The 288,358-nt window shown below is 49.0% G+C and overlaps 1 protein-coding gene, 1 long non-coding RNA gene and 1 other non-coding gene across 18 annotated transcripts; 1 reads left to right on the top strand and 2 right to left on the bottom strand.

Moving 5' to 3' along the window:
* Positions 1-58,085: 58,085 nt before the first annotated feature.
* LOC139701711 (uncharacterized) lies at positions 58,086-71,989 on the bottom strand. Its single transcript, XR_011704242.1, has 3 exons — positions 70,776-71,989; positions 68,194-68,277; positions 58,086-58,988 (listed from the first exon to the last, which is right to left on the bottom strand). It is a non-coding gene; the product is annotated as an uncharacterized lncRNA (long non-coding RNA).
* Positions 71,990-77,965: 5,976 nt separating this feature from the next.
* On the bottom strand, positions 77,966-286,095 carry Dysf (dysferlin). 16 transcript variants are annotated; one of them, XM_071601695.1, is made up of 57 exons: positions 285,719-286,095; positions 258,584-258,639; positions 257,795-257,886; positions 240,240-240,345; positions 231,158-231,272; positions 229,795-229,887; positions 229,219-229,430; positions 227,881-228,009; positions 227,445-227,507; positions 226,692-226,742; positions 224,254-224,284; positions 223,417-223,532; positions 221,965-222,091; positions 219,254-219,357; positions 212,556-212,624; positions 212,334-212,377; positions 208,844-208,926; positions 199,861-199,902; positions 198,494-198,609; positions 197,919-198,035; positions 196,561-196,738; positions 195,837-195,961; positions 193,952-194,058; positions 188,530-188,722; positions 186,360-186,515; positions 182,862-182,993; positions 182,611-182,777; positions 181,731-181,845; positions 181,354-181,459; positions 180,959-181,101; positions 179,115-179,288; positions 164,836-164,929; positions 164,174-164,251; positions 156,968-157,149; positions 154,211-154,351; positions 153,464-153,493; positions 151,664-151,693; positions 143,477-143,578; positions 143,199-143,360; positions 141,992-142,157; positions 141,527-141,603; positions 135,519-135,581; positions 113,975-114,073; positions 103,580-103,708; positions 103,165-103,320; positions 101,578-101,669; positions 98,706-98,876; positions 97,910-98,052; positions 96,451-96,590; positions 95,307-95,395; positions 94,972-95,067; positions 94,419-94,560; positions 90,537-90,636; positions 85,447-85,625; positions 83,747-83,856; positions 82,025-82,172; positions 77,966-78,266 (listed from the first exon to the last, which is right to left on the bottom strand). In XM_071601695.1, exons 1-57 carry the CDS (start codon positions 285,804-285,806, stop codon positions 78,228-78,230), a joined length of 6,408 nt encoding a protein of 2,135 aa, XP_071457796.1. In that variant the 5' UTR covers positions 285,807-286,095; the 3' UTR covers positions 77,966-78,227. The 16 variants fall into 16 exon arrangements, with proteins under 16 accessions (XP_071457796.1, XP_071457795.1, XP_071457801.1 ...); XM_071601694.1 differs by lacking the exon at positions 285,719-286,095 and adding an exon at positions 274,348-274,699; XM_071601700.1 differs by lacking the exon at positions 135,519-135,581.
* Positions 286,096-286,469: 374 nt separating this feature from the next.
* LOC114092079 (small nucleolar RNA SNORA3/SNORA45 family) lies at positions 286,470-286,600 on the top strand. The gene has a single exon (XR_003582617.1). It is a non-coding gene; the product is annotated as a small nucleolar RNA SNORA3/SNORA45 family (small nucleolar RNA).
* The last annotated feature ends 1,758 nt before the right edge of the window (positions 286,601-288,358 follow it).

Below are 288,358 nucleotides of genomic sequence, written 5' to 3'. Positions count from 1 at the left end.
GCTCCAGCGGCAGATTTACGGCTCACTGAATAATGCAGCAGCCCAGCTCTCGGGCAGAAGCTTCTGGGCAGCCCATAAATCAGTGTCGACACCGTGCCAGGCTGCTTAATCAGCTATCCCCAGGACACCTCAACAGAGGACAGGAGGGCACCCTGGTGGCATTCAGGACCCCATTAATAAGGCCCAAGGCTATAGCTGCTGACCTTTCCCTGCCAGACTCACAGCCCTCACATCATGGCCCCAAAGAGGAGAGACCTCCTAGAAGGGACAGCAGAAGGACACAGAGGAGGGAAGAGACACAGTCCTCGATCCAGGAATCTCTAGCATGAACACACACTAGACAACCTTGGCTCCAGAGCTCAGGACCACAGTGTGAGGTTGCACAGGTCATGAATTCATTGCACAAGGATCCCAACAGGAGGAGTTCAGATGTCCCTCAGGTATAAGGTCCAGCCCAGACATTGCCCACTGAGCCCTGCACTAGCTCAGGTCTATGTCCAGCCAGAAGGGGCACCGATTGGTGATTTGTTCAAAGGTGTGACCCTTGCTCACAACTGCAGGGACAGGCACACTCCTCAGCTTTCACCCCCTTCCTAGTCCCACCTTCGCTAGTGAGTGATGCTAGTCTCGCCTCCCCCTAGAATCCCTTCTCCCCAGCCCCTCTAACCCAGAGGCCCAGCTCTGTCCCCACATGGCCCACCATCTCCAGGCACTGACTATGCGACAGACTTTTTCAGTGCAATCTGCCCCAGACTCTGCATCTCTTTGCTGCTGAGGAGTAGATAGATTCAGCAGAATCACCGGCCGGAGCTGATCTGCACCCACAAATTGCTGCAGTCTGCAGATGCACAGAGCTGCAGATAGAACTTTGCCTGCCACAGGGTCATTCCAAGTCTCCTGATGGTCAGAGCATGGATGCTGACAGCAGAGCGTATTTGCATTTCTTCCAGTTTGCATGCCAAATAGCCTACACTTCCCACCAGGACCCCTTTGGCAAAGTTTTAACCATAATCTAGTAAGAAGATCTCAGATTAAGGGATAATTTTCAACCCACTAAAACTCTGATTCATGCACTTACTAACGATTCTTATTCTCGACTGGAAAGGAGCATATTGCTCATAATAAAAGGGTATGCTTGGGGCCTGAGGTGGAGGGGGGGGGTAGGAGGCTGGGTGTGTGCACAGGGGAGCAGACATCTGAAAATAGAGTTAGGAATTTTAGAAATGTACGCAGTTCCTGAACCATGTCTCCTGTCACATGACCTATTTGGTGTCTCCGGAAATCCCACATGGAAAATTGGACCAAAACAGGGAGACACAGCTTCCCCATGGAGACTGGAAGGCTGGAGGGCAGCGAGCACAGCCTCCCTGGGGATGGTGGTTCCCTTGGACATGTGGTTTCATGAATGAGCCAGGTCGCCTGCTCTTGGGAAGAGCCCTTGAGTCCCCGCAGGTCGGAAGTTGGAGGGGTCCCCTGCCCTGAGCACAGGAGGTCACTTCCTGCCTTGGTCACCCTCCTTCTCTGACTCCAAGTATTATATGACTCAGCACTCAACACAAAGGCACTGACCACTGAGTTGATCAGCATCCCGGGGATGCCTATGTAACCAGAGTCCCCAAATTCACTCATCCCCACTCACTCCTCCTGAAGCAATGCCCTTGTCCTGTTGCAGAAAACACAGCCCCTGCCCTCAGTGGGTGCCTCTCCTGTATCGATATTGTGCATCCCTAGAGCCAGACACCCGAAAGCTATTCATAACCACAGTGGCCAGGACTGCAAGGAGGAGTCGGGCTGTAGTCTCCTCTCTAGATGAGTCAGACCATCATTTTGTCATTGAATAAATGCATCTGAAACCTCCTATGTGCCAAACCCTGGTAGGCTGTGGTGTACAAGCATGATAATCATGGCTACCACTGAGAGAATGTGGCTGTCGCAGGCCCTCTCCCAGGTGTGTCAGCCCTTGTCAGCCTGAAGGCAACCTTGAAAGGAAAGTATTATATTATTCATGTCATTCTTAACTTACTGAGGACTCAGTCACAGAGGGATTAAGTAATTTGCCTAAGGCCACACAGCAAAGTGACAGGACAGGTTTTGAACCCAGACTCCATGATTGCGGAGCTCAAGTTCTGTGCCGCAACATCTCTTGCTTCTGGTTTCCTCTCTCAGAATTTTACTGAAGATTTGGTTCATAGTTCGGAACCAAATGATTAGAATCTTGATCTAAACCCCGAGTAGAACATGCTAACGCCGCAGGGCTCTGGCGCCTGAAGTGGCTATTGATGTAGGATTTTGCCAAGTGAACCAAGGCCTTCCCCAAAAGGGAGCAGTCTTTGGAAAATCTCAGAGCAAGGACAGCGTGGTATTTGCAGGGAATGGCCAGGTGCTCTCTGTGGCTAGGAGGAGGTGATCCATGAGGCTCAGGCTACACTCTGAGGCTTCTGTGCAAGGCCAGAGTGTGTGGGCTCCATCTGTGGGTACTTAAGGGTACTGGGGAGCTGCTAAATGTTCAAAGCAGGGCAGTGATATAACACCCCCATCCAGAGAGAGGCCCCAGCGCGGGGGATGTGGGGCATACGTCGCTGGCCAGTGGCTGAGGACCTAGTGGCTGGCTTCCTCAGGACCTTCCCTGGCCTCTGCATGCCCTGGGCCTGGGGCGGGGCTGGGGGAGCCGGCCTGCTGTCTCCAGATGATTAAGGAGCTGGCTGTAGCTCCTAGGTCTGGGGAGGTTCCAGCCAACAGAGCACAGTCTTTCCTTTTTCCCTTTTGGCACCAGACGGGCCTATTGATGTTTATCAGTGCGTGTTTATTATTCTTAACGCTGCTCAGGATGTTCCTCCCAGCTGGGGAGAGTGAGGCAGACCAGCGAGGAGAACATGGGGGCAGGGACCTTGATCCTTAGCTCACTGCCACCCGGGGCGTGTGTCAGCTGGAAGACTCACAGCTCAGCTGGCCCAGCCACCTCATTGACAGAGACAGTGAGGCCAAGAAGGGGAAGTGATTTGCCCAAGTTCACGAGTAAATGAGGTGCAGAGGATTAGCTGCAAGGAGAACTGAGCCTGAATTCAGCTCTCTTAAGTTCCAAGCAAGGCCTCTGATTAGTGCCTGGTGTCTTATTCAGTAAACACTTATCACATGTTGGTTAAATGAATGGGCCCTGGAAGATGAAGTAGGTGTTATCCAGAAGATGAAGGCTGAGATGGGGGTAGGAAGTCGGTAAGAAGGCTGCTCTGGGAAGGGAAGGGGGGAATAAAAAACAGATTGGGTAAAAATCTGGAATAGGGAGATATTTCCAGAGCTGGTGAAGGTGGGCCAAGGCAGAAAGCATGGCTAAAACACCAAGTACCAACTTCTTTCCAAGTTGCGGAATGGTACTTTCTGGGAGGTGTCCCCTGGCACACATGATGGGCAGAGGCAATGTGACTTGGTGGCCTTTATTCCTCCAAATAATGCTCCAGCTCATCCCTGTTGCTTCATATCCCACGAGTAGAACTCTGCTTCTCAGGCTCTCATTGCCCCTCAAGGGAACTGATCCCGTTGGGTGGAAGGAGGAAGGATGGGCATGCAGTTCTAACTGCTCACTGGGAGCCTTTGTGTCTGTCTCCAGAGGATGGCTTTAGCGGGTGTCTCAGTCTGTTCTCTGCTGTTATAATGGAATAGTTGAGATTGGGTAATTTTTAAAGAGCAGAAATATCTTTCTTAATATCTTTGGAGGCTGAGAGGTCTAAGATCAAGGTACCGGCATCTAGTGAGGTCTTCTTATCGCCTTCTTGAGGCCTCCTGTGCGCCATAACTGGAAGTGAATGATGTGTGACAAGTCATAACTAATTCAGGTGGCGAAGGAAGCAGGGGTGAACCCATGTCTGCAAGCCCCTCGACAGTGGCATTAACCCACGACCCTGACACCTCCTATTAGGCCCCAGCTCTTCATATAGTTATAATGACAATTAAGCTATAATGTGAATTTTGGAAGGGACAGACATTCAAATCATAGGAAAGGTGCTGGGACAACAGCTTGGGTTGAGAGCTGCCTCACGATGGCCTTCTCAAATCTGAGGCTGAAGATTCTATTCCCAGAGGCTGCAGTGCAGGGTACCAGCCTGAATGGCCCTTCTAGGCTGAATCTGAGTCCTCTCTCTCCTTCTACCCATCTGGGGTCTACAGATGGTGAGGTTTTCCACTTCCTGAAGCCAACCATGGTGATCCTCCAGCTCAGTGTTTGTCATGGTCCCAGGAACAGTGAGCAACCTCCCAGCCTCTGTCCCATCTCTGTTACAGGCCATCTCTACCCAGAGTTCATCTCCCCTCCAGAGGTTCCTCCTCAAGTGGCCCCACCTGATTCTGAGAACACTTCAGTGGTGAAGTTCAAGAATTAAACACAGAATTTCCCTCATGTTCGTTTCCACTTGTTTCTCTTCTGATTGTAGCCCTGTGGCGGGATGCATCCTCCCTCACTGATCAGCGAGTGCGGTTGGCCCCACTGAGGTGGATGGGCCTTAGGTGACTCTACACAGATCCCTTCTGAGTTTACCAGAAACTAGAACAGGTTCAGCCAGGCACTGGGATGACCTGCCCTGAATCAGGCCTGAGAAGTTGATGCCTAAGTCCTGAGATTCTTAAACCTACATTCAGTGTCCCCAAGACTGAGGTTGCTTGGGGTCCCATAAACTCTGAGTATCAGGTGCTCGGTGGCAGGAAGAGAATTAACTGCAAAGAGAAACGGCCAGAAGAATTGGAAACCAGCAAAGTTGACAATAAATGTGGAGAGGACCTAGGAGGCCGTGGGAAGCATTGGCTGAATGACAGGGAGCTGGACCGGCCCAGGGCTCCTGGGACATCAAGAAGAGGGGCAGCGGCAAGATCCTAAAGACAGAGGGATCACCTCTAGCATTGGGGTTCCAGGGCTTCCTCTCCCTCCAGCCCTTGTCTCTCAGAACCTCATCTCGTTGAAGACATTGGCTCAAAGTGTTCCCAAGTCTGACCATCTGGCACTCCATTTTGTCTCAGTGCTTATGCTCTGTATGCAGTACACAAAGGAACCCAATGAAGTTCAGCCTGGTACCTCAAAATCAGACCCTAGAAACCCACATTCATAAATACTCATGACTATGCAGTGTCTGAGATGCCTAGTGTAGGGCCGAGGAGGAGAGAGAAGTCTCCCAAACAGCCGAGGTAACAAAGATCAAACGGAGACCCACACATGAAGCTTCCATTAGTCATCTGTGTTCAAGGCCAGTGGTTAGTTAAGGCCTTTGGCCTTGGAGGCCAGAAGAAAGCAATGAGAAGAGGACAGAGCTCAGAGCAGGGAAGCAGTCTCAGCACGCATTTCCTGGCTGTGCCAAGGGCTGTCATAAAAGGCAGGATTAATTCATCACTTTATTCATCTCTTTGGCCATTCATCATTCACTCCTGAGTTGTCTCCAGCTGTCATCTGTAGGCAAGGGAGCATTTGATGAGTAAGATAGTCCCTGCCTAGAGGAATGCACGAACAGCCTGGGTTCAGGGATAGGTAGGAGCACTTAAGGACCACTAACCCTTCAGCCGACTGAAGTGGGTGTCTGCACCGGCAGGGGGGCTCTGAGGAAGGAGCCTGTAGAAGAAGGGTGAGCCTGGGCCTTGGTGAGTGAAAAAGAGTGAAGCCAGGAGTCTGAATGGTGTAGCTTCCCCAGGCCTGCATCCCAGTGGGCTGCAGAGAAAGGACGTTAGCCAGATGTGGAGGCTGTGGGAGGATAGGAAATTCAACATGCTCAGACCCATGCAGCCAGGTGAGGCCAGCACAGTGGTTGCAGGTGCAGAGACCAAGGAAGAGAAGTCGGAAGGGTGTGCATGGGCTTTAGTCACTGCTGCAGTGTTTGCAGAAAACTTAAGACACCTGGTTTCCTGAGCAACGAGGGAGGTGGTGTCCAACACACAGGAATGGGTTTAGGGGAGTCAATGAGTTCAGCTTTCTTTGAATCACACCCAGCTGTGTGATTCTTTCTTCAAGCATGAAAGGTTTCATTGACAGTCTGTAGATGATTTATTGTTCCCTCTTTCTGCATTTATCATCCTCTGGATTCTATCTCATTCCTATATACCCAGAGATGGAGAGAGGCCCAGAGACAAGGAGAACAACCCAGAGAGAGGTAGGGAGAGATCCAGAGAGGAGGAAAAATCCTCTCTTCTCTTTCCTAGATTGTTCCTCTTGCAAACCTGAGCTAGCTGCGTGCACCTGCGCTATGCTACATCTGCTCCCCCACCTCCTTCCAATGGCGGCCCTGGAGGTTTGTGAAACACAGGCCTCACGAGGGGCCGTAACTTGCCAGAGGTCACACTTCCAGGCACTAAATGTTTCCTGATGCACACAGCGTGGTGGCCACCAAGGCACAGTGCTCTGCCCGCCCCCCACTCAACATCAGATGCATCAGGGCAGCCCAGGCCCCCACAGGCCCTAAATGGTAAGGCCTCCTCTTGGCCCATAGCACTGGGTGGCCAGAGGATGCCTCTGGCAGATGCATCCACGGGTCTCCACTCCACATAAGAGGTTAAGAATATGGAAAAAAATGTCAGATCTAAATTCCTGTGGAAGTGCCTCCTGACCTTCTCTAACGTGGTGTGGTTTGAGTTTTCCGGAAACCAAGCCCCCGACTAATGGTTCCACTCTCTTTTCTAATAAATACGTGGCCCTGGGCCCGGCTCCCTTCTCTGCTTGCCATGAGGGACCCGTTATTTATGACTTGGGGATGAGTCACAGGCCTTGGCAAGGAGCTCACAGCTCTGGGCCCGGTGTATTTTTCCACTCAGTAGCAAGCAAAGGAGGACGCTTGTAAATTCTCCCGTCAAAACGACTGTGTAGGTATCTTCACAGGGATGCTCCTCCTGGCTTAGCCATAAATCTCTTCCCTGTTGGATGTTCCTGGTGGTCTTTGGCTGCTACTTAGGAGAGCGGGTAAAGGCTCTTATAGACTCCGGACTCGTCAGCTCCCACCCCTTCCCCCAGGCCACACAAACAACCATGAGCCCACAAAACTGCTACATCTTCTCTGGGGCTTTTTCCAAGGCCTACTGGGGCACTGTGAGTTAGAGGAGACAAAGTGTTCAGGACAGTGAGTCCTGGAAAAGAAAAGGGGGGAACACAGGAGAAAGAGGCAACATGATATAGGGGCTTCTTCGGCTCCCCATGACCCGGGGGGCCCAGTCTGTGTTCCTCGGCTGGGCACCCCTGATGCTGTTGGAGCCAACCCTCACCTATCCCAGGACTTCCCTGGACACCTGCATTCACCCCCAACCTCCCTGCTTTGAGCAAACTTTTCCATGGCTTGAGGACCCTCCCCTCCTTCCAACCCACTCACCCTCAGAGACCCTACTCAAGCACAGTGCTGCTACTCTTCAGGCAGAGCTGCAGATGATTTCCTACTCATTTGTCTTATTTTCTCAAATGGATTAGGAGCTCCTGAATAGGAAGACTTATGTCTCTTTTTATCACTTACGCAATGACCAGGCCAGGCCCTTCATTGGGATGGAGGAAACAATTGTAAAAGGACTGAGATTTTACCCTACTTGCAAGCTAGCGAGTTAGTCTGCCAAGTTAGTTTTGTGGAGTCTGGCAGGAGACCCAAGACTCTTTGGTTCAGAGATAAAGGAAAGTTTATTACTCATAGCAGTGAGTAGTATCCAGAGCATCAACATTTGTGCCAGTTACACGAATCTTAATTCCTACCGGGGAGGCAAAGAGGATCAGGTGATGCCTGCACCCACAGTGGGTCATGTTATAGGAGAGGATCCCTGAGCTTATGGACCCCAAACATTTTTAATAGGCAATAAGCATGCCTAAACTTCAACCCAGGGGAAGACATTATCTTTAGCATATTGGACAGTAAACAAAGCTGCCCAAAATGTTAACTCTACACACAACCTTGATGAGGTATTCAGGAAAAAGGGAAACCTGTGCTTGTGCTTGCAAGATGTGCAGAAACATGACAGACCCATAAAGACAGGGGACTGAACTAACTTTTTAAAAATTCATCTCATAATGACCACCTCTAGTAAGGTCCAAACACCTTGTCACAGTGCACCAGCCCAACAATCCCTGACTCTGGATTGCATATTAGAGTCTTTTTTAAATATTTATTTATTAGTTATCGGTGGACACAACATCTTTGTATGTATGTGGTGCTGAGGATCGAACCTGGGCCGCATGCATGCCAGGTGAGCACGCTACCTCTTGAGCCACATCCCCAGCCTCGCATATTAAGTCTTGATGAGGCGGAGGCAAAGGTCATTTATAAAAGCATACTGTGATAGGCTCTCTTGAGGCCCTGGCCAGAGACCCTCAGCACTCACCTCTACATACTGAAGACATCCTCCTCCACACCTGTGATTCTGCTCTATGTGAGATGAGGCAGAAGTGCTGGAAAGTGAACGATCCTGAAAGCAGTCTTGAGCCCAAATAAGACAGGGAAATGGTGGATAAATACCCAGCTTCCTTCCTATTGGTTGGGATAACAGTTTCTCATAGTTCCCCAGTGATAGTGGGTCCCAGTTCCCACACCAATGGTTTTGCATTAAAGCTCCCTTTATTGGCTTCTTTTCTCTCCCACTTTTACACTCCCCCAGTACTTTTGGGGATCACTTTCCTACTTGCACTCAAGTCCTTATCTCAGTGACTGCTCTAGAGATGCCACCCTAAGACACCAAATTTGCATCATAACATGCTTGCAAATGAAACATATATTGTTCTCACAATACAAGGTATAGAAAGTAAAGCTCTTGAGATATGCAATAATTAGCAATTATTCCTTCCAAGAGGGAAAGATCAATGGAAGTCATGGAGGGAAATGTGGTATTAAAGAGGCCAAGTTACCCTAATCTAGACCCTATACATGCTCCTAAGAAAGAGCAACTGAAACTATTCATCCAACACAATTATCAGGCTCATTGGCCAAAGAGGGTGTTTTCCTACTGTCTTTCCTCCTGTGGAATTCTCCCCTTATGATCCAACTCCAGGTCTTTCCTTTCTTAGCCCAAACTCTTTCCTTAGAGAAACCTCATTCACACACGAGTGTGAGTAGCTGAGAATAGCTGTGAATAGGATCTCTGGGGCATTGACTTTACAACCAAAGTCTTAAGCTAAAATGAAGAATACCCTAGAAGAGGAACAGGGCAGGAGTCAAAGGCATCAGACAGAACTACTTGGGGAGTCTGTCCAAACCACACACCTAATGATTTGGAGATATCCCAAGAGAACTGCAAACATTCAGCCACGTCCCTGCATAATCTACGCACTGTCAGAATCCCACTGCCAATCTTCAACCTCAGCACTGAAAATTCTCCCCTTCAACCCTCAACAAGCAAAAGGAAACTCCCAACATTAACGAATACTTACAACCATGGCTCATTGTCATTATTAGCCCTTGAATTAGAACAGCTCTTTATACTTTTCAGAACTTTATCACATTGGCCAGATGTCATTTCAGCCTCTTCCTATACTCGCCCCCACAAAAAAAATATCATCCTCATTTTACAGATAATGAAACTTTGGCTTAAAAAGAAAACTTGATGAAAATGCTCTCAATTAACTGATGGGGAAACTGAGGCTCAGAGACCCTGGTTCTTCCAAGGTCACACAGCTCATAATTGTCACAAAGAGTCAGAGGGACACCAAGATATATATTTCTGTCAGTAGCTTCCATTAGTTGAATGTTTACAGTGTGCCAGGCTCTACTTGCTAAGTTTATTTAGAACCCAGGCTTTGTTAATCCCGGTAGGTGCTATTGTTATTCCCTTTCCACTTAGGAAGCCATCAAGGCTTGGTACAGTGAAGCGCTTTGCCCCCCAGGAAGGAGCCGGAGTTTCTGAGGGGGCTGGCTGGGTGGGCTTGGTGTGCATGGAGTTAGGCTGCCTGGCCTGCCAGTTCCCTCCAAGCATGAGCTCAATCAGACCTGACAGCCAGATGTCTGGGCTGGTGACGTCAGGGCTCAGGGCAAGGGCTGGGGGGCAGCCAAGCTCTGGTTAGTAGCCCCCACCCAGACAGCTTCCCATGTGCTGCGAGCCACATGGGAGCCAGAAGGAAAGAGTGTGGCTGTTCCTCCCTGCTGAGGACACCCTGCTGATGGGCCTGGAGTTTGGTCTTTGTACATCAAAAACAGTCAAGTATTTATGGGTCCCTGGATGGAGTGGGTCCTTGGGGGAATGTTGGACTCCGTTTCTGCAGCTCCAGTTCCAGTGAACCGCCCCACCTCCTTTCCATCTCTGGACAGGGCACCGGGGCTGCCCTATTCCATGGAACCTTCTCCATCAAAGCCCCCTCTCTTCAGTCACCACTGGCTGACCATCCCTTTCTTCTGTGGATCTGCTCCACCTTCTCTTCCCAGAGGGATATCTCACTCCTCTCTCAGGCCCAGCTCCTGCCTCGGGCCATTTTCCCAGGCTGTCCCCCCCAGCCCCACTGCACCTTATAAATGCTTTGGTTTGAGGGCCACGCCAAGTCTTTGATCATGGGCAATGAAAATCTCCTGTCGTGTCCTTATCCCCAAGCCCTGACACAGCCTCTTCTGGCAGTAATCCTTGAAAGCGCCTCGGTATCCAGATGTTCAGTGTCCTACAAACTGGCTGATGTCCAGCCACACAGCGGCAGCATTAATGGACCGTGTAGGCATAGAGGCTTCTGCTGGGGAAGATGGTGGTCAGTTTACTTAACTCAATTATAAACAAAAGCAATAATTAGCCTGGGTGACAGGCGGGGGAGGGAGGGGAATAAATCAAACCCAGGATCAAGAAACACCTGTGGAAAGGGCTCCCCAACCCAGGGGAATAGCAGCTGTAGTAAACAAACCATGAGTGACCTTGGCTCACAGTCTATTAATTTACTCATTGTTGATGGGTTTACGCAGCCTAAAATGAGACTAAAGCCGTGGTCAGGCAGCGGCCCAGTGTTTCTGTATGCGAGCTTTTAGTCACTGCATTAGCAAAGGTAGACCAGCCCTGGCTGGTCTGGGACTGTGAACCTGGGTGGGGAGAAGAGAGAGACCCTGTCCCCCATGGGGGAACATCCAGCAGGGGCTGCTCCCTCTGCAGACATAGAGGCCGAGTGGGGACGGTCTCAATTTGCTCTCAGATAGCTAAGCAAAACCAAATAGGGACAACCAAATATGCTCAACCAGGACTCTTGGTTACAGCTTGAACTATATTAGGGTGGGGAGGGGAGATATTATATACTCAGAGAATCTGAGTCAAAATAAGGGGAGGGATGCAGTTGGGCTTCTGGAAACTTTCAAGCACCTCCAGAATTCACACTCTCTCTCCCTCTCCTTACCTTGCCTCCAATATGCACATCCTTCCCTTACTGCACAATGGCTTCCTTCACACAAAGAAAATATGACCACATGAGCTCCATCAGTTTTCAAGCTTTATATCTTATTCCCTTTTTTTGGAGGGGAGGCACAGGGGATTCAATGCCTGGGTGCTTTAACACTGAGCCACATCCCTAGTCCTTTTATTAAGATAGGGTCTCAGTTAGTTGTCTAGAACCTCACTAAGTTGTCGTGGCTTGCCTTGAACTTGCAATCCTCCTGCCTCAGCCTCCCAAGTTGCTGGGATTGCAGGCATGTGCCTCAGCACCCAGCATATTTTTATCATTTTTACATCATTCTCTGTCTTGGTTTCTTTTAAAAAAATGTATATCAAGGAAGAACTCTGATTGGCCTGGAAAAGATGGTTGATCATGAACCAGAAGGGCGAGGAGCTAAAATGGGCGCAGTTTGGAAAGTCCACCAGTGGGGACCTAGAGACAGAGTTGTTAATTACCAGGGTGGCTCCCTCTCTTCTGCCATGTGGGTGGTGGGGGGAGTGGGGAAGAAAGAGAACTCCAGATGGAAGGAAGGGTGCTGGGTGTTGGTATTACAGTTAGACACTGCACTCTGTTGGCAGGAACAAGAAAGAACGTCAAGGCCAAGTACGAAATGGGAATGTAGAGAGAAGAATGTACAAATGAGCTGGGTGGATCAAAGAGCAGGTGCCCAACAAGTGAAGGAGGAAAAGCCACTCCAGGCTGAGAGAAGCAAATGACAAAAGATGCCGAAGCCTCAGTGTGGGTGGTTATGGCAAGACATGGCAGGTTGAGGTGATGGAGAGGAAGTTGAGTCTGGAAAACCTGATGGCCTTCCCCTGTGATGCCTTGGAAAAGTGCTTGGACTTTATTACGTAGTCAAGGAGAAGCAACTGAAGGATTTTTTTTGAGCCAGGGTGGCATGATCTTTCATTCATCCGATGAATATCTCATGGAAGCTCGTTTTCTTCCAGTCATTGTGCCAAGTACTGGGGACAGGGAGAAGGAAAGTGCATTATCCTGCCCTTAAAGAGCTCCTGGGCAGGTAAGAGAGAGATTAATAAATCGATCATTACGGTTGTGGTCTGGGAGACACAAAGACGGTACCCTGGAGTCCAGGGGCCAGAGCTATGTCTCAGCCCTCCGAAAGGCATGGGAGGGGTGAGAAAGAGCTTCCCAGAGGACTTGACATTCAGGCCAAGACCCGAGGGTGGAACAGATGTTTGCCATGTGGTTGGGAAGAAGGAGAGACAGGATGGGGTGGGAAAGTCGGGCTCAGAGCTCACAACACTGTTTAGAATGGCGGAATGGGACCAGGAGAAGCAGGGCAGAAGGAGCTAGAAGGAGCAGCAGCAGTCAGCCAGGCGCATGCTGGGCAGAGAGGGAAGGATGGAGCGGGTCAGATGCACATTTTAGGAGTCTGACTACAATGCAGACCCAGAGAGGTAAGTACAAAGAGGCAGCGAGAGGACAGCTAGCAAGTGACCACCAAGGCCAGGTGAGAGGTGAAGAGGACATGGACCAAGACAGGGATATGGAGAGGAACAGAGAGCTTTGAAGGAGCTTAAGAGACGGATCATATGAGGAATCCTGGGAAGAGATAAGGGGGTGTCATAAGAAGGAGCAAAGGCCACATGAAGAAAGGGAGATTTGGGAAGAAAATAAGGAGTTCAGCTGGGGACATATTGATTTCAAGGTGTTAGAGAGGCCACCAAAAAGAACTACCTAACTATGAGGTGAACATGTGGGGTGTAAAGAGGTCAATAAGGATGAGGACTTGGAAGCCATTACAAGGGCAAGAGTTGAATCCGTGGAGTGTTGTAAGCCCCAGTGGAGAGCACACAGGGAGAAGAGAGTACATCGTAAAGGAAACCCTGGGGGCACCAACACGGGAGGGACAAACAATGGAACACAGCCCAGGGAACACTCAGACCAGGAGTCATCAGCAGTAGTAGCCTCTCAGAGTCAGTTCTCCCCTCCGTGCTTGGCAATGGGACTTGGCACATTGGCTACCTGGCGACAGATAGTCCTCGGCAAGAAGAGCCACATGTTCTTGCCAGTGGATCTGAGCTGCTGTGAGCTGAAGTCACATTGCCGTCTCTTGAGTCCTGCCTTTAATGCGAAGCTGATGGCATCCACTTCGTCTTCTCCCCTTTCCCACTGGTGACAATCTAGAGCTGCCCTCCTCCCCACCAAGAAATGGAAGTAGCACATCGAAGATGGCAGAAAAAATAGAAGGTGCAAAAGGTCCTCAAACTACCACCCCCGCCATGGTCCCAGTCTTTTACCAGAGAAAGAAATGACTTTGTCTCTTAATTAAGCTGTTGTCTGGTGGGGGATGGGGGGGGGGGTCCTTTGGCTCAGGTGGGTAGCAGAGAGACCAAGAAGGAGAGGTGGTCGGTGCAAGTCTGAGAAGGAAGTGGTGATGAGCCACTGGTGACCAAAGTGACCATAGATTCAGTGGAGAGGAGGGCCCAAGTCTGAGTGGGGTTGGCTGAGCAGGTCAAGAATGAAGTGTAGATGACTCCAAAAAAAGCAGACTGGGAATAAGAGGGACTGTGGGCCAGATTGTCACCAGTGTGTACACACTGGTAAGAAACAAGGAGAGATAGTAGGTAAGGTTTGGTGAGGGAAAGGGAATAGGGAAGCCCCTTTGTTGTGAGAATGATCTGGAAAACAATAAGTCCTAGACTAGAGCATGGTGGTGGGCTCATGAGGCAAGGGGGAGCTTGGAGAAGTGTCATCAGTAGTTAGAGACGTCCTAGATCACAGGAACACAAAACTCCTGAGGGTCATGAAGCAGGCCAGAAGAAAAGAGGAGACTGCCCAGACATGGCTGCTTTGGGCTGGAAGTCGGGAGGTCTAGACAGGGTTGACGTAGGATTCTTCATGAAGGGCTCGGGAAGGAAAGGGTTGGCACAGTTTCTGGAAAGTTCCATCATCAGTGCCCCCAGGTAATTCCAAGCTCTGCTCCCCACTGCCTCTCTCAAGTCACAGTGTTGGAGACCCTGGTTGTCTGAATTGATGTCTGCTGGGCAGGCAGGGTCAAGGGCCCAGGGGAAGATTGGGGGCTCAAAGTAGGAAGAAAGAAAGACCAAAAGAAAGAAGCAGGAGAGAACCATCTCTTGGTCATGGGCTTTCCACCCCCAGAACAGGAAGAGTGGAGACTGGAAAGGTCTGGGTCAGGAGGAGGTGCTGCATAGACGGCTGGGGACAGGCCAGGCCTGGGCCTCCCCTGGAGAGTAGCTGGGAGACAGAGGCTCCGGTTCTCATGTCACCAGGGCTGAGGGGAGCATGGCTGGAATGTACCACAAGCCAGCGTCCATTCCCTGGGGTGGCCAGTGGGGAATCTCCAGCCCTGAAGTCATCGCCACCCGAGGAGCCTGGACCCCGCCATGGAAAAAGGGTCCCGCAGGGGCGCCCGGCGCCGTTATGAATGAGCTCATGGCTGATTGCTGTCTCTTCCCTCTTTTCCAGGCATCTCAGATTTCTAGATGTCAGAAGCATCTGACAGGCCGTGCAGAGGATGATAAGGGGCTGGGATATGGATGCAAGGTGGGATATGGGATGTGGGGGACCGGTGGCACTTCCCCTGCCTCAGAACTGCTCCTGCGCCCTCACTTTTTCCAGGGCCGGGTACAGAGGGTCTCGTTCCCCCTCATTTCCCTTGGAGGACCACAGGAGCCCTCAATGATACAGTCTCTCAGAGAACACCTGTGCTTCTGTTCATCCCCATCAACCCAGAGTCCCTATCACACATTTGCTTTGGAAATAAGAGGTCAGTACCCCAAAAGGAAGAGGAGACAGAGATGGTAATAAGGGTGGCAGGGGCCTCGTGGGGCTGAGGCCATCGTTTGTAGAAGGCCAAGATGCAATGCTGCAGACAGACCAGGGTGCTAAGAGTCAGAAGATATGGTCCTAGTTCCTGCTCCTCCTATTTTGCTTGCGACCCTAGAGAAGCCACTTACTTTTCCAGGGTCTCAGTTTCCCCCTCTATGAACTAGAAATGACACCTGATCTTAGAGTGTTCCAAGGATCCATTTGAAGGCACAAAGGTGAATGCTTTGAAAACTTAAAGCTCCTTGCCCCAAAGGGAACACAATATTAACACAAATTAAAATCAGAGGTGGGCTGTGACACTGCACAATCCCAAGGGCACTATTCCCAGGATGGCATTCACACGGCACTCTCTGGAGCCTGTGTCTATTTACAAATGTGATGTGAATGGCACTCTTGGGAGTGGCACAGGCCTGCAGACCCTCTGGCTGGGAAGGTTTCGTAGGTAGGGGGAGGAACTGCCCTGGTCAGCTGGTCATTTGGGTGGTTCTCTGGGACATGAGTCCTGCAAGAGAACACTCGTGCTCACAAATGAGTTCATGCTCCTTCCCAAGAGGGGGCTTCAGGAGGAAGATGGCCCGTTGCCATCCTGTTGCATCTCCTAAAGCTGGGCCTGGAAGAGACAATGAAAATATGGAGACAATCCACCAGATCTGGCAGCTGAGAAGATAGATAAGTCATCCCTGGAGCACTCTGCCCAAAACCACATGAGTTTACCAACTGTAAAGACTAGATCTCATGTCTGAGAAGGGGATATCAGATGGTCAGGGTGATTGTCACTGTCAACCAGATATTTCAGGACAGAGGTAGTCTTGGAGATCGAACATTCAAGCCTGGCCCCTCCCATGTTGTAGAATATCCAATGTGGAAGACTGAGGGACAAGGAGCTCTGCAAATCAGGGACAGCCAATGCTTCAGCCAATGCTTTCTTCCCTACACCCAGAACTAGAGGTCTCATGGTGGTATCATTTTACCAGTAGGACAATTTTCCAAAGGAAGGGAGGGAAGAAAATGAACTACTAGTCATTGAGTCCTTTAATCTGTGCTAAGTACTTTATCTTCAGTGTACCCAGCAAACAGTAGGTACTTAATGAAAAAAGTGCTAAATGAATGAAGGGATGAAGAGCAGAGAAAAAAAAAATCACTTCGTATCATAACTTCAGAGATTCTGCCTCCTTTTTTGTGCTAAGCAAAGGACCCTGGAGGGCTATGGAAGGCCACATGGTTTGCAAAGCTGGCCTCAGGGGAGAAAGGTAGGAAGCAAATATATTGCTAGATAAAGGAAATCAGAAAGTTAACAGTGTCTGAAGAAAGCCCAAATCCAGAAGAGGGTTCCTGGAAATTGTGGAGAGGGGTTAAGGCTGGGCAGCATGGCAGCAGCACTGGTCTACAGAGAGATGCAGCAACTGAGGCTGAGCAGCAGATGTAACAGGTGGATATTTTGGTATAGTAAGGTCTAGAGATCATTCTTGAAGCCATTACCTGAGCTGCACTTTGAAGGATCCAACCTCTAAAACATTACCCCTAAAGCATAAATAAAGGCTACCACCATGGTGACCTTGGAGTTTTGAGGTGTGAAGGAATTCAAGGTTGGTTGGGTGATCATCCAACCAAATCTTAGCTCTCAGACCAATGTAGACCAACAGGTTGTTGAGACAGTTACAAAGGTAAGGATTGACACAGTGGGTAAAAATACCTATCTCTGCTCATTTGCTCCTGTGTACAATTCCTTGTGACTTTAGCAGTCAACACCTCTGACCATCAGAAATTGTGGAAATGAAACAAGCTGTCCCATACACGGGGAGTGCTCCATGGCTGGAAGTTTCTAAACCAAATTCTTGGAAATAGGATTCAAGCATCACAGGGTGAGTGTGTGGATTGGCTCCAGGTCACTCCCAACCCTGATAGTCCATGATTCTGTTAAAATGGTCTAGAAAGTCTTTCCATTCATAGAGCCAAAGTGGACTTTGGCCATGACAATTATTCCCATTGTCCCTCCATTATCACCACTTACCACTACTCACTTCCACCTTTACTGCCATAATTATAAATCTCATCCCCGTAAGTTTGTGAACTTGGCCATGATTTGTCTGCCTCTTGTTCGTGGTGTTTCTTCCCTCTAATTTGTCTTCCCCTTGTACCTTAGTCCCTCCACCCTGAACAAGTCCCTTCTACTCGATCACTGCAGCCCTCACCATTGATCTCACCATTGCTCTTTCTACCTCCTGCATTCTTTGAAAAGAGTACCTATCATAATCATTGAATATAGTTCACAAATATTCCATTCTCTTTCCAGACAAATGAGAATGTTGTACTTCCCTGCCTCTTTTGAAATCAGTTTTGAGGGTTGGACATATAGCCCAGTGACAGAGTGCTCACCTAGCAGGTGTAATGCCTAGAGTAGGAGTAGTTGGAGGAAGAAGAGGAGGAGGAGGAGGAGGAGGAGGAGGAGTTGAAGGAGGAGTTGTTGGAGGAGGAGGAGGAGTTGTTGGAGGAGTTCTTTGGCTAACACATGTAGCCAGAAATGATACATGTCACTTCCAAGTAAAAGCTTGAAACCCCAGAACATATTTTACCATATTCTCTTTCTGTCTGCTGTAAGCCTGGCTAAGTTACAGATGGAGGCTGCTTCACCAGCCTGAATCCCAGACTAGAAATGATGCCCTGCAAAGCCACAGCCATTCTGCAATGTGCATAGAGTGTGAGTGAGAGGGTCTGTTGTAGGAGGCTGTGGACATGGTGTAATCTTTCATTACCACCCCTTAACTAGCCCAGGCTGACCGACACAGAAACAGTGCATCTCATTCTCTTCTTACTCCCACGGTGATCCTAAAAGCACATAGAGTTATACTGACCATCAGTACCAGTCCATGGGTGACTAGGAGAACAGACGCCCCTTCCAACCCATTTTAAATATCTAGTATGAGAATTTTGCTGTGGAAACTCCCTAAGATGTGAAGGCTGTTTGTTACTGTACCATAATCCATCTGTCCAGAGTGATAATTTTAGATACCGCACATATGTCTGTCTTTTGCTCTTGATTAATAGCCCCAGCTTGACAATATTCCCTGTCACTACTACATACACCGCATTCCCTCCTTTCCCAATACACCATCCCCATCTCTATGAAATCCATCATCTTGGCCCATGTTCCCACTACAACCACTTCCAACATCAATACCATAATTCTTCCCATTGTCCCACCATTATCACCACTAAGTACCACTACTCACTTCCACCTTTATTGCCATAATTATAAATTCCATACCCATGACTATCACCTCCCCTTGCTTCACTACTATCATTACCATCAACCCCCCTATTACAATTATCAACCCTTCTATTACAGTGTCCCAGCACCACCATCACCACCATATCACCCCTGCTATCATTGCTACAATCCCCTTCTCCATCACCTCCACCTTGTGCTGCCACTCACCTCTTCATCATAAATCATACAACCACTTTTATCATCCACTCTAATTATCTCCACCATTGCCTCCAGCAACAACACTATTGTCACTATCCAGCACTGTCTCCACCATGTCTCCCAGCTAGTTTTCTCTTTTTTTTTAAAAAAAGAACACTATTATTCTCATTATAAAAAGTGTCATTGTCACTTTCTCAGTTGTATCATCCCACTGTCGCCTGCCTTTTGCTTCATGACCACCATCACTGTTGGATTACAGAGCTGTCATTCACAGTTATCCCCCTCACTCTGCTTTGCCCTCAAGGAGTACAGCAATGATTCTTAGACTGATCTACAAACACCTCATGGTGCTGGTTAAGGAGACAGGGCTCATTAAGGAGTTAGGGGACCAGGCAATGCCTAGCTCACTGTGGGTGCAGTGTGAGGTCTGAGGCCTGCTCCCCAGGGAGAAGCCAAATCATCTCTCCTTTTCGGCTTGAATTTCCCCTCCCCTTCCCCGCTCTTCTCCCGCCAGTGTGGCAGCCACATGGTCCTGGAAAGGCCCAAGCAGTGGAGCAAATGTAAGCTGTCCCTGTATTTCTTAAGCTCCCTTTTGTGGCTTTCTGGTGAGTGTGGACACATCCAAGACTTGGGTTTGGACCTAGGGGCAGTGGATGGAGCAGGTCTTTTAGCTGATTTTGGTGCTGGGCCATTTGGACTGATTTATTTGGTCAAGACATTCTGTGCATCATCTAGCATGGCTTTTTTATATTCAATTTAAACCTTTACTTTTTTTATCAAAGTAATACATGTACATATTTTGAAAGGAAAATGTTCTACAAGGTTTATAATGAAAAACACCAGACTTCTGCACCAATCCTGCTTGCCTCTGAGCCCTCTTTTGAAGCAAACCCTTTGAATTGTTTTAACTCTTTCTAGTCTTTGTTTCCATATTTCTAAATGACGTAGTGATACTGGTATTTCTTGCATATTTTAGCTTTAGGTTTTGTCTATTGACTTTATACCACAGAACACCAGTGTTCCACTGTCTTACACACCACTCAAGTACACGCTTCACCCTGCCTCCGAAGACACAAGCACACACCTGAACACTGATATTGATGGCAGCCATCTTCAGTCTTGGCACTGCCATTCCCAGTGACTGTCATTCACAATTGAGACCTTTTCCTGTACAACCTTTTTGGTTGTACAGGAAAATTGCCTTTTTGGCCATTTGCTTAATTTTCCATATCTCATCTCATATCCCAAGCTGTCCCAAAAAAAAACCCTGAAAATTTCCTTTGTCTGTGTGCCACTATCAGTTTCATTTTCTTCTTGGGGACCTCCCTCCTAGAGCCTCCATCCTCATGACCAGTCTGGACCAGTTTTTCTCTGTGTTCTTTATGTACTTTGATGACAAAAGGAAACTTTCCTTTGCTACGATTCTTGGACTTCACTTTGAATTTATCCTAATTTCTAGATCTTTGCCTCCCTCTTCTTCCTTGACTCACTTTCTAATTAAGATGGGTAGTTTCCCAATATCCTCCTGGAAGCGGGTAATTAGGAGGTAATTTTTAAACACGACTTGTTTTAGTCAGCTTTTTCGGTGCTGTGACTAAAAGGCCCAACCAGAACAATTATAGGGGAGGAAAAATTTATTGGAGAGCTCACAGTTCCAGAGTTCTTAATCCATAGAAGCGAACTCCATTTCTCAGGGCTCAAGGTGAGGCTGAACATCATGACGGAAGAGGGTGGTGGAGGGAAGTGGCTCACATGATGATCAGGAACAGACCGAGTCACCATTCACCAGATACAAAATATATGCCTCAAAGCCAGCCCCCAATGCCCACCTCCTCCAGCTGCACCCTACCAGCCTTCAGTTACCACTCAGTTAATCCCCATAAAGGAAATTAAGTCACTGATGGGGTTGAGGCTTTTCAGAACCTTCTTGCATTGTCTCACATATGAGCTTTTAGGGGACACCTAGGATCTAGACCATAACACATAACACTGCTCATATCCAAAATTATTTATTATTTATTTATGTATTGTTATCGTCACACTCCATCACTGGTTTGGCTGGGTATTGAACTCCAGTTTGGAAAGCACTTCCTTCAGAATTTAGAAGCATTGCTCATTTTCTTCTAGTTTATCCAGTGGTTATTAAGAGAATTTCGGCACAGTTCTGATTCTCGGTAATTTATAAAATAAACTATTTTTCTTCATTCCAGAAACTTCTAGAGTTTTCTTATCCAGAGTTTTGAGATTTCACTACAGTGAACCTTAGAATAACTTGTTTCTGTTTATTTATCTTAATATTCAGTTTATCGCACACTCAGAAAATTTTCAGTCTTTAAATGCATGTTCTCTAGATCTAGGAAATTTTCTTGCATTGTTTCTTTTGTAATTTCACCTCCTTCTCTCATTTTATGTCTCTCCAGGACTTATGATTTTAGAGGCTATTCCTAGACAGAACATCTATTTTCTTTATCTGTCAATTTCCATTTCTTCTGTGTTTTGCTCTACTTGGGGGAAACTTGTCTTAACTTTATCTCCCAATCTTTGTTTTGTTTTCATTTTTAATCAAATATTTGTATTTTCTAAGTTCTCCCTTTTTTCTGCCCAATTTTTTTTTAAAAAAAAAATTCGTCTCCTGTTCTTATTTAAAAGATGTAAGGATCATGGAGGAAATAATGAAGAGGAGCACAAAAATGATGATTACCTTCTTCTATCATTTTGAAAACGGTGATCATCATTTTGGGGCTATTTCCCTCTTCCTTGTCTCCTCCACGATCCTTTTTGACCTCTTCCATCTTGAAGGACTCCATTCACTATCAAGCTATTCTTCACTGCCCATTCGTAATTGAAGTGTGAGGCACTAAAGGTTGATTGAGAGCGACTGGAGGACAGAAGAGAAAGGTATGGATAGGCAGCTTCCTTAGCAGATAGAACTGCGTGGAATTCGCAGTTTCACTGGGAGACCAAGAATCCACACCTGCAGGTCTTTTCTCTTGGGAAAATCCATTTTCCCAGGGAAGTCTGTTCCAATGTCTTCCCATGTGATATTAACATGACTGCCAGTGTTCTGGGACTGGAACAAGGCAAAGAGCTGAGAGCCTGGGCTTTCAGGAAACAGACTTATCCTTAATCCCCCTGTTTTGAGATTGGCTCCTTACCTCTCCTTCAGTTATGCCTGGTGCCTCTGTGTCCAGAACCTTTCTGTTTCAACATTTTAGACCATAAGCTATTGCCACGTTCCAGCATGGGAGAGGATGACTCTCTGGATGCAGAGGATAAAGGAATAAATTTGGGCTGAGGAGATGCTTGCCACTTCTTTTAAAAACCTTTCACTCTCATTCTGAATCCTTGCCTTCAGAAGAAACGGGTGTCTCCCATTCCCAGGCCTTCCCAGGATCGTGTGGCTAGAAATATCTTGCTACCTGTTGGCTCCCACCATCAACCCCCTCCCCCTGGCTGGCTTGGATTTCAGTTCTCTGAGGTCTGCTAAGTCAGGTACCACTCATCCATCCACTTTCTAATTTCCAAATTATTAGCTTCTCTTGCCGGCTGCTGTTTCCTCTCCCATTCTCTTTTTTCCTGTGGGTTTATGCCTTTTTTAAAAAAATTCCATTAATGACATTTTAGTGGGGCTTCTGGACGTAGCCAAGATAAACATGTGTGTTCAATCAGCTATGATTAAGAAGTCTAATGTTCTCAATTGTAGTTCAGAGCCAAAGTAACAGTTAATCATAAAACATTCCTCCACCTTTCTTTGCCTGCCACTTCTGCACCTTTGTCTACTTAGTGATGACCCGTCGAAGGTAGCCCAATCACGTGCCACCAGATCTCGCTCACCACGATGCCAAATCCAGGATAACATGATGCATCATCCCAACACGGTCCCAGAAAAACACCCACATTGAAACACAAACACTGTCACCTCAGCCATGGCCTTTGTAACCACTATCACCATCACTCCTATCCCATCTCCACCACCACTCTCACCTTCACTTCACCATTATTACCTCCATCATAGCCTCTGCTACCACGTCTGCCACTACCCCTACCATCACTTCCATCCCTTTTCCATCAACTCCTCCATTGCTTCTGAAATTCACCATGATGCCCTTCATCATCACCTCATGATCACAAATACCATCAACTCCACTGTCACCACTTCCATAATGTTCTCCAAGACTTGCACCATCCTGTAGCATTATGTCCTCCAGAAAGATTTTTTTTTACAATATATGTTTAATATATTCTCCTTCCATAGGAGTTGCAATCAGCCAGGTGTAGTGGTGCATGCCTGTGGTCCCAGCCTGGAGGCTGAAGCTGGAGAATCACTTGAGCCCAGGAGCCTGAGGCCACCCTGGGCAATGCCCTGAGCAAGACCCTCTCTCAGAAAAGATTAAGAAAAGAAAAAGAGTTGCAATAGCAATTTTCAATAGCGTGGAGAAGGAGTGATCTCTACCTTTGCACATCCTCCTTTTGGAAAAGAGAGGGCTGAAAATAATTGATTTCTCCAGCTCAAGCAATGTACTTGTGGGGAAGAGAGGGACAGAGGGACCATGCAGGGAGCTCTTTCCAAGCAATCGGCATCATACTGGCACTTTATGGTCGAGATGCTTCGGGTGAGAATCCTTGCCCCAGTTTTAAAGGAGGAAACTGAGATTCCCAGATGCTAAATAGCATACTCAAGGCCACACAATTAATAAGTGGTGGAGCCAAGATTCCAACCCTGTGTGACTTCAAAGTCCATATTCTTTCCATTACACTATGCTGGCAAGAAATCTCAGGAGCTTGGTTTAAGCACAATGGGATATGACTCTGAGCAAAGAGCCTTAGCCATGGCCCTGAATCCCAGCGCGATCTGGTCTGATGAGGCAGAAAGAAGCCCCTTTCTCAAAAGGAAAGACCATCACCACTAACGGATGCAGACTCCATCCAGGTCTCATAGATCCTATACTCTGCCTGAAAGCCTCGCTCCGGCAGCTCTTCATGGTACCCAAGCCCTGCCACCTCTCCCTGACCCCGGGTTCCCTGAGGGAAAGGGAGGGAGTGTGGACATTCAGTCCTGGGAATGCCTGGGGTTGGGAGAACTGAGTTATTTTGGGATTGTTTACATTTGGAATCTTCCTGATCTTTGGTCCCAGAAAAACACCCACACTTTGGAAACTCTTCCGAGTTATTCACTGTTGGGGTTTTTCTTCATCTCCTTCAGCTTTTTCTTCTTCTTAGATGGAAAAAAAATCTGCTAGTGATTAGTCACAACCTGTGAGGCTCAGCTTTTGACAGTCCCACTGAGAAGAGAGAGACAAAGAGGCTCAGAGAGGGTCCCCTGGGCAGAGGCTGCTTGGAAGGAAATGGGGCTCACAGCCCTGACCTCCCGGGTGAGGGATGCTCCCTTCACCTCTGTCCACCGGGAGGACAGTCACTCCCCGGATGTAGGGCCCTTGGTGGCTGCGGCATGCCAAGCCCTCACCCCAGCTTCACTGGGGAGCACAAACCAAGAGCATGTGTTAGAAAAAAAGCCCAGGGGTCAGGACCCAGGCAAGCAGACCGCAAAGAGGACAGGTGCCAAGCACAAAGGATGCCTGTCCCTTTGGCCACCGCCTCCACGAACAACACAGAGTGCCCTCTTGAGGGTGACGTACAAGATGTCATGTGCCAATTCCAAACCTCCGTGGGCAGCCATAGGCTCTCTGGCAGGTTGTATCACATCTTTGTTCTCCTGGAAACCCCAGGGTGCGAGCAGGCCTCCTTTTCTTCCAGAAGGGTAAGGGTCAGGAGGGGCTGAGCACTGTCCATGGGAGCAAGGACAAAGGGAGATTGTTTTAGCTAAAGGACTGGGGCTTGGAACTCAGATCTGGATCCAATTTTGAAAAATCTAAGGATTGTGAAACATGGTGGGGAAGGGGTAATAAAGGGAATTTGGGAAATCTCCCTTGGTGTAGGTCTTTTAAAAGAGGTTGCAAGGCAACTAAGAGAAAAACCAATTAATACAATAAGCAACAACAACACAGCAAGATGGCTTAATATCAGGGGATGACAGAGCCGCCTGTAGGGTAGGTAGAATCTGGGCAGTTTTTTTTTTTTTTTTTTTTTTTTGGCCAGGCTCCTGTCCACATAAACAATTTGAGTCATTCAAAATCAGCATGTCAGCACCATTCTGAAAGCCCAGACTTGGGTGATCCCACACACACACACACACACACACACACACACAAAAATACTTCACCAGCCGGGGACCAGTCCACTCACCAAAATGCCCACCCAGAACCAAGTGTGGCTCTGGGGCCCCAGTATAACCACCCGGGCATGGGGCCTATTGCTCTCTGAACCTGTGCAGGCTTGTGGGTCAGAGGGTACCCTAAGGAGGAGAAACAGAACCTACCCACCCAGGTCCCACTCCAATCCCAGGGTACCCCAACAGGAAGCAGTGCCAGTCCTGGTCATTCCCAGCTACAGAGAGGAACCTATAACATGTCAAGAAAGACCCACCAAAGCCCAGGTCTAAGGGTTTCGGGTACTGAAGTTGGAGGCAGTGGCCTCTCCACCGTTCACCTGCTACCTCTACGGTGGGGAATGCTGAGGGGCATCACCAGTACCTGGTTTTCAGTCCTGGCTCTGCCTTTTACTGTGACCTCAGGTCACACACTGTTCCTCTCTGGACTTCAGGTTCCTCATCTATAAATCAGCGATGGTGATACCCGTAGCTGGAGCTTCTGTGAAGATGAGTTTGATTCAGTGTCCTAGTTTTGCTTTTACCTGCAAAGGGTGGACTTACCTGCAGTCAATGTGGTTCAGCTCACCCCTCCAGGGCCTCTGGCACAGTGCGGGTGCTGGTACCACTTCTCTTTGCCCTCAATGCAGTCCTGGGGCCATGGCTCTGCTCTGCTAGAGAATCAGGGCCACTAGGCCAAGTGTCCTGGGGGAAAGGCACAGGCCAAGATAAAGTCCTGCTGTCCAAAGTAGACAGTCATAGTCAATGGGGTCCAAGCTGCAGGCCTGACATGAAGGGAGAGAGGCCCAGTCTGGGTCACCAAAGCAAGGTTCTCGAGAACGTTCTGTAGATGCAAACACTGCCAGCGTGGACCCAAGAGGACGGAGGGAATCAGAACTGAACGAAGGTGGTGAGACCACCAAAGCAGAGATCAGAACATCGCAGCCAAGAGCCACAAAATGAAGAGAGGATTCATCCCAGAAGATGCAAGAAAAGGGTTCCTCCTGTGGGGCCCCAGGGAAGCCAAGGAAGGTTCTGAGTGGAGGGTCATCCTGATTTTGTCATAGGAGAAGGAGGTGGCATCTGAGTCCTCAGGAAAACACTGTCAAGCCTCGATCTCCATTCAGTCCTCTGTGTGCCTGGATCCTGCCTGACACAAGCCCACATGCCCTGTCCCAAGCCACCATGAGCTGCGGAAGAGCAGTTGGGGCTGGGGGCCAGGAGAAGCGGGGTCAGGACTTGAGTAAATTAAACCTGCCCTTTCTTTGTCCCTCTTTTCCCCACTCATTACCCAACCACAGCACAGGGAAAAATGATGGCATTCGCTCTTGCCTCTGCAGAGCAACCAAGATGTTCTAGGACTTTCCACACCATCTAACAGGGCAAAAACAGCCCCCAGAGGCAAAGGCAAAGAAATTCTTGGTGATGGTTGAACAAGGCTCCCCACAAGGCTGTCAGGAGGTTCTCCACCTGCTTGCCGTACCCGGGATTCTCTCTCGCCAGGTGGCTCGCTTATCCACACATCCCTTCTCCTGGCACCATGTCCCCTGGGAGACATGGCCTTCCCGACCCCCACCTCCACTTGGGTAGGCCCCTCCCCTCCATTTGTCCACATTTTCAAAAACCAAAAGGTAATCTGTTGCAGGAATTTAATTTCCCACTTATAAATGGAAATGGAAAGTCTTTCTAAGATATAAAAGTCAATTCCATTTCATTACGGTGAACAATGAATTCATCCACATTATCAGAAAGGGACTGTCCTGTACGTTGATGGCCACAGAAGGAGGCAGCGCCATCTTGGGGGAAGAATGTGGGGCAGGGATTGACCCCACCCGAAGAGTAGGAAGAGCTAAGTATCTGCTGAATTCAGAGATCTGGGGGAAATAAAGGGGTCTCCATAACTGTGCCCCAGATCAGTTATCCATGCTTGAGGTTTACCAGAGTAAGGGATGGGAAGATGACTAAGAAAGGAGGATATATGGATGGACCTACACCCCAGAGACAGACTGAGATCCAAAGTGTGGAGCCTGAGGCCACAGGACTGGTGGGTGTGGCTAGATTTGGCAACATTGGAGGCTGGGACCACTCAGGTCAACCAGTACAGTTCTGCTCATTACCATTCATTGGAACAATATCCTGTTACACCATTCTCATTCCTATCAACTACAGGAGGGAGGTTGTGCATTATTCCTGCCATTTTTTGATGGAGAAATAGTGACATCATGTCCTTCCCCTGCTCCACCACATTGGGGAGCATGGAGAGGAGCCCAGGGGAATAGTATGGAGCCCCCAGGGGCCAGTCCCAGCCCTGAATTTTGGTGGACCTCTGCCCTTGCCCCCTACTCCTGGGTGGGCTGAAGGGGAGACAGAGCTGCCCAAGCCAGGTCTTGGGAGAGGACAGGAGGGACTGCTGGTCGCCAGGAAGCAACCCAACCCTCTTGACCAACCAGAACTTCCTGGGCCAAGACGTCTGGCCTGGACCTGTTCTCCAAGAGAACCTGTGCCTGGGGACCCAGCACACATTCTGTCAGAGAAAGATTAAGCCTTGACTCAGGTGCCTGTGCCCAGACATGCCCACTTCATTCTGCTGAGGTCACTTGGTTCTGGGATTAAGCCTAGACCTGGCCTCCACCATCTGCCTAGGAGCACCCTAAAGGCACATTCTACCTTTATACATTCACTCCCAAGACTAGTACTCGGGTATTTTCTTCATACCCTATTGTCTATTTCCCAGAAAGAACTAATGTTCAACAGTTGGTCCTTTCTCCTCCCCGATATCCACTGGCTTAACGTGGATTCTCCTCCATAGACCAACAGAGACCCGCCACCTGTTTCTCGTGCAGTGACGGGGTCTGGGCCACCCCATTGCCCAGAATGAGAAAGCAAGTCTCAGGGAGGTCACGTGATTTGACATCCCCAGCCCTGGTGTCCTTTCCACCAGAAACCCCTGGATCTTGCTACTCATCGCCTCATGGGGTCACCCCCAGTAAACTCCTAGGGCTGGGACAGGAACTGGGACAAAGAGGAGGAGGACACTGGGGCCCAGGCTTTGACCCCAAGTTCCTATTTATAATCCTTATTCCGGAGACGGCCACTTAAACACACATTCCTGATAACTGAATAATCTTTGGCACCAAGCAAAAAATAGCCTGTGGCGCAGACCACAATTGCACAGCTGGAGCAGGGTGAATAGGGACGACACGGGCACCATGGTCCAGGACAGGCTGCTGCGGGGGGGGGGGGGGGGGGGCAGGCGGGGCCGGGTTGGGACAAGTGAGTGGGACAGCAAATATAGCCAGTTAAATATAGCCCTGCCGACCTGGATGTGGTGCCAGACCCCTCTGCAGTGAGCGTTTCCCAAATGGGCCTGGAGCTCCGACTCCCTAAAGAAGTCAGAGCCCAGGCCTGGAGGGAGGAGCCCGGGGACCCTGGTGATGAGAGGCTCCAAGGTTCTAGAGGAGTCTGCACACCAAGCGGGGACCAAGGGCAGCAGCTCTGCTGACATCTTCTGGAAGTGCTAGTCTGACAGAAGATGGATGGCCATGCTCAGAGCACATGATAGAGGGCATCTCACTGCCCAAACCCACCGAGCAGGAGCCCAGACACCCTCCAACCTCTGGAAGGAAGGATCCCAAAGCCTCTTGTCTAGGAGGCCTCCAGCCAGAGATGGAAGTGGAAAGAATGGTAAGTTCTGGAGGCCTGGCAGGTCTCCAAAGCCCACTGGAGGCCTGATCTTCCAGGGGGCCTCAGAGAAGGTAGCCAAGGCCCCAGGTGCCTCCTCTCCCAGAGCAGGATCCTGGGCCAGAAGGCTGCTGGGTCCAGCACTCTGACAAACTCTGCTCAGCTCTTAACGTTTCTCTCTCAGGGATGTAGGGAAAGGGTTCACTCCTACGTTGTTGATGGGACGGCAAATTGGTGCAACCACTCTGGAAAGCAGTATGGAGATTCCTTGGAAAACTTGGGATGGAACCACCATCTGACCCGTTTATCCCATTCCTTAGCATGTACCCCCAAGGACTTATAATCAGCATGTGACATGGCCACATCAATGTTTATAGCAGCTCAATTCACAATAGCTAAGCTATGGAGTCAACCTAGGTGTCCTTCAACAGATGAATGGATAAAGCAAATGTGGTATATATACACAATGGAGTATAATTCAGCCATAAAGAAGAATGAAACTATGGCATTTGCCAGTAAATGGATGGAACTGGAGACTCTCATGCTAAGTGAAATAAGCCAATCCCCAAAAACCAAAGGCCAAATATTCTCTCTGATATGTGGATGCTAACACACAAAATTGGGGGCTGGGGGATGAAGGGAAGAATAGAAGTTCATTGAATTAGACAAAGGGAATGAAGGGAAGGGAGGGGTGGGAACAGGAAAGACACTGGAAGGAACCGGAAGTTTCCTGTGTTCATATATGAACACCCGACCAGTGTAACTCCTCATTATGTACAACCACAAGAAGGAGAAGTTACATTCCACTTATGTGTGATATGTCAAAATATACTCTACTGTCATATACATCTTGAAAGAACAAATTTTAAAAGGAATCTAAAATTTGAAAAAAAAAAAAAATGTTTCCTCTCAGGACCCTTCAGTGTCCCCTTGGGGGCTGGAGTCTGATTGAGTCCCAAGATTTGAGGAACCAGCTTTGCCCTCACTTAGGGGCTTATGGATAATAATGCAGAAACTCCAGATCCTAGCACATGTGTCTTCATGGAGATGCCTCCACATGCCCTTCAGGACCCAGTGAGGGTCTCATTCAGGGTTGAAAATAAGCCTCCTCACCCATGCCCACTCAACCACCTGAAGAGCATCACCCAATAGCTGTCGCTACTCCTTGGGATGGAGTCATCAGGGTCCCATGGAGAACATTCCTGTCCTCGTTACTAAACATGGTCCCAAAGCATCACCCCCTGTGCCCCCAAACTGCACAAAGCGCAGCACTCTCTGTCAAGGGTAGGATGCACACTTGACATCCCTTTGTTTGCCCGGCCTTCAACCCACTTTGATTTGGGGGAAACCCACTTTGGATGTGGACTTGTGCTTCTCCCTTTTATAAAGACACCCATCATACTGGATGGGCGCCCACCCGAATGACTTCATCTTAACTAATTACGTCTGCAAAGACCCTGTTTCCCAGTAAGTTCACACTCTGAAGTACTGTGGACTTAAACATATGAATTAGGGAACATGAAGACACAGTTCAGTCAGTAACAATAGCCCTCCACTCCTAACTTGAAAAGCATAATTTGATACTAGAGATCTTAGTGACACTTCTGGGGGGTCCAATGAGCAGCTAGTAGGAAATGATGCTCCATTTCTTTTTTTCCTTCTTGATACAGGGCCTCGCTAAGTTGCCCAGGGTGGCCTCAAACTCTGGGTCTTCCTGCCTCAGCCTCCCAAGTAGCAGGAACTAAAGGCATGCACCCCCATGCCTAGCTGGTAATGTTCTTGACCGAGGAGGTGCAGATGTGGGAGGAAATGATGAATCTTTGTGGTAATTTTGTCTGAAAAAGATTCAAGAGGATGTCCCAGTAGGTAAATGGACATACTCTGTGGAACACGGGAGAAGGGTCTGGGCTAGGGATATTGATTGAGCATCCCAGGCAGTAATTAAAGTCAAGAAAATAGCTTATTGGAAAACACGTAGAGGGAGAGGAAAACCAACACATCGGGTGTGTGCCCTAAGGAACATCGATATTTAAGGTCTAGATGATACATTTTTATTTACACACACTTGGAAATTGTATAAAAACTGATGTATTCAACTATATGTAGTATTAAATGTATCATGTATTCACACAATGTTTATTTGTACATATCCTGATATATTTGGGATATTAGCCCTACTCTTCTACAGAAAACTTAAATTCATCTTCTATAAAACTTCTTTTATAATCCTGGAAAAAAAAACTGACCATATAACTGGCTCATAAACCTAAAAAATATAAAAGAATGTAATCATAAAGAGCATGCTCTCTAGATCCCATGCAATTAAATGAGAAATCAATCAATAACAAAAAAGATAACAAAAAAATCTTCCTATGTTTGGAAATTAAGAAATAAATAAGCATATATATTCCAAGAGTCAAAAAAGAAAAAATTAGAAAATGTTTTGAACTTCACAATGACAAAAATAGTATCTGTGAAAATTTGCTGCAACCAAGAGAAAAGAGGGAAATTTACCACCATGATATATCAGACAAGGTATAAGCCAGAAGAATAATGAGCACAATGAATAAAACTTCAATGCCAATCAGTTAGAAAATAAACACCCTTCAACAGATGAATGGATAAAGAAAATGTGGTATATATGCACAATGGAATATTACTCAACCATAGAAAAGAATGAAATTATGGCATTTGCCAGTAAATGGATGGAGCTGGAGAATATCAAAGCTAAGCAAAATAAGCCAATTCCAAAAACCAAAGGTCAAATGTTTTCTCTGATATGCGGATGCTAATTCACAATGAGGAGGAGATTAGGGAGGAATAGAAGTTCTTTGGATTAGACAAAGGGCAATGATAGTAGGAAAGATAGTAGAATGAATCGGACATTAATATCCTATGTGCATGACCAATGTAAGTCTCCATCATATACAACCAGAAGAATGAGAAGTTACACTCCACATGTGCATAGTATGTCAAACTACAGTCAACTATCAGGTGTAAATAATTAGAACAAATTTTAAAAAATAAATACCAAAATAAACCCAAAAATTTAGAAGGAAATATTAAAGACAAGAGCATAAAATGACAAAGCCCCAAACTGAGACTCCTAAAAGACCAATAAAATTGTCACACCACTAGTGGGAACAAATGGGGGAAAGAAAGAGAAGGAATTTCAGAAGACATCAAAAGCCAATATCAGGATGAGAAAGTGGACATCTTCACAGATGCTGAAAAAATTTAGAGAGGCAAGAAAATATAATGAAAAATATTATGCAAACTAATAGGCATGCTACTAAGAGGTCAAGTGGCATGCACAGAGTGCCAGCCAGCTGACTTCTGTCCTCCCAATACCTACCAAGGCCTCCGGGCTCAACCTTTCCAATGGAGACTTTTGCCTTTCAAGTCCCAGCAGAAATAGGAGCTGAAAGATCTCGTGCATCTCAGGCACAGACTTGCATTAACCCAACTCACAATAGGCAGAGCGCAAACCGGACGCGGGTTTGTTTCTCTGGGGAAGAAACCGTCCATTCAAGTGCCTGGAACGCACCTCCACTCAGGGGACCCTCTCCAGGGACAGGTGGAGAACTGAACAGCAGAGTCGTCATTAAGTAATTGGGATCAGCAACCAGGCTACCTGGCAGAAATCTTTGTCTAAAAATTTATTTATTTTTTCATCTTTAATTATTTTAGCTGATATATAAAAAATAAAAGAGTATGTATTTGTGGGGTGCCATGTGATATTTCAATATGTATATACATTGTGCAATGTTTAAATCAGGTTCAACATATCTGTCTCTTTAAACAGTTTTCATTTCTTTATGGTGAAAACATTCAAAATTCTTTCTTCTGTCTTTTTAAAATACACAGAACATAATTGATATCTATAGTCACCCTAATGTGCAATGACACATCAGAACTTCTCCCTCCTAAGTAATGATAACCTTGTACCCATCTATCAACCTTGCCCCATTTATCTCCCCTTTCTCCTCAGTTTCTGGTAACCACCAATCTATGCTCAACTTGGATGAAATCAACATTTTTAGCTTCCACATATAAGTGAGATCATGCAGTACTTGTAGTTCTGTGTCTGGCTTCTTTCACTTAATATAATGATCTCCAGTTCCATCCATGTCATTGCAAATAACAGGTTTTCATCCTTTTTTATGACTGAATAGTATTCCATTGTGTATATAAACAACCTTCTCTTTATCCACTCATCAGTTGATGGACACTTAGGTTGTTTCCATTTTTTGACTATTGTGAACACCACGGCAATAAACATGGGGAATGCAGATGTCTCTTTAACATACCGATGTCTATCCATTTGGATATATACCCAGGAGTGTGATTACTGGATCATTTGGGAGACTTATTATTAATCTCTGAGGAACCTCCATACTGCTTTCCATAATATCTATACTAATTTAAATTCCCATCAACACTGTGCAAGGATCCCCTTGTCTCCACATCCTTCCCAGCACTTGTCGTCATTTGTCTTTTTGATAATAGCAATTCTAACTGGAGTGAGGCAATATGTCATTGTGGTTGGGTTTGCATTTCCATGATGATAAGTGACAGTGAACATTTTTTTCATATATTTGTTGGTCATCTGTGTGTCTTCTTTTGAGAAATGTCTATTTTGTTCTATGGCCCACTTTTTAATCAAGACTTTTTGGTGTAAAGATTTCTTTTAGTTCCTTATATAGTCCAGATATTAAATCCTTGCCAGATGTATAGTTTGCCAATCTATTCTTCCACTCTGTAGGTCGTCTCTGAATTTCTGTTGATTGTTTCCTTTACTATTCAGAAGTTTTACTGTGATGTAATTCCATGTGTATGTTTTTGCTTTTGGTTCCTGTGATTTGAGGGTCTTATCCAAAAACCTGTGCCCCTTCCAATGTCCTGAAGCACTTCCCTTGTGGTTTTTTTCCTAGTAGTTTCATGCCTTAAATTTAATTCTTTAATCCATTTGGAGTTGATCTTTGTAACTGATGAGGTAGGGGTCTAGTTTTATTCTTTTGGGTGTAGATATCCACTTTTCCTAACATCATTGTTGAATAGACTGCCCTTTCTCCAGTGCATGTTTTTAGAACCTTTGTTGAAAATCAGTTGACTGTAGGTTTCCTTTTAGGATCTCTAGTCTGTTCTATTGGTCTATGTAACTATTTTTATGCCAGCTGTTTTGATCACTGTAGTTTTGTAGCATATTTTGAAGTCAGACAGTCTAATGACTCCTGCTTGTTCTTTTTGTTCAAGATGGATTTGGTTATTCAGTTGTTTATTTGTGTGTTTCCTTACAAATGTTAAGATCATTCTTTCTAGTTTTATGAAGAATATAATTGGTATTTTGACAGTGATTGCATTCAATCTGTGCATTGCTTTGTGTAGCACACATATTTTAACAATATTGATTCTTCCAATCCATGAACATAGGATGTCTTTCCATTATGCATGTGTGTGTGTGTGTGTGTGTGTGTGTGTGTTTTTAAATTTCTTTCATCAGGGTTTCATAGTTTTCATTGTAGATATCTTTCACTGCTTTGGTTAAATGTATTTCTGGTACTATGGTTGTTTGGGTTTTTTTTTGTTTTGTTTTGTTTTGTTTTTGGTTTTATTTTTTGTAGCTTTTGCAATGTGATTTCTACTTCAGATAATTCACTGTTGGTGTATATATATATAGCAACACTACTGATTTTTGTATGTTGATTTTGTATCCTGCAACTTTGCTGAATTGGCTTATTAGGCCCTGAAAGTTAACTGACACTCTCTGAGCTATAATTTCCCCCCATGTACAAATTCAGAATAGTAACAAATTCCTGTGAGGCGTTATTGAGTTGATACACATAAAGAACCTAGAAGAGTGCACGGCCCACCCTAAGCACCCAATAAGTGTTCCCAGAAACAACTGCCTCTCTGTGGGAAGACAATTATCACTCAGAAGGTTGCTTAGTGAATGTAGATCTAGAAAAGAGAAGTGGAATGTTTGGTGGGAGATTTTACTTCACTCCAGGGAAGCCTAATAAAACATTCCAGCTCCATAAGAGGGACTCCTTCTCCTGGTCCCACTTTCTGAGCCTCTCTTCCCTGAACATGGCTGGAAAGCAGCAAACATCTCTGTCTCTTGGATCTTTTTAATGGCAATCCAGCCCTCCCAGCTCACCCACCCTTCTTGTAAATGAGTTACTGTAGCCGTGAACTCAAAGGCGTTTCTTCATGCCTCATACCTCATGTTCACATAAATGTCACAGAAGCATCTCTATAGTGAATTTCTTGTACCAGTTATCTACTGTTGCAAAACAGACCCTCCAAGTCATAACGGCTTGAAGCAGAGTTCCACAAGTGATCCTGGCTGGGTTTTGTAAAGTCCATGAATTAAACATAGTTTCTTAAGTTTTGAAAGAGTTGGGAAAAATACCAGGAGAAGAATACTATTTCATGACATGTGAAAATCATGTTCTATTCAAATTTCAGTATCCATAATAAAAGTTGTGCTGTCTGTGGCTGCGTGTGCAAAGCTAAATAGTTCCAACGCAGATCTCCTGGCCTTCAAAGCCTAAATATTGACTATCTTGCCCTCTGCAGAAGTTTGCCAACCCCTGACTTTAAAACATAAAACTGTCATTTTGCTGACGAATCCTCAGCACTTAGTGGGAATAGGTCACCTCAGCTCCTTCCCAGTATTTTCTGGGCTGGCTCAAGGCTGGGACTGACTCACTGTCTAAGGATAGACATGGGCTGAAGATCTGTTTGCTCACCTGTCTGGTGGTGGGTGGGGCTATCAGCTGGAACCGTTGGTCAGAACCCCCCGACGGCAGCCTCTCCTCCCCGTGTGGTGTGACCGCTTGACTTCCTCACAGAATGGGAGCTGGATTCCAAAAGCAAACATTCCAAAAGACAGGAAGCAGAAACTTCCAGTCTCTTAAGACCTGGCCCCAGAAACATGCAGGTGGAAAGCATCGCTTCATATTTTACTGGTCAACTGTCACTGAGCTCAGATCACGGAGAGGAGACAGAGACCCCACCTCTCACTGGAGAGGACGCCAAAGAATTTGGCAGCCGTGTTTTAAACCCAGCACGGTGTTGTGGGCATGGGGCTGTGGCTTTGGGTGTGTATATTTGTATCTGGTAAGTCTCTCTCTCTCTCTCTCTCTCTCTCTCTCTCTCTCTCTCTCTCTCTCTCTCTCCTTCCTAGTCATGATGTGAGCCACCTCCCTCTGCCACACTCTCCCGCCATGATGTTCAGCCTCCCTGAAGCCCTGAGGAGGGGAGCTGGCCTTCTGTGGACCTCTGAAACTGTGAGCCCCTAAATAAACCTTTCCTCCCCTTCAGTTTTTCCTATTGGGTCTTTCAGTCACAGCATCGAAGAAGATGACTAAAACAGGGGTCCTGGGGGCATCCTGTCTTCCATGGGTGTCGATTTACATCGATTCTGGTCATAACTGCTCTGGAGTAGAGTTCAGGCATCCCTAGTTCTTAGAAGGTCTTCGGGTGATTCAAACGTGCAGCGTGGATTGAGGACCCCTGAGCCCTGGAGCATTTCTGGCATCTGCAGACCCCTTCCCCACCCCACCCCCAGCGGTCCCCACACACAGTACATGGATTACATTTCTCTGGTCCTGTTCATGAAGTCTTGGGATCAAAACCGAGATTCATCTCTGAATTCCCTGCAGAGCCCAGGTTAGGCCTGGGTCACAGAAGGGTCTCAGGTGACACCAGTCCAAGTGGCGTGAATTTGAGGGTTCCAGGATTCCAACCTTCCATTCCTTGCAATTTTTTTCTGACACCAGATTGACCCAGAGCAGGGCCACCTGGCTTTTCTCCAGACTTCCAAGCCCCTTCCCATTCCCGCTTCTCCTGGACCGGGCTCCTTCTGGGAGGACACACTGAAAGGTATTATTAGCTGAGGGCCAAGAAATGGATTGCCCCTTTGCTTGGGCAGAAGAGCAAATTGACCAAGTTCCTAGTTGTTTTGGGTGATGAGAAAAGAGTCTATAGGGGGATTATGGGTGTCACCCAGCTTTGCTGGGGCCCAGAGTCCATGGCCAGCTGTGTCACAACTGGCCAATCCCACACCAAAACCTGGCCTCCAGATGCCAAGCCCAAGAATCAAGGAGACCCTCTGCTTGGCTCCATAAGTTTCCTCAGACGGTGGCCCTGGACATGGGAAACTGAGGCCTTCCAGTCGTGGGGACACATGATTTGGTGGCCATGCTGCCCCCCAACCCAGGCGTTGTCAAGAACTTGGAACTCAAAAGCACTAATGTCAAGACAGGGCACAAGTCTCCATTGGCAGAGTGGCCAAGAGACCTTTTGTGGGCAGTATTTGCTGCAAGTCCCAGCCACAGTGTACAGTGAGGGTAAAGTGCTTCTCAGCTCCATTAAGCCCTAGTTCTGGTCACATCAATGTGACCTCGGACTGACCACAACCATGGCCACAGACCGACCCTGACACTGACTCAGATTGATTGCAACTCTGGTCAAGATCAACCTCTGATACTGGCCACAGGACTGACCCTGTCCAAAGACAAACCCTACCCTGGCAAAATACAACTGACCCTCACCCTGACCACAGACTTGACTCTGACTTGTGAACAGACTTCGTGGAATGCACCATACCAGAGCAAGGTCTCATAAGCCCACAGGTGTCAGTCTAGCTACACTTGAGTGACAGCCACATTCCCGGAGGAGAAGGAGGCTCTGTCCTGTAAACCCAAGGCCACCTGCAGCAAGCTTAGAAGCCATCAAGGACATCCGGAAGAGGCCAAGTAGTTACCAAGCCCTAGCCCGTTGGTGTCCTTTCTGCTTGTTCCAATCCTGACACGTCCAGTCCCACCCACCCGAAGGCCAATCTGACTGCTCCACTCAGGTGTTCAAAGACCGTGGATCACTCAATCCTGACAGCAAGTGTCATCTAAGAGGGTCCCCACCTTCCCATCCAAGGGTGGATACAGGACCTGCCCTTTGCTTCTCCCCACAAAACTCACTGTGGAGCAAACTGAAATTTTTTTTTTTCTTTCTTTTTTTTTTTTTAATGTTTTATTGTGGGTTGTTCAAAACATTACAAATTTCTTGACATATCATATTCCACACTTTGATTCAAGTGGGTTATGAACTCCCACCTTCACCCCATACACAGATTGCAGAATCACATCAGTTACACATCCATTGATTTACAAATTGCCATACTAGTGTCTGTTGTGCTCCACTGCCTTTCCCATCCTCCACCCTCCCCCCTCCCCACCTCTCCCCTCCCCTCCCCTCCTCTCTCTCTACCTCCTCCACTGTATAACCCTGAGGGTCTCCTTCCATTACCATGCAATTTCCCTTCTCTCTCCCTTTCCCTCCCACCTCTCATCCCTGTTAAATGTTAATCTTCTTCTCCTGCTCTTCGTCCCTACACTGTTCTTAGTTACTCTCCTTATATCAAAGAAGACATTTGGCATTTGTTTTTTAGGGATTGGCTAGCTTCACTTAGCATAATCTGCTCTAATGCCATCCATTTCCCTGTAAATTCTATGATTTTGTCATTTTTTAATGCAGAGTAATACTCCATTGTGTATAAATGCCACATTTTTTTATCCATTCGTCTATTGAAGGGCATCTAGGTTGGTTCCACAGTCTTGCTATTGTGAACTGTGCTGCTATGAACATCGATGTAGCAGTGTCCCTGTAGCATGCTCTTTTTAGGTCTTTAGGGAATAGACCAAGAAGGGGAATAGCTGGGTCAAATGGTGGCTCCATTCCCAGCTTTCCAAGAAATCTCCATACTGCTTTCCAAATTGGCTGCACCAATCTGCAGTCCCACCAGCAATGTACAAGTGTACCCTTTTCCCCACATCCTCGCCAGCACTTGTTGTTGTTTGACTTCCTAATGGCTGCCAATCTTACTGGAGTGAGATGGTATCTTAGGGTGGTTTTGATTTGCATTTCTCTGACAGCTAGAGATGTTGAGCATTTTTTCATGTACTTGTTGATTGACTGTATGTCCTCCTCTGAGAAGTGTCTGTTCAGGTCCTTGGCCCATTTGTTGATTGGGTTGTTTGTTCTCTTATTGTCTAATTTTTTGAGTTCTTTGTATACTCTGGATATTAGGGCTCTATCTGAAGTGTGAGGAGTAAAGATTTGTTCCCAGGGTGTAGGCTCCCTATTTACCTCTCTTATTGTTTCTTTTGCTGAGAAGAAACTTTTTAGTTTGAGTAAGTCCCATTTGTTGATTCTAGTTATTAACTTTTGTGCTATGGGTATCCTATTGAGGAATTTGGAGCCCGACCCCACCGACTGTAGATCGTAGCCAACTTTTTCTTCTATCAGACGGCGCGTCTCTGATTTGATATCAAGCTCCTTGATCCATTTTGAATTCACTTTTGTGCATGGCGAGAGAAAGGGATTCAGTTTCATTTTGTTGCATATGGATTTCCAGTTTTCCCAGCACCATTTGTTGAAGATGCTATCCTTCCTCCATTGCATGCTTTTAGCCCCTTTATCAAATATAAGATAGTTGTAGTTTTGTGGATTGGTTTCTGTGTCCTCTATTCTGTACCATTGGTCCACCCGCCTATTTTGGTACCAGTACCATGCTGTTTTTGTTACTATTGCTCTGTAGTATAGTTTGAAGTCTGGTATCGCTATACCGCCTGATTCACACTTCCTGCTTAGCATTGTTTTTGCTATTCTGGGTCTTTTATTTTTCCATATGAATTTCATGATTGCTTTCTCTATTTCTACAAGAAATGCCGTTGGGATTTTGATTGGCATTGCATTAAACCTATAGAGAACTTTTGGTAATATCGCCATTTTGATGATGTTAGTTCTGCCTACCCATGAACAGGGTATATTTTTCCATCTTCTAAGATCTTCTTCTATTTCTCTCTTTAGGGTTCTGTAGTTTTCATTGTATAAGTCTTTCACCTCTTTTGTTAGGTTGATTCCCAAGTATTTTATTTTTTTTGAAGATAATTTGAATGGAGTGGTTGTCCTCATTTCCATTTCAGAGGATTTGTCGTTGATATACAGGAATGCCTTTGATTTATGCGTGTTGATTTTATATCCTGCCACTTTGCTGAATTCATTTATTAGCTCTAATAGTTTCTTTGTAGAGCCTTTTGGGTCTGCTAGGTATAGAATCATATCATCTGCAAATAGTGATAATTTAAGTTCTTCTTTTCCTATTTTTATGCCTTTAATTTCTTTCGTCTGTCTAATTGCTCTGGCCAGTGTTTCGAGAACTATGTTGAACAGAAGTGGTGAGAGAGGGCATCCCTGTCTTGTTCCAGATTTTAGAGGGAATGCCTTCAGTTTTTCTCCATTCAGAATGATGCTAGCCTGAGGATTAGCATAGATTGCTTTTACAATATTGAGGTATGTTCCTGTTATCCCTAGTTTTTCTAGAGTTTTGAACATAAAGGGATGCTGTACTTTGTCGAATGCTTTTTCCGCATCTATCGAGATGATCATATGGTTCTTATTTTTAAGTCTATTGATGTGGTGAATAACATTTATTGATTTCCGTATATTGAACCAGCCTTGCATCCCAGGGATGAATCCTACTTGATCATGGTGTACAATTTTTTTGATATGTTTTTGTATCCGATTCGCCAGAATTTTATTGAGGATTTTTGCATCTAGGTTCATTAGAGATATTGGTCTGTAGTTTTCTTTCTTTGAAGTGTCTTTGTCTGGTTTAGGTATCAGGGTGATGTTGGCCTCATAGAATGAATTTGGAAGTTCTCCCTCCTTTTCTATTTCCTGAAGTAGCTTGAAAAGTATTGGTATTAGTTCTTCTTTAAAGGTTTTGTAAAATTCTGCTGTATACCCATCTGGACCTGGGCTTTTCTTAGTTGGTAGTCTTTTTATGGTTTCTTCTATTTCCTCAATTGATATTGGTCTGTTTAGGTTTTCTATATCCTCCTGACTCAATCTGGGCAGATCATATGACTTAAGAAATTTATCTATGCCTTCACTATCTTCTAATTTGTTGGAGTATAAGGATTCAAAATAGTTTTTGATTATCTTCTGTATTTCTGAAGTGTCTGTTGTGATATTGCCTTTTTCACCCCGTATGCTAGTAATTTGAGTTCTCTCTCTTCTTCTCTTCGCTAGCATCGCTAAGGGTCTGTCGATTTTGTTTATTTTTTCAAACAACCAACTTTTAGTTTTGTCAATTTTTTCAATTGTTTCTTTTGTTTCGATTTCATTAATTTCAGCTCTAATTTTAATTATTTCTTGCCTTCTACTTCTTTTGCTGTTGTTTTGCTCTTCTTTTTCAAGGATTTTGAGATGAAGTATGAGATCATTTATTTGTTGGTTTTTTCTTTTTTTAAGGAATGAACTCCAAGCAATGAATTTTCCTCTTAGAACTGCTTTCAATGTGTCCCATAGATTCCTATATGTTGTGTCTGTGTTTTCATTTATCTCTAAGAATTTTTTAATTTCCTTCTTGATGTCTTCTATAACCCATTGATCATTCAGTAACCTATTGTTCATTCTCCAAGTGATGTATGCTTTTTCCTTCCTTCTTTTATCGTTGATTTTCAGTTTCATTCCATTATGATCAGATAAGATGCATGGTATTATCTCTACTCCTTTATATTGTCTAAGAGTTGCCCTGTGACATAATATATGATCTATTTTTGAGAAGGATCCATGTGCTGCTGAGAAAAAAGTGTAACTGCTTGATGTTGGGTGGTATACTCTATATATGTCAATTAGGTCTAGGTTATTAATAGTGTTATTGAGTTCTATAGTTTCCTTATTCAACTTTTGTTTGGAAGATCTGTCCAGTGGCGAGAGAGGTGTGTTGAAGTCTCCCATGATTATGGTATGGTGGTCTATTAGACTCTTGAACTTGAGAAGAGTTTGTTTGACGAACAAAGCTGCACCATTGTTTGGGGCATAAATATTTATGATTGTTATGTCTTGTTGGTGTATGGTTCCCTTAAGCAGTATGTAGTGTCCCTCTTTATCTCTTTTGATTAACTTTGGCTTGAAATCTATTTTATTTGATATGAGTATGGACACTCCTGCTTGTTTCCGAAGTCCATATGAGTGATATGATTTTTCCCAACCTTTCAGCTTCAGCCTATGTATGTCTTTTCCTATCAAATGCGTCTCCTGTAGGCAGCATATTGTTGGGTCTTGTTTTGTGATCCATTCTACTAGCCTGTGTCTCTTAATTGGTGAGTTTAAGCCATTAACATTTAGGGTTATTATTGAGATATGGGTTGTTCTTCCAGCCATATTTGTTTATTTCTGTTACTAAACATGGTTTGTTTTCCTCTTTGATTATTTTCCCCCCCTTTACTGTCCTACCTCCCACTGTTGGTTTTCATTGTTATTTTCCATTTCCTCTTCCTGTAATGCTTTGGCGAGGATGTTTTGAAGAGATGGTTTTCTAGCTGCGAATTCTTTAAACTTTTGTTTATCGTGGAAGGTTTTAATTTCATCCTCCATCCTGAAGCTTAATTTCGCTGGATACACAATTCTTGGTTGGAACCCATTTTCTTTCAGTGTTTGAAATATGTTATTCCAGGATCTTCTAGCTTTCAGAGTCTGTGTTGAAAGATCAGCTGTTATCCTGATTGGCTTACCCCTAAATGTAATCTGCTTCCTTTCTCTTGTAGCTTTTAAAATTCTCTCCTTATTCTGTATGTTGGGCATCTTCATTATAATGTGTCTAGGTGTGGATCTCTTATGATTTTGCACATTCGGCGTCCTGTAGGCTTCTAGGATTTGGGATTCTGTCTCATTCTTCAAGTCTGGGAAGTTTTCTCGTATTATTTCATTGAATAGACTGCTCATTCCTTTGGTTTGGAGCTCTGTACCTTCCTGTATCCCAATGACTCTTAAGTTTGGTCTCTTAATGTTATCCCATATTTCTTGGATGTTCTGCTCATGGTTTCTTAACAGTCTTGCTGAGCTGTCTATGTTCTTTTCCAGTTGAAATACTTTGTCTTCATTGTCTGATGTTCTATCTTCTAAGTGTTCTACTCTGCTGGTAGTATTCTCCATTGAGTTTTTAAGTTGGTTTATTGCTTCCTGCATTTCTAGGATTTCTGTTTGTTTGTTTTTTATAACCTCTATCTCCCTGTATAGTTGATCCTTTGCTTCCTGGATTTGTTTGCGTAATTCGTTGTCGAAGTGATCTTTCATTGTCTGATTTTGCTGTTTAATGTCTTCCTTGATACTCCAGATCATCTGAAGCATGTATATCCTGAATTCTTTATCTGACATTCCATCTGCTGCAGCTGTTACCTCTTCTAAAGTTGCGTTGACCTGCATTGCTTGTGGTCCTTTGTCTTTTCATACTGCTTGCGTATCTTTCCTGCAGGTGCAGGCGGCGGCTCTGCTCTCTCCTTATTCCAATTGGGGTGTCATGGCTACCACGCCGGCAGGTCACTGGGCCTGTTCTGGGGGCTGGCGGCGGCTCTGTTCTGCCCCTACTCCAATTGGGGTGACGAGTGTACCACGCCGGCAGGCCACCGGGCCTGATCCGCCGGTCGGTTGCAGGTTTGCCTACACTGCAGGCGCGGGCGGCGGCTCTACTCTGCCCCTACTCCAAATGGGGTGACGTGTCTGTCGTACCGGAGGGCCACTAGGCCTGTCCCGCTGGTCGGTCGCAGATCTGCCCACCTTTTGGGCACGGGTGGAGGCTCTGCTCTGCCCCTACTCCAATTGGGGTGTCGTGACTACCCCGCCTGTAGGACGCTGGGCCTGTTTCTGGCACGGGCGGCGACTCTGCTCTGCCACTACTCCAATTAGGGTGGTGTTTGTACCACGCCGGCAGGCTCCTGGGCCTGATCCTCCGGTCTGTTGTAGGTCTGCCTACCTTGGAGGCGCAGGCGGCGGATCTGCCCTGCCCCTCCTACCACGCCTGCGGACCCCTGGGCCTGATCTGCAGGTTGATCACTGGTCTGCTCACCCTGCGGGCACGGGTGGCGGTTCCACTCCGCCCCCACTCCAATTGGGGTCACGTGGCCACCACACCGGCAGGGCCTGATACGGGCGTGGGAGAAGGATCTGCTCTGCCCCTACTCCAGTTGGGGTGACGTGTGTACCACACTGGCAGGCCACTGGGCCTGACCCGCCAGGCTGTCACAGGTCTGTTTACCTTGCAAGCGCGAACGGCGGCTCTGCCCTGCCCCTCCTACCACGCCCATGTACCACTGGGTCGCGGGTCTGCCCACCTTGCGGGTGCAGGTGGCGGCTCCGCTCTGCCCCCTCTCCAATTGGGGTCACGCAGTCACCACGCTGGCAAGCCACTGGGCCTGCTCCGGGTGCTGGCGGCGGCCCGGCTCCTTCCCTCTGGCTCGACGACAAATTGAGGAGACTCGGGTGACTGTGCCTCACCCCCCCTACCAGGAGACCAACTGCTTATGTCACCGCTGGTATTGATGAAGTTCTCTCCTCCACCACTTTCTGCAGACATCAGATCTCTGCCATGTTGGTATCCTATGCGAATGGCAGCATTTCGTTCCCCTTGCCGGGCAACCAAAGCAACGGGTGAGTCCTGACCAGCCCTCAGCAGGACCCGGACCGAGAAGCAGTTTCCGCGGGCTCCTAGCCCCGGGCCAGGGAAGTTCCAGGAGCTGGAACTCGGCCGCTCCGTGCTCGGTGTAAGCTCCTATAAGTGTAAGCTCCAAGAAGCAGTCCCCGCGGGCTCAGTTCCGGGAGCCGGAATTCGGCTGCTTAGTGCTTGTTGTATGCTCTGATAGGAGCAGGGTCCAAGAAGCAGCCTCCGCAGGCTCAGCAGCCCTGGGCCAGGGCGGTTCCGGAACGGTTCCGGGAGCCGGAACTCGGCCGCCCCGCACTCGGTGTTCACTCCGATAAGATCAGGTTCTAAGAAGCACCCAGGCGCTGAGCCCTAGCAATCTGTCTGCAAGCCGCAGGCGAATTGCAGCCTGAAATTACCTGTTCTATGGCTGAATGAGCTGCGGTCAGTCGAAAACAGGGGTGGTGACGTCAGTTTACCAACATGGTGGCTGCTGGCCTCCTCTGTGGTCTGACCGGTGTGGAGAACCGAGATGGACCGCTTCCTTCCCCCGTCTCGAACCCAGAATTCAGCCCTGAGTACGGTGCTTGCACGGCTGGCAGAAACTGCAGCGCTGTATCCCTGCGTCGCTATCTCCTCGTTTCCCAGCGCGCGCTGCAGACTCTAGCCGCGGGGCGATTTGCTGAATAAGCAGTGTTACCCTCCGTGCGACAAACCTCTCGCGTTTGAGTCCCCGTAGCTGATCCTCGTGCGATGGAAATCCTTCCTCCAGGTTCCGGAGCACCCCACTATTGCTGGAAATTCCTAACAAGATATCCTTTAGCCGTCCTGACTTGTCATACTCCCACACAGTGAAGCAGCACACGGGGGCAATGCACTCCCCTCGCCGCCATCTTCCGTCCCAAACTGAAATTTTTTTAAACAATATATTTATTTTTTAGTTTTGGGTGGACACAGTATCTTTATTTGTTTATGTGGTGCTAAGGATCGAACCCAGTGCCTCATGCATGCTAGGCAAGCGCTCTACCACTGAGCCCCATCCCCAACCCAACTGAAATTTTTGAAAACATATTTATCTGTCTTCTTGCCGATGTGATTGCTGGGAAGAAGATCGACATCAGTATGATTTGAGCTTCCTTTTCTAGGTGGTCTGTTTTCTTTCTAAATAAGTCAGGAGGAGAGAGGGGACAGAGGGTATGTGACTGAAGAGGCAAGGAGAGGTTCACCCCTTGGGACGGAAGGGTGTGGACAAAAGAGTGGGGAGTCTGGATGACTTGGCCATGCCTTGGCTATGCTGTCCCTCCAACCTGCCTGCCACCTATGCTCCAAGCACCACCCACCCTCCCCTCTCAGTGTTCCTGAGCCTCTCACCCAGACCTGCTCTCAGAGCACAGGTCCTCCCCTCTTCCGTGGCGAGGAGTCATTCCCAGTTCCTGTATGACCTAGCTAGGAGACATGGCACACGTGGGTGCCTATTGTATGCATGTGTGAGGTGTGCATGCACGTGTATGTAGACGTGTGTGATTATATGCTCGTGTGGGTGCATGTATGTGTGCGCGTGTGTGTGTGTGTGGATATGAATGGGTAAGTAGGCATGGGTCGTCTCGATGTCAGTCTGTGTCTGACACGTGTGGGTGTGCGAGGTGTATGTGGGTATGCAAGAAGGCACCCTGCAGCACCCTTCACCCGTGTTCCCAGCATATCCCTGGACAGGATATGGCAGATCCCCAGAAAAGCATCAGGGCTGGGTCCAGTACGACAAGATCCAGGCCTCATATGTCTAAAGGCCAGTGATCTTGGCAGAGCCAGAGGCCGGTCAGCAGTTCGGTGCCCATGGGTGGCCTGGAAGAATAAGGATACCAAGAGCTTTGGGGGTAGCTTTGTGCCTCAATATTGTTACCCTAATGCCAAGTCCAGGTCAAGGGGAGTCACTGCCAGAGCACACCACCTACAGCTAATGTCCTTCTATCCTGAAACCAAGGTCCCGAGCCCCTCCGCATGCAAGACCCCAGCCTCTGCTTGCTTCCTACTCGCCGCTCACCACTAACTCGCAGGCCTCCCTGCTCCGCCCCACCTGCTGCACACACGCTGCACGAAACAAGAAGAGGGAGCTGGCACGTCCTTCACCCCGAGACAGTTTGTGTCTATAACTGGGATTCGGAGCAGGCCTGGGTGGTGATGGGGAAAGGAAGAGTAACCGGGGGAAAGGTCTGCATCCCTGGACCACACCACAGCCTCCCCCTCATCCCTGGCCACCCATGAAGGAGAACTGGGGCCTCAGAAGCTGCTCAGGGTTCTGCTGCACCCTGCAGCTGGGAGGGATGGTTAGGGGGTAAGCGGATTCCCTTTAACTGGCTCTCAGGGCTGCCAAGAGTCCAGGATGACAGCCACAGTCCACACCGACCCACGGGCCCTTCCTGCCAGGTGGAAAGAGAAAGAAAAGGTGAGGCATCCTGGGAAGAAGCTGGGGCATCTTGGGAAGGCCCTGAGCTCTCCTTGGAAGGACCTGAGGCACCCTGAGAAGGCCGTGAGGCACCCGGGAGGGCTGTGAAGCCTTCTGGGAGGAGTGTGTCATTTGGGTCAAGTCCCAGTTGAACTGTTTATTAGCTTTTGTGACCGACCTTTGGCACATCCCTTAGTTTTCTTATATGGAAACCATTTGAAATTCAAATTGAAACACCCTCAAGAATCCAAGGGAGAACTATTGAGTATTATATCCAGACAACAGGTGTGAACCGCAAGCATTCCAAGGGAACAGGGCATACTCACTCTCTGCCATCTACCCCAGTGCCCGGTGATGATGATGGTGATGCTGATGATGACAATGATGACGACAGATTTTCAAAGCAAAGAGCCCTGGCAGGTTTTCAATCATTGCGTTTCAGCCTTGAACCGGAAACTGAGTGTGAAGGGAGGGGAAATGGCCAAGGCAGCCTCTGCATCTTCCCATCTAGGCACTGCCTCCCCAGCAGCGCCTCTGCAGGGCCTCCTGCCCTCTTCCTTCCCTGCTCACCTCCGCTCGCCCCACTCGGCAGGAGAGTGGGGCATTAGCAGGGGACCGGGTCTGCCTCCAGGGGAGCGCTGGGGTCAAAGATCAGGTCAATTTTCTGGAAGACTGGTGGCTGTCAGCCAGAAGTGAGAGTGGCCCTGCAGGCACGGATGGACGGGGTCAGCCAGGTTATTTTGACTTCTTGGTATGGGGTAAGGGGACCTCAGGAAGGAGAATTCTACAGCGCGAAGAGGGAGAAACTCCATCTCTGATGAGCTGGACTTGGCTTTGCTTTCCAGCTTGGAATAAAAATGGGGAAAGGAGGAACCGGGCAAGGAGTTGGAACAGCGAGGAGCAGAGGTGGCCAGGGAAAAATAAACCTGGAGAAGAACCTATTTTAAAAGTCACTCTTTTGGGATCTAGCTCTCCCCACCACACCCCAAAACCCAGGCATTGGGCCACAGGGTGTGGTGACAAGGTGTGTGTGGTCAGTGACGGGAAACCCAGGCGGCTGGGGAGAGGCAGGGGGGTGGTGGGCAAGGCCAGGCAGGGGTCAGCACTTAAGTCCCTTGCTTCACTACCCTTGGGTGCCCTGAGACCAGGGTCTTCACACTTTTTGATAATAAAACACATAGAGTCCCCCACCCCAAATACATACCCTTACTAAATCAGTGCAGCCTATATTTTTATTTCTACTTTTATTTTTTTAAATGCTGATTATAACCCGTGATTTGCTTTTGCAACCCACTGTGGGTCGTGACCTGTGGTTATGAAAAATCACTACCAAGACACTACACCCCAAACTCGAACGGGCCTGCCTATCCATCACCTGGGAGCTTAAAAATACAGATTCTAGTCCAATTGGACTGGGTGAGTCCTGAGACCCTGCATTTCTAACAAGCTCCCAGGTGATGCCAGTGCTGCAGATGCTCAGATCTTGGAGTAGGAAAACTGGTCCACATTTCCTGGATGGCACCAATCTCAGCAAAGTTTTGGGGGATCAAAGGCGAAGATGAAGGGCTACCCCACGGAGGGCTGCCTATCACTCAGCATCAAAGCAAGACTATAACCAAAATGCAGCAGAGACATTGCTACAATTCAGATCTTGAATGTCCCTGAAGGACATGCCTTAAAGACTTGGTCCCCAGGGGCTGGTGCTATTGGGAGGCAGTGGAATCTCTGAGAGTTGGGGCCTTGTGGGAGGCCCTTAGATCATTTGGGGCATGCCCACAAAGGGAATTATATGACCATGGCTCCTTTCTCTCTCTCTCTCTTCTCCCTGGCTAATGGTGTAAATGGTCGTGCTCTGTCCTGTGCTCTTACCATGGTGTGCTGCCTCACCACAGGCCCAAATCAATGGAGCCAACAAATCATGGACTGGAATTTCCAAATATAAGTCAAAAATGAATCTTTTCTCTTTATAAGTTTATTATCTCAGGTACTTTGTTACATTAGTGGAAAGCCGACTAACAGGAAACTGGTGCCGAGAAGGGAAGGCATTGACTGTGGCTATACATGAGAAAATGTGTTCAAGCCTTTAGAATTGGTTTATGGGAGGAGTTTGAAACTCTTTGGAGAAGCAGGATAGGGTCTAGAATGCCGTTAATGGGTGGTTCTGGTGAGGGCTAAGAGCATCAGAATGTTGCTGGAAATGCTGTCAGTCAAGGCCAGGCTGATGAGGTTTCAGAGGAAATGAAACTGACCAACTCTGACATAGATGAATATGATGGTGAAGAGCTGCTGTCCAGGGACCTAGGCCAACAGCTGTGGTCTCAGGATTAAGTGAAGATAACACATTTAGAGCCCCACAAGAAAAAAGAAAAGAAGGAGAAAAGGGAGGAAGGAACCGTTCGTTTTCTTATATTGAAATCATTTGAAATTCAAATGGAAACACCCTCAAAAATGAAAGGGAGAACTATTGAGTATTATATCCAGACAACAGGTGTGAACCTCAAGTATTCCAAAACAACAGGGCATACTCATAGGTGAGTCTGGGACCTCACCCCACACTCTAACAGGCATGGTTGATAATGTCACAACTGGATCATTCACTGGAGATGGATCGTGAGCGCTAACCAGGAAGAGCTCCTATTGGTGACTGACCCAACTTCTGGGGTCAACAATACAACTGACCTTGCCTGCAAGACACTCAGTTCAGCAGAAGCTATGCAGCAGTTGGTCGGTGCAGCAGGGCCCAGAGATGCAGAAAATACTAGCTGCAGGCGACTGTCAGTCAGAAGTGGGTGCAAAGACAAATGTGTTTGGGGAACATTGCATGTCCCCAAACATTGCATTGCCCCAGCACCACCCTGGAATCTCCTTGTTCACCGTAAAAGGCCCTGAGAAGACAGCAGTGAAGAATCCTGTTTTATTTGTTTTAATTCATCCTTTCCTAAATTTACTAAACCATGAAGGCCTTCTATTTTTCTTCTTCTTCTTTTTTTTAATTGTTATGGAAAAAATTGGGTCCCCTGCCCACCTTCTCAGAATTCATATTTTTTATTTGTTCCTTTTAGACACACATGACAGTAGAGTGTATTTTCACATATTATACATACGTGGAGTAAACTTATTCTAATTAAGATCCCATCCTTGTGGTTGAACAAGATGTGGAGTGACACGGGCCGTGTATTCACGTATGAACATGGGAAAGTGACGTCGGATTCATTCCACTGTCTTCCTATTCCCATTCCGCCTCCCTTCCCTTCATTCCCTTTTGTCTAATGCAATGAACTTCTGTTTTTCCCCTCCCTACCCTCCCTTGTTGTGAGTTAGCACCCACATATCAGAGAGAACATTCTACCTTTGGTTTGCAGGGGACTGGCTTCTTTCATTAGCATGATATCAAAATTCATATACTGAAGCCCTAGGGTGACTGTAATTGGACATTTGGCCAAGGTGGAGCCTAATCCAATAGGAAGAGGTCTGTGAGGTGGCTGGGGAGGAGCCCAGCTCTGGGAGTCCCAGAGACAGAGACCCAGCCTCAGAGTGCTTCTGCAGAGGGGACACAGAACAGTGTAGGCCCACTTTGCCATTCTCCCCGACCGCAGCTGCCATGATCTTGCCACCTGGGATGGGGCTGGGTGGATTTCCCAGGAGTGGCAACCAGCCACGCCCAACCTTCTACTGGGGACATGCAATGTGGGGTGGAGGGTGGATGGAAAAACTATTTAAGGTCCTTCATCCACCCCATCCACACAGGTCTAGGATGGCTGAAGGAGGGGCCATCTCTGCCCACCCACTTTGCTCCTCATATGTAAATGGACCCAACTGGATGCTCTCACTGCTGTGTGTCCTCCCTGGACTAGCTCATTCAGCCCAGAATTTGTGATCATAGGAGAGGAAGGAGAGAGGCCTAAGGCAAGCGCTAGAGGGAATGGCCAGAGGACCATTCAGGCCACCAACTGGCCCTACAAAGCGTGGTCAACTGGCCCCCTCTGCCCAATGACTATGAGGTCCTGAGAGTCCTGAGGCTCTTCAGGGAGCTTTGGGGTATCTTGAGGAGCCTTGGAAGGTGCTGGAGACCAGGACCCCCAGCATCAGCCCCCTCACATGGCTGTCATCCAAACTGAAGATAAGCCAGTTCCACTCTGCTTTAATAAACTGGGGTCCTTGTCTATTACATTCAGTGAAAGGAATCAACATCTCAAAAACTTATCATCCTGCAGGTTGGCTTGAGGGTTGGGGGAGAAGTTGACGCGTCTGTCCTGCCTGGCAGGATCAGGACCACCGTGAAGGGCAAGTGGAAGTGTGGGGGAGACTCAGCCTTTCTCTATTTCATGCTCAGAGCAGTTCTCTAGGCGAAGCGTGGTGTTCACATTTTTCACCATGGAAACTGGAAGAGATGACCCACTTGCCCGGCCCTGCCCTCACAGACAGAACCTCCCGCCCCTCCTGGGGTAGGTGGCAGCACTTCCTATGTTCATTGGCTACCCTTACACAGGGCCACCAGTGCCTATGGTAGGATACAGCATGCAGGGTTTACTCTGGAGAGATACCAGGCAGGGGGACAGTGGGGACAGAAAGCGGAGATGACAGGGATCGGAATCCTGTTGCCACCAGCCCCTTACAGCCTGTGTGGACGTGAGGGACCTCTTCCACAGCTCTGCTGAGTTCACCTGTGAAGCGAGGTTTCTAGCACCCGTCCCACAGGTTTAATGTGAGGATGGAAAGGTTGATATTTACGAAGCTCTTCTAACAGCTCCTGGCTCTTCCTAAGTGCTGTATCAGTGAGTGAATTAATTAATCTGATGCTGTGTGACCGGTGCCCCCTGGAGCTGGTACAACCCAGCAGATCAGGAAGGGGATTGGCACTAGAGGCAAATATCTGAGTTCAAGCCTGGGCCAGGACCTTGGATTTGACCCTCTGTCTCTGGCACTCACTGAATGATGATCTGGGCTGGCAAATCCTCCAGGAATTGCCTCCTGGTTGGGTAAGCCTGCTGAGATCAAAGCCACAACTCTCCTAACCCCTAGTGCTCTGTTCTCCCCTCACATAAGCTTGTCCTCTACCCAATGCAGACGGCAGACACTCTGCGCTCTGAACAGGTCCTCTCAAGGGACCTCCTGCAGGGAGGGCCTAGGTATGATGAGGCAGAGGGGGAACATAGTCCCTGTCTTCCCTGGCTGCGGCAGGTGGTGACATCTAAACTCATCTCCTGTGCTATAGCCACAACTCACTTCCCAGACTTCCCTGCGGGGGCCAACTTAACAAAGGCTGGGGAGGCTGCTTTTCGTGGCCCCTACCCTCTCTCAGTGAAGGATTTGCTTCTCCTCACGAGCCCAGGCTGTTAGAGGCCACAGGGAGGGGCTGGAGTTCAAGGGCTCTGGCTGGAGGCTCAATGTCTTCCAGGTGTGGGGGAGGCCCAGCTGGACAGGCAGGTGTGGGGAGGGCCGGAGCAGCTGCAGGGTATCTGGAAGGCATTTGGGCGGCTAATGAGCGAGGGATCTAATTAAAACACTGGAGGAGGAATCTGGGCCCAAGCCATGGCCGGAAGTGTAGATGGGGGCTGCCTGAGCCAGGGCTCAGTGGGAGAAGTGCCCAGCTGAGGTGCCAGGGCCCAGGAGGGACACAACTCTGGCCTTGACCCCACCCTACCTCACCTTGCCTCTTCCTCTAGGACCAGTCTAGTGGATTCCAAAGTGACAAGGACTTCCACACCTGACCCCTGCAGACAAAATGCTCTCTGGGCTGAGGGCCGAGGGGGGCAGCCGCAGTGAAGGCCCAGACCTGGCCCACGAGTCCCCCAGGCCTGTCCCCTCAGCCTATGCCTGTTTCCAGAACAAACACCCACGGAGCCCATGAGGGCAGGGGCTGCGTTTTCTTGGCTGTGACCCAGAAATCAGTGAATTCTAAACTCAGACCTCCCCCAAAGGCCACAGGTGTGTCCACAGGCTGGAGATGCACTGGACAGGAGGCCCATCACCTCAGATGTGGACAAGTGAAGACATCAGTCTCACACTGTCAGCAACCTCACCACCACCAGCAACTCTCTGCAAACTGGTCATTGACCAAAAATGGCCTCAAGAGTGCTCCTGCTGTCGGAGGCCCCCCTCAGGGCCTCCCCGTGGCTGCAAGTCCAGTTCTGGTCCTGCGGACACTGGCTTCCTTACACACAGTCCCAAGTACACTCCCACCCTCAGCCCACCCCAGTCCTGGGCAGAATCCTAGGGAGGAAAAATGTCCAGGTCTTCCCATTCCCCCCACAGGACGCTCCCACCAGCCGCTGCCCCCAAGCCGGCTCTCTCCTTCCCCAGTCTCCCTGCCCCCCTCCCATCTGCTCCCAATAACTGGGGCTCAGGTCTCCCAGCATGCCCTTCCCCTCCTGGTCCCTGAGGGAGGGCTGGGGAGGCGCGACACCCCCACCCTGGTCCCTGACTCAGGGTGTTAATGAGGACCAGGTTTTCACCCCAGCTGTGGCCTGCGCCCTGAGACGGGAGTTTCCTCTCTCCTGACTTCTCCTTTCTTCTTCAAATGGCCCAATTTCCCCCGCACATGCCTGGGGTTGCAGGCGAGTGTCAGGTGGGGAAAATGAAGGCTTCTTCCTGGAGTGGCCAAGACAGGGAGGGGAGAGGAAGGTGGAGAGGGCGACACCCTGCTGGGAGCCCGTGAGGAGAGGGGCAAGAGAAAGCAAAGGAGGCCACTGAGAGGGGCCCCAGTCCCCGAGGACAGAAGGGAGGTCAAGCAGAGGCCAGACTCACAGACCTGGGGGTGGCCGTCTGAGGGAGCCTAGGTCATTTCCCCACCAACCCAGAACACTCAGCCCTCAGCCCACTCTGCTTCCCCACCAGCCCCTCTTCTTATCCCTACCCCACGGAAGCCTTCCTAGGGACCCCACCCCATGCGTGGCCCTCGGTGCTCAGCAAGCTCAGGGTTTGCTGACGGAATGGATTAATGAAGTGATGACCCTCATCTAAGCCAGGCAGCCTAGGGAGGGGATGGAGCTGTTTCTGCTCTCTCTGCTTGGCTGTGCATGATAAGCATAGGTTCCTTGCCCTCTCTGGACTCAGGGTCCGACTAGGTGAGCTGGGAGTCGGGATGCCACTCTCCCCGCATGGAAATGTTGGAGGGCTGTGCCTGCGAGGTGCACTGGGAGCTGCTTCACAAGGGCAGAGAAGAAAATATATCTGTGGGCTGCAGAGGTTGGGGGCCTCGGGGGATTGAGCTGAGCCCTGAAGTCAGCAACCTGGGTGGAGGACGAAAGAGAAGGGCTCCATCTCCCCCAAGGATGTTGGTTGGCATCTGGCCCACCCAGTTTTAGTGGTGGACCATGAGGAAATCCTCACTCTATAGATTTCCAGGAAAGAGAAACTTCAAAAACACCTGTTTTACTGGTGCCAGAGGTCTTACCAATCGGACCATCCAGAAGTTCTTCTTGATATCTCACAGCATTTCCTCCTGCTGCCTGACCTGCCAAGGTGCAGTTCAGAGGGACAGAGTCCTGGCTGTTCTTCTCCAGAAGCCAGAGCAGTCCTGACTACCACTGAGTCTTCTCCTCACACACCACATGGGCTGGTGCTCCCCCAGGTGCTGCGAGGTTCTATGCAGCACGAAGCCCACAGGAAGCTTCCCGAGGTGCCGAGGCCTCCTGCCTGAGGGGCCAGCCAGCTGGACGCCCTCACCACCCAGAGGGAAAGGCAAGAGTGTGACCTGCTGTCACCTCTCCGTGGGGAGGGAGGACCCCTGGACGCTAGGGCTCCACCTTCTCTGCGCCTGGTCTTTGCCAGGAGCACCCCAGCTCCTCAGAGGGCGGGAGCACCTCACCCCCAAGAAAGACTTCTCACCGTCTCTACCATGGGTTTTAAATGAGGAGCCTGGAGAGGACCCAGAGCTGCAGCCTGCTGGGGACGGGGGACAGGCAGAGACCCTCAAAGCTCCCATGAGTCCAACCCTTAGACTATTACCTGCTTCAGGAAATCCCGCCCCTGCCCCCAAGGGGAACCCCCTCCTGGGTTCTTCAATGGCCCACAGGGTGCAGGTGAAACTGCTACCATCCCACTTATCTTCCCTGGGGCCTCGTACCCAGTCACGAGTTAGCATCTTTCTTCTTCATGGGACCCCAGTGACTACCCACTCCCAAGGAATTTGGTGGGTTCCAATGGTCCAAGCCAGAGTCCCAGTCCTCGGGATCTGGCCATGCTCCCAGCCCATGGCCAGGACCCTGGCCACATGCTGCCGGGAAACACCCAGTTCCTGCTGTCCTGGGACTGCCACCCTCAGGAGCATCCAAGTTGTACCATGCTCCTGGAGTCCCTCAGAAGTCCTCCCAAGGCTCCCAGGACCCCTTCACCAGCCAGCCTGCACACCCACAGAACCAGCATGACCACTTTCCCCTCCATCTCCCTGTCCCAGGGGGGCCCAGGCCCGAACTCTTCCTCCTTGGCAGCTGTCATAGCTGCCCTTGGTCAGATTCTCCATGGCCACCCAAATGCCTTTGAGTCTTCGCTGGGACCAACCCTAATATGCATGTGTCTAATTAGTCGTCGCAGAGGTCCTCAGCGCCCCAGGACAGGCCAGTGCCTCTACCATTTGACTGTGGGTTGATGGAAAGCAGGGGCTCTGTCTCCCCATCAGAGTACCTGTTCTCTAAGGGCAGAGGCTGTGCCTTCTCCATTGATCTTTGAGGTGTCCAAGGGCAGGGTCTGTATCTCCCATCAGATCTGAGGCTCTTTGGGAACAAGAATGGTGTCTCCTACCTTTCCTGGGGCTCAAAGGACAAAGACACTGCCTGCCCATCAGTTTGTGCTCTAGAGGCCACCATGTCCTTTCCTCCAATCTCTGGGCTCCCCAGAGAAGAGAATGTGCCTTTCCCATCAGACTGGAGCCTCTGTGGAGGTGAAGACAGGGTCTCTCCCATCAGACCCCAGATGTATCAAGCCTACCTCCACAATTCACAGGGCCCCACATAACAGTGTGGGTTCCTGAATTTTGAGAGGTGATAGCAGGACACTAGATCTCTATGGGACCCCGTTAGACAGCACAGGGCACATGCCCATGGAGCCAGCCTTCTACAAAGGGTCCCCAGGTAAGGTGAGGTAGAAGATGAGGAGCTAAGAGGCCAGAGGGAATGGAAAGAGGGCTGGAGGTGAGCAGGACAGGGCCCAGGCCTGAAGGAGGGACACCCGGGGTCACCTCCACGAACAATAAAGCATTCACAGCAGCCTGGCTCCCGAGCAGCGCCCTGACGCCAGGCTCAGCACTGCAAGTGGTGCTCCACTCACGGAGCCGAGCGCTGGCAGGGACTCAAGTGGGAGAAAGTTGATCCTGGGGAGGAGAGGTGGCCGCCGTGGAAACATCTATTTTTACCCTGGCAGGCAAGGAGGCAGGTCAGCGGTGGCTTTGAGTGAGTCCCAGAGCAGCCACCACGGGGACCAGTGAGGGCCTAGGATGGGACAGCTGTGAGGGAGTGGGACGTGGGGCAGCCCAGGGCCACCCAGGCAGCCCACTGAGAAGTGCCAGGTCAGGCCTGCCTTGGGCCCAGGAGCAAGTCAGCACATCCCTGGGATAGACCCCAGGAGGGTCACCACATCTGTTCCCAGCTCTGTCCCCCTGACACATGGGTCCCTGCCCTGTGGACAGGGACAGTCTAGAGCAAAGTTGAAGACACATAAAGCCCTGTGCACACCACCCACTTGCCTGCTCCCAGGTCTCTGAGGACACTCTGGGCCTTCAAAGTTGGGGAGGGCAGAGGGAGGAATGGAGGGTCATTCTAGCTTTCTCTAGAAGGGAGACCTGATTAATTGTCCTTATTCGGGAGTGGAAGGTGGTTAGCCTTTAAAGAAGGACCTGGAAAAGGTGGTTGCCAAAGCCCAAAGCCATCCAGTGAACCCCCTGGCAGGGATCTTCAGACTGCACCACCTGGCCCCCACTTGGGTGGCCGCTCCACAGCTCCTTGGAGAGGCCAGCTCGTCCCACAGCCTGCCTCTGGCAGCCAGCACGAAGCCCCCACCTGTCCTCCCCACAGGTGGGACGTTACATAAACCCAACGGCACTCTCGTCAAGACAGTCTGTGGCTCCCCCTGAGTAATGACAGGGCAATGGCCTTCTCGAGCAGGGCCAGGCTGGGCTCTTGGCCACGAACCCCAGATCCCCTCTGACTCCCAGCTGCCTCTGGTCCTCTGCCAGCTCCAGGGAGGAGGAGGGACAGCTCTGCCTGCTCACCTCTGCCAGCCCTGCGGGGCAGCCCTGAGGGAGGAAGGCAGGCCACTAGCCCCTGCTAAGACTAAGAGGGATTCAGGTCCCTTGTCCCTAGTATAGGCCCCCAAGGTGGCCTGAGGATGTCCCCAAGGTGGCCTGGGAGCCTTGGGCTGATGCAGAGGGCATCTGCCTTTGAGTGACAGTTCAGTGTCCCCCTTGGGAAGGCTCCCTCTTCAGAAAGGACAGTCTGCAGTCCTCAGGGTCCTCAGTGCTGCCACCCAAAGGCCCCTGGCCCACTCCTCAGCCTTCTGCCTGATCCATTGCTATAGCAAATCCTTCTGTAAGGTTCTAAGCGCTTGGTATTTATTAGCTGGTTTAATCCCAGGTCCAATTTCCCCTCTTTCCTCACTAACCAGAGTCCCCTTCCTCTGAGCTGACAGGTGAACAGTTACCCCCTCCAGGTAGGGACCAGGGGTCCTTGAGGCAGGAGCTGTCCTTGAGGCTGGGGCAGGGGGAGAGAGGAGCGAGCCGAAGACAACATCGTCCACATCTGGTTGCCCAGCCTGTGTCCTATGCAGCCCCGGGGAGGGGCGATCTACCTCATCGTCCTTGAGGACAGGCCCTTAGAGGTGTGCAGGGCGCCATCTGCAACCTCATGTGGCAGGAGGGGCAGATCTGGGCTCCCCAGGAGGATCCCTCCCTCTTTATAGGTCTTCTGAGCAGCCCTGAGGCCATCCCCTAACAAGTCCAGCCTGTCGTAGGGGCCTAGCCATTAGGGTCTAGCTCATAAACCACAGAGGTCTGAGCTTGGAAGGGAAGAAAGAAGGGGCTGGCCCCAGCCCCCAGCTGGGGAAGGAGAGGGCTGCAGACAAATGGTTTTTACACTTGGAGTTAATGAGGGTCAGGCCGGGGCACCCACTGGCAGGCGGGAATAAATGAGAGGAAGGGGGGGCAGGAGGAAAAGGAGGGGTGAGGACACTGAGTGACGGAGGCTCGTCCGACGCTCAGCCATGAAACCTCTCCCAGATGCACGTTCATGCCCACGCTTCCCACGCCCTGAGACGGGCCCAGCAATGAAGCTGTGGTCACCAAACCCTTCCACAGCAAAGCCCTGTGGGTGAAAAGCATGAGCCTGCACTAGTGACCTCCCCATATACTATATCCTGAGTCAATAGCTCAGGGCACATTCTAGGTTTAAAGCAAGGGTCACTGCTACAGATAGTAGATGTAAGTAAGTCCTCATGGCGTTTCAGCTTGCGTCCCTGATTTCTTGGCAGATCTAATTACAGTCAGCCCTCTGTACCCATAGATTCCTTGGCCACCAAGTGTGGATTGAAAATAGTCCCCCCACAAATTGCATCTGTACTGAGCATGCACAGACTATTCTTCTTGCCACCATTCTCTAGATAATGCAGTATAACAACTATTTATAGAACATTTACATTGCATTACATATTGTGAGTCATCTAGAGATGATTTAAAATATACATCATATGCACGTAGTCATATGCAAACACTATGCCATTTTATATAAAGGATCTGATTTTGGTATTGTTGGGAGTCTTAGGACCAATCCCCTGTGGATACCAAGGGGTGACTGTATACCCTGGTTTTTCGCTTCCTAATGCAACCTGTGCATCAAGCCTTGGCTGGGAGCAGCTGTGGGAGTCGGCTCTGCCAGTCACTTCTGCTTGGAAGTGTGAGTTCACCTTCCATCTGCCTCTTCTGTGTGCAGTGCTAGCTTCTCTTCCGTTAGAGTGGTTTCGTGGCAGATGTCTTTTTTAAGTCATGTGTCTTTTTTTGTGGAAGTTGGTTCAGTGAACTGCAGATCATGTAATCTGTAAATCCTCTTCATTAACCAGATTCACGCCAAAAGCTAAGACACAAAAAGCAAAGCACCAAAAGATGACCAACAAGGGTGATATGACTAAGACCTCTTCCCTAGGGTTACCTGTTGGCTTAACACGAAACACGTGGCCATCAGCCACATAGCATGAGTGGAGTCCAGGGTCCATCCAAGCATCATGTCCTCAATTTTTGTTTTGTTTTGGTTTATTTTTGGTACTGGGGATTGAAACCAAGGGCGCTTAACCACTGAGCCACATCACCAGCTTCACTCCACCCGCTCCACCTCCTGGCCCCCCAGCCCTCTTGTGTTTTATTTAGAGACAGGGTCTCACTGAGTTGCTCAGGGCCTCATTAAATTGCTGAGGCTGGCTTTGAACTCACGGTCCTCCTGCCTCAGCCTCTGGAGCTGCTGGGATACAGGCATGCACCACTCCACCTGGCAACTAAGTTTTGATTTTGCCAATATTTTCTTCCCATTCCCCAGTTCAGTGCTGCGTGGAGGTCTTCAGACAGTGCTGTGGGGTTGGCGTGGACGTGGAGAAGGTGTGCTAGCATCCCCTCAGGGACTTAATCTAGGGTGGAAGAAAAAGATATTAAAGAAACATTTCAAACCTGAGCGTCCCCCGTGGGCCACATCCCTGACATCTGGACTTGATCATAACTGAAGGAGTCATGATGACCTCGTGATGGCTGAGGAGCGGGGACAGAATAGTCCCAGCCCTCCTGGATGGTGAGGGGAGATGCCAGCGTCAAGTTCAAGCATGTGCAAATAATTGCTGTTCACACAGCAGGGTGGCCAGGACTCTGAAGGAGACGCGATCCATGAAAGCAAGGACTCCATGAAACTGCTCTGGGAGAGAAATCAGGGGCAGCTTCCTGGAGGAAGCAAAGGAGGCTTTTCCTGATTGGTGAGCCTCACCGAGCCTCAGTCCACGCTGCACCCACATTTCCCTGGGGGGTGGGCCTCCCAGATCTCCCCACCCACATTCTCACCCCCAGCTCACCTGCAAGGCCTTCTGCACATCCCCAGGATGCGCTCTCAGGGCAGGTGGTGCCGATCACCCCTTCCTGCTCTGGGCCCTGGGTCCTCCATTCCCCCCACCATCCCTACCCCACCTCAGGAAGGTGCCTGAGGCAGGACAGAAGCCCAGATCTGCCTTCCTCTACAGCAGGGCTGTTTGTAGACAGCTGTGGAGATAAAATTTCCTAGTTAAATTTTATCTCCTCTGTCTTTCCAGGGATTCCATTTTTTTTTTTAATTTTTTATTGTGGGTTGTTCAAAACATTACAAATTTCTTGACATATCATATTCCACACTTTGATTCAAGTGGGTTATGAACTCCCACCTTCACCCCATACACAGATTGCAGAATCACATCAGTTACACATCCATTGATTTGCATATTGCCATACTAGTGTCTGTTGTGCTCCACTGCCTTTCCCATCCTCCACCATCCCCCCCTCCGCTCCTCTCCCCTCCCCTCCCCTCCTCTCTCTCTACCCCCTCCACTGTATAACCCTGAGGGTCTCCTTCCATTACCATGCAATTTCCCTTCTCTCTCCCTTTCCCTCCCACCTCTCATCCCTGCTAAATGTTAATCTTCTTCTCCTGCTCTTCGTCCCTACTCTGATCTTAGTTACTCTCCTTATATCAAAGAAGACATTTGGCATTTGTTTTTTAGGGATTGGCTAGCTTCACTTAGCATAATCTGCTCTAATGCCATCCATTTCCCTGTAAATTCTATGATTTTGTCATTTTTTAATGCAGAGTAATACTCCATTGTGTATAAATGCCACATTTTTTTTATCCATTCGTCTATTGAAGGGCATCTAGGTTGGTTCCACAGTCTTGCTATTGTGAACTGTGCTGCTATGAACATCGATGTAGCAGTGTCCCTGTAGCATGCTCTTTTTAGGTCTTTAGGGAATAGACCAAGAAGGGGAATAGCTGGGTCAAATGGTGGCTTCATTCCCAGCTTTCCAAGAAATCTCCATACTGCTTTCCAAATTGGCTGCACCAATCTGCAGTCCCACCAGCAATGTACAAGTGTACCCTTTTCCCCACATCCTCGCCAGCACTTGTTGTTATTTGACTTCATAATGGCTGCCAATCTTACTGGAGTGAGATGGCATCTTAGGGTGGTTTTGATTTGCATTTCTCTGACAGCTAGAGATGTTGAGCATTTTTTCATGTACTTGTTGATTGACTATATGTCCTCCTCTGAGAAGTGTCTGTTCAGGTCCTTGGCCCATTTGTTGATTGGGTTGTTTGTTCTCTTATTGTCTAATTTTTTGAGTTCTTTGTATACTCTGGATATTACGGCTCTATCTGAAGTGTGAGGAGTAAAGATTTGTTCCCAGGGTGTAGGCTCCCTATTTACCTCTCTTATTGTTTCTTTTGCTGAGAAAAAACTTTTTAGTTTGAGTAAGTCCCATTTGTTGATTCTAGTTATTAACTTTTGTGCTATGGGTGTCCTATTGAGGAATTTGGAGCCCGACCCCACCGACTGTAGATCGTAGCCAACTTTTTCTTCTATCAGACGGCGCGTCTCTGATTTGATATCAAGCTCCTTGATCCATTTTGAATTCACTTTTGTGCATGGCGAGACAAAGGGATTCAGTTTCATTTTGTTGCATATGGATTTCCAGTTTTCCCAGCACCATTTGTTGAAGATGCTATCCTTCCTCCATTGCATGCTTTTAGCCCCTTTATCAAATATAAGATAGTTGTAGTTTTGTGGATTGGTTTCTGTGTCCTCTATTCTGTACCATTGGTCCACCTGCCTGTTTTGGTACCAGTACCATGCTGTTTTTGTTACTATTGCTCTGTAATATAGTTTGAAGTCTGGTATCGCTATACCGCCTGATTCACACTTCCTGCTTAGCATTGTTTTTGCTATTCTGGGTCTTTTATTTTTCCATATGAATTTCATGATTGCTTTCTCTATTTCTACAAGAAATGCCGTTGGGATTTTGATTGGCATTGCATTAAACCTATAGAGAACTTTTGGTAATATCGCCATTTTGATGATGTTAGTTCTGCCTATCCATGAACAGGGTATATTTTTCCATCTTCTAAGATCTTCTTCTATTTCTCTCTTTAGGGTTCTGTAGTTTTCCTTGTATAAGTCTTTCACGTCTTTTGTTAGGTTGATTCCCAAGTATTTTATTTTTTTTGAAGATATTGTGAATGGAGTGGTTGTCCTCATTTCCATTTCAGAGGATTTGTCGCTGATATACAGGAATGCCTTTGATTTATGCGTGTTGATTTTATATCCTGCCACTTTGCTGAATTCATTTATTAGCTCTAATAGTTTCTTTGTAGAGCCTTTTGGGTCTGCTAGGTATAGAATCATATCATCTGCAAATAGTGATAATTTAAGTTCTTCTTTTCCTATTTTTATGCCTTTAATTTCTTTCGTCTGTCTAATTGCTCTGGCCAGTGTTTCGAGAACTATGTTGAACAGAAGTGGAGAGAGAGGGCATCCCTGTCTAGTTCCAGATTTTAGAGGGAATGCCTTCAGTTTTTCTCCATTCAGAATGATGCTAGCCTGAGGCTTAGCATAGATTGCTTTTACAATATTGAGGTATGTTCCTGTTATCCCTAGTTTTTCTAGAGTTTTGAACATAAAGGGATGCTGTACTTTGTCGAATGCTTTTTCCGCATCTATCGAGATGATCATATGGTTCTTATTTTTAAGTCTATTGATGTGGTGAATAACATTTATTGATTTCCGTATATTGAACCAGCCTTGCATCCCAGGGATGAATCCTACTTGATCATGGTGTACAATTTTTTTGATATGTTTTTGTATCCGATTTGCCAGAATTTTGTTGAGGAATTTTGCATCTAGGTTCATTAGAGATATTGGTCTGTAGTTTTCTTTCTTTGAAGTGTCTTTGTCTGGTTTAGGTATCAGGGTGATGTTGGCCTCATAGAATGAATTTGGAAGTTCTCCCTCTTTTTCTATTTCCTGAAGTAGCTTGAAAAGTATTGGTATTAGTTCTTCTTTAAAGGTTTTGTAAAATTCTGCTGTATACCCATCCGGTCCTGGGATTTTCTTAGTTGGTAGTCTTTTTATGGTTTCTTCTATTTCCTCAATTTATATTGGTCTGTTTAGGTTTTCTATATCCTCCTGACTCAATCTGGGCAGATCATATGACTTAAGAAATTTATCTATGCCTTCACTATCTTCTAATTTATTGGAGTATAAGGATTCAAAATAGTTTTTGATTATCTTCTGTATTTCTGAAGTGTCTGTTGTGATATTGCCTTTTTCATCCCGTATGCTAGTAATTTGAGTTCTCTCTCTTCTTCTCTTCGCTAGCATCGCTAAGGGTCTGTCGATTTTGTTTATTTTTTCAAAGAACCAACTTTTAGTTTTGTCAATTTTTTCAATTGTTTCGATTTCATTAATTTCAGCTCTGATTTTAATTATTTCTTGCCTTCTACTTCTTTTGCTGTTGTTTTGCTCTTCTTTTTCAAGGATTTTGAGATGAAGTATGAGATCATTTATTTGTTGGTTTTTTCTTTTTTTAAGGAATGAACTCCAAGCAATGAATTTTCCTCTTAGAACTGCTTTCAATGTGTCCCATAGATTCTGATATGTTCTGTCTGTGTTTTCATTTATCTCTAAGAATTTTTTAATTTCCTCCTTGATGTCTTCTATAACCCATTGATCATTCAGTAACCTATTGTTCATTCTCCAAGTGATGTATGCTTTTTCCTTCCTTCTTTTATCGTTGATTTTCAGTTTCATTCCATTATGATCAGATAAGATGCATGGTATTATCTCTACTCCTTTATATTGTCTAAGAGTTGCCCTGTGACATAATATATGATCTATTTTTGAGAAGGATCCATGTGCTGCTGAGAAAAAAGTGTAACTGCTTGATGTTGGGTGGTATACTCTGTATATGTCAATTAGGTCTAGGTTATTAATAGTGTTATTGAGTTCTATAGTTTCCATATTCAACTTTTGTTTGGAAGATCTGTCCAGTGGAGAGAGAGGTGTGTTGAAGTCTCCCATGATTATGGTATGGTGGTCTATTAGACTCTTGAACTTGAGAAGAGTTTGTTTGACGAACATAGCTGCACCATTGTTTGGGGCATAAATATTTATGATTGTTATGTCTTGTTGGTGTATGGTTCCCTTAAGCAGTATGTAGTGTCCCTCTTTATTCCTTTTGATTAACTTTGGCTTGAAATCTATTTTATTTGATATGAGTATGGACACTCCTGCTTGTTTCCGAAGTCCATATGAATGATATGATTTTTCCCAACCTTTCAGCTTCAGCCTATGTATGTCTTTTCCTATCAAATGCGTCTCCTGTAGGCAGCATATTGTTGGGTCTTGTTTTGTGATCCATTCTACTAGCCTGTGTCTCTTAATTGGTGAGTTTAAGCCATTAACATTTAGGGTTATTATTGAGATATGGGTTGTTCTTCCAGCCATATTTGTTTATTTCTGTTACTAAACATGGTTTGTTTTCCTCTTTGATTATTTTCCCCCCCCTTTACTGTCCTACCTCCCACTGTTGGTTTTCATTGTTATTTTCCATTTCCTCTTCCTGTAATGCTTTGGCGAGGATGTTTTGAAGAGATGGTTTTCTAGCTGCGAATTCTTTAAACTTTTGTTTATCGTGGAAGGTTTTAATTTCCACACTGGATACACAATTCTTGGTTGGAACCCATTTTCTTTCAGTGTTTGAAATATGTTATTCCAGGATCTTCTAGCTTTCAGAGTCTGTGTTGAAAGATCAGCTGTTATCCTGATTGGCTTACCCCTAAATGTAATCTGCTTCCTTTCTCTTGTAGCTTTTAAAATTCCCTCCTTATTCTGTATGTTGGGCATCTTCATTATAATGTGTCTAGGTGTGGATCTCTTATGATTTTGCACATTCGGCGTCCTGTAGGCTTCTAGGATTTGGGATTCTGTCTCATTCTTCAAGTCTGGGAAGTTTTCTCGTATTATTTCATTGAATAGACTGCTCATTCCTTTGGTTTGGAGCTCTGTACCTTCCTGTATCCCAATGACTCTTAAGTTTGGTCTCTTAATGTTATCCCATATTTCTTGGATGTTCTGCTCATGGTTTCTTAACAGTCTTGCTGAGCTGTCTATGTTCTTTTCCAGTTGAAATACTTTGTCTTCATTGTCTGATGTTCTATCTTCTAAGTGTTCTACTCTGCTGGTAGTATTCTCCATTGAGTTTTTAAGTTGGTTTATTGCTTCCTGCATTTCTAGGATTTCTGTTTATTTGTTTTTTATAACCTCTATCTCCCTGTGTAGTTGATCCTTTGCTTCCTGGATTTGTTTGCGTAATTCATTGTCGAAGTGATCTTTCATTGTCTGATTTTGCTGTTTAATGTCTTCCTTGATACTCCAGATCATCTGAAGCATGTATATCCTGAATTCTTTATCTGACATTCCATCTGCTGCAGCTGTTACCTCTTCTAAAGTTGCGTTGACCTGCATTGCTTGTGGTCCTTTCTTTCCTTGTCTTTTCATACTGCTTGCGTATCTTTCCTGCAGGCGCGGGCGGCGGCTCTGCTCTCTCCTTATTCCAATTGGGGTGTCGTGGCTACCACACCGGCAGGTCACTGGGCCTGTTCTGGGCGCTGGTGGCGGCTCTGTTCTGCCCCTACTCCAATTGGGGTGACGAGTGTACCACGCCGGCAGGCCACCGGGCCTGATCCGCCGGTCGGTTGCAGGTTTGCCTACCCTGCAGGCACGGGCGGCGGCTCTACTCTGCCCCTACTCCAATTGGGGTGTCGTGACTACCCTGCCTGCAGGACGCTGGGCCTGTTCCTGGCACGGGCGGCGACTCTGCTCTGCCCCTACTCCAATTAGGGTGGTGTGTGTACCACGCCGGCAGGCTCCTGGGCCTGATCCGCCGGTCTGTTGCAGGTCTGCCTACCTTGGAGGCGCAGGCGGAGGATCTGCCCTGCCCCTCCTACCACGCCTGCGGACCCCTGGGCCTGATCTGCAGGTTGGTCACAGGTCTGCTCACCCTGCGGGCACGGGTGGCGGTTCCGCTCCGCCCCCACTCCAATTGGGGTCACGTGACCACCACACCGGCAGGGCCTGATCCGGGCGTGGGAGAAGGATCTGCTCTGCCCCTACTCCAGTTGGGGTGACGTGTGTACCACACTGGCAGGCCACTGGGCCTGACCCGCCAGGCTGTCACAGGTCTGTTTACCTTGCAAGCGCGAACGGCGGCTCTGCCCTGCCCCCCCTACCACGCCCATGTACCACTGGGTCGCGGGTCTCCCCACCTTGCGGGTGCGGGTGGCGGCTCCGCTCTGCGGGTGGCGGCTCTGCTCCGCTCCCTCTCCAATTGGGGTCACGCGGTCACCACGCTGGCGAGCCGCTGGGCCTGCTCCGGGCGCTGGCGGCGGCCCGGCTCCTCCCCTCTGGCTCGATGACAAATTGAGGAGACTCGGGTGTCTGTGCCTCACCCCCCCTACCAGGAGACCAACTGTTTATGTCGCCGCTGGTATTGATGAAGTTCTCTCCTCCGCCGCTTTCTGATGACATCAGATCTCTGCCATGTTGGTATCCTATGCGAATGGCAGCATTTCGTTCCCCTTGCCGGGCAACCAAAGCAACGGGTGAGTCCTGACCGGCCCTCAGCAGGACCCGGACCGAGAAGCAGTTTCCGCGGGCTCCTAGCCCCGGGCCAGGGAAGTTCCGGGAGCCGGAACTCGGCCGCTCTGTGCTCGGTGTAAGCTCCTATAAGTGTAGGCTCCAAGAAGCAGTCCCCGTGGGCTCAGTTCCGGGAGCCGGAATTCGGCCGCTTAGTGCTTGGTGTATGCTCTGATAGGAGCAGGGTCCAAGAAGCAGCCTCCGCAGGCTCCGCAGCCCTGGGCCAGGGCGGTTCCCGGACGGTTCCGGGAGCCGGAACTCGGCCGCCCCACGCTCGGTGTTCGGTCCGATAAGATCAGGTTCTAAGAAGCACCCAGGCACTGAACCCTAGCAATCTGTCTGCAAGCCGCAGGCGAATTGCAGCCTGAAATTACCTGTTCTATGGCTGAATGAGCTGCGGTCAGTCGAAAACAGGGATGGTGACGTCAGCTTTCCAACATGGTGGCTCCTGGCCTCCTCTGTGGTCTGACCGGTGTGGAGAACCGAGATGGACCGCTTCCTTCCCCCGTCTCGAACCCAGAATTCAGCCCTGAGTACGGTGCTTGCACGGCTGGCAGAAACTGCAGCGCTGTATCCCTGCGTCGCTATCTCCTCGTTTCCCAGCGCGCGCTGCAGACTCTAGCCGCGGGGCGATTTGCTGAATAAGCAGTGTTACCCTCCGTGCGACAAACCTCTCGCGTTTGAGTCCCCGTAGCCGATCCTCGTGCGATGGAAATCCTTCCTCCAGGTTCCGGAGCACCCCACTATTGCTGGAAATTCCTAACAAGATATCCTTTAGCCGTCCTGACTTGTCATACTCCCACACAGTGAAGCAGCACACGGGGGCAATGCACTCCCCTCGCCGCCATCTCCAGAGTGCCCCCAGGGGTTCCATTTTTGCCTGGGGGTGTCTGAGAGACTTCAAACCTGCCCTAGAAAAAGAAGCAGGAACCTTCTCGTCCAACCAGACTCCCATCCAGAGCATCTCACCCTGCCCTCCTATCTCAAGGATTGCTTAGACATTTCAAAATAATCACCTGCAGCGGCCACAGGTAAGACCCGGGGACACGATACTCAAGAAGAGAAAACTACCTAACAGTCTTGACCCAGAGGAGCCTGACTAAATGAACCGTGGTTCCTCTGAAGGATAGATTGTCAGACGGCCATGAAATCGTGTTGGAGAGGCGCATTCAGTGATGTGGACGGACGTACTCAGAATCGTGGTTACAAACCACTAGGTATGGTGAGATCACATTTTTTAAAAATGCTCACATATAGTTTATACATGGAAAATTCTAGAATTACCCCAAGCGCCTGAAGTGGTTCTTTCTGGGTAATGGGATTAGTGGCTGGTTTCTATTCTTCCTTTTGCTAGCTGTTTTCTCAAATTTCTATAATGAACATATATTGCTTTTGTAATAAGACAAAAAAACCAATAAAAGCTATTTTTAAAAATAAAATAAATAGTCACCCTTGCCCATCTGGAAATAGCATGTTGCCCAAATCCCCAGTGGGGGTTAGAGTGGGCAGCGAGGAGTGTGAACTCCGGAAGCATTTCCCAGGGCCCAGGCCAGGTTCCAGACGGCCAACCATGAGAAAGAAGCCAGCCAAGGGGCTCTGTGCCCGTATTGCCAGCCCAGCCTAGAGAGGATGAGGGCGTCCACGCGGGTCCCAGCAAAGGCAAAGCAGTGAGGGATAAGAAGGAGCTGAGATTCCTTCCCAGGCCCAAAAGAAGATTAAGACAGGCCTCATCCAGCAAGCCATTTCTGCCTCAGGGCCTTTACACCTGCTGGGCCCTCTGACTGGAATGACCTCCTGAGGTTTTCAGGCTCCCTCTCTCACCTCATCCAGGTCTTTGCTCCCATGTCACATTTTCTTTTGAGGGCCTCTCCCCTCTCCCATCTGAAAAGAACCGTCACTTCTGATAGTCCCACCTAGAATCATTTTTCAAATGTGTTCACCTTACTTGACTTTTCCTCCTAAAACTCATTCAGCACCTCCTGAAACTATTTATTATCTGACCCTTGACGAGGACCCTTGACAAGGACAAGGCCTCTGCTTAGAACAGTCGCTCTAATGACCGTTTGTCAGGTGAATGGACACACTGCAAACTCCACAGAACCAACGCCACCTTCGTATCCACGGCTCCTACCTGTCTCCTGAGTGCCACCCCTGCCTGCCCTGCAGGACTCCTAGATGTCACAGACGTGAGACTGGTTGAGCAGGAGCAGCTGGGCTGGGGGTGAAGAGCAAGCCTTTTGTCAGAGACTGTGTCACCTCCAAAGTTTTCTCATCTCTAAAATGAGGCTGGAGATAGCTGCCACCCACAGGGGACGACTCCAGGTGTGGACAGGCCTCACACGGTGCCTGACACACACAGCCTGCACTCAGCGGGTAGGGCTCCTTCTCTGACTGCCCTGAGGCCGGTCAGCCTCCAATCCCACTTCACCCGCAAAGGAGCAGCTCTGGAGAAGGGGAACAGGCTGGGCTTCCCAGGAGCCCGTGCCCCTCCCGCTTCCCAAGTTCCCCCAACTCCCTCAGACAGGAGGGGAGAGGGGAGCGCAGGGTGGGGCCACCAGCCTGACCAGGTGGGGCGTGAATCTCAGGCATCCACAGCAGTCTGGCTGGTCATGGAATGGAGCCTCCCCCACACAGAGGCCTGGGGAAGGCAGGAGAGGAGCTCGTCCACCTGGCACTGATGGCCAGGGGCTGGCACCGCAGGCCCCTGCTCAGGCCCCTGGCCCCAGCCCTGCTCCCGCCCATCCTGCTCCTTCCTACCCTCCATGGTGGAGGTGGCAGCCAGAGCCTAAGGAAGAGCCATTTCTCTGTGGCCAGGCCTACGTGAAGGAAGAGGCCCCAGAGGACCCCGGGGTGGGCAGACAGAGCCCTGCCCTCAGCCCTTGGCCTGCGGCTCCTCTGTGAAGCCTTTCCCTGGCCCCACAAGCCTTCTCCCTGCAAGCCTGTCTATTCAGGTCCCCAGGTCCACCCTCCCCACTCTCCTCCCCTCCTGCCTCCAACTCCCTGAGGGCTCCTCCAACTCAATCACGAACTCGACAAAAGAGATATTTATTATTTCATCAATTCACCCGTCCCCTATCAATACGGGCTTCCTCCTGGCCTCCTCGGGGCGTTCCCATGGAATTACTGTCTTTACTGTCCCCTTAAAGCAGCTCAGTTCCCCACCAGGGCCCTTCCCTTCAGAAGAGCAGGAGGAGGGGACACCTGGGTCACAGAGGGCAGCATCCCACCTGAGGGCGTGCACTTCATCCCTAGCCTCGGACAGTCACAAACACAGGAAGGGAGTCAGCAAGGAGAGGTGGCCTTCCAAAGGACATTCTCTACCCAGGAGGGCCCCCCTCCCACAGGTTTGCTAAGACTCTGACTGAGTGGGTCTTGGAACGCCAGGTCCAGGTGCAAGGAGCAGACCCCCATGAGCTGAGCTCAGAGAGGACCTGCAAACCCGGATGCCAGCTCTCGGACACACAGGGGAGACACACGTGCCCCTGTAAGCACGCAGGTGCTGGAGGCTAAGCTGCCGTCAGAGGTGGCCATGGGAGCGTGGAGAGTGAAGGAGAGGGTCAACACTTGACCCTCAGCCAGGGGCACAGAAAGACTTGGCAAAGAGTCTGCTGGCCAGGCCTCTCTCTTCCCCGGACACGGTCAAGGTGAGTGTCAGCTGGGCAAACCCTTGAGCCGTGAAGATTTGCCAGCCCTGGAACCCATGGCCTCGGTAGGGAACCTGCGCCAGTCACTTCCAAGCTCATCTCTCAGGCAGCATCCCTCTTTTCAAACTTCCACATCTCCCGTGGCACCTTGGTGCTGCCCCAAGTCCAATCGGAGTAGGGAATCCAAGATCCCTGCAACTCTTTCCTGGATCCAGGACAACAGGGAGGGGGAATGGAGGATGTGGGTCCAGAAGGGTCCCCTGCCCCGCCCCATTTTCCAGGCTCAGCCATGTACTGACTTGTCCCCTCTTTTCAGTAGCTGGCAGAGAGTCCTAATTGAATTTGCAGTAGGGCTGAGAATGAAAATAGAAAACCCTTTACATGTCTGGGATTAATTTATCCCTGATGATGGCCACGTTCACACGCTCCTTTCTGCTTGGGTTTCCAGAGCAAACTCTGGCTGACTATGTGAAGCACGTACGCACACACACGTACACACGTGCACATGGAGAGAGACGTATGTCTGATGCTCGTGTGTGCCCGTGCCCGTGTCTGTGTGCGACCAGGTCCAAGAGAGCACCGGGGTGCATCCCGGGGAGTCTGAGCATGGCCAGGTGTGATTAAATGACTGGGTCTGTCTACAGGGTCTGACTACACATCTACAGGGGACGCCCATTCTGGTCATTAGGGGTGACTCTCAGCCAGCCCACCTGAAGGTGGCCAGTGGAATAAAAGCACACCACTGGCTGAGAAAGGAACCCCTGGACATGGTGTGGGACAAGGGGAAGGGGCAGGTTGCTTGAGAGACAGGATGGGATGGCGGACACCACCACGATGTCAGGCAGCTGCGTGGCTTCTCTGCTCCTTTCCCACATCCAGGGAGAAAGCCCAGCCCTTCCCAGGCAGAGAAATGGGGTTACATCACCCCGCACTGGGGGAGGCCCCCAGGGAGGGAACCCCCTCTCGCCTGCCCTGTCTTCCTCAGCACCTCCCTCCTGCAGCACCCAGGTGACACAGAGCTACTTCATTAAAGTGTGACAACTTCCCCCGCTTGCCAAGGAGCACCTACCAGGGAGGCGACGTCTCAGGGAGTCCTCACGACACTGAGGGGAAGGCCGTCTTCATCCCTGGGTTCAGACAGGAAACGTGACCTGAGGGCCAGTGTCTTGCCGGAGGTCCCACATCCAAGTGCTGAAGGCAGGACTCGGGCTGCCGTGTGTGGGATCCCAGGGCTCCTGCCCTTAGCCACCAGGCTCTAGGAAGATCTCCTGTGACCAGGAATCAGGCTGGGAATCCTCCTGTAGACTGAAGGAGACCAGGCCCCTGAAGCGCTGCCATACCATGTCTGAGCTTGAGTCTCCCCAGAGAGAGAGCTCCCGAGCTGGCCATCCACAGTCCCACTTCAGTGAAATCCAACAGGGCGCTTTCCCCGGGGTTTTCGATGGTACCGTCCTTCCATCGCCCCTGTCCTGAGGTGTCTTTGCCCCTCCTCTCCCCTTCTCTGGGGTAATCCCAGTTGGAAAAAGTGCTCCAAGAGAAGGAGAGGAAGCAAGAGATTAGAGTCACAAAACACACCGGCAGGTACTTAGAAAACTGTCACCTGTTGTATGTGGGATTTTCTTGTTGTGCTTTGGTCTGTTACCACTTGTTCTCAGTCAAGTTCCTTTTGAAGAGACCCCAGGACATGTCTGCTGAACCCAGCAGTGAAGGAAAGAGTTCCCTGCCTCGGCCTGAGCTGAGTGGCGGCATGATTGGACACCTGCGGGATCCCCATGGAGGCCTCTGAGCCTAATGGAGGGCAGAGGAGTGTGGGACAAGGGGACGGGGCAGGTTGCTGCTCCAGGCCACTCACAGACACGTGGAGAACAGCCAGGCTGGGGCAGGCACTCAGCCCACGTCCTCGGAGCTGAGCCAACCCCTCTCCCCACAAATACACACAGGCCAGCCCTCAGGGTGACGGACGGTGGTGACCCACAGAGTCTGCAACAGCTCCTGCCTTCTGAGGAAAATCTGGTGCCAGGCTTGCCCGGCTGGGCTTGGGGGTCCATGTGGCCTGTAGCCTCTCCCCTTCTTCTCTCCCATATTCTAAATCAGCCTGGGAGCCATTGGGGAGGGCAGAATGGAGATGGAGCCGGTTCTGACCATTGATAAACGATAAGCAAACTGAAAAGATACTCCAGCCACGGCAAGACATCCTTGGTCACTTTCCTGTCCCTGCTGACCCTTTCCGTCTGTCTCTCTCTGTTCCTGTCTCTCACCATGAATCTGTCTCTTTTTACATCTGTCTCATATGTTGGCTCTTTTACACACACACACACACACACACACACACACACACACTACACACACACCATGAAAACCTGAGACCAGAACAAAGGCAGAGAAACAGGTCTGAACCCACGCTGGCCAAGCCCCAGGAAATAGAAGCTATAGCTATTTTCCCCAGAGGGAAGGACAGAAGCTCTCACTCAGGGAAGAGGAGGGAGGGGAGAGTTGCTGCTGCACTCATTTCAGCCGCGAAGGGACAGAGCATGGCGGGTGAACCCCTGCCCTCACCCAGGCCATTTTCTCAAGCGGGGAAACATCTCCTGGGCTGTCACCAGGTCCCGGGCAGGGGATGCCCACCTGGCTTCTCTGGAAATCCCATAATCCCACATTTATGAAACACATGGAGAGAAGATTGAGACAAGTTCGAGGTCCCTAGGGTAGAGGCAAATGGAAGGGGCAGCCTGGGCAGGGCTTTAGCTTTTTCTAGGTCTTTCCTCCTCCCTGTCACCCTGTCCTGGACTGGCCACATAAACACAAAAAAGGGATGGAAAAACAGAGATGTGCAGATATAGGTATGCATGTGTGCAGTGTGTATATTTGCATGTTTGCCTGTGTGCATGGGTGCGTGTGCACAGGTGTGTGTGTGTGCATGTGTAGAATCTCTCAAAAATACCAGCAAAGGAAAAAAGAGAGAGGGGGAGGGAGAACTGAGCATTACAGATACAAAAGGCTTATCAAGTTTTACTGAACCACTTTTTAACAGATGAGATTTATTCTCCACCTTGCAGCCAAAATTGGTCTCAAATGTTGAGGACTAACTGAATTTCAGAACATAAAATCCTATTTGAAACGCCTCTGCGGGCCTGCCTGTTTAAAGAGAACTTGCAATGAAACATTTAAAGTCTCTTCGGTGGAGGAAGCAGACATCTCATTAAGGACTGATATGCCACTTCAGCCCCAGAGGCTCAGAGAGGTGAGGGCGATTGGTCCCCAATCGCTGAAGCCCCAGTGACTGGGGAGATGGAGGGAAGAATGAAGTAGTAGCTTCTCTTGCTGGTGGAGGATGGAGATTTTGAATGAGTAACAGCCTCTGAGCTGTGGGCTTGAGTCACCCTGGGGGTGGGGGGTGGGGTGGGGGGGAGCCCAGGGCTAAGCAGTTGAACAAAGTACCTGCAGCTCAAGAGAAGAGCTGGGTGAAAAGGGGATTCACCTCTGAGGACAAATAAAGTCCGATGAGGAGGTGAGGTGACCTAGGAGGTCTGCAGTGTGAAAATAAGGGCCAGGAAAAGAGTCCCAAGGAACATTCTAGACCCACAAAGAAGGATACTGAGAAGGCCCGGTCACAGAGGGGGAAGAGACCCCGGTGACCAGGGGACCACGGGAGCCAAGGACAGGCCAAGTTTACCAAGAAGCGGAGCACATCCCTGTTCCAGTCGCTGCTAAGGGTCCTAAAGGACAAGCGTCTGCAGATTTAACAACTAGGGCTGGATGGTGCCCTTGGGTGAATTAGAAAAAGGTGCCCTGTCCTCAAGTAATTTACTTCTATCAGAAAACTACTGTAACACACTGGTTTTATTAGAACAAAACACTTTACTGCCATCTGTGGGGACATTATTATAATAAATAATAAGCATATGATGTCTTAGATGTGGGGCCTGTATACAACAGCCCTGTTTCATGGTGACTGTAGTAAAACTGGATTTTAGGGAACAGAATGAAACTCCTCTGAAAGGATACTGTGGGTACCATACCACCCAGACAAAAGGGCCTTGCACAATCAGGAATTTATGATCCTGCATCACAAGACATCTGGTCTGGAGGTGGGGCAGTTCCAGGCTTGGTTCTTTCTCCAGAGCTTCATCAAGAACCAGGTCCTTCCCATCTTCCTTTCCCCAAATTTGTCTGAAGACACCAAGATGGCAGCTACAGCTCCTGTCATTACATTTTTTTCCCCACAAGATTAAGAGACAAAAGATGAGGATGTGTCTCCTTTTATATCCTTTTGTATTAAGGAGCAACCCTTTCTAGCAGTGCCCCAGTCCCCCTCCTAACTCCACCACCTTCCCCTCATATCTCATTGACCATAAATGAGTGACATGCCTCTTCCTGAGACAGTGGCTGTCAAGGTCAATGGCTTAACCTTCACAATGGGTGGAAGGGCGAGGTGAGGATGTGGATACAACCAGCATGGACAGTGCTTTCCAGAACTTTGCAAAAGGAGGAGAGAGACCTCCCTGCAGTTAGCAGGGAGACATGGAGGGCAGGAAGGGCATTTTGTTCGTGCTGTAAACACGATTGAACATCCTTATCCAGAACGGACTTGATGAATGGGAACACAGCTGACCCCTCATAAAGCCAGACAGTTGGGAAGCACTTGGAATTTCTCTCCCATCCCACCACTCCCCTAGCCCTGACGAGTCTGTCCTCAAATCCTAGCAAATTATCTGTCCATCATTTTTGGACCCCACTATGCCAGGATATCTCAACAGCAGTACTCTTGACATTTTAGACTCGATAATCCTTTGTTGTGGGCAGTGGGGCAGGGATAAAGGAACTGCCCTGGGCTTTATAGGATGTTTAGCAGCTATTGAAGGCTAGAAGCAACCTCCACCTCTCCCCTGTCAGTTATCACAATCAAAAACATCTCCAGCCAGGCACGTGGGCACACACCTGTAATCCTAGAGGCTCTGAAGGCTGAAGCAGGAGGATCACGTTCAAAGCCAGCCTCAGCAAAAGTGAGGCGCTAAGCAACTAAATAAAATATTTATCCGTCTCTAAATAAAATAGGGCTGGAGAAGTGATTCAGTGGTTGAGTGCCCCTGAATACAATCCCCAGTACACCCATCCCCCCCAAAATCTCCAGGTATTGCCAAAAACGCCCTGGAGGACAAAACTACCCCTGGTTGAGAACCACTGTTCGGTATCCATGTGGAAGTTCCTATGGATCTTAGAGCCTGTTTCTGGTTATGGCCTGTCTTTGGGCAATTTTTTCCCTCCTTTTTTTGTATGGGGGAAGGGGTACTGGGGATTGAACTCAGGGCACTCAACAGTGAGCCATAGCCTGAGTCCTATTTTGCATTTAATTTAGAGACAGGGTCTCACTGAGTTGCTTAGTGCCTCACCTTTGCTGAGGCTGGCTTTAAACTCTCGATCCTCCTGCCCCAGCCTCCCAAGCCACTGGGATTACAGACGTGTGCCATCCTGCCTGGCTGCACTCTCTTCCCTCTTCACGCTTTCCCTCCCCTGCTCTTGACCCTGTACCTCCTGCCCTTCCAACAGTGTCTGTTCCTGTCCTACTTCCTGCTTCTCCTACTCAACTGGGAGCTTGGGGAAGGCAGCACCCACGTGTGTCTTTCTCAACATTCATCTTCAAAATCTAGCACCGTGCCTGGTCTGCCGACAGCCCTCTCCATCTCTGTCCCCATGTACATCTACATGCATAGGCAAATATAAATGCATGCATATTTCTTTAATGAATGAATGAAAGATAGGAATGAACGATTCACTCTAACCTCACCTGTCAGATAGTCCCCAGTCAGTTTCTGGATTCATGAACCAGCCTTCTAGAATGGCCCTCTGCAACCGGCCACACAGCACCCTGAGCAACTGCTCTTCAGTATTTGTGACCAGAGACCACTTTGAGAGTAAGGTGGGATCCCCACGTTCCCTGCCAGAGGCAGTTGGCCATAGCTTGACTTGTCTGAAGCCCATTCTGAGTCCCCTGGGGACTCCTGTCTCCCAAGACAAGAAGCAAGCTGGAGGGATCATAAAAAAAAAAAAAAAACAGACTGCTGATCCGTCAGTGGAGTGTTGAGTCCTCCTGTGCTTCTGCATTGCCTCCAGAATGAGGTAGGTGTGCACGCCCAGGCCCTGCACACCTGGCCCTGCCCTACCAGCTCATCTCCTTAGCCGCGTCCCTGCTGTGACCACACCCTGGACAGCAGAGCTCTCTGATGGCTCCAGCTGGCAACTCAGCCTCCACCTCCGTCACTGGAACCCCCCTTCTCTTAGCCTCTGGGCCAGTTCAATCCTCTGCTCAAATAATGTCCCTTCTAGAGAGGGTCTCCTGTGCCTCTCCTCCCCAAGGCAGGACACACCCCTTCTCAAACACTCCTCCTATCAGGAGACAGTTTTCCATCCTTGCTGGGATCCCTGGGAGGACAGGAGTCACAGGTAACTCACCGCTGATCCTCAGAATCTGCTCTGGGCCTACCACATGAAGCACCTCAACACTGAACATGTTTGCTGGGCAAGTGTCCCCTTAGCATCCATCCCCCAGACCTCCCTGAGTTTTTCTTATTGGCCCATGTGATCCCAGGAAACAGTTTCAAGCCCAGTTCTAGGAATGGAGCCAGCTGTAGCTAAAGCCAACCTTGAGGAGGGCAAAGCAGAGAGAAAACACAAACTCTTAGTGATCTAGTTGAGAAGTTGGATGAACCCTTGCCTGAAGCCGACCCTTGATGTTTCATTTCCATAAAGCCCTTAAGTTCCCTTTACTAGGTTCAGTGGGCTTTTCTAATACCTGCAACCCAGAGTAGCAAGGAAAAAACATCTGAGTCAATGGAACAAATGGGACAATGACCCTCAAAACCCTTTTAAGCCAGCTGATAGTTGCATGGTATGCTTTTATTTGCGCTTGCCTTCTGGGCCTGGAAGAAAAAGCCGGATCTTCTTTCCAGAGCTAACACCTTCCTTATCTTTTCCAGAAACTGATTCCTTTAAATATTCCTTTAAAAACACCCACCCATCAGGCAAACCCATACCCTCTCCTCTCTTCCATCTTTCCTGATTCAGGGGCTTCCTTCTCTCTACCTTCAGATGTTCTCAGTCCTCTCCACCCTGCAAAGCTCCCTTGGCCCCTCCTGGAGCTGCAGCCCCCCTCTTGCCCACTCTCCTGCAGCCTGCTCTGGAGGCGGCCTCCCCTCCTGCCGCACACGGGCCACACTGCGCAGGCCCAGTAAGAGCTCACCACCTTCTCAGCCTTCCAGGAGCGCTCTGGACCCGGCTCCCTGCTGCGTGTTCTGTGTGAGTTGTGGCTCCTGGCTCCAGGGTTCAGGTGGCAGTGTTTCAGCACTGGCCACGCAATTCTTGGGGCTCACGGCCACCTCCCACCTGAATCTCCCCCAAAGTAGAATCACTCTGTTCAGAAGGTACAGCTCCCTCCCCAAGGTAATTTCTGGACATCATCCCTCTCTCAGCCACCGTCCAACCTCCCAATCCAGAGGGGCCTGATCTTGGGTCCCCGAGTGCAGGGGAGAACCAAGTGGGACTGGAAGGTTCCCTTGGGGACCTTGGGGCCTGGGCGGGACCGGAGAGGAGGCTGGTTTTCCAGTCCTGGGGTGAGCGGCGGAGGCCACATTTAAAAGCCACGTCCCCCAGCTCTGTGTTTTCCAGCATGTTCCTGCTGCTCCTTCCGAGTGAGCCCGGTTTCCCGAGGAAAGGTCAGACCAGTGGGTAAAGCCAGGCGTCAGACTGCAAGGAAAAGCTGTCTTTCTCCAGCTCAGACCTTTAAAGCAGAAGGAGGAAGCAGAGGGAGGGGTTCCCAAGAGTGTCAGGGACAAGGCTGGCTTGAGCCAGAGCTCCTGCTGCCCTCTCAGCCTGGAGCGCCCAGCCTGACTCTCCTTTTTTGTAAAGTGGAACCTCTTCCTCAGCATGACCAAGGAAACCAGACGGTTCAGGTGACTGCCCACCGGAGCAAAGGGCAGACTTGGAAAGGAAGGAGGGTACTTGAGTGAGGAGAGGGGAGGGGGTGAGAGGAAAGGAGGCCCAGAATGCTGGTGGTGAGGCCAGCCAGACACCGAGCCTCCAAGCCCCCTACCCCCAGGCAGCCTTGTAAAAGCAGCTCTGGGGGCTCCGCCCACCTGCTTCTCCCTCTGAAAGGCCATACCAGCAATGGTGGCACCCCGTGCACACCTGGTCCACCCAGACACACCCTCCCCTGCCCAGCCATCCCCACTCCCCTCCCTGCTCAAGTACACAGTCAATGCACTCTGTGGTTCAGTCTGTTTTATACTGAAATTATATGAGCTGATCCAAAAGGGGATCAGGTTGGGGGGAGAAAGAGATGATGGAAGTGGGTGATCCCAGGGCTCCACGTTCATCAGTCACTCTTGCAGCAGGTGCTGTCCGCCCGACCTGGCAGGAGGGTCAGGCTGCGGAGGTCTGGAGGAGCTCGGCTGAGCTGGGCCGAGGAGGCAGGCCAGCCCTGGCTGGGAGGGCAGCCCACGCCCCCTTCTCCAGAACAGGAGGGTCCTCAGCTGAAGGGCTTCACCAGCTTCATGGCAGCATAGTTCTGGAGGGAGGAAGGAGGCAGGGACACTTGGTGACCTCTTTCTGGGCAGGCACAGCCAGAGCAGCTGGACAGGTCTGAGTGACAGGTAGGAGACTGGGAAAGGAGGCTAATGGCTCCTCACCTACCTGCCCACTCCTTGCCCACACCTGCTTCTCCCCCACACTTGGCACAAACTCCACACTGACTGGCACACCCACCCATCAGGCAAACCCATACCCTCCTGAAACCACTCATACCCTCCCGGTATCTGGGATCAAGGCCACCTGAATTGCCCCATCTTCTCTCCCATTAATCTGGGGCCCACTCCCACCTTCCCACCAGGACTCTGATCATCAAGGTCCTGGCCAAGGGACTCTGATCCCCAAGGGCCTAGCCTCGGGAGACCCACCCTGGGCTCTTCCTGGTGCTGAAGGCAGGGCCTCAATTCTCCCCTATGGCCCTCCACACACACACCCCCCACATGGAAACCCCAATCTCATTGGTCACCCTGCTCCCTGCCAGAGAGAGTTGGGCTGTGGAGCCCTGATGCGGGGCAGGACCAGAGATGGGTGGCCCTTGATTTAGCCCGACCTGCTGCAGGACTGACAGGAACCTCCCCTCCCCACTCCTCCCTCCAAAAAACCATGAACACATACACAACACAACACAGGGCTCCTAATTGGGACAGTATGTTCCCCAGCGCCGGCCCGGGGAAGCCAACTCTGGAAACAAAGCTGGCCGGCCTTCCCCGCCAATTCTCCTCTTGCCTCCCCACGCTGGCCCTGCTCCCAGCTGGCTCTGAGGGGGGAGCCGAGAGGAATCAGACAGGCTGCCCCCTCGCCCCTCCCAGGGGAATTTCCAAGAGGGTGGGGGACTGGGCCCACTGGAGGGGAGCAGCCCCACCCTGGGCCCCTCTCCACCGGGCCTGGCTTGGGCCAGCTAGCATAAGCCCTCTGTCCCTGGCCTAAAAGCCAGGTGAGGGGCACCAATCCAGTCCTCACAGAAGTGGGACTGGCCAGGTGACTGACTTGGGTGAAGGGGAGCAGGACTTTACCAGGCTAAAGCAAAGCCTGCAAGCAAAAGGCCTGCCATCTCAGTCCCAGGCTGGCCCCTGGGTCCTTGGCGCCCTGGACTAGGATGTGCCCCTGCTTGTTGGCTGTAGGAGAGGGAAGGCAGGGTCAGTATTTAAAGAGAACAATTTCTAGAAGGACTTGAGGGACAGTGATACTGTTAGGGAGACCAGGAGTCAGGGGAGGGCCTCTGAACAGGACCCCCAAAATGCTACTCAGCTCCTGCCCACATGGCTGAGGCTAAGGCTAGCCCCAGGGACAAAGAAGGACCACAGTCTAGAAAGGACTAGAAGCCTTCCCTTCCCACCAGCCAGGCAGAGAGACTCCTTCCCCAGGCCCCAGAGTCCTAGGTCTGCCACCCAAAGGCCTCATAAGATGGGCAAGCTGGCTGTGGCCTGGGGTTAGGCACAGAAAGGGCAGTGGGGGTGCTGCTTGGGGCCTGCCCCCGGCCCTCCCCTAGGCTCTTTGGGAAGAGACATGGCTTGACATGCTGCTCCTCAGGGAAGGTGAAGGAGTTCCCCTGGCCTTAATCACAGTCACAAAAGGCCAGAGCTGACCTGGTCGTCGTCCACCACCACCTCCACCAACCACACCCCCCCCCCCCGCCTCCACCTTGCCAAGGTCACACAAGAAGTCATGGGTGGAGCTGGTCTTGCTGAGTTCAAGTGCAGAACTCCATCTCATTTAACAGCACTTCTCCAACCTCAGTGTGCCCCAGTGCAAACTCTGGGGGCTGGCCCAGGAGTCTGCATTCTAGCCAGTTCCCCGACGATGCTGGTGCTGGTGGCTTCAGGCCCACGTGGAGGAGTGTGCCTGCACCAGCCCCCCTTCCTAGCCCCGCAGCTTGGGCCTCCTAATGGAATGTTCAATTCGCCGTGGCGGTCATCCTTATTCTGTGGTCATCCTTACTCGTCCTTATTCAATGTCTCCCAGGAGACCAAGAACTTCTGGTGGCACAGGCCTCCTCATCTCCTCATGCCCCCAACATGTCCACTCTGCCCAGACACATGTGCTTGCTTGAGAAAGTCTCCCCAGCTAGCTGATGGCAGCCGGTACGTCCAATGAGCAAAACCCAGCTGGAGCTGGCCCAGAGACGGGAGCTGGGCAGCCTGGGCCGCCCCTGGGAGCAAATCCCAGGCAGAAGCTCTGGGGCCTTGTCACAGCCCAGGTCACCTCCGGCAGCAGCTTGTGCTCCAGGACACCATACTTGAGTGGTTCCTTCTACAGACCTGTCTCTAACCTTGGGATCTCTTTTTCCTTTCTTAAAGAGGCCCCTGAAATGATACAAACTTCAGGGCCCCCCAATCTGGGTCCACCCCTGGACCACAGTCCAGTTTAGCCAGTTGACCTCAACTCTTCTTCCTAGCCCCAGAAAACATGTTAACAAGGCACCCGAGGTGACCCCAGCCAGCGTGGGGGGCCTGGCCCGTAGCTGGACCCATCAGCCATCCTGGTTCTGGGCCTTCTTTCTTGCATTGGCCCCTAGAGAGCTGGGGCCTGGACATCCGTCCCTCCATGGCTCCTCTCCGTTTATGACATTAGAGACAGCATGGGGTGGTCTATGGTTTCAAGGCTTCCTCCTCTGGGACACACTCTGCCGACAAGGCAATGCCAGCTACCAACTCTCAGCGGGGGAGTCTCCACCCCTTTCCACCTCCTGGAGGGTTCACAGAGCGAAGAGCTGCCTGGGAGTCATTCCCAGCAGCTGCTGCAATGAGGACGAGGCTCCCGGACTGAAGCGAGAAACCAGTGATCCCTGGACAGGGGCTGTGTGCCTGGAGCCAGCCCTTCCCCTCCGAGTCTTTGTTGTGAAAATCAGTGTATCCAGGGGCTGATTACACCCTTCTCTCTACTTTTTTATATAGGTTTAAAATGCTCATATTACAAAGCTTTTTAAAGATGTAAAGGACGTGAGAAATCAGGTGTGATCCTGAGAATGCTGTGATCCTTTCAATGTCTAAAGTTCTAGAGACACTGGGGGCTGGGGCATTTTCAGGGTTACCTGTAAAAGCCAGGGCAGACACCTGAGCACCCCCTTCCCTGGTGAGGGTCCCATGGAGCTGGGGACACAGCAGCCATCATTGGTATGGGCCTAGCAAGCTCTTTGCCAGGTATCAGCTGGCTTCTTACCAAGTGAAAGGGACCCTCCAATGTGTGCCCTGCAAACGAGGGGCTCCTGGGCCAGACTCCCCCCTTTCTCCATCCCCACCCCCACTGTAGGAGGCAGGAACACTCTACCAAGGTCTTCAGGAGACACTGGGACCCTCTCCTGGATCCAGCCTCTCCCTTCCTCCGGACTTAGCAAGTGGGGTCCTCAAGGCAGAGTGGCCATCCCCTGTGGTCCCCCCAATTCTTAACTTCCCGTCCAGACCCAGTTTCCACACCCTCCTTCAAGAAGTTTCCCCTGCTCGCTCCATCCCAAGGGGCCTCATCTTTTGCCAACCCCTTGATGACACATGTCCCAGGGGCTCGCTGAAGACAGCTGTGTCTCCCCGTCCAGGGCAAGGACTCAGTTTCCCCCCCACCCGGGACCAAGGGCTCCCCAGGGTCATCCTTAGTCCCTTCATGGGACCAGGGACTCCTGGGGACAGAGGCTACTCCTCTCCCTGAGGAGACAGAGGGAGCTCCTCACAGTCAAGGATGAGCTTCCCCAGCAGCCCAAGAGCTCCCCCAGGTCGGCACATCTGCCTCCCCATCGGGCCTGCTCACCGGGAAGGCGTAGACGAAGATGCCCAGGAACAGCAGCAGGATGAAGAGAATGAGGAAGAGGATGAAGGCGCACCGGAAGCGCCGCCACAGGATGAACTTCACAGTCTTGTACGGGGAGGTGAACCACAGGAAAGAGGTGTCAGGGCGCCTGGAAGCAAGACCCCAGGGGTCAGCGGACCTGAGCCTGCAGGTCGAATAGCCCTGGCCTCCAGGGTGCCCAGGACTCACCCAGGCCCCCAGCCTCTGCCCCCAAACTTAGCAGACAGGGTCTGCATCCCTGTCCCCAGCCCCTGCTGCAGCATCAGCCCTGACTGTGCCGCCCTCCTGTTCTCGGTGCTCCGGAGCTGGTCCCCAGCCGTCCTCCCCAAGACGCCTTCCCCAGAGCCTATGCCTCAGGCCTTCATCACAGACCCCAGATTTGGGAGCTGCCACGTTGGGTGAGCCGTGGCCCATGGGCCTCAGAGCAGCTACCCACTTTCCCAGATGGCCATGGCTGGGCCGCACTTGGGGAGGATGGTGGGAAGAGAACCCAGAGGCTGATTTTCTTTCCCTCCCAACCAAGAACCTCAAAACCCTCCCTTCAGCCAGCCCCACAGCTCAAAAGAACACGCAGGATTTTGTGTCCAGATCAAGGCCTGTTCACGTCTGACTGTACCCCTGGGTCTCACGGCTTTCTCTTCTCTGTCTACCAGATCCCAGCATCCGGGGGCAACCACACCCCTCACAGCTCGGCTAGATGCATGGCACTCAGGATAGCGCTGTGTCAAAATGAGCCGTCTGTACTAAGCAGGCTGGCTGGGGACATCACACACAGCCTTGAGTCCCCAAGTCTTTTTTTTTTTTTTTTTTTTGTACCAGGAATTGAACCCAGGGGCACTTAATCACTGAGCCACGTCCCCAGCCCTTTTTTATATTTTATTTACAAGCAGGGTCTTGCTAAGTTGCTGAGGGCCTCACTAAGTTGCTGAGGCTGGCTTTGAACTTGCAATCTTCCTGCCTCAGCCTCCCAAGCCACTGGGATTACAGGCATATGCCACCCTGCCTGGCCCCAAGTGTCTTTTAGTGATTGTCCAAGAGCTGCCTTTGAGAAGCCCACATCCACTGGCTTGGTTTATTTTCCTAAGAGATGTATGGTATAAAAAAAAAGGATTTAAAAATTGTATTTACAATCAAAAAATGAGAAATTATACCCCATTTGATTCAAATGTATGAAATGTCAAGATCATTGTACTGTCATGTATAACTAATAAAAAATAAATAAAATAAAAATTGTATTTAGTCGGGGGAAAAAAAGCACTGGTCTCCCCATTTCACAGATGGGAAAATGGAGCTCAAAAAGTCATCCGAAAGCCACAACACCAGAGGACAGTCATGGAGGCAGCATGGTGAAGGGGAAGACCTTGATGAGAGCTAATCAGAGCACACTGGAGAATTTCAGCTTCCCTACTTTCCTAGTTGGAAAAACCTTATTTAACTTTGCTTTGTTTTCTCACCTGTAAAATGGGGATAATGACCACCCAGCAGGGACGGTTCCCAAGGACAAGGTGTACATGCTGTATGACAGCACGTTGGCACACAACCCCTGAAATGATGCCTGTCACCTGCCCCTCTCTGAGCCATGTGGGCCTTGTGACCTGTGCATGGCTGTGCATTGGGTGCCCCCTCCAGGAGGGCCTGTACCCCTCCACCTCCTGGGCACCAGGAATGGGGCTGGGCACTAACTTTGGATCCTCGAGCTTTGGATTCATGTTGGGTTCGTCCCGTCCCTGGCCAGCAGGCCGTTCCTCATGCTCATTCTCTGACAGGATCTCCAAGGTCATTTCCAGCTTGCCCTGAGGGGGGGGATACACAGTCTGATTAGGGACTACCAGGTGGCCTGGAGAGGAGCCAGGCTGGGATGAACATAAGGCCACTTCATTTTTTTAATATTTTTAAGATGTACAGATGTTGTGATGATAAAAGCAGTACTCGCTCCCTGGGGAACACTTAGAATCTACAGAAATGTATAAAGAAAGATTATCATCCATACCTCCACCGCGTGCAGACAAGCAGTTAGTAACCTTTTATGCCCCAAAGCTGCAAGTGCAGGAAATATCACACTGTATACACAGGTCTACGGCTCACTCTTTTCACTTAGGAATATATTTCAGTATATAATTATATGTTCTTTAAAGTTTGCTTTTTAATGATTGTAAAACATTTCATGGGTGCTTAACTGTAATGTATTTCAGTAAACTACTTATTTTGGTTCATTTAGGTTGTTTCCAACTCTTTGATATTATAAATAATGCTGCAGCAAACATCCCAGAACTTTTTCATTTTATCTGGTTACTTCTTTAGAAGAGAGTTTAGAAGTGGGACAACAGAGTCTAAAGGCATAAATATGGTTACATCTCTTGCTGTATGCTACCAAAGTGCTTCTCCCCACACTAAAACCTCTAACACTCCTAGCAAAGTAAATGGGGAGGTCTGTCTCTCTACGTTCTCACCATTGGTCAGTATTTCTTTTTTGATATCTAATTTAATAAACAAAAAATCACATTAAAAATAGTCTTTTAATTACTAGAAGGAATAAACCCCTTTTTTTCATGATTAATGGACATCTGCACTTCTGTAGATTATCTACGGAGGTCCTTTGCTCATGCTTCATTTGGGGTGTTAGTATTTTGTAGTAATCATTACAATTCTTCACATAACAAGGGTATTTTATTTCAAGAGCCACTTTAGGGTTGGCTGGCTGCAGGCTGTTTCTGTGTCTGGGATTCGCTTCCTTCTGCAGCTGCTCTGGGCTGGGGGATGGGCGGAAAGAAGGTTCTCCCTGGTCCTCTAATCACCCCCCAGATCAAACCTCTCAGCAAGGAGAGCAGAGCCAGGAGGGAGGGTCCTGCTCCAATGGGAGAGACACGACCCCGTCCATCCCCCAGGAAACCCAGATCACTGTTAGGAACACACAGAATAGAAGCATCGTCCATTATCTATGTATCCATCCATCTATTTATTTTTTTATTTATATTTTTTTGGTACCAGGGATTGCACTCAGGGGCACTCCACCACTGAGCCACACCCCCAGCCCTATTTTGTGTTTTATTTAGAGACAGGGTCTCACTGAGCTGCTTAGGACCTCTCCATTGCTGAGGCTGGCTTTGAACTCATGATCCTCCTGCCTCAGCCTCCAGAGCTGTTTGGATTACATGTGTGTGCCACCACGCCCTGCCCAGCCATCATAGTCTATTTAAATAAGTGTCCCCTGGGTGTGAGCCTCAAAGGAAAGAAAGGCTGAGAATGGGAAAGGGGACAGGGGAGGAGAATGCCCTGAAACTAGAGGGACAGAGGAGAGGAGCAGGGAGCACGCGCTACCCGCCACTCTCTAAGGAAGAAGCCACCAGGCACCCTCCACCAGGAGGCTGGGGAAGCAGACTCACCGCGAGAATCTTCTTCTCACCCTCCTCTGCTACACAGGGCCACCAGCCCTTCACTGTCTTCTGCTCAAAAAGGGACACAAACAATTCCGGGTGGAAGGTGTCGTCCAGCTGGTCCAGAGAGCACTTCTCAGCCGTCTTGGCTGGCTTGGGCATGCGGTTGAGATCCAGCTGCAGCGAGCCTGCCACAGAGAGATGTGCTTTGGCCTTGGGTGGCCCTAAGGCAGGCAGGCTCGAGAAAGCTCACCGTCACCTCCTCAGCTTCAATTCATGGCTTAGCCATGGGCCAGATCCCACAAACCATCCACCCCCCATCCGGAGCCTCTCATTCCCTCCCCAGTTTCCCATCCATCTACTCAGTGTCCATCTGCATTCATCCTGTTGACTCACCCTTAACAAGCCCCCGATTCTGCCCTTCACCTTACTGAGGACCACCCCATTCACATACGCATGTCTACATTCATCAGGTTTTTTAAAATTACTTTTATCAAGGTGAAATATATACATCATAAAATGGATCGTCTTAACCCATTTTAAATGTACAATTTGGTGGCATTAACTCCAGCCACAGTATTGGAAACCATCCCCAATATTTCCAAAATGTTTTCATCTCCAAATAGAAACTTTGTATCCATTAAGCAAAAACTCCCTATTCTCCTCTTCCCTTAGCCCCTGGAGATCTCTAGTCTACCTTCCGTCTCTATTAATTTGCCTTTCCTAGATATTTCACACAAGGGGAATCATATAATATTTGCCCTTATGCCTCTGGATTATTACATTGACTACAATGTTGGCAAACCTCATACACTTTATAGTACACATCAGTAACATTCTTTTAATGGTTGAATAATATTCCATTGTATGTATATAACACATTTTATATATTGATACATGTGTTGATGGATCTGAGTTGTTTCACCTTTTGCCACTGTGCATAATGCTGCAGTAAACGTTGGCATACACGTCTCTGAGTTCCTGTTTTCAATTCCCTGGGAGCACTGCTGGTCCTATGGTAATCCAGGTGTGTGAGGAATCCCACACCATTTTCCACAGCAGCTGCACCATGTCACACCCACCCAAGCAAGGTACAAAGGTTCCGACTTCTGCACATCCTCAACACCTCTGACTTCATCTCAGTAGCATTACTATATTCTTGCCCTCCTAGGAGGTGTGAAGCAGGGCCTCGCTGTGGTTCACCCCAGTCTCTTCATCCACCCACCCGGCTTTCCAACCAGCCATCTTGTCACTGAGTCACCTACCCTACCGTGCTATCCATCCTCTCTCCATAGCTGTAGCTATTTGGTTCAACCATATCAAAATGCCAATAGGTAACTATTTTTGACCTACAAGAACAGCAATCTTGTGGTTTCACCTAATCCAATCAAATGTGATGGAGTCAACAGGATTGGAGCCCCGGTCATGAGGGACTCATGGGAGAGATGGATTGCAAAATTGTTTCCTGGGGCCAAATTGAAGAGATTATTATCATGGAAAGCTTAGATTTTTCTCAGCGTACAATGCTTAGTTTCTGTGGCTGGGCATTGGATCTTATTCTTTTTCCTGGCTTTCTTTCTTTCTACCCATCCTTTAATCCATCTTTCCTTTTATCTCTCCACCCATGTCAACCCATCTACCTCCCTCCATAGCCTCCACCTGTTCAGCACTATATCTATCCACTTGTTCACCAGTACATCACATTCATCTATCTATCTACCCACATATCCCTCCACCCAGTGCAGATAAATATTAATTTCCCATTTGAAATATGATCCCAATATAATATTAAGTAACTATCAGAGTATTAACACACACACACACACACACGCAAACACACACAAATTATCCCATCACGATCTACATTAAAGATAGTTAAGGAAACACAGGATTATCTCAGGATGGTGAGATTATAGATGCTTAATTATTACCAATAAGATTAAAAAGTAACAAATATTCAAAGGGTATAAACTATCTAATTATAAAACAGAGTATAAAGTGGAAAAGAGAAATCTCCTAGAATTAAAAGATAGTATTCGCTAATGGTTTTATGAAGTTTTATTTTAAAAAACAAAGGATGAAGCGGGATGTGGTCCCAGCTGTTCAGGAGGCTGAGGCAGAGGATCACAAGTTGGAAGCCAGCCTCAGCAATTTAGTGAGACCCTGTCTCAAATTTTTTAAAAAAGGGAGCAGGGAAAGGGTGGGTGGTCATACAGCTCAGAGGCAGAGCACTCTCCCAGCATATGTGAGGCCCTGGGTTCCATCCTAATACCACCAAAAAATAAAAACAAATAGAGGACAAGCCTGTTTAACTTTATTTTCACACTGTTTTCTAATTCAGTTAAAATACAATTTTCTTTTCTTTTTTTTTCTTTTTCAAAATTAATTCTGAAGCCTCACTCCATAAAGTATGGATGTTCCCATTTTTTTCCCAACCTAAGGATTGAATCCAAGGACTTATGCATGCTAAGCAAGCACCCTACTCTTGAGCTTCATCTCCAGTCCATGATGCTCCCAAATTTTAATGTCTCTAGCAAAAAGATTCCATAAAAATATTAAGAGCAAATGAAAAAATGGCAAGAAATTTGCAAGGTATCCTTAATATATAAAAAGCTCTGAAAACCAAGAATAAAAGATGAACATCTCAAAACCATGGAAAAAAGGCCCACTAACAATATGATTAATGAATATATTTTTTATATTCTACCTTATAAGTAATAAATGCAAACAAAAATTAAAATAATAAGGCATTGACAATTTTTTTAAAAAAGTAACAGTGGTAGCAAATGTTTAGGAGAAATGTCACCCTTGTACAAACAGGACACCTAAGTAGAAATATAAATAAGATCTTTCTGGAGGGCAATTGAACAAAATGTTTCAAAAATCATTAGAGTGTTCAGACTCTAACAAATCTACTTCCTACAGTTAAGGACAGCGATGTACAAAGGCTCTAAATATGTCTGCCTAGGGGTGTCACTCACATTGGTAAAACCAAAGATGGCCTGATGATCTACCGAGAGAGGATAAACCGAGCAAAAAAGGGTCCATCTACACAATGAAACACCAGGCAGGCAAATGTGGTAATGCAGATGTCAATGTAGATGGATGCCTATGGACCAGAGAGGGTGCTCTCAAAATGTTAAATTAAAAAAAAGAAACCCAGAATATAAAACAATATGTATGATACACACCCTTTCACATACTGTGCAGATGAATATTTATATACATGTCATATATCTACATAAAATGCATACATATCCATGTTTGTTTATCAATGAACCAACATACAATAGTATACATCAAAAGGTTGGTAGAGGTTATCTCTGGGTGGTGAGATTAAGGAGGAGGAAGAACCATTCTTACCGTGGTCATCTAATCTTTCTACAGGAATAATAGACGAATATAACAAGCCAAATAACAAAATTCAATTTGGGTGCCATCACTTTTACATCTGACTCTATAATGAAGTCCTGAGCAGCTCCCAGCCCTAAGTGTGCTGATTGCTGGGCGTGGGACCTGGATTGTGGGAGTCCCAGGAAATGAGAGCAGTTTGATCGGCAGCCAGCCCTCCCCTGCTGAGAGCTGCTCCTCAGAACGCCCCCTGCAGAGGCTGAGGGCTCCCCTTTCTGCAATAAAGAGCCATCCAGGAGGGCATCGGTGATCTGACACAGGCCACCCTGCTCCCAGGTGGCAGAGCAGAAATGGAAGCCAGGAATCCTGACTTCCGTGGGCTGCCTTTACCATGGATTCAAATTCTTTTAAAACTTTTTTTTTACAATTGAGGTAAAATTCAAATAGCATAAAATTTAATACTTTAACCATTTTAAAAAATATATTTTTAGTTGTTGATGCACACAATACCTTTATTTTTATGTGGTGCTGAATGTTGAACCCAATGCCCTACATGTGTGAGGCCAGGGCTCTACCACTGAGCTACAACCCCAGCCCGCACTGTAACCATTTTTAAATGTGCAAATCAATGGCTTCTAGTGCATTTAGAGTTGTGTAACCACTACCACCATCTAATTCCAGAACATTTTCATCAGCCCCAAAAGAAACCCCTGTACCCACTAAGCAGTCCCTTTCCACCCTGCCTCTTCCTCCCAATCCCCACTGATGGTTCTGCCTCTCTGTGGATTCGCCTCCTGTGGGCCTTTCCTATACACGGAGTCATGAAATAGCTGTCCTTCTGCATCTGGCTTCTTTTACTTAGCATGTTTTTCTTTTTTGTACCAGGATTGAACCCAGGGGCACTTAACCACTGAGCCACATCTAGCCTCACTAAGTTGCTGAGGCTGGCTTTGAACTCGTGATCCTCCTGCCTCAGCTTCCTCAGCCCCTGGGATGACAGACATGAACCACCACCCACTTAGCTTATTCTTAAGGTTCCTCCATGGTGTCATGGGACAGCATTTCATTTCTTTCTTGTGGCATTTTATGGCTGAATAATACCCTATGGATGTTCCCCGTTTTCCAGAGTTAACACTGGAAGAGTTAACGCAGAGTCGCCGTCTTTGTCCCCACATCCCACCCCTGCAGAGGCACTGCCTCCGGCCAACCCTCTAGCCCAGCTCCCTGCTCCCAGCTCAGGATCTCACCAGCCCCACCGAACCCCTGGGATTGGGGGATGGAGTCTGTGGTTTGTTCTTTCAGCCAGCACCTGGGCACAAGGATGAGCAGTGGCTGGAACACCTTGATTTCTGGACTCAAATCTGCCTGGACTGGGGTGCAACGAGAGCACCCGCCAAGCATGAAGCCATTCAGCTGTGACAGGCAGCACACACCTGTGCAGGCTTCAGCCTGAGTTTCCCCTCTTCCTCACCTACCTGAGTCCCCCATCCAACATGGCCCAGTGGTCAATGCTACCTCTGCAAGAGGCCCACCCTAGAGGCCACTCTGATCACTGTGATCAATCTGACACTGTCCTGTCATACATTTCACTCAGCACTGGGGACTCAGTGACTCTGAGCCCCCTGAGAACAGAAAACCCTACCAGGTTTCCCAGGGGCACACGGGCATGCACACACACACACACACACACAGCGGGTTCTGGACCAGCCTCTGATACACAGTGTTGGCCGACCAGAAACAAGGCTCACCCAGAAAGTCATCAAAGGAGAACTTGTCGTTGTCCCAGATCTGGAATACCACTCTTGCTGGGATTTTGCTCTCTGTCTTGTCCAGCCTCCAGAAGGCATCCTGACCCAGAGGAAGAGCAGAGAAGGAAACAGGGAAAAAACATTAGCGAGGCCACAGTCCCTGCAACCTGGAGGGCTGCCTGGAAGAAGAGGTGGAGTAGGCTGTCCCTGGAGTGGGACCTGCCAGAGCCAAGTCCTGGTGGGAAGGCTGGTAAGGGCAGATTCTGGAAGGTAGTGTTCAGGATCCACAAGAAGACCACACAGGCTCACCTCACGTCAGCTGGCTCCATTAGCCTCCCAAGCCTGTAAGTCAAGGTTATCACTGGCTTTTCAGACAATAGAACTGAGGCTTGAAGGAGTTAGAGGACTTTGCCCAGGTTTAACAGTTAATAATAAAAACATTAATGTCACATTTCCTACACATTGGCAGCCCTCTACCACTAGACGCATGATCCTTCCAACAGCCTACAAGGGGACACTATGTTTTCAGCTGAGGAGACCAAAGCAAGTAACTTGTCCAAAGTCCCATGGCAGGAAGTGGCAAGCTGGGGTTCCAACCCAGGCCGTCAGCTTCCAGGATCCTGCTCTCAGCCCTGCTTGGCACATGTGATCTCAGCAGCACAGTGGGCTGAGAACCTAGGATCCCCCACCCACCCTGGCTGGCACCAGAAGGAACCACAGCACACTGCGGTAAGGAGCTGGCACTGGGACCAGGACCCTAGCTCGTCCCTCATCACCCCTCTCCATACCTCTGCACCTCCAGAGCTTACCCCAGCACTGGGAGTCCCTATCCTCCTACTGGAACAAGAGGAGGGGTCCCTTTCTCGTGGTCCCACCTCCCTCGCACCAGCTCCACCTGGAGCCAGGTCACCTTGGACTGCTTCCCTCAGAGCCTCATGGAGCAACTGAGGGGTGTGGGACCGAGCCAGCCCCTGACTCTAGCCACAGTTGACCCCAAGGGCCATCACAGGGCTGTCCTGCTCACAGTGGCTTGTTCTTTCTCTTGCTGGTGGCAAGCACAGGCAAAGATCTAGAGAGGCAGACAGAGGAGGGCCTGAACCCAAGTCTCAGGGACACTGGAGGTGCTGGGGACAACAGGTTCACGGGTCCTGAGTGCCCACTGAGCAGCATGGTCACACAGATCTCACGGGGCTCTCTACTGAGCCCATGACCATGGCCCTTGAGGAGTGGGCATGGTGCACAGCCACCTACGGGACTGCTGCCTGGATTGGAGCAGGCGCCCAGGTCCCCAGCCGCCCTGGCCCCCGGCACTCTGTCTGATGTTCCCCTTTTCCAGGCCCCAGCCCAGCCCAGCCCTCCTGCAGGTGCCTGCCTCCTCTGGCCAGCTTTTATGGCCAGCTCCAGGCCCGCCTGCAGGGCCGCCAGCAGCCTCCGATCCTCTGGCCGGCCTGGTTTATGGGCTCAGTAATGAGCCAGAGGTTCAAACAGCCCCTGGTGGGAGCAGCTGGGCGGGGGCTCCAGCCTGGGGAATGAGCCCCCCAGGTCCCCGGCGCTCATTATGCTCCCAGCCTGGGCCCTTTTACTAGCTGTTTATTTGCAGGGTGGGTGCCTGCCGCACTGCAGGCCCCGGTGGGTGTGCTGGGCTCCAGGTGGGGAGCTGGGCCAGGGCAACCAGCGGTGGTTCAAAGCAGCCGGATGAAAGGAGACCTTGTACTTTACGACAGTCTCGTCTGGTTAATGGGGTCCCTGGAGGGCCTGCCTGCCAGAGGCCCTGAAGCCCACGGCCGAGGGCTGGCTCTGCAGCAGGCCCGGGGAGCCCACAGGCTGTACAGCCCCTGAACCAGCCCACCTCAGACATGTCCGTCAGCCCAGACCAGCTAATTAGGGCCCTGCTGTGGGCATGGCTCCACCTGCCACCCAGGGCCCCTTCTCCCCAGAGGCTGCCTTCAGAACCACCTGGGCTGTTTCTGTTCCTCCTCCTCCTGTGACCTCAGTCCCTGCCCCCAGCCATCCTCTGCTCAGAGCCTGAGGTCAGGAGCACCTGCTGTCCCCTCCTCCCCAAATGTGCCTCTTACTCACTCTTTGACTCCTCTCCCTCTTCTCCATCCCTTTCCATATAGGCTTCTCCTCCCAAGTGGAGACCATCAGGCCAGGCAGATACTCCCGGTCAGCCTCGGTGCTTCCTCTGGTACCCCGTGAGCTAACCCAGCTTCTTCACCAAGGCCTTCGATGCAGACACAGAACTTCACTGATGCCCAAATTATTAATCAGCAACTCCACCTGGGCCCTCAGAGATGCCAGGTCACCCTTCTCATGCCACCAACCAGCATATTCCATGTCCCCTCCCCATTCCTCTTTCTCCCACTCAGCATAGCCACTGTTTCCCACCCTTTCCACTTGTCCCAGATCACATGACAGGCCAGTTTATCTCTCTTCTGTTATTTCAAAGAAAAAGACAGAAACCTCTCCTCTGGCCACACCCATTCACCTGTCACAGTGAAGGGGTTGCCTCATCTCCCATCAGAGTGGCCATGTGCATCTCCTGGCCCCATTTTCCCCTACTGTGCCAGCCCCTGTAGGGCCTGGGGAGCCCCTGAGATGGCTCTGTTCTCTACTCCTGGCCCCGCTCTCCCTGTCCACAGCAGACTCGGGAGGGGGGTTGGGACCTGTATGACATGGTGCTCTCTGACAGATGGCAGCATGTGTTCCATTTTGACACCAGTATTGAGAAAGACAAATACTGGGCAAAGGCACACGAGATGAGACCTAGCAACGGTCTGGGCTGTCCTTGACTCCACAGAACCTGTGGCTAACTTCTGCTCTCTGGCAGGTGCTACCCAGCGAACCCTTTCACCTTGTTTCTCTGTGTCTTCTTCTGTTTGATGGTCTGAGAATGTCCAATGGACATTTTGGTTTCTCTAAAGTGCAGGTGACTCTGTGTTGGGCTAGGAAGGATCAGGCAGAGGAAGCCATGAGGAGAACTGAGAAGAGCAAGGTAACCCAAGCCCAGGTCCCCAGCCGCCCTGGCCCCTGGCCCTTTCTGAGCTCTCGCAGCCAGTCAGGAGAGAGAGAGAGAGAATCATAGGGGCTTTGGGGCCTGAAGCCTTGAGACACCCCCAGATGGAAACCAGACCAGCAGGACCTACACAGAGAGGGATCTGCCTCCTTAAGCAGGAAAGCACCAACAGGTGGCAAGACATGCCAGGCAAAGTGGTGGATGAGGGTCATCAGAAGCTCCCAGGGGCCCTCTGCCTCCGGTCAGTCTGGCCAGAGCCCCTCACTGCCCACAGCAAGCCCTTCACTGTGCTCTGGTGGCTGCTCCCTAAGGGCGGGCCTCAGGCAGGAAGTGCCTGCCGTTGACTTTGCCTAGATCAGAGGTAGAGAGACTGTGGCCCAGAGGAGACCTAAAGTAGGAGATGCTGAGACACAGAGACTGAGGTCCCCAAATCCACCTCTCCCTGCTGGCTGCTGCTGGCCTGTCTCTCCAGGTGCCTTCAGCCTGCAGCGAGAGGTGGTGGAGTGGAGAGAGGAGGGCAGCACTTGAGGCTCCCGGGGACTGTCCAACCTGGACAGCAACTTCAGACACAGGACACAGTTGCAGGAGGCCAGGCAGCCAGAGGGATTTGCCAAGCCATGCCCAGTGCTACAGGCAACCCAGGCACACACCAGGCCAGCCCTCTTGGGAAGCTCCCCAGAAGTCACCCCTCTCTGCACCTCCAGTGACCAGGCTGGGGTTCCCTCTCTTCCCATGTAGACCCCAAGACTCCATCCGCAACGATGGAGAGGGGAGAGTGGTGGGGACACTGATGGGGACAGTAGCCATGGGATCCCACTGGCAATGCAAAGTCTGGACCGAGAGCCCTGGGGACGAGGGACACTCACCTTCTTGGAGACAGAGCAGACTTGCTCCGCAGGCAGGTAGTCAAAGGGGAAAATAAATCTCCAGTTGAAGTTGCCCTCGCCGCCCAGGGAGCGGTAGTGCACGTCTGTCTTCTGTCTGTGGTCTTCAAAGCCGACCATCCAGCTAGACACACACACACACACACACACACACACACACACGCCAAAAGCATTTATTGTTAAGATTCACAACGTCCCCAACTTGGGAATGAGGAATTACAAAGGTCAATGAACTGGGTAAACGATATGGCAAAGAGAATTCCCAGGAAACCTCCAAGATGCAAAAACGTGCCATACATCAGAAAGCAATCTGACATCTCAGCCACTGTCTCGGGACATCCTCAAACCTTGTAACTTTAGCCCAAAGATGAGTGCAAAAGAAATCTGCTGGGGGGACAATGTCCCAAAGGAGGAGACCCTCCAAGACCCTCCTTTGAAGCCTGCTGTTCCCCCAGAGCTCCACCCACTGGGCGCCTCCCGAGGGTACAGGGCAAGCCGCTGAGCGGGCACAGGCAGAATGGCCATGGCGCCTTACCCTTTCACATAAATGTCGCTCATCTTCTCGCCTGTGATGCTGAGGTCGTCCAGGATCACGTCTTTGGTGTTCCAGACAATACAACGCAGGAAAAACCTGAGGGGATGGAGAAAGACTCAAATCCACTCAGATTTCCCACCAGAGCTGAGCAGCTGGCTCATCCAGGAAGGCCTGACACATGCCTGCTGGACACTTGACCAGACCCAAAGGAGAGCTGGACTCTGAGCCCCAAGTCGCATAAAGCCTGGCCAAAGAGCAACCTGCTGCTCCCACCCAGAGCCAGCACGACCCTCCCTCCTCCAGCTTAGCTGGGAGCCTGGGGTTGGGTCAGTCACCTTCTGGCTCTCCGTGGGGTGATGTTGAAGGGAGGTCCAGGCCGCCCCAAGGCCTTGGGAAACAGGTCGATCCACATCTGCAGCTTCCCCTGTGAGATACAAGCCTGTTTTGCCACCAGCCTTTACATTCAAACGGCCATGGCACAGCTGCTCTGTGCCAGGCACTTGGGGAACAGGACAGAGAAAACTCAGGCCCTTCCAGGAAGAGGCTTCCCGCCCTGTGGGGAAGGGACCCTAATCAAGGGACTGCAGGGTCCACTGCAGAGGTGAGCCAACTTCCCCACAGGTCACCAACCTGGAAGGCTCCCCAGGGGGGCTGATGTGTGCTAGGGAGTAGTCTATGCAATATGGTGGGGGGCACAGAGCAAGGTTTAGTCAGGGGACTCAGAAGGTCTCCAGGAAAGGAAGCCCCTCCACCTGCCCACCCTCAGCCCCACCCTCTCTGCAAGCCCAATGTGAATTTTGTCCCCATCTTAAGGGGCAGGGATTGCAGTGCTGACCTTGCACTACCTTGGGGAGGCTGGTCACCAAGCCACCTAGGGAAAGAGAGTCTGCTTCTGACAAAGGCATCTCCAGGACTCACCCTGACCCCTTCTCATCTGTGACCTTCTCTCCCCTTAGCTTCCTCCAAACCCAGCTCTGGGCTCATCTCCTCCAGGCTCACCCCACCCTTCTGCATGGGAGGGTTCCCCTGCCCCTCTTGTGGATGCTCTCTATGGCTTTCTTTGCCCTTTTGTCATAGGGTACTAGGAACCCTCTCTGAACACCCAGCTGCAGCTCAGCACAGGGCTGGGCATCTGACACTGAGCCTCTGACAGATGGCAGTGAGCAGGGAGACACCCTGAGGACCGGGTAGAACAGTGAGGCTCCAGAATGGTGGACTGAAGTCAGAGGCTGGGCCTACACATGGCTAAAGGGGTTGCTGGGATTCACCCCCCACCTCTGAGAGCTGGAGGTGGCCAGGGAGGCCAGTTCCTAGAGGTCCCTCCTAGTTCCAGTGGTGACCACTCAGACTGCAAAGGAATGGGTCAAAGAGGGACTGGCCAAATCCCAGAGTCTCCAGTGGGTCCTTTAGGTGTTCATGCTGACCTTGGGGTGGGGTCTAGGGCTCAAGGACTCCAGGACCCAGAGGCTGAGGTCCTACCTGTTCAATGTCTGGCTGCAGAGGGCTGTAGAGGGGCCGTGACTCCACGTGCTCGGGAACCAGGCCCTGCTGCTGAAGAACGTGCAAAGCCAGGCGCTCCTCTACTGGGCCCAGGTGTGGGTTCGGGATCCTGCCAGCCTCTACCCCAGAGAGGACAAAAAATTACCAGAAACAGGACCCTGAGAAGCCTGGCCTACCAGCCAGAGACACGGACTTGGAGGCCCCTGTGCTAGAGGCCTGTCTGGGAGTGATGGTGGTCCACATGCACGTACACACCCACAAGTACACACCCAGGGCATTCAGGTGTGGCCACGTACACACACGCACACGTTCACCCATTGGACCTGCCCTGCCCACCTTAATAGGGGTCCCAAAGAAAGAAGAATGTCCCTGTAGGAGCCAGTGATCCGGCTCTGTTCCCAGCTGCCTGGGTGACTCTGGGCAGTTTGTTAACCACTTTTGGCCTCAATGGCCTCATCTGCAAAATCAGGCAGATGTTGGACCTCACAATTTTATGCCCACAAGCCCTGGTCCCTGTGCTAAATGTGCTCACAGAGCAACAGTGGCCACTGGAGGAAATGAGACTATCCCTAGATCAGATGCACGCTCCATAGGAAAAGGGGGGTGGTGCCTGATGGCTGAGCCTGGCTCGGCCATAATCTGGGGGAGTGAGGAAAACAGAACGAGGAGGAGGAGGGGGACCTGGGCAGGGAGGCATCAAAGCTGTCATTTCCCTTTTATAACCTCAGCACCAGCTCTGACATCAAACACCTCTGAAACAAGCAGGAGGCGGGGGGCCAGCTGGGCCTGTAAACACCTCCGGGGAGGCTGAGCTGCTCTGGGTGGGCAGTGCAGGCCTGTGGCATCCCAGACACATGGAGAGCATGTGGGGGGATCTCAGCCATCAGTATCAGGCAGAACCGGGGGCAGGGGTTGGGCAATGACAGACCTCCTGCCTGCCCTTTGGAGACATAGGTGCATGGACGGTACCCAGAGGGACTCAGAAGGTGCATCAAGGTCCAGCTGGTGGGCTGCTGCAATTCAAGTAGAATATTTTTTCTCAGAGATGGATGTCCCCCAAACTCTGAACAAAGTCTAATTACCAAAGCCAGAAGATGAATCCTATCTCTGACCCTGACCCTGACCCTGGCTTCAGACTCACTCCTATCCTTGCCCTCAGATAAGCTCCAACATGGCCTTGGACAGAGCTCTGACCCTGACCACTGACCTTGACCCCACCCTGACCTCTGATTTTCACAACGGTGTCATGGCTACACAGTGGACCTAAAACACCAAGGGTAAGCTTAGTGCATCTGCGCTGCCCTAGAGAAACCCAAGCCCTCGCCCTGCTGACGTGGACCATGTCCACCTGAGCCTTTACAACAGGGGAAAACCTGAAGAAAGAGGAGAAGAGAGAGAGGGAGGCTCGGCGTGGTTTGGGGGTCACGGGACAGCTCACCGATCTCCTCAATGGTATATTCTTTATCCTGAAAGGTCACAGAGTCCGTCCGGTACACGGGGGCCTTGACCCTGTGCTGCTGGCAGAAGAGGTGGAGGAGCTGGGAGGGGCGGAGCTGGTCCCTCCATTGGTTCGGTCCAGAGCTGAAGCCCAAGTACAAGGCAAAGATGAGACACTCCAAGGACATTGAATGGGGCAGAAGGGTCGGTAATGATCTGTGAAACCCCCAGACAGCATCACCCACCCTCCACTTGCATCATTTTCTAGATGGAAAAACGGAGGACCAAGAGGCAAAGGATTAAGTACCCATGGAATTGGTACTTAGATGTTTCCAATTTCCTGAGTTAGAGAATCAGACCCAAACAAGACTCAAGATGGTGGGAAGAGGTACCATCCACCTGCGAGTCCCCTGACAGACCATCCCAGAGTTCCCCGCAAGGCCCAGTGGAAGCCCACTGACATCTCCTTTCCTCCTCTTCCTCCTTCCCTCTTCATCTCTTCCCAGGTGCCCAGTTCTCTGCAGGCCTCCATGGTATATCAGAGAACTGGGTTATAACAATATAAACAAGAGGCAGGTCCTTAGAGTCAGATGAACAGGTTCAAATCCTAAGCACACCACTCATAAGCCACGGGCCTTATTGCACCTTAGTCTCCTCATCTGTTAAGTGAAGTCAAGGCCCCCATTGAGCTCAAGGGGAGAACACCTGGGAAGTGCTAAGCCCAAGGTGGACACACAGAAAAGCTCAATAGACAGGGTGACTGGTTGTGAGAGAAGCAACCAGCCCTAAGCACGTACACACAGTAGGTCTGCGGGAGTCCACAGCGGGCCCCAAACTTGGACAGCAGCCTGTTCTCCAGGTCAATGACTGTCTCCCCAATCTTCTCATCCTTGGAGAGGAGGTCATAGTCGTAGACGGTGATCTTCAGGTCCTTCTCCAGAGGCAAAGTGCAGGTCAGCTCAAACATCCTGCAGGAGGGGTGGACTTCAGGACACTGCCAGCCCCCTGATGTCAACAGACCCATCGAGGAGCAGGACGAGGGCAGGAGCTCAAAAGTCCACCCTTCTCCAGTCTCCTGTCACTCACTCATAGAGCACATCACCCATAAGACTCTGTACAGAGCTTGTCTGAGAGGGTGAGGGTGTGTGTGTGTGTGTGTGTGTGTGTGTGTGTGTGTGTGTGTCCCTTATAAACTGGGTTGAACAGGTACCCGCCTGGCAGCCCCCAGAATGAATGAATGAAGTGGAACAGAAAGTTAAAATTGAAGCTCCCACTACACCACCAGGAGACAGGAGATGTCAAACTCCAAAGCCAGGAGCCAGAGCTCTGGCATTTACCAAGGGGCTGGCCCAGGACCCACTCTCTGGGCACGTAGGGCAGCACACCAACTTCTAGGGCAGAATGGAAAAAGGATTTTTGAGCAGATTTTTTTGGGGAGAGGAGCTCCTGCAGGGTCTGAGCCCCTGGCCACCACCTGGGTCAAGGTGGAGGTATTCTACCTCTTCCCCTTGAAATGAGTTCCCTGGAGTGGGAGGCACAGCCCACGGCCTAACTCACACTCAGGACGCTAACTCTGCAGAGAGGAGGAGGCGGGGCCCCATCTGGAGGTACTGCTCTCCCGTCCACAGCTGAGCAAGGGACCCAATTGCATCTCACAGAGGAGGGGGTTGCCTCAAGGCCAGACTGGATCTGCTCTGAATCCTGCCCCAAAGGACCTCCCAGGGTTCCAACAGCCAGAGACTGTGGAGGGGGCCATCTTAGAACCAGGCCATCTGAGGACCAGGGGGTAGGAGACATTCAGCTCAGGGAGGCAGCATCTCCCACATCCCAAGAGGAGAGAAAGAGGCTCAGAGGGTCTCTAAGAGCCTCTTGAAAGCACCCACAGGAAAATAAACTGGCTCAAAATATTTGCCACCCAGAGAGCAGCTGAACAACAAGGGCAGCTGGCACGTGGAACAGACCCTTCCCCTGACCTGCGCTCCCCAGCCACAGTGGAGGGGAAGAAAAACTAAGCAGGGCAAGGGGACAGGCAGAGACCCTCCACACGCTCACCCACACACTGCATCTGGGGAACCCAAAGAGTAGCTTGAACAGGAAAATACTCCCCTAGCACCATCAGGGTGTTTAGGGTTAAACATGGATGAGCATAGTAGCTTCACCCCTATGGCTGTGAGTTTGTGGCTTTCTTAAAGTGGCTGAGCTTAGCAGGGCACAGTGGCTCATGCCTGTAATGCCGCACTTGGGAGGCTGAGGATCACAAGTTCGAGGCCAGCCTTGGCAACTCAGCAAGACCCTGCTCACAGTAAAAAATTAAAGAACTGGGTGTACAGCTCAGTGGTAAAACACCCTGGATTCAGTCTCTAGGATGCATGGATGGATGGGTGGGTGAGTGGATGGATGGATGGATGGGTGGGTGGGTAGGAATGTAGGTAGGTGGGTGGGTAGATAGATAGATAGATAGATAGAACTTAAAGTGGGCAGAAAAGCCATGTTCCTACCACAACATCCATCAGGGAAGGGCACTGTCAGACATCAAAGCTGTGTTTGATTATCTCAAGGGTTGTAAAGAGTATTTCTGCTGGGATCTGAGGGAGCAAGAAGCACCAGGCACACCAGCCTTCAGGCATGATTTGGAGGGAGATGGGAGTGAGAGAAGTGTATTCTCCAACCTGCCCTGGGTGCACACACATTGTGGGACAGGCCCATCCACTGCCTGTTACCACTAGCCACAGCCCTGTGCCAGCCACTGGGGCTCAGCAAACAGCGCTGCCCTCTGCACCCTCCAGCTTCCCTCCAGTCCCAGCCTGGTGGTGACTCATTGCTGACCAGATCCGTTTGCCCTTCAAAATCTGCATTTCCCCAGGCTGACAGAGTCTTGGTCACAGGCTAAATGATAACAACTAACCAAACGGATACTAGGTATGAATTCAATATGTCACTTGACTCTATCAGAAGAGGCTGCTTCTGTAGGTGCTAGAGAGACAGCCACCAGCTGTCAACCTAAAAAAGCTCACAACCAAGCAGCGATTCAGGATTTCAGGATGCCCAGAAGCTGCTTCCACAGCACGGGCACTGAGTCTTCCTTCTATTGTTCTTGTTCTAGAGTCAGTTACTATCTCGGGTCTACATTCTTCCCCTAGCTACCCACGGCAGACACATGTGGGGCACTAAAAGAGAAATCATTGAGTGAAGCATGGTCCATTGGACCAGAAAAGGAGAATAAAAGGACATTAGTGGAAAACTGGTGAGAGCCAATAAAGTCCAGGGTTTAGTGGGTAGCATCGCACTGATGTCATGTCCTCATTTGGGCAAAGGTAAGATAGAAAGTAGGACTAAAGTTATATGCAATCGGTATCCTCTCTGTCACTTTTCTGTAAATCCAAAGAAAAAGTTTATGCAAAAAGGAATTAACCGATCTATCTTCTGAGCTTCCATGCAGATTTCTGATCTAGGCAATCGTTAAGTGTGTTAACTAGGGGCTTCTGCTGGGACTCCAGCCCTTGGCTCACTGAGAGCTAGCTCAGATTACACCCACCAATTGCAAGATTTAGGGAATACAGTTATGCCCCAGGAGAAAAGAACTGCCCAGCAGCAGCCCCATCTGCCCACTGGTCTGTGGGGTATCCAGACTGGCTTCTGCAGCCTGGGACCCAGCTGCTCCCCACTTACTTTCCAAATACAGGCTCCAGAGTGCAGGGGATATAGTTATCCTGGTCACTCACAGATTTCTTCCCAATGGAGATCTTGATGTAAGGATCACACTGAAGGACAACACAGAGACACTGAAGTGAAATCATTCTCCCAATGTGTCTTTGGGGGCTTCTTGAGTCCCCTGCCTCCGGATGGGGTGAGGGGGCCAGCCATTAGGAGGCTGTGATGTGGACTGGGTTCTGCCAGGCCAGGAGACCCACCCTAAACCACATGGCCCCTGACACAGCCTCTAGCCTCAGCCCCTGCAGCGGGAGTGGGGCACCTGAGTCTTCCTTACTCCTGATCCGTCGCCCCACTGGGAGAGGCTGGGGGAGGCAGGGCCCAGCCCCCAGGCTCGCACACACGACAGACTGGATTCTATGTGGGACTAGGCCAGGCTGGGGTCCTCTCTGTGACTGCTGCTTAAGCAGATGGAAAGGGGGAGAGATGGTCCCACTTTCTCCACCAAGACTGGCCCAAGCCGATCTCCTGGATATGGCCCAAAAGCAACAGCAGTCCTACAGCTATCCTCCAGGAACAGCCCGGCCAGAGAAGGCCCAGGGCAAGTCTGGCTTGAGAAGGTGTGAAGGACATAAGCCAACCCGGCCACATCCTGGAGGCCATCTGTGGTGCCAAGGCTGAGGATCATCTGACCTCCCAGCCCTGAGAGGCCAGGCAGCAGGAGGAGAATGCTGAGCCCCTCCCCACAGCCTCAAGGACACACAGGAGGCCTGAACCTGTGAAAGGAGGTAAGAAAGGACCGCTCCTGCCTCTCAGCTTTCCTCTCTCTTTCCAGCTTTCCTCTGTCACCCAGTTTACTGTCTCCCTTTGACTCTGGGACTCCTTCCCTCCTTCAAATCTCCTTCTTCCATCTCTGGCCAGGATTAGGGTGAGACAGCTGAGTCTCTTGCCTTAGGCACACAATTTAAGGGAGGGCCCCAAAACTCAGGAATCAAGATAAATAATACTTCAGTGCAGTATTTTGAAAATTAAAACCAATGCCAATAATCCATGATGAACAAAACACCAGAATGTTAAATAAAGGCACCTCGAGCATTCCTGGTTTTCCTTCTACCTCCAGCTCCACCACAGCTGGGCACAGCAGTTACCAAACCTGCTCCTCCCTCCTTCGTTCCTTCCTTCCCACCACGGATGCCCTGCAAATCCCAGCCTCCAGCTACACCTTCGCCACACTGATCCTTATGTCGCATCCTAATTGCCCATGGACCAAGCCCTCCCATTTCAAACCTTTGCCTGTGCTTTTGACTTCTCTTAAAATACTACTTTCTTCTCCCTCCTGACCTATCAAAATTCCTTCTGTACTTAAGAATCCTATTCCTTCCCCAAAAACTTCTACTTATTTCCAAAGTCCTGTGCCAACTTTGCCCTTCTCTGACCTCCTACATTTTGGTCCTTGACAAAAACTCCATCCAGTGACTTCTCAGTTCTGCATGGGTTTTTCTGGTTTCCCCAGCCTACTGTGACTCCCTGAGGCAGAGACCATGTCCAGACTCCTGTGGCCATTTGTAGTCATGCCTGCCATTCTGAGTGCTCTAGGAAAGTTACCTTCCCATTGGGGTCCTTGGGCTGCAGGCCAAATGCTCGGACAATGTAAATACGGACCAAGCACTCCTGGGGCCCTTGGGCAGCCAGCTGGTGGAACTGTCTTGGGGGCATGGGGATGGCTGGATCTTCTGGGAGGGGATAAATTTTGAAGAGGCCCTGAAAAGAATGAGAGGTTAATTTTGATTTTTAGCATTGTCACCAACACGATAACCATTATGACCATTGCTCTCATCTCTAGGAGAATCATCACATGAACTTCACCCAGCCCAATGCCGCCCCATTACCACCATCAGGAGCATCACTACTTCCACCACCCATGTGGTCACCAACATCAGCACCATGGTCACCACTGCAGTTACTGCTCCACCCCCTTCTTCACTTAGGCTGACCCAGGGACACATCCTCAGGGACTTACCTTAAATTCCCCAATGACAGATGGATCTTCTGTCTCCTCCTGAGTCTTGCCCCGGTAGAGCTTGAAGGTGTTGCAAAAGTCGGACAGGCCTTCAAAAGCCTCCACATTCTCCAGTGATGTGTCATAGACCTGTCATATAGGGGGACAAGGGAGAGCAAACAGAGGGACAGCAAAGGAAGAGGAAATGGGAAAAGAAGGGAACACACAATAGTATGAAAGTAGAGAAAGAAAGAGAAGGAACAGAGAAGAAGAAAGTGAGTGAGGACCAAAACAAATAAAGGAACACAGACAAAGAGAAGGGCAAGATGGGAGAGGTGCAGAGGAACCAAGAAGAAGAGAAAGAAATGGGGGAAAAGTCAGAGATGGAACGAAAACCCCAGGAGAGGGAGCAAGAGGGAAGACATTGGTTCAGTCCATTATAGAAGCGAGTGTTTGAATTAATATTCCAAATATTTGAGCATCATCACAGAAAATGATTGGTGCATTTTTTAAAGAAGATAAGCTTGGGGCTGAGGCTGTAGCTCAGTGGTAAAGTGCTTGACTCACACCTGTGAGGCACTGGGTTCGATCCTCAGCACCACATAAAAATAAATAAAGATACTGTGTGTTCATCTACAACTAAATAAATATTTCAAAAAAAAGGAGATAAGCTTACAAACATATAAAAAGTTAAATTTATTTGTAGACAGAGTCAGAACTCTGGAAAATTAACAGATCAGCTTTTCAAGTAAAAATGAACCCCTGTTCAGAATGTCCAATGAGGATGGCATCAAATATTAAGCCAAGCAGACCTGCTGAGCACCAGCTTAAATTTGTTAAATCTATTATTTATTTGTCTGCTCTCAAATAGCCAATAATGATTATTTGCTAGAAAAATTTTTTGAAATTGATAAGGGATAAATGAAAATGTATTTTTTTCAGATGATAAAGATGATAGTAGTAATATTGATATGTTTACAGGTAGACATGCTGAATTGATTAAAACTGAAATTAACAGTAAAGTTACATCAGTTGCTCTCTCATCTTTCAAAATATTATTTCTCATTTTGGGCCAGCTCAAATTCTCTCTTCCAAGTAATATTTTAATTATGCAAGTGATAGCAATATTAAAAATTAGAAATTATAATCAAATATGAAAAATTAATAACACTTAAAATCCCCCAAATAATAGTTATGTGATGAAAAATTGGTATGTGTCCTTTTGAATATTTTCTTAATATTTTTTATTGGAATTTTTTTCTTCCCAAAATGCAGTTCCAGGAAATAAATTGTGTTGTTAACTTTTTTTTTATCCTAACAATGTTCCATGAATATCTTTATAGGTGAAAAATATACTTCTATATGACCCCCATTAATGGCAATATAACATCAAAATGTATTAATGTACCATAAGTTATAGCCAACATTTAGTTTTGCAATTGTTCAATCTTATTTTTAAAAAATGACTTATAAATTACAGGAGTTTGAAAACTGTTACCCATATGCTTTGTGTATTCATTTAAATGTGTCTCTATGGTAAGGTTCTAGAAAAAGAATTCCTGGTCAAAACATATGAATGTTTTAAGAACTTTGATGAGCACAGTCAAGTTGCCCTCTGGAAAAATTGTCTAGACTCGTTCCTCCAACTACAGGTGCAAATGTATCATATTCTGGACTTATACTATCACTTAAACGTTTGTTAATTTTGATAGATGTTAATTTGCTAATTTGATAGATGAAAGATGCTATATTAAATTTTTAACTCACATTTATTTGACCACTGGAAAAACCTGTATGGGTTTATTAGCCCTTTGTATTTCTTCTTTATGAACTGCTCATCCTTGTTATTTATCCTTTTTCCATCTCCTGGTGTCTGTTTTCTGATTTGTAGTAATTTGAAAGGCCTCTTTGTATGTAGAGGATATTAACCACTGGTCTAGCAAACATGATACAGATATCTCGTCCCAGTTGATCACTTGCTGTTCAATCGTGTTTATGATATGTGTGTGATATTTTTATGGTATGTTTATGTTTGTATGTGTTGATGTCATGTTTGTGTGTGTTTGTGTGCTCCATTTGTTTGTTTTCTTAGCCATTCCAGAAATTTCTACACAGCTTTTTCCTTACAGCTTCTGCCTTTCAAATTAGGCTCCGAGTATCTTCTTCTTTCAGCAGGAACAAGCACTCAATTCAACTTCGTACACAGTGTGAGGGAAGAATTCAAATTCTTTTTCACCAAATGGTTATGCAATTGTCTAAGGTCTTATTTGTTTAAACTGTTCCTCCTTTTCACAGTGACTTGTATCACACACTAAGTGATCACACATCCTGCGGGTTGTGATATCTTTCTATTCTACTCTATCATTCTGTCTACTCCTCACTAACACTATGTCTAATTACCGCGGCTCCATATTCTGAAGTCCTTCCAGATGAAATTTTGGAACATTAAGTATAGTTCTAAACAAATGCTTCTTGGAATTTTTATTAGACTCACATTAAACTTAAAATTAATTTTGGAGGAAGGAATCAAGATCTTTTCAGTATTAGTTTTTTTAATCCAGAGATATAATCTGATACTGAATTTATTCAAAACTTATTTTCTAGTTATCCTCATATAGGGCCTACATGCTTTTCATTAAGTTTATTCCTAGCTAAGATAAATGTTTCATTGGTATTGCAAATGTGAACCTTTCTTTCACTAGATTTTCTAAACAGTTGCTGCCATCTTCCTGGGTTCTCCTAGTGATTCTAACTTAGCAGATTCTTTTCAGGGGGTCAAGCAAATCCTTCACACATGATGGTAATGATAATTGCCTCCTCCTTTCTAAAATGAGTGACCTATTTCTTTTTGTCCACACGGAAATGGTTAGAATACACATGGTTAGAACAATGTATGTGGTCATGGTGAGTCTTTTCTTGTCTCTGTCAAAAGGGATGTCCCCAGAGCTTCCCTATAGGCCTATATTGAGTCACACAAGACTTCAGTGATCACTAATCAATAAGCTATGAACCCTCGCCCCAGACAAATGCACTTAAGGAACATTCTTTGGAAACAGAAGCCTAATTTCTAGGGATAGAGCCCTGCAGAAGTCATGAAGCTGAATGCTGGCTGTTGGTTTGAGATATATTCTAACATTGAGGAAACTCCTTCTTATTTCCGATATGTGACTCATTCCAAAGAATCAACAGTAGCTCCTGAATCTTACCAAATGCTTTTCTATATCTATTGAGTCTCAGTTAATTTTACCTTTCAATAAGATGGATATTATTAATGATTTCCTAATATTGACCTCTCCTTATTTTTACCATAAAGTCAATTTCACTATCATGCATGACTTTTTATTTTAATATGTGATTTGGTTCCCTTTGGTCTTATTTAAGATTTTGTACATATATTCATTTCATAAATGAGATTTATATGTATGAGTGGGCTTTATCAGATTTTGGTAGTAAAGCAATTCTAGCTCTATAAAAAAACCAAGATTTTTTACTTTTAATTCTTTTTCTGCTGTGGAATAGTGTATGTATCATAGGAATTATTTATTTTTTTAATATTTAAGAAATTGCCTCTTTAAATCCCCTGATTGTGGCTCTTTCTTGGGAGATGATTCTCTGATAATTTCCCTGTTTCTTTCATAGTTTTCTGTTCCTTCTTGAGACAGTCCTAGTATTTCTCTTTGCCTTCAAATTAACTCATTTCAATGAGATTTTCAATCTTATTAGTATGGAAATATCCCAAACCTGTAAATGCTCAAGTGCCTTATATAAAATGGCATAGGCTGGGCACAGCAGCACATGCCTGTAATCCCAGCAACTGGGGAGGCTGAAGCAGGAGGATTGCGAGTTCAAAGCCAGCCTCAGCAATTTAGCAAGGCGCTAAGCAACTCAATGAGACCCTGTCTCTAAATAAAATACAAAATAGGGCTGGGGATGTCGCTTGGTAGTCGAGTGCCCCTGAGTTTAATCCCTGGTACCAAAAAATAAATTAAAATAAATAAAATAAAATGGCATAGTATTTTCATTTAACCTACTCACATCTTTCAGCATAGTTACACCATCCTCTTATAATACCTAATACAATGTAAATGCTATGTAAGTAGTTATAACAACTACTTATTCATTGTTTAGAGAATAACGACAGGAGGAAAAGTCTGTACATGTTCAGTAAAGACAAATTTTTCTCAAATATTTTTCATCCGAGATTGGTTGAGTCTGCAGATGTGAAATCCACAGACAGGAAGGGCCCTCCATAGAACTTAAAATTCTCCTGAACTGTTCTAATTCTCCATTATAATCACTATGTCCCTACTTCCATTACGGATTTTGGCTTGTTTTTCTCTACATCTCTTATTGAATCAGCTGGAGAGATGTTCATGTAACTGATTCATTTCAATTTAAGGATCAGTTCTCAGATTTTTCAGTTCTATCATTTTTTCTTAGTTTCTCATTTCTGCTTTTATATTTTCTTTGTGTTTTAATGTATTATCATTATTATCTCTGACTTCTTTAAGTCAGAGACAATAAATCATAATTATTAAATAATAAATTTATAATAATTATTAAATTATAATAATGTATTATTATTATTATATCCACTTTATTCTTTCTTTCATGATAATTAAAATATTTACTGCCTCAAAACTGCCTCTCCTTGCCACTATCTTGGCAGTGCCCTATTTGTATTGATAGATAATATTTTCATCTTAATTTTCTTGGCATTGTGTAATTACAGGTTTTTTTTTTATAATTTGGGTTCAGAATTGGATGTTTAGTTTTTATTCTTTTATAATTAACCTAAGTTCTGAAGGCTGTAAATGTACTCTGAAAGCTGCTTTAGCTATAAGGAGTAAGTTTTACTGTCTAGTATTTTATCATTCTTTCCTAGATATTCTGCACCTTTGGTTTGTATTTTCTCTTTCCCTCAAAAATTATTAATAGAAGGTTTGTATTTTTTAATTATCCATATAGAAGAGGCCGTGAGGACGTTTGATCTTGTTGCTAATTTCTAATTTTTACAGCATTGTAATCAGAAAACGGGTGTCTGTGATAGCATCTTTTTTTTTTTTCAATTTAAGATTCTCTCTGTGGCCTGTTACATACTTATTATTTTGTAATTGTGCCACAGGTGTGGTCTTTATTTTAAGGCTTCCAAATTCAATTGGGTTAATAATTATGCCAGGGCTTTTGTATCCTCTCACATTTTTGTCCCCTTGATCTGACATATACTGATAGAGGTGGATTAAAATCTCTCTCTACTTTTCAATATGCTTCTATTGCTTCTTCCACCTCCTGTACTTTCTGTTTTGTAGCTGATGACGTTGTCTTGCTTCACACGTAGACATTCTCATTACTGTTCTATCTTGAACTTGTTCCCACTGAGCGCCATAAATTGCCAACTTTTGTCTTGTTCAATCTTAGGAACCTGAAAACTTTAACATCATGACTTCTGCTATCTTTTCATTTACATCTGCCTGGTACACATATTGCCAATTTTTTATTTTTCACTCTTTATAAATCTCTTTGTCTTAGAGTTAGATTTTGTTTTGAGGTCTGATTTAACAGAGATTTTTTTTTTTTTGAGATCAAATTTAAATTTCATAATAAGCAGTTGATGTTACAGGTAGTGATATGTAGTCTGAGTTATACCTTTGTTTTTATATTGAGCTAGCCATGGAATTTTCTAGTTTCATAGGTTTTTTAGAAATCTCTAGCTGCACAATACATGTATATGTGTGTGTGTGTGTGTGTGTGTGTGTGTGTGTGTGTGTGTCTTCTGGTATCTAGGATAACCTGAGTTTCCATTCTGGTATTATAAATGTATACATACTAATAATAATTAGTCCTCTATGTCTTTAGAGACAGTGTTTGTGGGTTAAACTTTATATTCCTCCTTCTCCCTCTCTATTACCTAGTTTTAGGCAACATTTTCTTCTTAATGATTACCTTTTACTATTTGGTCATAATTTGCTTATAGTCCTATGTTGTGATCTGCAAATTTTTTAATCTCTCCACTCCATTCATTTTGTAATATAGCAATTAGTGTCCTTACTCTACGTCTCACCTTCTTTCCTCCTTCTCCACTGACTTTTTGTCAGTTTTATCATTTCTACATTTTCAGTCTATTCTGCATTTACCATATCATGTGGTATCTACATTGTCTTCTGAGCCTAAGCCTTCCGTTTGTTTTCCTTTGGGTTCTAAGGTAAAATGGGATACGCACAGTCCTTCTGCTCTGGTCGCCTCGCTGGCTAAAGCTCATCTCTGAGAGTTCTGTCAAGCTGGGCTCGTAGGAATTATATTAACTCAGTTCCTGAAGACACACACCCAGCTGTCTGTAGTTTTGCCTGAGGGCAGCTTTGCTGAATGTAAAATCCTCAGGTCACCCTGCATTTCTTTGATGATCCTATATATGGTGCTTTACAGTAAGATTTTGAAGGTTATAGAGAACTGAAATCATCTTGATTTATTTCTCCTCTACCCTATGGAATGAGAAAGAGCTATGACTACCCAAAGAACTCTGAAGTACAGTAATTACTCTAGTATATGTCTCAGAGTTGACCAAGCTGGGTCCATTTTTCCTAATACACAGTGGACCTTTACAAAATGTATATTCAACATTCCTTCATTCCAGTGACGTTGGATTAAATTATTATGTTTACTTGTTTGGCTTCACTGTTTTGGTTATCATCTTCAGAGGGGCCAATTATGCAAATGTTGGGCCTCTTTTCTTTGACTTCAATATCTGCCATTTTCTCTTTTTCCTTTTTCACATTTTTCCTTTTCCATAATTTGCTTGTTTTGGTCATTTTGGTCATTCTGTCCTCTACACCCCTGAGTGTGTTTCCCATGTGTCCATGCTGCCCTCTGCTCCTTCCAATTTCATGTTTCGTCTTCCTTTTTCCTGAGTCCTACCACTCACAGCTCCTCTCCACTCATCTCATCATCCCTTACTTTGCTTTCTAACAGCCCCATTTCTATAAAGCTCACAGAAAAATGTTCTATCACTTCTGCTCCTTGGCAAAACTTTTCAGTGGGTATATATCCTCTTTCATTGCTAAATTTGATTTCTATTTTCCCCTCCTTTCCCCCACCCAGAATTTTTAAATTAATGCTATACCATTTATTTTATTATTATTCGTCACTAAGTAGGTCGGATTTTTCTGGACCAGCTACTTCCTTTGTTCCTACCACAGAGGCAGACTGCTTCCTGCAACTATGGCTCATCTGGGTGATCCTCATGTAGCTCCATCATCTCTGCTTCTCAGAACCAAACCAGTCTAAGGAGGCTTCTGTCATCACTTTGATCCTGTCTCCAAAGCTCCAGTGTTGCAAACAGGGGATTAACTTTCATATTTCACAGTGCAACCTCAATTCTAAGAACCATATTTTAAAACTACTTATTATAAAAAATTTCCAAGCACACAGAAGTAAAAACAAATAGATAACAAACTCCCATGTACTCATCACCCATCTTAAATAATTATCAGCATTCTTCCATTTGGAAGGATATTTTCACTGGGATCTGCTACCCCTATGCGCTTTCATCCTCCTCGATGCATCTTCTCTTCATTTACTGCTAAGTGGGTCTCTACCCAATCTCAGTTGTCCTTGGGCAGCCCTTACTTATATTTTGGAGTCTGCTACTTGTATTTGTTTCCAACTTTTCTGGTAAAAAAAAATGGATTTTGTGGGTTTGAATGATTTCCAAGAGAAAAGGGAAAAAATGCTGATTTATGCAGTCATGTTCGTACTGGAAGTCCTAATAAAATACTTTTTAAAATTTCAAACTGGTTTAACTTTCTTTTTAAACTTTTGTTATTAATTTCTCATTTTATTTTAAGCTCTCTTGTATGATATCTGCTTTGGGGAACATATTACTAAACTAATATGTAATCAAACTTTGTAAGCATTCTCTGAGCATTAGAAAAAATGTATTCTCTAATTTTTATGACTTTTATTTTCTATTTTAAAGCTACAACTGTGACTTCATGTAAAGATGCAACATTAACTTGACGTAACTTTAAAACATCTTACCCAGTTACTCAGATTTTTTATTTTCTTATTTATTTTTTTACTGATCAAAAAGTAATATATATTAAAATCCCTCACTTCAATTTTAATTTCTGTGTTTTATCTGTCTGAAGTAATTGCTTATATATCCCTGTCCATTTTTGCTCAAATATTTCTAAGCATTGGGTGCCTTCTCATTGAAATGTATCTTTTTATTTCTATAAAACTCTTTTTTTTCTTTGCTTTTTACTTTAGTTCTACCTGCTTCCCCTTTGTTCATTCTTACCTGAAATTGTATTTGTAGCCAAAACATTGGTTGCCAAAGCATTTTTTAATCATTCTAAGTTGTACATTTTAGACACATCTCATAAAGGGACAGTGTGATGGGGGCTGGGGTTGTGGCTCAGCGGTAGAACACTTGCCTAGCACACACAGGGCCCTGGGTTCGATCCTCAGTACCACATAAAAATAAATGAGTGGAATAAAGGTATTGTGTCCAACTACAACTAAAAAAATAGATATTTAAAAAAAAACAGTGTGATGAATTTCAACTTTTGATATAGTCTAAGAGTCCTTTTCACTTAATAGGAGAGTTTAATCCATTTTTGTTTATTAGGAAAACCAATCTGTATTGCTCTTTTTCTACTGTTTTTTTTTTCTATAATTTGTTTTAAATGCTTTGTTATATCTTTTGTTTTCGTTTTGCTATTTAAGACTATGCATTGGTTTTTGCCCTATGCTAGTAAATTCCAAAATGAGTTTTTCTCCACTTGTTGTATACTCTGTTCTCTCCATTATGCTACAGGCTATTTTTCAAAGACCCATGCTGGTGATGCTGGCTTTCTTCTATTTACTTATCCTTAAAGGACTTCCTTCTAAGTCTAGTTTTTCCCCCATAAATAGTTGGAATGCCTTTTTGCTTTGGACAGGCTATTTTCACTTGGATGCTGTTTGGAGATCTTCTCAGAGAGGTCAAGCAAGAGGGCTGGGTGCCAATTCAGCATCCAGCATCCTAGGGAGCAGCGAGGGGCCAGGGCCACGGGCCACCCTGGCAGCAGTCCTCATTCTTGCTTGGTTTGTCTCATTTTTTGGCAAGGCCACAGTACCACATGCCAGACCTACTGTGTTGAACCTTCTTCCTGGTACACAAATAGTCCTGTCCCTTTGCCCAACCTCACATACCCAGCTGTGAAGTCAATGAAGAGCTTACTGCTGGGGGAGCCACTGTTGCTGCCTGTCATCTAATCTCTGAGCTGCCAGGTCTCCAGGCACAATTCATCAGGCAGCCTCTAACACATCAGACTTGACATTTGCCACCTCGTGAAACCACCCTTCAGAGTCCCCACCAAAGACTCTCAGGCAGAAAAATCAGCTGAAAGACCAGGCCACCCAACTACCCTGGACCCTCACTTATTCCTTCCCCTTTAAGATCCTGGGGACCCGTCTCATGCATGTGACAGTCTTCACCCACCATTTGTTCTCTCCTGTCCATGCCTGTGGGTAATCGTGGGGCACAGAATCTTTCTCATTTACATTCAAAAGAAGTAAGTGAAAATATAGGGCACATAGTTATATTTTAATTTTAGATAAATAAAAAATACTTTCTAGTTAAGTATGTCCCACACAAGAACACAAATGGTTCTTAAAAATCATCCATCATTATCTGAAATTTAACCTGACATCCTGGGTTTTATCTGGTAACCCTATACAGGAAACTTGCAACTCCTTTGGGCAGTGATTTTTGAGTCACTTTTGGTCATCATTTTAAAAAGGAATCCACTTTTTAAAAGAGTGATCGCATTGTTAGAACTTCCTTAAAATACCAGAATTTGGCTGATTAGCCCTGGTTTTTATCCAGAGACAAGGTTTCACCATATTTTTATATTCAGAGGCCACAGGTACTTTCTCAGATTGATTCCACTTTTTATTTCAATACAAATTTTCTATTATAGGAAAGTTCGAACAACACTAGAAGAGATCAGATAGTACTACAAATCCCTAAGTACCCATCTCCAATGTTAACAATTAATGCTTTATAGGCTTACTCATTTTTAGCCTTTTGAAAATCTGTCAGAGGACCACCCATACCATGTATCTTCCTCCTGCATATTTTTGGGGTCTGAAGGGGCATTTTTAAGGCAAAACTCAAGCATCATTTTACCTGCAAATACTTCAAGTATCACAGGTACCAAAATACTTTCTTAGTTATCCCAGCCCACATTGACTTTTTGGTCCAAATAGGTGGATGAGCTTTCTCATTCCAATTAGTTCATCAAGAGTCCCAACCACACACACACACACACACACACACACACATTATCTTTCTGCTGTATCTCCCTCTGCCCATCCCAGGTGCCCAGTGACGGCAGGCCTGAAGAGAATCCCATCTTGGGAGCGAGACCTCACCTTTAGAGTGTCAAAATCCTTCTCCAAATAGGAGCCACACTTTTCGTTCTCCCCTATTGAGGCAAAGAATTTGCTCCACCAGTCGATGAACTCCTCTTCCTGGGTGGGGAGAAAGGAAGAGACCATGTAAGAAACAACTTGCCAAGCAAGGTCCTTCTTAATGGATCCCCACCAAGGCCTCTGGCTTGACCCAGATGCCAAGGCTCACCCGACAGGAGAGCTTAGGGGAGCAGGGAGCTGAAACCTTGCCTCTCCAGGGCACAGACTGGAGGAGAAGGTGTCTACCTCTGCCTGGAGTTGCGAGGCAGAGGCTCTGGCCCTCGTGCTGACCCCACTGTGTGTGTTTCTGTCAGGTTCTCGGGCCTTTCTGTAAGGTGGGTATAATTATCATGGCGCCCTCTATATCCCAAGGACATACCAATGCTAAAATCAGAAGGTACCGAGGCTGCTCTGGGGGGAAATGTCAGTAATGTATTATTGATGAACAAAATGCACTAGACCTCTCCTGCCCTTCCCCTCCCCACATTGGAAACCCAAACTTAGATTTCCTAGAGGTCAAATCAAGGCACAATCCCTAAAAATCAATACATACTAAGTGACCTTTATTCAAAAGACGCTGCTAAACAGGGGAATTGGGTGAGCATAGAGGAGGCTGTAATGTCTCTCTCTCAGCCCTCTCCTTCCTCCACTCACTCACATTTGCAGGAAAAGGAGGGCCTGTTGTCTGTGTGGCAAACACTGACCTTCCCACCTTTTATCTCCTCCAGCTCTTGAGTGGGGAACAGTCCTCCAGCCATGTCCTGTCTAAGGAATGTGCCCTGTCTCCCAGGAAGTCAGCAAGTTCCCTGAAGGAGGGATGGTCACAAGTAGGCAGGCCTCAGAAACCCACGTGGGGCTGGGCACTCAGTTTATGCCTGTCCACACCCTGGCAGCTCATCCAGTACAATGAGAAAGGCCATGTGCAAGGTGTCCAAAGAGTCCATTCTGAGACTCCTACGAGAGGACGGTGAGGAGATCCCAGAGGAGCCTGCACTAGGTCATAAAATAACCTGAATCGCTACCATCAAACTTCCGAAAATACTAGGGGCCCTTTTGGGCCAACACCAAGTCCTTTAAGTTCCTGCTTATGAAGGGATGAGCTCAAGCAGAAGCCAGGCCAGGGCCACATGAACAGGCATTCTGGGGAGAGGGTAACAGCAGGGGTTTAGGGTCCTAACATTCTTGGTCCCCAGACAGAGCAAAGAATGAGTGCCAGAGAGAAGCTGTTGGTACTGGACCCACTTACCAGGAAGATCTTCTGCTGCCGGGAGAGATAAACCAAGATTCAGATGGGTTAACACACACGGGGGCAGAGCTCCTGACTTTTAACCACTCCACAAAAAGCCAAAGTAATAGCAAGGCAGTCCCTAGCCCTGATGTTTAAGGTTCAAGTTAAAGAAAAAGATGCTACAGATAAACACACATATATGAACACATATGTCAAACTCACAATGACCAGCACACAGGAGAAAATATTGACACAGTCACATCCAAGGGAGATGTATATGCCAGATCGCATGTCACCCTCACAGAAACACACAAAGACACACAAATATGTACAAATAGGTACACGTAGGTAAAAATAGTTAAAATGGAATTCAGTTTAGCTGCTCAGTTCCTTTCTTTCCCAGCCCAGATACTAACATTTGCATTTATAAGTCAGACAAAGACAGACAACCAACTAGTATGCTTTTGTACAAAGAAAAGACAGGAACACAAGAGTTGTGGGAAAGGATTTATGTCTCTCAGTCTTGAAAATCCAAGTAAACTTAAAAAAGAATAGGAGACAGAGAGTCTGGATAATACCATTAATGGTAACAAGCAAACAAACATGTAAACCCAAAACAGAAAATATACCTTCTTTTCCAGCACCCTTGAAGCACTTAGAAAAAAAATCAAAAACCACAAAGCAAATCTCAATAAAGCCTCAGAAATAAAACCCAAGACAGTCACATTCTCTAACCATTCTGCAATAAAACTTTCATTGTAGAGGTCTTTCACCTTTTTTGTTTAGTTTATTCCCTTGTATCTTTTTGAAGCTATTGTAAATAGGGTGGTTTTCCTAGTTTCTCTTTCAGCAGATTTGTCACTGACGTACAGAAATGCCTTTGATTTATGGGTGTTGATTTTATATCCAGCTACTTTGCTGAATTCATTTATTAGTTCTAGATGATTTCTGGTGGAATGTTTTGGGTCTAGTAGTTACAGAATCATATTGTCTGCAAGTAGTGATAATTTGAATTATTCTTTTCCTATGTATCCCTTTAATTTCTTTCTTAATAAGACTTCTATAGCAAAAGAATTAAAACCGAGAATCAATAAATGGGATGGATTCAAACTAAAAAGCTTCATCTCAGCAAAAGAAACAATCAGTGAGGTGAATAGAGAGCCTACAGAAAGGGAGCAAATATTTACCACATGTACATCAGATAGAGCATTAATCTCTAGGATATATAAAGCACTCAAAAACCTTAACATACACACACAAAAAAACAAATAACCCAATCAATAAATGGGCCAAGGAACTGAACAGACACTTCTCAGAAGAGAATATATAACCAATTAACAAACATATGAAAAATGTTCAACATCTCTAGCAATTAGAGAAATGGAAATCAAAACCACTCTAAGATTTCATCTCACTCCAGTCAGAATGGCAGTTATCAAGAATACAAACAACAATAAGTGTTGGCGAGGATGTGGGGGAAAAGGCACAATACACTGCTGGTAGAACTACAAATTGGTGAAGCCAATATGGAAACCAGTATGGAGATTCCTTGGAAAACTTGGAATGGAACCACCATTTGACCCAGCTATCCCACTTCTCAGTCTATATCCAAAGGACTTAAAAACAGCATACTATAGGAACACAGCCACATTAATGTTTATAGCAGCATAATTCACAATAGCTAAACTGTGGAAGCAACCTAGATGCCCTTCAGTAGATGAATGGATAAAGAAAATGTGGTATATATACCCAGTGGAATACTACTCAGCATTAAAAGAGAATAAAATCATGGCATTTGAAGGTAAATGGATGGAGTTGGAGAATATAATGCTAAGTGAAATTAGCCAATCCCCCCCAAAAAAAATGCCAAATATTTTATCTGATATAAGGATATTGATTCATGATGGGGTTTTTGAGGGGAGCATTGAAGGATTAGACAAACATTAGATAGGGCAAAGAAGAGGGAGGGGAAGGGGGAACATGGGTGTAGGAAAGATGGTGGAATGAAATGGACATCATTACCCTAAATACATGTATGAAGATAGGAATGGTGTAACTCTACATTGTGTCCAACCAGAAATATGAAAAATCATGCTCTATATGTGTAATATGAATTATAATACATTCTACTGTCATATACAACAAATTAGAATAAATTTTAAAAAGTATTAGCTTTATTAGCATGATGAACATTTTAAAGCAAAAGCCAACATTGTGTTTGAGAGTACCAAGTTTTCTCCCTCCTGAGCATTTATACCTACAGCTACCTCTGTCCACAATTGATTGCATAAGATGGAGACCTAAATCAAGAATAAAGCAAAGTAGTTACGATCCAGGACTCAGGAACAAGATTTCCAGGGTTCAAATCCTGCACTCCCAGCTGTTGACCTTGGGCAACAATATAACCTCTCTGCGCCTCAATTATCTAATCTGTAAAATGGCAAAATAACATCAACTTGAGTTATTATGAGGAATAAATCAGTCAACATGTATAAAGTGCTTGAAATGGTGCATAGCACATAAATGCAATGCTATTACTGTTAATAGTATTGTTTCATGGACCAGGTGGGCTTCTTGGCCAAGGGCTATCTCCCACAAACTGCTGGCAGAGCATAGCTGGCCTCAATCTTTCAGGAAGGCAAATGGGGAGCAAGTTGCTATAGCCTTAAAAATGTGCAATCAGGTCCTGGAGATGTAGCTGAGGAGAGAGCATATTTAGCATTCATAAGGCCCTAGGTTCAATACCCAGCACTATCCTCAGAAAAAGTTTTTTAGTGTATATGCTCTGACCCAGCAATTCTATTCCAACCCATCCAAAGAAATTAACCATGCATATTCAGAAAGATTTAACTTCATTAAAAAGAGCGAAAGTTGGAAACAACCTAAGTGTCCAACAACAAGGAACTATTTAGGCAAACTGTTCACGCACATTATTAAAGATTATGCAACGTAAGAAATGATTTTATAGAAATATTGAACTGGAGAGATATTCACAACTGATGAGACTTATAAAATGCATAATGGAATCCCAAATGTTCATAGTACTTACCTCTGAATGGTAAGATAATGTTTCATTTATTCCTTTTGTGTGTATTACTCAAAAATTTCTGAGTTTTCATTGCATACAAGAATGTCTTTCAAAACTTTAAAACCTAAAAATTTTTTAAATAAAGCATAACAGCAATATGTTTCAAAGGACACCACCACAGTTAAAAAGACAATTCACAGGTTGGGAGAAAAATATTAGCAAATCGTTTATCTTATAAGAAATTTGTATCCAAAATATGTAAAGAACTCACACAATAAGAAAAAAGACAATTAATCCAATTTAAAGATGGGCAATGGATTTATCTTCCAAGGAAGATATCCAAATGGCCAACAAGCCCATGAAGAGATGCTCAACAGCATTGGCCATCAGAGAAATGCAATTCAAAACCACAATGAGAAAATATCTCACACCTGTCAGAATGGCCATACTCCATAAATCAGATAATAAAGAGTATTGCTGAAGATATGGAGAAACTGGAAGTTTCGCACGCTGTGGTGGGAAAGTCACATGGTGCAGACACTTTGGCAGACAGTCTGGTCACCACTCAGACTGTTAAATACAAAGATCCAAATGACCCAACAATTCTGCTCTTGGCATAGATCCTAGAGAAATGAAGATGTCTGGTCCACACAAAATCTTGTACTTGGATATTCATAGCAGCATCACTCATGAGAGCCCAAAAGTGAAAACAACCCTAAAGTCCATCAGCTGAAGAAAGGATAAAGAAAACAGGATGCCCTCATACGATGGCATATTATTTGGTAATCAAAATGCATAAAAAACAGTTAACATGCTACGGCACAGATCAACCCTGAAAACATGCTGAGCAATAAAAGTCTATCACAAGAAAAAAACAAAACTATGATTCCATTTATATGAAATGAGACAAAAATAATAAGTGAGAGGTTGCCAGAGCCCAGGAATGGCTGAGAGGAGATGGCAGCAACTGCTCTCCAGGATAAAGCTTCTTTTCTGATCACAGTGGGGCCACCCACTCAGTGAGTCTGCCCCCATCTCCTTCCTACATCCCATAGAGGGGACCCCTCTTCTAGCCAACCGCCCTCACCTTCAATGCACATGGTGCCTGCAGAGGAGACATGGTGGACACATGACCTAATTTCCGCTTGTTGCCCCTCCAGTCCTTGGCTCCCTGTCTTGTGCTTCCTGCTTTTGAACTCTCTTGCCCTTCTCTGGAGCCATCTTATCTCTGACCCAAACATCCTGGGTTTCAATCCAGCTCTTCCTGTCTCGAACATCAAACATGACCAGAGGAAAACATCAAACCACCTGCCCAGTCTCGTTCCACACTCACATCAGCCTCCACTGCACCCAGGGCCATCTGTCCTCCCCGACTCCTTTCCTAGCCCTTTTCTCTCCTCATCTCCTGACACCCCCACTCCTCCACAATTCTCTTTCTCCTTGGACCGCTATGCTCCTCCCTAGCCTTGCTCTTGTCATGGACCCTGATCCCTCTTGCTCTCTTTCCTCAAGACCCCACAGCACTTGTGCCCTCGCCACCTCTCCCCCTGTGCCTGTCAGCTGACCCAAGGCCAGCCTCTACTTGCGCCCAGGTCTCATCCCCTATGGCCCATTCAGGGACCTCACTCCATGATCCTCTCCATCCTCTCCTACATCATCACACTCACCTCTACCAAATCCTGCCCATCGGCAATTAGACACTGGCCGCAGTCACCCAGCTTTTAATTATTTCCGTTTGTCAACTCAGAATAAAGCTAAAGCCCTCACAACCCGGAAAGCCACTTGTGATAGGAGCCTCTCCTCTCTCACCTCACACCCTTCTGATTTCTTGCTCACTCACCCCACTCCAGCCACACTGGCCCTTCAGGTCCTCAACTCTTCACACCCTCATGCCCTTCCCTTGCAGGAGCTCCCTCCCTGCCAATGCCATCTCAGTCCTTCCCTCCTAGTGACCATATTTTACATGACAGCAGCCCTCTCCACCTTCCTACTCACCTTTCCTTGACCTTTCTCCATAGTGCTTAACCCCACCTGACACCCCATATATGTCACTTGTGTCTCCTTACCATAGGCAGAGCCCTGTGTCTTGGTGACACCCATATCCCCAATACTTAGAACCCTCCCTGATACACGTTTGTACTCAGTAAATTTTTGATGGACATATGGATGCCTAAATAGCAGCGGGGGGCATCTGTGGTCTCCTGGATGCAGGTGCTGAACCATGGCTTTTGAGTTTCCAAAGGCAGATAATGTACCATTAAAATGGCAGGTTTGTAGAAAGCTTTGTTGAGCCAGCTTTCCCCCCATCAGATGCAAGTGCAGAGGGGGACAGGAAGCAAGAACTAGAGACTTGTGAAGTCTCCTGATAAGGCCTATCCTCACTCCCATTGGCTCCTCCTTCACTCTGGGGATCTGGTAGCATCCAGAAGTTACCAGAGGAATGGGGGCATGAGGCACTTGACAGGAGATGGTTTCATGGATGTCATGGGAGAGAGCCCAGCGAATCCTTGACTTTTCCCATAGATCCCAGAGAATCATGGGAGAGCTAGCTGCTAAATAGCGCCACGCTCCCTGGGTGGACTTGCAAGTTAGTTAAAGGGGGAGGGGGCAGGAGGCCTTACAGGATGGTGGGGCAGAGATGAGAAGACGCTGTCAGCAGATGGAATATAATCCATGTGCCCTGAAATCAGCAGGCCCCTAGATGCCAGGGTGGACACAAGCCAGGAATAGGACTAACTCTCTGCAGAGGTAATGACATTATGGAAGCCCAAACCAGCATTTAGCCGCCTCCCAGGGACGTAGAGGGGGGAAGAAAACCCAAACTAAAAGAAGTTTAAACCTAAAATCTTGACGATTACCATCAAGGAAAAAAATATATATATGAACTCAAAGGAGAGAGTAAGTTGACTTACAGAAAAGTAAAATTATATTTCTAACACTCTCAAAGGTGACTTGAAAATATCATCCCTGCCATTATACCAACCTGGCTTCTGCTGGAGTTATTTGAAGCCCATTTCTTCCTTCTCTTCCCAAGAACTTCAAGAGTACCTTCACACACCCATAAGAACGAGCCCCACAAAAAAGCAGAGTAGCTTTTCCCCCTACCCCAGTTATGCCAAGGCCAACCTCTGACACTGATGGATTCCCATCTTCCAAAGTGCCAAGAGGGATGCAGCTCTATGTTCTCTAATTCCAAGTGTGCTCTTGACCTCATTTTGCAACAGTTAAGCATCTGGCCTTGGAGCATGGCAAGGAGACCAAAGAAATGCAAGAGGCTTGATTTCTGAAGTGTCAGCTAAGGTTCTAACAAGAAATCTGGCTGTTAAAACTTTATTCTCCCATGCTCCAGGTTCAAGGCCCCTCGTTGTTCAGTCAGCCAACCAAGCAAGTGTGATCAAGGCACGGACTGAGAGCTTCTCCGATTTCAGCTAATAGCCAACGTTCAGTTCCCGAGCAACCAAAGCCATGTAACAAAGACATGTTTCCCCAGGCTCAATCCAGACTAATGGGCACCCTGATCCCTCCAAAGACCCAAATCAGCATGGTACATTTCAAACATTTAATCTCTCATTATCAGCCAGTGGGTCTAACACATTTAACACGAATGTGGATAGCAAAATTGGCAATAATAATTCTATCCCCTCCTTTTTGTGAAGTTAGAAAGTGGGGTGGGGTTGGAGGACAAAAATAAAACTTTTAATTTCTCCCCTGGATGACTGCTTGAATCAAAGAGAAAAGTTTCTAGTAACAATCATTTTTTTTTTGGGGGGGGGGGAGGAGGATCCTGGGGATTGATCTCAGGGGCACTCAACTATTCAGCCACATCCCCAGCCCTATTTTGTATTTTTATTTAGAGACAGGGTCTCGCTGAGTTGCTGAGTGCATTGCCTTTGCTGAGATTGGCTTTGAACCACGATCCTCCTGCCTCAGCCTCTAACACTGCTAGGATTAAAGGCGTGAGCCACCGCACTTGGTGACATTCATCTTTCAGCAAGGTTATAATGTTAAATCTTAGGTCACCATGGAGAATGCTGGATGCACTCACTTCTAAATAAAGGAGTCCTTTTTTGTATGATTTTAAGAAGGCTTTCTTTGCCTGTATCAACCCAGAGGTACACATCCTAGACTGTGTTGAACATAATTTCTCTTAGAGAATCATTAGCATCAAGATAATTATAACAATCCAACACTGGGATTATTATGAGACTCTGAGTTAATGTCTTTGAAGATGTTCTCTGACCTATGAAGTTTACCATGATAAACTCTTTTTTTTTTCTGTCTTTTTTTTGGGGGGGGAACTGGGGGTCAAACCCAGGGCTTTGTAAATGTCAGGCAGACGCTTTGCCGCTGAGCTACATCCCAGCCCATAAACTCTCTTGATATGGCCAACATCATCCGCTTCATGCCCAACACTGCTACCCCCTGACTCACCATCTGCATAACTGGAAAAATCCAATGATGATTCCTCTAATTCTTCAATTAATTGTTCTGAGGTTTAAGGAACTGAGACTACCAACTCATGACACACAAATACAGACACATACATAATACTCAAGTACTCACATCTACAGCAGACCAGACAAATACCCTGACTTCAAACTGACCCTGCCCCACGCATACTAAATCACTTAACCCCCCCAAAAATAAACCACACAGACAAATGCCCACTTCCAGCTACCATGTTGATTCAGCAGAACTCTCCACACTCACAGCAAAAAAAGAAAAAAAAATCACTTAATTATTTCCACAAGTGGAACACTGGGCTCTCAGACTCTTGTTGACACTCCCTGTAGTTGGGCCTCCTCGTCTGTCCAGGAGATCATTCCTCTGTGTACCCTGACTTCAAGCTGGATCAGCAGCAGGGCCTAGGGGGGAGGCCTTGAACCAAAGTGCTGAATTGCTCTCAAAGGCCGTGAATAAGCCTGAGATCCAGCAAAGTCAAGCAGATGGTAAGGGGACCTCATCGTTTGACTTCCGGTCTGTTCCAGATGGGGGCTCACATGGGCAGGAGGCCTGAGGGACCCAGCTTGCTGGCCCTTTCCCAACTCAAGAGCCTAAGTTGAATACTTGAGCCCATGGACTTGGTCTTCCAAGGGCAGCCTGATCCCATACACCCATGGAGAACTCCTAAAGGAATGGAATCCAATAGGTTGAATGGAATCCGTTCAATAGGTTGAACGGATGAAAGAAGATTTCATCAGAGTATCCAAATCTATGAAGAAACCAATGACACATCTCTAATTCAGAATCTGTGCAGATTCCAGGAGGGCTGGGTGGGCAAGAGCTCACCTAAGCCCGCCGCTGAGGGAGCCAGTTTTACTTAAAAAGTTCCAGCAAGCTACTTGAGAGAAAAACTGTTTTTGAAGGCCTTCCCAGGACAGAAGTATTTCTCAAACTACAGACACTAATATTAGCTATCTTAAATTCAATTTTAAAAGGATTTGGGGGGAGCCTACTATGGGCCAAAGTCAACCTACTGTTGGAGTCACTCTGTGCATTTTCATACACAAAATCACATGACTTTTCAAATAATTTTTTGAACTGGTGCTAACTCAGTCTGATTTCCCCAGGCCACGGTTCATGCAGAGAGGTGTGAAGGACACCCGAATGAGTTAAGGAACCTCACCAAGTACCCTGAGAGGAGCCCTATGCTCAGGAGTGAGCTCTGGCAGGTTCCAAGCACAACTAAGACTCAGGTGAGGTGGGGGATGGTGTGCAGGACCAAGAGAGAGAGGGAGGCAATAAGTTAAACCTTGGAGAAAGCTCTCTATCTGTAGATATCCAAGGACAGCCAGGAATGCCCCTATAAGAAGAGAAGAGTCTTTTTTCTCTGTATGGATCAGCAGGTCCTTTGGACCCAAGGGAAAGACCTCTTGGGGAGGAGGATGGTGGCAGGTGAAGGTGGAGGCTAGGAGAGCTGGCTGGGAGAAAGGGGCCTCCTCCTCCTCCCTGATGGGGCCTGGAGTTTGCCAGACAAGTTTCACCCCGGGCTGTCCCCCCTGCAGTGTGCATCGAGGGAGGAGGGGTGCACCCCCGAGGAGACCACAGGAATGCCAAGCAGGGGAAAGGCGCCCCGAGCCAAGGGCTCCGGCAACAAGGATCCAATATCGGCGGGTGACTCCAGCCCCCGTAACAGGAGAGACCGTAAAGTATGTGCTCTGCTTCCCAACCAGCAAACACAGCAAATAACCAATTACTCCAAATAGCTAACAGATTTCGGCTCTGATTTCCCTCTCTTCATTGCCTGCCACCCCCCACCCCCCCAATGCCTTCACTTGTCATTTGATGGGCGATTTGTATTTGCTCTGAGAAAATAAGAGAATGAGTCACAAGGAAGGTCCAGATTACACCATGGGCATCGAACCCCCTCAACATTAATGGGAGCAGAGAAGCCAGTCTTTGTAGCAGCAGCTGAACCCAGATCTTTTTAAAGAAATACACTTCTGTTACCTTCCAACACAGTGATTTTGGCTACACCAACATTGCCACGTAATGTCTTCAGGAAACCTGCTTTCAGAAGAAACTGAGTATCTTCTTAATTATTTCAACTGATAGGTACTAAAGGAGAGGTAAAACCGTGAACGCTATTAAAGTTAAAACGCTCCCGCTCCGACTCCCAAGTTCAGAGGTGAAACCGTGAAGCGCAGAGAGGAGCTGTCTCATATGCCTTCTGGAAATGCTTCTGACTGGGGAGCCACGCCCTGTAATTGATTCCTTTGCTCAGAAAAACCTTTGCTTCAAAGTCTTGGGATAAATTGTTGTCAGTACTCATGAGCCGCAATGAAGCATCCCCTGAAATTTGGAATTAAGTGAAACAGGGCCGCCCTTAGAGAATCAGACCATGAAATAAATGCATGGGGATCTGAACAAGGAGAGGCAGAAATCACCTCAACAGAGAAGAATGCCTCCTTTGCTAAGCGTTAACTCTCTGTGGGAAGGTGTGAGTACATCTAGGGAAAGAATATGTCAATGAAAAAGCAATCAGTCCACCCTGAGAGAAGCAAGTGTTGCAATTTTTTTTTTTTTTTTTTTGGTACCAGAGATGGAACTCAGGGACATTTGACCACTGAGACACTTCCCCAGCCCTATTTTTGTATTTTATTTAGTGACAGGGTCTCATTGAGTTGCTTAGCACCCTGCTTTTTACTGAGGCTGACTTTGAACTCACGACCTCCCAAGCCACTGGGATTACCGCGCCTAACCCAGGGTTGAATTTTGATAGTTGTCCACACCTGCACCATCAGGGGAGAGAGCACCAAGGCTGAAGCCATCCCTGCCTGAGGAGATGGACGAATGAGACCATCTTGGTCAGCTGCCACTGAATTTCAGATCACACCACTGGCTCTCCTCATTCTGATTGATTGTTCATCCATCTCTAATCACAACGTGCTTCCTCGGTGGCTGAGCTTGCAGACGAAGAGCTGGCCCAGTGTTCAAGGTGGCTTACCCCAGGCAGGCGTGTCTCACCATAAACTCATAAACTGGCATCCTTAGTTTAGAAGCTTGAAGAATAGGCATCCAACCCCGAGAAAAATGACCCGTCAGAAGTCTGAACCCACAAGGTTTAGGATGCATTCAGCCAAGGCTACAGAAAATGCCCTGAAGTACAGCCCTGCCTTCAGGAAGAGGGTCGACTCTCCTTTATTTAACAAACTCCTGCAGAGAACTTAATAACAAGGACCATGGCGTGGCGCTGACCTGGTCAGCAAACACCCAACTGCCACCACAAACAGGAAACAAACTCTTCTGTCCAGAAGAAAAGCCTCTGACCCAGGATCCCTTCTTACATCTCCCATCCCATTAGATTTCCAACTGGCAAAGTCAAATCCTAGCAAATCTAAACGGTTTCCTTCTTCCCTCTAAGTTTGACATTAGGGGAGGCCACACATTGATGGACATAATCCACCTGAGCTCCTAGCACTTACCAAGCAAAAACTTTCTTCTGTAGGCAGAAGCGAAAGACAGGAGAAGGCACTCTGGCTTATAAGACGGAGAGCCATCAGAAGGTGGAGACAAGTGTCTCCCTGAGCTCAAGAGCGAAGTCGAAAGCGGAAGAAAAAAAAAAACTGCTCTGTATGTTCCTGGGAAGTCTCAAGAAGATACCACAAACTAGAAATCAAAGTACTCAGTCCTGAAGCAGATACAACCTGCTTGATTAAAAGCACAAACTTATCAAATTTAAAATTTAAATCCAGACTTTGATTTCCAGCAAAATGTCAAACTAGACAACCAGAGAAATCCTCCAAGCAAGAACATGTGAATTAACAGATATCTTTAAAATCTATTTTAAATGCATGACTGGACTGATGGGGATGTAAAGAAAATCCTTAAGGGCAAATGAGAAAGGAAAAATCCAGAGAAATATGGAACCAAACGCATACTGACAAGGGGACCCGAAAAGCCACAAGCTGAACATTTAGTTTTAAGTGAATCTGGGTTTGTAGTGTCTCCAGGCATCTGGGAAAAGTAAACACATATCCTCTCTGGAAGAATGTGACTTCCATCCAGGCCTCAAAAATATTCTCAGATAAAGTTCCAAGGAACATGAGTTCACAATCAAAAATAGTGAAACACGTAAGGAACAAGACACCATGAGCAAGAGAACTAGAACCAACCAACTGCAGAACCAGAGCTATTGGAACAACTAAAATCAGAATGGTCAGAAATAACACTTTACTAAGAAGACTGTTTAACCCATTACGTCCCATTGTCCCATATGCGGGACACCTATGAAAACTCAAATTGAGTCATAAATATACCATTGATGGCAACTTTGAAATAAATATTTATGTTTTTCGAATACTAGTCTTGAGAAAAGTAATAGATGAGTGAGAAGTTATAGTATTCATTAATATTATCATCAATTATTATCATCAATAATATTATCATCAATGTCAATAACAATTATAAATTATATCATAAGCCAGAGGCTATGATTTCCATCCTATTTTGATGCACTTGTGTCAATTTCATTGAAATAGGCACAGAATCGAAAATTTGGTATTTAATGGATTAAAGAAATAAAATACATTAGAAATATAGAAAAGGGCTAAGCAACTCAGTAAGACCCTGTCTCTAATAAAAAATTTAAAAAAAAAAAAAAAAACAGGGCTAGGGATGTGGCTCAGTGGTCAAGTACCCCTGAGTTCAATCCCTGGTACCAAAAAAAAAGAAGAAAGAAAAGAAATATAACAAAGGGACAAGAGATCTTCAAAGACAAGCAAGCAGCCAGGCAAGAGATGCATATCTGTAATTCTGGCTACTTAGGAGGCTGAGGCAGGAGGATCACAAACTGGAGCTGGGCAACTTCATAAGAGCCTCTCTCAAACAATATTTTTTAAGAAGGGAGTTGGGGGTATAGCTCAATGGTAGATCACTGCCCAGCATGCAGGAAATCCTGGGTTCACTCCTCAGCACTGCAAAAGCAAACAAACAAGCAGATTGGAGAAAGAACTTTTAGAAGTAAAAATATAATACTTAGGACTAAAAACTCAACAAATGGGGTTATGTAGCAGATAAGAAACGGCTAGAGCTAGTGAATGGGAAGAGAAATCTTCAGAAATAAGCCAAAATGCAATGCAAGGGAACAAATACAGTTGTTCCTCAACATCCACAGGACTCCGGTGAAGAGACCCGGATCTGAAGGTACTCACCAAGGCCTTTGTATAAAATGGTGCAGCTTGGTACCAAGCACCAAGCACTCGATCACCAAACACATCTTCCTGCATATCCTAAATCATCTCCAGGTTACTTATGATGTCTAAAACAATGTAAATACTATGTAAATAGTTGCCATAGTGTATTGTTCAGGGAACAATGAGAAGGGGAAATGTATGTACGTGTTCAGAACAGATCCAATTTTTAAAAATCTTTGTGATCCATGGTGGTTTGCATCTGTGGATACAGAACCCACAGATCCCAGAGGGCCAACTGTAATGTAAAAGAAAGTTTAATTGACATAGAGACTAGAGAAGGTCCACTAGAGAAGGAGACTAGAGAAGTCCAAGTTGAGAAGGAAATGATGCAGAGACTGGGGAATATGTAAGATTTGAAGAGATAGCAGTTGAGAACTATCCAGAATTAACGGGGAGGGGAAAAAGCCCTAAGATTTGAGAAGCCAACAGCACAATGGGAGTCAGAAGACAGTGCTGACAGAAAATAATTGTCAGTGAGTCTAGTGTTTCCAACATAAGCATGAACTAAAAATATTTTCAGACAACTAGAAAGTGAGAATGTTTATAATAAACTGACCCCAATTATGGGAATTTCAATCAGTTCTACTTCAGGGAATAGAAAAATGATCCCAAGAGAAAGAAGCCTGACATTCAAAAAGAAATAGAAGGTGTGAGTTTGGATAAAGGGAAAATTCACTACTTTAAAAAAAAAAAAAGAATGCTCTTAAATGCAGTTTACAAAGATAGAACTAAAGTATTAAACAAAAGTTTGGAAACTGGTAGGTGATCAGAGTTAAAGCATTGTAAGTTCCCTGTAATGTTCTGGAAGAGGCTGTACATGCCAATTGAACTTAGACTTGATAAGTTAAATATGCATATTAAGATTTCTCTATTAGTTGCTAAAGAAATAGAAACAATGTACAGCTTTGAAAAAAACATGAGGGAAAAAAGATCAGGACATGCTAAGGGAGACACAAAATAAGATGGTGAAATAAATGCAAATATATCAGTAAATATCAGAATAATGCAAAAACAAACAAACAAACAAAAAACAGAGTCCATCTATTTGCTATTCACAGAAGAGGCATCTAAAACAAAAAAGTCACAGAAAAGTCGAATGTAAAAAGTTAGACAAAGATATGCCAGAGAAATGCTACCAAATAAAAATGGTATAGTTTTACTAACATGAACAAAAAAGACTGTAAGAAAAACTTATTTTAAAAGGTAGAAGATTTTTAAAGGCAAAGGGACATGTTAAAAGATTCAAATCTCCAGGAAGATGTAAGAATTATCAACTTGTTTGTATCTAATAACGCAGCATCAAACACATAAAGAAAATACAGACAGGATTATAAGAAGAAACTAAGAAATGTCACTTTGAGATAGGGTCTTAATATACCTCTTTCAGAAACTGATAAACCACACATGCATGAAAATTAGAAGAAATGTAGATTGGAATAACACAATGAACAAATCGGTTCTAAATGGACATATCATATGTAAAACACATTTGGAGAATACATGTTCTTTTCAAGCACTTAAAGGAGGGTTTCGAAAACTGACCTTTTCCTAGGCCATAAAGAATGTGTCAAGTCATTTCTAAGTATCATTACACACATGCTACGTTCTCTGGAACACAATACAGTTAAGCTAAAAAATCAATAACAAAAAAGGTAAAGTATAAGTTAATAATTTCCAAAATACATTTTTATACTGGTGTCAAAGAGGAATAACAGAAATCATAAAATATTCAGAATGGAAAATAACAAATATACTACTTGTCAATTCCTGTGAGAAGCATAAAGCAGAGCTTAGAGAGAATTGTACAGTCTTTAGGGTTTACAAAAAGGTTAAAAATATAATAACCCCCCCAATAGAGGAAGGAAATAATAAAGAAATGAATAAACCAGAAAACACAGAAACAACACAAAAGATCAGCTAAAACCTGATTCTTTGAAAAGGCTGAAAAAAAATCCAACAAATTATGGCACAAATAATAAAATATAATCTTAGGAATGAAAGGAGACATTACTAGACATGACTAGAAGAAGAAATTTTTTTAGAAAAATTAAGAAGGTGTTATGAAAAATGTTATGCCATATTTTTAGGAGGAAATGGATAAATTCTTATAAAATATAAATCACTGTAAGTGACTCTCCTAGAAACAGAAAATCTCAAAGGTCCTATAAACATTTTTTAAAATTGTAGCAGTAGTTTAAAATATCCCCAAGAAGAATGCTAAGTCTGGACAGTTTTACAAGTGAATCTGCCAAACACTTAGACCCAGATAGTGCCAATCTTATGTCATTCTTTTAGAGACTAGAAAAAGAACATTTACACTCAGGTCCCTTTATAAAATTGCTATTACGTGGACACCAAAAGCTAAAAAGATTAGTATGAAAAAGAGAAATTTCAACCCATATCGTTCATAAAAAGTAGATGCAAAAAAATCCTAAATATTTGCAAACTGAACACAACAATGCAGAAAAAAAGATAATATATCATGACCAGGCTAGTTTGTTTCAGAAATGTTTAGTTGCTTCAGCACTAAAAAGGAAAAGAAAAGATGCCCATCAATGTAATTCACCACATTAACTGATTGAAGGACAAAAAAAATACGATCACCTCAACAGATACACAAAAAAATATTCAATAAACTTAGCAACATTCATGATAAAAACTTAGCTAACTAGTGATAGTTCTCAGAAATTTCATACTCAATGGTGAAACATAAAAACATTCTTTTTAAAATGAATACCCAATTACATAAAACATCCAGCTGAATGTCCTAGCCAGTTCAATAAGGCAAGAAAATGAAACAAGAAAAAAGAAAGAAAAATAAAACATACATAGAAGAATTAAAACTATGATTAATCACAAATTATGTGATTAACACACAGAAAACCCAGAAGAACCCATGAATCAGTAGAACTAATAAGAAAGTTTAGCGAAGTTCCTAGATATAAGAACAGTATATGAGAATCAATTTCATTTATATATGTGTAAAAATTAATTAGAAAATGTACCTTTAAAGAACAATAATGCATAAAATACTAGATCTAAGTATAATAAAAGTTGTACCAAATTTTTTTAATGAAATTATAAAAATTTACTAAAAGACATTAAAAAAGACCTAAATAAATGGAAAAACATATCATGTTGATGGTTTAATAGACGGTATTGTAAAACTGTCCGTCCTCCCCTGTTTGATCCAGATGTTCACTGTATCTCAGTCACAGATCCACACACTTGTTTTTTTCCTATGAAGTCGATAAGCTGATTCTAAAACTGGGGTAGAAAAGCAAAGGACTAGAATAGCAATGACACTCCTGAAAGTCAACAGGGCAGGGTACTTCCTGTACCAGATATCAAGACTCATTAGAAAGCTATAGTTAAAACACACACACAGAGAGGTCTACGAATACAGAAAAAAAGAGATGGACCAGTGGAACAGAATAGGGAGCCCACGAATAAACCCATATTTATATAAAAACCTTATATATGTCACAGCTGTTATTATAGACTAATGAAAAAGGAGGGGTCATTCTATGATGATGTCATTATCATATAGATCACTGGTTATATTTTGGAAAAAACAAAAAAATAATCTCTACCTTACAGTTTGCACACACGCATGCATGCACACACATATATTAGTATGAAAAGCAAAACATTCAAATTTTTTAAAAGAAAATGTAGACAAATAGGGGCTGGGGTTGTAGCTTAGTGTAGCATGTGTGAGGCATTGGGTTCAATCCTCAGCACCACACAAAAATAAATAAATGTGTCCATCTACAACTGAAACAAATTTTTTTTTAAAAAAAAAAAGAAAATGTAGACAAATATCTCCTTTCAAAGGTTTTTCTTAAAGGAGAAAGAAAAATACGAAGTGATAATTTAGATTATCCAAAATATACGACTTGAGCAGAGAAATTAAACAACCTAACTTCACATTTGCAGAATTGTCACAGAGCTGGCTGTTTGGGTAAAAAAACAACTGTAAAATAGATGAAATGCTATTAAGCCAAATAAAGAAAAATAAATAAGACAAATATACAAAATTAGTGTTGCAGACAAAAATAGGACAGATACAAAAGCATTGTCTTTCATTGTAGGAGCATGCATAAACCCAGCCCAAGGTTAACAGGCAATGCAGGGATATCTAAGCTACCTAATTCACTGAAGGCATAGAAATTGATCAGAGAATTCCCTCCAAAAAGAGTTCAGGCCCAGTTTCACAAGTGGAGAGCAATTGTCTTATGCAATTACACAAAATACCCATTCTTGGAAAACTTGTATAATTCAAAACTCATATTCTACATACTGTTTTCTGAAAAGATGACAGGTATCCTGTTTATCAGCTAAACCATAAATAAAATTCACCACCTTTGAATTTATAGAATTGTTAATCATTTTTTTAATTTAGGTTGATTCATATTATTATCCATTTTGTACATAAAGTAACTTTTTAAAAGATAATATAACACCATTTCCAATTCATATAAGTCAAATTCACAAAGAGAGGTTCAAGTGTATTGTGGAAAACTCCTGAGAAACAATAGTTCCCACACCCTAGAGACAGTTAAAGAAGCATGGAAAGAAGAAATGCAACTGAAAAATATTTTGTGGGATCGGTATAACCCTGATATCAAAGTCTAGTAAAGACAAGCCAAAAGCAATACTGATTCACAGAGATGCAAAAATCCCAAATAAGTAATAGGTAATGTGTAGTATGTGTAATAGATGTTCTGCTTCCAAACTATCCCTTCACCATGAACAAACACTAGCCAATAATCTAAGATACAGAGCCAGGGGAATGCCTGTGGCTATTCTAGAATGTTCCAGCAACTCCCAGAAGGTGAGCTGTATGTTTACCAACAGCCAATTGCATTGGTTTCCAAATCTGTTTATGCCAGTTGTTCAATGTGGTAATTAGATAAAGATTACAACAATGTGTAAAATGTTTATGTAATTCTCTTGACTTTTTTAAAAATTAAGTACCAGTGAGAACACAAAAGATAGGGGATCTTAAATGTTTAAAAAACAAAGCACTGCTCTCAGACTTTTTTGCTAGGATCATTGAGTTCTCCTCAAACTGTAATAAATACAAAGCCAAAATTCAGATGTGGTTTATAATAACAAAAGGATAACATGGTCCTCAGTCCAGGACATCCAAATTCAAAGAAAAGGGCTCAGCACACATCAAATGATTAGCAAATGAAGATGCATGGATATGGGGTAAAGCTGAAATGCTTATGGCATGAGCTACGATTTTTAATGAGTCCTTATTAAACCAACTTTTTCAATCAGCCAACCAACTACCTGTTTGATTGCATTGGATAAGAGGGCTTCAGTCTCAGCAAACTGTAATACCATAACCAAATGGACCAATTTGGTTTACCCCAGGAATACAGTAACTATATTACAAAACTATACATCATCGAACAGGAAAAACAAAATTATCGCCTTGATAAATGCCAAATGACATCTGATAAAATTCAACTCCTATATCTATTTAATCTATCAACAAACTAACAATAAAGAACATGACCTGAACAAGATCCAGAATATCTGAAAACACTAATCAGTTATCATAAGGTATGGAAAATGAAAGAATCACTTTTATTATTCAGTGACTAAATAGCTTTATTCACTAGCTAGCTATGATCAAATGTTATTCTGGAAAAAAAGTACAAAATATTAGCTACTAGAAAGAGCTACTTATTACTATTTGAAGAAAAAAATCTTAACCACCTGGAAAACCCAAAAACTCAACTAACAACTGTCAGAATTACTGAAGAGCTTAATAAAGAGTCAGTTTCAAAGTAAGTACACAAAAATATTATTTTCTATATTCTAGTAGTCAAAATCTTTTTTAGGGGGTTGGGGAGTACCAGGGATTGAACCCAGAGGTGCTTAACCACTAAGCCACAGACAGTTTAGTAGAAGTCATGGAAAACACAAAAATGCAGAGAGTTAAAGTTACCTGTATTCCTACCAGTTGAAGAGAAGATTTTGATGTGCCTATGTTTTTAGACGTTTTTTATGTACCTGTGTCTACTTTTACTTTTTTAATTGAATTTGTATTGTACAATTCCCCAGACAGTTTTTTATATTTTAATTTGAGACAGAGTTCTTCGGGCCTCACTATGATGCTGAGGTTGTCTTTGAATTTGTGATTCTCCTGCCTCAACCCTCCCCCCGACCGCCACTGGGATTACAGGCATGCACCACGGCACCTAGCTATTAGTCAAAAATTCTTAAGGGAAATAAAAGATACTCCATTGAGAATAACAAGAAAGGCTAGAAAATGCCTAGTAATACATTTTAACAAGAAATGGCTAGACCTACAGAGAGTAAACTAAAACAACTCCTTGGAGGTACATAAAAGGGACAATAGTGAGAATTAACAAATTAGACATTTAATGATAAGGAGTAGTTAATACTTTATGGATATCCACAGCACATGCAGCCATATTTTTAAAGAATATAAAAAATGGAAAAGCATTCTCATTATACTTTTTTAAGTTTTGAAATGTAGATTTTAAAAAAGTAGTACACAGTGCTGTGGCACAAGCCTACGATCCCAGTGACTCTGGAGGCTGAAGCAGGAGGATCTCAAGTCCAAATCCAACCTCAGCAACTTAGCAAGGCCCTATGCAACTTAGCAAGAACCGTCTTGAATTTTAAAAAAATAATAAAAAAGGGCTGGGGATATGGCTCAGGGGTTAAGCACCCCTGGGTTCAATTCCCCAATACAAATTCAATTTAAAAATAATAATAAAAGTCGACACAGGTACATAAAAACATCTAAAAATGTAGGCACATCAAAATCTTAAAAGTCCTTCCCTTTAACTGGTAGGAATACAGGTGGTTTTAACTCTCTGCCTTCTTTGTGTTTTCCATGACTTCTACAAAAGATAAACCAGAGAAAAATACAAATAGACAGCACTTCCTCCTAGAATTCCATAGGACCCTGAATTCACAGGAATGGAATTGAACTCACTGCCCTTTGGACCACGGGACTTGATTATACACACCCAGGCTCCACACCAAAGTCATCTTCCCCAGGGACCCACACCCAGAAGGAGGACACTAGGGAATCAGCTGAGGCAGGCAGAAAGCTGACCAGTGGCCCAAGCAGACCTCTCAGAACCTGCCAGGACCCTGGGGCCCTTCAGTCAGGCACACCCTCCATGCATTGGGGAGGGACAGAGAAAGTCAGCCTGCTTTGCACACACTGACTTTTTGTGTCCTGTGTCCCAGAAGTCAGAGTCCAATCCAGAGAATTCCAGCGCTTCCAGTGGCCAGGCAGCCCCACCCAACCCCAGCCCCCACGCAGGTTAACAGGATTGAAAGGAATCTCAGGAGGCACCAGGAATAACATGGGGACATCACTGCTGACTGAGATCCTACCCCATAGGGGGTAGGATGCCCCACCCTCTTCTATTTCATGGATCGAGGCTGGTGACTATCTCTTCTTTCTTCCCTCCTCGGTTCCCCTCCTAGCTCCCACCCCTTAGCCCCCCCCCCCAGGGAAATCAGAGAGCCCACAAATAGGTAAGTAATACATACATGAGGGCCGGAAGGAGAGGACACCGTGTTAGTGGCAGCCCAGCTTGACAGACCATCCGAAAGCTACAAATTAAACAGGCTGGTTAGTGACGGGATTAGAGGATTCATTCGGGGAAGGCTGGATGGCCCACGGGAGTCATCCTCTTCCTCTATCCGGCACCCTCTGCTCCTCCTCCAAGGAGCCACAACAGTTGTGGGAAAGACGTGTGCTCCGAGTCGGAGAAGCCTGGCTCCGTGGCCACCACCTGTGTGACCTCAGGCAAGTATCCTGCCATCTCTGAATCAGGATCCTGTCTAGAGAACAGCACCAAGCCCACCTCCAGCAAGAGGGAGAGGAAGGGCCCACACACTCAGCTCTAGTGAGGCACTGGATGCTGCCCCTGCCCCTGGCAGCCCTTTCACGTGCCTTTCCTGACCTTCCAAAATCTGCCTACCTGAGGGACACTCCTGCTCCCCATCAGAGAGGGGCTTTCTCCCATCCTTGCTGGGCAGGGTTCCCGAGCAACTGCAGGTTTCTCAGCCTTCTTGCCTCAAGAACCAGGGCATCACATGGCTCCCCAAAACTTGTACCAGGGAAACCTTAAGAGTCTTCCAGTCCCACCCTGCCACCCTATGCCACCAACTTTCTGCATCGGACCCTTGCTTGCTGTCTTCAGTACAGTAACTCGGTACTTATGGTGTACTTATCCCTGGAGTTGGGGACTCCAGGCAGGAGACCTGTTCAGAGAGCACCACAGTGGGCCAGAGGGAGGTGACAGCAGTCTGGGTAGATGAGCAGCAGACAAGTCAAGGAGATGCAGTCTCAGCAGAGAAGGTAGCAACGGCAAAGGTAGGAGGAGAACGAAGCAGATGGTCCAGGAAGGACAAAGAAGGCAAGGCAGGAGAGGTGGGGGGGTCAGCAGGACCCAGAACTGCCAGGCTGGTCTCTCCTCTTTTGAGCCCCACGCAGAGGGCTCTGGGAAGAGTCCATAGGAGGTCAACCCCCCAGGCCCTTCCTCCCTTCCTCAGCAGAAAGAGCCCTGGAGACACTTCCCAGAGGGTCAGGAACAGCCAGAGAAGGACATGGAGGATGCAGCCCTGCTGGCACCTGGAGGAGATCAGGGGACTCGAAGAGGCCACCCTGCTCTTTAAAGGGAGCATCACTGCAGGGACATCAGAGCCAGAAGCCTGGGCAGGAGGGCACAATGGCCCAAGGGCACCAGCCAGGCCCATTGGCCATGTGTTGTTGGGCATGCGCGGCCCCTGGAATAGACTGGATGACCTCCCCGTGCAACCCCCCAGCCGGGACAGAGACAGGGCCCAGCCCCTCCCATTCTCCTCCTGAAGCCCACAGAAGCCCTATTGTTATTTTTACTACAGTCCTTTTTTAGAAAGGTGAGAGGGAAACCGGCAGTTCACCCGAGCAAATGGGAGAAAAAAGAACACACTAAACATAGTGCCCCAAAGATCGAATCCAGCTTCAGAAATTACACGTTCCCCTTTGGGATGCGGGCATAATTTGCTGCTCCAGTTCTGGGAGTGTGTTTCCACCTTCATGGTGTCCCAGAGACTATAACTGGAGCAGCAAGCTCAAAATTACCCCAAGCCTGGGAGCCTAGGAGCCTGAGGGCCTGGGAGCAGGCCAATCCCTGCACTTCAGCCCGCGGGCGTGGGGAGCAGGTCAGTGCCACCTTCTGATGTTTCCTCCACTCTGGCCTGCCAGGCCTGCCTCCTCGCTAAGCCCACGCCCACCACACATACACACACACACACACACACTTACACACACCTCACCACATAAACACAAACACATTCCACCTCACCACACACACATATATCCATGCACGTGCGCACCCGCACGCACACAGTCCTACTTGCAAACCTCTGCCCAGATTCCTGCCTCCCAGGCAAGCCCTCCTCTCTCCCCTTTTCTAACCCCACCCAGCCTCCTCTGAGGCCTCCCTCCTGCAACCTTCTGGAGGGCATCCCTGATTATTCAAGCCCAGGCTGACCCCAGGTCCAGGAGTCCCTGATGTTGGGTATCCTAGTTGCTAAAGCACCTCGTCCCTGTGACATCACTCAGTGGAAGTCTGATAGACACCTCCTGTCTCCCCAGGATCCAATTCCCCAAGTGTTCTCTCTCTTTCTCTCTCTATCCCCACTCCAGAAATTCTCCTCTAGAGACCTAAAGAGGGGACCACACCCACACCGGTCCCTGAGAATGCTAGCCGAGAGTCACCCTAACACGCCAAGTGGGCTCTGCAGGCTTCTCCATGCCCAGGGGGGGGGCAACATTGGGGGTGCAGACCACCATGTCTGCTTTGAGCTTCGAGACGCTCGCTGGGCCTCAGCTCGGGCAGCAAGCCCTGCACATCTGCTTACTGTTTTTCTTTCCATCTTTATAATCATAACACCCAGAACTGGTTTAACTAGAAAAACAGATTCATAAACAAAGGCCCTAGTTGTTTGTTTGTTTTGTTTTGTTTTGTTTTTAAGTAGCAATGGAGTCAGAATCAGGGACAGAAGGAGAAAAGGATGGAGAATGAAATGTGGGTGGACAGCAGTTTACTTAGTTGGAGGCAATGCCCACCTGCTCATTATTTTCCCAGTTATAACAAATGAACATGTGTCATATTTATGATCAGATAAAAATGAATATATCCGTTTTTAAAGTGGAGACCTGGGTGGAATCAAGTGTGCTCTCCTTCTGTGGGGATCTACCTAGGACTGCCTCACACTCAGCAGTCAAGGCCACCAACAAGCCTAGACACACACCTCTGGCCAACACCCTCAGAGCTTGTCCACTCTCTTGTTCCCATCGTCCCCACCTCCCTTGCACACTCACGTGCATGCCATACCACACACACACACCACACACTCAGGGACCCATCTGACACCTACACAGAGGACAGCCTGATGGACCAAGAACAAACAGTGGAGCTGATCTGCAGCAATCCCACCCCCACCCCAGCCCACTTCTGCAGAGAACAGTTCAGAGAGGCCAGGCACCCGCCCACACAGGGTCTCCCCGGCCCTAGAGATGGGTGCCGGCCCCGAGCCCCAGGAGGCAGATCTGCCTCATCCACCCACTTTGTCATCTCCAGAACTGACGACTCCTGACACCAACCAAGACGCTTCTGAGAAGCAGAGGACTTCTCTGCGCGCCAGCATCAAGAATCTCAGGTGACAGTCTCTACCTGGGCAGTGGGCTCATGCCAGCACCTCCGCAGATGATGGTGAGACTTTCTGAGCAGAAAGGTATGAGCAAGGAAAGAAAGGGAGAGATCTGAGAGAACAGGGCCAGCTGGAAAGGAGCCCGAGGCCAGCGCCACAACTGGGAGCCACTGGGAAGCCATGGGGACAGGGTTGGGGCGTCAATCATGAGAATCACACAGGCTGGCCAAACAGGAGCCAGGCGAAACCTAAATTCTGCCAAAATCCTTGTTCCGCCAGTTCCTATAGACCAGGGCGTTCCATTCTATCTGCTTTGTGGGGGAGGGGGGGTCCCAGCCAAAACTACCTGACAAACTATTACAACTGGAGCCCACTGCCTCCCTGGTCAGCCCTGGAGAGGAACCCCCAAGTGCCAGGAGGGTGAAAAATTTCTTGGATCTGCCAAGTCAGATCAATAGATCTCAGAGAAAAACACAATATAAAATCAGACACCAGACTGGGGGCTTCCCTGGAGGGTCAGAGCTCCCTGGAGACCAGGGCTGGTCTCACTGCTAGATTTTGGGCTCCTTGAGAATAGGGGGGCTGTCTCCATCAGTTTGTTCAGTAAGTCTCTGTCCAGCTGGGGGTTTGCACGGGGAGGTCATCCAGTCTATTCCCTGGGAGCAAGCTGGTTTGCCCTCCTCCATCTCCCCACTCACCTCTCAGGTCAGGTGAGACCACCCACACACACACACACATACACCATGGTGCACCTCCAGCCAGGAGCCAGCTCTCTGCTCCAGCTCCTCACCATTCTGCCTGGCCAACAGCTCTAGCCAGAATGGCCATACACTCTCCACAAAGAGCCTGGGGCTGGTCCTGGCTCAGACCCCAGCCCCAGTTCCCTTGTGTCCACGCTGGGAGGATGTCCAGACTAGCCTCCTTACTGTCTGCCTCTGGCTGTACTTGTAGCCAACAGGACCCAAAATAATCCCTTCTCATTCAAATCTGCAGACATTTTGAGGGCAACACTTATAGAACAGAGATCCGCTGGGCAGCCCACTGAGCAGGGCAGGAAACAGGAGCCAGGATCAGGCAGTCCAGAGTTTGGGGCAAATTCTCTGCCTAATTCAGCCCTAAACACCCAACCAGACCAAAAGGCATGAGCACAAAATTTAGCTAACCTTCCTATTGAGCCATCTGAAATGTCCATCTGGGTTTCCCCAGCCAGGAAAGGGTCCTCCTGAGACCCATACAGACACAGGACAGGCCACCCATCCATCCATCTATTTATCCATCTATCCATCCATCCATCCATCCATCTGTCCATTCACCCATCCATACAGACTTTCACTGAAGACCTCCTCTACCGCAGGCCCCATGCTGGGCACTGAGGATATAGAGAGGAAGGTACCCCAATCACTGTCCTGAACTTAGTCCAAGGAAGATGCTGACCTTTAGAGGACCTAGGGCAAGTTCAGTAACAGATCTTCCAGGCAAAGGGGAGGAGCTAGGGAAGACTCCTCAAAAGAGATGACCACACCGGAGTTGAATCTTAAAGACCAACCAGGAGTTGAGCAAGACGGCAGAGGCCAAGGTTACCTTAACAGAAAGATTGGCAGCTCAGACCTGGGGACCCCTGGAGGCTGGGGAGACAGAGAGCTCGGGGCTTCTGATGTCTTCTTAGCACTAGGAAACTACAGAGCAAGACCTTAACTGACCCCAGAGATGTTCCCCTGGAAGTAGCAGAAAGATGAACGAATGAGAAAGGGGTAAACAGCCCTAAATGACCCAGGGAAGCCCTGTAGATGTGACCTGAGGATCCTCAGCCCAACCCACACCCAAGTTGTTCTCTTCCTCTCCAAGCTAATATTTGATAGTTTAAAGAACACGGACCTCTCTGAAGTGCCACCCCATCCTGAGCACATCTGCAGTCTGGGGGCCTGAGAACACAGGGCTATCTACACGGGCTGGAAGATTCAGGCAGCCTGGAAGCTCTGGGAGCCCGAGGGTGTCAGAGATGTCATGCAATATGTGGCCAGCATCATGTGGAGCCCAGAGAAGAGGGTGACAATGTGACAGTCAGCAAGTTCATGGCCTCTGCCCCCAGTTGCAGGAAAAGATTGGGTGGCCTCAGCTCTGAAGGATCCAGAGCCCCTCTAGACCCAAGGTACAGAGAGTGCCCTCCCTCCCAGGTTAAAGATGTCACAGACCTTGGGCTGTGTCATTTACCATTGCATCTAGGTCACCAGCAGGCTCTAGGTAGCTGAATATAGCAAAGGATCGCTCTGACTTCCTCAGAGTTGAAGGCCCTTAAAATAATGTCCCTCTCCTGCCCCTCTTCCTTCCTGTCCCTGGTGGAGGGGAACAAGGTAAGATGCATCACTAGCTTGGAGGTACCTCCAAGGTGCCACCAAGTACCAGCCCATGGAAGAATCCTCCTCCCAAGAAGAGGTCTACCCAGGGGAGGGTGATGGGGCTAGAGTACCCAAGACCGCCCAGCCCTCCGTCCCTACCTTCCTTCTCCTTCATGTCTCTCCACTCTGATTTACTGAGTGATCTCCAGGGGGAAACCCTCAACATGGCCCCAAAGGTATCAGGCGCAAGCTTCCAGGAAAACGAATTGAGTCTTTCCCTGAAGACCACAACTCTCTCCCCTTCAAAGACTGAAAGCCCCCATCTAGGTCCCTCCACCATGCAGTAACCAGCCACCAGCGTGCAGAGGGAGACATTCTCTAATGGCTGTGTGACAATAAAGCACGGAGAGCAGGAGCAAGAAGAGATGGGGAAGAGGAGTGGAGGGGGAGGGGAAATCCAGGCCAGCCACTGAGGGGGGGAGTTGGCCTCTGTCCCATGGGGCCCTGCGCCCATCCTACCTGGATGGGGATGAGGGGCTCCTTGTCATCGATGTCAATGAGCACATCTTCTCCAGGACTGAGTAAGCTCACATCATCTGCAAGTAGAACCGTGTCCAGGCTGGTGAGGGACTCGGCCAGGGAGCTCGGACAAGACCCCTCGGTCTCTCCACTTCCTCACCTCTCAGTTCTCCCCACTCCTCTTTGCCCTGTCTCCCAGTTCTCTCTCTCAACTCTCCTCGCATTCCCACCCCCTCCATTATCCCCCTACATCTCCTCCCTCGTCACCTCTTCCCTCGACTGACCTTCATTTGGACCCATCCCTCCTCAGCTCCAGGAGGTTCCCACCTCTGGTCTAGCTGACCCGAAGCCACTTCTCACCCAGACCCCCCAAAGAGACAAGCTTCAGGATGCCTCTCAGCTGGGAGGTGCTGCCTGCCCTGCCCCTCTGCCCTGGCCCCTCCAGGCAACAATCCTGCCCCCTACCTGGGCCGCCCTGTGGGGACGGACTCTCCGGTGAGTAGGGGTCACACAGGAAGCTCTCCAGGGAACGGATGGTGCACTGGCCCACTACAGGCCGGCGACCAAACTGGCGGTTATCAATGACCTTCACCACGATGGGGGGACAGTAGAGTTCCTCCCTGGGCAGCATCTAGGTGGAGGAGAGGGAGAGTTTGGATACCAGCCTGAGCCCATTTCTGGGGAGTCTCAGGGAAAGAAGGGAGGGCCCTTCACAAGCAGGCCTGAGGAACTGGAAAGGATCACAGGCCATCCCCAATAGCCAGAAATCCAATATGGCGGATGAAAGAAACCCAGGAGCTGGCCAAGGAAGCAGAAGCCACACACCTTGCTCTCGAATGCTTATGTGGAGGCTGGCTTCCCGGATAGCTTTACCTTCCAAATACACCCAGCTCAGCCTGCAGCTCAGCAAGGCTACTTACTCTCCCTGAGCGCGCGTTGGCCGGGGAGAGAGAGAGGGGAGTTGGCCCAGGACTCCACATTTCTTGCAGACAGTCCCCCCCAAGTGGATACTCTAGAGTTGGCTTGCAGACCCAGATCCTTCTCCCCCACCCCCAAAGCACTTTGAACACAACTTGAAATAATTTATATGCTCTCCTTCAGTGGCGGCTTTGGCTCAGCCGAGAGGAGGCTCCTGTTGACAGCCACTGGGCCTGGAATTCCTATAGCGCTTTCATCTCACAGAACATTTTCCTCTCCTCAGACTTGCCTCACGCCGCCGGCCACTAGGCCCAGGCAGCACAGGGAGCAGGAGAGGGCTGGAGGACGGAGGCCCGAGGAGCAAGCACCTCTAATGGGTCCAGGCCAGGCCAGGGTCAGGGTCAGGGCAGCTTGGGAGGAAGCGCTGGGGGGTCAGAGCCCTGGCAGGTCCCTGAGGGGAGCTCCAGAGACCATCACCTGCCCTGGAAGGAAAACCAGCCGCTCTTAGAAGCTTCTGCTAATCCAGGATTGGGTGTGAGGGAGGAGGCCAGCCCCATTTGTCTGCTCTAAGGACAGGCTCTTCTAGTGAGGAGAGAAGGAGCGTTTTCCCCATTTTCACAGGAAAGTGAGGCAGAGAGATGACCTGAGCCCCTAGGGATCCCGCAGGGAGCCAAAGCTCAACCCCTCGACTGCCTGAAGCCATGAGGACACTCTAGCCCCTAGGACTCTGGGAGGGGACAGAGTGGGGGCTCACCACTTCCATGAAGAGGGTGCAAACATCAAAATTGGGGTTCTTCCGGAGGTTCCTGATGACACAGGACTGCACCGCCTGGCCCCCGCACTCCACCACGAGGCTGGGGGAGGAGACGCTGGCCAGCTGGTAGCTCTTCATGTTCCGCAGACCCCATGCCAGGATCTAGGGACAGACAGAGGGGATGGCTGGGAAGGCCCAGGCCCTGGGGAAGACTGGGGCCAGGAAGGCAAAGGGCCAGGCTGCCCCCAGCCCCCGCCCCCACCCAGGGCCAGGCTCACCTCAATGGCCGTGCGCTGGAGAAGTGGTTTGATGTTCTGGGGAACCACGTAGACATTGGCCTCCCTCTGGGGTGGCGGGTAGGGCAAGTCTGTGTCCTCGGACTGCAGGGGTCAGCAAGTGGACAGGAGACAAAGGCGGAGAAGACCAAGCCGAAGATGTAAGAAAGGACAGAAAAAAATGATGTGCACAGGGAGACACAAAACAGAGACCCAGACCCAGACGTGGGGTCAGGCAGGCAGAAGTGGGGGAGCTGTCAGCCTCTGCAAGGCACCACCCTTTCCAGGATTACCAAACGCCATCCCCCAGGTTCAGGTCACCCCATTTCAAGTGAATAGCAAGCTTCACCTCCTCCCATATTGCAGGCTCTGGTGACCAAGAGCAGCTCGGGGTCTCCCCAACCCCAACACGCACGATGCACATGGGGCCTGCTTCAACCCAGAACATCCACGTGCCTCCCTCTACCCTGCTTCTCCTGCCCCCTGGCTCAGATCCCACTGGGTTACCATCCCCCAAACCCACATCCACACCCGGACACCTTCCAGCCCCAAACCTGATCTCTTACGCCTGTCCCCCATGAGGACAGAACATTGTATACCAGAAGAGCAGAGCAATCGATAAAAGAGAAAAGGAGATACATGTTCATTATGTCTGGAACACATGAACTCTCACTAGGACTATTGGTGACACCTTTGTGACCATTAGAGTAAGATATCCCTTTCTCAAGACAATCTACTTCATGTCAGAAAACTGTCATATTTTAAAAGTTTATTAGGACAAGACACTTTACTGCCACCTACTGGAAAATTTTTATAAAAAAATATAAATTTATGATGTTTGTGTTAGAAATTGCACCCCCTTAGACACAGTTGCCTTTGTACAGTGCATAACCTGCCCATCCATACATGGAGGCCATAACATTCAGGAAAGGTTGACTATAATTAAAAGGGCTGTGCTGAACATTTTACAGAGCTGGCTTCCTGTAATCTCATTTAATCAACCATGGAATCATTAGAGTCATTCTCCAAGTAACTAGCTTTGGGTTTCTTCTGAAAGGATAACACATGCATCTACAGATGCTCTGTCATAGATGGTGAGAGAAGCTGAAACAGAAAAAAATACCAGCTTCATGAAACCTCACAGCCAACCCAAGCCATCCTTTCTGTCCAAGGACACTCAGATGACGCCATGCTTCTCTGACCTGTAGCAGTAGTAATAAGCTCTGTTCTAGAATCAGACAGACCTGGACTCCAGTTCCAGCTCTGCTATTGCCTAACCGTTTGACCTTGGGCAAATCACCCAACCTCAGTGACTCAGGATCCTCCTAAAGATCGGGGATAGCAATAGTCTTGTGAAGTTGCTCTGAGAATTAAACGAGACATTTATATAAAGAGTACCTGGCACACAGAAGGTGCTTAATAAATGGTTGTGACCGTAATTATTACTACAATTGTCAGTGCCATTGTTTTTACCATCAGTACCGGTGTTGTTCTTCCCAGGATGACTTAAGGACCGCAGGGCCACCAGAAGCATTAAAATGCCACAGCAATGCTGGCATTATAAGCAGGGACGCCTCAGTTTCCTCCCCCACCCACATTCTGACTGGCTGAGGAGGGCTGATGTCCAGGGCTGCACATCACGTTGCCGCCTGCTCGGCCACTGCAGTAGCCTGGCTGCTCAGGCCACCCCTAGTGTGATGTCCACCACGGCACTCCAAGGCCACCAGCTACAGGTGGCTGTGAACCGGGGTGGCCTCTCTAAAGGAAGGCTGTACTTCAAGACCCACTCATGGCCTGATGGTGGCCTCTCCTGGCTGATGCCCAGCTCACTGTGGGGCCAAGATAAAATAGGGACAAAGGGATCAAGGAGGGAACAGCCCTAAGCTCCCTGAGAAGGACAACCCGTCAATACATTTCCCCCGGAACGTGTCCCTCTGTGCTCTCCTTTTCTCTCCCTCATTCCCCAACTCCATCTTTCCTCGCCAGCCCCCAGAGCTCCGTGGTGACGACGTCCTCGCCATGTGCAGAACCTGCCCGCGGAGACCACAGCCCTGGCGGGTTAAGCGCTAGTACCGTGTGCAGCAGACCCTGGAGGAAGAAGGCAGGAGTGCACAGCTGCAGGGCGCCGGCCCAGCGGAGGCAGGAGGAGGAAGCAGAAACAGAGGTTAGAGATGAGTCCATCAGCAGCTCCCCACAAGAGGCACCAGACACATCCACGGCCCCCTCCAGCCACATCCGGTCCCCAGGGATCCCAGGACATTCTGGCCCCCAGGCTGGTTCCACCACCTCCTTGGGATCCCACCTCTGTCCCACCCACTCCACCACACAAGCTGCCACCACACTGTCCCCCCAGCGCCATGTGTGTCACACCTTGGCTCCTGGAGCTCTTCCTTCCCCGACCCATCTCTCTGGAATCCACCCGCGCCCTCCCCTCTGCGGGCCTTCTCCCGCCTCCTCCTCTCCTTCCTCTCTTCTCTCTTCCTGTCCCCACCCAGGGCCTCCCTGTCCAGCGCCTTCGGCTTCCCCCCAGCACCCCATCCTGGAAACTTCTCTCTCCAAAGTCAACAATCACCTCCTAGAAGCTCAGCCCAAAGTTCACTCGTGGGTTCCCACCTCTCCCCCTCCACAGCATCTGCCCAGCTGACCCCATCTCCTTCCTAAAGCCACCCCTCTGGTTCCACACTGCTGTCCCTCCTGCCCTCTGATGCTAAGTCTCTCCCTGGGCAGCCTCCCCCGCTTCCTCCACCAGCCCTGAAATGCCAGGGCTCCTGGGTTTTCTGTTCCCGCTTGTCTCTTCTCAGCCCCATTCCTAGAATCTTTCTGCTCCGTTCATCCACGCACCTGAAGGGCCGCTCACACTGAACTTGTCCAACACTAGACTCTGCTTTCTCCCTTTCAATGCCATCTCAGAAACTGGCCCCAACAGCCATCTGGACAACCAAGCCAAAAAAAAAAAAGTGCCACCCTGGGTTTCTCCTCCCCTCGTCACTAATCTCTCTCACACCCACCCTGTCTTCTTCCTGGGCTCAAGCCAGCACCCTCTCTCTCGGACTCACTACCATCCAGAGTGGTCTCTGTGCATGTGAGTTGGCACACCCACTCCCTACAAAAAGTGCACATGTGCTTTGCAGCCAGTCCAGGTTTCCAAAAAATGCCACCCTCTGCTTACACTCCTGAAATCCCCGCACCCTGGCAGGAATAATGCGAATTTCTTTAATGAGGCTTCCAAGGAGGATGCCAGGGACCTGGGGAAGGGCTGTCTAGGGTCCCCACCAGATATGTGGGGGGAGTCAGCTGGCAGTAGGCAACGTGGGCCTGGGCTGGGAACCCTACCTGGGAACTCTGGGAGGAAGAGCGAGGACCCTGGGGAATGAGCAGGTGGAGGGAGCCTAGTTGGGACTGTGTGGAGAAGGGTGCAGGTGGAGGGTGGGCCGGGAGGTGCCCAGGATGTGCCAGAGTTCTCTGTGGGCCTGTGCGCCCACACCCCGTCATGGTAACACTTTCTGGAAATATCTCTCAAATGCTGCTCTCTCCCCTCTCATCCCACTGCCACCCCCAACCCAGGCTGGGGCCCCTTTCCAAGGAGGCTCCCCGTTCCTGCTGACTTCTCTGATCACATCTCTCACCAGATAAACTTCCCCTCCAGGAGCCCAGATATTGATGAGCCACCTCCCAGAACGTGCCGACCCCCACAGCTTCCAAGCTCTAGCAGGTAGCCAGAGGCACCAGGCTCTCCTTAGCTTGGAGGCTTGGAACTCACTGGACCCTGGGTCTGGAATGAGCTTCTGGCCACTTCATCTGATGACCTGATCTGCTTGGACTTCAGATGTCCATTTAAATCTTCCCTATGCCCTGAGCATAAGCCAAAGCTCCCTCACAGCTCCCACAGCCACGTGGACTTAGTCCCACTGAAAGACACATCTATCCCTCTGCACCATTCTATGTATTCATATGACTGTGTCCCTGGTGAAACTGGCAATTCTGTACAACTGGGATCACAGCTAAATCCCCCACCTAATAAATGAATGATTATGGGTAGATTACTGAAGGAAGGGAGGGAAGAAGGGCAGACAGAGGAAAGAGTGCAGGAAGAGATGGATCAAAAAATGATCCCGACACACACCTTCTCTCCTATCTGCTCCATCCCGGCCCTTGGGTCCCCGCCCAGCCCTGCCTCCCCTGTCTGCTCACCGCTGTCTGTCTGCATGGGTCTGCTCATCTGCCCAAATCTAACACAGCTTTCAAAGCCTAGGTCAAGTTCTCCAGGCACCCAGAAATCTCCCCCAAACACTCCAGAAACTTCCCATAACCCTACTCTCTGACATCTTTCAATCCTAAATGACCCGGGCCCCACCCACAGTTCGCGCGATCCTAACCAGTCTCTGATCATCTCACCCATGGAAGTGAAAGAAATAGAAAGTTGGTGGTCCACTTTCAGAATATTTAACCTTGATTGGATCCAACTGTAGCCATTTAATGAGAGCCCATCTCTTTGCCCACCCCAATTTTAACATCAGCTCATCGAGTAGATGATAACTCCAAGCTCCTCCAATCTGGGCAAGGGGCAGTGCTGCATTAGGGATAAAGGCGGGGCCTGCCTGCCCAGGGGTGCTTGCTAGCCAGGTGGGGCAGTGTGCCCTTCAGCGGAAGTCACGTTGGCCTTGCCCACCCACTTCCAAGGTGTTCCACTTTCCATTCTTGCAGCACCTTGGAGTCTCTAACAGGAGTCCTGAGCCCATGCAGAGACGGCTCCTGAGCACCCCCTTTCTCATCTTCTCAGAGAAGGTGCTGTGACCCTTATCAGACCCCTATCAGCATGGCCAGGCAGGGGCGGGGTGCAAACTGCAAGCACAACTAGGACATCCCGATTCACTGTCCTATGGGTGACGGGGACTCCAAGGACAGCCATACCACATAAGCCAATTAGAGGGAGCCAGCCCATTCCTGGCGTACCCTGAACGCAGGGCAGGCAGACCTGCAGCAGCTACAGTGGTGGGCCGAACGGGCAGGAAGGATGTCCACCAAGTTGGCTCAGATCAAGAGGACCCCAAGGACAGCGAGGCTCTCCCCACAGAGCTGAAGCCACCTGGAGGCCTGTCAAGGTGGCACCACAGTGGACAGATGCTTCTTGCCAGGACAGAGTAGACGGGGACAAGCCTCTCCAGCCACCTAGCTGTCCCATCACCAGAAGTCTATAGACCCCACCTTGCCCAGTGGGAGAGAGTCAGGGGACCCTCTGGACATTCACATCCCTGTTCCTCGGGGAGCTCCAGGCAGGGGGCAGCCAGGCGGGCTGGGAGGGCTCCATTGTCTGCCGGCCCCACCCAGCTCGTTAGGAGCAACATGCTGCTCTAATTACACTTCCCAGGAAAAACAGTGTTTCAAATTAAGGCCTTGGGGGAGGAAGAGGGGGATGGGGGACCATTGGGCTTATTTTCCTGATTGCAAAACATCAAATTTTTCCTTTTGGTGGATGTAGGGGTGCAGGAGGGTCCCTCCAGTACATCTCAAGTGAGAGTCACACACCTTGTCTCCTGGATTGGGACGGACACATGGGGTGACATCTGGATGGCCCCTGAGCCAGCCATGAAAACAGTCACAGAGCATGTGATCCCTCCTACGAGGGCGTCCCTGCCACGCAGCCCTGGCATGGTCAGGACCGCAAGCCCCAGGGGTCCTCTCTACGCGTGCTCCACATCCTAAGGGCCCTGGTTAGAAAGGATCCCAGCAGCACCTCTCCTGCCCAACGTGTGTGCGTGTGTTCTCGCGAGTGTCCACATGTACACACGCTCGCACGTGCATGCACACACTCTCCAGTTCTCAGGAAATCTGAAATTGCGTTTCTTTGAACTCCTTCCCCCTGGCAGTGAGGACCGCCTTTGTTCTCCGGGACAAAAAGAAAAAGAACCAGAGGAGGGCTCAGAGGAGGCGGGAGAAGGAGGGAGGCGGCCAGGGAGCACACAGAGCAGGGCGAAGCCCAGGGAGGGTGGGAAGAGGCTCAGAGAGGGAAAGACAGACAAAAAGGCCCTGAGGACAGGGGACCTCCACACGCCCTCTGAGACTCCAGCCTCCAGTGCACAGGGCAACATTCTACTTCCCCCGCAGAGAGCCTTGGAGAGTGGCCTTCACACAGGCACCCAGCCTGGAGAAGGGAAATTTTGTCACCCCAGGCAGTGACACAGCCCCAGCCCCAGGCACTGCGGCCTGCACCCGCTCCCTGGGCCCTTTCTGCCTATTCAAACACTAGTTCGGTGTCACTTCTTCCAGGAAGCTAGCCCCGCTGTCCTGCTCTGGGAGCCCACAGCTCTGGGAGACAGCAATGCATCTAACTCACAGGCACGTGTGAATCTTTGCTGCCCTGGCACAGATGTTCTCCCCACAGGAGGGGCCATCCGGAGTCCCCGGCCCCATCTGCTCCTCCAGCCCCCTCTAGTCTGGTCCCCCATGACGGTGACTATCTCAGAAGCCTCCTTCCTAGCTGGTTTCTCCCCCAGTCCCTCCCTCCCCAACACGCACCGTGCAGTCAGACAACTTCTAACACCCCCGTTCTGCCCTCCCCACTCTCAGACTTTCCAGGGCTTCGGGAAGGCTCAGGTAGTCCCCAAAGGGATGAGGCTGGGGCCTGGGAGGGAGTGGATGGGAATCAATGGCAGGAGCTTGGCCACAGCACGGAAGACAGAAGAATACCACCAGGGCCTTGGACTCCCCGCAGGACCAACCCAGCAGCAGCCTTGACCTGCCCCCTCCCACCTCAGGGGAGCCGGAAGACCAAATAGGACCCTCATATTGGTATGAAGCTTGGCCTTGGAGTGAGTGGAAGTAGACTGAGCTATGGGGGTGGGGATCATCTGGAGGCTTGTTCCCTGGACTAGATGACACTCCATTCATCTGATTGGACCCCGGGCCTTTGAACCTGCTGGCTCAGTCCAGCCCTGTGCCCAACAGACCCCAGGACTTGTTCTCCCCTGGCTCTGCTGACCCACAGGAGGCCTCAGCCTGTGGCCTGGCTGGCCCTGCAGCAGGACACTTGGCCCTCTGAAGGATCTGGACCAAAAGCTACAGTTTTGATTTGCTTCCTGACAACCAGACCGCAGTTGGATCCCTGTGCTTAGAATCTGAGCCTTTACTGCTCTATATGACAAATCCAGTTATGAAGGATTCTAACTTTTTTTTTTTTTAATAACTCATCCCTGGGCTGGGTCTTCTTCAGAGGAGGCTGTGGGTTTTGGCCACAGAGTGCTCTCAATCAAGAGCGAGGGCTCCGTGCTGCTTCCCTGGACCGGGCTCTGCCTCCCTTTCCAAATCGGCAGTCTTTCGCAACTGCAGCCAGAAGCTGGAGGCCGCCTGTCAGGCGCAATCACGGCCAGCTCACTTGGCGGACCCCACCTCAGTCTGGGAGTGAAGGAAGTGAGGTAAGGGGCGCGGGGCCTGCAGATCCCACATCCTGGTTCTGCGCTTCAAGTCTAAATTGCACTGAAAATGTCAAACGGTGTCCGCTCCCAGCCTGGGGATTCCCTGATGACAGGAAGTGGCTGCCCTTTTCCCAACTGGCCCTCTGACCAGGGCTCTCATTCCTGTCTCTCTATCCAAGACTCTGCTGCCCGCTCACTCATCATCATCCCCTGACCCATGCACAGGAGGCCGAAAGAGAACGTGCTTCTCACGCCCAAGGACGTGGCTCTCTTCACGTAGCTGTAGCTCTAAACTTCTTCAAGCGCTAGGAGTCCACGCTCCATCCACCTCCTAAACTCCCATGCTGGTCCGTGGCCCCTTGGGCCAAAGGCGTGTTTCCACCTTGCTAAGTGCTGCACAGATGTCTGGCTAATGCTGTCTCCACCAGAGAGGCTTCCTTGACTATTCTGAGCCCTGCTGAACATTTTAGTCTTACAAACATGCCACCTGGTAGTCAACCAGCTAGAACTTGAGTAGCCTGGGTAAGTCTGGCCCTCCCAAGAAGGCAGCAAGCCTCTGAGGTGACACACACCCTGGGACACTCCCCAGGCAGCCCTGGACCCACACAGAGCTTGAGGAATAAAGCCCAGATAGGTCCCCATATGACAGGTGCCTATTGGCACCAGGAAGCTAGAAGACTCTGGGGTATGGACAGGGAGGCTGGACAGCTGGCCTTCACCTCCCTCTGTGTCTGCCCACTGGTCCCCAGCCACAGGCCACAGCTCCAGTCCGGCTCACCTCATCCAGGATCCTTGATGTATCCTGCACCTGGACCACACCATCGAATGTTCCACATCCAGGAGATAGTGCATGAGGAAGAGGGAGGTAGAAGTCTCCATTAGTAACAGGGAGAGCTAGTCTGGGCCAGAGATCAGCACTCCAGACACCACCACCAAGAGGAGCCAATGAAAGGCCCCTCCCGGCAAGGGGAGAATGCCGTGCTCCCAAGCCACACCCTCCATGATGTCCGAGAAAGACGATTCAATGGACCTGAGCCAGAGGGACATGTGGGAAAGACTCATGCCCAAGCGTAGAGTCCAGGCAGCTCCAGAAGTGACCGGAGAAGGGAAAGTAACAGACAGGTGGCAGAAGGACCTAGAACCCTATGAAGCAACCCCGGGAGGAAGTCGGGCCTGGGCCTTGGAGTTATTGCTCCTGCAGGGCAAGTGGACCTGGGGGACCAAGGGGGACAACCTTGAGTCTCCAGGGCTGGCAGAACTGAGAGTCGAGCTGGGAGAGGACAGAAAGGGAAACTAGCAAGAGTCGGGGGAGAAGCGGAGGGCTGGGGTGGCAGAGGCGGCCTCGTGCGGTAAAGACTGTCTAAACCTCGGGTGGACGCCTCACAGGGGCAAATGAGGTGTCCGAAAGGAGCCCGCACAGCTGCACCTGAGCCTGGTCTGGAACAGCATAAGGAACTGAATAAGCCTGGTATCTGTGTTTTCTCCCATGGCCCCCAGGACAGGGAAGGAGGGCAGGGACAAGGGGCTGAAGCTGCCATTGCTGGGAGAAAACAGTGTCCCATGAGAAGGAAAAAGTTGGAAAATCCAGTCTAAATCAGGGCTTCTGAAACTTTACGTGCATCAGAAGCTCCTGCAGGGCTGGGAAAGCAGAGGTTGCTGGGCCACGCCTCGAAGCTGGCATGAGGAGGACCCTAGGTGACGCAGAGGCTATATCGGGCCCTCACTTTCTGAATCATGGGGTGCTAAGAGCCATAGCCAAGTAGTATGATGCATGGCATTTTTGGTTGAAAGGTGATGCCAGCAAGCCATTGAGATGATATGTTTATATTAAGATCTGCATTCAAATGGATATTAGACCCCTGCTGTCCACCTTGGCCTGCTACTTTGGAGCTCTAGCAGGACTCCCAAAGAGTTCCCATTGGTTGGGAAAGTGCGGTAGGAGGGAATTCCGGGGGAGGGATTTCCTGTTGGGGTAGTGTGGACCGGGAGAACGCCGCGTGTATGGGTCGGCATATTTCCCGGGAACATACAGGGCATTGGCGGGAGTTTCAAAAATAAAGTTTGTTCCTGTTTGAGTGGCTCGTGATTTTGTGCCCAGCCAGACTGCGGCAATGGGGTTAAGTTAGTGGCCCCAGGTGCACATTAAAAGTCCCTGGGCACTCCTGGAAGGCACCAAGGCCAGGGCCGCACACCACAGGTTGTGTTCTCACTTGGTCTGGAGTGGGACAGGAGCACTGATAAGCTTTAAAGCCCCAGGTGACTCCAAAGCACAGCCCAGCCAGCAACCACAGCTGGATGATCATGAGGCCTCTGCAAGGTGGGAGTCTCCGATTCTCAGATCTCTCAAGGAATAAGGGCTGGCGAGGTGGAGGCTGGGTGCAGAGACCTGGAGTGCCCCAGCCCCGCCCACCCTGCCCTGGGGCCCACCCAAGCCCTCCCCTGCTTAAGGAGCTTTCCCTGGGACTCCAGGCAAGGCAGTGTCAGAGCGGCTGACCACCCTCCCTAGAGCCAGAAGGGGGTTAAGACACAGGGAGGGTGGAGCTTAGCTTAAAGAAGGAAAGATAAGAACAAGGCTTACCTCAAAGCCAGGAATATGGTAGATGGCCGGCTAGGGTGAAGAAAAAGAGGGCATCGATTATGCGCTTGTCACCCAAGACCTCAGCCCCCTCCTTTCTGCCCCAGCCCGGCAAAACATGAAAATGACCACCATGGAATGTGTCAGGATTCAGACAGGCCAGGAGGCTGCAGACCCCGTTTCCTGGGAGAGGGAGGGGTGCAGGGGAAGCTAAGTGTCCCCTCCAGACACGTCACCCAGAGCAGCCCTCCTTTCAATTTACACGTTGGGGTTCACATGATGCCAAGAATAAGTCTGAAGGCAGAGCAGGAACCCAAGCCTCTTGGTTCACAGTGGCCACACAGCCACCCAGGGCCACACAACTAGGCCATGGCGGGGCCAGCACTGGAACAAGGATCCTGCCCTTGCCTGTCCCATCACAGCAGTTAAGACCCCACCACCAGACCACAGAGGCCCTCCTCCCAGAGGCCACATCAGGATATGACCCAGCGCAGAATAAATCCAGGGATGAGAGGACTCAGACATTACAGACTCCCAACATTCTACCCCAGTGATTGATGGAGTCCTGATTTGGAGCTCAGAAAAGATGGGCAAAATGGGTCTCACTAGGAGGCCTGATTTTCAGAAGAGATTGCCCAGAATCCCACTGGGCACTGGCAGCAGGTGGGGGGATCCTGGCAGCCCTGCCCTCCCCACCCCACCAGGTACCCCTCCTGGGCCTTCCTGGGTCTGGATGCGGCCCAGCCTCACCTTCTCTCTCTGGATGAGCTCAAAAGATGCCAGCAGCTCCCCCGCTGGCTGGCTGCCCCTCATCAGTGGGAACCAGGCCAGCCGGGGCATCCTTTCCAGGCTTGGTTGACATATGCAGCGACCCATGAACTCATCTGCACCCTAGACCAGGTGTGGAAGAAGAAGGGTCAGTATCCCCCAGCTCAGGATTCAGAGTGACCTCCAAGAATCAGTAGGCCTGAATCCTGCCTCCTGGGAGGGTCCTGGGAGTCAGGGAAGCCCCCTCAGGCCAAGTGGAAAACCCTGCCCTCCTGAGAGGGACGCCAGGATCAGGTGAGATCTGAGCAACCCTGGACACTGTGCTAGGTTCAAATTCCCACCATGGTTGGGAAGACCCTCTGTATACTGAACTAAGTGCTCCTGCTTTAATGTAATCCAGCTCTGAGCCCATGAGAGACCAGAGAGACAGTCTCCCCACATTTCTCTAATGCCCACAGCCATATGAGTGACATTCCCAGGGACTTTTGATATGTCCTGACTGTTCACTTTCATCCTTAATTTCTCCAGCTTTAAAATGGAAAACTCTGACCATGCTCATCAAATTATGTTCCCAAAATAATGTTTTCACCTGATAATCCCTTTGCTCAGGTACCTTCCTCAGCTCCCTGCTGTCCAGAGGACAGAGTCCAAACCCTCCTCTGGCACAGAAGGCCCCCTCACTGCCGCCTGACACCTCTCTTTCCCTGCCTACGCATCCTCTCCTCCTCCGGCCCACTGGCCTCAGCGGCCTCTCCCTCTCCTGCCCTCACATGGCCACTTCCCCTAGTGCTGCTGGCCTCTCCCCTTGTCAGCCACCGCACGGAGACTGTGCATCACACACAGGCCTGGCCAAGTCCAGCAAGGGCAGTGGGCAGAACCTGGGTCTCCGCCAGATGGTGGTGTGGCCTCCCAAGCCCTCGTGCCTTGCCCAGAGCAGGGACAGACCCAGAGCAAAAACTGGGAGGCCACGCTAACTGCAGCCACACCACTGCAGGGGACCTCGCTGTCCCCAAGAGCCATCCTGGAATGGCCACCGGCTCCATATAAATGCCCACACCAGCAGGTGACAGTCTGGCACCAATTACTGAGCGTTAACTGCAGCAGCTACAGCACTGGAAGGGGTCCTGAGGCTGCTCTGGGCCAGGTGTTGCCCCTTCAGCTGCTGAGAGCTAGAGACGGGGTGGGACTGGTGGAGGGCTAGGCAGGCAGGAGAGCAGGAGCTCCGGGCAGCAGTCATTTGCTAGATGCTAGCCCACAGGGAGGGAAAGGACTCCGAGCAACACGTTAAGAAGAAGAGGGCAGATGGTTTGGGCAAAGGGGCCCCAGCCTGGGTTGGGGGTGGCAGTGGGATGAGAGGGGAGAGAGCAGCATTTGAGAGATATTTCCAGAAAGTGTTACCATGACGGGGTGTGGGCGCACAGGCCCACAGAGAACTCTGGCACATCCTGGGCACCTCCCGGCCCACCCTCCACCTGCACCCTTCTCCACACAGTCCCAACTAGGCTCCCTCCACCTGCTCATTCCCCAGGGCCCTCGCTCTTCCTCCCAGAGTTCCCAGGTAGGGCTCCCAGCCCAGGCCCACGTTGTCCACTGCCAGCTGACCCCTCACACACATATCTGGTGGGGACCCTAGACAGCCCTTCCCCTGGTCCCTGGCATCCAAGTGGTGGCAACTTTTACTGGAAACATCTTCCAAACCCTGCCCCCGCCATCCTTCTCCTTGTCCCTACCCAGGTGAGGCCTCTGTGCCACACCCCTGGTCATCTCTTCCAGGAGCATCAACTTCTTAAAATGTTGCTCTGACCCTATCACCAACCCCCCACGCTGTTTCCTAACTCGCACTCCCTTCCCCCTGCCAGCCTGCCCACCCCTCCCCTCGCAGCCCCCCACTCACCCCCACACTATGCTGCAGTGCCCCTCAGCCTCCCCCACCAACCCCGGGACCCCATTTCCTTCAGGGCCTTTGTCCTCCCCACAGCCTTCCCTGATGTTCCAGCCTGGCTCCATCCCTCCCTCCTTGGAAACTTCCAGAGCTGCCTTTCCAATACTGGAGCATTAGCCACCTGCAGCTATTTAAATTCACATTTTAATTCTTTAAAACACAATGAAATTTAAAACTCAAGTTTCTGGGTTTGTACTAGCCACATTTCAAGTGCTCCCTAGCCACATGCAGCTAGTGGCTCCCACTCTGGACAGCACAGCTAGAGAGCACTTCCGTCATCACAGGAAGTCCTGTTGGACAGCTCCGTGCAGAGGCCCCTGCCTGTGCCACAGAGCTGTATGGCACTCTGGGACATGCTCACTCACATACATAGAGGATTCTCTACTCTCTGGGTGAGTCTCAGCCTCAAATAAGGGACCACTCGTCTCAGTAAAGCAAGTCTCTGATAAATGTCTGAAGAATCAGCAGCTTTTGATGGGGAAAGAGGCTATTCTTGGAATCACATAAATAAGGTAGAGACAGAAAAAACCCAGGCTCCTGACCACAGCCAAGTGCCCTTTCCAGATCTGTCCCCTCACTGTGCCACAGGGCACAGCACATGTGCTAGCAATCCATTTTTAATTCCTCTTAAATAGTTTTAATTACTCCACAGCCTGAGGGGTCAGGGGAGAGGCCACCAGCCCCAGCCCTGGGGAGCACCCAGCTGGATGGAAACCCAGAGCTCATAGCACAGCTCTCCCCAGGGCCCTGCAGCAGGTGGGCAGTGGGGGGCAAGGGAGCGAGCTGGGCACACTCACGTAGGTGTCGTGGTCATAGAGCTCTACCACGATGCTGGGCGGCTGCTCAGCAACGCTGGCCGGCTCACCAAAGATCTCAATCTCGTAGAAGATAAGGGTCTGGTCCCAGGTGGGGTTCAGGGTGTTCTTTACGACCACTGTCTTCTGACTCTGGTGCAGGAAGGAGACGATCGCATAGGGATCTGTATGGGCCAAATTGGGAAGAGAGACAGGACATGGCAGGGACCGTGAGAGTCTCCTCTCAGGAGGCGCCCAGGCCGCAAAGCTGAAGCAGGGCTGTGGCCGCCACTCCAGAGCAATGTATCCACGCTGGAACCCATTTTCCTCAGGGGCCTTTCCTGGTCAGGGGAGATCAGACTGGAGGAGGCGGGAGGTGATTCAGGAGACCAGTTACGAGGCTCCTGCAATGACCCCAGGCAGATATGGTCCTGGCTTACTGGGCGTGGACCTAAGAGCTGGTATGCAGTGGGTCGTGTGAGCTCCTTACTATCCCCAAACTCCTTTGCAGCCTGCCAGCGCTGGACGCACCAGTCTGGGACCTAGCCACAAGCCATTCTCTCGGCCCAGTCCCAAAGGCAAGTTAGTGTCACTGGAGCAGATTCTAGGACAGTGGTTCTCCAATGCAAGCAGGCAACAGAATCCCCTGGAAGGTACCCAGAGATTACTGAGTCCCACCCCACACTATGACACTGCAGATCTTTCCAGCAAGTTCCAAGGTGATGTTGATGCTGCCTTAAGGCCACACTTGGGAAAACAACAAGGGAACAGGTCCTTTGGGACTATGTGCTACTCAAGAGAGGAGCACAAGGCCTAGAAGAAGGGGCCCTTCCAACTTGTCCTAACGGAATGGGAACCTGGGGCTGAGGGCTAATTTGTTACCATTTTGTAAGTCTCCAAATGCCAAATGCTGAGGGCACTTGGACAGGAAAGTGTGGGGACACAGGAGGCTGGCAGCTGATACTGAATGTCTGTGAGGACTTGGCCCAGTGCCCTCATGGAAGCCCTATGCCCTTGGCACCTTGCAGTGCCCTACCTGCTCTGAGCCCACAGGCCTGCCCCAGCACTGACACCCTGTGGGACCCCAAGAGATCCTCAATGACCTTAAAAGCAATGGTCTCTGCCTCACTGGGCTCAGAAGGGTGCAAGAATGTCCAAACAACCCTGAGGCTGGGATGAGGAGACAGTGAACCCCACCAAGAAGATATAAGATGACGGGCTCCTGGACCACAAGGAGACCAAGGGGTAAGCCAAGGCCACCGCATAGGACACAGCAGAGAGAGGGACTCTGCCGGTAGAAGAGGTGGGAAGGTGGGTGAGGAGCAGCAGGACTCCTATAAAGGGACCCAGAGAGCAGGGCCTAAGATGGTGGGTGTTGCTCAAAGAACCCATCATAAGGGGGAGGGGCATCTAAGTTACCAGGCAGAAGCCATGGGTACCCATTGGCTGGTCAATGCTGGGTTTAGCCACAGGAGGCTGACCACTAGCCTGGGGCCAGCCTGTCACCTCCTGCACAGAAGCACAGCAGGGTCAGTCATGGGGAGTGTCCTGCAGGAAATTGATGTTGAGCCCTGCTATGGAGTAGCAGAGGAGCAGAAGGTTCTGGGAATAGAAGGAACTGCAGGGGGAGAGGCGGGGGCAAATGCCACCTCTTGCTGATGGGAGCCTCCCTGGCACGGGGCTCCCCCTTCCACGCACTGGCCCTGGCAAGGCTGGCTGAGTCCTCTCCCTCCTGCCCCTGGCAGGGCCCGTCGGCAGTGGCGGCGTCTGTGCATTTAATGAAACCGTCTGGCTGTGATACCATCAGCTCCAAGCTCGGCAGAGAACCTCTCCCAGTTCCAGTAAGGGAAGGAGGGCGCGTTCCCATAAATAAAACCATATTAGAGGGCCGGCGAAAAAGCCCCTTTTGTTCCCACCCCCCGTGCTTCCCAACGCTTTATTTTTATAAGCATGCGGGCCCCAGACCGACCGCGTTTACACAAAGATCACAATTGCACATTGTGGCGGGCCTTGCACGCCGTATTGGTGTTGGCAGCACCCCCCACGCCGCCCCCCCCAGCAGGCCGGCTCCCTCCAGCAGCCCCAGCAGCCCAGGCAATGAGCTCAGCACTGGGGGGTGGGTGCTTTCAAACAAAACTCACCCAGACCCACACACGGGCCCCCAGCCGCCCACGGGAGAAAAAACACAACAAAGACATTGTAAAGAGCAGGCCTGGAGGCCCCCCGCCTCAGACACTGGGCCACTGTGTGCTGGGGCCTGGCCTCTCCCCCAGAGGGCCCAGCTCCTCCCCCAAAAAGCGAAACAAGGAGGGGGGCACTGTTGCTCCAGCAAGGTGGTCAGATGGACTCACAGACACATCCTCTTGCAGAGAAGCCAAGAGGAGGGAAGGTGGAGGACTGGGTTCTCACTTTCATCCCAGCCTCGGGCTCTCCCCAGGGCCGTGCACCCCGGGCCAGGGGGCATGTTTGGAAGGGTTCTCTCTGAGGACCACAGCTGCCCTGGAGAGACTCCAGCCACACACACACACAGGATTCCACCAGCATCCCCATCCACAATAGAGCCAGGGATTTCACCAAGTCCCAGGCAGGTTTGTTGATTATTTGGGGGGGGGGCGGTACCAGGGATTCAACCCAGGGGCACTTAACCACTGAACCACATTCCCAGCCCTTTTTTAATATTTTGAGACAGGGTCTCTCTAAGTTGCTTAGGGCCTCACTAAGTTGCTGAGGCTGGCCTCACACTTGCAATCCTTCTGTCTCAGCCTCCCAAGCCTCTGGGATTACAGGCATGAGCCACCATGTCAAACTCCAGGCAGACAATTCTTTGGCTGGATCCAGTGCCCTGAATCTGGCCATTCAGACTGAGCCCTGCTGCTCCAAAGGAGGACCTTCTGCATTCAACATCCTAAGCTCCCCTGTGGGACCTTTCCACCAACCAGCCCAGACCACCAATGTGGAGAACAGGATGGGTAGTGTCACACTCTTTGTCCAAAGAGGGAGATTTGCCCCCAGGAAGACCTGCAATTCCAATTCCAGTGCTCCTACATGTCATACTCGTTGGAAGGAGACCATGGAGTGGATCACAGCAATCAAATTAAAACTACCCTACAGCAAAAATTTAAGAAAAATGATTCAAAATTGTAACTAACACTCAGTGTTGGCAAATAGTTGATGAAGTATGAGGTATTCTTTATCGCTGGAAGCAATTCAGCAACCTTCAGAAAAGTAATTGGGAAGTATGCCCATAAAACATAAAGCCATTCAGGCCCCCTTTTCCATATTACTGGGAATGACCCAAATTAGCCAAACGCTATCTGTACAAAGATGTTTGCTCTGGTGTTATTTATAATATATCATTCATTTTATATAGAGTTGTTGGTAGGTTATCACTGACCTAGGAATGGGAAGATGAAGGAGACCAATTATAGCTCTTAGCATCATCAAACAGCAATGAAACAAGAGATAGAGCGTAGGTTGTGTGTGACTTAATAGTGGAACACACAGGTGCAAGGCGTAGGGGTCCCCAGAGTAGCCTGGTGACATTGAGTCAGGCTTCCTGGAGGTGGTCTCCTACCTGAGCCTCAAGAATCAGGAAGGAATCAACAGAGACCAGGATAAAGGTCAGCCAAGGGTGTCAAGGCACCCAGCAGGCAGAGACACCAAAGAGCATGGGCACTTGGGAAACAGGAAGTTGTTGGTGGAGGTGAAAGGGAGTAGGGAGCACCCATGGCGGGGGGCAGAGGGGAGGACCAAGGTGAGCAGATCACCCATGGCCCTGGACTCCTGCTGAGCAGTGTGGGCTGAATACTGTAGACAGGATGTTGCCCTCCTCTGGGAGCTCAAGGGTCCCAACACGGTTGGACAGCCTCCTTCCCTGCAGCCGCAGCACCTCCTAGGCCACCGCGCCCTGCAAACATGAGAGCTCCCTCCCCGTCTCTTTCCTGCTCAGGAAGCTTTCTTCAGTGGAGCATTTCACAAGCCTCCGATGCATTTGGGGAAAACACCTCCTTATGCTTCTGGGGCAGAATGCCTCCAATGGAGCCAACCCGAACAAAAAGCCCTGCCTAAAGGGAGAGGGGGCCGGAGGACGTGACCAGAATCCAGACGCAGGAAGCCCCAAAGCAAGAATTCCCCCACACCACTCAGGACAGAGTCCACATCTGTATGGAAAACTGAAGCTCTGGTCCCTGGGCCACAGTGTAGCAGCCATTCATCAGATGTCACTGTGGCCCAGCCTGGCAGGAACATCTCTCAGGACCACCCAACTGCACAGCCTTTTCCTCCCAGGAGCCATGGGGCCAGCAAAGAGGGCCACGGGACCTTCTGCCCTGACACCCACCCCAGCCATGGGTTAATGAACAATGTGACTTGGGAAGCCACGTCGAGCCCCATGAGACCCTCAAAGAAATATTTCTGGGCTCCTCCAGCTAAGGGCCATCTCCTGGAATGTGATAGCATCGTGCCAGTGCTGCATCTGGGTGGCAGCTCTGCCACCCAACCAAGTTCTCATCTGGGGAGCAACTTGGTGGAGCAGAAAGCTTCCCACAGGGAACCCTTTGAGAAATATCAGTCTACCAAGAAGAGCCACCCGGCTTACATGTGTTCAGGGAAACCACGCTACCCTCTCCAGAATTCCAGGGCAGGCAAGGCAGAGCTGGGTGCCACACAGATGTCACTGTCTTCTCTAGTCACGGCTTTCAGTTTAAGGCAAAGCCAGCACATACCAGAGACGCTGGCCAGGCACCAACAGGCCCACCCCCATATCCAAAAGAAGCCACTGGAATTAAGAGCATCTTACAATGTGTAGGTCTAACTGCTGTACAGGACACACACACACACACACACACACACACACACACACCACAGGCACTTTCCAAGGGTGCAGAGGATCCAGGCTGGCTATGTGTTCAAGCCCTACCTGAAGGGGAATCCCCAGGCTTCCTGGACAGTCACATCACCACAAAAAGCCCCTTCTAGATGGTGGAATGAGATGGCCATTATCACCCTATATACACACATGATTACACACATGAAACACATATGATTACACGGTGTGACTCTGCACCACATTCGTGTACAATGTGTCCAAGTGCATTCTACTGTCATATAAAACTAACTAGAACAAATTTTAAAAATAAAAAAAAATAAAGAAATTATTGTTTTTAAAAAAAAACCTCTTTATGCCAAGTCCGATATTGTTCCAGAAGTGTTTTCTGGGCAACTCCTGCATATCCCTCAACTCCTCAGCCAGGGAGGAAGCACAGATACAGCCCCTGCCTCTGGACAGCTCCAGAGTCCACCGCAGAGGGACAAGGAGAGTCCATGGGGGCACCAGAGCACAGGAAAGGCCCAGGTCAGGCTCAGGAGCATGCCCCGGGGAGGGCCCTCTGCCCCAGACAGCAGCAGGCAGCTGGAAGGTGCTACCAGCGACAGACAGAGTTAGACCCTCCCCTGGCCCCAGACATTCCGGATTCACACATGAGTTTCCTCAGAGAAATGCCAGCCGGTGGCCGCGCACAGCCTCGGGCCGCCAGCCGCCCCAGGGTCAGTTCCAGGGGAGAGATTGCTTTGGTTTAGGGTTTGGGAGTGAAAATAAACACTCTGGGTTTTATAGGTTCCCCGCGTTGGCTGCTGTTTTCCCTTCCATCAGCTGCTCAATTGGGCCTTTCATTCAGAAGCCAGTGGCCTCTGAGGAAGCCCTGGGCAGTGCCCGCAAAGCTCAAGGGATGTTTATCTGGGGGAGGGGTGGGGCCAGGATGGAAAGTGTGACGTCTCCGCAGGCCAATGCCAGGCTGACCCTGCCCTGCAGTCCCTGGACTGAGCACTGGCTTCCCACGCTGGTCCCTTGGAGGAGTTCCTGACTTGTAGGGTCCTCGGCCAACCAGGCGCACAGGGGACAAGAGGCCCTCCACCTGAGCCCCACCTGCCCACTCACCCTGCACAAACCCACTGCCTGCACCCTCCCCCTTCACAACCTCCCCAGGAGAGAAAGCAAGGCAGCAAACTTGACCCCTTCTTATTTCTCAAGGTAAGTTCCAATGGCCAGAGCCCGGATGTGTATCCCAGAGTTAGAAATCGCTGCAGATATTGACCTGCCCCTGGCACAGCCCTCACAAGGTTGCATCTATGAGTACTACCTGGGCATAGGGAGTGCTCAGAAAGTAGTCATTCTTAGGTGCCCAATGCTACAGGCTCAGGGGAAGACAAAGCCCTTTCCTGGGGGCAGGGCAAGGAGGGTCATGGTCAAAGTGGGAAGGTTGCAGCAGGAAGACCCCAATTCATCTGTGCAGCAGGTAAGGGCCCTGAGAGAGGCACCAGAGAGGAAGCCAAGTGCTGTGGAAGGAGAAATTGTCTCAGCCTGGAGAAGGGCATCCCGGCGGGTCTTGAAGGACAACTAGGAGTTCACCTGGTTTAGATTAGGAAGGAAATGCACTCTAGGCAGAGAGGATGCTAAATTCAAAAGTCAGGCACCTGGAAGAGACTGGCAAACAGACAAAGGCCGATGGGACTGGAGCTAGTGAAGAGAGGGGAACGAGCCCCAGATGAAACCGGTGAGGACCACAGGGGCAGGCTGGCGAGTGGGGGTCCGTCTGTCAGGGTTTTTGAAAGCAGATGATCGATGTGCCCAGGTATGCTGAGGGCAGGCAAGCCACGAGGCCTCCAAGTGGCCTGAATAAGAAGGGGCAAGGCCAGCGTAATGTGACAGTGTGATGCTGAAGACAAGGGAACAGATCTGAGAGATTTGAGTGCCAGAAGCCACAGAACCGTGTGACTGAGGGTTTCTGAACCCCAGGACCAAGGCAGGAAATGCAGAGGAGCCTGGACCTGGGAGCGGCGGCCCCTCAAGGATTGGGTCTGGACGGGATGGGCCACTAGAGCAACTTCAGCCCACGCCATGAAGCAAGCGGAGAAGAAGGACGCCGCTGGAGACCCTGGAGAGGGTGTGGCCTGGAAGCCATGGCTGGGGGGCTTTCAGGAAGGAGGGGATGGTCAGCCATGCCAAACCCTGCAGAGGAGTCAAGCAGATCCCGGAGGAAGGGCTGCTGCACCTGACAACCAGGAGGCCACGGGACTGAGCATCCAGCAAATGCAGCAGCCACCCCCCACAAGGGATGCCTCGGGCCACATCCCCTGTTGCCTGCAGGCCTGACTCCTCCATCTCAGCTCTCAGCCCACGGTCCCCGGCGCTCCTCCCTCTCTCCCACCTACCAGAAAAAGAGTCCTTGTCCATCGCTGGCAGGTCCCGGGCCTGGTACATGTAGCAGCGTAGGTGGTAGCGATTCCCGTCTTCACCGAAGAAGAAACAGAGACGCCAGAGTGAGCGGTTGACGGGGTCTAACTGCTGGGGCTAGAGGGGAGGGGAGTCTGCCCTCAAAGGACAGCAGACAGAGGGACTGAATGACAGAAGGGACATAGGCCACTTCTCGAGAGTGAGCCTCGCAAGCCAGGAGGACGAATCACAGCTCCAAGGTAGAACTGATTGCTGCATCCTGAGGCCAGACTAGAGCTTCAGGAATCCGGAGGAACAGAGGAGGACAGGGAGGAGCAGAGGCCAAATAGGTAGCAGGCACTCACAAGGCACAGTGTGAATGCCCACTCTCACACTTGAGTGGATGCACACGTGCACACACACATGCACACACACAGACACACGTGCACACACACAGACACACGTGCACACATACAGACACACACATGTGCACACGCACAGACACACATGTGCACACATGCCTAAAGACACTGATCAGAGAGCACATAGACTCGGTTCTCCAGAGCCCCGATATACACACCTGCCCACGTAATCCCATGCAAACAGAAGTGTAGGGTGCACACGCACATCACCTCTGTAGGTCCCACCAAGGATCACTTACAGTCAAAGATGCAGGAGATGGTGGGTCTGTTCACACCGAAGCTCAAGGTAGAGACGGACACAGAATCGTCGCTCCTATCGTCCACTACACCACCCTGGAGGCACAAAACTGGTCATGGCAGATTCTGACCCCAGAGCCCAAAGCTAGTGGGGAAACATAGGGAGGACACGAGCCAAGAAATTGGGAGTCCTGAGACCCCACCATCATCATCGTGACAACTGCCCACCTCGTAGGTGGGAAATGCAGGAGTTTGCCTTGAGTCCTGCTGTCCTGGGCCCTCCCTGTGTACCCCGGGGTGTGCAGCAGTACACCTGGCCTCCACCTTCTGGACGCATGGAGCCTCTCCACTAAGTTGTGGCTACCACAAATGTCTCCAGACATTGCCAAATGACCCCCGGGGTTAGAGGGATTGCCTCCTACTGAGAACCAACAGTAAGAATTAAATCAAATGTTGTACCTGCAGCCTTGGGCAAGATGCCTGGCACTCAGTAACATCAGTTTAACTAGTGACATCAGTTTAACCCTGTCATCTCTCTAGTGTCATGTTAATTTAGTCACTTCTGATCACCCACAGTGCCCTGAACTCCCCTATGTCTGCACCCACCCCTTCACTACCAGGGTCACGACACTCTTCAGCTGCTAAAAGCAGTTGGCCTCCAACGACACTCAGAAGCTCATCCTCTCTACGGCATCGCTAGACGCCAATGTCAAAGTCCAAAGGATTGTGGGAAATTCTTCCGACCCTCTAGAGAAGACTGGATAAGCCAGGGGGGAATTCTGAGCTGTTCCAGGTTACAGGTTGACAGGAAAAGACTCTAAAGGACTCTCCAAGGAAGAAATCAGCAGAGAGCTGGCTACTGGGGTGCATCTAGTGGAGCCAAGGTCTGGAGGTCCCGGGTTAGCATCTCTGGGCTCCCACTATCCATCCACCCGCTGCGTATTTATAGACAGTGCTGGTGCCAGAGGCATATAGGTCCCAAGCCAGATCACAAGCTCTGGGGAAAGGCTTAGATACTCACTGTCTCTCAAAGTTCCCACTGTGCTAGGGAGAGTCTGGGGCCAAGGAAAGGAACAGAAGCAGGGGCCACAGCTGGCTCAGAAATCTCTCCATCAGTTTACTGTGTACAAAGCCATTTGGGCAGGCCTGTCGCCTTGTCCTGATTAGCACTGGGATCTAACCATGGAGCCTTGAGTCACTTTGGGGAACACCAAGACCAGACCACTCCCCTGAGCCAGATGCCCACCTCTCTGGTGCCCTCCCTCAAGCCCACCTTCCTCCAAGGGCCAACAGCCCAGCCGCACACCACCGAGGGGCTGGGAGAGCAGGCACCGTTTCCCAGAGGCCCGTGCTGCCTGCTCCCTCTGCCATCGCTATTTCTCCAATCCTTCCTCCCGTCCTCTCCTCAGACCGTCACCTGCTCCATTTCAGAGGCGGTAGGGTGGAGAGATAAGGTGGCCTGTGCTCCATTTCCTTGCCCAGTGGCTCTTCCCATCCCACAAATGTGCACAACGCCTCTAAGAAAGCCCTGGCACCTTCCTGGGGTTGCCTGCTGGTCCCACCCAGGTCCACCCAGACGGGCCAGTTCTCAGCAGTGTAGCCCTGATCTTCACCCTGGATGGAGCCATTTCCCAGGAAGCACCCCAGCTCCTGGAGCTGCAGGGTCCCCCAACCCCTGTACCTCCAAATATAAGACAGTCTTTCACTTCTGTCCTCTCCTCTTCAAACCACAGCCACCTTCAAGCCTAGCCCAAGCTCCTCATCCCAGAAGTCCCTGGATGCCTGTCCCCCTACCCACCCTGCAAGCCAGGACCAGCTTCATCACCCACCGTCACTCAGCTCCGTAGCGGGAACCTTCAGTGCCTCTTATACCTGAAGGGTCAAATGACACTTCCTCCCAGTCAGGCCCCAGTGACCTGTCCCATCCCCCATCCCGCACCAAGGTCTGCCTCCCTCAAACCCGGCCCCCTCAAGCTTCCCAGGATCACCCTTGCTCCCTCTGCTCGCTGTTCCCTGTCTAGGCTGCCATCAGGCATCCCAGTCCTCCCCACCTAAGGTCATCCTGCAAGTGATTGGCTCTGGCTCACTTCACCAGACATCCTCCTTTGTGACAGGGAGGAACAGTGACCCTGCCCTAGCTTCCTTTCACCACAATTTCAACGAGGCTCTAAAACCAGATCACTTGGGCCCCAATTCTGACCCTGTAATTAACTGGCTGTACGGCTGTGGGCAAGTTGCTTAATGTCTCTGAATGAATCATTTGTGAGTTGGAAAGAGGTCTACAGCACCTATCTCAGAGGTACCGTGATGGACAGCTAAAGAAGAGAGAAGACAGAGAACAGGAAGTTCTTGGTATACTGCCTGGCACCAGAGCCAATGTTCCAGAAACGTTAGCTAGTGATGACCTTGGGAAACGGCTGTGCTGGGGTGGTGTTCAGACACCTCATACTTGTATTCTCACAATTATTCCAGGAAGCTGGAAAAGTGAACGTTTCCATAGGGGATCCCAGCCCTGGGGGATCAAACCTGCACGAGCAGGCACCTCCCCAGAACTTGGGTCCCCCCCCTCTCTCTCTCTCTCTCACACACACACACACACACACCCCAGCAGGGTAACAGGGAGGAGAGTCATACTGCAGACAGGGGAAGTCCAAAGGCCTCGTCGTCTTGAGGTCCTCCCTCCTGGGCAGCTGTGGCCCCCAGGGTTCCCACCAGGAGAGGCTCCTGGCCTGACCGCACTGCTGCTCTGGCAACAAGTCAAGCAGCTACTGGCCACTGAGCACCCCTCCTGGCTACAGTGCCTGTGGGCTCTGAGGCCAAGCATGGAGACAGACTTGAAGGCTCCCAGCAGGCCATCCAGGCAGGAGACACAGGACACCAAGGCAACAGGTGGGGACACCAGCCAGCACTGGGGTTCAATAAGGCATCTGGCACTGGCACCTGGCCCCTCCAGCTGCTGGCTATGAGGCCTGGGGTGTGGTGGGGGAGAGGGACTGGGTTCAGTTGGGGTGAAAGGGCCACAGACCCTTGTCCCTCCTCCCCAGCCTGGCCACACACAAGTGCCCCACCGGCAGGTAGGGTGCTGGGTGAGCACAAAGTGGTGGTGGGGGGTGTCGTCCAGCTACACAGGCCCCATAATTCACCTCTGCCTCAAGGGCACCCACAGGGACCTCCCTGCTTGTGGTGGCTGCCAACACCCATCCCCACTCACCTCACACCTCCTTCAGACGGCCTCCCCTCCTGCCGCCCATCAACACCCCCCACAGGCTCTGTCTGGGACTCTGGATCCCTGTCCAAGGGCAGGGCCTCCCGCCTGCCATCAGAAGAGGTGTTCCCCTCCCTGGGACTTCCACCAGGGCCGGGGCCAGGTACAGGCCTGACCCACAGCAGCCCCTGCCCGAAGAATAACTCCCAGGGGGCCCTCCACCTGGCCTTCTCCACCTGCCCTGCCACCAAGGGAGGGGCCCAGCCATCCCCCGTGGTCACGGGACACCAATGCCACTCACATACATCCCTTCTTCCTCCCCTCTCCTTGCGGTTCAAGGAGTCGGATGGGGATTGCGAGGAAGATCCATTTCTGGGGAGCAGGGCAGACACACACTCAGAGCCAAGCAGAGGGGCAGTTACGAGATCAGTGCCTCCCAGCAGAGCCCCAATCCCCGGCTCCCCTGGTTCACACTCTGCTCAGAACTCCAGCCACACAGCAGCCCAACATCTTCACATTCTCTGGCCACCAACCCTCCCCAAAGGGACCTGGGCTCCCCAACGGCCCCTGACCCTCTTCTGTGGCCTTATTTTCCCTTACAGCACAGATGCCTGGCACGTTCACCTTTCTGCTGACTGCCTCCATCACTGGCAGTGAGCTCTAGGCGGGCACCGCTGGGTCCCCAGTGCCCACTGCAGGGCCTGGCACACAGAGGCCCTGGCACACAGAGGCCCCGGTGACATGTTTACAGAATAAGGGAGTGAAGTCCAGGGCCAGCTCCCCACCCACCCACGCGCCTCCCTCTTCACACCCTGGAACTTCCGTAGGGGTTGAGCCTGACTCAGGGGAAGGAGCCCCAGAGAGGCGCCCCCCCAGGTGAGAAGAGAGTGCAGGCAGGGACCCGGAGGGTGGCTCAGTGGTGCAGCACTTGCCCTGCAGGCGAAGCCCTGGGTCCCATCCCCAGGAATGAAAAAGAAAGGAAGAGGGTGAAGTGGCGGTGTGATGTACAGAGTACTGCCAAGCGGTGTGCTAATCCAGGGACTACTCAAAGAGTCCCCACAGCCTTCCAGGGAGGGATGACAACCACCTCTGTGACCCCAGAGCACACGGAGGCAAAGCAACCCGACAGCAGCAGTCCCAGGGCAAAAGAGCGGCCAGCAGATATGGAATAAATGGGTCACCTGTAGCAGCACGTCATGTGCATGGAGGAGAAAATCCAGGTGACAGATTCATTTTACAGACCCTGGGGCACAGACGGAGGAAACGCCCAGGCTGCATGAGGTCCCAGGAGGGGAAGGGGACAGGAACTCCCCAGGCCTCCAAGTGTGGATCAGTGGGCATAGAGAGGACACGAGCCAGGGGAAATTGGGAGTCCTGAGACCCCACCATCATCATCGTGACAACTGCCCACCTCGTAGGTGGGAAATGCAGGAGATTGTCTTGAGTCCTGCTGTCCTGGGTCCACCTTGTGCACCCCGGCGTGTGCAGCAGCACAGCTGGCCTCTACCTTCTGGACGCATGGAGCCTCTCCACTAAGTTGTGGCTACCAGGAATGTCTCCAGGCATTGTCAAATGACCCCGGGGGTAGAGGGATTGCCCCCAGCTGAGAACCAACAGTAAGAATTAAATCAAATGTTGTACCTGCAGCCTTGGGCAAGATGCCTGGCACTCAGTAAGGGGTACTAGTGACATCAGTTTAACCCTGTCATCTCTCTAGTGTTGTGTTAATTTAAATGATGCCTCTCCTCTGGTCTTCTTTAATGCCTTGAGCCCACCATCCTTTTGCCACAGGGCCTTTGCACAGGCTGTCCTCTCCATCTGACATGCCCTCTCAGCTAGCTAACTGGAGCTCTCTCTCCAGCTTAGTCATCACTGAGGCATGGACACTTCCTTGATGAGCCAGCCTCCTTCCTGCATCCATCCCCCACGCACATAGGCAAGGTAGGCACAGTTCTATGATACCCACACTCAGCCCAACATCTGGCACTTAGTAGGGATCCAGTAAAGACGGATTACGTGAAACAAACCACCATCATCCCCTTTGCCTGAACCACGTGCCAGTCAGCAACCTCCCAGCTCAGGAGGCCAGGATCTGACACTGCCTGGGTGTGGCCTCACTCAGGTCCATGATGGGGGAGGGCAGGTGGGGCGCTGTGCAGGGGGAGTGGCACCGGCAGCGTGGGGCAGGCAGCAGGAGCAGCGAGCGCTTGCTAGGCCCAGGCCACGGGGAGGCTGCGCTCTGCCCCCCACCTCCCACAGCCCTGCACACACCCTGGCCGGCCCCAGGGCCAGGGCCAGGGCATTGGGTTTCCCACAATCACATTCCTGCCTCCATAGCTCATGCTGGCGACTCCCAGGCTGGGGCTGGCAGCCACGCGGTCTGTGGCCACGCACTCTGTCCCAGGGCTAGCTGTGTAAGGGATCCTGCTGCTCGCCCCGGGGCCTGGGTGGCCTCCAACCCACCGCTGCCCGGCAGGAGGCCACGGCTCCCTGGAGGAGCCGGAGGTAGGAGGGACTCACCCCTCAGAGATGTTCCCAGGCTCCCCAGGAGCCCCAAGCCAACGGCCACCTGAGTCTGTCCAGGCCTCACCTCCAAGCACCTCAGCCAGGAGGAGGTGAGCAGGTGAGGAAAATGCAGCCTGTGGAAGGGGACTCCTCACCCACTGAAGTCACATCAAGACCAAGATGGAGCCCAGCAGCAGGCCTGAGAGTCCTGCATCCTGCAAGGCCCTGCAGCAAATGGCCTTGCCCTAGACAGGGTCTGCAGGTCAGGATCCATGGAGAGGAAGGAGGGACACAGAAGGGGTGAGAGCAGAGGCAGATGCTGCAAAAAGACACAGGCTGGGCGGGCAGGTGACAATGCCACACAGCCACACCACGGTGGCCTGGCTGGAATCAACAGGACCTAGAGGCATGTCAGTGCCACTGGGGAGACCAGAGACGCCTTCCTTCCCTGTCCCAGCGGGGTCAAGCAGATGTGCCGCTCTCCTCCACTTCCAGGAGGACCCACGTCCTACCCAGGATGGTGCCAGCAGCACAGGTGGCACGGCTGTTGGAAAGGGCACCACTGCTGGGGGCCATCCCCAGCTCGACTTCTGCAGACAGGACCAGGGAGCAGAGGGTGCTAGGGCCAGCTCACGGGGCTCGTGAGAGCAGATTAAGTTTTCAGGAAGTCTGCAAGTCAGCTGTTAGACACCGTCATCAATAAAATCCAACTCATGCAGCCAGTTACGGGGGTACACACCTGCTATCCCAGCGTCTCAGGAGGCTGAGGTAGGAGGATCGCAATTCCAAGGCTAGCCTCGGCAACTTAGCCAGGCCCTAAGCAATTCAGTGAGAACTTGCCTCTCAATAAAATATTTTTTTTAAAAAAAAGGGCTGCGGATGTGGTTCAGTGGTTAAGCAGCCCTGGGTTCAATCCCTGGTACCAAAAAAAATTAAATCATACAAATTGACAACTCAAGAGGTCATATTAAAAAGCAAAGGTGGTAAATATTCAAACCTCTCCTAATCACTACCTTTTGCAATTATCTCTCCTCCTGCAATCAGCACCCTTGTGATGAGGTACTCCTGTATCCCTGCTCCCAGCCTTCCTTGACTGCCTCCCTGTTCAATGGTGCCTCATTGCTTAGCTCAAAACCAGCCATGGTAGGGGTGTGTTCACCATGGAAATCAGCAAATGCTACCAATCTGGGCCTTGTTTGTTCTGGAGAGCTTGTTGACCAGCACAGTACTCGGGTGACATTCCAGATTCTCACCTTCTTCACTGTCTCTTCTCTATCTGCTTTGCTGGGACAACCAAATAATAGGACAAGGTAGGAGAGATACGATAAACCCTGCACAACCCAGCCATTATCTGTTAAGACCTTTCACAATCCCTGTGTGAGGAAACGCAGCTGCAATAATGACGACTTGTCTTCTCTGAGCCTTATTGGTAAAAGGGGATTGCCAATAGAACCCACCTCCTAGGACTGTTAAATGAGATAATATGTAAACAGAGTGGGAGACGACTATGCATGGTATGTGCCCTAGGACAGGGGTCAACCATTGCTGACCATAAAGAGCCAGGTAGTAAATACTTTCACCATGGACCCTATAGTGTCTGTCACACTGTTCCGCTCCCATTGTAGCAAAAAGCCACCACAAACAATATGCAAGTGAATGACCACACCGTCTGTCTGCCGAGGAACCCTTATTTACAAAAACAGGCAGAAGGCCAGATTTGGCCTGTAGGCCATGCTTCACCAACCCCTGCTCTATAAGGGGGAGGTTATTATTGGTGTTGTGTCATTATCATCCCCCATCTGATAATCAGTGAGAAAACTGAGGACCAGAGAGACCAATGTCTACCCTGAGATTACACAGCAAATTTAGCGGGCAGAATCAAAGGTCTCCATGGCCAACCTGCTCAAGGCTTTTTCCTAACAACACCTGCTTCCCCATCAGAGCTCAGAGCATCTAAGCCAAGCTCTGGAGCTGCAGAGGACTGAGTACCAAGTCAGGACTGTAGGGAACCCGCTTCACTGCCCTGGAGCTTGGAGGGAAACCCCACACAGGCCAGCAGCCGCAGCCAAGCGAGGAGAAGCTTTTAAAAGAGGGAATGGAACAGAGGAACGAGCAGAACTCCCTTCCTAATCAGGGCTGATTGCAACCTTAAGTAGAATAGCAGGCGAGGGTGCAACCCCATTTCATTTACAGCTGGAGCCAGCGCTTGGAAGCAGATGCTAAACTCCTTGCAAAACTACTGGCTGGCCCCTGGGGATGTGGGAGTGGAATGAGGAAACCTGGAGAATCCACAGTGCCACGTGTGGGCTGGCGAGGGCATATGTGTGTGTGTCCCTCCAGGGTTTCCACATCTCCACATGTGCAGGGTGCAAAGAGCTCTCTGGCAGGTTTTATCCCGGGCCAGCGTGCCTTGGTAATTAGGACAACTGTATGTCCCACTTTGCCTGGAACGGCCCCACTCATGCCTGTTTAGCCAGCATGATCATTAATAGTGTTCCACACCAGACAATAAATTATACAGTCCCCTAGAAATCATGGAGCCAGACCCTTGTGTATACAGGGGGGCACCTGACACCTCTGCTCAACAAAATGTGGCTGCCATTCTGTCTGGCAATTGGGTCCTCCAGAGTTTAGCATCCCAATCTGGGCAAGATAGACCCGGAGTCCACGCATTTAGAGCACTTGCCCACATTTCTTTCTCTGGAAGAGAGCCAGGGAGACAGGGAGGAGCTGAGAGCCATCAAGCACCCGCTTCCAGCACAATGTCAGGTAGGGGACAGGAACAAGAAACCTGGGCTGCACAGAGTTGCCTTCCAACAGCCCAGCCCCAGCCCCAGCCCCTGCCCAGGCCTGGGTTAACTAACCAAGCAAACCCCTCACACCTCCCGGGCACTAGCCTGGCTCAGAGCGCCAGCTCTGGGAACGGTGCCTGAGGACTGGCCCAGCACACCGCATGGCTCCATCCAGGTGGCAGGCAGACACTCCCACACACCCCACCGCCCACCCACAGCTGGCCTCCTTGTCAGCCAGCTCTGATCTCGAATCACTCCATTCTGGAACCTGCTTCTCCATGATCCCCTCCCCAGAACTTTCAACTCCCAACTGCCCTTCCATGCCTGTGGCCCAGGCTTGGGACACCTGTCTTTCTGGGTCCTCTCTACTTCAGGGCAGAACTCAGGCCTCTACCAACAACTGCAGGCTTTGGAGGTGGGTGCTACCCAGGGTGGAGGGGAGATGCTTCTCTAGCTGCCCAACTGCCCCAGGGAAGCCAAGCCTCCTGGCTATAAGGCGGAGTGGGGATCCGGCCAAGGGCCACAGCCAGCTGCTCAGCTGCCATGTCCCACCCTGAAGGGCTCTCGATGGGTGAGGACGAACTTTTGCTCTTATAAAAGTGACTTATAAAAAGCGGGTGAAATTACCCATTTGGCCAATGGTCAGGAGACATCTGGGGAGAGGAGACAGAAGAGCCGGCTGTCTGACCTTGCTTCTAATACTGACCCATGCTCCCACTTCTCAGGACTCAGTTTCTTCTGTGCTGACATTTGGATCTCAGAGCTGTTCTAGAGTCGCACTGTCCAGTAGAACTTTCTGCAATGATGTACCATCCTGGGCCAGCTCGTGCGGCCACTGTGTGCTCAAGATGTGTCTGGTCTCACTCGGAACTGAATTCTCTTTATATTACTTTAGATGTCCGTTTAAATAGCCACATGTGACTAGTGGCTACTGTAGCCCAACTAGAGCCTCAGTCTCCTTGACTGTAAAATGGGGCTGATAATAGATGCCAGCCTTCTAGGGTCACCATGAGGATAAAATGAGATAATACAGATTGTCTCACTTTGGGTTTTGGCACGTGATTAAATAGATTTTAGTGATTCTATCCCCTTTGGGGTCCTGGATCCCCTAATGAGGTGGATAAAACCCAGGACCTTACACCACAATTTAGCCATTACATACCCGAACATGCAAACCATACACACGCATTCGCAGATTGCGCACTTGTGCGCACACACACGTGCATAACTTTGCATCCGATTTCAAAAGGCTCCTGCAGCTCAGGAGTCTGTTTGAGGACATCCTCAGAACACGAAAGTTCCTCCCAGCTCTGAAAAGCTCCAAGGCTCTGAGCACACGTTGCTGGTCCACCTCCTCCCCTCCTGCCTCCTGAGGAAACCCTCAGGGCTGAGCAGAGGCAGGGCTTGGAAAAATCCTTGCACGGAGGGCAGGCCCAGGGCAAGGGCGACAGGACAGATTCCGTGAGCTCATCCCAGCAGCCGTCACCAGAGTTCCCAGAGAGGCCGGTGGCGTCAGGAGGGGGTGACTGGGTGGGAGCCGGCGGTGGTGGCTGCGGCGGCAGCAAGGGGTGTGGGGCAAGGAGAGGGAGGCTGGATGGAACGCGCTATAATAGCGGCTTTGTGCTCCGCTTCCCAACTCCTGGGAACGCCAGGAAGATTATGAAACCCGGTGTCTTTGGGAATGCCAGGATATTAGCTGGAAAAAGAATAATACGAAAATAAAATAATGCTCGGGATGGAGACAGCAGACGATTAGCAGACGGAGCCAGGGCCTCCCGCTCCGCAGAGGGAGCCAGGCTTGGCCCCTGCCGAAGGTTTCAGGGAAAGGCTGCCCGTGCTAATGAGCAGACAGGGCCTCCCTTCCAAGCAGACGTCTTCCAGAAGGGGGCTAGCCAGCCAGGCCCAGCCCTCCGGTGGACACACAGGCCAGGGGAGGGGTAGTGGAAGGCCGTGGGCATCACCAGGCCTGTGCTTGGGCCCAGACATCAAGGTACCAGGAAGGCTACCGGCCCCCCTCCCACTGTCCTTCCCTGGCTCCTTCAAAGTCTGCCTCCAGTCTCCTCCACCAAGAAGCCACCCCTCATCAAACAGTCACCCCGGAAGCACGCATCCTCCCTCCAGCTCCTCCCTGGAGCTCACTGTGATCATTTCTTGTCCTAATCACACAGGCCCTCCCCACGGGCCAGACCAGAGGAGTATTAGAATATCATTTCTGTCCCACCAAGGAATAGGGAGAATAGGTCATCTTGTCCTGCCTCCCTATCCAAGATGCTGGCCACATACCTTCAGCCAGGTGTGAACAGGCCCTGCCTCTCTCTGTGAAGTGAGACTCTGGGGTCCTGCCTGGATACTGAATCAGAGTCTGCATTTTAACAAGATCCCCTGACTGGCTCCTTTGTTCAAGTCAGAGGAGAACTTCTCTACATGCGTCCCTGTTAACCCTGACCATGACCCTAGGGTGCAGTTCCTTTCATGAGTGAAATAACAGACTCCCTAAACGCATGAGTGACCTGTCCACAGCCTGTGGGCAGAGGAAGCAGAGTCCAGAGCACACCTGCACACTCAGAAGCGCTGCCCATCTCACCAAGCTCTCACCAGCACATCAAGAGACGCTGGAGCTGGGCGCAGTGGCACACACCTGTCATCCCAGCAGCTCGGGAGGCTGAGGCAGGAGGATCTTGAGTTCAGAGCCAGCCTCAGCAAAAGTGAGGCTTTGAGCAACTCAGTGAGACCCTGTCACTAAATAAAATACAAAATAGGGCTGGGGATGTGGCTCAGTGGTCAAGTGCCTCTGTGCTCAACCTCCAGTACCCACCCCCACACTCACACACAAAAAATGACATTGGGACTGTGAGCAAGGACCAGCACTCAGGTAAGGCAGCAGGGTCCTGGCACCAGAAAATCTTGGGACCATCTGTCCCAAGATGTGAGATGGGCTTTAGACCCAGTCACTCACTGGGGCATCAGTATGTCCAGAGCAAGGATAGTGGGGCTCAAGGAAAGAGCCCAGACTATCCCTTGTTGTGGCAGGAAGTGTGTAAAGGTGACTGGGAGAGAGGAGTGTGTTCGTGGGGGGAGGGAGGATGTGTGTTGGGGCTGATAGGGGCTCAGCTCACTCGGAGTATGGTCCAGTCAGTTATTGTCAACTGGGCCTGTGTCTCTGTCCAAATGCTGGACCCACCTAGGACTTTCCAAAACTCTGCGGTCTTCCCACTCCAGGTATGTGGGATGCATCCTCCCAAACCACTGGCTCTCTCTGTTCTCTACCGCAGCCCCCGTTCTCCCAGGACTCAGAGGACTTGGCGGCCCCTGGCTTCTTCCGCATATCACAGCCACAGCCAGGTCACATTTGAATTGTAATCCATCACCTCCCCTTTGTCGACTTGACACTTGATTGCAATGATGTCTGGTGACATTTTCTCCCACATAAAGAATAAAAGAGTTGGTTTCTCCGTTTCTGGGAAAGGCTCCCCCATTCTCCCAGTCACTGAGCCACGAAAGCTTGGCAGTGGGTCCCCAGCCTTCCTCACCTTCCTCCTCCAGGTCCCACCAGCCCCAGCACCCATCCACACTCCCATCCATGAGTCCCGGGGCACCTCTGGCCTTGCACCCCGCTCCCTTCCTGGCCCCATCCCCTCCCAGCTGATGCTCAGCCCCCACACTCCCACCTCCCTGCCTCAGGCCACCTGGCAGGCAGCCGCCAGATCTGTATTCACTCAGCACTACACCAGGTGTGTGCGTCAGGCTCCCCGGGGCCAGCCCAGAACTCACTGCAGCCCCAGGCCCACCAGTGGTGCCCCTCCATCTACCCTTTCATTCTTCCCTCCCCTGCCGCTCCATCTCCCTCTGCCCCAGAGGGTCACCTCACCAATGGATTTCTACCCCAAACTCCTGATGACCCCGATGGGCATTCTCCCTCTCCACCCTGACTGGCGCTCCCAAAGTTCAGTTCTGACCAGAGCGCGCGGCTGCCCCACCCCCACAGTGGCTCCCCCACAGCCCACTGAGGAGCACTCAGCTGCTGCCATCTGAGCTCTCTGCCCAGCTCTGTTTTCAGAAGCTCCTCTCTCCTGGCAGTGGTACTGTCAATCACAGAGCAGGGCCACGGACCCGGATGGCCAATCAGAACCCTCCATTCCCTCAGGTGCAGGGCCTGACTCAGGTACATGACCAGGTGGAGCCAGTCGCTTGGAGACTTTTATTAGCACTTTTGAGAAAGCAGCCCTCTGGGGTCTCCAGCAGGGAGGTGGGCTGTACTAGCTGATGGAGCAGGGCTTCGTGGGCTGTCACAAGGAGGTCAGCCTTTGGTCACCAGCATCATCTTTGCCACCAGGGAGACAGCCAGTATGAGATGAGGTCAAGGCAGGTGTGAGTCCTGGGGACACCGTGCGAACCTGGATCTCCTGCCACCCTGACGCCCTGCCTACCTCCTGGGTGCTTCCGGGCTAAGAGAGCCCATAAGCCCCCTTGTCTCTTTAGCCCATTGAGTTGAGTCTCCCTTTGATGGAAGCAAGTGCTGGTTACTCAGGTGTCTGCCTGGCCGAACCAGACCCCGCCTGACCGAGACCCAGGCCTTCCTGGAGGTCTTTTCCCACCATGCTCAGTTGGAGTCACGTGACTATCCCAGGCCCTGCCCAGTCCTGGGCCAGGCCCTTTCTGACTCAGGACAAAAGGGGTCACCAGACAGCAGCCCTGCCCCCTCCTACCTTGCTCCTGAGCTGGCCTGAGGACCAGTTCAGCAACCAGAGAGCCCAGGCTCTGCTGTCTCCCCTCAACCTCCCCAAGACTTGGCCCAGGAACTCGAGAGCAGGCTTCCTCCGGATTCTCAGACATTATCTGACCAGTGGAGGGTTTCCGCTCCTCTTCCCATGGCTGGGCCTGGCTCACCATCATGGCCTGAGAGTGGCAGACTTCTGTTCACTCCCTCATGGCCACTGCTGGCTTCGACTCCCATCAGATCCTGGGCCCACCCGCTGCAGCCTCTCAGCCCTGGAGACTAGGCCACACCATGGCTATGTCCTTGGTGTCCATTAGACATACACAGGCACATGTGGCTGGCTTCCCATGGATGGCTTCATGTCCCATCAGCCAGTGCAGCTGTGAGACCTGCTCTCTGGGGTCCCAGCCAGAGCCCCCATGGGGGTCACATGCTCACAGCTCGATTTCAGAGGGGGCACTACAGTCAGGCCTCTTACTTCCACCCCTGGGAATCTGCAGGGCACAAGCTATATATCACTGGCCTGAGGGTCCCCACTCAGACGCTCCAGGATGCGTCTGCTCATCTCTTTGGGGGAGTCCATCACCCAGACTATGGGTAATCTTGAACTGATTCCAGTGCCACTGGTTGCAGAACTGCACTTTACAGGCTCAGGTGCTAAAGTTCATCTCTCCCCATGTACCTGAGAAGCCTGTGAGCATAATCCCTGCCTCAGGACAACCAAGGGCATCCCAGGGTCATCCGACATCTCTAGCTACTACAGTGCCTTGGGCCTCCCACCTCCATGCCAACCAGCCACTTTAAGAAGATCAAGGTCCCTTGGCTCCAGTCCTGGCGATCAGGTGATCAGAAGCGAAGGCCCCTCCCTCTCAACTACTTACTACTCAAAGAAGGAGAAAGAGACTATTTTATTTTAGGACAACCCCCAGACAGGATGACTGGCCAATGTCACATCCAAAAAAACAAAAAACTAACCTGGGGGCTCCCATGCCCCTCCCCCATCAGCCCCTGGAAAGCCCTGGGAAAGCAAGCCAGACCCCAGACAGGTGCAGCCCCACCTACCAGAGCCCCCTCGAGGGCAAACACAGCTGCTGGCCCCGTCTTCTCCAGTGGCTCCATGCGGCGGCGCCAGCGACGGCGGCGAAAAGCATCCGTCTTGCGATATTCGAGGTGGAACTTCCAGCCAAAGAGAGAGGCATACTCCCAGCCCTCGCCCTCCGCCTCCGCCTGCCTGTGCTGCACGGGAGAACAGGGCGGCTTAGAGGCCAGTTGCTAGGCCTGTGGGGCGTCCAGGACCCAGCTGTGCCTCCCCACAGACTCCCACAGCAGTGCAGACCAGGTAGGAAAACCTGGGAGGGCTGCCTGGAGGAGGGGGGCTTTGAGAAGCATCTGGAGCAACAAGACCTCTAGGTGAAAACATCAGGAGGGGAGAGGAGGCTCCGTGGCTGCAAGGAGAGCCCGCAGGAGGGGAAGGTGATGCAGCAGTGGTGGAAACCCTGGCTCTGGGGATGCTCGCTGATTTGAATTAGGGGAGGGTTGCATAAATCCAGGGGTTTCTTGTCATTTCCTTTTTCTTCTTCATATTCCCAGCTTATAAAAATAGAAGTGGGCCTGTAGTTCAGAGGCAAAACAAAGATCCTGTTTCCCCAGGAGGTGGGATCCAGGCGAGCTGCGGAGACCCCCTGCACTTGTTCCAAGAGGCCCCTCTCCCAGCCCCAGAGGAAATCTGGAAGCCTCTCGCCCCAGCTCCTGGGAGAAAGTAGCCTGAGGCTATCTAGAGCCACAAGCAGTGACAAAGGCCAGTCCTGGAGGTCAGCTGCCTCCCCTCCAGGAAGAAGGGAAGGCTAAGGGGTCTGGCCAGGCCCTACCTCTGACAACCAGCCCGTCAGGGAGAGCACTGTGTGCCTGGCTCACAGCAGCAGCAACAGCTAATTTCCCAAACACTTCTTCTCCCCAGACCCAGAGACATTCCTCTTTAGATTCTAGGCTCAAAAGAGAGGAAGGAACCTGGGTCATGCCAAAGGCTACATACACTTAGACTGGTGGAAGCCTGGGTTCTTGGGCCAAAATTCAAAAGCACACTTGGGAAGGAAGGAGGGAGACCAGGAGGGTCCAGGGGAGGCAGGCACTGAGGCCATGCGGAACTTGGGCATCTGTGTGACTCTGGAGCAAGGGCATGTGTCATGTGTGCTCATACGTGTGCACTCTGGCCCTGTCTGTGTCCTGTGGGATGGGGTCCCGTCCTTGGGTACATGCTGACGGAGCCCATCCTTATCCCTTCACCATGCTCGCACCCTGCAATCAAGTCAGGTGGTTCCAAGTTCCCTGCAGCTGCCTGCTTAGAGCCTGCTAAGAGCCACCATGCTGGGGAGGTCTGTATCCCAGCATGCCCCAGCAGCCTTCAGCCAATGACAGACAGCTAGGAAGATGCCAATCCAGCCCCCTTGCCTGCCAGGTGAGGAGGATTCTGTGGTCCAACGTGGGCCCCTCCCCAAGGCACATCCTTTCCCCTCTCCCTCCTGAGAACACAGTCTTTAGGGACTGGAGCCAAAGCCATGTCATGGATTCTGCTTTTAGGAAGCTGTGCCTACTCCTGGGGTCGCTCTGCACCTGCTGGGGCTGCAGGGGAACCCTGTATGTGAACCCCTGGGGTAGGCTTGCTACGTGGATATGCTGTGTCTGTGGGATCTGCATACCTAGGTACTAGGAGTCATCTGTACATGTGCTGGATGTGATCACTGCGTGTGTTGGGTGTGATCTGTGAGCAGCTGCAATGAGTCCCAAGTGCCGACGCATGTCACATGCACACCTGCATGTATCTGTGTGCACACAGGTGTCTGCACCTGTACCCCAACCTCCTGCAACCAGGAGTGCCTCTCCCAGTCCTCACCCCCCTACCAGCTCACCCTGTTCAGTGCTTCCATCTGGCTGAGGTCCCTCCTGCGCAGGCGGACCCAGCGCCGCCGTCGGTGTGTGTAGTACATCTTCTCTGCAGGGACCCAGTGCCTCGGCTTTCGGTCCGGAGGGATAGTGATGCTGTACTCCCAGCCTGGAGGAGGACACCAGTCACCCATTGCCCAATAATTCTCCATCTCTCCTGAGGCCATCTCTTCAACTGGGGCATGCTCACAGACTCAAGCAGCCAGTGACTCTTGGCCCTAATTTGTCACTTGAAGAGGAGATATACTACAGTGAAAGCCAGTGCCTCAGGCCAAGGGGCTCTGGCACTCAGTGGTCCTCACCAGCACACCTTGAGCTCACCAGGATGTGGGGGGCTCACCAGGCTGCACAGGTGGCCTACCTTGTTCATCGACAGCCCGGTTGAGGTCCGTGGACCATTCCTCATCTTCCCACTTCCACCCCAGTGGGCACTCAATGTCATCCTTCGGAAGCACCTTCTCTCCATTCTAGGGACAAATCAGGAAAGGCAAGTGTGAGAAAATCAGACAGTCTTCAGCAGGGGCCCAGAAAAGAAGCCCCAGACAGAATGGCAGAGCCCCCGAGACCCATGTGACTCAGGACTCCTATTCTTCTAGAACCCAGAACATGGAGACTCAGCAGGTGCAAGCAGGACAGAAGATGTCCCAGCCTTCTCTGAGCCATAGACCCCTCCTGGGGCTCAGGGGACGGGTGGGGCAGCTTTCCCTAGAGTCCTGGACGGTTGGTCCACCTCCTTACCACATCAGTGTAGTTGTCACTCATGTAGATCCACTGGCCCCCGGGGAGCCGGGTCTGGTTCTCAAACACCTCCTCCACGAAGCTCAGGTGACCAGCATCAGCATCATGGAGCAAGCTATGGGGGAGGCCAGTCAGAGCCGCTGCTGAAGAGGCCCCCATCCGCCCATCACCTCCAGGAGAGCACCCTGCCTTGGCCAACCTGCACATCAGCCTCACTCCAAGACAGACAGAGGGGAGGATGCAAGAGACCAGAGAAAAAGGAGACCCAGGGGCACCTCGTTCATGGCGAAAAGAATATATCACCCAAGATGAAGAAAGAGAGAGGGGGGCCAGTCAAAGGCACCAAAAGCTAGGTGGGTAGTTGAAGCACAACAGATAGTCCTAGAAATGTAAGGTGTTATCTAACTGCACACTTGGTCCGAGTGCTTGACTTTAGATTATATGTTATAATTTAATTTTTTTTTTAAATTCCCAAACATCAACCCAACGGGAAGAGAGACAGGGGAAGAGGCAGAGATGGCAACGTGGATGGAGAAAGATGATGTCAATCTGGGAGGGACCCCTGGGGGAACATGTGAGCTGCCTGCAACCCAAGAATTATTACACGAGGAGCAGAAAGAGCTTGTCCATGGTGTCATGGAGCACAAGGCCAAGTCAAATGGGGGCTTCGTAATAAAGGGCCTTCTCGGTATTAGAGAGCTTCCAGAAGGAACACTGCATAGTGAGCCCAAGTCCTGGGACAGCCACAGTTCTAGTGACCAGTGTAGCAGGAGGCAGAGGAGTTGACAGAGCTGGGGACTCTGAAAGAAAGTTGCTGGGGCAGAGGGGACGTGGCTGGCGGGCAGCCAACCCTCACAAGACTACCCTGCCCACAACTCACGTCTTTTCTGGACACACGAACCAATCTCCAGCCCAGGCCCAGCCAGCAGAGGGGCGGAAGCTGTCTTTGGGTAACTTGATCTTGCCCCTGACGTCAGAAAACTTGGGGTAGGTAAGGCCCGTGGTGCCCCAGTTCCCAACCAGGGCCAGCTTGGTCTGGTTCTCATACTGGAGGGAGAAAGAGAAGTACTTTGGGCTGCGGCAGGTCCCGCAGGTTCAGGGGGAGGCAGGGGCCAGGTGGTGGGCACTCACAGTTTCGGCAAAGACAGACAGCTTGCCCTCGGCAAACTGGTTGAACTCCTTCTCATCCACAGAAAGCCCAAACCAGAGCTTGACTCGTATCTGGACAGGCATCCGGGCCCCAGGTACCTTCTCCATTGGATACTAGGCAACAGAGAAGGATAGAAACTCACATTCCCTTTCAGGATCAGGATGTCCCAACTGGGGTGGGGACTGGGGTCCTCCAGGTTTGGACATACCAGCTCAATAGCCCCTCAATGTTGACCAACGCCTGATGGACAACTTAGAATTTCAGGGAACTGGAATGTAGAAGAACTCTCTCCCCTGCCAAAATTCCTTCTCATCAAAGAAGACTACATTGTCCCCACCCAGGAGCTTTCTGCAAAGAGGGACCATGTCTACGTCAGGGTCCTTCATCTTCCCCTTCTCTCACAATTCCATTCTCCTCAATCCCATTGTCTTCAGAATAGCACTGTCTTATGGAATCTTCTGCTACAGTGGAAAATAGTTTCTATCTGCACTGTCCAATATGGTAGCCACAAGTCCCATGTGGCTAATGAGCACTTGAACTGTGGCTGGTGTGACTGAGGGATTGAATTATTTGATTTAATTAATTTAAATTTAAAGAGCCATATGTGGCTACCCTCTGAGACAGAAGAACCATTCTAGAATTTGTCTTTAAAGGAAACACAACGACACAGGCCTGGAAGAGGAAGAAATTAAGGCCATTTCATTTCGTTCTCAGTATTTCATATTTTAGCCAGACGTTAGTGTACCATCTAATATCCCTACATTTTCAAGTGCTTATCAGCATGTTAACCACTATTTACTGGTCTTCAAGTGCTTTTAATCCTGAAACCTTCAGACACTCTGCCAAAATTGAATAACCGCAATAACCCAACCTAAAAAAAAATAAACATTTTCTATGATCACTTCACCATTTGACTAAAGCCCAAAGTGAGATATGGAGTGAGAAACAGAAGTCTCTCACTCTTAGAATAAATAACACACGGTCCCCATACAGGAGGTGACACATGAAGTACCTAGGCCCCATGTGCATGAGCTCAGAAGAGTATGTCCTCTAGGACAGGGAGTCAAGAGAGAGGAACAGGAAGCTCTGGGGGTTCAGACGAAGAGTGGGAAGCCAAGGCCAAGGTCCCAGGCTGGTGGGGAGGGCTGGACCCCTAGCGGGAGTCAGTACAGGAAGGAGGCACAGGAAGTGGTGCTGGCCAGGCCTGGGCAGTGACCATCTCACACTTGCCAGACCCTCTGCTTCTGTTCACCCTGGTGAAGCCTGAAGGAGCCCCTGATCCCACGTGTCACCCCCTGGAAACCTCCCCACAGCTGATGGCTTCAGCTGTCCTGTCCCGGAGGGTGGTTAGCTGCCTTTTCCCCTCCAAACCACCAGCCCCAGGGAGATGGCAGGAATGCCTGGCCCCCCTCCCCCACCTACCCCCAGCTCTCTCCCTTGCCCTCCCCCAGACAGGGCCAGCCTGCCCGACCCAAAATAGCAACAGCAAATAAAGAAATGTCTAGTTTGGGGCTCCTCTCCCTCTCTGCTGGTGCTCATTTTTTCCAACTTTGGTTTAAGTTAAGAAACACCAATGTTTTCTTGGTCTCTGCTGGCTGCCAACATTTTTGTAGAGCTTGCTCAGGAGCTACTGGCGGGGCTCATAAACTCAGTGGGGAAGACTTCGAGAAACAATTCTGTATCTTTTTTTTTTTTCCTTGCTTAGAATCAGGGAAAATTTTCAGTTTGCATTTGGCTGTGGCTACAGGGCCAAGAGGTCAGAGCCAGAACTCAATCTGTCCCAGGGAGGCCCCCAGGTGTGCCTCTGTGTCCACACCTCGACTCTCAGCACACAGCCTTCCCTGGCCAGCCCCCCAAATGGGGTCACTCCTCCATTTCCTCTCCTTTCTGCCCCATGAGCAGAGAACTGGCTTAGGAGGGAGATTCTTGGTCAGACCTAGAGGTTAGGATCACACAAGGACATGCCCCAGGTAACATATGAGCAGACTGTGGGGCAATCCCCTGCCACACACACACACACACACACACACACACACACACACTTGGCAAAGCTGGCTTCTCCTCTGAAGTACCAATGACCCTACGTGCAGATACGCCCATCCCTGCCCATGGGTTGGCCTCTAATCCAGGTACCTGTGGAGCATGGGATCTCTACCACAGGAAAAGGGAAGAAGAGGGCAGACACTAATATCCATTGATCACCTAGGTGCAGCAAGGTCCATTACCTGGGTTATCTAATTCAGTCCTCAAAACCTATGAAGTTGATAGCCTTATTCTCATTATATAGGTGAGAAGAAAATGGGCAGTTCAGAGAGGTTAGGCAACCTGCCCAAGGCCACACAGAGTACTAGTCAGACCTAGAAATAAGTGTACACGCTGCCCAGCTAAAGCCTATCATCTCCACCCACATAGGGAGCAATAAGAATGGCTGGCCAGTATATGAAGGGGTCAAGAGCACAGACGGCTCTACTCAGAGGGTTCAAGGCTAAGGTTGATCAACAATGACTTACTGAAAGAGATGAGGTGGGAGGAGAGACGTGGGGAAGCAAAGGGGCTTTGGGAAGTTGGACCAGGCTGGGGTAAAGGAGGCAGCTGAGGCTGAGTAGGCCCTGACTGCAGAGGGAACAGGAAGTGGTAGAGTAGGCCTGCTTCCTGGCCATTCAGCCTCTAGCAGGGCAGCCTGAATGGCAGCTTCACAGAGGGACCTTCCCCTTGGGCCTGCAGGGCCACAGCCCAGGGGGGAATTGCCACTGTGTTCTGACTCAGAGGCCAAAAGACCTCTCCACAGTCCCCTGACCAAAGCAGCCTTGGCCCTGGGTCCCCACATTAACCCAGGAGGGTAGGTGGCCCCTCCCCAAACACTCGCTCACCTCCCTATCACCAAGGCTGGTGGGTCCCCAAGAGAAGATGTGGAGGGAGCAGGCTGGGGTGCTGGAAGAGGAGGAAAGGAAGGAGAGGGCACGCTGGGTGAGACTGAGGGCAGGAGTCTTTGCTCCCTCTGAGGGTTCTGAGTCACAGGCACAACCCAAGCCCCAGACACCAGCCTTCCCAGCAGTGAAGAACTTGAACCCCAGTATGGCTCCCGCTGGAGTAGGGGGGTGGCATCATGCAGGGTGTGCAGCCAGGTCTGTGCCAGGATGTGGACGGCTGGTGGCCAGGCCCTCTCTACAAGGGACATGCCCTACAGGGCAAAAACGGCCTCAGAGATCTGCAACCCGCCCTCACAGCCTGGGACCACAGACTCCTCTTCATTCATTCCCAGGGTCCCATGATTCCAGCTCCAACGTTCGCACCTTCTAGACCATAAGCACGGATTCTGGGGACTTTGTGAGGGACAGAGGAAAAACAAAAGTCATTTTGACCAAAGCGCCTTCTCTTCCAGGACCAGAACCCCAGGTCCAGGAACAGGAAAGGGATGAAGTAGGAGGAAAGCTTTGAACTGAGAAGTGCAATCATGACCTGGAGAGAGGAAAACTCACTTTCAGAAAAATGGTCTGCAGCTTCCCACAATTCTTGCCACAGTAGCTGGCCCCGCGCCGGGAGAAGAGGACTTCGTGGGCCGGCACCCGCTGGTAGGCTACACGCTTGTCTCCCTGCAGCATCCAGATGATGACGTCCGGCAAGCTGTTCTGGGGCTGGAGAAAAGGTGGCCATCAGGGTGGCTGGCCACAGTGACCAGTGACATGCCCAAGCCCACACTTCACAGTGGCACAGCACTGTGAGCTGACCTCTGACCCAGAGGCCAAAAGACCTCTCCTCAGCAGCCTCCATCCACACACCACCCACTCCTGGACTTCCCCTTGACCTCCAGGGCGGGCTGAGTCTCCAGCGGCTCGCATCCCCCAGAGGACAGGGCATGAGGCTGCCCCCAGCTCACACCGGAAGCAGAACACAGGTTTCCAGGAAGAGTCACTCCTGCCTGGAGCCAGAGCTTCAGTTCTTATGTCCCATCTACTGGGCAGATGTTCTTGGGGATGAGTATTACACTTAAGGGACCAGACTCCCCTTCCTCAATCCAGAGGGCAACAGCAAATCCAGAGAAGGTGCACATCTTCCCAGAGGGCACTCCTCCCTCTAACAGGGGACCTTTGAGGCCTGGTCTGGAACAGAAGGACTAACTTGGAACAGAAGGGTCAGGCTCTGAGCCCTGGAGGCTTCTAGCCATGAGGGACAACTGCCCGTTGCACACTCTGGAGAAAGCACTGGTTGGGAAAGGGTCCATCTGCTTCCAAGGATGGTGAGCCACGGGGCTGGCTCTCTACCCAGGTCTGTTGCTGAAAGTCCATGCTCCTGGGGCACTCACTAACCTGTCACATGCACTGTTTCACTTAATCCCTGCAACAGCCCAGGAGGCAGGAAGGGCTTCCCCATTTGACAGGTAAGGAAATTCGGGCTTAGAGAGGTTAGGAGACAACTCAGGTTTTTCTGCCTCCAGATATGTGTTCCCAACCACCATGCCAGGGGTTCAAAGTGTGTCCCCCAGGCGCAGCAGGAGTTCCCAGGATCTTGTTAGAAACACAAATTCTCAGGCTCCATCCCAGACCTGGGGTGAAGGGGTCAGGAACTCTAGAGCTTCTGATGCATACACAAGTCTGAGCAGAGCTCTCCCTCCAGCTCCCTTACAGTAAGAGCTCCCATTTGACCTTAATCCTCCCTGCTATATTCTAATCTGTGCTCTGTTCAGCATCAGCCTAGGGCAAGATTATAGATGCAGCCAGAGACCAAACCTCAGGATGGTCCCCACCACTGTGAGAGGCTGGTCAATGGCTGAGACACACAGCATGTCCCCAAGGAACTGGCCACGTGTCGGCAGGCCACCCAGGGAGGCATCCAGGGCCCAGCACCCCTTCCTAAACAGCCTTCCCCACTTCCCCTTGACAACCTGCTGCTCCAGAAGGCCCTCTGGCAGCCTGCTCTTCTGGAGGCATCCCTTCTCACCACCTCCATCTCCTACCTGGGGATCCCACATGGCTCTGGTCAGAGTGGGCAGCAGCTGTGTCTGCCCATGACCTGTAAGCAGATCCTTCTCATTCTCAACAAACCCCTCCCTGGCTTGCCTGCTTGCCCAGGAACTCAGTTGATAACATCTGGCCTCACAGACCAGGGGAAGGGTATGCATGTGGGGAAAGGGTGCCCCAAAGATAAACTGGAGCCAATTCTAAGATACAACAAAGTTCAGAGTTACAGCAATCCATCCTCCCCAGGCCTGGGGCTCAAAGGCATCTAGGAGAGCAGGAAACACTGGGCCTGTTAGAGGCAGGTTGGAAACCAGGTACAGACAGGTACTGGTTGGCAGGAAGAAGTCAGGTCCCTGGGGAAGCAGGGACCTAGAGCCAGACACCCTGAATTCTGGTTCTAGCACTGTCTCTACCATCCTTTAGTGGGTTGGGGGCATTTATTGACTACCTACTATATACCTGGCTCTGTGCTGTGCCCCATAACACCCAGAATCCTGTTGTATCCTCTCTTCTTCTTCTGCAAATGCCTATATTGAGTCTCAAAGAGATTGGGTCCTCTGCCTAAGGTCTCCCCCCAGCAGTGGAGCCAAGGTTGGATCATGCTTCAGACAGTGCCCACCCCCCACACCCAGTTCCAATGTTCCAGGCAACAGGACAGCAAAGGAAAGCAGCACCCTGCAGGGTTAACTACCTCCTCTGCCAGGACACGAAGACGCAGGAGCCAGTCCTCAGCCTGCTCCAGGGCAGCAGAGAGCTCAATTTGCCCAAGCTTCAGGGCCAGTGCAGCCTCAGTGATTTGGCTCAGGTGGCGGGTACGCAGTCGGAACAGGTACTGGTCCAGGTGGGTGGCAGAAGGTATCTCATGGACATCACTCAGGGGCTGGCTGTGAGAGACAGAAGGCCAAAGCTGCCCCAAGTCCAAGCACACATATGTGTGTACACACAAGTACACACGTGCACAGCCCCACAAGAGAAGGCCTGTCTGCACAGCGCCTTCTCCAGCCTCATCCACATGAACGGCTCCCTCTGTGACCCTCAGCTCCTCCAGGAAGCTTCCCCAACCTTGTCTGCCCTCCTACTTCCCATTCCGAAGCCTAAAGCCCTTAATTCTGGGGCCACCTGTTTGGGGCTCACCCTCAACCCCTTGTCTGATGAGTGCTTTTGCCTGTCCCCTCGCCACAGGTGACTGCAAGCTCTCAGAGGACCAGAGAGTCTGCATCCTGTCCCTGCATCCTCCTAGGCAGAGGCCCCAACACTAAGTTGCCCTACACTGAAACAAATCGTTTCTGCATTGTGCACACACTTTCTCCAAGAAAGAAATTTATGAACCCCTGACAAGCCACTGCAGACACCGTGGGGAGGCCCGCCACCAATAATACAGATGTGTCCACCCGGGGCGGCCCACAACACCCCTCCCAGACGCTCTGCCTAGGGAAGCTTTAGGAGACATGGTGGGGCTACATGCAGCCCTCAAAACACAGCCCTGAGCCCCAAGTGTGGAGTTAGGTTTAAACTCAACCTTGCTTGGAAGCAAAGAACTCTGACATGCGCACGCATACATACACCCACTTCCCGCAGGGGCTCCCTAAAAGTCCTTCCTAGGGCTGCTCCACACCACTCCCAAGTCTCAGGTCCCTCCACCAGCAAGGGTCACGCAGGATCGGATCGAGTGGTGGCTGGTGGCGTCTGTGCGCTCTTACACCAAGGAGACCCCCTCCTGCCAGTCCCTGCTGGAGCATGGGGGTGCCCCGCCCCCACCCCACCCCCGGGCGAGCCCTTGACTCCCCAACAGGACATTAGTCAAAGCCGCCAGGTCTGCTCCCACCGCTCGCTTGCAGCGCCCCCTCCTACTCCCCTCCCCGCAGCGTCTCGACTCCCGGCTCCCGGCTGATTTATTTTTCTGCCAATTTCCCCGAGCTATGCAGAACCAATTACCGCCGGAGCGCAGCGGCACCGCCGCCGCCAGATCCACCACTCTGGCAGCCCTCGGCGCACTACATTTTTCCTGTTATTTTTTTTAATTGAATTTTTAGGGTGGGGGGGAGCAGGAGGCGAACTCCTTCTCGGGGAAACTTAAGCCCCGGGGCCTGTCTCAGGTCACGTACTGCACACCCTGTAGTAATATAATATTTACTGCCCCGAGGGTGCCGCGGACGGGGCTGCCCGGGCCGGCTGGCCGGGTGAGGCCCCGGAGCGGGGCTGGGGGCGGCGGGCGACAGGGTAGGAGAGCCGCAAGCCAACCGGGGTGATTTATGCGCCCAGCCTGGGTCGGAAGCTGGGAGGGACTGTGCTACAGACCACCAGAGGGAGATTTTCATGGAAGCCCCAGCCTGGCCAAGATCCGCGAGAAGCAGGCGGGACCCGTGAGCGCCACTAACAAGATGCTCCCATCCTGGGAAAGCCCAAGGCAGGGGGTACAGAAAGAAGGGGAGACAGGCAAGACGAGGCAATGGGATGCTGCACCCCAGCCTTAAAACAATGGCAGACGCCCTGCTACCTCTGGCTGACTTGGAAATCAACATCTAGTGGCCCTGAGCGCAAGGACCTGCTAGGAGGAGACCAGAGCTGGCTGCTCACAAGTTGCTGGCTGCCTGCCCCTGCAGGACCAAGTGGGTGACTGTAGGGGAACAGCCACCAGGAAGGGAGTGTGCAGCCTGAGAGATGAACTGGCTTGGGGTCGTTCCTTTCACTCAGCAATGGTGCTGCTGGGCCTCAGCTGAGCTGAAGACTACCCAAAGAGGAGATCCCGCCCTGCTCTCTCTCTAGGGGAGAAACCTGAGAGGGGTCTCAAGTCCCACAGAGCAGCCTATAGAGTCAGGAGTCCCTCCTGGAAGAAGTGGTTCCCACCTGCACCTTGGAGGGCCACAGGAGCTAGTCAGGCCCAGCTGAGTGGGAAGAGCTTTGGACACAGAGGCAAGGAGAACATGTATGGTTGGGGAGGGGGTGCACAGAGATGCAAAAGGATGGGGATCCATGAGGCAGATGGTGGGGACAGAGAGGGGCGCTCACTAGGATGAGGGCTGAGACTTTCTCCGAAGTGTAGTAGGAGCCACTTCGGGGCTGCAGAGGAGGTGGGCATGGCACCATCCTGAAGACAATAAGTGAGGAGGCTGGAGGGGAAGAAAAGAAGGAGGAGGTGGAGAGGCAGAGTGATGACTAGTGGGGGGAGAGAGGAAGGGGGACACTCAGAGCTGGCCCAAGTACCCAGCATGGTTTCTGGGAATGATGAATCCAGAAGAAGACACAAGGGGTGGGGTGATAAAGTGTGCCCAGGGCCTGTACAGCCACAGACACAGCATAGCTGTTGGGGCCATGGGTCTAGAGGTCAGAGGAAAAGGCTGGCCAGAAAGAACAAAGTGGACACCGTTAGCCCAGAGAGACAGCTGGCTGGGCCTGAGCTGGAACAAGGGGCACTGATGCTGGAGATGTGGGCAGGGCCGCTGAGAGACTCGGCGAGCAGCTGTGGTCAGCCCTGGCACCCTGGCTTGGGCACGAGGTAGCTGGATACCTTGCTTGTCAGCTGGGTCTGTGCCCAGTGGCAGAGCAGGAGGAAGGCCTCTCACTGAGGCCCCGGGGCTGCTCTGTAACATCAGGGGATGCCGGAAGGAATCAGTCCTGATGCCTGGAATTCCTCCTCTGGAGACCCACTTGTGTGCATTCCCAGGAGGGTGGGAACCCAGCTCCCCTCCCAAGCTCCTGAGCTGGCACCAATATCCCTGGAAGGACCTGGCCACCCTGCTACCCCCAGGGTAGAAACTCCAAGGGCCAGATACGGCAGAAGTGTTTTTAGCCAAATCCTCCAAAGAGCAGAGTTCAGAGGAGGGCACTTAAGGCAGTCCAGGAGCTGGGTCTCAAATGTTCCAGGCACCGTAGACCTGCCAAGGTCTGCCCCTCCTGAGTCAGGAGAAGCACTACAGGGAAAACTCTAGCCCTGCCCCCCAGCCCCCAGGCTGTGCAATGGGGCACATTCTGCAGGTGTGGGCTGGTGGGATACAGGGACCGCCTGTGAGCCCACCCCACAGCTGCAGCCCACCCCTGTGCTGACCATGCCTTGCATGCCCTGCCAGCTCATCTCATCTTCCTCCTCCCAGACCCCAAGCCAGGTTCCTCACAGATGTCCCCTGCACACGGCCTGTCCTGATACCTCATCGCCCCTCTGCCTGCTTCTCTTCCTGCTGACTTCCTCAGAGAATGGCCCCAACACCCACACAGCTGCCCTGACCAGAGCAGGGGTCCTTTCTGGACCCTTCTTTGGCCTCCATATCCAATCCACTGTCAAATTCTGTCCATGATAGGACAGCACATCAAGGGGCTCCCCCGCATTCGTGACATGTGAATCTGGGCAGGTTAATCAACCTCCCCGTGACTCAGTTTCCTCATGGGTAAGATGGGGATCGTTTTGCTTCCTACTGTGATGATTAATACATGTGCAATTCCTTAGAATAGTGCCTGGCACGACACGAGGCTGTCATCACAGTGCCTCCTAGAGTGTCCACGCTGCCCTCTGCTTCCCTCAGGCCCTACCTATCCCAGCCTAGGACCTCAGTGGCCTTGTCACAACTCACCCACACAGCCTTATGTCCACTCTCCCTTCACTTGGTCCCCCAGCACCCACTTGTCACCACCACCACCACTCCATCCTCATCCTGAACGAACAGCCGAATCCCAGCACTTATCACCAGCCACCTGAGCTCCAGCAGGCCCCTAAGGCCCACCCCGTGGGGCATCAGCTTCTCCCTCACGCCCCTGGAGGCAGCCTGGTTCCAGCTTCTGAAGTTCAGGCTTCTGAGTCTCTGCTTGGGCAGTCCCTCTCCTCCCCCTCTAGGTTCACACGGGCCAGCCCTGCTCTGGGAAGCTTCCCTGAACGGGATCTGTTGGAATTAGATGCACCTGCTCGGAGCTGCCACAGCGCGGGCTCTCCCTCCCCGGCACGCTCACTTCATGTTTCATTTTTGCATCCATCACCCCCCGGAGGGCTGACATTGCGCCTTGTCAATGTGCCTGGCACTCAGCCTGCCAGGCTTCCAGAAGTTTCGAGAATGGATGAATGACCTGTCTGGAATTCCACCCGCCCGCATGAGGGGGAGTGTCTTTAGGGTAACACTTTGATAAAGATACACTTCCTAACCGGGGTATAAAGGACCAGAAGGGGCGCTGTGGCAGGCGGCACGGTTGCCAGGGTCCCCGCACAGGAGCCGTTCTCTAATACATTCAACAGGACTCTACAGCCAGGTCGGGGAGGGTGATGAGTGAGGCCCAGAGGGGGAGGGGCACAGGTGACATTTGCACATACTCACACTTAACCCCACAGAAAGGAGAAGGGCAACTGCTTATTAAGTCCATTTAACAGCTGAGAAACTGAGGTCCGGAGAAGTGGCGCTACCTAAAGTCACAAAGCTAGTTAAAGGGGCCAGGGCCTAAGTCTCCAGCCATCTCTTCTTCTTAACAATAATGACAGCTACCATGATTAAGTTCTTCCTAACTTCCTGGCACTTTGTAGATATTATAAAGTTATTATAAAGTTGGTTATTCTTCATGGTAAGTTGAAGTTCAAAGCTCCCTTTGGAGTGGCTCCCCTAAACCCAGCCAGCAGTGGAAAAGATGCTGGGATGTGTCCCCTCTGCTGGGCCTCGGCACCTCTGTTCTCCATCACTCCCAAGACCCCCTCTTCCTGAAGTTGACAATCAGTCGTGTCAATAGAAGGCTAAACAGAAACTGTGGTCCCGACATGGCCTTGGGGGAAGGAGGGGCGCCGTCCCCCCCACCCCCACCCCCGCCACTCCCCGCCCCCACCCTCCACCAGCTTCTCCTGGAGATTCCATCAGGGAAATAAGAGGTCGGGGATCAGAGACACAATGCTCCCCATTCAGGTGAGCAGGGCCGCCCCCGCCCACAGCTGCTGCTGCTGCCGGGAGATTTATGACCTGCTCTAAATGTCACCTTTTCAACTCCCCGCACTGACTCTACCACCTTTGGACTCAGCACGGGCCGGACTGCTGGCCAAGCGTGGCTGGGAGACGTGCGGCCACTCACTGCCACACACGAACACTCCCAGGGAACTGGCCCTGCCGAGCCAGGGGAGGCAGGCGCCATGGGCATCAGGTACCCCCTACCTGCAGTCTGCGATGAGCTCATCCATCAGCTGAGTCACCAGGGAGTCCATGTCCTCAGTGGAACACTGGGCCTTCAGGGCCAGGTGGACCTGCTCCAGGCCAGCTTCCTGTGGAACAGGCAGGCAAGGGTCAGGAGTGTCACCATGGAACAGAAAGTACATACTGGACCCAACCCCCAGGCCCTGAACCAAAAAGGATTAAACAGAGAAAGCAGAGCCCAGACCCAACCAACCAGCACTGGCCTGGCCCAAGAACCTTCCAGGATTCTCCACAATTCCCAAGGTGGAAACTTCAGCCTCACACAGACACGAGAAGCTCACGTGCTCTCAGGGGCCGTCAATGGATATGAATGCAGCCTCTCCTCACCCAGCACCTTCAAGCCAGGTCTGACTTCCCATGGTCCTCTCTGAGCCTGGAACCTCTTTCCTTTGAAGATTCTACTACTGACTCTCAGGAGCAGTTCAGCTACCTCCAATCACGGGGAGGCCTTCTCCAAACCCCCATGGCCTGGATTTTGGCTGAACTGCATCTGGCCCCCTCCTGGCACTCTTCCCCAGACCTCTCCATGGGTTCAGCCCCAAGCCAAGAGGTGAAGATTGTTCTTGGAATACGTTGTCAGGCCCAGGTCTGTCCCTCAGTCCACCATACATCCCTCCCCATCCATCAGCCTTCTTGACGTGTCCTTTGGCCCAGCACCACCAGCCTAAGGATGGACACAGTCCCTGCTCTCTTGAAGTCTGCAGACAATGACAAATCAAAACAGTTGGCTCTTGTTCCGTGTCAACTCTGAATTCTCCTCCTCTTGGTCTTTGCTGGTCTTCCTTCCCCCTAGAACCGCCAGTCTCAAGGAAGTGATAGGCACTATGGCGGCTCACCTTGGCCTGCACTCCTTCCAGCCCCTCTTTCCACCTGTGCTCATCCACAGATATGCCCAGGCCTCTCCAATCCCCTTCTCCCCTCCCTTGGCCTCTGTGCTCTTATGATTGACTCTCCTCAACTCCTGGCTGAGCACCAGGCCCACAGCCCCCAGCACATGCAGACAGCCTCCCTCCTCACCTCCAGAACAGAACCTGCCACCCACCCCTGTACGCTGCTCTTCTCCCTGCTTCCCAGTTCCCCAGCCACCAGAGTCACTGCTTGGTGTTTCATCTCCCCAAATCCAAGAAGCCACCAAGGCCTTGTAGCCCAGGTCCTGCAATTGCCCCTCGAAGGTCGTCTCCTTCCCATGGCCTCATCATCCTCCTAGGGCCCCAGCAGAGCTCCACTTCCCTTGTCCCCCCACTGGACAGGGGCCCCTCGAGTGCCTGCGACACCTCCCAGTGCTCCCTGGCGGCTCTCCTCTGAGCCCCAAGCCTCTCCCTCTGCCACCCTGAAGCTTCAGGGTGAGAGGCTCGTGGGGCCCTCACCCTCCTTTACCACACCAACCTCCTGAGGATGGGGCAGCTCCCTGTTCACTTTGAGTTTCTGGCTTCTAGCAAGAAGTTTCTAGCACCAGCTCTTGTGTGTGCTGAGTCAAAAGGCATCCAACGTGGACCAGTGCTGAGCTCTGTCCTTCTCAGCCCTTTCCTGTCTGTCTGTCTGTCTGTCTCTCCCCCTCCCTCTCTCTTTCTCTGTTTCCTCCCACATCAGACTGGTGCTTCCCAGGACTGTTGTGACCTCCTCTTCTCAGCATGTAGGACAGGACCACAAGCCTAACTTTGCAGGACACAGAGAGGACCAAAGGCCCTAAAATTCACTAGGCATAGTAGTGTGTGTGTGTGTGTGTGCGCGCGCGCATGCACACACGCACGCACACATACGCAGACACACTGCCAGTGGACAAGTCTGCAGACACCCAGGGCAGGGCAGGGGCCATGCACACAGCTTAGGGCAGGCCTCCACTTACCAGTCGGTCAGCGATCCTGAGCAGCTGGTTCTGAGTCTCCACTCTGTGGCTAATGTCCTCCCAGTAGGATGACAGCACCACCACAGGCTTCACGTTGCCCCAGGGTAAGTAGTAGTAGTGGCACCCTGGAGGCCAGAGGAGGTTGAGTATTGGGCAGAAGCCAAGGGCAGGTGGCACACAGCTCTGCAGAGCTCAGACCCCCGGACACTCAGAGCTGCAACTGGCATCATTGGGAAGGGGACCAAGGGTGGGAGGGAGACAGGTGCCTGTTCCCCCTTCCCTCCTAAGAACCCCCTTGGACACACATGGTGTGATCTGTGTTCCCCAACATCCAAACCAGCTGCCTGAGCTGTGGTTCCCTGGGGCTCCTTAGCACATCAAACAGAGGGGTGGTTAGCACAGCCCTGCAGGGAAATCCCAGCCCACATCTCCCAAGTCTCCAAGCCAAGCTCAGCAGACTCCGAATGATGTATAATGATCTGGTTGGGTCAGGATCAGTGAACCACAGCTGCTCCAGGAGTCGGGCTGTGGGCTCTGACAGCGGGGCCCCACCTGCAGGGGCACCGCGGGAGGCAGCACAGGCAGCAGAGCTGGGGTCACCCCAAACAGTCTGCCAGGGCCGGTGCCTGGAGCCTCCCGCAGCCTTGCACAGGAGGCAGGACTCGGGGTGCGGCCCCTGCTCTATGATCCGGGTCTCATCCAGGAGCCAAATCTCGGGCCTCACCGTCAAAGACCGCCCGGCTGTACTGGGTGGTGGAGGCCAGCGGCAGGCAGGTGGTGTCGAACTTGTTCCCATAGTTCCCAATGCTGACCTCAAACTGGATGGCGTCGTCCACGTCCTGCAGCATGGAAGCCGAGTAGAAGGCGGCAAAGAGGGAGTACTTGCGCCTCCGGAGGTACTTCTGAGGGCAGAGAGCAGGCAGGAGGGTCACGATGAAGACACCCAAGGTAGAGGAGGGTCACGTGTCTGGCAGGCCCTGGCCATGACCAGCACCCGGAGACTCCTGGCTGGACTGATGACGGGCAAATCAGTCCAACTCAGAAACAGCATCCAGATTTGGTTACTGACTGAACAAACGCATGCCAGGTCTGTGTGTTTGGCCATATTTCCCCAATAAGATCTGCTCCCCCAAGGTCATGCTGCTCCTTAATCCGAACCAGCAGCAACGGCATCACCACGTCAGCCGAGCAAGGGCTCCCGCGGTGCCCCTCGGGGCAGCCTGGAACCTCCCCCGCCACTCAGTGAGCTGAACACTCTAAACCACCAGGTCACTGCCCAGAGCTCCTGCCCCTCGCCACTCAGGGTCCCCACCACGCCAGCCAGCTCTGCGGCACTCTTGGCCACAGGCTTGGGAGCAGTGAATCTCACTGTCCTCTCTGGGAACAGGGCTGAGGACATGGTAGGCACTCAGTCACATGGGACTTGAACCAACGTGACTCTTTGATTCCCTTCATGGCAGAGCGAAGAAGGATTAAACTGCTCTAAGGTTTTAGGAGAATGTTGAGAGCAAGTGCTTCTTGCATGCATACATTGATTCACTTGTCCCCACAATCTTGTCATTATTATGCCCACCTTACAGAGAGGAAAACTGGTACAGCTGGTAAGTGGTACAGCCAGGACTCATGGGCCCAGTTCTACCATTGGTTGCTCTGATATATCTGAGCCTCAGTTTCCTCCTCTATAAAATGGAGGCAATAACAACCGAGCCCTCACGGGGTTCTGCGAAGACTTGAGGACATCAGAAGGATCGCTAGCACGATATCTGACACATGGTCATTGTTTAGTTGACTTCAAAGCTATGTCTACATCATTATCATAGAACATCATCTCATTTTGCATTGAGCTCTGGGCTTTCCGTATATTTTCATTTATCTTCTTTAAGCTGCTGAACATTCCTCCCAGGGCGCAGGGTAGGTGTTGAATTATTCCCAGTTGACACCTGAGATGCTGAGGCCCAGAGAGGTGAAGGCCCGATGAGCATGAGGCAGAACTGAGTCCTCCCTCTGCCATGACACCCAGTTGGTCACCTTGCCCTGTCTGTCCCCAGCAGGGACCCGCCCTTCTCCCAGAGTGCCCCTCACCTCCACCCGGAGGATGTCGTCTGCGGCGAGGTCCTCCACCTTCTGCTCACTGTGCTGCTCTACCAGCTTGGTCTCCAGGGACACCAGAAGCCGGCCTCGGTAGGCCACACCTTCCCCCTGTGAGGGGAGGTCAGGTCACAGAGATGAGGGGTCAAGGGGGAGGGAGGAAGGGAAGGAAAGGGGGACAATCTAGCACTCAGTTCATCTCCTAGGAGATTCCTGAGCCAACCCATGACAGCAGGTGAGGATGTCACGGCCCAGAGAGTTCAGGGACTGTGCCAAGTCACCGAGCAGATTGGTTGTGCCAGCCTCCAATCAACCCCAGGGAGTGTGGCCTGAGTGTCTAAGGGACCGGGACAGTGAAAAGATCAGAGCGCTCCTGAGGCACAGGCAGAGGGGGGCACGCAGGAAGAAGGAGCCAGGACCGGGCCAGACAGAAGGAGAATTCTCTGAAGGGATGCCTGCTGACCCTGGAGTCTAGGCTGGGCCTAGCTGCTGCAGGCCAGGCTGGAAGACCCCCACAGGCCAGCCTGGGCACCCGAGGGGCCTGGGGACCTAGTGCTCCAGCAGCTCACCTTGCCAATGTTGAGCTCTGCATATGGGTCCGGGAAGCCTGTGAACTCCCTGGGGCTCCCATAGAGGTTCACGTAGCAGGGCCCGAAGGTGGGGAGGAAGCCCAGATTGTCATCCACTGGAAGACAGAAGCAGGGATCAGAGGCGCTGGCCCCGTGGGGCTTTCTAGGGCTCAACCCAGCCACCTTCAGACCTGAGCCCATCCCTGGCCCTCAGTTTCCTCACATGCACCAGATGCAGCCACTATAAATACATAAACAATAATAGCACTAGACCTAACTGTCACGGGAGGCACAAAGGAGGTCCCAGAGTCTCAGGACCAGAGAAGCCGTCTCTCAGGGTCCAGTGAAAGGCCCCACTAGAGGTCTCTCCTCCATAGTGCAGCCCCCAGACACAAGCCCCTGTGTCCTGATGGCCTTGATTCATCCCAGGATCCCCTCCCACACACACACACGATGCAATGAACAATTTTTAAGTGGAGCAGGTCAGAGGAGCCTTAGGGAGAGAATAAACAATGAGGGGAAATCTGTCCTCCACATCATCCCCATCCTTTTCTGGAGGCTTTTATTAATGTCACTTTCTGGTCCATAGCTCCATTTCTCAGGCTGGGACTCTGAAAACCCTGCAAGCCCTCTGTCCCTTTCAGAGAAAGGGGGGAAGAGGACATTCCCAGAATGCCAAAGGTGGGCAGCAGGGCTAGGACCATCTGGGATGACCCTGTCCACACAAGGATGGGCCAAGAAAAGACAATAAAAATGGCCTTAGCAAAAGAGCACCTGGAGCCAACCTAAGGTGTGCACTGTAAGACCCTGGGGGTGAGGGAGGGCAGTGACAGGCAGGAGCCAGGCCCACCCCTCAGCCAGGAGCACCCTCCACACCCTCCCTCTCCAGACCCCAGCACACACAGGGCTCTGGCTCTGAGAACCAAAGTAGGAGGTCTTGCAAAATGAAGCTCACATGAACATGACTAGTCATTTGTGCTGATGGTCTTGATCATGATCTACCTGTGAGCTCCATTTCTAGAGTTTTTCACTCCCTCTGGCCTCCTCCCAGTCCCTGAGACACTTTGCACTCCACCTGGACCACTGAAGCCCCATGCCTGCCCTAACCCCTCACTGCCAGCCCCAGCTCCAGCCCCGCAGTAGTAGGAAGGGGTCTGGGAGGGTGGGAAGAAATTGCTTTTAAGACATTCCAAGCAATTTACATGTTCAACCCGAGGTGAGAGGTAACCACCTGTGGTAAGCTCCAGACCCCCAACCCCATCTCATGCAAATCAGAGAATTCCCCAGTCTCCAACACCCTCACCCCTCCAGCAAAAAGACACCCAAGACCCCAAGCCCTTGTGGTCCCCTAGGTGACAGCAACATACGGTCTGTGGCTCGTGGAGGCTTGACCACACCTGCAGGCTCCTCTGAAGCATAAAGAAATGGAAAAGGGGTTAGGATGGGCACGGCTGGGTGAAGGAATGGTTACATGAACAGGCACATGGATGGACAGACGGCAGACAGGTGGAAAGACAGCTCCTAAGTGGGAAAGAGACGTGGCCCCAGGCTCCAGCCGAGCCCAGCCATGAGTTTGTCACAGATTAAGCCATCACCAGCCCCACCCCAGCCAGACATAGCCCCTAGGACCACAGTGAGCCCTCGGAAAAGTGGACCCAAAACATGATTAATATGTTCAGCATGATTCAGTGTATTCAAGAAATAATATTTTTACTTTAATAATAAAATATGCTTTTCTATATTATAGCCAGATGAGTGAGAAACACCTAGTACCGACATAAAGAAAGAGCAAGGGAAACATGAAGGGATCAGAGTGAGGCCACAAGGCACACCCAGGACTCCAAACCCAACAGGCAGGTTGACACTAGGGACCAGCGGCTGAGCAGTGGTGTTTTAAGGCACAACATCTCCACCTAGTGGTCACTTCCAGTATTGCCACTGAAGATAAGAGTTGCGTTTTCACAACAGGGGAGCCTGGGGATCTGGCTTCTGGCACCTTCTGCTTCCAAGAAAGCATGGTGACAGATGCTGTTCACTAGCTGAAGGCTCTGCACACTTTGGTGTGCCCATAAATGTTGGTAACTGATTCTAAAAATAGAAGCAAGGAGGGAAATGCTTTGGCTCTCGGTATCCATCACTCATTTCTGGGCAGGTATGAGATACCCCAGGGGAATGAGCAGCCTCAGTCTTCTTCCACCACTGACTCTCCTTAATTTCTGCCCTTTCTTATACTCTGATATTCCTTTTCTTTTCTTCTTATTTTTTCCCCTTCTCCAATCAGCAAAACTGTACCTACGAGTCTGAGGTCATGACCAAGCCTAGAGAAATGTTAGTGAACTTGGGGATGATTTTCAGGCATTGCTCACCTTTACCAATTACTCTTCTCCAAAAAAAAAAAAAAAAAAAAACCTGTTGCTATTTTCCTATAGATTCAAGGGTTAAGCAAAATGTTGTAAATGAGCAGACAGAGAAAGAAAGGAGAGGAGAGGAATGTGGATGCCCAGAAAAGAGGACAGGGCTAACCAAGTGAGGCCAGAGGCACAGGGAGGGTGAGTCCAGTCCCTCCATGGCCAGGTCTCAGCTTCAAATGCCCGCTGGCAGGAAATCCAGGTTCATGGTCCTTTGAATATCCACAGGAATCAGCTTTCATTAGTGAGAGAGCCAGGCCTCTGGACACAGGGGAGCAAGGTGACCTCGGCAAGATGACCTCCTCAGGCACAGCTATGGTCCAAGAAGAATAGTGGCCAGGGACCCCCGGAAGGAAACAGACTTCCACTTTAAGCTAGTTGCAAATGATTATGAACAGATCCAGCCTATTATCTCAGGCTGATGAGGCCAAGGTCATATTTCCAATCCCCGGGTGCTTCTTGCAGAGGTAAACTTGGTTTCCCACCCACAAACTGGCTTGCAAACTGGTTCCCAGCCAGACACAGATGTCCCCCAAATTCTACAAGCCACCTGACCTACACATGCCTCTGGTGGCCAGGAGGACTAAGCACTCCTTTTCATTCATCCATTTGTTCATTCAGCGAGGCTAATCAGGCACCATGCTAGACACTGGGAGTATGTAACAAGACATAGCCCTGCTGACATCTGAGGCCAGTGATTCCTAACTTGAGGGCAGGTCACAGGTCTCTGGGTGCTACAACTCATCCCAGGTTTTCTCCCCTGTGTCTGCAGACAGCTCATAAAGTCAAGGGCAGGGTGGCCGGAGAGCCCGCCCAAGACAAAGCTTCTATTTAGTCCTCTCATCATCCTTGTGCCAAAACACAAGTGTTTTGGTGTGTTTTCTCTGATCCCAGGGAACTAGGACCTGGAAGTCCCATAGCACAGATGAATACTCCCAGTTTTGTGGCCTGAGCAGCAAAGCCCAACTCCCTCACCTGGGGGAAACTGAAAAAGACAGAGCATCCCTCCCTGCCCAGTGAACCACAAGCCCTACAAGCCACAGCCCTGCAGACAGTCCCAAGGGACACACATGTACCCTGGAGAAGTCGAGGCCATTACCTGCAGCTGGCCTGCCAGTTCCCTCTGCCTCTCGGCACACCTCCAAGCCCATGGCATTTGGCTGCCTGACACTCGCCTGAGCCAGGCAAGAGGAGAAACCAAAAACTGCTGGGAAATCGACATCATCTACGTTCCAAAGACAAGAAGAAACTAACTTGGGGTTTCTTAGCCATGGAAAAAACTGTAGGATTCGAGTGCTATTTATACAGCATGATTCTCACATGTGTAAAGTTATCAAGAACTCCATGTAGGTTTCACAGGTCTCACGTGACTGTGACCTTTTGAAAGAACTGCCGCGTCTAAGGAAAGCACTCCCTTTGAAAAAAAAAAAAAAACAAGATTTCTCCTTGGTGCACAGGGTCCAAGGAATACTTTGGTGTGCCCAGGCAAACTCATGGCAGAAGTACTTAAGAGGTTAGTGTTCGGTCCTGTCCTCACTGGGAATAAAAACAGGAATACAAAAACAAAAACTCCTAACTGAACCGAATCATCTGGGGAAACATGAAGTGGGGGAATGCGGAGAAGAAGTTTTTAGAGTTCAGTTTGGTTTGGGTTTTGAAAGCTGTAAGGAAATCAAGTGTGGTGAATCACCCAGATGTGCTAGAACCCCGTGAGGAGGAGAGAAATAGTACAAAAGAACTAAAGAGAAAGTGGGAAGGGCATGTTCTTTTTTTTAGTATTTATTTTTTAGCTTTAGGTGGACACAATATCTTTCTTTTATTTGTATGTGGTGCTGAGGATCGAACCCAGTGCCTCACGCATGCCAGGCGAGCGCGCTACCACTTGAGCCACATCCCCAGCCCGTGGGAAGGCCATGTTCTGAGGGGGTTGGGGGACAAGCAGAGAAGCTGAACAGGAAACCAGGCAAGTGCTAAGTTTCAGGACTTCAGAGAAGCTCAGGCCTCAGAAAGAGAGCCACCTCCAGGAAGGGACATCCTAGAAACTGAGCAGTCCCAAGAATAGCCTAGTTCAACCAATCAGTTTAACTCTTTTATTGTCACATACATCAAGCTATTTAACTATATATTTAAAACCCAGTTGGCTGGTTGCAAAAAAGATTCTCCTTTATTTCCAGAATAATCTGGGAGGAGATGGTCCTGCTCTTGGAAACCTCCCTGAAGCACCCTGGGTTGCCTGTGACTGGAGCGCCATCTAGTGGCCACATAAACACCTTTCTTGCCTTCCCATTAAAACAGTCGAGATGTCAAGTTTTTCGAGTTCTTTATGTATTCTGAATATTAATCCCTTGTCTAAGGAGCAGGTGGCAAAGATCTACTCCCATTCTGTAGGCTCTCTCTTCACATCTTAATATTTCCCTTTGCTGTGCAGAAGCTTTTTAATTTGATGCCATCCCACTTATTGATTCTTGGTTTTATTTCTTGGACTTTAGGAATCTTGTTAAGGAATTCGGGGCCTGTGCCAAGTGTAAGCCTATTGTGTTTTCTTCTAGTATGCAGAGTTTATGATGTAATTCTTAGGTCTTTGAGTTGATTTGTGCAGGTTAAGAGACAAGGATCAAGTTTTACTATTCTACTAATGGATATTAGTTTTCTCAGCACCATTTGTTTAAAAGGCTATCTTTTCTCCAAAATATGTTTTTACCACTTTTTTTTTTTTAGTATCAGTGACTGTATCTTTCTGGATGGGTCTCATGTCTTCTATTCTATTCCATTGGACTTCACGTCTGTTTTGGTGCCGAGACCATGCTGTTTTTGTTACTATCGCTCTGCAGTATAATTTGAGGTCCCAGATTATGGTGCCTCCAGCTTCACTTCTTGCTCGGGATTGCTTTGGCTATTCAGGGTCTCTCATTCTCCAGATGAATTTTGGAACTGTTTTTTTCTAGTTCTGTCGTTGGTATTTTGATGAGGATTGAATTGGATCTGTATAATGCTTTTGGTAGAACTCAAAAAAAAAATTTAGCAGCAAAAAGCAAATAACCTAATTAATGAACTGGCAAAAGAACTAAAGAGATACTTCTCAAATAAAAAACACAAATGGCCAACAAATATATTAGAGGATGTTCAACATCTGTAGCAATCAGGGAAATACAAATCAAAAGTACACTAAGATTTCATTTCACTCCAGTCAGAATGGCAATTATCAATAATACAAATAATAATCCATGCCAGTGAGGATGAAGGGGGAAAGGTGCACTGGTACATTGTTTATGAGACTGAAAATTAGTACAACCACTCTGGAAAGCAGTTTGGAGATTCCTCCATTGACGAGGAATAGAACTACCACATGACCCAGCAATCCCACTCCTTGGTATTTATCCAGAAGATCTAAAATCAGCATACTACAGGGACACAGCCACATCAATGTTTAAAGCAGAACAATTCACAATAGCTAAGCTATGGAACCAAAGTAGGTACCCATCGATACATGAATGGACTAAGGATATGTGAGATACACACACATACACACACAAATGGAGTTTACTCAGCCAGAAAGAAGAATGATATTATGTCATTTGCTGGTAAACGGATGGGACTTGAGAGCATCAGGCTAAGTGAAATGAGCCAGAATCAGAAAGTCAAGGGTCAAATGTTTTCTCTCCTATGTGGAAGCTAGACCAAAATAGGAGGGGAAAAGGAGGCAGGGAATCCCAAGAAAACAGAGGAGAGATCAGCGGAGTAGAGAAAAGAAACTGAGGGGGGGAGAGAGGGGAGACAGGAAAGGGGAGAGACCATGAAATGAATCTGATGAGAATGTTCTATGTACGTATATCTATCTATGATGCATTAACTTTTAATAAATTATAAGTAACGAGAAGAAAGACCAGTAGAGTAGAGGAAAAGGGCACAGGAGGTGAGAAAGAGAGGGGAAGAGGAATTACCTGGGACAGAAATGGAGCAAATTATAGCCCATACTTATATAATTATGTCAAAATGAACCCCCAATATATGTACAACTATAATGCATTAATTTTTTAAAAAAAAGTCCCAATGACACACACAAAAAAGATGAAGGCCAACATCTCCATCAGAAATGAGGACTGATCCACTCCAGCAGGTGGATGCTGTCAGCCTCATGGAGCAGCAGCTGTTGGAAAATAGTCAGAAAAATCATGTTGGCCTCCACCAGGATCTGTCCCAGGATTCAGAGAGGGACAGTAGCCGTCAGAAAACCAGAGAACAACCTCCTCCCATTCCAAGAGTTGTGACCTGGGAGGAAGCCAGAACACCCCTGCACCACCCCATGATGCAGTGTCCCCGCCTCAGGTCCTTCAGCCTGCAAAGGCCAGACAGCCCTTTGTAGGAGCCTGATGAAGGGGACCTCCTCCTGCAACAGGCAGTTCTCCCAGTCAGGAGGGGAGCAGCTGGGGCAGGAGTCCTTAGCAGCTCCTTCTAGAAGGTTGTTTTTATGAATTCCACCAATGCAAAGTATCAAGGGTGAACTCAGAAAGGCAGAGAGTAGCTAGACGTTGAAGCTGAGCGAGGGTAGCTGGGAGTTTGTTGTATAATTCTCTAGGATGTGTTTGAAATTTCCTATATTTAAAAGGTTTGTCTGAAAACTGTTTCAAAGAACCTGGAAGAAGGGATTGGAGAAGGCACTGACTTCAAGAGTACTGGTTACAGTCTTCCAGGAACTAAGCACATTAGCCTGTTCTGCTGCTAAGAATCCGTGCAGACGGACAGACAGACCTGTGCCCTGTCTGGACAAGGACCCCCTCGTTGAGCTGATCGTGCTAGAGAGTGAATAAAGCAGGAGGGGAATGACAGAGTCCCACCACCACGGGGAAACAGCACCTGTAAGATTCAGGAGAGCCTCCATCTGAATGTTTTGGGAAGTGGTTTGGGATCCTCAATAGTGAACAAGAGGTACCCTTCGTGGACACAGCAAAACTTATGGGAGAGGACAGACAGCAGTAAAGAAGAAAAGGAAAAATATATAAAGACAGAGGGAAGAGAAAGTTTGTCAAGAAAGAGTGTATAATAAATAGTTCCTTTTAAGGCCACATGGGAAGCCGAGAAAGCAGAATTGATGCAGAAAAGTACATTAGATGAGTGATGTGAAAAGTCAAGCATAATGATAGTCAGTGTGACTTTAGGGTTTATTCTATACCAGGTACTGTAAGAACTTTACCATTGTAATCTCACTGAATCCTTCCGACAACCTTAGGTTGGAATTTGTAAGAGCCTTGTTTTACAGAGAGGAAACTGGAGCGAGTCCCTCAGCTACAAAGAGGCAGAGCCAGCCTAAGGTGACCCCAAGCTGGCTAGCTGCAGAGTGGCAGCTCCCTCCTGCCCCACCCTGCCCTCAGCAGCCCCGGAAATGATGCTAGAATTAAAAAATAATATATCCCTCAACTCATATTTAAGAATTTACATGTCTCAGGAAAAATAAATAATGAAACCAGTCCTGCACCTAGATGGATCTAAGTACCGTAAGTGACCCATGAGACATTCCAGTACATGAAGGACCAAGTTGACACAGTGGTCCCATAAGATTGTATGGCTGATGACCCCATGGCCTTCTTGGTGGGTGTAAGTACACTCTGTGATGTTAGGACAATTAAATCAACAAGCAAAGCACTTGTCAGAGGTCACCCCAATCATGAAGCATGGTGTGACTGTTATTTTCTAAACTATGAGAAAGAGATAAATTCCTACAAAAAAAAATCTCCTCTGGGGGGGAAAAAAATATGTATACCACCTACACAGGAATGAAATCACACTGGTCTCAGAAAATACACTGAAACAAATTCAGAATGGAGCACTCAAGTATAAAGACTTAAAATTAAAAGCAGTTCAATATAACCTTGGTTTGGTGAAGACCTTTTAAGCACGATATATAAGGCAGAAACAAGACTTCAACTATTTAACTCATTAAAGACAAATGGAAGAAATTAGAAAGTTTAAAAAGGAAACAGTGAAATCAGTCTAAAGAGTTAAACAGGATAAAATTGACAAAAGCTGATAAAGTTTAAAAAAAAAACTAGTAAGACTCATCAAGAAAAAACTCCAACACAATAGAAACGAGAAAAAGGAAAATACCACAGGTAGAAAGAATTGTTTACATTATAAAAGGTTGCTCTGCACAAGAGTATGTGAATGGATTTAAAGTAATGATGTTTTCCTAGAAAAAGGTAAACTATCAAAATTGACTAGAGTAAAAGCAACAAACTAAAAATAACAATAATCACAAGAGAAATTGAAAAGCTTAAAAGAGCTATTACTACACCCACTCAAAAAGGGCACCCAGCCCATATGGTTTTATGGGTGAATTATTTCAAACCCTCAAAAGTCTATATTCTTATGTTATATAAACTGTTCCAGATGTTAGAGAAGACTTTAAAATCTTTCCAATTAATTTTACAGAGCCAGCATAACCCAGATACCAAAACCAAAGAAGTAATACACAGACATACCAAATGAAGATAATAGAAAATCGAGAAACTGGCCCAAGAACACATTTAGGAATTTAGTAGGTGATAAAGATAGCATTTAACACTGTAGAGAAAAATTATTTTAAATATAGTTTTGGTATATCACCAAAAATTTTTTGAAAAAAAAATTAGAGTCCTGCCTTATTCATTAAGGAAAAGATTAACAGATTTGGCTTTAGAAAAATTTAAATTACTGTAGGTCAAGAACTATTAGTTGGTAAAATAAAGCTGACCAGAATTACTTGCCACATATATGACAAGGGGAATAAACATCCGTATACATATAGAACTCTTACAAAACAATGAGAAAAAGACAGCGTACCATCATAAATATGGACCAAAAATATGCATTTTTAGCAGAATAGCCATAAAGTATATAAATATATATCACATATAAATTTTAGTCTTTTTAAATTTACACTGGTCCATTTCACCAGCTATCAGTGAAATGAACATTAAGGCAACAATCGGATACTATTTTCAGCCAATAAATTAACAAAGATCTTTATGACATTATTATTTTACCTTGCATTCATGTGGATGCAACAGAAAAAGCTTATGGGAGTAACTGGATTATAGATTAGTCCAGATTTTTTAAAGGACAATGTGGATACAGACAAAAAACCTTAAAAATGTTAAAATCCTCTGATGCAGCAATTCCACTACTAGATAGTCATCCAAAAGAAAACTCATGAACTGCACAGATATTCAGCCACAAAAATAGTCATTGAAAGCCAGTTGTTCATAATGTAGAAAAATTAGAAAACAGTTAAATATTCAACATTTACTAGTGTGTGTAAATTACGGTACATTCACACAATGAAATGTTTGTTCACTTAAAACTGTTGTAGAAAAGCATTTAATCACATGAAAATACATCTACATTGTATTGTCAAGTGACAAAAGGCAATTTTCAAAACAATTTAACTTTTAATATATACGTTTATATTCCTTTATGGATGTACACACACACACACACACACACACACACAGATAAACACAGAAAGGTCCCAGAATACTAATAGTTCTTGCCTGCGGTAGAAGATTTATTTACCACATATATGACAGGGGGGTAATTAACATGTAATTTCACACAAAGGTCTTATATACTTTTTTTCAGGTTATCTTTTTATTTAAAATTTTATAAAATAACAATAGGTTACTTTTCAATAGACTAATACAAGCCATTACAAAATAGAAACTGCTATGCACAGTCATCCACCAAGAGATTACCCTCATTGTACCACTCACTCAGTGATACATTCTACCATTCAACTGTGGAGCATCCTAAGTGTCTCCAGGGCTTCTCTCTCACTGGCCAGAGCCCTACACCATGGAAAATGGACAACAAAGACCTTATAATCCTCCCTTTTCTGCAAACTCTCCAACTCAGAGGTGAGATGGAAAGAGCCTGCGGGGTCAGAGAACTCAACACAGGTGGAACTTACCTTCTATCTCTCCTCCAGGGGCAGAGATTTTCGACATACTCAGGTAGGTGGTGGCCACGATATCATTGTGAGTAAGGCGATCCCTAGAACAAGGGGACAGAGAGAACCTGAGCACAGGAGGAGGATTTAGACCACTGTCTACCCTGGAAGGACTCGGCCGGTGTTACACATATGGGGAGTCCCAGTCTTCACACCAGGTATGTTGGTGAGGCCTGGTAATCCCAAGGAAGAAGAGATTGGACAGAAAGCTCACCCCAGCTGCCCCTAGAGGGAACGAGTCTGTCTTGCCAACCATTGGTATCTCATCAGCCAACCAGCTCAGCCAGCAGCCTGGAACCCTCAGGTTGACAGGGAGGAGGCGGAAGGCAGGGAGGGTAAGCCATCAGGAGGCTGCTCAAGAGCAAGATTCCCAGACAGAGCTGAGACTTCAGCAGCTAAAGAAATACCAAGTTCAAGGAGAAAACCAGGTGACCAGGAAAAACTAACTCCAAGGCCACCATCTTGAATTAGCCAGTGCCAATGCATGATTCCCTTTTGTGTGTGACTTTACATGTGACCAAGTACTTTTGAAGAAACAAGTACTTTCATTTGCATCTCTGTTGTATAACCAGGACCCAGGCTTGGAGCTGTGCAGGTACTGCCCCAGGGTCAGCCCGACAAGGAGGAACAGAGCCAGGCCTGGTGTCCTGATTCCTGCTCTGGTGCTCCTGCTGTGGCTCACATGGCTCCTTGGCAAGGAAGGAGCCAGTCCTGCTTCCCACGCAGCGTAGAGGACTGTGGGTAGGAGAGTGACTGATCTCCCCATTAGCCAGCAACCTCCTGGGCAGACTCTCCTGAACCCTATGCCCACCTCCCTTGATAACAATAAAAATAACAGCTAACATTTAAGCCTTACTCAGCCACTACTAAGCCAAGCACGGTACTAAACCCATCATGTGATCTAGCTCACTTATAACATCTGCCCCATTGGGTAGGTACTACAATTAGCCTCGACTTCAGGCTAAGGATACTGAGGTTGAAAAAGTTAATTCATTTCCAAAGATGGCCAATATTTGATTTGGGACCTGACATTCCTGACATGGAAACCAAGTTGGTTGTAGCCACTTGCTGCTTCCTTGGCAAGTTGGACTTGAGGTTCAAAACCTAGTAGTTTTGATCCCCCAGAGAACTTTTGGCTAAGTTTTGGAGTGAGAAGCGGGTGCTTACCAGCACCTACAGGGTAAAGCCAGGAATGTTCCTAGTCAGCCTAAGCAGACTGCACAACCTCCATCCATCGTGAAGGACTATCAGCCCCAAAGATCAATCTGCTGAGGTTGAGAAACACTGGGCTGAGCAAGACCTATGTATGACCTTCAGGAAGTTTCTCTGGTGCACCTTCAATCCCTCTTCTACTCAAGGTCCAGGACCCCCTCTTTCCTTGCTAGGTGAAGTTTGGCCATGGGTGGCATCTGGAGAGGGTACATCCCAGCTCCATCACAAAAGACACCTGAGCCTTCTTTTTAAATCCCCATGAGATAGTGATTTCTGCTGATCCCTTTCTTCCTCTTCATATTTCTCAGGAAGGTGATTCAACTCTGATTTTAAAGTTTTTCCATCAGGACAAAGGGGCTGCATGAGGAAGAGTGACCTGTCAGCACAAATCTGCATCACTGTTCTGGTGAGTGACATGAGCAAGAACTGGAAAAGGAGAATTTCCTTGAGATTATCGATACAGATACCTGACAGCGGATGGCATCCTTGAACTGCTTTCCCTCCCAGCCCTAGAAAATACCAGCTCATGAAAAAGAATTGGATTTCTGACCTCTGAATTGGATTTTCTGAATCAGGCGAGGAAGGAAGGAGAATGGGAGGAGAGAGGTTGTTTTTATGGTGGTGGGGAGTGGCTTTGGGGACATTTTTTTTTTAATGAAAAAAAGGAATTTTTAAAGAATTGAAAGGAAGACTAAGTTTCAGAGAAAAGGCCATATGGACTGTATCATATTTCCAGGATTCAGGTAATTACAAAAGTTTATCTGTTTTCTGGGAAGAAAGCACTTTTCGGGACAGGAACATGTAACAGAGGAATGCTTTCTGGCCAAGAGTTGGGGTTTGGGGCTTGGGGTTGCTTTTGGAAAATACAGCGAGTCTGAAAATAGACTCACAATAAAAATGCCACTTCAACCCAAACCAGAGACGCAACCACCAGATTCGGTAATGTGTTTGGATTGTACAGTATGCCGATGCCTCTGACACGGCTCCGATGGAGTCAGGCCAGCACATCCACGGCACAGGGCACAACCGCATCCACACGCGAGCACATGCACACACAGGCCCAGGCACGCACCGCCAGCCGCCCCGGGCAGCACAACACACACGTCGCCAGCTGAAATGCAGGGATCGCTCTGGGGATGTAAAGTGGGTCTCTCCAAACCGCTTCCCCACGGCACATACCCGCGGTCACAGCCCGGGGGCCTCTCCCTCGTCCCCCCCACCACCTCCACCACCCTGCTGCTCCCTTCCCTCTAATTCTCACAAGCTGTTTTCTTTAGGCCTGGGGAACTGGCACACACTTTAATGGCTCTGTGGCCTGGGGGTTTTTCCCTGGTCTCTCATTATCCTGCTGGTTGGGGGTGTCATGGGCCTGGGACCAAAGAAGAGCATGCCAGGGAACCACACGGCCAAGACTTTTGGGGGCAGAGAAAGGACAGCTCTCTTTTTGGAAAGCCTGGTATCCTAAAGATTGCATAGGTGGACCCTGAACGTCCCCCTCAAGCGTGAGAGGGATCGTCTTGACATTGCAGGAGGCAGTGTTGCCTAGTGGTTAAGGATGCAGGCTTGAGTTCACCTCTGACCTCTACTACGTTCCCGCTGTCCCCTCAAGCAAGTCACTCCGTCTTTCCCAATCTATTCCCTGCCGCGTGAAGTAGAACCCCATCACTGAGTCAAGGGTCAGAGGAAATAATGCACATAAAGTGCTTGCTAGGTGCTCAATGAGTGTTAGATACTAAGATTTTTCTAAGATGCCCGTGAGCTCTTGTCCTCACCTGCTCCACACCTGCAGTGCTGTCTCTGCTCAGGCCACTGGCCCAATTCCCTATCCTAGAAACTGTCCTGTGCCACCCCATTGGTGGACAATAGCCCATGCTCCCAGAAGCTCTGCTCTCTCGGTTTCCAGGCCTCAGTATATGACCTTCTGCTCCCTGGAACGCTGTCACCATGGACATATGAAACCCTCTATCCCACCAGGTCATGGATGCCCCACCTCCCCCAGGGAGCCTCCCAGCCCTCAGGTCCCCAGAGGTGGAGCCCCCTCAGCCTCCCTGGCTGTGCCCTCTTTATCTGCTACCAGGACAGACATGGTGGGCAAGCAGTGAGCCAGCGTCCCCAAACCACCAGCCCTGCACCCCCTCACTCTGCACAGACCACATTTCACTCAAATCAGGCTGAATGAAACCCAGGGCCTCCGTGGCCCTCAGGGCAGCCCCCTCTAGAACCCCCGCTTGGAGCTCACCAGTCCACTACACGGATCTTCATTTTTTCACACATGGAGGGAAACTGAGGAGGGAAAAAGAGGCGTGTTGAGAGTAGTCCTTTGAAGACAGTGACATCCCCTCCTCCACATAGAAGTCCAAGATGCCACAGGAGGCTGGAGAGGACGGGGGCCTGGACCTCCTCAAGTCCCAGGCCCCAGGGCCTCCTGGGGAGGGTCAGTGGGTGGCAGATCGAGGCTCACCATGGCGGGCAGCGTGATGTGCTGGTTCCACTGGGGGTTGGCCGTCTTCTCCAGGATCTTGCTGCAGAGCTGGGAGAAACAGAGGACAGGGGCACTGAGCTCCATGGGACTCTGGGATCCCTCAGGGACCACCCCAGCCAGCAGCCACTTTCCACCACGCTGACTGCCCTTAGGGCTGGGCTTAAGACTCTGGGGTCTTGGGGCCAAGTGCAGTGAGCTCAGACTTAGGAAATCTTTGCAAAGACAAAGTTCAGCAGGAGGTCAGACCCAGAGCTAGGAGTTGGGTGAGCTCCCTGAATGGCACAGCCCTTCCACCCTGAACTCATACCTCTGGCTGGAAATTCTCCTTTTGTACCTCTCATTATGGATATGATCCTAAATGTGGGGTCCCTGAATCCCAGAGGCCTCCATAGTCCAAGGCACCCCTCCTCCCTCTGCCCATCAGACCAGATGACTCTCCACTTTGGAAGGTAGTGGAGATCAGAGGTGGGGGAGGGACAGGAAGGGGGCCAGGGCCCTGCACCTGCATCTGAAAGTGAAACAAAATTCAGTGAAGATCTAAACCCTATAAGTCACCGTCTGTCTCGGACCAGCCCTGCCCTAAAGACAAGGCTTGTCCCAAACAAGAATCCTAACAGGAACAGAAAAAGATCTAAGCCTGTAGCTCACATGCCAACCCTCTCCTTGTAGTCCATGGGGAGCACCAGGCCCTTTGTCCAGCCCCAGGCTGCAGCCACACACAGACACAGCAGGTAAAGACTCAGTTTCAAATAAGTAGATCCTGGTGGGTTTGCATGTTCTGCACATAAAAATAACCAGCAGGCCTTTTCAGAGCATTTCCTAGAGACCATGTAGCGTGCTAAGCACTGCATTTTATGTGCATTATCTCATTTAATGAGCATCTGAGTTAGATCAGGGACTTCAGATCCCCAGAGTGAGGGCTTTTTCTCCATCCCTCATCCACCCAGTGCCAACCCCTGCCCCACCTTCCTCCCCGCTGTAAAAAGAGCTCAAGCAAAGGCTGCGTGGGGCTGGGGGAAGGGATGGGTGCCAGAATTTGGGCCTTGTGTTAGCAAAGAGAGGGAGGAGGAGGGAAAGATGAGAGAGCAGCTGTGGAACAGTGGGCAAGAAATGAAACAGTTCACAGGAATGGAGACACCACAGGCAGCGAAGCATTAAAAGATGTTCATAGTTTAGCTATTGTGAATTGAGCTGCTATAAATGTTGATGTGACTGCATCACTGTGGTGTGCTCATTGTAAGTCCTTTGGGAATAAACCGAGGAGTGGGGTAGCTGGGTCAAATGGTGGTTCCATTCCAAGTTTTCTGAGGAACCTCCACACTGCTTTCCATAATGGTTGCACCAATTTGCAGTCCCAATTTGCTGCAATTTGCAGCAATGTATGAGTGTGCCTTTTCCCCACATCCTCACCAACATTTATTGTTGCTTATATTCTTGATAATTGCCATTCTGACTGGGGTGAGATGAAATCTTAGAGTAGTTTTGATTTGCATTTCTCTGATTGCTAGAGATGGTGAACATTTTTTCATTTATGTGTTGATCGATTGTATATCCTCTTCTGAGAAGTGTCTGTTCAGTTCCTTGGCCCATTTATTGATTGAGTGATTTGTTTTTCTGGTGTTAAGTTTTTTGAGTTCTTTATGTATCCTGGAGATTAGTGCTCTGTCTGAGGTGCAGGAGGTAAAGATTTTCTGCCATTCTGTAGGCTCTCTCTTTACGTTATTGATTATTTCCTTTGCTGAGAAGAAGCTTTTTAGTTGGAATCCATCCCATTTATTGATTCTTGATTTTACTATGGAACCAACCTAGGTGCCCTTCAATAGATGAATGGATTAAAAAGTTGTGGGGGGTGTGTGTGTGTGTGTGTGTGTGTGTGTGGAATATTACTCAACCTTAAAGAAGAATGAAATTATGGCATTTGCAAGTAAATGAAGGGAGCTGGAGAATATGTGCCAATAATAAGCCAATCCCAAAAAAACAAAAGCTGAATGTTTTCTCTGTTATGCAGATGTGGATTCACAATGAGGGGAGGGGCTAGGGAAGAATAGAGTTACTTCAGATTAGGTAGAAGGGAGTGAAGGGAGGGGAGGGGGTATGGGGGTAGGAAGGATAGTAGAAAGAATCAGACATTATTACCCTCTATACATACATAACTATACGACTGGTGGGATTCTACATCATGTACAATCAGAAGAATGAGAAATGATACTCCATTATATATTTTTATATATATATATATATATATATATATATATATATATATATATATCAATTCATTATATATATCAATCTATTGTAATGTATAACAAATTAAAACAAATTTAAAAATCTTTAAAAAGATGTTCGACCTCATTCATCATAGAAGAACCACAAATAAAATCAATGAGATGAAATTTCTCATCATCAGATTATAAAACTCTCTATAATCTGACAACCCACTGTTGGGAAACTGCACGCTCACATTTTGCTGGTAGGAAAATGAAATAGCTTGATACTTCTAGGAGGCAATTGGCCACTACCTATCAAAATTACAAGTACATATTTTCTTTGACCTGTAAATTCTACCTCTAGACATTTATCCCACAGAAGTGCTTGTACATGGGAAGAATGACCTACATGTGAGGTTATTCAACACAGAATGGCTTGGACTAGCAAGGATTCTGAACAACCCAGGTATCCAAGAGAGGACAGGTTAAATAAATTATGGTCCATTCACCCAATAGAGTACTATGCAGTTCTAAAAAAGAATGAGGACCACTCTATGCACAGACATGAAATAATGTCCAAGCTATATATTATTAAGTAGAAAAAGCAAGCTGCAGAGCCATGAGTCTAATGTGCAGCCATTTATATTAGAAGGGTAAAAGATAAAAACTATAGTCATGTTTACTTCCATATGCATAATGAAACCAAATAATATAAAACAAACTAGCTACAAAGGTTTCCTTTGCAAGGAGGAAATGAGTAGCGTTGAATGGGTACAGAGAGACAGGGAAATGATAGGTAGGTACAGAAGAGATGGAATGTTCCTATGTAGAGGTATTACCTAATTCAGTTTTTTAAAAGAAAGGACTCTCAAAATACCATAGCTGACAGCCCTGTCTGCCCTGCGCTTCTTGCACTCAGGGCATTCAGCCTCACCCTGGGGAGGCCAGAGCCTCTTCCACAGCAAACACTTCAACCCTTGGAGGCTCCCACTGAAAGAGCCACTGGGATGTGGGCCTGGGGGCATGAACAAAGGCCAGTCCACCTACCTCTGCCCTTCTGCACCAGACATCACTACAGCACTGGGCTCGGGAACCAATTTAAAGTGAAATCACACACACACACAAAGGCATAAAACATGCAAAAAAAAAAAAAATGAAGTAGTACTAAACAGACCCAAAAAAAGGGCCACATCTACAAGATGAAAGATAGAGGCAAAGCCGGCGGGACCTCAGCAGCCAATATCCAGCTGGGGGAGGAGGAGGAGGAGGAGGAGGAGGAGGAGGAGGAGGAGGAGGAGGAGAGGGGGAGAGAAAATCAACAGGAAAACATACCAGAAAGAAACACAGGCAGACCCTAGGTGAACTATGGTTATCTCTGGGATGGTGAGGGCCACAGAAATAAAATATGGGTTGGGTGTGGGTTTTGCTTCATTTTCCTGTTCTCTGATTTTTTTTCAACTCTTCTTTTTACAAGTAATGGGTTATATATTTTTTTTATTCATAAAAAAATTTCTGAACCTCCACCCCTTCCCTACAAGTACCTCCCCTTGCCTTTTCCCATATATGAAGTATGTACACACACACACACACACACACACACACACACACACACACACACCATCCCCCTGAGTAACTTGGTCAAATCCAAACGGTTCACATCTTGGGTAATAGTGCCACCTTGTGCCCATAAGCAGTACTGCAAAGATGTCCAGGCGGGGCTTGATAGACCCAGAGGACAAAACCCTAGCACTCTTCAGATTAGGATGCAATGAGATCATCAGACAGACAGATGAAGAGAGCATGGAGAGTCCATGAGGAGATGATTGAGAGCAGAGAGAAGAGGCCACAAGGGCCAAGGATCACAGAGGAGGCTGACCAGGCTGACGCTATCAAGGGGGAGATTTCAGGGGCCCCTTCCTTATAAACTCATTCTTCAACTCCCACCACCCCTTTGAGAAGGACCATGGGCTGCAGCTTCTTGCTTAAGCCCAGCTGCCCTGGGCTTCGTACAATCCTGGGCCTCAGCCAGGCCCCGCCCCTGATCACCTCCCCTGGCCATCTGCACCTTGCCAGAAAAACTCCCAGGGTCAAAAGACCCCAGGAGCTGGGTAAGGTGGTGCACACCTGTAATCCCAGTGGCCTGAGAAGCTGAGGCAGGAGGATCACGAGTTCAAAGCCAGCCTCAGCAATTTAGTGAGGCCCCAAGCAACTCAGCAAGACCTGTCTCTAAATAAAATATTTTTTTTAAAGGGGCTGGGGATGTGGCTCAGTGGTGGAACACCCCTGGGTTCAATCCCTGATACCAAGAGGAAAAAAAGGCCAGGGGAGATGAAGGGGGGCTGGAAAAGACCCAGGAGCAGCAGGAGCTCCTGAGATTTGGCTCCAAGGAAAGCAGGCCATTAAAATTGGTCTTGGGTGTCACACCATGGAAGCACCCTATCATGGGGGAACATGGAATAAAGACAATTTTCCCGGTTGGCATGACCTTCTCCATCTGTCAGTGGAAAACACTGATCGTAGTCCTTGGAGCAAAAGCTACCTAGCCATAGCTTCCTGTCTCCTCCGTGCAGAGCGGAGCAGAGAGAGTCCATGAGGAGATGATTGAGAGCAGAGAGAAGAGGCCACAAGGGCATCCTGTCCTGGCCCTTCCTGAGGTTAGGTCCAGGGTGTCAGATGCAGACCCCAAACCAAAACCAAAACCTGCACCAGAGAAAGATCTGCCAGCAGCATTTGAAGGAGCTTAAAGCCTGAGTCACGGGACCCAAGACGTTCTCATTGAGACCCTGCGTTAGGCTCTGGGGATGGAAGAACCAATGGAAGGGCTCGCAATAGCCAATTTCAGGATAACGTGTGCGTCAAGCCAACAATGACGGATTCCAACACGTTGAATTTATAAAATTAATGTGGTCCCTTGTAATAGTCAAAGGGGCAAGGGGATCAAAGCTTTTCTCCACAGAGAAATGCCAACTAATAAAGAGAGATGGAATGATAATGAAAATCATCATTCTGCAACCCCAAGGAAATGATTTACTCAGGAATGAATACAATCAGAAATAGGATACCTTCACAGAGCCCAGGCTATGGTCTACATAGTGCTGGAATTACACAGGAAGACACTGACTTTTAAAAGGGGGAGATCCATAGGCACCCCCTTAATGGAGTGTTCAAGGTGTCATCACCCATGACACTGATGCCTGACATCACTGCTTCCTGACATGTTGCAACATGACGTTCAGAGCATCACGTGTGACGAATTCTTGACAACATACATAATCTGAATCTAATGGAGTCTGCAGACCTAACTTTCAGTTTATAGAAAGTACAGGAGCCAGCAGAGGAAATTAAGCCACACCTGCAAGAAACAGAGAAATCCAGAACTTGGACAAGTGGCCAGGGTCTCCAAAGGGTCAATATCATGGTGAGGAAAAATGGCAGCAGGGGAACACTGTCGTGTGGTCCTGGGAAGAGGTGGCAGTGGTTCTGGGGACGCAGGGAAAGGCTGGGTCCTTTGAGGTCAACTCTTGAGGTCAAGAGTTAGAGATGGCATGTTTACTGTAGATAGAGAGAAGAGGGAGGAGTCCAGGCAGGCCCACAGTACAAGTTCTGCCTTGGGTGGTGATACCCGGTTAAGATGGGGGCTCCTGGACATGGGGCAGCTGGTGGCAAAGAAAATGAGTCCTGAGTCAAAGCTGTTCAGAAGCAGAGCTGAAGGTGAAGGAGGAATCAGAGCTAAAGAGACCTGTGAGAGTCCCCCCTGCATTGGCAATGGCTGAAGCCCAGGAGCAGCCCAGGCTACTAGAGAGACCCCTTAGGGTGGACACAGACACTGGGAGGCACCTGCCTGTGTGTAGAGAAGGGCAGGGGCAGAAATTGACAGGGACAGGTGTAACTGCCTTAGCCCTGGGCAGTGAAGAATCCCTAGGGTGCCCACCAGAGTGGTCTTTCCCTGCCCGACTCCTGCCACAACTGTTAAGAATAATCATGTTTTGAATCCCAGGCCTTACAAGGGCTAAGTGAGCACTTTACCACTAAGCTACATCCCTGTAGCCCTTCTCACTAAGTTGCCCAGGTTGGCCTTGAACTTGTGATCCTCCCACCTCAGCCTCCTGGGTGTGTACCACACCTGGCTCATCCCACATTTTTCTTTAAAAAGCTTTCCCTATCTATATGCCTTCACATCTGCTTTCCACACAATTGCTTAATTTTCCACCAGTGTATTCAGTGTCCATCTGTCCTCTCTGGGTCTATATCCACACCTCGGTGTCTGGCTGGACACCTTGGGCAGACCTGTCCACATTTTTGTGGGCAGCAGGCCCAGAGAGCCAGACCTGGGCATGCATCCCAGGATCAGTGCCCACCATGCACACCCCTCCACTGCACCTCACCTTGAACTGTTCTCTCTGACACTTGTTCGAAGGATGCTCAGCCCTCTCCCTCCCCCAGGGGCCCTCCCCCTCCCTCATTCCTTACCATTTTCCCTGCAAAGCTGACTTCCACAAAGGGGTCCACCAAGTTCTTCTTGTTACTGTCAAAGCCAAAGATCTGCTTCACGTTGTCCATCACAGCATCATCCACTGGGCAGAAGGACAAGCCAGTCACCACCTGCTATCCCCCATGCCAAACCCCAACTCTGCTCCATCCATCTCCAGGCAGCCCCGGCTAGACCTGAGTGAGACACTATGGCCCCATCCTCTGGGGCTCAGCCCAGGCGCTCCCAGGAGGGAGGACTGCTGCAGAGCCACAGCCCCTGAGAGCCCTGGGCTGCTTCCTTCCTCAGCCCCAGACACCTTGTCCACTGTCCCCTCAGCATTAAGAGGTTTCAAAGCAGGTCTCCAGGCTGGGGGTGTAGCTCAATGGTAGGGTGTGAAGCCTTGGGTTCAAATCCCCAGTGCCAAAAAAAAACTTAAAAAAGAAGTTTGCAGAGCAGGTCTCCAAGTAACTGTTTGATTGATTCAAGATCTACATCACCAAGGATAGTAAGCAATCTAAAAAAGGATTGAAAGTTTTTATAATACCCCATTGTTGGTGACCCTTCCTGTTTGGTTTTTGTTGATGCTGGGGATTAAACCCAGAGTCTTACTCATGCTAAGCAAGCACTCCCCCTCTGAGCTACACCCCAGCCCATTTAAAAAAGAAAGGAAAATCACCCAAAGTACTGAGGTTGGCCTTGAACCTGCCACCAACACCCACACCATCATCTCAGCCTCCCAAATACCTGGGATTACAGGTATATGCCACAACACCTGGTTGACATTGTCCTTTATTTCCATTAGCAGAGTAATTTACCTAAGATTAGCCAATCAGTCAATTCTGGCTTCCTTTGGTTTGGCGTACTGAGGATTGAACCCAGCGGTGCTACATCCCCAGCCCTTTTTATGTTTTATTTTGAGACAAAGTCTCTCTAAACTGCCCAAGTTGGCCTTGAACTTATGATTCTCCTGCCTCAGGCTCCCAAGTGGTGGGATCTTTTAAGAGTTTTAAATCTATGATACTTCAAACCAAATTATTTAACTGAGTTAGCCAGATTATTTGCACATGTATATATGGATAGATGTGTTATGTACATACATATGTATATGTATGTTTTATATGTTATGTTTTACATGGCCATGAACGAGTGTGAGGAGAGGGACAGTTAAAGATTATATGCTCACTAATGCCTACATGAATAACGGGTAACAGCGATTAGCAAATAGTCATGTTCTGTTTACTCATCTATTTTGTTTTTATTTATGTTTAAACAACACTGCAGCAAATACAACACAAAGCTCCTTCACCTTAAGAAAAGCAAACATTTCCATTTCCCCATGCCTTCTGGAAGCTTGCCAGTCTCTCTTCCACACAGTTGCAGCCAATGAGTAAAGAATGATTTTAAGCAGGTATTCTAATATCCACTGAATTCCCATTACTTATTCAAAGGCTTCCCCACTGTGGTTTTGGTCCAAGTAAGCTTGCACAGAAGGAACCCATTTCATTTAAGGATGTCAATTGTCAAAGCAGAAACCCTCAAAGAACTTTCTGCAAAACATGTAAATGAGGACCCAAGTTGCAGACTGCTGGGGAAGAAGACTGGCTTGATGAAGCTAATGCACACTCTGAAATAGTGACTCACAATGGGCTCCTGACAGAATCACCTGAGAAGCCTCTGAGCCCTACCCCAACCCAAGTGAATCTGAAAGGCTGGGGGTGGCGACGGGGGCAGGCACTGTACTTTCTTTGAGCCACTCCAGTGATTCTACTGTGCAGCTGAGGTTGGTACCCATGGCTCCCCAATATTTGATATGATTCCCCCAAGGTTTACTAAATACACAGGGTGAGACCAGTACCATTAGCGGACATGCTGGCCTTCCTGGGAGGATGTGGGAGATTATCACAAGTCAGTTGATCCAAGGTCCCAGTTTGCTAGGGACTGAACAGTTTCCAGAACGTGGGACTTTCTGTGCTAGAACATGGACAGCCCCAGGTAATGGGGGATGAAGAGCCACCGGGGGAGCAGCATTCTTCATCTATAGAGAAATGGTCCCAGGAAGGCCTCCTGCAAACCCTCCAGCATCATAGCTTCCTGCCTGGGCTCTGCCAGTGAGGGTGTCCCCACATCAACGACCTCTGACCTGGGAGCAGGCAGTGTTTAGATGGCGCTGCTTTCTCAATGAGAACCCAGAAAATGGGTCTCCAGAGTGGCTAAAGAGCCAGGGGACCCCGGAATGGAGCCCAGCAGCCACTGTTAAGCTCCAGATTCTGGCATCTGGTTAACTCCACCAGCGTGTGTTATTTTCCATTAAATCCTGATTGCTGGGTTGGAGGTATGGGTTAGTGGTAGAGGGCTTACCTGGAGTTCACGAGGTCCTGGGTTCAATTCCCAGCACCACAGGGGGGAAAAAAAAAAAAAACTTGGAAAACCTAGAAAGGCTCAAGGTATTGGCCAGGCAGCACAGTAGAGGGCCAGCTGTCCAGCACTGATCTCTAACAGACCCTTGAGGAGGAAGATGGGCCAAAGGGAGGCAGGAAGGAGGCAAAGGGATGGTCCCTGGTGGAAGGAAGGATGAAAATGTGCCCCAGGAACCCACAAAGTGATGCACTTTCCTCTCCCAGGGAGCCAACCATGGTCCCTCCCTCACGATGTCCTCACAGCAGCTGTAGCAGGCGCCCACCCATGGGGGAGGGGGTTGCTCCACACTCACTCTGAGGCAAGTCCTCAGCTCTGAAGACCTTCAGGCAGAAGTGGGCTCCTCGAAGGGCCACACCAGTCGGCCTGAGCAGATTGCCTTCGATGTCCTCCTTGTCTTCAGAGGGGTCTTTTCTCTCCAGCTATAAAGCAAGCCAAACATGATTCCTCCATGAGCTCTCGGGTGCAGTGTTTGACCTTCCTTTTCTAAGAGCTCAGCCTACCATGTTAAGTGAGGTGTCTCATAAGACAACTTGCTCTGGAACATTTTTCTTTTCTTTTTTTTTTTTTGGTACCAGGGATGGAACCCAGGAACACTTAACCACAGAGCCACATCCCCCAGCCCTTTTTTATATTTTATTAGAGATGGATCTCGCTGAGTTGCTTAGTGCCTCACTAAGTTGCTGAGACTGCCTTTGAACGCGCGATCCTCCTGCCTCAGCCTCTGGAGCTGCTGGGATTACAGGTGGGCACCACTGCGCCCAGCTGTTTTGCACATTTTTCTGCCACAACACTGCCAGCCTTCTCTTCTCAAATACACAGGGTGCTGACACCTCCCAGCTCTGAATGCTCTTCTCATTTTTTTTTCCAAGAAGCAGGGCTTTTTTCTGCAATATGGAGGAAACATGCTTTGCCCACCTGCCCCAGACATAAATCATTACCACCCAGGAACTGCCCAGGGGTCCTCTTGTGGACCCCTTTCAGGGTTCTAAAGACAAACCAGAACCCAAAAAATTCTTTCTTCCCTTAAACACACCCATATCATTATTTACAGAATTCACTTTTACTGGTATCAAAAATTATACTAAAAATTTATCACTAAACTAACTTTATTATATTTTTCCTCTCTTAAATTTTTTTTTGTTAAATATCTTCACTGTCCCGGGTACTCCTGCTTCCTATTTTCTTGGTGTACACTGTGTCCTTATCCTTTATAGGTTTTCTGCACATCTCTTGGCACCTCTAGTGACTCTCTGCTCAGATTCACTCTCCAGTCTAGGCTGCATGCCCAGCTTTCCTGGACCTCAGACACCTGAAGCCTGAATTTGCGGTTGCTCCTTTCTCTTCCTGGTTCCTCATGGGGACTGCCACACTTTTCTCCCTCACTTCCTCCTTTGATTTAGAACTTTGCCTATTACCACATCCACATGATAATGATATAATCTGAGGCAACAATATTCAGGTTGCAATATCATGGAGAGAATGATCTCCCTTTGCAAAAAGAAAAATACACACGTGTTTTTGAGAAAGGCAGGTGAGAAGATATTGATAATGGCTCACTCCAAGTGGTAGACTTATGAGTGAGTCCTTTTTATTTATACTTTTCTACATGTTCTACAGTTCTCATAATTATCATGCATTCTTTTAAATCAGGAAAAAAAATTAAGCTTCAGGATTTTCGTTGGGTGCTTCCACCACCAAGCAATATGTGAAGGGCTGTGAGGAAGACCCAGGGAAAGGTACTCACAGGAGCTTCATCTCCAGGCCCCAGCACACAAAGGCTGGCTTTCAGGTAGCCTCTGGCCCCAGCAGAGAAATCGTCAGGGTCCGAGAGGAGCAGCCACTTCCTGAGATAGGCATGACCTAAAAGAGAATGATCAAGACCGGGAAGACCCAAGACTGCAACTTGGTCCAGAAGCCCAGGATGGATCACATACAGTGCGATAAAGGGCTCAGCCATGGCAGGAAGGGAAAGGAGCAAACCCTAGAATCCCTTGGGCTGAGAAACCAAGAGCTCTAACACCAGGATGACCAAAGATGGCTCTCTATGGCATGCCACAGTCACTCAATAGGGCTGTCTCTTCCTGAAGAGAAGACTTAGCTATTCATAATCATGACATGGTCCACCTGGGTGATGTTGGCAAGTAAATAAATGTCTCAAATTTGTTTTTTTAAGCCTAGAATAATCAACTTTGAGCATCTACGTAGATCAGAAGTATTAACAGAAACCTCTATAAGAGACAAAGTTAAACCATTTTTAACTTCCTCAGAAAGTGACCAAATCAGAGAGAGAAGAATCCCTGGACTTCATCACCCAAATGACCTGCCTCTATCTGAGGTGACCCCGGGCCCCAGGACCTTCCAGGTTTATCATCCCTGAATGGGCCATCTGACACAGGTGGGGGTTGCGTCTTCCTGAGGGCCTGAAGCCTTTGCGAGGAGGATGCAACCCCTGCCTTCTCTTCCAAGAAAGCCTCGCCTCCATTCCAAACCCCCCAGGGAGGGAGAGTGAGCACCCAAGCAAGTGTCCCCAAGCAGCCTCCAGAGTCTCATGCAAGGACACACCAAAGGGGTGAGAACTCACGGGGCTCTCTGTAAATGGTGCCCACGTCCATCTGAAATCAAAGGAAACACAAGTCAAACTCTTGGCACTGAAGTGTTACAGCATGGTGCATTCGATGAAGCCAGTAAAGGGCTTGTTTTAAGAACTTTTAGAGACACAGGAAAGCGTCATGTGACACTCCATGGAATATATTTGTTATAGAGTTAGGTAAAGTATGTTAATGCCCCAAAAAGAAAGAGGAAAGGAAATACCCAAAATGGCACCTCTGCTATCTCTGAGGGGCAGTAGATTTGCATGGGTTTGATTTGTTTCTTTTCTTTCCTATATTTCATAGTGTTCTTTTTAAAAAATCATAGATTATCAGGATGTTGATAGTAGGGGAGGTTGAGGGGCAATGGAAGGGCAAAGAGTACACTTGAACTTTCTGTACATTCCACTTGATTATTTTTAATATTTGTTTTTTAGTTATAGGTGGACACAATATCTTTATTTTATTTTTATGTGGTGCTGAGGATCGAACCCAATACCTCACACATGCTAGGCGAGCACTCTATCTCTGAGCCACAACTCCAGCCTCTCCACTCAATTCTTCTGTGAATAAAACTGCCCTCAAATACGAAGTCTGAGCCAGGCATGGTGGCACATGCTTGTAATCCCAGCAACTTGGGAAGCTGAGGCAGGAGGATTGTAAGATCAAGGCCAGTCTCAGCAACTTAGTGAGGCCCTAAGCAACTTAGTGAGACCCTGTCTCAAAATTTTAAAAGGCTGGGAATGTAGGTCAATAGTAAATTGTCCCTGGGTTAAATTTTCAGTACCCCACCCCCAAAAAAATAAAATAAAAAATATGAAGTCTTTTCTATCACAGATTAATAACTAGAAAAAATATCTTTCTTGACCCATGGATTCTCAGAACAAGAATATAAAGACTCAAGTCTCAAAATAATTAAGATTTCATTTGTTACATAATGACTCAGACTCAAACCCACTCCTTTAAAGAAATGCCTTACCAAGAAATTAGATTCTGTTTTTCTAAAATCTTGTGGCTACTTCCCAGAGGAGGGGAGGGGGTCATTTATTTGGATAGCAGAGGCAGGTTAAAATAAGTCTGCACTCTTTCTTTCCTTTTGATAAATCAAATCCTCAAAGATTCTCAAATAAGAACATCAGTGAGAAATACACTAAACGACGTCGCAGCACCATGCAGATCTGACTCGCTTCGTGCAATTATTTTTTGCAAGCTGTTGAACCATCCTCTAGGAAGCACTGTGCTTCTGGTACTGGGTTCCCAGAGGTGGACTGCTCCCTTCTGGGCTGCCCAGGACAAATAGGCAGGCTGGGGCTCCTTCCCCCAGGGCCCTCAGCTGAACCCCATTCCTGATCCACCGTGAAGGTGAGTTCAGGGCGGACAGTGCCAGGTTGCACAGTCCCAGCATTGGCCAGAATTGGGTGGACGCTGCTTTCTCAGATGTAGAGACAAATAGGAACTAAAGAGAAGAGGCTTAATTCTTCCTACTGGAAATAAGGGAATGTTTTAGCTCTCCTCTTTCTGTCATACATTTTACCTTAGAAAACCAGTAAATGTAAGTACTTTATCTGTTTGAAATGTATCTTTCTAAAAACTAAGCATTTTATAAAATTTATGATATGGAGACTAGACATCTTTCTCAAGGGCATCTTCTCTTTGAAATGTAAACATCAAGGAAGAGGGTCCTCCTCCCACCCAGAGGGAAGTGACGGGCCTGACTTGAGTGGGTGCCATGCTCCAGGCTATAAAACTATCTCCTGTTATAAATACAGGAGTTGTAATCCTGTTTCCTCCTCTGGATAAAGTAAATTAGCTGACACTGATGGTCATTATCCACCAAATCTAGGATGAATTCTGTGTGCCCAGCAGTTCTACCCAGTTGTCTTATTTGAGGTGCTCTACCTCCAAGCCACATCCCCAGCACCCCGGCCTGCCTATTATTATTATTATTATTAGTTTTTTTAAACTTTGAGGCAGAGTCTCACTAAGTTGCCCAGGCTGGCCTCAAACTTGCAATCCTCCTGCCTCATCTTCCAGGTAACTGAGATTATAGGTGTTCACCACCATGCCTGGCTAGTTATTGTTTTTCTCAAAAGAATGAAAATGTAATGGAAAATATGTAATCCACTGGCTATATGAAAGGATGAGACTCCTTCCTGTCTTGGTAATCTCTCAGCAGATGGCCTGAGATGCTCAGCCCACCCCAGTTAATGCTTATTCAACAATGAAAGTGTCCTACTTCTCTGCTACCTTTGTGGAGAGGTTTTCTGAGTTGGGAAATCTGATGGGTTTCTAAGGGAAGGGGTTGAAATCTTCCCAACATGGACCAAGGCACACAAGGTCTCTGGAGTGCCAACCCCTGCAGGTAACCCACAGCGCCTCCAGGAACACAGGTAAGTGAAAACTGACTAATCGCAAGGAAATGAACAATTACCCGGAACTCCCCAATGAGCGCATCTGTCCGGAGGGAACGGGAGTCTACCACCTAGGAGGAAAGAGCAGTTAAAATCCATACCTATGAGTGAAATTGTGACCCAGACAGGGTTCAACCCAACAGCTCTTCTCTCCCAAATAAAAACAGCCAATAATGAGCACTTACTCTAGTCCAGATTGTTCTAAATGATTCCCAAGAATAGTACTCCCAAGAATAGTACCCTGACTAGGCACTCTTATTATCCCCATTGCACAGTTGAAGGACTAGAGGCACAGAGATGACAGGACTTGTACAGAATCACATAACCGCAAGGGCAGAGATGGGACTCGGGTCCAGATAATCCGGTGCCAAGGCCCGCATTTTAACCACTAGAATATACCACCTTCCAAGTGGGAGAAGACTCAAGAGAAAGAAAATATTGGCCAAAAGCAGGCCCATGGACAAACAAAATAAGATGAAAACCAAGGCGTCCTCTACAACCAGAGGTTTCCCACCTGAGGCCCCTAGGGAAGGCCACAGCTGAGGTGTGTGGGCACTCCCACGCCCAGTAGAGGCTGGCTGCGAATGGTCCACGTTTTCCGGGTGCCAGACTTTATCCCGTATCTCTCTCACACACACATACACACTCACACTCACCAACAATGCTGACACGCATGCACACTGAGATGTGCACGTACACACACGGACAATGCCTCGCACAAACACATGTGCACACAGAGCCCCGGGGAGAACGCTTGGGTTGCTGAGACTTACTGTGATAAAGATGGGCTCATCAAACAGCTCCAGGGGAGAGTCAAACACGTTGAAGAAAAGAGTCTGTTGGTCCAGAGAAAAACGGAGACAAATCAGTGCCTATGACCCCACAGGCCAGGCAGGGGGAAGATCAGTACCCAGAGGCCTTCGAGCCTGGGAGTGCAGCCCACATAGGAAATGAGGGCTGAGCTCAACTCCATGCTGAGCTCTGGGAATCTGACAAAACCCCACAGAGGGTGTCATCTCAGGCACAGCCTTACAGGATGACAGGGACATGGAGTAGAGAGACCCTAAGCAGGAATAATAGCTGGAGTTCTTCTCCAATTCCTGAACCAAAGTTAGCACCTCAGGTGAACACTCTGAATAAACTGCTCTGGGCTCCCCGTTTGGAAGACCTTCAAAGGTTCTGGCCCTAACATTGCCCAGTGTCTCCCACCTCGTTGAAGAGAGGGCTGTTTCCCTTGTGGATCCGAGTCCTCTTGGTCTGCCCGGCAGCAGTGACCTTGACCACAGGTCTGATGTTCACTCCCGGCAGCTGGCGCCCCTCGATCACCTGGACTCTGATCTGAAAGTCATCAGGGACCATGAGAAGGAAGAAGGGAGAAAGTGTATGAGGCCACCCACCCTCTGCCCTGAGAGACACAAATCTCAGGGACCAGCCGGCTTCTTGGAAAGACTATTTAAAATGTTTTAGGAAGAGCATTCTAAGAACAAGCATATCTCCTACCAAGGTCCCTTGCATCTATAAAATCCCATAGTTGCAGAAGAGCCGCCACGCTGCCCTGCGTAAACCCCCTGGGATCCCAATGGGAGGGTGGGAGTAGTCCCACTCTCTTCATTCAGCACAAACCCCACCTGAGACCTTATTGACACTGACATTTTAGAAAGATCTGAACAGTCCTTACTGACAATTCCCTCAGAAGTCAAGCTTACGCATTGAAGTGACTCCATAAATAGTCTTTGTTCTTTTTTCTTGTGTGTGTGCATGTGTGTGTGTTTGTCTGTGTGTGTGTGTGTGTGTGTGTGTTCATGAAGATTGAACCCAGGGCCCCACAAATGCAAGGCAAGTGCTCTTCCCCTGAGCTATTGTCCCTAGGTCCCCAGCTCCTGTTCTTTATATTGTTAGATGCAATGCTTTTTTTTACATTCTGAGACATAAATTAAGAATTTTTGCCATTGAACTGTAAGTGAATGAAGAATTCAAGAACATCTGTACTTCCAAACATTAGATCGAGTATTTTAAAATATTGTTTTAAAATATTAAAGTAATTTTCATGAAAAAAGAAGGTGTGTATTGGTTCCACTTTCTAATCGACTGTTATTTATTAACTCTTCTTAAAAACCGCATGTCATGGGCTGGGGATGTGGCTCAAGCGGTAGCATGCTTGCCTGGCGTGCGTGCGGCCCGGGTTCGATCCTCAGCACCACATACAAACAAAGATGTTGTGTCTGCCGAAAACTACAAAATAAATATTAAAATTCTCTCTTTAAAAAAAAAAAAAAACCGCATGTCATGGAAGGACAGATTATCATAGCAATAAGAAAGTGGGTGAGTGATTTTAAGGTATTTTCCAAAACCTTGGGCCTGAGCAGAGGCTTGTTCTGAGGCCCCGAGACTTGAACTTCCTGTTCAGCAGCTTCCCAGGACCCAGGGAGAGCAGATTCCCACCAGGAGGCCCTCATGGTCCCAGAAGCAGCTCCCCTGAGGCTGGACACACCAGCCAGGCGCTGCTGATGGGTTAAAGCCATCAGGGTGCCAGAGCGCCTCAATCACCTGGAAGTCCTGCTGCTTATCCGACAGAGGCTTTCTGGATGGGGGTGCACTTCTCTTTCTTTTGCTCCCCGGGTGGTAGGGGGGAGGATGGGAAGGCAGCTTCCTGGGGGTGGTGGGGCCCCCCGGGCCTGGAGTGCCGCTCTGATCCAGGAATGGTTCTGCTTCATCTCCTGTGAGCCCCTGGTCCTCCGTGTCCTCCTCTCCTCCTGTGTCTGGGAGGACAGAGCCCCAGTGAGCTCTGGGTCCTCTGGCCCTGCCCTTGGGACCCAGCCCAACAGAGGGAGGACCCAGAGAGCACAGGCACTGAGACCCACTGCCACCTGCCTGTGCCCTCCCTCTCCCATAATAAGCCAGGGTGGATGGGTAGGAAGAAGAGAGGCTGCCAACAGCCGAATCCTGAGGCTGTCAGTTCAGTTAGTCGACAGGAGGAAGAAAGAATGGCCCTGGCCCTCCCCCAGCTCTGCAGAAGAGCCATCCAGCCGCCTCATCCCACTCCAGCGGGCTGGCATCAGTGTCCGGTGAGACGGTTACAGGTGGTAGGGTCTAGGATGGGGACAGCTCTGGCTGGCATCTCACCCGTGGGGACCAGCCACTTCTTTCCAGAATATCTTGTGTCCATGGTGCTGTCACTGAGCAGGGACCAAGTCTCGGCCCGGCTCTGTCCCCCACCTGGCACATGAGCAGGGCACAGCCCCAGAGGAGGGGCAGGAGGGAGCCAAGTGAGGGAAGACCACCTACTGCACCCCCAACCCCCCACCCCGCTTGCCCCCCACCCAGCTCAGGGCAAAGCTCAGTGTCCCTCCTTACCACCTCTGCAGGCAGGACTGACACCCCAACTGGCCCAAACCTAATTCTATCTCACTCACCTCAGGGGGGTCCCAGAGTCTTTGGGGCCCTCCTCCTCCCCCTCCTCTACCATTCAGAACACCCTTCTTCCTCCCCCTGAGCCTCTTCCAGCTCGAGTCCAGCTTGGACTTCTCAACCCAGTCCAGAGTGGTTTCCCATCTTAGCTCGGACAATGCGGGGCCCCAGGAAGATGGCCCTCTCTGCCTCCTTCTCCACAGGGCCCTCCACAGGACTTGGCTTCCCAGACAGGCTGAAGACCCAGCCAAAGAAGAAACTGCTCCAGTTTCCATGCTGTGCTGCCTCTACCCTTCTTCAAAACAGGAGAAACTCCAGCCTCTTCACCACTGGCAAATGCACATGGCCCGTCTCTGTAGCTTCTGCCCTACGCCAGCAGGCTGACCACACAGAGGCCCTGCCCGCTCCCACACCCGACCCCCCTGACAAGCCAGGCCCTCTGGCCTGGATCATTACCCGACAAGCCCCCCAGGTAAGAGAACTGAGGCAGGCCCAGGACTTAGCTAATTCAGCCTGCTCATTCCACAAATGATAATCTGTAGGCCCAGAGAGGGACAGCGACCAGCTCAAAGTCAGTGTCAAAGGCAAGACTGGAACTCATGTCCCCTAATGTTATCCCAGGATTCTTTCAAAGAAAAACTAGCTCTTGGGTCACATGTCATCACTAAAGGCCAATTGGAGCTAGGAGAGGGAAGCACTAGATTCTGGGGAGCAGGTGGGGCCTTAGGTATAACCTGGACAGACCTCACTCAGTCACATACACCTCAGAGCTGTGGACTGCAGAGGGCCCACCATGCACAGCCCCTGCCCTGGGCAGCTGGAGCTGGGAGGGTGTCTTCACACCACCCTCAGTAGCACAGAGGAAGTTATGCCTCCTGCCCCATCTCTCTGCACGGCAGAGGCAGCTCTCAGAACTCCCCACCCACCCAAACCCTCTCCTCTCCACGCCTGGGCAGCCCCAATCTGGGGAAGGCAGTGAAGGCTGGGAGGTCTCTCTGCAGCCCCACCACCCCAGGCTTGGGTACCCCTGCTGGCCTTCTTGCCGGGGGCCCTGTCACACAAAGGATGGGCTCCTCACCAGCCACCATGTCCAGGTCAGGCAGTGTCGGGGATGGTTCCAAGGGAACAGGGGGTGGGAACAGGGGCACAGCTCCAGGGAGTGGCGTGTAGGACACCTGCAGGACCAGCGAGGCCTGGAAGAGACGGGGATGGGGCAGCAGGTTAGTACGCTGGCCTCAGACCACCGCCCTCCTGCATCCTTCCTGTTTCCCGCATCCTTCCCCAGGGAACAGGGCGCTGACAAGGATCTAATCTGCAGGGAATGTGAAAAAGCCACCCCCAAGGACCCATGAGCATAGTCAGGTAGTTATGGGCACAGAATCTGGGGTCAGTTTCTAACCATTCGGGAGCTAGGTGAACTTGGACAAGATATGCAATCTCCCTGTGCCTCAGTTGCCTTATCTGTAAGGAGGGGTAGTAATAGCAATAGCAGCTTCTTTATGAGGGTGAATGAGGATTAAATTGTAATCAGGGATCCAACTTCTCTTGCAGGATTTTTCAAGTCTTAGGAAAAACTCCCTTTAACCATTCTGCTCAGCCAAGGACCTGCCCTCCTTCTCCATAGACAGTTCAGCTCTGCTCTACTCTACTCAGCAGGAAGCCAGCATTGAGAGGGTCTTGGGCTGCCACTCACCTTGCTGACTCCCGCCCTCCTAGAGCACACCTGCCCCCACCACATCCTCTGCTGAAAGGAGAGTAACTAGTGGCACCATCCACATCAACAAGGGATGATCATCACCGACAAGCCCCACAGAGGCAAGTGAAAGAGGACCCACCTCAACCCCACCCTGAGTCCCACACTGTTCAAAGGAGTCCCTGAGCCCTTTGGCAGGCACAATCCTAACAGACACTCCAGCCTCACGCCTCCCAGGCCAGCAGGGGCCTGGCTGAGCCTCTCCCATGCCACAGCCCAGTCTCCTGGGGCAGCCATCTGTTTTAATCCAAGTTATAAATACTCTGCTTAAGAAAGTGTGGAAACTAGAGCACTCACCTAGCATATGTGAGGCACTGGGTTTGAGCCTCACCACCACATAAAAAAATAAATAAATAAAGGTATGGAGTCCATCTAAGACTAGAAAAAAAATTTAAAAAAAAACAATAATAGGGATGGGGTTGTGGCTCAGTGGTAGAGTGCTTGCCTAGCATGTGCAAGGTCCTGGGTTTGATCCTCAGCACCACATAAAAATAAATAAATAAAATCCAAAAACAACCCACAATAATATATTCAACCAACAGACAACAATGAATATTCACGGTGTATGCTTGTAATCCCATCAGCTCAGAAGGCTAAGGCAGCAGGAGGATCTCAAGTTCAAAGCCAGCCTCAGCAACTTAGCAAGGCCCCATCTTGAAATAAAATATAAAAAGAGCTGGGGATGTGGCTCACTGGTTAAGCACCCCTGGGTTCAAATCCCCAGTACAAACAAACAAACAAACTTGGAAAGTATAGAAACCTTAAAGAAGAAAAATAGGCCAGGTATGGTGGCTCACACCTGTAATTACAACTCAGGAGCCTGAGGCAGAAGGATTACAAATTCAAGGCCAGCCTCAGCAACTTAGCAAGACCCTGTGTCAAAATTAAAATTATTAAAGGGCTGGGAAAGCAGCTCAATGGTAAAGTGCCCCTTGGGAAGAAGGAGTTAGGGCAAGGAGGAGGAAGAAGAGGAAAGAGAAGAAGGAGAAGAACAAGAAAACTAATGCATAAGAAAGAAATTGTCCATAATTCCTCCACTTTCACAATTTGACATCTTTCTCTCCAGTCGTTTCAAGCAAATAATGTACAGCTTTTCTTCTGCTTAGCGTTAAACAATAAGTACTTTCATGGGTTTTGGCAAAGTTTTTATAAGTGTTTATTGATGCACGATCTCCCTCCGAGTGGCTCTAGCATAGGACAGTGGACATCTTTTCTGATAATATTAGGAACACCCAGAGTTCCTGAGGCAAAGAGCCCTGAGCTGAAGATCTTGGCTGAAGGGTTTGATGTACGAGGTCTCATGCTTACACCCTCCAGACTGGAGCCTGGGGAAGGGCATCCAGGCAAATTTAAAGCAGGACCGTAGGAAGCAGGGTTCAGAAGACTGAAGGTAGACACCCTAAGCAACTGAGACCCTTTAAATCCCACCATCCGACGCAGGATCATAACCCGCCCTGCAGATTCGTGAGCCACCACCAGGTGTCGCCACCTGAGCGGACAGCACCAGCGCCGTCTGCTTCAGCAACTCCTGAGGAAAAGAACCACCTGGGTCGGGGGAGGGATCGAGGGGAGGGGTCGAGGCACTTCATTTGCAGGTGGAGCTGGAGAATAGCCTGTTAAATGAAGTAAGCCAGTCCCAAAAAGCCAAAGGCCAAATGTTTTCTCTGATTAATGGATGCTGATCCAAAATCCCCGCCCCCCCACACACAAGGAAAGACTGGAGGAACTTTGGATTAGGCAGAGGGGAGTGGGGGAGGGGAGGGGCATGGGGTGAGAAAGATGGTGGAATGAGAAGGACATTATTACCCTATGTATGTGTATGATTGCACGAATGGTGTGACTCTGGCGTGTATAACCAGAGAAATGAAAAGTTGTGCTCCATTTGTGTACAGTGAGTGGCAATACATTCTGCTGTCATGTATATCTAATTAGAACAAATTTTTAAAAAGGAGGAGGAGGAGGAGGAGGAGGACCACGACCACGACAACTATGACAAACAACCTGGAGCAAGGGACAGGGTAGAGACACCAGGGGGCCTTGCATCTCTATTTCTAAAACCCTTCTTGGGGTTTCCCCCACTTTATCAAAAGGCTAGTTGGGCTGGAATTGTAGCTCAGTGAGAGAGCACTTGTCTAGCAAGTGTGAGGTACTGGGTTCAATTCTCAGCACAGCACATAAATAATAAATAAAAATAAAGATCCCTCAACAACCAAAAATATTTATTTAAAAAAGGTTAATAGGGATCTTTGGAAAAGTAATTAATTCTGGGGCTAAGGCAGAGGAGGTACAAGATGAGCCTGGATCATCATTTCAGCCAGAAAGCAAGGAAATGCTCAGTGAATAATAGAAACATCTCAAAAGGACACAGAAGACAGGGGCTCCCTGATTGTCCGGCCAAATCTGGGACAATTTAAAACATGAAAATCAATAAGGATAGTAACAATTTAAACCATTGAATAAAACAGAAACACATGGATTCATATTGAAATAAGTAAATAATCAAAGAGGAAAACAGCCTTTCCTTTCAGTAGAATGCCAACTGATTAACAAAAAGGATTAATTTAGAAACATCACCACTTAGGAACCATCAAAACAATAATATACGGGCTGCAGTTATAGCTCAGTGGTAGAGTGCTCGCCTAGCATATATGAGGCACTGAGTTCGATCCTCAGCACCACATAAAAATAAATAAATAAAGGTATTGTGTCCATCTACGGCTAAAAAATAAAATTAAGAAAAAACAATAATATATTCAACCAGCAGACAACAATGGAAATTCATGTCAAAACTGGGAGATCAGGCTGGGGACACAGCTCAGTGGTAGGGCAAGTGTTGGGCATGCATGAGGTTCCAGGTTTGACTCCACAGCACCATAAAAAGTAAAGCAAACTTGCAGGGAAAGGTTGGTGAGGAACAGGATACTTATGACCAGACAAAATACTTCCCCACAAAATCCTTACTCATTAGAAGGTGGGGTGCGTGAATGGGAAACCCAGCAAATGCCAGTTTATACAATCGATCAAGGGGAATGATGCACTAAGAAAACAAATCAAAAATCATATCACCTGATAGAGAACAATGAGAGCAACACAGCATCACTTATGCCACATTCATGCCAAGACGCATAACCTAAATCTAATCACAAGGAAACATCCAACAAACCTAAACCAAGGACATTCTATAACACAAGTGACCTGCATTTCCAAACATTTCAATACTACAAGATGATAAAAGTAAAAAAAAAAAAAAAAACTGAAGAATTATCTCAGACAGAAAGACCCTAAAGAAACAACAACTTCTGGGTGCTGTGGTGCCTATAATCCCATCAAACCGGGAGGCCAAGGCAGGAGGATTGCAAATTCAAGGCCAGCCTCAGAAACTTAGCCAAGCTCTAAGCAACTTAGGGAGACCTCTCAAAATAAAGAATAAAAAGGGCTGGGGATGTGGCTTAGTGGTTTAGCACCCCTGAGTTCAATCCCTGGTACAAAAAAGAAAAGAAAAAGAACAACATGTGTTGTGACTCTGAACTGGATCCTTTGGCTAGAAGTGATACTGTCAAAAAAGACTGATGAACCTCCAGTGGAGGTCTGTGGATTAGATGAACTGCTGTGTCAATGGCATTTGCTCATTTTGAAGGCTGTGCTATGGTTATGTGGGACAGAGTCCTGAATCAGAGAAATTACACATTAAAGTTCAGGATGCTGGGCCAGGAGGTCGGCAGATTAGTCTCAAACGGATTAGAGCATAACACTTTTTATAATATTCTTGGTTACTCTTCTCTAAATCTTAAATTAACTCAAAATAAGTGTTAAAAAAATCTGTGAATCCTTTCCTTCCATGACTGCAAGAAGCTCACTCAGCAGACAGAGCCCCCTGTCCCACTCAGGCTGGCTCCCTGCTGCAGAAGTAGTTTAAGTCAGAACCAGATGCATTATTTGCAGGCCCCAGTGCAAAACAAAAAGCTGATGTCTCTCATTCAAAAATTATTAGAATCTTAACATGGTAATGGTAGACAACTAAAGCAAATCCAGGGTCCTTCTGAGCACGGGACTCTGTGTGACTACCTACCAGGCCAGTCCTGGGTACAGTGTTTGCTTAGGTCAGTGTGTGTCCATATCAGAAAGACAGGAAATGGGGACCCTGCCTGTCATGTCTGGCCCAACTCGATTAATTCACAAACTCATTCCCTTTGCAAATACATATTGAGAGCACCTGCTGGGGACCAGACCCTGTTGAAGATCCTGGGGATATTCCTGTGAACAAGGTCTCCACCTCATGGATCTGATATCTCAGCAAAGGAGGAAGACAATATATAATAATAAACATAAATTATAGCATCTGTTAGAAAGAAGGGTCAGGGGAGTAGAGGAGTCTCAGGTTGCAGGGTTAAATCAAGTGGTCTGAGTGACCCCCAGTGAGAGAAGTTAGACAAAAACTTGAAGGGGCCACATCTTGGCTGCCCTTGGGATCCTGACCCTGGAGCCGAATCCTCTGGAAGAATACCCCTCCCCACTGCAACTCCAACAGCCCAAGTCCCAGGCAGGAAGCACCAGCCCAGGGCTCCTTATGACTTGCCTGGGGCTGCACTGTGACTTCGGTGCTATCATAGGTATGGGCTCACCCTGCTTATCTACCGGCTCCATACCACCTGGGGCTTCTGATACACCAGCTCTGCAGAGATGGCACCGCAGGAGGGTTACGGCTCCACCCTGGCCTGGTGTCAGCACCTCAGCACAGGGCGCTCAGGGGCAGCCCTCGGCAAGAAGCAGGAAAGGGTGATAGCTCTAGAATCTGAAGGCAGTCCAGGCAGCCCCTCATGGGGTTTCTTGAGCATCAGGTACTTCCACACTAATAGCCCTGCACTGAGCATCTAAAGAACTAGCAACATCCAGGTGGTTCCAGGCATTGGAAGGAGACCTCCAGCCCAGAGCCAGGCCCATCTCTTATATGGCCCATCCAGGAGCCTCAGGAACATCCCAGGCAGCTTCAGAAGGTCTAGAAACCAGGATCTAGAACAGATGCCCCAGCACGGGGTGGACTCCAGGGAAATTAGTTTTCATGCTAGGAGCAGAGATAATTAATACTGGAGGCCTCTGGCTCCACTGAGGATCTCAAGGGAAAGGGATCATGTCTGTAGTCCCACCCAGCATTGGGACCCTTCCTTCTCCAGAGAGTCAGTGCTGGAGGTCTTCTTCCTATGGGCTGTGAGCTCTGTGCTGTCCCAGACCTCATGATCTTGGCCTAGAGCCCTGGGTGGGATGCTCTTCACAGCCCTCCACGTCAATGTACCCACCTGATAACCCAGTTTCTCAGGTCCCTGGCTGGAGGTTATCCTACCTCAAGGCCATTATCAATTATGTGTCCACCAAAATACACTGCTATGAAGTGGGGTAACCCCAGTCATTTTGGGGGGTCCACAGCCAACAATATCAGCAGAACTTTAGAGGTTCCTGAATGGTCCCCAGGCTAAAAGGGCTCAGGAAGCCCAATACAGAAGCAGGGAGCCACCTTGTAGGCTCCTCCTGGGTCCCTGGCCCCCTATAGATTCTGCAGCCAGGCTCAGGCTGCAGGTTATCTGACTGCTCAGCCTGCAGCTTGCTGCCTACTCCTGGGCCACAACTCTCCACCCCAAGCTCTTTCAAGACCAGACCCTTACCCCACCCCCACAACGCACAGTCAGGACAGCACAGGCAAGGCCTAGTGTATGCCCAGGACTCCTTCACCTTTCCCTCGGGAAGCCTCCAGAAGCTGGTGGAGGGTAAGGCGGGCCTGCGCTGACAGTGTTGGTTGGCAGAATCTTCAGACCACTTGAAAGAAGCTCAGGGTTTCACTGCAGCATTGTCTGTCCTCATTTTGTGCCTGATCCCAGCATGCAGTGCCCTGGCTTCCCCGAACCACCCCATGTGCTCTTGTCATCCAGGGGGTTTCCCTTTCTGATCTGACTCTGGCTTAAAGGCTGGAACAATGTCAAATTAGTTCTCATCATGTGTCCACACCCTCGTCAGTGAGCTGCTTTTAAAATGCACATACAGGCCATTTCTTACACTCCTATTGGCCTTAAGTTTCCTCAGGACAGGGGCAGTGTTGTCCTCATCAGTCTGGAAGCTGTCTGGATAGCTTTGGACTCTCCAATGCACACAGTCCAGATGCCATATCTGAAGGGCTGGGGAAGGACACTGAGCCATAGGCACAGGGAGACCACAGCCCAGCCTGCGGCAGGACCTCCCCACCTCTCCCCATGCCTCCTCCTCCTCTCAGTCTTTCTAGGGTTTTCTAGCAAATCCGCAGGGCCTCTCTTCACTCCCATCATTCCTTTAGCAGGTTCCTTTGGTCTTTAGAAGCAATTTGAACTACAGCACGCTGTGCTCGGGGGGGTCCAGCCCAGAAATCCAGCCTCAAGAGTGGCTGGTGGAACCTTCAGCGTCTCATGGCTCTGTCCCCTCCAAGCAATGTTCACAGTTCATAGTTTAAGATGTCTCCCACTGCAACTCCAAAAGCCCAAGTCCCAGGCAGGAAGCACCACCCCAGGGCTCCTTATGACTTGCCTGGGGCTGCACTGTGACTCCGGTGCTATCATAGGTAGCAGAGTCTGGTTCTGGGCCCTGCCACAGTGAGGGCTGCACCCTGGGCAGCAGGCAGGAGGCCCATCTCTCCCCAGCTGGGGGCTCACCTAGCAGGGTCCAGCCCTCCTCCCCGTTCCCCAGCTCCTGGCTCTTCTATGCCCTTCTTGGAGACATGGTTGATGAAGGATTGTCTGCAGACAGGCAGGGTCCCAGGACAGGGGAGAGAAGGCAGCAGTCTCCTAGTCTGAGCATCAAGCCCACAGAGTGTGGGAACAGGAGTTAAGAAGAGAGGTGGATGGTGGCCCACCTGGCTCAGTCCCATAAAAGGGACCAGGTTTGGAAGGTTCTGTCTCAGGGGCTGGAGGAGACTTTGAGTTTGGAGGGAAGCGTGTACAGGAAATGCCAGCGTCACAGATGCATAAAGGGCTGGTGGAGAGAGGCTGGCATCTCAGCAAGGAAGTGAGGAACTCTGGTTGGAGGCCTTAAGGTCGCGTAATGACAAAAGAATGGCCTCACCCTAGGTGCGACGGAAAAGCTCCTCGCAGATTCCCTGACCCCACCAGCCTCTCACCAGCTCCCTTGATCCCTATGCCTTCTCCAGGGCCAGCTGGGGCCCTCTTCAGGATCCCTGAAGGGACAGCTCCATCACCCCTTGGAATCCTCCTTGACTGGAGGCAGTGTCAGGAGACTGGAGAGATCAAGGGAAGCCTAAGAGGAGACTCAGGAAGTGACAGAGATAGACTCGAGAACACGGCACTGAACCAGAATGTCCTATCAACCAGCAAGGTCTGAGACAGGAAGGGATTCTTCTGGGAAGTGGCAGCTCCTCACCAAGGAAGCAGCCTGGCCATCACTGTCCCAAGACCGTGGGAGCAGACTGCAGCATTAAGAAAGTCACAGACCAGGAGTGCAGTGAGCCACTCGAGCCCCTCCCACTCTGGAGGCTTGGAGATGCACCCTTGGATGTCCCATTTGGACATCCATTCTCTGGGTCCCCAGTTGTTCCCTTTCTCCAGATCTCAGCACCCAGTGTGGTTCCATTCAGCTCAGCCCAGACTGTCCTGTCCAGCAAAGGGCTCAATCACACACACACACACACACACACACACACACACACACACACAAACGCACAGGAGCACACCCCACCCTATCTGAAAAAAAGTCAAGGCCCACTCAGAACTTCCCAGGTCTCACTGGGAGGAAGCATTTCCAGATCTATAGCTCCTCAGTGCATCCTAGAAGGTAGACTTAGAGGGAAGGTCAGGAATCCTAGTGACCGGGAAGAAAGAACCCTGCAGGGTATATTTAGCTCACTAAAAATAACAGGAGGCCAGAGATGAGGGCTGGGAATTGGCTGCTTGGAACAGGAGTGCTCTGCAAGGCGGGAGGAGGGGCAGGAAAGACAAAGGAAGAAAAGGAAGGGGGTCTGACAGGTCCTGGTGGGCAGGGGAGGGCTGTCTGTCTTCCTTCCTTGTAATCTGTGACCCGGATGACTCAGTTATTCCAAATCTGGGGCTGGGCAATGAGGAAGGCAGTTCTCTCAGGGAGACTCAGAGAGCCATGGCCAAGGCTGACTGGGAACTTGGAACAGAAGGTGGCCCAATGGACAGAACAAGACCCAGAGGCAGGCCAAGTTGGTAGGGGTCAAAGCTGACTTGACCAGGGCCCCCTTCCCTCCCATTTCTGTGTCCCTCCTGTCACCCCAAGATCTGGCTTAGTTCCAGAAGCTGGACTTTGATACATCTCTGAAGTCAGAAAATCAAAGGTGACAGAGAGAGTAGGAGCCACCAGCCAAGAACTCAGACCAGAACCTGGCCAAATGCAGGGGCCATTCGGTACTTACCCCAGTGGGTTGCTGCTTGGTGTCCAGCAGGGGGGCATTGAAGCTGGCAGACAGGCTGGGAGTGGCAAGGACCTCCCGGAGTGGGACCTTGGCTTCCCCCAGGAACCTAGGAGGATAGAGAAGTCAAATGTAGAAAACTAGCCTGATGTGCCCTGGTTCTTCTCCCACCAGACCCCTCATCAGCACCACCACCACCACATACACAAAGGTGATCTACCTAGACCACCGGTCCCCTGGGAGCCCCTGAGCTTTCCCCCTGCGTCCCCAACCAAGTCACTATCAGGCACCATCCTGGAAGACCAGGTCCCTGGGAAAACACCTGGGCATAAGAGAGGGGTAAGAGGCACACGCCCTTCCCCAAGGTCAACCTTGACCCTTCCTGCCACAGCCCAGAGGCCCAGCCAGGTCTCCACTGTCACATGTAAGGACTTTTCCCCACCAATCCTTGACAGCATACCAGGCCGGCATCCCTGGAAGGCAGGGTCAGCTTCTCCACCATCACACCTGCATTGCTCCTGAGCCCCAGCAGCTCCCATCAGCCATGTCTACACAGGCTGTCTACACCAGTTACACCAGGACTCAACAGCAGCAATCATCAGTCAAAACAAAGGAACTTCCCTGTCTTCAGGGACAGGGAGAAAGGACATTCAGGCAGGGGAGACAGCCTCCCTCCCCAGGGAGACCCAGAATGGCCAAAAGCACACACACTTGAGGACACTCATCTCACCGAGGCCGAGGGCACCATACACGATGGGCTCCTGGGAAAGAGTGGGCCACCAGCACAGTGGCCAGAGAAGGGCCCTTTGAAGGGCTCTGAGGAGTAGTGTGTTCCCTGAGCTATGAAACTGCACCATGTACTACGTGCCTCTCTGCAGCAGCAGGAAAACAGTGGGTGAGCAGCTGAGTCCACTAGAACCTGTCACCTAAGGGAGGCACTGGCCCTGCTTGCTTTCCTGGGAATCCGAGCCATCCTGACAGTCCCATCAGGGCATGAAGCTTCATTAGTCCAATGAACAGTCACGGCTCACTTTCCTTCTTCCCCTCCTCCTCCTCCCTCTTCTTCTCCTTCTTCCTTCTCCTTTCCCTCCTTATTCTCACACTTCATCTTCCTCTTCCTCTTCCCCTCCTTCTTCTCTGATGGATGAACCAAACCAAACCTGGTATCCAAGACCATCCTTTTTCTGACCCCTGTAGCCACTAATTTGGATATATGTTTTTATGACCCTATAAAATAAAACTGCAATCTTGACCTAATTAGCTGATTTTAAAAAAAAAATAAAACTTGTTATTCACAATGAAATACCACTGTACATCCATTAGAATGGCTATTATTTAGAGAGAAGGCATTGGTCAAGATGCAGACAGCCAGGCGCAGTGGTGCACACCTATAATCCCAGCCCCTCGGAGGCTGAGGCAGGAGGATCATGAGTTCAAAGCCAGCCTCAGCAAAAATGAGGTGCTAAGCAACTCAGTGAGACCCTGTCTCTAAATAAAATACAAAATAGGGCTGGGGGTGTGGCTCAGTGATTGATTGAACTTCCTGAGTTCAATCCCCAGTACCCCATCTCAAAAAAAAAAAAGATGTGGATAAACTGGGCCCCTTGTGCACTGCTGGTGGGGAACAGGAAGAGGTACAGCTGCTGAGGAAAACAGCATGGAGGTGCCTCAGAAGAGGTAAAACAGAGAATTGCAGTATTACCCAGCTACCCCAATTCTGGATATATATACTCCAAAAAATTGAAATCACAGACTCGGTCATTTTCATATCAATGTTCATAGCAGTATTATTCACAATAGCCAAAAAGTAGAAGCAATCCAAGTTGGACAGATGGACAGATAAGTAAAATGCAATACGTACTTACAACAGAATATTATTCAATCTTAAAAAGGAAGGAAGTTCTGACATGAGCCACAACAGGGGTTAACCTTGGAGGCACTATGCCAAGTGAAATAAGCCAGACACCAAAAGACAAGTATTGTCCAATTCCACTTATTTGAGGTACCTAGAGTAGTCAAATTCATGGACACAGGAAGTAGAACGGTGTGGTCACCAGGGCTGGGAGACCAGGCAATGGAGAATTATGATTTAATAGGTATAGACTTTCAGTTTGGAAGATGAAAAAGTTCTAGAGATGAATCAGGTGATGACTGCACAACTTTAATGCCATTGAAATATATATTTTAAAAGGTTCAAATGGTAGGTTTCTAATGTATATTTACCACTCTAAAAATAAAAACTGGTCACTTGTATAAACCTCTGGACAATAAAGTACATCTATTTTCATCCTTCTTGGGGTAGGCCAGCTCTCAGTCACCTTGAAGTGACCTTGCTAGAAAGACAAGAAATGTGGCATATGTTCAAGGTCAATTTTTTCTCATATTTCTTTAAAGAAAGGCTAAATAGAGAAACTTATTAATATTCATTGCAGAGTTCTGAAACTCCTTCATCCCCTCACAATATACATGTCTATCCCAAAGAGCCACCATGAGGTGGACACCTGTCACAGTATGTTGACTGAAGTGTCAAGTGTCCTCAGGATCCAGACAAAGTCAAAAAGTTCAGAGAGTAGGTGTAGAGGACCCCTGAGACCATGCAACCTCAGAGATCAGTCACCCTGTCCCTCCTTCCTGGGAAAACTGAAGTGACAGATCAGAATGACTTGTTCAAGCAGAGATGGCACAGCCAGTCCTAGGGCTCTCCAGATTTCCTGAGCAATCCCCACAGCCCTGAGACTTCCAGCATTGGGCACAGGAAGGCCAGGCCAGGAAGCAGGAGTGGAGGGGATAGACAGCAGGCCTGGTCAACTAGAGACCTGTACATGGGGCTGGAGCTCCAATTTGGGAGTCAAAACCAGAGGGCCAGCGCAAATCCAGGTCTCCTGTCTCCCTTTGTCGGCAGCCCTGACCTCTCAGCCCAGGCCCAGGAGAATTCCCGGAAGTGGGGTGGGAACAATGGGAGGAAATACAGAAGGAAGCCTTGGCCTCACCCCTGCCAGCCCAGCACCTCCGAGTTGCCTCAGATCGACTGCTATTTCCTCCCTGATACCTCTTTTTGGGTCATGAAATGCACCTTCCAAGGTCCACCACCACCATAAGCCCTGGGGTCAGGCCCTCCAAGGTGCCAGTTGGCTTCCAGAGCCCCGGCATCCCTAGGAGGAAGGACTGGACAGTGCCAATCCCAAAGCCCAAGAGGCGGGCTGTGGGGACCTGGTTCAGGAGAGTCAGGGAGATGCAGAGCCTCCCACCAGTGGGCCTGGTGCAAGCGTTGCTCAGGAGGAGGCAATGGGGGTGCAGTCAGGGACCCCCTGAGGGAGGCCAGAGGGCCTTGATCAGAGGACACCTTGAAGGCCTCTCCTCATCCATTCATCCATTTCCTGTAGTGGAGACTAAAGCTCCCTGGGTCTTTACTCAGGGAGCTCCAGACCCCGAGGGACCAGACCCACTGCCCCATCTTGAGTTGCCTTCTGCACGTCTGGGATGCTATACACTCAGTTGGCACCAACCAGTAGCATGGCAGGTGTCAAACAGTATTCAATAGGAGCCAACCAGGCAAGGAGGGGCCTAGGACCCCTGTGCAGGACCCTGGCTGTAGGAGCCAACTCTGGTGGGTGGCAAGGAAAGCCTTGGGCCCTGACCCTGCCTCTTGCAGCCTACTGGTGGAAAAATGCCACAGGCCCTCAGAGCCTCCCTGGACCTGGTCATGATCTCTCTTGGCTTTGCTGTGTTCCGAAGCCATTGGAATGTGGGAACAGGAAGAGCACGGGGACTCAAAAAAAAAAAAAAAAAAAAAAATCTGCTGCCACCCAAGGAAACAGAATCAGGAATTGGCGTGGAGGAGTAAAGCTGGTTAGTATTGACAGGGCACACATTTTTCCCCCATGAAAAAGAATTAGTTCCATTATTCAGTAGAGCCTCTGCCCTAGCAGAGCAGAGAGAAGAGGGATTGGGTGGTAGCCTCCAAATCCAATACTGAAGCACTGTGTGGGAGGCAGGAATTAAGCTGGTCAGTTAAATTCATTTTGATAAAACATAAATTTTTTTTAAATTATTTAACATATTGGACCTGGCAGGACACGGTGGTACATGCCTGTAATCCCAATGACTCAGAAGGCTGAGGCAAGAGGATCACAAATTCCAGGCTAACCTCAGCAACTTAGCAAGACCCTGTCTCAAAATTAAAATAAATTTAAAAAGGAATAAGGATATACACAGTAACAAGGCACCCCTGGGCTCAATCCCTAGTACAAAAAAGAAAAAAAAAATGGGCCTTATTACTTCCTTGTGTGTAAAAACAAACACAGGGTAACCCAAATCTCCACCATGCAAAGCAGGTAAAGTAGGAATACAAAGGAATACATACAAAAAAAAATGCCATAAACCTATAAAAATAATGAAGTTCATCATGCACTTTTATAGAAAGTCTTCAAGACACATTGTTAAGTGAAAAGAACAAAGCACAAAAGAATGTCTATAATATGTTACCTATTGCATTAAAATAAGGAAAGTTAGAATCTATATTGAGGATTAAGCAATAAGAACTCTAGAATGATGTTGCAGTAATTCACTTGCAGGTCAGCATGGGAAAAGAAAGAAGAAGCAGAGCAAGCAAAGCAGCAGCAGAAAAAAAAAGTCCTTTATTGTGTACAAGCAATCTTTTTATAGTATTGTGAACAAAGAAGGCAGCCTTCCAACATCAATAAATCAGGTCTTACAGCTAATTAAACATAGTACACAGAAGTTTTACTTTCTAATCAGAAGTGACCCGCTTCTCATGGCTAATCTACTCTCGGCCTGGAGTATGCTGAGCTCTGATCTTTGTTAAGAACAGATAATAAAATTTTTCTTAGTGCCCTCCTAGCCCACTTGGCAGAACATCCCGTTTGCAGGCAAGTCCTCCCAAGGACAGCAGACACCTCGTTTTCAAGCATGTCCGCTGTTACCTATCTATACCTTGACAGAATATCCTGTTTGCAGGCAAACTCCATCAAGGACAGGAATAGTAACGCAGTCACATCTGATTCTCTACAGAATGATACATAAGAAACGAGTGGGAATGTAAATTAGTTCAGCCACTGTGGAAAACAGTATGGAGTTTCATCAAGAAACTAGAAAGAGATCTACCATACGAACCCGCTCTCCCATTTCTAGGAATATATCCAAAGGGAATGATATCAGCATACCAAAGAGACACTTCAGGCCCAGGGTTGTGGCTGCACCTGCGCATTTAAGGTATACAAGCCTGCCAGTTCTTTGTTGGAGAGATCAGAAGTGCATGGACATTTTTAAAAGCTTTTTAAAAGCTCATTGGGTGTACTTTTTAGCTGTACATGGAGCGGCTGTTGGTAGGTCTAGTAGTCTAGACTTTGCAGGATTAGCAATTGTTGGAATTTTCAAGGGAGTTTAGAGGTTGGGCCCAAAGAGAGAGGAGAGGTGGAAGAGAAAGGTCCTATGTGGAGGGCAGAGGTGGCGTCAAGCAGGTGGCTGAAACTCTGGGAGAAGCCAGTAGGTCACACAGAGACAATTCTGAGGCCAAATGGCTGAGGACCCCTAAAAGAGCAGACAGTCCACTGAAAATGGTCTGAATGCCTGCAAGGGTTGTCAGGCCCCCCACCCCAATTACCCAGTGCTTTCTTCATGCCATGGGGCTGTGAACTGAAGAATGAAGGGGTGCAGCAAACTAGGCTGGGGCAACACAGAGAGGCTAAGAACTGTTAGGAGCAGGGAGGAGGAAGGAGCGGACGCAGCTAGAATGACAGAGAAGTGGGCTGGAGACAAGCTTCTCCCAAAGACTCCAAAGGAAGGTGACTCAGAAATGCTGACAAGATGTGTAGTAACAGGGACACCCCAGGTGGCTGATCCTAAAGTGCTACACGCATTAACCCCATATTCTCAAACTGTACCTTTCAATCTACAGCAACACCTTGAAAATGCTCTCCATCAACTACCTTCCTAAATTAGATCAGTATTTATATTCAGTGATTAAGTATAAGAGCTCTTGGCCATGTGAAGTGGCACACACCTATAATCCCAGCCCCTTGGAGGCTGAGGCAGGAGGATCATGAGTTTAAAGGCAGCCTCAGCAAAAGTGAGGCACTAAGCAACTCAGTGAGACCCTGTCTCTAAATAAAATACAAAATAGGGCTAGGGATGTGGCCAATTCTTTGTTGGAGAGATCAGGAGTGTGTGGACATTTTAGAAAGCTTTTTAAAAGCTCATTGGGTGTACTTTTTAGCTGTACATGGAGCGGCTATTGGTAGATCTAGTAGTCTAGACTTTGCAGGGTGAGCATTTGTTGGATCCACCTGAGTTCAATCCATCATACCCACCCACCCCCACCAAAAAAAGAATAAGAGGCCTCAAGTCATCCTGCCTGGGTTGGAGGCCCAGTTCAGCTGATTGGCAGCTGTGTGGCTGGGCACAATTTCCATAACCTTCCTGAGACTGATCCTCATTTGGCCAATGCATAGTGAGCACCTACCAGTCTGGGCACTGAGTACTGCTCCACCTCCACCACAATCTTGGAGCTTTAGGGGAATAGCACACAGTTCAGAAAATTCTGCTGAGGAACCTAACGTCCCACCCATGTGCCAGAGCTTGGTGAATGCTGGGTCCATTCCTCCCCACCCTGCTCATCCTTTTTCTGTCCTTCTCCGCACATTCTCACCCTACCAAATGATGCTGAAGGTCACCTTAGATCATGAGCTGTCGTGTTTAAGAGGTTAGATTTCTTTGTGTCATTCCAGAGAGCAGAATAGAAATAAAAGCCTCAACATTTTCAGGGAGAAAGAGTGAGGCTCAGCAGAAGGAAAGACTTCCTAACAGAATAATTCAGCCCTGGAATGGCTTCTTCCTCCCTCCAGCACTGTCCTTCATGAATGCAGGAGATGAGACACCTCGCCTGGTAGCTTGGGGGTCTTTCAACCTGGAAAATTGGCCTTGAGCCAGGGGTGAGCTCGAGCGAAAGCATAGGTGGCCAGAACACTGTAGGGACACAGGATAGGGATGATGGTGCCATTACTGTGACCATGTGGGGCTTGGCGGGAGCAGCTCACTCAGCCCAGACTGGCACATGCGGAAGGGGGGCTGGAGACAAGAAAGCAGCTCACGACCATCATGGTAGAGACTAGATCAGGCAAGAATCATGCCCAGGTGCCAAATCCAGGGAGCCATCTTGATTAGGAGCAGGACATTTGCATCATCTTAAAACATCTCTTAAGAGTTCAAGGGGAAGAAAGAGCAATAAAGAGACAATTGAAAAATCAGACAACACCTGGCCAGGTGATGGAAATGAACATCCCCCAGGAGAAACATCAGGTGCCTCCATGATGAGATGGGCACCTCACTTGGACAGTATTCCGGCCAGGAAATACTAACCTACTCTAGTCATGAGAAAGTCTCAGACAAGTCCCAAATGAGGAGTATTCTATTTTCAAAAAAAAGTAAGGATATTATGTTATTCAAAAGTGCAAATGATCAGAAAAGACAAAGACAATCGCAATGTTCCAGATTAAAGAAAGCCATGGAAATATGGCTGCATTCAATACGGGACCCTAGACTGGACCCTGTTCTGGCAAGAGTGCTGGAGAAAGATCACTATATAAACAATATTTATACAATTGATAGGATTGGAATACAAATAGTAGATTAGATAAATCAAGTTTATAGACGTTAAATTCACTGAAGTTAATAACTACACTACGATTGGGTTAAAAAAAAAAAACTTACTCTTAAGAAATATATGTGGAAGTATTTAGGTGTAAAAAGGCCAAGATGATATAATTTACCCTCAAGTGGGAAAGAGAAAAAGAGAAGAGGAGGGGAGAAGAAAAGAGAAGAAACTATAATCAAACAAATGGACTAAAATGTTAACGAAGCCAGATGTGAGAGTGCACACCTGTAATCCCAGCAGCTCAGGAGGCTGAGGTAGGAGGATCACAAGTCCAAAACCAACCTCGGTAACACAGAGAGGCTTTAATCAACCTAGTGAGACCCTGCCTCAAAATAAAAAATAAAAAATGGCTAGGGATGTGGCTCAGTGATAAAGCACTCCTGGGTTCAATCCCCAGCATCAAAAAAAAAAAAATTTTAATGTTGATGATATGTATATCTGAGTAAAGGTAACTAAATATTCTCTGTATTATTTTTGCAACTTTTTTAAAAGTTTGAATTTTTTTTAACGTTCCAAAAGGGTCATAATGTATCTATTTTGCATTCTCGATCTTTCACCTTAAGCAAAGGGCATGTTGATTTAATCTCTATCTTACAGCTCAGCTCCTCCCTGACTCAGCTGCATCTTCCCCTCATCACTCAGACTAGACAGGAAAGTCAAGAGAGCCCCAGTCCCGGGAAATCCCCCCCTCCCTCCCTCTCCCTTTCTCCCTCTCTCTTTCTCCCTCTCTCTCCAGGAAGGCTACAGTACACCCAGGAGGAAATATGTGTGAGCTGAGCCCCTCAGCTGAATGTGCCCGGCAGGAAGGGGCAGGAAATGAGGGACAGCAGGACATTCCACAGCCCCTGAGTCTGCCTGGGCTCTGCCAGCCTTCCTTCCAGTATCCAATTCTCCAGGGGCTACCCCAGGGTAACTCTAAATAGTTTTCTACTTCAATCCAGAGAAAGACAAAAGAAAAATTATTCTGAAACTCAGGGATGTCCTGGATAGAATCCAGATCAAAATATAATTATAAAAATCCTTGAAAATAAGGATATGGCCAACATTTTCGAACCTCCTGAGAACAATGGGATAGTAAACTGTAAACATTCCCACTTCAATCAACTGCCCCAGGATTTCAGAAAGGGGAGCCAGAAAATTGGCTTGCTAAAACCAGAGACTGAACTCATGCCTATTTTTGCCAACTTAGCAATAGCAAACAGCAGCTCTGCCTTTTTAAATGTCTGTGAGCATGCATGCACGCGCGTGTACACACACACACACACACACACACATCTGGTGGGTATCAATCTCACATGAGGATGCACTATCACAAAGCAAGTGATGAGTGCAGAAAAAAATATCCTCCCTTCATAAAATAGAGCAAGTGTTAATATCCCTAATAACACCCCAAAGGTATCCATTACTGTTCATTTATAAGAAAAAAGCAAAGCAATTCAAACCAGAAGGGTAGGCAACAGATAGAAGAAATGTAAATGGGCAATAAGCTTATGAAAAGATGCTCAACTTTGCAAGTCAAAGAAACTACAAGATACCTTCTTTGGGTTTTTTGCTATCACACTAGCCAAAATAAAGACTGGCAAGTATTTTTTTTTTCACTGTTGGTGACATTTTTTAAAACTAATTTGACAGAATCTACAAAAAAAAAAAAAGGTATGTTTATACCATTTGATCCAGTGATCTCCCTTCTAAGGGACCTATTTGAGAGAAAGAAATAGAATAAGAACATAAAAACATTTGGATGAAATTATTCCGTGGATAATCATTGGAGAGCAAAAATATTTGGAGGGAAACCAAATGCCAATCGGTAAGAGTGCAGGAGGATAAAGTCTGGTGCACCCAAACTGGAATATCACATAACCATTTAGAAATGAGGTTGACACACTGTCAAGTAACATACTGACCTGGGACAGGGTCAATGGTGAGTGACAAAAAGCAATGGTGACACTTTTATATGTAAATGTGCATGCATTGTATAAAGAGATCCTTGCATATGCTTAGGAAAAGTCAAGAAAGATATGCACCAAGTTGTTAATAGTGAACAGCTCTGGAGAGAAGGAAAGAAACAGATGGGTGAAAGGTGGGAGAATTTACACATCTTCCACTAGGACCTTTAAGAATGGAGCTTGCTTATCATTTTTTTTACTTTATAATTTTTATGATATTTTTCAACTTTTTTAAGTGAAAGAATATCTGCACATATGTGTGTGTGACACAGTAGTGAACACTCAGGTACTGACTGCCATGTGTCCACGTGGGGTATACAGATAAATGTTCACACACTTGTGTGGTTTACGTATGTGCATCTACATGGATTCAGCTACTACCAATAACCCCTATAACCCGAATGTCTTCAATGACCCAAGCCCTAGTAGGCATTTGGCACATGCACATTATCTCACTGAAATGTCACAACAACCTTACCACATAGGTACTGTTGTTGCCGCTGTCCTGATGAGGAAGCAGACATTCTGAGGAGTCCAGGTCAAGACAAAGCCAAGATGGGGCAGACTGCTGAGCAAAGCCCCTGACCCTCAGTCTTATGCCACTACCCAGGCTCTGGACAGCCTGGAGGATCTAGATCACCTGCTCCTCCCAGAACCTCGAAATCACATCAGCACTCCAGGTGTGGGTGACAGGCACCAATTGGCCAGGCCCATCACCTAGACACCTCTGCCATCCCTGCACATTCCTACCCTAGAGAACTAAGAGTCATGTCCAGCTCCTTCCCAGAAATCCCCACATCACTTCCCCAGCCTAGACAGAGTTTTCTGTCCTTGAGCAGTCACCCACCACGGGAAGGAAGTAACCCAGACTTTGGGGATGGCACCAGAAGATCTCAGAAAGGACTATCTCCCAAATTAACAAACAGAGAACACAGGAATGTAGCCATTGAGCCACTTCTTCAAATGCCCCCTGTTCCTGATGATGGGCAGAATCACAGCCTCTGGGACAGAAGTCCCCTGTGTTTCTCCTCTGCTAGCAAAACAATAAACCTTCGTTTTCCCTTTTTTTCAAAAAATTAAAAGAAAAGAAATCCCCACATTCTCCAGCAGCTGGGGAGGCTGAGGCAGAAGGATCACAAGTTCAAAGCCAGCCTCAGTGACTTAATGAAGCCCTAACCAACTTAGAAAGTCCCTGTATCAAAATTTTTTTTTAATGTTGCCAAGCGCAGTGGCACATGCCTGTAATCCCAACAGCTCAGGAGGCTGAGGCAAGAGGATCAGGAGTTCAAATCCAGCCTCAGCAAAAGTGAGACACTAAGCAACTCGGTGAGACCCTGTCTCTAAATAAAATACAAAATAGGGCTAGGGATGTGGCTCAGTGGACGAGTGCCCCTGAGTTCAATCCCCAGTCCCCCCCCCCCGCCGCCATAAAAAGAAAAAAAATGAAAAAAACAATTCCCACATTACCTCAACAAATTAAGCTCTGTGTCACAGAAGGCACCAAGTCACAGTCACCTTCACCCCAGGAGCACCAAACCTTACTCCAGGAGATGGTCATCTACATCAGGAAGACCTGCCAATCCTGAGACAGCCCTTCATAGGCTACTGTGGTACCCAGGTGCTCACCGTGAGCGCTCTCCCTGCCTGTCTAAGCAGAGCCTGGGCTGTAAAGCAGCATCCTCCAAGTTCCCAAGGAAGAGCAGAACAGCAAGCCCAGGGCTGCCACCTATGAATTAGCATGATTTAGTCCCTTTTTGAACCTTAGGTGGCTGAGAATGGCCTTCCATTGGAGAGGGCTGAGTCTAGGCACCACAGTAGGCTACAAGGGGACATCTCTTGAATCTCAGGTCTTCCTGACATATAAATAACTGTCACTTGAAACAGCTGTGCCACAGGAGGGCAGCACAGGGGGCCTGGGGAAGAGACTTGCCAAACAGAGCTAGCAGGAGAGGAGCACACGTCTTCACTGCAGGTCCCTTAGATGCATTTTTGCCTTTGACTTAAAATGGAAGAAACAGATTCAGGAAGCTTAGGTGACCTGCCCAAAGCCATACAGCTGTTGGAACTAGACCACAGCTCTTCTCCAAGTCTGCACTCCTTCCATGGGACCAGGTCGCCCAACCCAGTATAGGCATGGAGGGGGAAGCGGCTGAAGGAGGAAGGAGGGAGGAGCACCTATACTCAGGGAGGTTCCTGAGCTGCCTCCTAGCCCTGAGTCAGACTGACACTCAGCCATGGAGGAAGGGTGAAGGAGCAACTGTCTGCCCCCAAACCCCAGGAACACTTTATGAAGTTATCAGGTCATCGAAAGGTAGTGAGCGATCACGCTATTCCAAAGAAAACGCTACTGTGAACACCTAAAGTTTCTTTAAGGCAGTCACATGTTCCTGATTCTTGGTAGTCTAGGTCCCCTTCTGGGCTGCTCAATTAAAGCAAGGCAGGTGCGTGCACCCGGCAGGTACAGTCACCAGGTAAAATAACAGGTACCCAGTTAGGTTTGTATTCAGAGAAACAATGAATCATGTTTTAATATAAGTATGTTCTGTGTAATATTTGGGACATTCTCATCTAACAGGGTGTCGTGTATGTCTCTTTGTTGACTCTGGTCCCCTTGTTCTGATCAGGCTTAGAGCTGGTGAGTTACTGAGGTCAAAGTGACCATCACTTTGACCCTACTGTTTTGCCAGGAGGAAGTTTAGATTACATAGAGATTTTTTTTCTTCCGTGTTTTATTTATCAAACAACTTAAGTTAAAACTACACCTATATGCCAGCCTCAGTGGGGCACACCTGTAATCTCAGCTATTGAGGAGCGTGAGGCAGGATGATTGCAAGTTCAAGACTTGCCTGGGCAACTTCACAAAATAAAAAGGACCCGGGATGTAGATAAGTGGTAGAGGGCTTGCCTACCATATGTGAGCCGCGTGTTTAATCTGCAGCACAAAAAAAAAAAAAAAAAACCTCTATTAATTAATTTCTAGGGGCATTTTCCAGAACAAATTAAGCTAGTTTAATATGTTGTTACATTTTCTATGCAGCACAATTAAATTCTTTCCTTTTTTCTTTTTTACCATCTTTATTTTCATTTTAAAAATATTATTTTCATTAGGAACAATTACTTTCTGCCTAAATTTCCCAACACAGATTGGGTTCTTAGAATTTTTTTTCCTTCCTTTTTTCGGTCCACATCCAGTTTTATCAAATATCACTCACTCCCTGACATTTTGAGCTCCTTTTATGGAACTGGTTTTTTTTTTTTTTTTCAGTTGTAATTGGACACAATATCTTTATTCCATTCATTTATTTTTATGTGGTGCTGAGGATCGAACCCAGGGCCTCACGCATGCTAGGCAAGCGCTCTACCACTGAGCCACAACCCCAGCCCCTGGAACTGTATTTTAATAAGTCTCATTTTCATATATCAGGGTTTAGTTACCAGCAGGATTCTTTGTTCTATTTTTCATTTCTCTAACAATTTTACCATGTTTAGTTTCAGCTTTCTTTTAATATTTATGCTGGGTACAGTGATGTACACCTGTGATCCCGGTGGCTCTAGCAGCTGAGGCAGGAGGATCACAAGTTCAAAGCCAGCCTCAGCAACTTAGCAAGACCTTAAGCAACTCAGTCTCTAAATAAAATATTAAAAGTCTCTAAATAAAATATTTTTAAAAGGCTGGGATATGGCTCAGTGGTTAAGCGACAGTCCCCTGTACCAAAAAAATATATTTTTATTTATATTTTTAAAATCATTTTATTAAATAATTATGCATTGTTTGTTATTGTTTTTACTTAGTTTATCTTAGTACTTATTGTTTTGTTTATTTTAACAATTTTATGGTGATTGCATATTCAAGTAATTACGAGAATAACTGCTTATATCTATTCCTCAGCTTATCCATGAACAAAATTGAAAGCGATTCCTTTTCAAAGTGGCAGCGTGGCTCTAACTCCATGGGTTCTCCACCTTGGGCGTACCCTGGCCTCCTGTGGGCAGTTTCCAAAAGCCCTGATGCCTGCAGCCCCACTGAAGCATCTTGTTTGATCTATTTGGTGTGGAGCTCAGACATGGGTATGTTTTTAAATTCCCAGGTAATTCTAAGAGGCAGCCAGGGTTAGAACACTGTTCTAAAAAATCTAGAGCTGCCCTGTCTAAATACAGTAGCCATTGGACACATGGCGTTATTCAAAGTCACTAAGATGAAATACAATTGGAAGACCCAGCTCCTCCATTTCCCTAATCCACTCAGATGTGACGTTTCCATAACCTCAGAAAGTTCTACTGGGGAGAACTAGTCTGGAATCGGGATTGGGTGGCTCTCAGTCCAGCAGCACAGGGGAAAGGCCCAGCCCCTGGGGAGTCGGACACCCCTGCTCTGAACTAGAAATCAGCGCCTCGGAGCTGAACATCCCACAGGCCCAAACACTCGGTCAGAGACCAGGATCATGTCTCCTCCTCTCAGAAAGGCCCAGAGTAAACAGGAAGTGTCCAGGGCAGCCCAGGACCAGATTCGAGATCCTCCAGCTGGATTGCTTCAGTGTCTTCCATCCAGAGGAGCAGAGCTTCCTTTTATGAGCATTTGAAACCTGATTTTTGGCCACACAAAGTTAATCCAGCCCTGAAGCTGGCTCAGGGTCGCTCAGGCTTGGGGCTGCCCCACGGGTGGGTAGAGGGGGTATTAAACAGCCTTGAGACAGTTCCAAGACTAAGGTCCCCTTCCTGAGATATGAATGAATGGAGTGCTTCCCACGATCCCACTCCAGCCCAGCAGACCTGATCTAAGGAGGCCACCCCAAAACTGCCAGTGATCACTGAAGAAAAGACAGAAGTCCCAAATGCCCCAGAAGCCAGAGGAAAAGAGGAGTGGGATGGAAAAGGGGGAAGAGAAGGAGAGAATGAATTAAAAGAGGAGGGGGTTTGGAAAGAAAAGGAGAAGAGCAAGAGACTTGTGCACAAAAGGTGTGGAAAGTGGTTACAAAGAATGAGGGAGGCGCTGAGGGGACTCTCAACACAGATGGAGGTAAGTGGAGGAGGATGGAGGTTTGGAAGAGGGAGCAGAGATGAGGTGGAGACAGATGAGTGAAGTACTGCTGTGGTCCCTGAGCCCCTGCTGGAAGAAGGCCCAGGGAGGACCCACCCAGGAATCCCAGCAGTGAAGGGGCTGGCCACGGGAACTCCGTGGGCCCTCGCTGAAACCCACCGGAGGTCTGAGGACAACTGGATGACTACAGTCACCATCACCTCCTGAATGGACAGTGTTGGCCTGAAGGCAGTGAGTGGGCGTTCAGTGTCAAAGGATCCTTGAACTGAGTTCATTGAACTCTCTCCCTTTTCTTTCAATATTTAAAATGTCCTGTGGCTGCTCTTGTCACTTCCTGGAATGTTTCTCATTTTGACAGTCTTAGAATTTTTCATGCTTCAAGGCTCTGATTTTTTTTTTTTAATTGAGAAAGTACTTCTCCATCTAATCATAGGACCCTGCTCTCCTGCTGCTCCAGATGGGGACACCCCCAGGCACTGGACTGTCGAGCAAACTGCTGTGGAGGCTGCTCACCCCATTTGTGCCTATTACATTCTTCCAGGACAACGTTGCTTTGACAGCTTCTCATATTCTTCAGATATTTATGGATATAACTACATTTTAATTTAGTGTAATTGCAATTTAATTTTTAACTGCTTAAACTACAAAATTAAAGTAAGTGCTTGGGTATGAAAAATTATACCAATAGTAATAATTTACTATATAAATTTAACTGTATTTATAGTTATAAGTAAATTGTTAAGTTCGGTAACTTTAGCTGTTTTGCAATTTGAGGAACTGATCTCAAAACTGACCTGCAGTGACTTGGTCATGGGGAACTGATTCTCAGGGAGCCAGCTACCCCCAGGATCTAAAAGGCATCCATGAGGGCCAGTAGGAAGGCCGCAAGGTTCAATGCACCCAGCCCCCTCTATGTGACACATGACCCACAGCCTATGTGTGACCCTGGCTTACCGTCATTCTGAGGATTCAGCCTGATCCTTGAATTGAATAAAAATATGTTCATAGCCCCTTCTCTCACATTGTCTTTGTGGTCTGAGAAAACAAGCCCCCGATAGCTTATAATAACACGGAACATAATTGTGAAAATAAAACGTGCATTTCCTTGGCATGCCCTGCTGTAACCTATCTACCTTTCCCTCACTAAACCCTCAATTCCAGCATCACTGGGGGAAATGAATTCTCCAGATGGGCCCAGAAACCACCTGGGGCTTCCAGAATCCCCTGAGGCGCAGGGTTCAAGGATTATGATCCGGTCATGATGACCTGCCCTCCAATCACAGATCCACCAGCACCAGCTTTTGAGGAAACTGACCAATCTCTCAGAGCCTCAGTTTCCCCACCTGTAATGAAGATGATCATAGTAGTAGTCCCTCAGTGATGGAAAAGGATCTTGTCTATAAGGCTTAGCACAGGGCCAGGTACTCTGCCAAGCGTTTGGTAAGCATCAGCTAGGTGGTCTTACTGTCGAGATCCCCAGCCTGGCATTGGAGACCCAGTGCAGCCCCACTTCCCCCTCCTCAAAGGGCTGCATATGTCATGAGACAGACCTCCATACACACACCATAAGGCCTGAGCCAGGCTGCCCTCCACACATCCACACTGGAATACCCTCTCCAGAGCCTGCCCCAACTCCAAGTCAATGTGGGCCTCCTTCAGGAAGCCTTCAAGGAATGCCCAATGTCTGCCATCTAGGTTTGTTGGAGGCCACTTCATCTTCCACAGTCTCTGTGTGGCAAGGTAGCTTAACCTGAACTGATTCCCACCCGCCCCCTGTGCCATGGGGCTGGAATCTATAAGCCCCAGGTGCTACAAAGACACAGCAGTGTAGGATTTTTCTTCCATATTTTTAAGATTTCAAACTTTCTGGGTGTTTGGCCACCTGCGATCCTCCCTAGTCCTCCTCTCCCATATCACAGGAAGACATAGTCAGCCTCCAGGCCTCAGACACTGGCTACGCTGACCCAGTTCCCAGACAAAGGCTCCCCTGTGAATGGGTCACAGAACAGCAAACCCAAGCCTGCGCCTTGGTCTCAGACATCAGCAAACAGTACCAGGCGTTATGCTGGCTCTAACACAGTGGCCCCCTGTCATACCCATCAGGGACCACTGAACCCCTCCCCAGTGAGCAAGGCTTGTCACTCTGCAGTCTCCCAGTCTCCCAGTCCAACACACCACAATCCCCAGCTCCATCAGTGAGCAAGGTGGGTTGGTCTTGCCCATTCCCCCCACTAGCAAATACAGGAAGACTCAGGAGCTCAATGGCAGAGGTGACATTCATTGCCTGTCTTGCCACCATGACTTTCCTCCTGCAAGTTCCCCTACCCAGAAACCCTTCCCCCACCAGGTACATGAAAGAACTCAACAGAAACCTGCCGCAGAGAAATACCAGTCTGTATTGCCCATGAATACTGTTCTGTCTTCTAAACCACAAATCTCACCTTCAGTCCCGTGTCTTCTACAAAGCCCTCCTCCACGGTGCTCCACTAGCTGCAGCCTCGCTCTGCCTGCCCGCCCTCACCAGCCCAGCCTGGGAAGGGAGGGAATGAGGAGGGGGAAGGGAGGACCTGCCTCTGGGCTGGAGCAAGAGACAGGGAGCCTTCTCCTCCCTGCTCCTGGGGCACATGAACACGCTATCTGAAAAAACTTGGGGTCACCTGATTCAAGCCCATCTTCTCTCCCCTGCAACCTGGGCAGCTCTCAGCTGTACCCGCGGCCATGTTCCTGAGGCCAGAGCTGAGTTTGTTCCGAGCATCTACTGAGGACCACTTCTTCTGGCCCAGGAGAGGCGGTCCCCAGTGAATCAATGCTGAACTCAAACACCAGCTCTCCAGCCCAGATTCTGGAGTTTACATACACCTTGACCTACCTGTGCTTTCAAGCCATGGAGCCCCCATCTCACCTGTTCCTCCCCATGGTCTCATGGTCTTTGACCACCACGTGAAGCTCAGAGCTCTGGTCCAGGGGGGTGCCCTTGAGGTCCCACTCAAAGCCCTAGAAGAAAAGATATCTTAACCTGTGGCTCCCAGGAGAAGAGACTGTCTGGTTTGTGTTCATGCATACATTCAAGAAGGTGAGTGGGTGGATGGATAGATAGGTGGATGGATAGGTGGGTGGATGGATAGATGGATGGATGGATGGATGCATAGATAGTGGGTGGATGGTTGGATGCACCAATGAATGAATGAATATCAGAGTTCCAGAGCCTCAGAGGTGATGGTGAGAGCTGAAAGCAACAGAAGAGGAGGCCACACTCTCGTGGTCCACTCTTCCATGGTCCAACTCAATTCCAACTCATGCCAGCAAAACAGGTCAAAAGCATAGTTGGAAACATGCCATGTAACCCTGCAGGGTCCTCAGAGTCCAAGATTGTGCTCATTCAAAAGCCACGCCCTTAGTAGTGCCATGTCAGGTAGCCCTGCCAGAGACTCCTCAGCCTGCCCCACAGCAAAGGCTCCTGGTGCATCCAAGACCCCATCAGGAGACTTTGGTTAGAATTCTGGACAACCAGCCCCTGTAGGACACCACTGAGAAAAGCCACCTCTGCCAAAGCCCCTAACTTGTCCTGCAGAGACAGACAGGACAGAGAGAGACAGAGAGACAGAGGGAGGAAGAGAGGAAGAAGAAGAAGAGAAAGAGGAGGAGGAGGAGGAGGAAAAGGAGAGGGGATAGGATAAAAACACACACATACCTCATTCCACACGGGGTTCACATTGTTCTTGATGACTTTGGTTCTCTTCTTCACCCCTGAGGGAGACACAAAAGGGAAAATGGAGAGACACATCGCACCCTGCTCATTCCACCCTGGTAGGTGCAGCTGCTGGATCCATTCAGCACTGTAGCTCAGCTGCCAGAGGAAATCTCACAAAACCAACAGATTCCCCGAGAAGCCCACCAAGGGATGCCAATCCCACCAGTGCAATTGTACAACTTCTCCTCCAGCTCTGGAACTACCAAAGAGCAGCCTGGGCAGAAGGATGCTTTTAAAAGAAAATGCCCAGACTGATTCTTCTTAATGAGTTTGTTATTGTCATTCCTGACTTTTTAAAGTGTTTTTATGCAAATTTTCTGGTTCTAAAAATCAACAATCTTCCTAGAAAATGTTTCATTTCTCTTTTGAAAAAATACCTACCTCCAAAAATCTTTGCCACTTGCACCACAGTTAGATCTCCAGGACATATAAAGAATGCAAAAAACTTAACACCAAAAAAACAAAAACCCAATAATAAGGAAATAAACAGACACTTCCCAGAGTAAGAACTACAATCAATCAACACATATATGAAAAAATGTTCAACATCTCTAGCAATTAGAGAAATGCATATCAAAATTACTCTACAATTTCATCTCACTTCAGTCAGAACGGCAATTATCAAGAATACAAGCAATAATAATTGTGGTAGGGATATGGGGGAAAAGGTGCACTCATACATTGCTGGAGGGACTGCAAATTGATGGAACCAATCTGGAAAGCAGTAGGGAGATTCCTCAGAAAACTTGGAATGGAACCACCATTTGACCCAGTTATCCCACTATTTGGTTTGTACCCAAAGGACTTAAAATCAGCATACGACAGTGATGCAGCCACATCAATGTTTATAGCAACTCAACTCACAATAGCTAAACTATGGAACCAACACAGGTGCCCTTCAACAGATGAATGGATAAAGAAAATGTGGTGTATATATGCACAGTGGAATATTATTCAGCCTTGAAGAAGAATGGAATTATGGCATTTGCTGGTAAATGGTAAAATAACAAGCTAAGTGAAATAAGCCAATCCAAAAAAAAAAACCCAAGGCCCAATATTTTCTCTGATGTGCAAATGCTAATTCACAATAAAGGGAGGGGCTAGGGAAAGTACTTTGAATTAGATGGAGGGGAATGAAAGAAGGGGAAGGGGCATGGGTTAGGAAGGATAGTAGAATAAATCAGACATTATTACCCTATGTGCATCTATGACTGATGTGACAGGTATGATTCTACACCATGTACAACCAGAAGAATGAGAAGTTATACTCCATTTATGTATGATGTGTCAAAATGCAGTCTACTGTCATGTGTAACTAATTAGAACAAATAAAAATAGAGAGAAGAGAAAAAAATCCTTCCATATATTGTATGATTCCATTATGGATACAGTAAGACGCATTCCACGGTGTCCTACTAGACTTAGGGAATCTCCTCACCTGAGCCTATCAGTCTACTGGGTGGCCCCTCCAGGAGGGTGGCCAGAAACTCTGTCCAAAATCCTTCTTCGTGGATTACCAGAGATAGGAATGCACCTGCTTGACCCAGCAAGAGACCAGGGGCTGTGATTCCGTAGGGCAGCAGTTCCCAAGCTTTTTGGTCCCAAGATGTCACTCTTCAAAATGATTGTGAACTCCAAAGAGCTTTGATCTACGGGATTCACATCTATCCAATTTTACTACAATAGAAATTAAAACTAAGGCATTTAAGATATTTACTTAGCAATTAATTTAATATAATGAGACACCCAATACATGCTAATATAAGTGACATATTTCTTTGAAAAATAGTTGTAACTTCTAAAGCAAAGGAAAGTAATACTGTTTTTACATGTTTATAAATCTCCTTAATACTGTTGCTGGATTATCATATCTACGTCTACATCCAATTTGTTGACATGTTGGTCAATATCTATGAAGAAAATGTAGCCAGAGATGTAGCTGGAAGGAGGCACATACTTTAATGAACTTTTGGGTAACTGTGAATATCCATTGAAACCACATCTAAACTCATTAAGTAGTATCTCTTGAACTTCTTAAAGGTAAGTTGCAATGTGAAACATGAAACTAGATCACTGAACATTTTGTTCCCTGTTACATTACAACTAATTATTCTACCTTGCACTTTGAATGAATCTTTTACCCATTCATGATTCTGTAACATCTACATCCGTCATTTGGAAAAAATTTTGTTCATTGAGTTGTGCAGATCTTCCAAATGCTGACACATTTCATTATGCGATACCAAAAACATCACCTTCATTAATATCACCATTAACGTCACCAGAAAGGTGTACGTACTGAGAAGCTGAAAAATACAAGCTTTCTAAAATTCCACTTTTTGCTTGAAAGTTCAAACTTTGCAACTGGCAGAAGAGATACATGTTAGCTATTCTTCTTGAAGTGGCAGGCTGGCTTTGTTCATTTTCAAGAATTTATCTACCGAATATGCAAGTCTGAATAACCATAGTTTGTCAATCATTCTTTCCAGGAAAAATAGTATTCCATGAAAAAATAAACAGCCAGACACAGTGGTGCACTCCTGTAATCCCAGCAGCTCAGGAGGCTGAGGCAGGAGGATGGCAAGTTCAAAGCCAGTCTCAGCAACTTAACAAGGCCCTAAGCAACTTAGCAAGACCCTGTCTCAAAATTAAATGGGCTGGGGATGTGGCTCAGTGGTTAATCGCCCCTGGGTTCAATCCCCAGCACATAAATAAATAAATAAATAAATAAATAAATAAATCTTGGAAAATATAGAAACCTTAAAGAAGAAAACTAGGCCAATTAACCAGTGGTTAGTTTAGCCTATAACTCAAGCAGTCACTGAAGTGCTTTTCCCTTGGCAATTGTCATTGTTTGTGTGTGCAGAAGTGAGCTACTCAGGCTTCCTACTTCACCTCCCAAAATATTAAAAACACGTGTCCTTGAAGGTTAGCATTAACGATTTTTGGTTCATCAAAGACATTCTTAAATGAAACTGACTTTTTTCTTTTTTAACTAAATACTTAGGATAGAAAGAATACAGCCGGTACCGTTTGCCATCCAGGTCTTGATGAGTGTGGAGGCATGGGGTGTTTTACTTTATATTGCCTGCGGCCATCAATGCAAATGCCAACTACTCTCATTTCCTGTTACTGTGAAAAGGATTTTGACCTTTCTGAGCTGCTCAAAGAATCTTGGGAAATTCATTTAACATTGCAGCCTCGTTTTTCCTCATATGTAAAATCATAATGGCACCTCCACAAAGGGTTGTGAATATTAAAAACATATATATGATGTGCTGGGAGTGGTGATGCAAGGCTGTAATCTCAGCAGCTCAGGAGACTGAGGCAAGAGGATCGCAAGTTCAAAGCCAGCCTCGGCAACTTAGTGAGGCCCTAAGTAACTCAGATGGGCTGGGAGTATAGATCAGTTGGTAGAGTGCTTGCCTCACATGCACAAGGCCCTGAGTTCAATCCCCAGCACCACAGAAAAAAAAAAAAAAATCTGCCTAAGTAACTCAGAAAGACTCTGTCTTTATATAAAAAATATTTAAAAGACTGGGGATGTTGCTCAGTGGTTAAGCACCCCTGGGTTGAATCCCTGGTACCAGAGAGAGAGAGAGAGAGATAGGATATGCCAGGGGCCCAGCACCCTGGGAACCCTTCACGTGGGAGTTCACTGCCCCTTCCCTCCCCTCTATGCTGCCCTCTGATGCAGCCAGTAGACTCCTGATTCTTCAATGCCCAGCTCAGCTGTCTCCTCTGATGAGCCTCCCTGGACTCCCAGACTCTCTTGGGTGCTCTCGAAGCCAGCTGGGCCCACAGGGGCTGGATAACAGTTGAATAACAGCCCAACCAGGCTGTGAGTTCCCGAGGACAGACACCACACCTCACTCATGCAGTGACCCTAGCACATGACAACATGCACAGTGAGCAGGTGCTGAGTGAGGGCTCTTTTCTTTCTGACGTTGGCTGCAGACTCACTTTCTCACCAGAGGATGGAGCACTGTTCCTGGGGCACCCCAGAAGCCTTCCTGAATCCTCAACAGATGAAGGGAGGGAAGGAGGCCCCGTGGCTCCAGGGAAGGTGTCCTGGAAGGGGCACCAGTTATTCTCTCGATGCTGGTGTAGGCCTGTCGGGGCTGAACCTCTCTGAGTCCTCCTGTGGGCCATGAGGCTGTGGCTCCAGTTGAAGTTGACCCTGGAGTCATTCAATGGTAGCCACTAGGGAGTGACCTAGAGTAGAGCTCACCACTCTGTAGGCCTTGGTGAGATAAGAACTAGAGTGTCTACAGCATAGGGTTCTGGGGGACATAGAGGCAAGCCAAGTGTCCACTTCCCCTCCCCTGCCACAGATCAGCTTCCTGTGTGACCTACAGGAGTAACTTGGAAAATTCCAGCTGCACCCTCACTGGAGTCGTCCACTCGGAATCTCGCTTCCTGGTGACTCCAGCCGGCATAATTGAGCTGTGTGTGTGTGTGTGTGTGTGTGTGTGTCAAGCCCTGGGCTAAGTGTCTCAGAGCCATTTTCCATTTCCTGCCTTTCCTAAAGTTGAGGGAAACAAGAGCCTGAAATGAGATTTCACAGGGTCCTGGTTAGAAGAGTCCACTTGGGACCCTCTGGGTGACATTAAGAAGGGGTTGCTTATGGGCAATACTACCCCAAAGAGGAGCAAGAAGGAAAAGGGACATGAGTCTGGCACTCATCACATGAGTTACAGACACCAAGGGAAGGAAACAGTTAAGACAACAGCAGCTGTTACCCCAGACTTTTGGCCATGTCCAGGCCACCTCCACCACAGCCTCTACTCTGGCCCATGGTGCTGACCAGATAGGGACAATTGTGGCCACTGGCCCCTGAGTCAAAAAAGATACCACTGAATGAACAAAGATGACTCTTTTTTTTTTTTTTTTGATGGATTTTTGTTTGATTTATTTACTTATATGTGGTGCTGAGAATCAAACCCAGTGCCTCACATATGCTAGGCAAGCGCCCCAGCCCCAAAGACAACTCTTGAACGATACTTTTATAAATGGCATCTTGGAGTAGTGCACACAGTTTGAATAATAATAGATTTTACATTATGAGATAAATAGTACTGGACAAAAATAGATTTTATAATCTCTGAATCATGGTTTCTTCTTGTTTTGTTTTGTTTGTTTGTTTGTTTGTTTGTTACCCAGGATTGAAACCAGGGGCACTGGACCACTGAGCCACATCCCCAGCCCTTTTTATGTTTTATTTAGAGACAGGATGTCACTAAGTTGCTTAGTGCTTCAATTTTGCTGAGGCTGGCTTTGAACTCAAGATCCTCCTACCTCAGTCTCCTGAGCCCCTGGGATCATAGGCGTGCTCCACCACGCCCAGCTGCGTCATGGTTTTGAGCTTCCTGGTTGAGGCACAGTCTCAGTGTTTGAGGAAAGTTTGTGCCAAAAAACTGAAACAATTAAAGAGTAAATACCATCCATCAGATTTCTCACCAAGTTCTCAGCCTAATATGGAGAATTCCCTTTTGTCCACCTAATGAAGCGTTCACAGAAGTAGTAAGACTATTTTCCAGATGAATTTGAAGCCAGGCAGCATGGTGGTACACCCCTATAATGCCAGGGAATCAGGAGGCTGAGGCAGGAAGATCACAAGTTCAAAGCCAGCCTCAGCAACTTAGTGAGATTCTGTCTCAAAATTAAAAGTAAAAAGGATTGGGGGTAGGCAGGCAAGGTGGTACACACCTGTGATTCTAATAACTGGGGAGGCTGAAACAGAAGGATTACAAGGCAGAGGCAAGTCAGAGCATCTTAGCAAGACTTTGTCTCCAAATGGCTGGGGATGTTGTAGCTCAGGTATAAAGCACCCCTGGGTTAAGTCCTCAATAGGGAAAAAAGAAAAAAGATGGACTTGGAGATTTAGTAAAGAAAGCCAGAGGCTTAGAGTCAAAGACTTCTTTCAGAAAGATGAGAGAGAACTATTTGGAAACCGGTAGGTAAAGAGAAGAGGTTGGTAACCAGATCCAGGTATAGAAACTTTGATCAAAGACTCCCCAGTCTGGAACCTTCCAGACCAACCTACAAAAAGCGGAAAACCCTTCAACCTCTGTGGTTACCAGTCCATGACAGTAGACTGAGACTAGACTCTGAGCTACTGCCAACTCAGCAGGGACTCTTTCTCAGAGAAACCAGTGCCCATGAACCTTAGCAGAACACAGCTGTGGTTCATGGAGCACAGAACCTGGTTCACAAGCTCCTCTCCTATGAATCAGTCCCAGTATCCATCAAGCCAGCCATACCCAGACACGTCAGAAGAGGAAAAGGCACCCAGAGGATGGCAGAGAAGACCGGAGGAGGGACAGCCCAGGCATCAGAGGAAAAGTCCTGAGAAAATGGCTTTAGGAAAACATCCAGAGAAAGCAGAGGGAAAATAAACCATACAGGTCAGTACAGAAAGGCTTGGGAATTGAGCAGAAAAAAAAAAAAATGTCACCTCTCTAAAAACATAGAAAAGAAAGGACAGAGGAGGAGTTGCTTTGGCACCAGCCTGTCCTGGGATTCCGAAGCTCTGTAGTTGGTTCTCTTGAGGTTAAATAGAAAAAAATAATTGAGAAGCTGTGTTTTACAATGTTCATGTCCCTCTCACTTTTCATATGTGAACAGATGCTTTAAGTTCTAGGTCAAGTCAACATGAAGTGTGTAGCATGCTTGCCCCCCAACGTGGAAATAACTTTTTCCTCATTTTCTAAAAGCACTATTACATTTTTCTTACATAAAATGTAATTTCCCTCCAGGACAGTAGTTCTACTTTTATTCATCAAATTGCTATCATGGTGGAATTATTTTCCATTTATTTTAAGTTAGAGGATTAGTAAACTTTACATCATCTGTTTCTTGGTTGGGTTTTGTTTTAGGTTTGAGCCAGGTATTTTTATGCTCATTGATTTTTTTTCTATAAAGCAATTTAGATTTTTTTTCTCTTTTTGTTTTATCTAACTTGTCATGTATTTGCTGGGTTGCAAAGTAGAAAATGAAAATAATAATAAGCTTAGGTTACATATAGGTTTAAAAGTTTCAAAGAATCTTGATACAAAATCAGTTTATATTCTGGAATTGTTTATAAAAAAGTGTTCTAATTTCAAAAGAAGAAGGAGAATGAGAAAAATAGTTCCAGCATCATGAATTTAGACCTGTCTTGTCCCTAAGAATTACTTTTAACCTTGAGACATGTTTTTTTTTCCTAAACATTTATTCTTTAGTTGTAGGTGGACACAATACCTTTAATTTAGTTTTTATGTGGTGCTGAGGATCGAACCCAGTGCCTCACGCATGCTAGGCAAGCGCTTTTCCTCTGAGCCACAACCCCAACCCCTTGAGACATGGTTTTATGTGTGACATTTAACAGACTCAGGTGCTCACAGTTCACTCTGGGGGAGAGGGAGGGAGCTACACCCTCTCCCAACCTGCTTGGCAAAACTGGGTTTCGGCATCATCTGTGAAGATCAGGCTGAAGTGCGGGGGTATTCTTCCAGACAGAATGACGCAGCCAGCCACAAAAAGGCAAAATTTCACTTAAATGAGGTACCTGGAGTAGCCACAATCATAGGGACAAAGTAGGGTGGTGGCTGCCAGGGCTGGGGGAAGGGGGCATGAGGATTAGTGTTTAATGAGTTCAGAGTTGCAGTTGGGAAAGAGGAAGAATTCTGGAGATAGATGGTGCTGATGGTTGAACAACGATATGATTTTTTTTTGTCTTTTGTTTTACGGGGATTTTTTATTTGTTTGTGAATTTGTTTGATTTTGGCTTTAGAAAAACATCCAGAGAAAGCAGAGGGAAAATAAACCATACAGGTCAGTATAGAAAAGCTTAGGAATTAAAAAAAAAAAAAAAAATCCAGGACCCAGTGTCCTGGACCTCGTGCATAGTAAGCATGTGCCCCACCACTGCGCTACACCCCCAGGCCTGTGAATATAGTTAACATCACTGAACTGTATCCTAAAAAGTGGCTAAGATGGGAAATTTTATGTGATGGGCATTTTGCCACAACATTTTGAAAAGTCCAGGGGAGGTGTCCTGGGATCTACCAGCCAATGTCAAGGTGGAGAATATTTCTACCTAGAAAGAGGCAGAAAGCAGGAGGGAGGATGGGAGTTTTTAGACTCCCAGATACAGTGAGAAGGATGGCGGCTTCTGTCCTCATGGAGTGACAGGTCTTACACTCCTCAGAAGTTGCAGAGGACCTTTAGATCCTGCAGGCTGCCTTGAGGGAAAGTCCCTCATTCATCCCACAAATATTCATTGAGGGCTTGCTCTGCACAGGACACTCCCTTGACACCCCAGTAGAATACCCATTAAGACAAAGAAAGTGGTAGATATTCAAGTATCCAAAGATAACTAGAGAGCAAGAGCAGCTGAAAGGAGAGAAAGCAGACCTGGCTTCTGTTGAAGGACAGTCTGCTTCACCTCCTGGCACAGATACCCCAAACCAAAGGGTAGGTGGATTCTGACACCTGCCACATCATCTGAGGACTCAAGCCTGTGCACCCCCGACCTAGGTGGCTGTCACCCCCCCCCATTACCAGCAAAGCACTGCTCTTCTTACCCACAAGAATCCCCCATCCTCATCTTTCTAAACCTGCTGGAACCACACCAGACAGGGAAGAAGTGGCCAGGAAGGACAGTGGGCAGTAGATATACTGTCTATAATGAAATGCACTTTGAGAGGGGTAGTCTTTAAACTGAAAGGTCCGTTACAGCTGAGGAAGATATTTCTATACCATTTTTGTTGGTCAAATAAAATAAAATTAACTGAGGAAGATACTGGAAACACCTATGACAAAATGTTAATATTTCTAATATGTAAAGAGCACTTGCAATTAATTAAGAAGCAAATAGCCCAAATGGACAAATTAAAAAATAACTCCGGGACTGGGGTTATGGCTCAGCGGTAGGTGCTCACCTCTCACGTGTAAGGCCCTGGGTTCAATCCTCAGCACCACATAAAAATAAATAAATGAAATAAAGTTATTTAATAAATAAATAAATAAAAATAAAAATAACTCAATGAGAAATAAAAACTAATAGGCAATGTTGAAATAGCATGAATACTAATTGAACCTCAGGACACTGTGAAAGATGATTTTAAGAAAATGAACCCTCATTGAATCATGTTAAGTGACATAAGCCAGATTTAGAAAGACAGTGTTTTATTTCTTTTTCTCTCATATGTGGAAGCTAGAGGGGAAAAAAAAAAAGAAAAAAGGTATATGTCATTAAGGTAGAAGGAAGACCACTGGGGTAGAGGGAGGAGGGAAGTGTAAGGAGAGGTATTGGGGACTAAAGCCAACCAAATTGTGTTTTCTGCATGTGGGAAAATGCCATAATGATACCCTATATTCTGTAAAATTAATATATGCCAATAAAAAGGAAAGAAAATAAGCCCCAGGCTGGGGATGTAGCTCAGTTGGTAGAGTGCTTGCCTCACGTGCACAAAGCCCTGGGTTCAATCCTCAGCACCACAACAAAAAAAAAAAAGGAAAGAAAGAAAATAAGCCCCCACGGAGGATGTGAAGAAAAAAAGGACCCTCATCCAATGTTCGTGGGAGTGTACATTTGTGCAAGTCTCTGCAGAACAGCTTAAAGGGTTCTCAAAAAAACTGAAAGTTAAGCCAGGCACTGTAGCACACACCTGTAATCCCAGCAGCTCGGAAGGCTGAGGCAGGAGGATCACAAGTTCAAAGCCAGCCTCAGCAAAAGCAAGGTGCTAGGCAACTCAGTCAGACCGTGTCTCCAAATAAAATACAAAATAGGGCTGGGGGTGTGGCTCAGTGGTTGAGTGCCCCTGAGTTCAATCTCTGGTACCAGACCCCCACACACACACACAAAAAAAAAAAACCCACTAAACTAAAAATAGAACTATTGTATGCTCCACCTAGCTCCCTCCTGGATAAATATCCAAAGGAAATGAAGTCAGCATACAAAACATACCTGCATACCCACGTTTAATGCAGCAGTATTCACAGCCTAGGTACCCATCAACAGATGAGTGAATAAAGAAAATATAGTAGGTATACACATGGAATAATATTCATCTCTTAAAAAGTATGAAATCCTACCATTTTCAGGGAAATGGGAGGACATCATGTTAAGAGGAATAAGGCAGAGGCTGGGGTTGCAGTACAGTGGTAGAGGGTTTGCCTTGCACATGTGAAGCACTGGGTTACATCCTCAGCACCACACAAAAATAAATAAATAAATAAATAAAGATACTGTGTCCATCTACAACTAAGAGAGAGAGAGAGAGGGAGGAGAGAGAGAGAGAGAAACCAGACACAGAAAGAGAAGTATTGCATGTTTTTTTCCCTAAATGTGGAAACTAAAAATAAAAAATAAAACAAAAAATGACCTGAAACTAGAGGAGGAACTATTAGAGACTGGGAAGGGGACCAGCAGGGAAGGGGGAGAGGGGACAGAAGGGAAGTTAGACATGATCAGTGCACAATATATGCATGTACAGAAATGCCACAGTGAAATGCATTAATTTGGACAGTTAGTATGTGTTAAAAAAAGAAAAGAAGCCCTCATGCTTGACTGGCAGAGGGTAGAGTTGGTACAGACTTCCAAAAGAGCAATTTGGGAAATGCAGCAAAGCCTCGAGCCCATCTATTACCTCGGACACAGCATTCCATTTCTGCTGCTTTACCCAAGGAAAATAATTAATATGCAGGCAAAGATTTAGTCACCAGGACACTCCTCACAGTAGCAGTATAAGAATTGGATAAAATACTTAAAATGTGATGTAACCTGAATATTCATCAATAGGGCATTGAATAATGATTTGCCCATATAATAAAACATTCTTCAGACATTTTGAAAGGTTATGTAGAAGAACTTGTACTGATATAATATTCCCTTTTTTGAGTAAAAATGCAAATATGTGAACATTTGAGGGGGGAAATTCTGGGATGCGATTGCCTCTGGAGAGGAAGGCAGGGGTCTAGGAAATAGTGGTGGAGGGTGGGGCCGACCTCAGGAATATTATTACCTGCGTATTCCATTCAAAGTGCATTCACGAAAGCAGGGTTTCTCCACATTGGTACTGTGAGTATTGGGGGCCAAACAACCTTTGCTGTGCATACTACAGCGACACAGCCACGTCAATATTTATAGCAGCACAATTCACAATAGCTAAACTATGGAGCCAAACCTAGATGCCCTTCAGTGGAAAAATGGATAAAAAAAAACGTGGCATATATACACAATGGAATATTACTCAGCAATAAAAGAGAATAAAATCATGGCATTTGCAGGTAATGGATGGTGTTGGAGAAAACAATGCTAAGTGAAGTTAGCCAATCCCCCCAAAAAACAAATGTCGAATGTTTTCTCTAATATAAGGAGGCTGACTCATAGTTGGGGTAGGGAGGGGGAGCATGGGAGGAATAGACAAATTCTAGATAGGGCAAAGGGATTGGGGGAAAGGGAGTGGGCAGGAGGTTAGCAAGGTTGGCAGAATGTGATAGACATCATTATACAAAGTATAAGTATGAAGACACGAATTGGTGTCAACATACTTTTTTTACAATCAGACATGAAAAATTGTGCTATATATGTGTAATAAGAATTGTAATGCATTCCACTGTCATTTATTTTTTTAAAAAATCAATAAAAAAGAAAAAAACAAAACAAAAAACCTTTGCTGTGAGTGTTGCGGAGTTGTTCTGTGCAACCTTTCAGCAGCATCCTTGGCCTCTACCCTTTAGATGTTAGTAACACCCCCACTTCTCCAGTGGCATCTACCGGAAATGTCTCCAGATGTTTCCAAATGTCACCTCTCACTGAAGAACAGAATTGCTCCCAGCTGAGAACCACCATGTAAAATTATACATTTATATTTTTTGTACTTGTTTATGTGTTAAATTTCATAACTAAAGATTTTTTAAAAGAAAAAAAAATCTTGAATGAAACATGCCAAACTTTCTACAAATTAATGCGAGTGGCAGGATTTGGGGTCTATTTTACTTTTGCCTCATGTCTTTCTGGAATTTGTCATTTCTTTTTTTTTTCTTTCTTTCTTTTTTTTTTAGCAGGGAGGGGAGGGGGTACTGGGGATTGAACTCAGGGGCACTCAACCACTGAGCCACATGCCCAGCACTATTTTGCATTTTATTTAGAGACAGGGTCTCACTGAGTTGTTTAGTCCCTCACTTTTGCTGAGACTGGCCTTGAACATGTAATCCTCCTGCCCCAGCCTCCTAGCCACTGGGATTATGGGCATGCACCATTGCGCCCAGCTGGAATTTGCCGCTTCTTATAGTGAATACCTATTATGTTTATTAAAAAAAAAGAAAGAAAGCTATTTTCAATATATTAAGTTATGCACTTGTTTTAAAAGTCAGGTTCTGAGAGGCCAGCCAGTGCCCCAATAGCCTACCTGCCCTGACAGGTGAAGAGGAGTATTCTCTAAGGACAGAGGGTTCTATAGGAACCCTCAGGCTCCTGCCCAGGAGACAGAGTGAAGGGAAAAAAGGGAAAGAGGAAGAGAGGCTGGAAAGACAGGAGAGGCCCTGAGGGATGAGTGAGACGGGAAATAAACAGCGACTCCTAGGATCCTGGCCTCAAGGCAGGGGACATAGAGCAGAAGTTCACCAAGTGAGAGGCACAGCAGATCTGGCTCCAAAGCACCAGGGATCTGACTCTGTCCTTGGATGCATCCCCAGCACACAGAACACTACCAAGCATGTAGTAGGTGCTCAATAAATAATTTTTCAATGAACCAAATGTATGAGTTAGAAGGATATAAATAGTCACATTACAGAACGGAAAATGTCAAGGCAGAAGAGAGGTACAGATGACCAAATGCTATAGGAAACAAAGCTGCTCACACACACAAATATCCACCATGGCTAGTTACCCATGGCATTTTTAGATAACTAATTAATTAATACAAAAACAAAGACACGGCCAGAATTCATGAGTAGCCTCTACCCTGAGTTCCTTAGACAGGGAAGCCAAAGAGTGCTCTCAGAGTCCAGCCTCGGGCAGCTCATCGTCTATTTTGGGAGGCAGGTCCTGAAATTTCATCTGAGGCTGGAATGCCCAGGGAACAACTGCAAGCAAAGCCAGGCCAGCCCGGGCCCATACATTTCAGGCTACATGTTGGAACAAAGCACACAGGGTAGGCTGGCTTCTATGCAAGCAGGTCACTGTCCCCTCTGTGCCACAGGGGGTTGGGCTCAGTGCTTCTAAGCTGACTGTGCATCCAAAATGCTCAGATTCATCAGAAACACCTACACCTGAGTCCCACCCAGAGTGATTTAGCTCCTGGAGAGGGGGAGGGGGCTGGCAACAAATTTTATAAACAGTACCCCATACTGTTCTGGGGTACCACACCTCACCTGAGCTCTGTGAGTTCTGGGTCTGATTCTAATGACTTCCCTCCCTAGGTATCAACTCAGCCCCAAACTCCATCGTGACTACCTGTAGCGGGGGGGGGGGGGGGGGGGGGGGGGGGGGGGGGCTTATGGGCTTCACCTATCACATCATCTCTGATTCAAATTTTTCTCAAGGTGTGGTTCCACCATGTCCTGCACCACGTACATATCAAATGCTGATTTTTAACTCACCTTCCTAACCTGCTGCATGAGCACCTGTATGGATGGGGCCTCAGAAGCTGGTTTTTCAAACACCCTCCAAGTGATTCTCAAGCATAAACACATCTGGAGGATGGCTGGAGGCTGAGCCAGAGGAGGCACAGACACTGCTGATGGCCCATGTGTGCTCAGCACTAGGACATGCCAATGAATAAACAAGGTGGCCTGGTGTCCTGGGGAGGAGCTGAGTACTGAGCACGGGTGGCTGGGGTAAATGTGCTAGCTGAGCTGATGAGGCAATGCTGCATCCAGAGATGAGACTAGGCAGCCAGGGCGACCCTGGAGACCTCCGTGGAGAAGGTGGTAACGCAGCTGATTATGAAAGACAGACTGAACAGTTGGAGAGGTTATGTTCTATTATATTCCAGCTTTCCTAAGGGCTTGTAAATGTAAATAATAAGGCTTTTTAAAATGCAGGGAATACAGATTTGGGGAAGACCAGAAGTTGTACCTGTTCAGGGTTCCATGGACAGGGGCAACAACCAAAGGGGGCCTCAACAGATTTAGTTACCTGCCTGACTCAAGGGCAGTACCCACTCAAGAGTTGGTACTTCCCTGGGGCGACCACTGACATGAACAAATCATGTGACTTCCCTGGCTTTCTATTTTCTCATCTGCAGAATGGGCGTGACAGTTGCCACCCCAGGACTGCTGCAGAAACAGGGAAAGAGCTATGAAAACAGATCCAATGGGGTTTCAATGCAAATGTGAGTCCTAGGCTGATGTGGTCCCAGGGGCTCAGTGTCCTTAGGGAATTTCTTTTCCTCACAACTATGGGCCCACAATTTGTGTGTGCGTGTGTGTGTGTGTGTGTGTGTGTGTGTGTGCGTGTGCACACATTCACACAGGAAATTGAACTAAGGGCCTTGCACATGCCAGATGAGTGCTCTACCACTGAGCTGCACCCCCAGCCCTGTCCCACAATTTCTATATAGCCAAGCCTAGACAGTATTTATGGTCGAGGAGAACACAGGACCTTGCTTTGAATTTGCTCCAGCATAGTGAACACCCTGGTCTGTCACTGATGGATGAAAATGGCTACATTGTCTAGAATGCTTCCAATCACACTTTTCAAGAGGAAAAATGTAAAATGTCCCATAACAGAGAATAAAAACTACACCTAGAACTCACTTTGCTAAATGGTGTCGTTCATCTATCATTATTATTTGGAGGCTACTTAGGGGTACAGAGGAGAAAATGGGTCAGAACTGTAGAGCCCCCTGGGTGCTCCCACTGATTTCAACCCTCATGAAAAGCCCTGACCCTGTCCTCTCTCCATTTGACTATTTTTGTGATACACATATTTTCAATTCCACAAAGCCAGAAAGTATGACTCCGAGCTAAGAGGAAGCCCTCTCTCCTTATTTATCTTTCTCTGCAGAGCAGGGGTCCTGACTCACAGCTATTGTTCCTTCTCTCAAATTTGACAGATCCTTCCTCTTCCTTTTCCCCTCCTGAGACACCCTCCCGTGAGAGTATCTGCCTGAAGTGAGGGTAAAGGAGCTGGAGAGAAAGGAAGGGAGTGATTCCTTCTCTGTCCCAGAGACCCTCTCTGGTCAAAGCCTATAGGGGATTAGCTCCTTGAATCTGGGAAAACATCCTAGACACTCCTCAAAAGGCCATATCCATCCTATTCTGTTTCTCTTCCTCCTGGTTGATAGATGGCTGACTGGATATGGCCAGCATTCAATAAAGATACCTGAGTAAATGAATGAATGAATGAAATGCGTAACTTTCAAAGCACACTGTGCCCAGTTAAGTGGCTAAGTCCTATCTTCTTTCTGCACCCATCTTCCAACTCAGACCCTTAAGAACTTCGACTTTATTCCTTCTGAGTATTGTCTTAAAAGAGTGATAACCTTTGACATTTTATGACACTTTCGATTTTCCATAATTTCAAAGTCTTGTGGCATTTACTGTGCCGTTTCATCCTAGTCAATTTCAGGCTGGGATTTCTGACCCGGATGACAGAGGAACAAAGTTTGTCCTGGATTAGGGTTAGCACCTGTGCCGGGGCCCTAGACTCAGCAGTGGGTTCAGGGTATAGTGGTGCCCAAGCGTAGAAGCGGCGGCCACCGGGCTCTCACCTCGGAAAGTCAGGCTGGCGATAGGGTCGCTGCGCCCATCCTTCTTCACATTGGGTAGGTTGCTGGCCCTCACCAGCAAGCAGCACAGCATGGCTCAGCAGCCCCGGGCGCGCAGAGGCGCACGGACCGAGCGGGAGCGCGAACGCAGGATCCAGGCACCCACCAAGCAAATGATCTGCTCCCGGGGAAAACGCGCCGAAAAGGAGCTGTCGCCTTCGCTTCGTCTCGGTGGAAAAGTGGCCAACCCCTGGTGAAAAGCCTCGGGAGGACACCGGACACCCGCTGGGCGGATCCTCCCCTCCGGCCCTTGCCCAGATCCGCCCTGCGGGCGGTGGGCGGAGCGGGGCAGGGGTCGATCTCTCGGCGAGGGTCCCCGCCCACGGCGGGAATAGGAGCGCAGCTGGCTGGAGGCGCACCGCTCGGCTACAGAGCGCAATTCGGCGCAGCAGCACGGTTGCGCCAGCCCTCCAACGCCCAGGGTTCCACCCACCCAGACTTCGAGGGCCGCTGGGCCGCTTGGAGAGTGGGTGGGAACCTGGACTGAGTGCGGGCGGGAGGGTGCGGAATCGGCAGCCGGGACGCGAGTGAGTCCACGGGAACAGCAAGTTGGATAGAGCGCTGAAGGAGGCGTCTGCGCAGCGGCGAGCGCGGGCCGCCCCGGAGAGCGTAGCCTGGAGCCTCGGCCCGGGTGCAGCTTGCAGCTCCCACCTGCCTTATCCCCCGCGCTCGCCAGCCGACCCTCTCCCCTCCAGCGGGTTACCCCGGCGACTGTTCTGATGGCTGGAAACCGGCGCTAGAAGAAGACCCCGAAGCTCCAGCCCCTGCGAACACGCCTCGGAATTTTCTCCGTGACAATCTAGAGTCGCTGGTCTCCCCGAGTCGGGAGGTCAGTGTTCACTTCGCAGTGCGATTGCTGGAGTCCAGGACTCCATCTCCAATTCCCCACCCCCAACAATCTACGCCCTCTACCCCACCGGAGGGAAAGTTGCTTATGACGTGAGCCCTGAGGGGTGACCCTCGTTAGCACACTTTCACCTGATGTCTTGTTCCTTTCCAGCTTATAAACTTCTTGACCACCTCTGTATATCCCAACACTTCAGCACCTACACAGGTCAGGGCAGTCTGTTTTCTCCCACTTCCCAAGTACTCACCTCCTTACTCAACCTAAATTTGGTGACTAGTTATCAGCATCATTTGGCTGAGCAAAATCGCAATTCCCTCCCCTCCCCGCTTATTTTGAGGGATACAGCATTTTCATAGGGCCGAGCTATAACCCCGTGGCATCCAACCCTGCCTTCTCCACACCCGCACCCTAAATGCTAAATGTGTTGGAGAATAATGAGGCAGACTTGAGTGGTGTCACTTGATAGTCATGATCCCAAACTCAAGTAGACCCATGTTGCTGCGGGTAATCACACTCCATTTCCCTAAGCCCAACAGCCTCCCTCTCTCATAGACAGCTGTTTTATAGCAATTTTTTCTCTCCCCAAACCTACAACAGCCAATCATACATCCCCACCTTCAGTTTGCTTATTTACTCAACAGAGAATGTCCTTAGGCTCTTTCTTCTGACCTGCAACAGCATCTATCTCCAAATCCTTCAGTTTCTCTTAAGATTTTTTTTTTTTTTTTTTTTTTTTGTACTGGGGATTGAATCCAGGGGCCTTAACTACTGAGCCAAATCCCAAGACCATTTAAAAAAAAATTTAGTTGTAGATAGACAGCATACCTTTATTTTATTATTTTTATGTGGTACTGAGGATCAAACCCAGTGCCTCCTGTGTGGGAGGCAGGAACTCTGCCACTGAGCTACAGCCCCAGCGCCCCCCGCCCCAGACCTTTTTTTTATATTTCATTTTGATAGAGGATCTTGGCAAGTTTATTAAGATCTTGATAAGTTACTGAGACTGGCTTTGAACTCGAGATTCTCCTGCCTCAGCCTCCTGAGTCCCTGGGGTTAAAAGCCTTGGACACTGCTCCCAGCTCTCTTACATTCTCATAAATGAACTTAAGACCAATGAGGACCAATAGAGCTCATCCCCACTCACTCTCAGTGACAAGGCTCTGGCAATCCTACCCACCCCCTAAATACCAAGTTTTCTCTGTCTACTGGATCATTATTATGTTACTGCTTTTAATAAACACCCTGTTGACCTCACAACTCCTTTAGCTACCACTAATTTCTCTCTCTCTCTCTCTCTCTCTCTCTCTCTCTCTGTATGTGTTGAACTCAGGGCCTCAAGCACACTGAGCTACACCCTCCTCTACCACTTTGCTACACTCCCCCCCACACACACATTCCCCACCACACCCCCCCCCTCTCTCTCAAATCCTTTATCACTTTGTTTATCTTTTTTAGTGGTGCTGGGCTCTAACCCAGAGGTTTATTCATTCCAGGCATGTGTCCTACCACTGAAATGTAACCCCAGCCCATTTTTATCACTTTATTCTTCTTTCATCATACCAGTCACCTCCTGAAGGTGTGGGAAATCACAGTGCTTTGGTATTCACAGAGGGGCGAATGCAAAGGCATATCAGCAATTTTTATTTCTGGTGGGCCTTTCTTCAAGACAACTTCATGACCTTCCCCATGGCAAAGCCTTTCACTGTGATCCCAAAACAGAATCTTCTTCTGATCCAGTATAGATGCCACATGCTTCTGCTTGCTTCAGATTCACATTCCTGAATTCCATACTTTCTTTCCAAGGGATGACATAACATGTTGGGATAATCTCTTGCTTTGATGAAAACCATAACAAATGGATTTCATCATACCTTGCTGAGAAGCAAGACTCTCACTGTTTGAATCCCAAGTCACAGAACAACTGGAAATGCAGCCTTCCTCTAATCTGCCATCTTGAATCTCTCCCCACATTGTTCTCTTTTTGCAACATCCTTTGGAAGATATCCACACTTTGTCTCCACTCTTTCTCTTTTAATCTCTCTAGAAAGAACCACCTAGCCACCAAAACTACAAATTCTATTAACTTTACTACTGCAAAATATGTCCAAAGGCGGGTGGACAGAAGAAAGGAAAAGAAAAAAAAAAAATTTAAAAGAAAGAATAAAGCCGTACTTGTTAGCACGCACCCAGCAACTCAGGAGGCTGAGGCAGGAGGATTGCGCATTCCAGGCCAGCCTCAGTGGTCTTGTGAGAATCTGTCTGAGAATAAAAAATAAAAAGGGCTGGGGTGTAGTTCAGTGGTAAAGCACCCCTGAGTTCAAACCCCAGTACCAGAAAGGAAAAAAAAAAAAAGTAAAAATTCTATGTCCAAAATCCCACCATCTACATTCTCCATTGTGACTACCCTGGTTGAAGCCAGTGTCTGAGTCATAGCAGTAGATTCCCTGCGTATTTCCTGCTCCTGCCCTAGGTCCCCACCACAGGCTTTTCTTTATCCAGTCAGCGCCACCTGGTGTCACTCCTTCACTCAAAGACATTCAATGGCTCCCTCAGAATAAAACTCAGACCTGATGACCTTCAAACCCCCGCCTGACTTCACTGGCCTTTAGTCTTGCCTTCTTCAAGCAATTTAGCCGCCTAGCTACTCCTCAGGGAGAGGAGAGCACCCCTCAGGATCTCTGCCAGCTGTTCTTCTGACTGTGATGCTCTCCCATCCCTTCCTCAGGTAGCCACTGTCAGGAAACCTTCTGTGGCCACTCAATCTAAGACTACAACCCTCTCTTTTCCTCTCCCTTTCAAAATTTTTAAACACCAGTCACTAGGTATGTATATATCTTATTTCTTTTCCATTTTTCCTATTAGAATATTTGTTCAAAGAAGTCAGAGATTGCTGGATGCAGTGGCGTACACCTGTAATCCCAGCCAGCGGCTCGGGAGGCTCAGACAGGAGGATCACAAGTTCAAAGCCAGCCTCAGCAAAATCGAGGCACTAAGCAACTCAGTGAGACCTGTCTCTAAATAAAATGCAAAATAGGGCTGGGGATGTGGCTCAGTGGTCAAGTGCCCCTAAGTTTAATCCCCAGTATGCCGCCCAAAAGAGAGATTTTCATCTGTTTGTTCGAGGCTGCCTCCTCAGCTACAGAACCAGCACAAAGTGGTCTTTCCATAAATATTTCCAAATGGTTGACTGAGAGAATAAGTGAATCCCACACCCATCATCACTCACCCTTGCTGGAACAGTGCTGAGCCAGGCCAATATATCCCTGCCCTCAGGATGCTCACCATCAGGGGATACAGACAACAGATAGCAACAACCAGATCTAAAGGCACAGTGGGAAGTGCTCTCAAGAAGCAGGAAGCCCAAAGGAGCCAGCAACTCGCCATGGGATGAAGCATGGTTATGGAGGGACTGTCTAGAGCTGCCCCCTCTCCAGAATCTTCTCTAGCTATTTGGACCCTACCCTCCTCCTCCTGACTCTACCCCTCTCACTCACCCTCAAGATGTAGTGAACACTTGGTTCCTTCCCAACATCCAGCCCCTTCCTCCCTCCTAGCAGAACCTGGCTGTGCATATGCCCATTTCCAGCTCCAGGGTGGATCTTGCCCTATCTGAGTCCATCTCCTGACAATGGCTATTGGTTAAACAGTGGACATGCACCCGATTTTTGTTCCCCTGAAAGGAGAAGCTTCTATGCTATGAATGGAGAAGCCCAACTCCCTCTCCTGCTTCATGAGAATAACGAAGCACGTAGATCCACTTGCCAACCAGCCTCTGGGATGTAGCAGGGACCAAAGACCAGAGAGAAAAGTGAAGTCTGCTTAGGTCCAGGGAGATGCTGTGGATCATCTATACCCAAAACTCATCTGTCTCTGGTGAGTCAATTAGGTGCATTGATCAAAAGACAATTTATCATTAAAGAATATTTGAGTCAAGAATTTCAGTCATGTGCAACCCAAGTCATTCTTCCTGATTCCCATGACTTTGGTACCACTTGAGTGCCCACAGCCTTCAGACGCCCCCATCAGGTCTACCACTCTCCTCTTCTGCCCAGGTTACTGCAGGTGACCCCTAACTGGCCACAGTCACTCTGGCAATACACACACACACACACACACACACACACACACACTTTAGTCAGTTAATCGTAAAACAAATAGGATCAGATCACTGCCTTACCTAAAACTCCTCAAAGCCCTCCTATGCTCTTGGAATATCCCAGATTCTTTTCCTCTGCCCAGACGGTAAGGCCATTCAGCCCCTGACCCTGAATGCTCGCTCCAGGGAATTCTCATTTTTTAGGACATGCCGAGCTCCCTTCTATCTCTGAGGTGGGCTGTACCCTCTGTTTGCAGCTGCCTGTGCTGCTCTCTCTCTGCAGGGCCACCCCCATCTATATCCCTTGGGCCGCATTTCAAATATTGCTTCCCCAGAGAAGCAGTCCCTGGCCTCCTGATATAGGCTGGGTCCTTTGGCAAATAACTACCTGCTAGTGCTTTTCCTTCTTAGTACCATCACAACTGTACAGAGTGCCTACTTGTGTGATTGTTGAATGTCTAGCTAGGCCGTGGAGTGGTGAATGAGGGCAGAGACAGAGGCTTGGTGGCCCAGGTATCCCTGTTGTGTAGGTCAAGGCTGGCCTGGAGTGGATGTGATGGACATTGCCTGTGGCTCTGGGAATGGTTCCACTCCATGATCTGGCTAAGCCAGTGGTTCTCAGAGAACAGTACCACCCTCTAGAGGAAATTTTAGATATTGTGAAATTTTCTTTTTAAATTATCACATTGATTCCTGTCTCCCCATCCTATCCCATCCACATCCACACCCCAGGCCCCTCACGCAGAACATCGGCAGGGGATATATCTAATATTTCCAGAGGAACATTCCAAGGGATTTCAACAAACTCTTGGCTTATGTCCAAGGAACGGGGGCTCCACACACTTCTGCAAAACAGAAAAGTGGCACCTAGAGACCTGAGCCCTGGGTATTTCCAAAGGCCTCTTTCCCATCCCAATCTCCAACTTCCCAGTTTGGCCCTTCCTATTCACTGCCCAGGAATTCTCTCTAAACAGAGAGTTTTTCCCTTGCAGGCTTCAAACTGGCGCCTACGAACTTAATGGGACTTCTTCCCAAGGGACTTGTATCAGTAATGAACAGTGTGTTTGAGTTCTCAACTTGCCCCTTGATATCTGTCCTCCTCTTCTTCTATAGACATTTTCCAGAATATTTTACCTGGCATAGGGCCACTCAAATAGAAAAACTAATTTCCCAGCTTCTTCTGCAACTAGATAGGACTATGAGACTGAATGATGACCAATAGGATCTGAGCAGGAGGGACGTGAATATAACTGCCTTACAAAGCAAGGACATGTCTCCCCAACCCCTTTTCCCTCCGGATGGAATGTGAACCATGGTGGTGAGCCATCCGGGACTAAGTTGTCAGGAGGACCCCTGGGGATTGCAGGGCAACAAGGCAGGAGGATCTTGGATCCTGGACAGCCGGATGGACCAGAATCTTACCGGCCAGGATGACGTGCATCTCAGTTACTACAGGAGTGAGGGGACTATCCTGTTTATCCCACCATTACTTAGGATTCCATACCCAACAGCCAGGTCTGCATCCCACTTAAGACTGTGGACGAGAGCAGCTCCTCAGATCCCAGGCTGCTCCAGCCCTGCTAGGAAAGTGACAGGCCAGTTTAGGAGCCATAATCTGGCAGGAACAGGACCTGTTTTCTTCAATTCCCAGGGCTGACAGAGGTAAGGAGGGATCAGATTAAAGTTCCTCCATTAGCCCCGTCAGTGTAGTTACCGACAAGGGCCAACTGATACACCAAAGGAGAAGACCTCGGAGACTGCCATTGGTGCCCCTCAAGATACCAGCCTACAGATGTGTCATCTTGGACCTATACAATGTTTTATAACAAACTCCTGCCTTAATTAAGCTTTAGGGGATTTTCCATATAAATTTCAATTTACAGCTTGTCTTGAGAAATCAGAGAAGCTGGCAGGTGGACCCCCAAATATCTGCCTAACACTGATAATCTGGCACCTGTGAACACAGGGTTGGGGAGGGGTGGGGTGCACACTTGCCCCCACTTACTCAATAGGCACATTTGGTTTTCCCTCTGGCCTCATCTTCTCCGTTGCACCACCTACCAAGATCCCAGAGACACCTGAGTTTGTGAGCCCTGTCCTCTCTGTCATCTATTAGTGGCTTTACCTCCCTGATCATGGAAGAAGGTTGGAAGAAGAAGAGCTCACTGTCTCTGATCACTTTCTTCTAATATTGTGGGGGGCTTTGTTTCATCCCAAGGCCAAGGTGTGTACAGGATTCCTTTAGAGCACATTTGCAATATCAAAATCTTCCAGAAATATGAATTTCCCACTGCTTCCTTCCCTCTCCCCTCCCTTTCAATTAAGGATGTGTCACACGGATATCACGATGCAACCAGTGGAGATTGACAGGCACCTGTGTGTCCACTGAGAGTGTAAACTGCACACACAGTCCTGATTTCAGCTACAGCCACTATTGTGTGACTGCCAGGAAAGAGCCTGCCCAGAAGGGAAATGATCCTGGGCCTCCAGCCCAGTTCACCTTGCCCTTGCAGTGTGACCTGAGGCATGTGATTCACCTTTCAGAGTTGGTTTAGGCTTCTGTGAAAGCAAGAAGATAACACTTCACATAGGTGTTAGGAGGACTGAGCAAAACACCAGTGACTTTTGCACGGTGCCCAAGCAGCATATATGTGACAGGTGTCAGCGCCCTCCCTGCTAGCATGTCCTGACAATGAATAAATGTGGAAAGAGGAACATGCAGGGAGCAAGGAAGACAGGAGAGAAGACCCTGGAGCCAGACTGTTTGGGCTTGAATCCGAACTCCACTACTTAGCAGCATATAACCTCAAGCAAGTTACTTAACCTCTTCGTGCCTCCGTTTTCCTATCTGTGAAATGGGGGTGATGACAGCTGCTACCATATATGCTTGCTAGGGGGATGAAATGAGGTTGATGTAAATGTATCTAAGTACCTGTTACCAATTTGAAGTGGACCATGATGTAGCTCATGTTAAATGTTCTATTTAGAAGAGTGTCTGGCACTTCATAAGCACAGGATCAGTTCAACAGGTCTCTTTCATAGGATTGTTATGAGCTTTCAAAAACCAGCCTCTGAACATGGCATCTTGTGCATAATGAATGTCCATTCCCTCTCCTTGTGAGGAAGACTTATTTTAAAAATCAGGATCCTTCACCTTTTGTCTCCCAGTACCCACCCCCATAGCCCTGCATCCCCCCTGCTTCAACTCTGTCCCATGCTGGGGACCCAGAGCACTGCCCTCCCTGGGTGACTCAGTCGGGGCACTCCGGGTGTGGGCAGTGTGTGGTATGCATTCCAAAGCACTTTCTAATCTATGAGCCATGGATGTTGAGAACAACAAAGGGCACTGCCAGGCTGGGGGTACTCTGGTCACTGTGTGACCTAGGCTAGGCCTCTGTACTTCTCTGGGCCAAATTCTTACCTTTAAAGGGGGATTCTATCCTTGCCCTTCAGCCTCACAGAGCTGCTATAAGAAAGAAGTGAAATTATGCTTACACAGAGGAGCTATGACGTGTCATTATGGGATGTTAAAATCATGTAGCAGGCGGAGGAGGGGCTTTATAGGACAAAAACATAGTGTGGGAAGCCAGATCCCCAACAGCTGGTGAGGGTTACTTCTCAGAAGGGAGTTTTGCTTTCATCTTGTGTCCCAGACCAGAGCCTCTGTGCAATCATTCACTAACCTGGCCCTGGCCTGGAGAAGGAGGGAGAGCAGGCCTGCATGCGCAAGGAGGCCAAATTTGGACTTGGGTTTGGAGCTTGGCTAATGCAGGAGGTGGAATGTGGCCAGGGATGGGGGAGGGGAAGGACTGCATTCCCCACAGCCCGGTGTTGACACTGGTCACTGCAAACCAGGGTTCATTCAGACCAAGGGGATCATCATGGACAATATACCTGCTTTCCCTCCAGCTAGCTCTGGGCTCTAGGGAGGGGAAGCCCACTCAGAGGAACCAGACAGGGCAAAGGGCAGCCTTCAGAGGTGGGGCAGGGGAGGGATGTGTAAATATGGGGATGGAGGAAGGGGAGACTGCTCCTCAGACAGGCCCTGGGGGCTGAAATAATGACCAGAGAGAAGCCACACCAACAGTACTTCCTGTGGGTAAAGCACTTCTGGGGTTAGGAAATGCTTCCCTCGCTATTTCTCCTTTCCTCTCTCATACTAGAGTTCGATCTAGGGTGAGAGACACAGGGAGAGATAGGAGGCTGGTGTATTGAATGGGAGGATGTGGCTCAGGCCAAGTGGACACTAGAGACAAAGCCCCTGAGACCGAGACGGGCTATGGATGAGAGTGTATGTTGAGCACTGCACAGCTGTGGAGAGGCCCTTCCCATTCAGCCTTGCACTTGGATTACTGAATGGGGCAGGGGTGCTGCAAGAGAGGGCAGCTGCTTAATGCACAGCGGTCTTTCTCCCCTACAAGAAGATCCTCCCTCTCCTCAGCCAGGAGTTTACAGTGTGAATAGTGTCCCCTGAAGTTGTGCAACATGGAGCCGGGAGCCATCAGCCAGGCAGTTGAACCAGGCCACTGGCCTGCCCGGAACTGAGGATGCAGAGAGGAAGTACGAACCCCCACCCCACCCCCACCCCCACACACATACTGACACCACTATCCTCCTGACTGGAAACACCTTGCTAAAGCTAGTTTCCGGAGGCTGATGTGGAAAACTGTTTGAGAGCAGGTCAAAGAGCATGTTAGGGAAAAATACAGCTAGACAGCCCCCCACCCCAGGCTCCTCTGGTACATGCTGCTTTCCAAGCCACAGAACCCTTCAGCAATTCCCAGCTCTACCCTGGCCCAACAAGGTCAGAAGACCTGAATCGCATAGCCAGCAGTGGAGTGCCTGAGACAGCACATCTGTGTGTGCTAGGATGGACAAGTCTGCATTCTTGGGGCCTCTACTCCTTGGAGTATGTGGGATGTCCCATGAGCTCCAAGCTGTGCACCAAATATGTGTACACTGACATCTAGGAACAAGTGTACCTCTGAGCGGGAAATGGAAAGGGAATGTCTGTGCTGAAGGCCCAGGGATCAGCTGATGCTATAACAACTTATTATTATTATTATTATTATTATTATTATTATTATTATTATTATTTTAGTTGTAGATGGACATATACCTTTGTTCTATTTATTTTTATTTATATGTGGTGCTAAGGATGGAGCCCAGTGCCTCACACATGCTAGGCAGGCACTCTATCACAGAGCCACGCCCCTAGCCCCTGATGCTATTTCTAGGGCCTGGGATGCAGGTAGATTGCAAGTCAGACCTCTGGGGAGAAGGGGGCGTGGCAGGTGATGGAGGCTGAGAAGGGAACCCACAGAGTGGGTCAGGAGACTGGCTTAAACTCTAGCCCCCCTGGTCCTTCACTATGACACCAATCCCAAAGGCCCAGCTGTGTAGATTCCAGCCCTGGCTTGTCCCCGAGGAGGTCCTGGGGAAGCAGACAGGATGGAGCCCTCACTTACTGGAGGAAAAAACTCCAGATACAACCCTATGAAGACCTTCTTATGGGAGGTCCCAATCTTGTAGAGGAGCAGGCTGCATTGCTCAAGGTGGCCCCAATCTGATAATGGACACCAGATAACACCCAGACAATGTACCTGTCTGCTGGGGAGGGTTGGGGGTAGACAGAAAGTCCCTAAAGATTGGTGCTGGCGGACAGCTGTACCCAGTTGCTATATTTCTTCCATCCTGTGCCCAAAGCAAGAATAGGATTCCTGGAGAGGTGGGCGTGCCTCTGCCCCCAGCGGCCGCAAATCAGCTCAGCTCAGACTCTGGTAGTGAGCAAGGGGTGAGGAGAGAAGCCAGGCCTGGGGCTGGAAGAGCTGGGTTATAAATAGGTCTGAGAGCAGGCCTTCCGGGAGAGGATCCCAGGGGAGCCCTGCAACACCGTGCTTTGCTACCCACAGTGCTCAAAGACACATTTCAAGAGTCCAGAAGAAGTGAAAGGAGAGATGCTGCCTCAGGGCCAGGCCCCAGAAAGCGCTGCTCAGCCATCTCTCTCTCTCTCTCTCTCTCTCTCTCTCTCTCTCTCTCTCTCTCTCTCTCCTCTCTTCTTCCTCCTCCTCCTCTTCTTCTTCTTTTCTTTTCTCTCTCTCCTTCTCTTTCTGTCCTTCTCTCTCTCTCTCTCTCTCTCTCTCTCTCTCTCTCTCTCTCTCTCTCTCTCCTTTTCTCTTTCCCCCCCTCTCAGCCTCAGTTTCCCTCTGAGTCGCCCCTCCTCAAGGATGTCACGCTTTTGCCACATTCCACCGCACTCTGGCGGCTGGGACAGGGTCCCCCACCTCCAGGCGCTCTCCAGGGTACAGAGCAGTGGCGTCTCCTCCCCCGACCCCACCCTAAGCCCTGGCGGGAGCTCGGGCCCCTCCTACCTGCAAACACCGCGGAGCAGTAGGCATCGCTGATGTCGGTGTCCGGGGTGTGGACGTTCTCGGCGTAGAGGATGAAGACCCTCAGCATGCCTGGCGCGCCTAATGTCCCGTGCGCCCCGGGAGCGAAGAGGGCTGGGAAGGACCGGTCGGGCCGGACCGAGGCGCTGCTCGCGGGTGCCCTCCCTGGAGAGGGCCGGTGGAGCGAGCCTGCCTCCGGATCTCTGGCTCCTGGATCAGAGCAGCTGCTCTTAAAAGGGAACAGGCCAACCCAAGCCTCTCCAGTGGGCTAGGCTCGTCCCCGCCCCCTGGCTGCGCTCAACGCCAGTCTGCGGGCGTTGCGAGAGCAGGGGCTTCTATTCATTGTCCACCCCCGCAGCCCTACGTCGGCTCCACAGAGCTGTAATTCAATGCTCCGGCCACCAGCATCCCCAATGACACGGCACTTTACACCTGACTGGTGAACCGCGGACAGGGCGGTGGCCGCGACAGCCTGGGACTGGACCTGGACTCAGCGCCCGGCGTAGCCTAGATCCCTCTCACTTATGCTCGGCCCTTCTCCTGACTTTATACCCCCAGCGGAGCGCTGCTCCAAGCGTGTCTCCATAACTCTCCAGAAGCCACACGACCTCTCTGAGTAGGACCCACAGGGGATCCCTAGGTAGGGCTGGGGAGCAGACGCAGGGCCGGCACTTTTCCCTTAGCTTAGAATTTCATTGGCAGACAGAACGGCTGCCTTAAAATTTTGCTTAATGCTGAGACTGGAGTCACATCCCGACACAGAACTTGTCCTGGTGTGCCACAGTTCTCGGAGAGAATTTGCTGGTTTTGATTCACTGGAGGGGACAGTTAATGTCTACATTAGTGCCCAGATCAGAAACGTAGTCTACCTGGGACCTTAAAAGTTAATGTTGGCTTCTTTCCTTGTACCCCAAGAAATTGGTTCATGGCATGATGTGTTAAAAATCCTTTTCTCTTCTAATTTTCTTTTCTTTCTTTTTTTTTTTTTTTTTTTTTTTTTTTTGCTTCATTCTGCGCAATGGAACATACCTATAATCCCACCGACTCCGGAGGCTGAGGCAGGAGGATCGCAAATGCAATTCAGTGAGACCGCCTCAAAATAACAAAAATGAAAAAGGGTTGGGGATGTAGCTCAAAAAACGTGGCGTTCATTCTTCTAGTTTGTAAAGTAACACAAAATAATCTCTGATTCTAAAATATATGTGTTGATATATTAATATTTGAATACTAACCAGTCCAGGTTTTCCCCTCTGAATGGATACATGCATATAAATTACTTATTAAATATATGGGTTCAGAACACATATGCAATCTGTGTTTTACTTTTTTTTTTAATTAATGTGGTGCAGGGGGTCAAACATGGTCTCTTGCGTGCTAGCAAACACACATTTCCAGCCCTGCCTTCCACATTTGTGTGTAACATTTTTCTTTTATCATTAAATATTCTTCTTAAACAATCTTTTCAATTGCTGTCACATAATATGCTAAATTCATAAAGCTTTCCCATTTGTACTCATTAAGCTCTTCCAAGATCCTCACTATTATAACAGTGAGAAATATTTTCTTAAAGTAATTAAAACTAGGCTAGAAACCCATCTTGTGCCATCCTTTGCTAGATCCTCAGATTGGATTCCTAGTCTCAGAATTATAAAGTTACAAGACATGACTTTTTTTAGGTGCTAGTACTTGTTGCTAAACTGCTTTCCCGGAGCTATGCAGAGCCACTCTCCCAGCAGCCTGACTCACCTTCTAAAGAGGGCCTGTTGGATGGGTGTGCAGCTGCCAACTAAACTTCCTCAAGTAGCTCATGGGGGCATCAGACACACCCAAGGCAGAAAAAAAGTCAGCTACTGACTGGTTGAGACCCATTTGGAAGTACCAGGGGAAGCGACACTCCCTTAAAGGCCCATCCATTCAAGATCAGGATAGCACATATTTCCTGTGGTCACTTAGATCCTCCTGCAGCAATCTGTCTGTGCTTTGTCTCTAGCATAATACATAATAGTTGGGGCAAGCAAAGAGCAGGGTGCTGAAATTCAATCATTCATTTAACAAGTATGTAGAAAGGACAAGCCAGGCACCATTCTGAGTGATGTGGAAACCATGATGAACAGAAGTGACATGTCCCTGTTATGGGCAAATTGTGTCCCTCCAAAAGACATGTTGAAAACAACTTCTGGTACCTTGGAATGTGACTATATTTGGAAGATAGGACTACTAAATAAATAAATAAGTAGATAAATAAATGGAAGATAGGGTGATTAAGGTAAATTGAGTTCGTTAGAGTGGACCCTAATACAGTCTGACTAGTGTCCTTATAAAAAACAGAAATCTGAACAAAGATAAAACAGGAATATGTGCACACACAAAAAGGCCATATGAGGACCCAGTGAGAAGGTATCCATCTGCAAGTCAAAGAGAGCAAGGGTCGGCCTTAGAAGAAATGTCAACTAGCCAGGTGTGAGGGCACATGCCTTGTAATCCCAGTGGCTTGGGAGGCTGAAGCAGGAGGATTGTAGGTTCAAGTCCAGCCTCAGCAACTTAGTGAGGCCCTAAGTAACCTAGGGAGACTCTATATCAAAATAAAATAAAAAATAAAAAGAGCTATGGATGTGGCTCAGT

The sequence above is a fragment of the Marmota flaviventris genome, chromosome 14 (genome assembly GCF_047511675.1).
Source record: "Marmota flaviventris isolate mMarFla1 chromosome 14, mMarFla1.hap1, whole genome shotgun sequence".
Classification (NCBI taxonomy): domain Eukaryota; kingdom Metazoa; phylum Chordata; class Mammalia; order Rodentia; family Sciuridae; genus Marmota; species Marmota flaviventris.
Note: the sequence above shows the minus strand (reverse complement) of the source record. Positions and strands in the feature narration are given on the sequence as shown.

Excerpts from the sequence above, each read along its gene's own strand:
- Dysf (XM_071601694.1), bottom strand. The coding sequence starts at position 274,438 with ATGCTGTGCTGCTTGCTGGTGAGGGCCAGCAACCTACCCAATGTGAAG. Across the intron at positions 114,074-135,518 it reads CCTCTCCTTCCGGCCCTCAT|GAAGAGGAGTTCATCGACTG; the intron begins GTATGTATTACT and ends CTCCCCACCCAG. Across the intron at positions 78,267-82,024 it reads TCTTCGTCTACGCCTTCCCG|AACTATGCTGCCATGAAGCT; the intron begins GTGAGCAGGCCC and ends TCCTCCCTCCAG.